The following is a 288,358-nucleotide window of genomic DNA, read 5'->3' as shown; positions in this document are numbered from 1 at the left end:
AGATATGCAGGCCATCTGTCACTGATGCTAATGAGGAAGTCAGATTTTATCCTCATTTGAAGCAGGCTGTCAGAAACCCAGAGACCCCAGGCTCACAGGGCTGTGTAGTAAGGGAATATCACAGGGCCAGCCTTACAAGGGCCAGTCACCTATTTAGTGCAATGCCCAAAACAACACCAGGCTCCTACACCCCCAACACCTCCCCAAGTAGAACACCTTGACACGTACCTGAACTATCACTACATTCATGAATTTTCCTAAGGTCCAGTAGGACTGTGTTACACTTGGAGGCAAACCTGCTTCAGAGCACCTCCCAACCCCCCAAGCAGGCCTGGGGCTCCAGGTAGGGACAGAGAACAATCTTTAGAGTCAGGAAGCAGGACTGCCTGTTTCTCACCTCCATCTGCAGCACCCAGCACAGAGTCAGAATGTAGCATTGCACAGGAAATGGATGAAAGAATGATTCAATAATGAAATGAGGCTGGGTATAGTGGCTCACTCCTGCAATCCAAATGCTTTGGGAGGCCAAGGCAGGAGGATTGTCTGAGGCCAGGAATTCAAGACCATCCTGGGCAACAGAGTGAGACCCCTATTCTAAAGTTTTTTTTTAGAGATGAGAGTCTCACTCTGTTGCCCAGGCTGGAGTGCAGTGGCATGATCTCGGCTCACTGCAACTTCTGCCTCCCAGGTTCGAGAGATTCTCATGCCTCAGCCTCCTGAGTAGCTGGAATTACAGGTGTGCACCATCATGCCCAGCTAATTTTTGTATTTTTAGTAGAGACAGGGTTTCACCATGTTGGCCAGGCTGGTCTCAAACTCCTGACCTCATGTGATCCACCCGGCTTGGCCTCCCAAAGTACTGGTATTGTAGGTGTTAGCCACCATGCCCGGCCTACAAAAAAAAATTTTTTTTAATTAGCTGGGCGTGGTAGTGCACACCTGTAGTCCTAGCTACTGGGGAGGCTGAGGCAGGAGGATTGTTGATCTCAGGGATTTGAGGTTACATTGAGCTATGATCATGACACTGCACTTCAGCCTGGACAACAGAATGAGACCCTGTCTACAAAAATAATCATAATAATCATGATCATAATAATTGACTAAATTACAGGATTTCTAGAACGTCCAAGCATTCTATGCAGGCCCCAGCAGCTGCCGCCCCTCTCCCTCCACCAGCATCACATCCCTGCACATCTTCTGAAGCACCCCAGAAAAGCTCAGTTCTCCAGGGCTTTCAGCTGCAGCCTGCAAGGTGGTGGAACATGACCCCAACTTGCAGGAGACAGGGGTGGGTGAGGAGGGCTTTGCGGAGTTATGAATCCACTCCTGCTCCACCTTCACCGACGTGGAAGACCGTAATGTTTGTTCTCTCAGGGGTAGGCAGAAGAGCTGAATATATTAAATAATCATTTTTTAATTTAAGCTGGTAAAGCATTTGGGAATATCAATAGCGTGAACAATTCTCACAACAAAATAACATTCAAGGCGCCCACCACAGTGACTACTTATGTCTCAACACTTGTTTCTTTCCTTATCATTCCCTCTATTGCTTCAAGCCATAATTTGATGAATCTCGGTGCCAGAAAAAAGCAAAACTTATTAAAATTGTGCTGTCAAACTGTTGTGATTTTACTTTGTCATGCATTCGACTGTTTAAAAACAATGTTCCCTCCCCAACCCTTGAGCCCTAAGCTTGGAAACAACACCTGCCTCAGGTTCTTCTGCTTCTTTCTTGCACAAACAAAAGTTTCTCATGTAATATTGGGGTCTACAAAGATCTAGAAAGGGAAATCTCTTGTTGTTCCCCCTTCCTCTAACTACATGTGGGTTGTCATTACTGTAAACATGTGGCATTTTGAGATTGAAAAATTACAGTGATCAGAATTCTGCCATGCCATGCCCCAGGAGGATCCCCTGGAAAAGGTCTGAGCAAAAGGCCCTGATCTCTATTAGATTTTTGTTTGTTTATTTTTTTGAGACAGAGACTTGCTCTGTCACCCAGGCTGGAGTGCAGTCGTGCAATCTTGACTCACTGCAACCTTCACCTTCTGGGTTCAAGCGATTCTCCTACCTCAGCCTCCCAAGTAGCTGGGATTACAGGTTTCTGCCACCATGCCCCACTAATTTTTTTATTTTTAGTAGAGATGGGGTTTCACCATGTAAGCCAGGCTGGTCTCAAACTCCTGACCTCTAGTGATTTTCCTGCCTTGGCCTCCCAAAGTGCTGGGATTACAGGCATGAACCACCACGCCCGGCCATCTATTGGGTTTTGACCACATCAAGGACCTGGGCCCTGCAAACGAGCTAAATGGAGGAAATTCAGGAACTCTCGAGGTGATCCTACAAGATCCTAGACCTTGGAAGGTATGGGGCCATCCAGTCTTTTTCAGGTGAGAGAAGGCCATTGATCAAGGATGATGGTTTCTTCCCTGGAGACCTGGTGGCCACTGGTGAGTCTAGGCCTTTGTGACCAACTACACTAAACCTACCCTTATGAACCAGCCTCAAGAAGAAGCTGGTGAAAGTGTCTCTGTGAAATCATACCAGGAAATGCTGGGGAAAGAAACAAGCTGTTTGGGGACCTGGCCAGCAGTGGTGCCCAGACTAATTGGTGGCAGAACTTTTGTGAAACTAAAGTAAGGAATTCAGCACTCTATGATCACATTCATTTCCTCCCTCTTGTATTTCTGTGTTGTCTGGTTTGGATTTGTTTTTCCAGTGCATTTCCTAATAAGATTTCCTCGGGAAAAGTCCAACTTTACTTCAACTGAACCATGGGCAGAAAGGATGCAGACACCTGGACCTAAGTAATGAACAAAGATCAGTCCACCTCCCCACGTGGTGCTTGGAGGAGTGGTGACAGAAGCTCAAGTGGAAACAGGATGGCAGGCAGAAGATGGTGGGGTAGCTGGGAGAGAAAGCAAAATGTCAGAACCAGTGGCTAGAGACCCTCCTGGGCTCCTCCTGGGGTGCTCTCTCTCACCCTCTTTAGCTCCTCTAGACTCTCACCTACACTGACTGCACTGAAGATCATGGGCTACCGGCAGGGGAGAGAGAAGAATATTAAGAGCACGGACTTTGCACTCAGACATGCTTGGGCTCAAGCACTCATGCTGCCACACTTAGCTGTGTAACCTTGAACATGACATTGAATATCCCTAAGCCTCTTTTCTTTTTTTTTTTTTTCTTTTTTTTTCATTTGCTGAAAGAGAGTAACTAAAGTACCACTATTGCATGGTGGGTTGTTGCTGGAATGAAATGAGATGACAGATGCAAATGTTGAGTGGAATTGTGTGGCTCAGCCAGCCCATCACCTCTGCCTCTTCTGGGAAAGCATTCCTCTTCTCTTGGGGAATTACCCTTCTTCCCCCAACTTCACCATAGCAATCCAAATGGGAATTGCTGCCTTTTTACATGACCTTGAAGACAGTGACAAATCAAGAGGTGATCACCCATTCCAAGTATGCCAAGCACGGTACACGCCCCATAACTACCCTCACTGGTCAAGGGATGGGTGAGTGTCCTAAGCAAGTCAATGAGACTCTTCAAAAGGAACCTAGACAGCAGATATTGAAGCCCCTGGCTCCAGTCACCTGGACCTTCTGTAGTTTGGCTATACACTAATTTGAATTGTGTTTATGTCCCATACAGGCAAAAGAATCTTGTAATAGCCAGAAGTGGGGTATTTAAAGTAACAGAACCTGAAATGTGGAACTGGCTGAATTAAGGTTATGGAGGTTTTAACAAACATCTGCAAATTCTTTAACACTCCTTCCATCAAGAGGTAGAATCTCTGTTCCTTCTTCTTGAAGTTGGGCAGGTCTTGGTGACTGCCTGGATTAACAGAATGTGGTAGAAATGACACTGTATGATTTCTGAGGTTAGGAAAGAAACAGCCATGGAGCTTCTGACAGTTTTTCTTGGGATTCTCACTCTGGGAGCCTTCAGTCACCACGGAAGAAATTCAGATCCCCGAGGCTGCCATGTGGACAGACTGCGTGGAGGGGGTTGCCTGAGGAGCCCCAGCTATTGGAGTCTTCCCAGCTCATTTACCACCTTCATGGGTTGAAGTCTTTGCAAGAACCCCTCAGCTTCTGTCTGATACCATGAGTAAAGCCTCCCTTGCTGAGCCCAGTCAACCCCCAGAATCATGAGCAAAATAAATGATTGTAATTGCTTTAACCACTGTTTTGGGTGATTTGTTGTACAGCAACAGATAACCAGAATAGCAAGTGAAGGCAGTCAGGACTCCTTCTTTCTGACAGCAATCTTTGGTGAGAGTCAGTTAAGCTCTTTGTTAAATGATTACCTGCCATGTCTGGGGACTCAGCCCACTGAGACTTTAGAGATTTGGGCAAATTGAGAGTACTTAAATATATCATATCATCTATAAATTGCAAGATCCTAAGAAGCTTCTCCTGGAACTGATGAAAAGGAATGAACGTCACCAATGATGTGGTTGGGTATACAAGATATACATGAGTTAGACATGACTTTGAAATATTTCAAGATGCTGAGGAAATAAGTAAGCGTGTAATCTTTCCATGGGATAGTTCCATTAAATTGGATGAGACATTTCTGGAAATGCCTTGGAAGGAGTGTGTTTGTGTGTATGTGTGTGTGTGTGTGTGCGTGTACATGCACATTCATACCCAGGCACTGAATAGCCAAGGGTGTGGACTGTAATGGATCTATTTTTCTCTTTGCCCTGCACTCTTTACTTCTAAATACAACCCTTTCTCTCTCTTCTCCTCAGGTTTACCCTCAGGAGAGCCATCCCTCCTGTCCATTCACTAGAGGATCTGAAGCTGCCATTATCTTAACATTATGGGTTAGAAGGTAAAACCTGGCCCATGCTGGGCCTCCCAGAGGTCTTCCCAGCATTGCTCAGACCTGAGCAGGAAGGCAAATAGCGTGGTGAGAGGGAGAGACCTTCACGCTCTCCACTTGAATCTGTAATAATGAAAGACCAAATCTGAGAGTGGAAACGGTCCTAGCCTCATGCAGGATGAAGCCAACACAGAAAGAAAAGAGTTGGTGGGAGACCAGAAAAGCCCATGTGGTGCTTGAGTACCTACCTTTGCCACCACTGACTTACATCAGCCAAAAATTCATGGCCAACACTGTTTGATTCAATCATCAGCAATCAACAGAATCTTTTAATACAGTTCCAGGGCCATAGAAAGCACCCAATAAATGCTTTTCAAACCTGTTTTCCACTGTTGTGCTTCAGCAAGAAGGAGAAAAGACAACTATGCATGATAAATGTGTTCAAACCACACTCCATTAGGGCTCAGTGGGCCACGAAGTCAGCTCACTCCATCAGCCTCCTGTAGAGCCCTTAAAATATAGCAGTGCCCAGATCCCACCCCGGATCCCTGAATGAGAATCTTTAGGGATGGGGCCTAGGTGCCTGTGTATTATTAAAAATTTCATGGGTGGACTTCTGACTAAGTAAACACAGGTGCTTATCTCCACTCCTTCCTAAAACCCCATAAAATGACAGCAAAAGAATTAAGGAGCTAAAAATATACAAAAGCAAAAAGAACAGGAGTAGAGCCAACAGCAGATGAGAAATGTCAATAACATTTTGCACCATGGAAACTGCATGGAAGAGTCAACAAAGAAAACCGAATCTAAGTGTCCACAGGAAGGCAAACAGAGGCAAGCCTGTTTGCACCACAGGACCCCAGAAAGGCCCAGGAACTTATCATAGGTACTAGGTACCCTGAAAGACAGAGGGGCAAGGTTGGGCTGAAAACAGGAGGATTGGTTACAACCCTGTGCAATAAGCAGTTTGTGCCTCGATAAATGTCCCACCCACATTGCCAGGTAACAGCCCTTCCTTCAATAGGCAGAAGATGAGGTTCACTCTCTAGTGGGGGATCAACAAGCCAGGTGCTGGAATCCAGGACTCAGGCACAGGTGAGAGCAAGATGAGATGTCCCTAAGATTAGGAGATTGAAAATATCGCAGGCTGAATGGAGAGAACCTCCATCTCTCTTCCCTTCCTGCTTCCCCAGTGCTGGAACTAAACTTAAACCTTCAAGACAAGAGCATAGAGAGGAATCCTCCCAGAGAAAATTGATAGGCCCAAGAGAAAGACCCACAGGTAAAGATATTTGGGTGTCCCCAGTAAAAAGCCAAATCCCTACCCATTGACCATATCAGATCATGATCCTACCCACGCACTCCAGGCTTCTATTTAGCTTTTCAGTGGCTCACGTTTAGATATGAATGACAGCCAATGATCCCCAACACTTGTGAGGGAAACTACTTCAGGAAAAGAGACCAAAACCGTTACATGGGACAAAGAAGGCTGTAAGAAAAAAGGCAATGCAGGGAGTAAAAGAAAACTTCTTTAAAAACTGTAATTAATATGCTCACAGATAGGAGAAGATATTACAGCAATGAAACTAAAATAAAATGCTATTTTTAAGAACCATTTGAGAACAAGAAAGATTATGGCAGAATAAAAGAAGTAAAAGATAAAGTCATAAAAAGCTCACAGAAATTAGAATTTTTAATGGAAAATAAAAGAGAAAAGATGAGTGGCCATTCAAAAAATATTCCAAAAAGTGAAAGCATAGAGGAAAAATTTAACCCCTCCAAAAAAACTACGAGAAAAATTCTTAGAACTAAGAACATGCATTTCTGCTGATTTTATCTCTACAGACTTATATTCACAGAAAATACATGGGGATAATAAAATAATTACTACTTACTGAGAGCTTGCTCTATGCCCAGTGCTTGCTGTGTCTTACATGCCTTATATTTCATTTAACCTTCATAGTAATCCTATGAAATTGGTGCTATTATTTTTCCTGCTTGCAGATGAAAAAACTAAAACTCAAAAAAGTTAAGTAATTTAGGGGCTATAATTCAACCAGAGACTGCCTGTCCTAACCTATTCTGCCTCCTGCCTGTTAATACAAACTGCATATATGTACACACACACACACACACACACACACACACACACACATATCTTTACCTGTGCTGCCCCTTGCTCTTACCCCTTGGGTAGCTGCTAACCAGTTTTGTTACTTGCTTTCTTTTGTTATTTTACTTTTCAGAAAGACTTAATCCTTTTTGCCACTTCACATTCTCAATTTTTAACTAAATTGGCCATTTTCTGCTTTTCATTTGGGAGCTTTGCACACAGAAATGTGAAAAATAGCTCAGTCCTTGGGCTTGCTGTACCAGCTCATATGGCCCTTTAACCTCACAGTCATTCTTCGAAAGTCAAAGTCCCCTAGAAAAGAAAAATCTTCCTTTTGTCCCTATTTGGTTAGGTAAGAGCCTGCTAAGGATAGACTTTGCAGAGATGCAGAAGAGTTCACATCCCCTGTGAAATGCAAAGACAAGCTGGGAGACAATATTGATAGATCTTGGGATAGGAACAAGACCGCCTTTCACCAAGGACTGCTTTATTTGAAAGTGTTAAGATAATGTCAACAGTGTCTGTCTTGGGGCTCCTCTCTAAAGAAAGGATATGTATTCAGCTGGGCTGAGCCAGCCCTCTCCGAATAAAGGCAGTGACAGAATCTTTCAAGGCACATTGGCTCTTATGTGAACATTATGGTACATTGGCACTGAAAGCTCATAAAATACCTCAAAGGCTACAATGTTACTGCACAGCAAGGAGAGGTTTTTCTTCAAAGATGCACACATGCAATTTCTTCAGTCATGTCTATCTAGGTATTCTTTTATTTTTTAATTTTATTTATTTATTTATTTATTTTTGAGACAAAGTCTTGCTCTATTGCCCAGGCTGGAGTGCAGTGGTGCGATCTTGGCTCACTATAACCTCTGCCTCCTGGGTTCAAGCAATTCTCCTGCCTCAGCCTCCCAAGCAGCTGGGATTGCAGGCAGGCGTCACCACGCCTGGCTAATTTTTTGTATTTTTAGTAGAGACAGGGTTTCACCATGTTGGCCAGGCTGGTCTCGAACTCCTGACCTCAAGTAGTCTGCCCACCTTGGCCTCCCAAAGTGCTGTGATTACAGGTGTGAGCCACCGCGCCCGCCTGACCTATCTAGGTTTTTTTTTTTTTTTTTTTTTTGAGGCAGAGTCTCACTCTGTTGCCCAGGCTGGAGTGCAGTGGCACAATCTCGGCTCACCACAACCTCTGCCTCCCAGGTTCAAGCAATTCTCCTGCCTCAGCCTCCTGAGTAGCTAGGACTACAGGTGTGTGCCACCATGCCCAGCTAATTTTTGTATTTTTAGTAGAGACAGGGTTTCACTATATTGGCCAGGCTGGTCTCAAACTCCTGACCTCGTGATCCGCCCCCCTCGGCCCCCCAACGTGCTGGGATTACAGGCATGAGCCACCACACCTGGCCCTATCTAGGTATTTTTAATGTGTCTGTTTCCATAGTGTGTCAGAGGCTCTTCTGTTCCACAAGAACTGTGTGACTAATGCCAACTTTTTAGCAGGGACCATCTCTTCCAGATTCGCAAAGGGTGAAAGGAATAATGAGGGAACTAGTGTTGGCTCCCTAGTATGTGTCATCACTGAAGCAAATAGAGAAGTTAGAAAACAGAAGATATCCACCACCAAAAGGAGAAAAGGTAGGTACAGTGATGGGTCGACTTTCAAGAGGGGGTTGTCTCGTAAGTAGTTGAAAACAATTTCGTAGTAACAAGAGAACATCATTTTGCTCAGCCACCAATATAATTATGCCTTTGGCTATTTAAGGGATTATTAAAATCTTGAAAATCACCTGTAGATCAAATTAAACAAATGGCAGCATTCGACAAGATATAAAATCATCAAATCATCCCGAAGTTTATAATACTTAGGGCATTCCACTTAAATATTCTTAAATTAATTTGAAAAAGTTAGGCCAAGCATATTGGCTCATGCCTGTAACTGCAGTACTTTGGGAGGTCAAAGTAAGAGGATCACTTGAGCCCAGGAGTTCCAGACCAGCCTGGGCAAAATAGCAAGACCCTGTCTCTATAAAAAAAAAAGTTTAAAAATTAACCAGACATAGTGGCACCTGTAGTCCCAGCTATTCTGGACGCTAAGGTGGGAAGACTGCTTGAGCTGGGGTGGTCAAGTCTGCAGTGAGCTGTGATCACACTGCATTCCAGCCCAGGGGATAGAATGAGATCCTGTCTCAAAAAGAAACCAAGAAGAAAAAGAAAAAGTTGTTAAAATAATATTTTGCAGAGTACCCAGTTTTTTTTCACATCATTTTGTTTGGAGCTTTAAGATACATTTATGAGACGGATAAGCCTCCTGTTACTCTCCTCATTTTACAAAGAAGGAAACTAGGGCTCAGAAAAGCTAAGAGATTTGTCCGAGGTCACACAACTAGTAAGAATAATGGCTAAATTAGTATAGTGCTTTACAAGACACAAAGAGCTTTTAAATTCATCATATCCTGTGGAACTCTCCCTATAGTCCTGTTAGAACAATGTTTACTAGTAGGCCCATTTCTCAGAAGTAAACTGAGGCTTTGAGAAGTAAGAAAGTTTTCCTTTTTAAGGTCTCACCATTGCTAGGATTGGTCAATTCAATACCCACATCCCAGATTCCAAGTCTCACTCTCTTTCTACTAGAATTCAAATCCAGGTCTACTGACTACGAATCCATTGCACTTTCTGCTAAACCACCTGGCCTTGAAAAGAACAGAGAAATAAATCTTCTTCCCTCTTAACTGACATTTGTTGGGCTGGATATTTTGAAATCCTTAGCATCCTTGGGCTCCATGTTGATTATTTCAGCTCATTGGGTATTAGAGCAGTTGTCTACCCAACAGCCCATTTAAACTGATTTACAGATAGAAGATGCCTTAGAAACTATAGAAGTCTTAACATAGAGAAGTATTGCTATAGTTTGGATATTTAACCCTCCAAGCCTCATGTTGAAACTTGATTTTCAGTGTTGGAGGTGGGGCCTATTAGAGGTGTTTGGGTTACGTGGGCAGATCCCTCATGAATGGCTTGGTGCTGTCTTCACTCTATTAATTCCTGTGAGAGCTGACTGTTGAAAAGAGCCTGGCACCCCTCTGCATTTCTCTCTCACTTCCTCTCTGGCCATGTGATCTCTACACATGGGCTCACCGTCCCCTTCTGCCGTGAGTGGAAGGAGCCTGAGGCCCTCATCAGAAACAGAGGCCGAGGCCATGCTTTTTTTTTTTTTTTTGAGGCGGAGTATCGCTCTGTCACCCAGGCTGGAGTGCAGTGGCGTGATCTCGGCTCACTGCAACCTCTGCCTCTCAGTTTCAAGCAATTTTCCTGTCTCAGCCTCCTGAGTAGCTGGGATTACAGGCACTTGCCACCACGCCTGGCTAATTTTTGTATTTTTAGTAGAGATAGGGTTTCACCATGTTGGCCAGGCTGGTCTCGAACTCCTGACCTCAACTGATCCACCCACCTCGGCTTCCCAAAGTGCTGGGATTACAGACAAGAGCCACGGCACCCGGCCTGGGGCCATGTTTCTTGTACAGCCTGCAGAACTGAGAGTCAAATAAACCTCTTTCTTAAATAAATTACGCAGCCTCAATAATTCCTTAATGGCAGCACCGAATGGACTGAGGCAAGTACATTCATATATAGCACAATATTTGAAATTTTACATTGAAACCAAGACCTGTGATTTTAGAAGACCTCAGCATGCCTCAATATGCCATCACTAAGCCCTCCACCAGGTCAATATGTTGAATTGAAAGCATGCAGTAAGGTAGTTTCAAAGCAACACTCAAGCAGCCACCTACAAAATACCCCGTTGTCCTGAAGACCCTAAACGCTCCTCTTAGAGTAATCTAAATCAAGGTCCAAGTAGGAGACAAGAAGGAATCTATTAACAAAGTCCAAAGGTTATTAGTCCTAACATAGCATTCTGTCACTTTTCTTATTTTTTTAATTCAAAGTTAACTTTATTTTGGCATTGATTTTGGTGTCTGGTATAATTTCATTTTTCAAGCAAAATTTAAAGACTGTCATTTCCCCACACTTGCACCCAATGAGAAACAGCTTTGGTGACAACTTTTTTAATTAAAGTTCCTCATGACCAAACAATAGTGCTTCATTCATCTGAATTGAAAGACAAGGTTGTCAGAAAATCTGTAAACTGTTTCCATACAAATCCCCAAGTACTGTGAATAGTGCCTCTGTCCAACTTTTTTCAGAGGTCTGGCTTCAGCACAAAACTTGGCTCCGTAGGTTTCATAAAACCAATCTTCAGATGCCACAAATGCCCAGTGGGTTTTCTGTTGACTCTGAAAATACCATATACTGTATTTAATCTCTTCATGGGGCATGCTCATTAGTTTAGTTTCCACGTTTCTGATATATTCGAAGGTTCTTACAGGCTCAGGGTATAGTTTTGAGAAATCAAAATGGTTTATTGCTTTTTATGTTTTATACAAAATAATAGGTGCCACTTTTTCTTTTCAATATCTTTACTTTCCTAAACAAAGTGAAGGTAGGGATGAGGGGAAAAAAACTTAATAGTGTGTTACAAAAGTCCATCATTTTTCTGTTTTCGTTTCTCTAATTCTTATGTAACTATGTAGATAGTCTTTGAATTAATACCGAATCTCAATGTCAGTGGAAATCTTGGTCCCAAGAGAACTGCCAGGGATTTAAAACAGAAAATAGCTCACATGGTATATGTAGCTGGCATCAATCTGAGAAGCCAGCTTATTAGGGAAGCTTTTATTTGAAATGCAGCACGAAAGGCTGAACTCATCGCTGCAGATGAGATCTCTCTTGGCTTAGCAAGAGAAGGTAGAGCAGGTGCCTATGGTGATTCTCAGATTACGTATTTGATTTTTTTTTGCAATTAAATGAAAAGTTAGGAACCTCTTGATTGTTCACATTTGTTTTTGCTACAGCTGCTCCCAGGAGAAACAGTATTTTTGCCATTTGTAAACTGGCAGTAACTCCCAGCTTTTCCTTTATGTCGTGGCATATGTTATCAGCAGTCTTCTGTTTCTATGATACTGATATGCTCTTTTTAATCCCTGCTTAAAATTCACTTTTCCTGTGCTTCCATGTGTGAAAACCCACCAGCTTGCTCCACTCTGCCACTACTGTGCATCTTCATTTAACTCAGCACCTATTACATGCTGGCCACTCTCACTGGGCATCTCCACGTGTTAGCTCACTTCTGTGCTCCCAATAACCTTCAGGGATAGGTGTTTTGTTTTGTTTTTTGTTTGTTTCTTTGAGACAGAGTCTCATCCTGTCACCCAGGCTGGAGTGCAGTGGTGCAATCTTGGCTCACTGCAACCTCTGCCTCCCAAGTTCAAGTGATTTTCCTGCCTCAGACTCCTGAGTAGCTGGGATTACCGGCATGCGCCACATGCTCAGCTTATTTTTGTATTTTTAGTAGAGATGGGGTTTCACCATGTTGCCCATAGGGATAAGTTTTGATGTTCTGATTCTACAGATGACAAATCTGACATTCAGAGATATAAAAAGTAACTCGTTGGCCAGGCGCAGTGGCTCACACCTGTAATCCCGGCACTTTGGGAGGCCAAGTCAAGCAGATCACTTGAGGCCAGGAGTTCAAGACCAGCCTGGCTAACATGGTGAAACCCCATCTCTACTAAAAATACAAAAAAAATTAGCTGGGCATGGTGGCACATGCCTGTATTCCCAGCTACTTGGGAAGCTGAGACAGGAGAATTGCTTGAACCCGGGAGGCAGAGGTTGTGGTGAGCCGAGATCGCACAACTGCACTCCAGGCTGGGCAACAGAGCCAGACTCCATCTCAAAAAAAAGAAAAAAAGTAGGCCGGGCTCAGTGGCTCACGCCTGTAATCCCAGAACTTTGGGAGGCCGAGGCGGGCTGATCACCTGAGGTCAGGAGTTCAAGATTAGCCTGGGTAACATGGTGAAACCCCATCTGTACTGTAAAAAACTACAGAAATTAGCCAGGAGTGGTGGTGCAGTAATCCCAGTTACTCGGGTGGCTGAGGCAGGAGAATTGCTTGAACCCGGGAGGTGGAAGTTGCAGTGAGTCGAGATTGCGCCATTGCACTCCAGCCTGGGCAACAAGAGTGAATCTCTGTCTCACAAAAAAAAAAGTAATTCATCTACAGTCACAAAGCTTGTCCGTGGGAGAATTGGGATTTGACCCCAGGGCTAGTGGACTCCAGAGCCTGGCCAGTCCATGCCAGCATGGTGTTCCTTAGATGATGTGTTACATCTGCCTGGAGCAGTAAAAGAGCTATGAATAACTGACAGCTTCTGCATGTGTGTATAAAGGTCACACAGTTCATGAGTTAGACTCAGATTCAGCAGGTCTTTGAGATCATCTCATTCAAACTTCTACACCCTAATAAGCAATTCCCTGTACAACATTCCAAGTAAAATGTTTCTCAGTCTGTGTCTGTGTTGTTTTTAAATGAAAAAAAATATATAGTAAATGGCTGTGAATATGATCACACTTACATATAAATATTCATCCCATGATTGAGTTTCTGCAGCAACGCTCTATTTGGGAGCAATTGTGCAAACAGCCATGCTCAGGGTGGATCAGAGAATTCCCACCAGCAGAGCCAGGCACCCAGGAGAGACCCAGCAATGAGGTATAATCAAGAATTGCAGTCCTTGTTGTTGTTTATCTGCCTTCCTGGGACTGACAATCTTGAAAGTTGTCCCCAAAAGGGCCAAACAGCATCCTTTTAAGATGGTACAAACAAGATCAACATAACACAAATTCAAAAAGAAGGGGGATCCCTTACAGTCCCACCGGCCAAACTCATCTGTTTCCATTCTTCTTGCTTCCAATCCTTGCCCACATGTAAACACGATTTTTAGAGTTGTAATCAAGTATACTTGCAATTTGCTATTCCACTCTGCATGTTTAACATTATATCATCACGTTTTATGATGCTACACAGTCTGCATAATTACAATTTTTAGTGACTATATGGTAGTCCATCAAATTGACACAATGTAATTTACTTAACTACTCACTCTTAAGTTGTTTCTGGTTTTTCTTTATATGAATTACTCCACAATGATCATTTTCATTTTTATTAATTTTTCTCTTCTTTTGAATGATTTCCTTGGAGCCAAAAATCGGTATACTCTTGTTGTTGTTGTTGTTGTTGTTGTTGTTGTTGTTGTTGTTTTGAGACGGAGTCTTGCTCTGTCGCCCAGGCTGGAGTGCAGTGGCGCTATCTCGGCACACTGCAAGCTCCACCTCCCGGGTGTGCGCCGTTCTCCTGCCTCAGCCTCCTGAGTAGCTGGGATTATAGGTGCCCAACACCACGCCCGGCTAATTTTTTGTACTTTTAGTAGAGACAGTGTTTCACCGTGTTAGCCAGGATGGTCTTGATCTCCTGACCTTGTGATCCACCCCAGAAAGTGCTGGGATTACAGGCGTGAGCCACCGAGTCTGGTCTGGCAGCTCATTTTCCAATGATCCTGCCCCAGGCTTAGGAGTAGGAACAATAGTTACCTGCAAACTCAGATTCACCTGAAGTACTTCCAAATCTCTGAGCACACCTGCCAAAAATGCTGCCCCAGGGGAGTCATTTGTGTAAGTTGACATACCACCTCCCCATCAGCCTCTAGTTACACTGCAACCCACTCTTGAGTGAATGACGTATTATTATATCATCTACAAGGTGGACCTGAGGAAGAAGCCACTGGGCTAGGGAGTCAGGGGACCTGGGTCCTGGTCTTTGCTATGTTGTTATGGTAACTCCCTTGATCTTGCCCAAATTCAGTTTATTATCTGTACAATGGGGATAGTAATGACTATCTGCCTGTTTGACAAGGTTTTGAGCTTCATGTGAAATCTTGCATGTGAACTCTCTTTGTAAACTCTGATGTACTACAGAGAGGTTGGAGGGGTGAGGGAGAAGAAAGGGGAGGCAGGAAGCTGGTCATATCCCCAGCTGGATGGTGGATGGTAGAAAGCAGAGTCCTAAATGAATAGGATACAGGATAGGTAAATTCTGATGAGTCCGCCTGAAAAGTTGCCTTAGTTTGCTCAGGCTGCTGTTACAACAAAATTCCACAGACTGGGTAGCTTAAACCACAGATGTTTAGATCTCACAGTTCTGGAGGCTATAAAGTTCAATGTCAAGGTGCCAGCAGATTCAGTTCCTGATGAGGGCTCTCTTCCCGGTTTGCAAACAGCCACCTTCTCACTGTGTCCTCACATGGTGGAGAGGGTGGGCTCTGGTTCTGTTTCTCTTCTTACAAGGACATGAATCCCATCATGGGCTCTCCACCCTTGTGATCTCATCTAAACTTAATCATCTCCCAAAGGCCCCACCTCCAACTACCATCACATTGAGGGTGAGGGCTCAACATATGAATTTTAGAGAGACACAAACATTCGGTCTATAACAAGGGCTAATATTTGAGAACAAAGCACTGATGGAAACAGACCTGAATGGGAGGCTGATTGGGCTTCAAGCACCCAGGACAAGAGGATGCCTGAGGATCCTCTTGGTGGTGAACAAGGTTATGAATCCTGCTTCTGTCACTTTCTAGAGTTGTACAACCTGGACAGGTTACCAACTCTGCTATACCTCAACTACCTCTTCTAACATGGAGACTCATTTATTCACTTGCCAGATATTTATTGAGCAGGTACTGTGTACCAGAAACTGTTCTCAGTGCTGGGGATTATAAAGAGGTGATTAAGACAGACTAAGTCCCTGCCTTTATGAAGCAAACATCCCCATGAGATGTACCAGTGCCCTGTGGGGGTCTCGTGTAATCTACACGGCATGTGCATACTAAGTGCTCTAGAATTGCTAACTGCTATTATCATCTATTTCACCATTTTTCCTGGGGCTGGCCCTGTTAAGATGCTACGTGAATAGAACAAATGCATAGAAAGCCGGGGTATTAACCCAGAGGTTCCATTCATATATGGCATCTGTTTGTATTTGCTTTGTGGATAGAACTTCCAGGGTCACCCCTGCACTGCTCATCTCACTGGGTAGCCAATATCTGTGCTATTCAACCATTCTCTGGGCTCTCTTCTCCAATGAGTCCAGAAGGGCATCGTTTATTTAGGAAATGACATGTTCCGAGTTATTAATACATTCCAAATATTAAAATTTCAGTCGAAGCACTGGGAAAATCATGGCAGGATCATAATTTAGGGAGGCCAGGTGGCTAATGAATGCTTGATGCCCAGGAATATCTTGATTCCTCTGCCCCTCTCTCTCAATTAACAAAAGCGCTGATGATCTCGGGGCTGTTTCTGGCCAGCTGGGATAAATCAACCCTCTGGCAGCTGCCCAAATGATGTATTTTAAGGGCACAGGCCATGTGGCTCACGATTGCAAAGCAACTGGGGTCACTGTGTTTGCATATGGATTAACTCACTGTGCAGGGATCCTACCCGCTTACTGTGCCCGCTGTGGGTTGACACTCAATAACTATTCAACAATGATAAAGAGGAGCCAGACCTAGTGACCCTTCAGAATGCTCCCCATCTTCATTTCTCTCCATTCCTATTTTTATTACTTTCAGCACAGAGAATTCAGTCGGCTTTCCTATTTTCACAGTCCTAATTCTTCTTAGAAGTTTTCCACATTTGACAGAAAAAGGTATCTGGGTGACTATGGTTGGAAAAAAACATACTGATCGGTTGAAAATTATCGGCCTGGCCCATTCTCCTTGGTGATTCCAAGGCAAGTCACAAAAGTTAGAGTTGTTTTGAATAAACTATTAGTTGGATGTGCTGTTCTCTGGGGAAATCCAGGGTAAGTCCCACTGATGGGCTTAGGTGGTAATTGCTCTGTTGTGAACAGTGTCTAGAAGTTCCCGAATAGTCTGTCTCCATTCCCCTGAGCAATCATCTGTGGCACCAAGGAGGTAACTGACTTAGTCCCTATTCAGCCATTCAATAAACATCTACCAACAATCTACTGCATTCAACACACCATGTTAAACATGGGTAAGTTCCTACGATGTAGAAGACAGTCCCCAGCAAGCCAGGAGCTTGCTGTCTTACAAAAGGGATCAGGATCAGGAATTCACAAAATAAACACAACACAGGTCACACAGTTTAGGCAACAACAGTTTCATGATCATTGTGATGTGTGATCACAGGTCCTGGATTTTCTGGGCTCATTCTAATACTTCATTTTCTCTGCCATTATCCCCATAAATCACTGAAATATTCCAAAACTTCCAATAGTCAAAAATCCAAACGACATTTCTCAGACTACCTCTACTATTTGAAAGCAGGACAAAAATCCTCTGTCAAAGCAGAAGTTCTGGTTTTTACCTAAAATGATGGCCACTGGTCACCTAAGTAATCTTACCATAGGTGACTGGCCCATTCATGATTCTGCAGTGGCGATTTACAAGGAACATGAGCCTCTTCAGCAAGGTCTTCTGTACAATGACTTGGCACATGTTTTCAATGGTCCTTGCCCTGCTTTCTTTTCCTTTTTTTTTTTTTGTTTTGTTTTGTTTTGTTTTGAGATGGAGTTTTGCTCTTGTCACCCAGGCTGGAGTGCAGTGGCATGATCTCAGCTCACTGCAACCTCCGCTTCCCGGGTTCAAGCAATTCTCCTGCCTCAGCCCCCAGAGTAGCTGGGATTACAGGCACCCACAATCACACCCAGCTAATTTTTGTATTTTTAGTAGAGACAGGGTTTCGCCATGTTGGTCATGGCTGGTCTCAAACTCCTGACCTCAAGTGATCCACCCAGCTCGGCCTCCCAAAGTGCTGAGATTACAGGCGTGAGCCACCATGCCCAGCCCGCTTTTCTTTTTCTGTATTAATTTACTATCCATCTGCCCAATGAACAACAGTAAATAAGACACAGACCTGAACTCCCAGAAGCTTACATGATGGTCTGGTGGGGACAACAGGCAATTAAACAGGCCAAGAGGAAAGCACGGAAGGGACCAGAGCTTCAGATGTGCTTCAAAGGCATTTGGACTTGACTCTGATGGAACTAGGAGCCACAGAAGGGTCTTGAGCAGAGGTGCGAGTGGATGTGAGTTGCACTTCAGAAAAGGTAATGTCACTACAGGGTGAATAGATGAAAAGGAGCAAGACTGAAGAGAGTGAGGAGGTTCTTGTGTCATCCCAGAGACAACAGCCTCATAAAGCTCCCCTGAAAGGGGTGTGAGTTCTTGAGAGCGGAAGGGTGAGATGGAGCCCACAAGCCAAGATACAGTCGCCATGAGAGGTGCAGGGGCAGAGCATAGCTCCAATTATTTTTACATAGTCTTATATCACTATGCTCTGTGCAGGTCCTGCACACTCTGGTATTTGAGTGTAGACTAATATACTTTTAAAAGGCTCAAAATTTGCTAAACTAAAGGGAAGTAACCCTGTTTTGATGATTCCAAAAGGCAGATAATGAATGAATACCTGGTATTTAGCTTTGGAATATGACATTATTTTTTCTGGAGTGTATCTGTCATCAGTGCAATTTTTTTTATTTTGCCAATGTAAAAATGTTCCCTGCAGTACCTCCAAATAGGCTAGATGACAGGAAGTAGAAAAGGAAAAGCAAATAGAGCCCATGAGCCAGTTCATTGGCACAAGGATGTAGGGTCTGTAATAATGCACAAAAAGTTAATTGCCGGGCCAGGCGTGGCGGCTCAGGCCTGTAATCCCAGCACTTTGGGAGGCAAAGGCGGGCAGATCACGAGGTCAGGAGTTCGAGACCAGCCTGACCAACATGGTGAAACCCTGTCTCTACTAAAAATACAAAAATTAGCCAGGCATTGTGGTGCGCACCTGTAACCCCAGCTATTCTGGAGGCTGAGGCAGGAGAATCACTTGAACCTGGGAGTCAGAGGTTGCAGTGAGCTGAGATCGTGCCACTGCACTCCAGCCTGGGAGACAGAGCGAGACTCTGTCTCAAAAAAAAAAAAAAAAGTTAATTGCCTATGACAGCCAGACATCAATGCCCTCTCACCTCCCCTCCATCTAAGTTGTAAACATCAGTATCAACATCTGAAAATTCTAGAGATGCTTCAGCTGCTTGACTGGAGCAATTACGTTAGTGACACAGTAGAATTCCCTTAAAGGCTCTCCTTTATCTTAAACCACTTGTCCCTAAGCACCCCCCTTCTCCTAATCTAAACGCCAGAGTGTTCAGAAAGCAGTAGTGATGGAAAGCTGTATGTAAACGTAACTACAATAACAGTGCCATGAATTGGAACTCTCCATTGCTCCCTAAACCTTCTAGAAGAGGGAAGCTCTGTATGGATTCCCAGGAGACAAGGGGCTGTTTCTGGTTCTCCACCATCCATTCCAGGACTTTGTTTCAGGCCCCTCTATCTGCAAAATCTCTTCTTCTGACATTCACGCATCCATTCATACCACCTTCTTCTCTCTCTCATCTCTGGCTAGGGAGTTCCACAGAGAACATTCTGCCACTCTCTGTCACAATTTCTGCAACTCCCTCACAGGTTTTTTGTTTTTTTCCCTGTCGGGTCCCTATCATGCCCACAGCAACTGCTGTGGTATAAATGTTTGTGTTCTCCCTGCCAATTATGTTGAAACCTAATCCCCAGTGTGGTGGTACTGGGACGAGGGACCTTTGGAAGATGGTGAGTCATACGGGCTCCTAAAATTAGTGTCTTTATAAAGAGGACTGAGGGAGCTTGTTTGCTCCTTCCTCTGTGTGAGATGCAGTGAAAAAGTTCCATCCTGAACCAGAGTCTGGAGCCCTCATTAGACAAAGTCTGCTGGTGCCTTGGTCTTGCACTTCCAAGCCTCCAGAACTGTGACCAGTAAATTTCTATTGCTTGTATGTTATCCCATTTAAGGTATTTTGTTATAGCAGCCTGAATGGATGAAAACAGCAACTTCAAAATGCAGGCTAATTTCAACACCTTTCCTTCAATATCCTCAACTCCTAGATGTGTCATCAGCTCCAATCCTTTGTTAGTAAGTCCACACTTTAGACCACATTTTTACGCAAAATTGGTCCACCCCTAAAATCTCAAAGTCTGAGTTCTCCTTCTCTGATTACAACCTTCTTAGTTTCTCCCTCTCCTGTCCCATCCAGACACCATCATCATGCCAGTCCTTCCCTATTCCTGGTTCATGAACCCTTCCTCACTTCGTGGACTTTCCTTCCCAACCCAGATTCTAAAATCACCTAGCCCCTGACTCTCTCTCCTTCTCAAGACAGACTTCAATATCCAATACTCTACCGGGCACGGTGCCTCACGCCTGTAATCTCAGCACTTTGGGAGGCCAAGGCCGGAGAATCACTTGAGGCCAGGAGTTGGAGACCAGCCTGGCCAACATGAAGAAACCCCGTCTCTACTAAAAATACAAATATTAGCCAGACATGGTGGCATGCACCTGTAGTCCCAGCTACTCGGGAGGCTGAGGCAGGAGAATCGTTTGAACCTGGGAGGCAGAAGTTACAGTGAGCCAAGATCACGCCACTGCACTGCAGCCTGACAGAGCGAGACACGTCTCAAAAAAAAAAAAAAAAAATCCAATACCCCCAACATCTTCCAGGTTCCTCTAACCTGCTCTGTTCGTGCTGATGGGGAGTCTTGGCTCCTTCATGTTCTCCAGCCCCAAATGGTCGCTGCTCTTATAAATTCTTTCTTGTATTCCTCATACAACTGATATCAACTTCTCCCACACTCCCTAAGCCCTGCTGGCTCCTCCAGCCTCTCTGTCTCAGCAGATGGTCTTCTCGGCTTATTTACTGGCAGTATCAAGTACAACATCTGCACTTGAATTTTCACAGCTCTTCAACTTAACATGTCCAAAACTCATCCAGTGCATTCTACATCTACTCAGTTATTTGTGCTTGATACATGAGCTCATCCTGACTTCCTCCCTCACTCACCTCACACTCAGCCAGTCTCCAGAGCGTGTTGATTCTATCTCCAGCATGGATCTGAAATCCTAATGGACTCCTTCGGATTAATATTTTTTCCCATCTTTATCACTTACAATTATTCTAGTTCAGACCAACATCATATCTTGCCTGGACCACTGCAAGAGCCTCCCAAAAAGTCTGCCTCTGGGCCAGGTTCATTGGCTCATGCCTGTAATCCTAGCACTTTGAAAGGCCAAGGGAGGAGGATCGATTGAGGCCAGCAGTTCAAGACCAGTCTGGGCAACGTCACGAGACACTGCCTTTACAAAATAAATACATGTGTATATTAATTAATCAGGCATGGTGCATGACTGTAGTTGTAGCTACTCAGGAAGCTGAGGCAGGAGGAACACTTGAGCTCAGGAGTTCAAGGTTACAGTGAGTCTTGATCCCACTGCTACACTCCAGCCTGAGAAACAGAGCCAGACCCTGGCTTTAAAAAATTAAAATAAGGTCAGGCGCGGTGGCTCACTCCTGTAATCCCAGCACTTTGGGAGGCAAAGGCGGGCAGATTACCTGATGTTAGGAGTTTGAGACCAGCATGGCCAACATGGTGAAACCCTGTCTCTACTAAAAATACAAAAATTAGCTGGGTGTGGTGGCGGGCGCCTGTAATCCCAGCTACTCGGGAGGCTGAGGCAGGATAATTGCTTGAACCCAAGAGGCAGAGGTTACAGTGAGCCGAGATCATGCCACTGTACTCCAGCCTAGGCAACAGAGAGAGACTCTGTCTCAAAAAAATAAAAATTTAAAATTTAAAAAAAAAAAACTACCCCTTCTACTTTGCCCACTCCAGTTTGATTATTCTGCCCCACAGTGGCCAAAATGATATTTTTAAAATGCAAACCAGATCACACCATTCCACTGCTTTAAACCCCTCAATGACTTCCTGATACTGAGAGGAAATTTTTCAAAATTCTTAACATAGCCTAGAAGACTTTATTAGCCAAGGTAACTGTCTCTCTCTGTAGTGTCATCTCTGGCCATTCTTTCTTTTATTCTCTACGATCTAGCTTTCCCTTTTTCCAATGCCAAACTCTACCATTTCATGGCCTTCTAACATGCTGTCCCTCCACATTTCCCACACCCTTTCACCCATCTCCACCTGGAAAATTCCCCTTCTCTCAGTTTTCAACCTAAATGACACTTCTTCAGGTGCTTTCCCCATTCCCCACTCAGGGTAAATTAGATGTTATATGATCTTAGTGTAGCCTATGTTTTTCCCTCATACTGTGTGTTACAAATGCAATGACATCATATTTTGTGATTACCTGCTTAATGACCATGTTTTCCACTGTTCTATAAGCTCATCAAGAGCAGGGGCCATGTCTCATGTGCTCATTACTGTGTACCCAGACCTGGCACAGTGCCTGAGAGCAGAGTTGGGTTATAACTTCCAGGGAATGGGCCTACAGGTGGGCCCAGCAGCAGAGTGGGTAGAGGAAAGCAAGCCTGTGAAAGGGGGCACCCCTTTGATTTCATTCTTCACGAGTGTCTAAGTTCATTTTGTGCTGCTAAAACAGAATACCACAGGCCGGTTAATTTATAAACCAAGCTTATTTGGCTTATGGTTCTGGAGACTGGGAAGTCCAAGAGTAAGGTGCTGTACCTGATGAGGGCCTTTGTGGCAGAAGGTGGAAGAATGAGAGAACACATGCCCATGTGAGAAAGGGAAAGGGAGCCAAACTCATCCTTTTATCAGGAACCCACTCTCATGATAACTACCCCACTCCTGCAACAGTGGCATTGATCCCTTCACAAAGGCAGAACCCTCATGACCTAATCATCTCCTAAAGGTCCACCTCTCAACACTTGCATTGGGAATTCAGTTTCCAGCACATGAATTTTGAGAAACACATTCAAACCACAGCAATGAGCCTCCCAGTCTTGCTCCCTTACTGCTTTTTCTACTGCCTTTTCATTATCTATAACCATCATCATGTGAACACACTACCTTAAAATTGTTGAACATATACCACTTTAGGAGAATGTGCTCAGAGGAGGCAACTGATCTCCATACCCACTCCTCACCCCTCACGCCCTGGTCAGCTACTTTCTGTATATTATGTGTTAAAAATGGATGAATGAGGCAAGGTCTTGCATTTCTCCTGATTCCTCGCCCTCTCTTCAATGTCTGTTTGGCCCCAAAGTATCCACTCACCACTCGCTCCCTCCAGTCCTTCTCTCCTTCTCAAGGTTCATCAAGGGAAGGTGGTACCTTCCTGGTCCTCTAACTCCCCTCATCTAACTTCCTTACAGTCATCCTTCTTCCCCTCAAGTTGAAAGTTGTTAAAAGAATTGTCTCCATTTGTAGCATTCACTTCCTCCCCACCTACTCACTGTTATTTAGTGCTTTATTCACTCAATTCCTGAATAGCTAATACGTGTTCACAATATAGAATTCAAAACATTTCAGAAGGTTCACAGTTAAGCATCTTCTATCTACTGGTCTCCCCAAGCTTCACATTTTCCTCAGAGGCAACCCCCACTACCAGCATCTTATTTATCTTTCCAGAAAGCATATACTTACATTTATTCTTGTTTGTATTTCCTTATACAAATGGAAGCATTTCTACGCATTTTCTACCTTTTGCTTTTTTCACTTGAAGTATCTTAGAGAGTGTTCTATCTACATCACTACATCCAAAGCTGCCTCATTCTTTTAAAGGGCTGCCAAACCCCCACGGTGAGAATGGATCATAAATTGTCTACTCTGGACATTGAGGATATTACTAGTGCTTTGTTCTAACAAACATGCTGCAGTGAGCATCGTTGCACATGCAGGATTTTTCCACCCTTGTGAGTGCATCTGTAGGATAAATCCATAGAAATGAAACTGCATTTTGCATTTTGGAATTAAATTGTTCTCCATAGAAGTTGTACCAATTCACCCACTACAGTAGTCCATAAATTCACTGCCCCTCATATTTTTCAACAGATTGTTTTAACAAGCGTTTTTATGTTTTTCCAGTCTCATAGGTGAACCAGTCTACTTTTAATTTGCATTTCCTTGTATGAATGCAGTTGTGGCCGGGCGTGGTGACTCATGCCTGTAATCCCAGCATTTTGGGAGGTCAAGGTGGGCGGATCACTTGATGTCAGGAGTTCGAGACCAGCCTGGCAAACGTGGTGAAACCCTGCCTCTATTAAAAATAGAAAAATTAGTCAGGCATGGTGGCTGGCTCCTGTAATACCAGCCACTTGGGAGGCTGAGGCAGGAGAACCACTTGAACCTGGGAGGTGGAGGTTGCAGTGAGCCAAAATCGCACCACTGCACTCCAGCCTGGGCGATAGAGCAAGACTCTGTCTCAAAAAAAAAAAAAAAAAAAAGGCAAAACAATGCTGTTGTTCATTCTTCTTACATTTAAGAGCCATTTGTACTTCTTGCTTCACCAACTCTCTGTTTCCATTCTTTGCCATTTTTTCTACTACATTTTTGGTCTTTTGGTTTTCCTAGGAAAACACTATATAAGAAAACTAGTTGCTTGTCTGTGGTATAAGTTGCAAATATTTTTAATCACTCTCTAACCCTTTGCAATGTGTCTTCTGTGCCCAGGGAAGCAAATGGAACTACTGTCTCGCTGGTTCCCATGGCCTCTTGGTTGTGCCCTTCCAAGGCCTTTCTCTGTGCTCATTTTTTTTTTCAGCATTTGACACTGCTGACCCACCCTTCTTGAATGTGCCTTTAAAAATTACATGTACTACTTTATATTGTACCATCTCCCACCTCTCTGACGGTTACTTCTCTTATTCCTTCACCAAAATTCCTGTGAAGAATGCCCTTGTGAAAAGAGGTCTTTGAACTCTGCCTCAGCAGTGCCCCAGGAAGGAGCCCTGGCTGGAGATCTTGCTGGAGTTTTTTCCAAGCACCTTAAGTCTAGTGTGATGTGCAGACAGCTGTTTCCATAGCTGATTCCAATGCAGGCTCAGGACATTTCCTTGGCTCTTTTACTTTTCATCCCCACATCAAGCTCAACATGTCTAAAACTGTTCCTTCCAACTTTTTCACTTCCCTAGGGTTCCTATCACTCTCCCAATCCTCCTAGGTCTGAAAACTCAGTTCCCACAGCCCAGGAATTGCCAAGTCCTGTCGATTCTTCTGTGAAAGTCGTCTCCTCCACTTCTCCCCTCCTTCCCAGCCCCAGGTTATCATGCTTGTCACCTCACTCTTCATCACATGTCTTGGATGATTCTTCAACACTTTCTCCTTCTGCAGTCCTGCACATGCAATCTCCCGCTGCCCTTTGGGGAAGCCTCAATCCCTCCCATGCACTAGTGCTCCTCACTTTCACCTCACCAGAGAGCTCTGCACAAAGCTAGAATTGAACGCAATTTAAGGAAGCCTGGATCCAAATGAAGTACCATGTATCCTGGAACTGGAAGATGGCATTTCCAAAAGTGAAAATTTTATATACATACACACACACACACACACACACACACACACACACATATATATATATTTGTGTTATTCCTTTGGATACATCAGTACTCTGTGTGTGTGTGTGTGTGTGTGTGCATGTGTGTGCTTTGCCATTGTTGCTTTTGTTTGCACTTATTTAATTTATTCAACCAACCAGCATGCACTTTTATTCTGGTCTCCCCAACTCCTTCCCTCCAGCCCTGCTCTGCTTAGCTCTCACTTTTGCTGCAGTTGTACCTAGCCCCTAGAAAAACTGGTGGCAAGGAGCCATCCCTAAGACCCTGCTCTGTTTTCCAGTCCCAGGGGCCATCCAGCAATGCCAGGCCAGTGAGAAGGTGGCCTAACCCTTACACTCTTAGGCCAGTATCCCCTGTCCACCTGCACCACTCTGTTGTCTTCTCCTTCACCTTCCATGAGCCATCTTCCCCCCACCCCCACCCCAACACACACATACAAAGACCCTGCAGGAAATGGCCTCCAGCCAGTTGTCACAGCAGAGCCCGCTGACATTCTAAGGCATCCTCGGTGCATGGCTAATTGCTCTGGCACTTGAGTATTTCTTTGGGTCCCAGGATTCAGCATCCCGCTCTGAGGGATGCAACCACCCCCACACATTCAGAGTCACCGGGATGCTGTTTGGGGGACCAGTAGACAGGATTGAGTGAGGAGGAAAGGGGGCATCCGGGAGTGCAGGACGAGCTGCCCGCGGCGGGAGAGAGAAGGGAGGAGAGAGGTGAGGCGCTGGAAGGGGTGGGGACCGCTGGGCTGGCCCAGGCGGGACCGTGCACCGTGTGTGCGCGCGGCGTTGAAATGCCCTGCATGTCGGGGCAGCGGGACAGATCCCAGGGCGCCCAGGGAGTCTCCGAGTGCCTCACTCCTCCCGCCGCAAACATGACAGAGAACTCCGACAAAGTTCCCATTGCCCTGGTGGGACCTGATGACGTGGAATTCTGCAGCCCCCCGGTGAGTACCGCCAGGGATTCCACACGCAGGGCCCGGGTTGTGTGAGTATCTGGTTCCACAGTTCGGACTCAGGGGTGCATGCCACCGAATGGGTGTGTTGGCGGGGGGATAAATTTGGGTCCCAAATGTGTGGGTGGGATGTCGCCCCACGCGTATGAGTGTGCAGGGGTCACGGCATCCACAGGCGGGTGCGGAGGGACGTCCCGTGGCCGGTAGAGGGTGCAGGTCCTGGGGCGAAGGCCCTGTGCTGCGGGGTTTGCTCATCCCACTTCCACGCCCGACTGCAAAGGACCCTCGGGAGGGAGCGCGGCGAAAGGGGCACCCGTAGGAGCCCGGGCGAGCTGTTTCCCGCCCGACTCCCCACTCCCTGGGGGCTACCGCGTGGGGCCCGGGTGCGCTGGGGGCCGCAGGTGCTGGCGGCACAAACGCGACGGTCCCTCTCCCGCCCCGGCCCGCAGGCGTACGCTACGCTGACGGTGAAGCCCTCCAGCCCCGCGCGGCTGCTCAAGGTGGGAGCCGTGGTCCTCATTTCGGGAGCTGTGCTGCTGCTCTTCGGGGCCATCGGGGCCTTCTACTTCTGGAAGGCGAGCGACAGTCACGTAAGTCCAGAGGGCGGCGCGCGGGGACCCCCGTGTCGCCCATGGTGCCCCTAGGGGGAGCCCGAGCGCGGGCCGGCGAGGGGCGCGCGGCTGCCGGCGGGCCCCTCGGGCCCAGCGTGAGCTCCCCCTCTCCCATCCCACTCTGGCACGCGGCTTTCCGCCTTAGGTCAACGTTGTAGAAAAGCAAGTGAAGGTTTCACGGGAGAAGATTGAAGCGTAGAGTAGGGGAGAATGTAGTGGACGGTCCGAGAAAGGCCGTTCTCGGCTCATCTCCCACTAAGCAGTGGCGCGACCGTGGGGAAGGCACGTCACCTTTTGGCCTCAGTGTACTCGTCCTGAAGGGAAAAAATGGAACTGGACGATCTCTAAGGCCTGTCCCTGCTAAGAAAGGCTGTGGATGTAAAATCCAGGACAAAGATAGTGGAGGAATATTCAGACCCATATTCAGACCCATTGGGAAGGAATTTTTGCCTTTCAGAAGGTTTTTTTGTGACCTAGCCATGAACATTCCCTTCTCTCTCTGGAAAACAAAAACAAAAACAAAAAACAAACAATCAAACAAAACGTCTAACTTCCTTAAAGGTGGAAAATCTCTTTAACAATTAATTCTGGCCTAGTCATCACATGTGGTTTAATAGTAGGTGTTTTACTAACTGCTGTCCTACTTTCTTTGTATGCAACTATTTATTTTAAAGCTCCATGGCTCTCGAGGAGTACAAAGACTGTTTCTAAGTTGACTGGGCAGAGCTCCAGTGTGTTCTCTAAATACTCTGAAAGTGTTCACCTATGTAAAAGGGGGCATTTTATCTTGATGACCACTGCCAGGTCTGGTATAAGCTTATTTCAACTAATGGAAAAGAATTCCATCTCCAGGGCACACACAAAGGGCTCTTTCATAATCGCTATCCTCAGAGGATTGGTGATTGCTGTTTTTTCCTCTCTCCTACCATGAAATGCAAAGCATGAACGAATTCCAGTACTTACAGAAAATGGTGCTGAAAGCAATTCAACCATTTTACACATCACATCTTCTGCAGTCACTGCATAATTTGTATTTTTAACTCAAATGTCTAATGTAGATAAGCATGCCATTTAGCACCAAGTCTGTTTTAGAGACTATATCAAATTTACAAGCATCGATTTGTAAGATCAGAATTGCACTGTATTTTGTGGGTATTTGAAAAGTGCCTTAATGTATTTGTATTTTAAATATAGAAGCTGGGCCAGATGCTCATGTTTGAAACAGCAAATGTGAATAAGAGAATGATTTCAATATCTACATCTCCATTAATAGCAGGGTTTAGATTGTCATCTCTTTGGGAAATTCTGTGGTTTTAGAATGTAAATGCTATCTTTTAAATAACAAAGCCTCAATGGTATAGGTCAATGGGGGATAACAATAGCTATGCTTTTTTTTGATAAAGATTCTGGACATGATATATTTTAAAATGAATACCATTTGTCATTTAATTATTCAAGGTAAACATCACTAACTGACAGGCTTCTAAAAAGAGAGATTAAGCAATCATACTGAATAAGCACAGCTCCCTTTTTTCATATATTTTACTTTACTGCAAGATGGTTGGTTGTCTGCTTCAGGAAAGCAGTATTAAATTCTAAGAATTCAGAGGAATAGTGAATCACATTTTATTGTCAACAATCAAAATTATTGCTATATCCTATACAGACAGGAGAATGAAGAAAATCATGATAGTTTTTTTCTCCCTGATCCATATGACTTAAGTATGAAAAACAAATCACAAAATACTAAATAGAGTAACTTTGGCACCATCTAGGCATAGCACATGCACAGGTCTGCTTTGCCTGAATACAAATCTAAATAGCTCAGACAAAACGTAATCAAAAAAGGTAAGTCTTTGTCAAACAGAAAGACTTGTCAAACCAAATGGATTATCCACTCTTTGGGGATTATCTGTGCCTCGGCTCCTCTATATTGGTTTATAGAGGAGAACCAGCTGTAATTCACCTCCTATCCTTTTCATGTGGGTAAATCCCCTTAGGACAGGTTTACTGAAATTTAGCTGGAGGACTATGAAGCACCGGAGTACTAATAATCAGGGGACAACTGAACTGGGCTCCAATATTGAGGCCATTTTTCATCCACATTATTGCAAATGGAACAAGGCATTGAAATATGGGAAATTTCCACCAATATGAGATAACTGACAACCCCACCCTGTGGGATGAGGGAAGGAAATCATTGCTTGGGGCCTTTCCTCTCAGACTAATTTTTCTAGACATTTTCCCAAACATTATGTAATTAATCTTATAGAACATAGGCCTTATTAAAAACTCATTAGCAAATATCCTTGGCTGTAAAAAGCACCATATTGAGCAGAATTTTGGCGAATAATAAATTTCATCTTATTTGGATAAAAATAGCCTTGGGTGTCCACAGCTCCATGTACTTAGAGCAGATAAGGTAATTGCTGCTCCAACAGCCCAGCCTCGTCCCCATCTCAGAGTCTAGTATGTTAGAAACTGGACTGCCTCCTCCCCCCACATCCTCCCCTAGTAGCTTCAGGAGGGGGACAGCTTCACTGCTGTCCCCATGCAGATGGCGCAGTGCACATAAAAGGTGGGCTGCAGGCCAGGCGTGGTGGCTCACGTCTGTAATCCCAGCACTTTGGGAGGCCAAGGCAGGAGGATCACTTGAGGTCAGGAGTTCAAGACCAGCCCGGCCAGCATGGTGAAATCCCATCTCTACTAAAAATGCAAATAAAGTCCGGGCGCGGTGGCTCACGCCTGTAATCCCAACACTTTGGGAGGCCGAGGCGGGTGGCTCACGAGGTCAGGAGATCGAGACCATCCTGGCTAACATGGTGAAACCCTGTCTCTACTAAAAATACAAAAAAAATTAGCTAGGCCTGGTGGCGGGCGCCTGTAGTCCCAGCTACCTGGGAGGCTGAGGCAGGAGAATGGTGTGAACCCGGGAGGTGGAGCTTGCAGTGAGCGGAGATTGCGCCACTGCACTCCAGCCTGGGCGACAGAGCAAGACTCCGTCTCAAAAAAAAAAAAAAAAAAATTAGCTGGGCGTGGTGGCGCATGCCTGTAGTCCCAGCTCCCTGGGAGGCTGAGGCAGGAGAATGGCTTGAACCTGGGAGGCGGAGGTTGCAGTGAGTCGAGATTGTGCCACTGCACCCCAGCTTGGGTGACAGAGCAAGACTCCATCTCAAAAAAAAAAAAAAAAAAGGTGGGCTGCAGCTGCACAACCAAGATGCCCTAGGTCAAGCTTGTCCAATCCGTGGTCCTGCATGCGGCCCAGGGCAGTTTTGAATACAACCCAACACAAATTCGTAAACTTTCTTAAAACATTATGAGATTTTTGGGTTTTTTTAGATTTTTTTAAAAAATTCATCAGCTATCGTTAGTGTTAGTGTATTTTATGTGTGGTCCAAGACAATTCTTCTTCCATTGTGGCCCAGGGAAGCCAAAAGATTGGATATCCCTGCACCTAGTTAGGGAGGCTTTCTGGGGAGAAGACAGCCAGGGATAGTGGTGGAGGAATGTGAAATTCAAACCACAGGCCACTCTTCTAGTGTGACAACCTTATCTCCTTAAGAACTGCTAATAATTTAGAAATGGTTATGTTCTTAAATGTTGCATTGCTTTACTAGTAAAAGCTTATGTGCAATGTTCTTAAAAAAAAAAAAACACAGAACCTCTTGTCACATGAGTGGAAGACACTCACATGGGTGTTTCCTGCCAGGCTCCTTCTGACAGTCATCACTGACCCATATGAACACTGGCTGCTCAGAGAGCACCGGACAGAACAGAGCCTTCTTTCCAAACCTCACCTGCAGGAGTCCCGTCTCAGCCAAAGAAAACAGGTTTCCCAAACCTGGCTGATCATAAGGGCCACCTGAGGGGAAAGGGGAAAAGAGACTGGTGGGCTGTGCTCTAGCTCCACTAAATCAGAACCCCCAGGAGTGGTTCTTGTGATCAGGGAAGCCTAGGAGACAGTAAATTGCAGACATCTAAGTTCTTCAGAAAGAGACAGGGAAGGAGGGGCAATGAGGGATGGTTGAGCTGAAAAAGGACACTGGTATTTTCTGTCCTGCTGAATGAATGCTGTTCCTAAAAGAGTGCTGGATAGCAAAGCCATTTCTGTATCTCTGCTGATAATAAAATAGTGCACTGTGGGTCTTGTAATAATGAGTTTTCTTCAAGAAATGGATCCAACAATAACAGATCCTTTTTCCAGTGTTTGTGCATGTAGCAGTCACTCTTCATAATGAGGAAGAAAAATCAGACTTGAATTGGATCTGAGCTATTTGCAGTTTTGACTGGCTGACCTGACATTAAGTAGCAACAGTTTTTCATCAGTTCTCATTCCTCCACTTTAAAGATTTATATATATGTGTATATATACATCTATAATTTATACATGATATGTAATATATCATATGTAAGATATAGAGATATACCTATGCATCTAAATCCAAAAAACAAAGAAACCCACCTCCTAGCTCTGCCACACAGAAAGGTCTACCAGGACAGCAGGACACTGAGCAGGAGCAGCGTCTGAGTTATTTTGAAACCGGTGCAGTAATCAGGTGTCTGAGCCCTTTAGGTCAGCTAATTAGTGGCAAACTTTAAAAAAAAATGTTTTAAGTATTGAAATTTGTCTTTCTAACAAAATGTTACTCAGAAATGCAACACATAAGACAGAAAAAGCAGAGCCACTCTGGTTAGACTATGGATGGACAGGAGGGAACAGAGCGCCACAGTGCCATCCTCACCTCTAGGCCATGCCCGGGAGATCCCAACAGTTCTAAGGACATAGATGAAAGCCACCTATGAGGTCCAACTTCATTATACACTCGTGGCAACTCACAAGATCCAGAGATGAGTGGTGTGGCCACCTGTTTTCCTGATTACTGGACCGATGCTCTTCTGCAGTGCCAGGTCCCTTCCCCTCTTCCACACTCCCCACACATCTCATAACAAAATGCCCTACAGCACCATGGGCCTGCCCCATAGAGTCGTTTAGGGAGTACTACCATTTTGAGCTGAAACAAACGTGCACATTGGCATTCCTCTCCACACATGCTGCTCTATATCAAGCATACCCTGGTCCTGTCTGCAGTCCTTTCCATATACCTAATACCATATACCATATACCTGAGACACTGCATGCCTAATCTTGACCAAAGGATGAAAACAACTTGTGAAACTGAGGTGCCACTGCAGACATGTTCAGCTGGGAGCCCAGTTAACCTTCTGCCTCCTCAATTTCCATTTATCCATCAATAGTGCTCAACCCAGAGGCATAATAGAATTGAGCTTTAGAGAAAGAAAGACCTATGCCCAAGCGCCCTTCCCACAGCTTCTGATTTGATTTCTCCAGGGTGAAACCCAGGCATGGTACCCAGAGAGTCTACCCAGATGCTTCTAAAGTACAGCCAGCATTGCAAATTATGGAGCTATTGGAATAGGTGTCAGAGGCAACCAAAGTCTTTACTCTTAAGGTATTTTTAAGGAAATCATTGCATTAACTGATTGTTGTATGAATGAAGTCGTCATATATAAATGTATTATTATTAAGGACTATCTCATGTATCTCTGAAACATATGGATGCTACCTCATACACTGCCCTTCTAAAGATAAGCCCTGAATTGCTCAAAAAAGAAAGCATCACTAACTCTTATGCTCACTTTCAGATTTACAATGTCCATTACACCATGAGTATCAATGGGAAATTACAAGATGGGTCAATGGAAATAGATGCTGGGAACAACTTGGAGACCTTTAAAATGGGAAGTGGAGCTGAAGAAGCAATTGAAGTTAATGATTTCCAGAATGTAAGTATATTTCATGCATTTAGAGAATTTAACCAGGCAAGCCTGGGGGACTTTTCTAATTCAAGGAGAAGCAGCGTTTCTCACACACATCCAAATGGTAACTGTTCTTTATAGCAGTTGTAGTGCCACTAATCCACTACAGGTAGCATATTCTCTCTGAGAAAGGACCAGACTTTGTCCTTCATATTTGCAAAAGAAAAAAACAACACTTCAGTTGTAAAATACCAAAAACAAAAAGAACCACCTTTATTGAATTCATGTACATAAGGATTTAGCTGTTTTGAAAAACATTTTTTACTTCTAGGAAATTAAAGGTATGTCCCTAGAAATCAAAATAAAACTTGATTTTCAAAACTGGAAGAAAAAAACCACAATACCATAGCATTGAAAAGAGCAGGTTCTTCTTGGAATTATATAAAAGTCTTGGCAGAAAGACTTGAAGGAGCTATTTCTTTTCAAGCGGATTTCTGTAACGTGATGAATAAAATGCTCAAAACAATCCAAGAATGTTGCAAGGTTTGAAATTTAAATTTCTGAAGAAGAGGGAAATTTTAATGACCTAATAATCTCATCAACAACAGGTGGGATCTATTTGCATACTTTTCTCAATTCCAATTTCCTATTTAATCCAGAAAATGACCATGAGCAAATTCTCCTATTATAGCATATGTTTTCTAACCATAGCATATTACCATAGCATATTAGAGATAAAACATTCACATCTCCTTTGAAAAGGAGACTGTTTTGTTTTGATTTTTTAACAAAAATTTCATTTACAGGCAATTTGAGACATTAAGCTGTGCAGCAATGTTTCGGTGTACATCTGCAAACCAAAGTGTCACTTCAGGCCGAATTTCCTGTTGGCCAACATAAATATTTTATGCTCTTTCATGTTTTACTATAAGGAAGAGGCATCACTATTTGTGTACTCCTGTTAAATCTGCAGATGGAGTAGGTGAAACTTCATAATGAAAAAAGCCTCTTGAAAATAATGTCTCTTCTGATAGTTTATTGGTCCACAAACACCTCATCGACCCATCTTCCTCTGATTGATGAGAAAAGCTAAAGATGCTTTTCATTTGAGTGAAAGCACTCCTCTTGTTGGTACCAAAATATACCTCATAAGTCCATTTGAATACCCAACAGATGCTAACATTAGAGCTACTGTGATGTCAGATATTATTTGATCATGACAAGGACTATGTTCAGAATGGTCTCTGCCCTGGGGACAGCCTCTGCTGCTCTGTATGTGCCCAGATGCACTTTGTTTAGTCATAGCTTTGCAGATGATTCTGCTCAATGCACAAGTATAATTTCTCTGCACTTATTAAAGGCTTTTACTGCAAGACCCAGGACAGGGTAAAATCATTTTTTCTTTGTACTACTCAATATAAACTAATAAAATGTGACTCCCCAACACACATTATTCAATTCAGAAATTGAATGCCTGTGGTGTGCCACAATATTAAGATATGCAAAGGGAGCTACAAAGATGAATAAGAAAAGATTCATCTTTCTTGAGATGTTCATGTATCAAAAATATTCTTTTAACATATTTTAATCCCAAACCTATATTTCTGTTTTATAATCCTTTGGTTCTTTTCTAATAATGGTATCGATTGTGTTTTGTTCTCATAGACCAACAGGGCCATAGATATTTTATAAACTGATCAATTCTCTTTGATAGCTTCCACATTTCTCTAAGTCAGAACTGGTGAGTAGAACATTTTTTTGATGGATAGAACCTGTTATGGGTTTAAACAAGCCTGAACTTTTGAAAACACATGAATCAGCCACTATGGTACCTACACTATTACTTTCTCCTGTATTTTGAATCAACAGTCAAATTCAAGAAGCATTTATTGAGACATACTGTGTGCAAGGGATGATGCTAAGCAGGCGGAATGCAAAAATGATTGACTCTTCCCTCAAGGACCCTTCAGTTCAGTTCAGGAGGCAGACATACACACAGAAATAGCTTCCGGTTAGCTTGGAAAACGTGTTCCAATGAGTTATGAACAGAGAGGAAACATCCTTCCTGAATAGGGGACTGGAGCAGGTCTTACAGAGGTAGAGATGACCAAATCAGGTCCTGAAGAATAATTAGGATTTCAACTGTCAGACAGGTAGGGGAAGGCTCTCCAGGCCCAGGGAAAAATAGTGAACATGAATGTGCAGTCTCGCTCCAAGGTTCTAATTCTAAGTTGCCCAGTTCAGCCCAACTTGGGGAAGGAAAAAAGATGGGGATGCAGGTGGGGCTAGATTATAAAAGGTTTTGAATTGTAAATGAACAGTCTCCCTGGTTCGTCCAGGACCCCACCAAGATTTTAGTAGAACCCCGTGGAAGAAAACAACCCCTGATGGAGGATAGCACTGAAAAAAGTGCTCCAGGCTCTCCACCCTGAGAGATAGAAAACCCAAGTTCATTCATACTTTATGAGTTACATTCTAGTTATACTCTCACAAGCACCAGTGCTGTTGCTTTAAGCCAACCCCCTCGGACTGAATGCCCCATTTATATAACAAAAAGCCTTAGAAATTGAAAGAATATCCCATCAAAAAGTGGGCGAAGGATATGAACAGACACTTCTCAAAAGAAGACATTTATGCAGCCAAAAAACACATGAAAAAATGCTCATCATCACTGGCCATCAGAGAAATGCAAATCAAAACCACAATGAGATCCATCTCACACCAGTTAGAATGGCAATCATTAAAAAGTCAGGAAACAACAGGTGCTGGAGAGGATGTGGAGAAATAGGAACACTTTTACACTGTTGGTGGGACTGTAAACTAGTTCAACCATTGTGGAAGTCAGTGTTGCGATTCCTCAGGGATCTAGAACTAGAAACACCATTTGACCCAGCCATCCCATTACTGGTTATATACCCAAAGGATTATAAATCATGCTGCTATAAAGACACATGCACACGTATGTTTATTGCGGCACTATTCACAATAGCAAAGACTTGGAACCAACTCAAATGTCCAACAATGATAGACTGGATTAAGAAAATGTGGCACATATACACCATGGAATACTATGCAGCCATAAAAAATGATGAGTTCATGTCCTTTGCAGGGACATGGATGAAGCTGGAAACCATCATTCTCAGCAAACTATCGCAAGGACAAAAAACCAAACACCGCATGTTCTTACTCATAGGTGGGAACTGAACAATGAGAACACATGGATACAGGAAGGGGAACGTCACACACCAGGAACTGCTGTGGGGAGGGGGGAGGGATAGCATTAGGAGATATACCTAATGCTAGATGACGAGTTAGTGGGTGCAGCGCACCAACATGGCACATGTATACATATGTAACAAACCTGCACATTGTGCACATGTACCCGAAAACTTAAAGTATAATAATAATAAAATTTAAAAAAAAAGAAATTGAAAGAATAAACTGATGGGCATATGGGGGTTCACTGTATAATCCTTTTAATTTTGTGAATATTTGAAATTTTTATTTAAAAATCTAGAGAAAGTAAAGATAGCATAACCTGTCAATTCAGCCTCCAACTATAAGGTAAAGGAAAAATGAAATGAAACTCATTTATATTAAAAATATGGACTTCATATGTAAATGTTCAGCCAGATGCACTAGAAGATATAAAGTCAAACACTTATAGTAGTAGCTGAATGACTGTCAATGCCACAGCCCAAAATGCAGACAGACACAAGTGTGTGTTGGCAATTTAAATGCTATGTAATTTTCTCAAACCGTGAAGAAAAGTACTGTTTTCTCTCCATTTCACAGTAATTGCATTCCTAGGAAATTTGTTGTACATTAAGACTATGCCAAAAATTACTTTGTGTTTACATATAAAACAACATTGGGTTCTAGACACTGATATTTACAAACAGGTTTTTTTCCTCCAACCCAGGACAATTAGTTCTTCAGGACTGTCCCAGGCTCTGCAGGACCTGACATCCCTGGGCCCTGTGCAATAAAGGTCAGGAGTGCCCCCAATCTTTGTGACAAGAAACTTCTCCAAGGATTTCTAAAGTGCCCTCTTGGGGACACGAACTCCTACCATCCTTGGGAACCTCTGGTTTAAGCCATAGAAATAGATGAGATACCTTAGAAAGAAAAAAATGTGCAGCCAAGGTAAGATTACGTCACTGTTTTGAAAAAAGAATGTTAGATTCTTGGACTCTCCACTCATCACCCTTGCTAGCAAATTTCTTCATTACCACCAGCTTCTAAAGCCTGTTTGTTTGCAAAAACAGGAGGTTTGCTTGGCTTTCTTGTGCTTCTTTTAGTTCCCTCTGTTTAATCTCTTAATATATCTGGCTGTTTGATGTGGAGTTTTTGCTAGACACGGTGGTTAATATGTGTGAATTCTTTCCCACACTTCCTACCCCATGGGGGTTTCAGTTCTCACTGCGGTGTGTCGACTGTCAGAACCAACTTAACACTAGATTCCCATTCAGTGCTGCGAGTCATTCAGTAGAATCAGCTTTCCCCTTTGGGGATATGGTGACGGAGATGTGTGCGTTCCCTCCACACATCTCACATTCAGGGGATGTGTTTGAAGTTAAGAGAAAATGTCACATAAGAAGGCATCATCTCCCTCCCTGCCTTCTGTTTTTCAAACTATGAGTCCTAAATTTACATGCCAAATAAGAGCAGCAGCCCTACAGGAGGTAGCATAAGAGAAAGCAGTTATTCTCCACGTGTATTCCTCAGGCTGCCAGTGGAGCATCACTTGGCTTGTTAGAAATGCAGATTTTAGGCCCCACCCCAGACCTACTGAATGGGAAACTGGGGGTGGGGCACAACACTGTTTAATTTAACAAGTCCTCCAAGTGAATTTTTTTTTTTTTTTTTTGAGATGGAGTCTCGCTCTGTCGCCAGGCTGCAGTGCAGTGGTGCGATCTTGGCTCACTGCAACCTCTCCGCCTCCTGGGTTCAAGCGATTCTCCTGCCTCAGCCTCCCTAGTAGCTGGGACTACAGGTGCACGCCACCACACCCAACTAATTTTTGTGTTTTTAGTAGAGATGGGGTTTCACCATGTTGGCCAGGATGGTCTCCATATCTTGACCTCGTTATCCTCCTGCCTCGGCCTCCCAAAGTGCTGGGATTACAGGCATGAGCCACCGCCCTGGCCCAGGTGATTTTTTAATTTGCCTTTTTAAAATTGTTACATAATATTTTATATATTTATGAGATATATGTGATATTTTGTTACATGAATAGGATGTGTAATGATAATGTTAGGGTATTTGGTTTTCATTTCTATGTGTTGGGAACATTTCAAGTCCTCTCTTCTAGCTACTTTGAAACATACAATACATTGTTGCTAACTATAGTCACCCCACTCTGCTACTGAACATTAGAACTTATTTCTTCTATCTAACTGCATGTTTGTACCACCCATTAACCAACCTGTCTTCATTCCCCCAGCTCTACCCATATATCCTTCTCAGCCTCTGGTATCTATCATTACTTTCTGCTTCCATGAGATCAACTTTTTTAGCTCCCACATAGGAGAGAGAACATATGACATTTGTCTTTCTGTGCCTGGCTTATTTCATTTAACATAATGACCTCTGGTTCCATCCATGTTACTGGAAATGACATGATTTCGTTCTTTTCTATGGCCAAATAGTATTCCATTGTGGATATATATATATATACCAGTGATCCTTCTCCCTTCCAAGTAGCTGGGACTACAGGCACACACACCACACCTAGCTAATTTTTAAAATTTTTTTGTAGAAATGGGGTCTCACCATGTTGCCCAGGCTGGTTGCGAACTCCTGGGCTCAAGCAATCCTTCTGCCTCAGCCTCCCAAAATGTTGGGATTACAGGCATGAGACACTATGCTTGGCCCTTTTTTATTCTTTTTTATTTATTTTTGTCTGACTGGGTTATTTCAAAAGACTTCTTTTCAAGTTCTGAGATGCTTGAAATAGTCTATTGTTGAATCATTTTTTTTTTATTTGAGACGGAGTCTGGCTCTGTCGCCCAGGCTGAAGTGCGGTGGTGCCATTTCAACTCACTGCAACCTCCACCTCCTGAGTTCAAGCGATTCTCCTGCCTCAGCCTCTTGAGTAACTGGGATAACAGGCGTGCACCACCATGGCCAGCTATTTTTTATTTTTTTGTATTTTTAGTAGAGATGGGGTTTTGCCATGTTGGCCAGGCTGGTCTCGAAGTCCTGACCTCAGGTGATCCACTCACCTTGGCTTCCCAAAGTGCTGGGATTACAGGTGTGAGCCACTGTGCCTGGCCTCTATTGTTGAATCTTTTAAGTGTATATTGTATTTCATTCAATGAATTCTTCGGTTCTATAATTTCTATTTCATTCTTTTTCATAATATACATCTCCTTATTAAATTTCTCATTCATATCCTAAATTGTCTTTCTGATTTCTTTGTCATGTTTTTCAGTATTCTCTTGTATCTCACGGAGCTTCTTTAATATCAATATTTAATTTTTTTTCTGGGATTTCATAAATTTGTTTTTGATTGTGATCTGTTGCTGGAGAATTATTGTATTCCTCCGGGAGTGTCATGTTTTATTGCTTTTTCATGCTTCCTGTGTCCTTGTGTTGATATCTGTGCATCTGATTTAATAGTTGCTTATTACAGTTTTTTAAATTTGCTTTCATAGGGGTGGACTTTTGGTGTTGGTTAGGTAGGGCGCTTCAGCTTTCATTCTAGGTGCATGCAGTAGTATAGTCTCTGTATGTTTTTTTGTTTTTTGTTTTTTGTTTTTTTAGCTGTAAACAGCATCAGTGGTGTCTGTGATTTTTCTTGGTAGCTTAAGGTGTGGTTGTTAATGAAGACTGTTCTGAAGTTTTGCTGGGGACCCAGGGGATTTTTGATACAAGGGAAGGTTTGTGAACCACTGATAAAAAGAAACTTGGGTCCAAAGGTTATTGCCATCACTTTAAAAGCTTTGTTACCTTGAACACCTTTCTGTTCATATGGTAATCTTCAACCCTGGCATCAACCCTTTAAATTATAAACACCTGGGGAGCTTTTAAGACTCCCAATACCTGGGCCCCAAAGCAAACCAATCAAATGGGAATCTCTGGGAAGGGGCCCAGGCGTCTGTGTTCTTAAACCCTCTACAGTGAATTCAGGTGCAGTTAAGAGCCAAGCCTCAGCAGTAAGCCTCGGAGTTCCTCTTCTGTAAAGTGGGGATAATGCCCCTGTCTCTCTGAGTGAGCAGTAGTGCTGGGAGAAATAGGTGAAATGAGTTACATATGTATACATGATTAATTAAGCCACAAGACAAATAATAAAGAGCTTGAGGAAGAATGAGCCTTTTCTTCTGTGTTTTGCAGTCCTTTACTCACCAGCTTCTGTAGGGCTCCTGGCTCTGTGACTACATAAGGTAGAGCTATCCATGAATCCCCTCCAGCATGACTTACATTTAATTTTCTTCTTCATTGTAAAGGGCTGAATCTTGAGCCAGGATCCCTAGATTTTAAGTGTTTTCTTCCCCCATTCTTTATCACTGGCCCTGGTACCATTTCTATATCATTCCAACACTTGCCTCAACTCAACAGAGGACTGATAAGGTTCAGATTTGTGCTAGTATCTCCATTATTATACCATAAAAATTGTAGGCCTTTATTTTAGGTTCACTAGTCCTGAAACTAACAGCAGCAGGAGGAGAGTAAACATTCTTGGGACAGAACATCCTGTTACCCCTCATGTCCTCTGTGGGTAGAATCGGGGCTGTGCTTTCAGCCAAGACTGGAGCTTTGTGGCTGATGTTTCCCTTGAGGCAGGTCCTAGGCAGACCAAGAGAAGATATTGTTTATATCTCTCAGGAGACAAAAAAAAAAAAACATCTAAGTCCTTGGGTAAGGTATAGAAGGAAAGTTCAGAACCAGGTGCTGTAGAAAGTTTTACTGTTTACTCTGGGCTCAGTAACCTAGGAAAATTCTGAATTCATAGAATTAATTAATTTGACCAACATCTTTTGAATAGCTTTGTGGGGTCACCAAAAAAGAAAACAGAAAAGATTCAAATACTGATCTCAAGAAGCTTATAACTAAGTAGGCTGTGTATAGTTGAGTAAGCATCCCAGTTGAGGAATGAAGACGGGAGGACTTAGGGGAGAGCAGAGGAAAGACAGCTGCTTAGGCTGAGATGTTCAGAGAAGGCTGCATGGAGAAGGTGGCATTTCATCTGAGCTTGTGAATATAGATGGAATAACTAACATATTCTGTCCCAGCTCAAATATCATCCCCTCATTGAGTCACCTCCCCTGACTATGCTGTCTAAATTACCACCTCATCATTCCTGTCTTATTTTTCTTCTTAACAGTTATTACCTGACTTTATCTCTATTCTTGTTTGTTTGTTTGTTTTTATTTTTTTGAGACAGAGCCTCGTTCTGTCACCCAAGCTGGAGTGCAGTGGCGATCTTGGCTGTCTGCAACCTCCGCCTCCTGGGTTCAAGCAATTCTCCTGCCTCAGCCTCCCAAGTAGCTGGGATTACAGGAGCCCACTACCACACCCGGTTAATTTTTGTATTTTTTAGTAGAGACAGGGTTTCACCATGGTGGCCAGGCTGGTCTCAAACTCCCGACCTCAGGTGATCTGCCCGCGTTGGCCTCCCAGTTCTGGTGGCATAAGCCACCATGCCCGGCTGTTTTTGTTTGTTTTTTGTTTTTGTTTTGAGACGGAGTCTTGCTCTGTTGCCCAGGCTGTGGAGTGCAGTGGCGCGATCTCGGCTCACTGCAAGCTCTGCCTCCCCGGTTCACCCTATTCTCCTGCCTCAGCCTCCCAAGTAGCTGGGACTACAGGTGCCCGCCACCACGCCTGGCTAATTTTTTTTTTTTTTTTTTTTTTTTTGTATTTTTAGTAGAGATCGGGTTTCACCGAGTTAGCCAGGATGGTCTTGATCTCCTGACCTCGTGATCTGCCTGCCTCGGCCTCCCAAAGTGCTGGGATTACAGGCATGAGCCACTGCGCCCGGCCGCCCGGCTGTTTTTTATTATTGGTAAATAATGCTAAAAGGTAAGTTCCATGAGGGCAGTTCCATCTCTTTTGTTCATCCCTATCCCTAGCACCCGGAACAGCATCTGGAACACAGTAGACACTCAATAAATCGAATAAATGAACAAATGGATAGATAGATGGATACACTTTTGTTTCATAGGGCATCACAGGAATTCGTTTTGCTGGAGGAGAGAAGTGCTACATTAAAGCGCAAGTGAAGGCTCGTATTCCTGAGGTGGGCGCCGTGACCAAACAGAGCATCTCCTCCAAACTGGTGGGTACCAACATGCCTGAGACAGGGAGACTGCTTGGCAAACATTGTTTGAAGGCACAACCTTTTTGGTTTTTATTTTTTGTTTTTATTTTTATTTTTATTGAGACAGAGTCTCACTCTGGAGTGCAGTGGCGCTTTTGGCTCACTGCATCCGATTCTCCTGTCTCAGCTTCCTGAGCAGCTGGGACTACAGGGACGCCACCACGTCCAACTAACTTGTTGTATTTTTAATAGATACAGGGTTTCACCATGTTGGCCAGGCTCTTCTTGAACTCCTGGCCTCAAGTGACCTGCCTGCCTCGGCCTCCCAAAGTGCCAGGATTATAGGAGTGAGCCACCGCGCCCAGCCTAAAGGCACAACACTTTTGGTTTCTAGTATCTGGATAGGTTCATGACTAGATGGTAAATTCGATTTCTTCTCTGCCAAAGGAATTTAAACTGTTTTTGTCCTACTGGGGTCAAGGGATTCTTCTCACATGATATAGTATATTTAAACGTTTTGGGAAGCCACATTTTAAAGTGCATAAAGGGGCTGGGTGCTCATATGGCCTTATTTGCCTGAGGTTAGGGAACTATCTGATCTGTGGTTAAGACTCCACAATAGAGGCAGGCATGGTGGCTCATGCTGGTAATCCCAGCACTTTGGGAGGCCGAGGTGGGCAGTTCATTTAAGCCCAGGAATTCGAGACAAGCCTGAACAACACGGCAAAACCCTGTCTCTACTAAAAATACAAAAAATTAGCTGGTCATGGTAGTGCGTGCCTATAGTCCCAGCTACTCAGGAGGCAGAGGTGGGAGGATCACTTGAGCCCAGGAGATTGAGGCTGCAGGGAGCTGAGATTGCACCAGTGCACTCCAGGCTGGGCAACAGAATGAGACCCTATCTCAAAAAAAAAAAAAAAAAAACCCGAAAGAGACTCCACAATAAAGACAAAGGACTCCATTAAGATAGGGTCTTCATTAAAGGGACCCACAACAGCGGATCACACAGCCTCTGCTGGAAAGCAGCCACAGGGCACTCATCCCCCACCCCAACACCAGCCAGCATCACTGAGGGTGGTTCTAATTGTTTTGCCCTACATTAAGCTGAGATAGCTCCTCCTACAACTTCTTCCCATTGGTTCAGGTTCAGCCCATTGAAGCTACACAACATATATCTAATTCCTTTTCTATGTGTCAAACCTGTGAGTTTTTAAAACATGTTTCTTTCATTTATTATTAATAACTTGCCTTTGAGCTTGATTTTTTTAAAATTTACTTTAGGAATTGCATACAGAATTCTAAAGACACATTTAACAATAATACCTTACTTTTAATGGTAGTTTAGGGCTTACAAAATGGTTCCATTGATTATTGTCTTTTATTTGAGTTGTGGCAGGATAGAGTGGAGAGAAAATGGGCTTTGAAGTCAGAAAAACGTGGATTTACATCTCAACTCTCATACTCCCTATGGATATTGTCATCTGCAAGCTGGGGGTATGCATACAGTGCCCATGGCCCTCAAATCTACTTGATGGTTGACAGATGGCTGCTGCTCATTGTTGTTAATTTTATTATGATCATCTTTGATCCTCCCGGTATTCCTGAGAGGGAGGGAAAGCAAGTATCAGCTCCCTCAAGGCAAAAGAGGAAAACTATATGGGTTAGCAAAGGTGCCTGGAAACTGCCTGACTGTTTGCCCCCATAGGAGCAGCTGCAGGCGGTGTCTCAAAACAGAACAAAACAAAAGCTAAAAAACAAACCCGTGAGTTTGTAAAGCTGACTACCATTTCCTGTTTTCTCTTTTCTACTCTGTTTCCCATCCATCCTGTGAGATGTATTCCAGACCTTCCTTGCTCTGGTCATTCTCTCCTGATGGTGTTCCAGCTGGTTCCTTATGAGCTGTGCTGTTCAGAATCAAAGGTCATCTTCTCGGTGCGAGTATGTTATACCAAGTATAAAAATGGGACCAAGACCTCCTTTGTTCTGACCCTTGAACTTCTCTTATTGCATTACCATTTTTTATAGTCATATCCCTCAGTTTCTGTCATGAAGACTTCAGTGAACTATAATCCTTGCCATTTTCCCTATAAATAGACCCAGAACTTGTTCTCCTCTCCTGCCTTCTACAAGGACCAATTCCCCAACAATGGCTGACCCAGATTTAATCATAAGTTTGCAGTATATTTTCTGAGTTTTTAAATACATTTTTCCCTGATTTTTAAAAACAATACTGTGTTACTGTAGGAAATTTGAGAGATACATAAAAGTATATATAGAGATGGCCGAATAGGAACAGCTCCAGTCTGCAGCTCCCAGTGAGATCAACACAGAAGGCAGGTGATTTCTGCATTTCCAACTGAGGTACCTGGCTTATCTCACTGGGAGTGGTTAGACAGTGGGTGCACCCCACAGAGAGCAAGCCAAAGCAGGGTGGGGCATAGACTCACCCAGGAAGCTCAAGGGGTTGGGGAACTACCCCCCCAGCCAAGGGAAGTTGTGAGGGACCGTGCCATGAGGAACAGTGCCTTCCAGCCCAGATACTATGCTTTTCCCATGGTCTTTGCAACCTGCAGGCCAGGAGATTCCCTTGGGTGCCTACACCACCAGGGCCCTGGGTTTCAACTGGGTGGCCATTTGGGAAGACACCGAGCTAGCTGCAGAAGTCTTTCTTCATACCCCAGTGGGGCCAGGAACACCAGCAAGACAGAACCATTCACTCCCCTGGAAAGGGGGCTGAAGCCAGGGAGCCAAGTGGTCTAGCTCAGCAGATCCCACCCCCATGGAACCCAGCAAGCTAAGATCCACTGGCTTGAAATTCTCGCTGCCAGCACAGCAGTTTGAAGTCGACCTGGGACACTTGAGCTTGGTGGGGGGAGGGGCATCCGCCATTACTGAGGCTTGAGTAGGCGGTTTTCCTCTCACAGTGTAAACAAAGCCACCAGGAAGTTCGAACTGGGTGGAGCCCACTGCAGCTCCTCAAAGCCGCTGTAACCAGACTGCCTCTCCAGATTCCTCCTCTCCAGGCAGGGCATCTCTGAAAGAAAGGCAGCAGCCCCAGTCGGGCTTATAGATAAAACTCCCATCTCCCTAGGACAGAGCACCTGGGGGAAGGGGCGGCTGTGAGCACAGCTTCAGCAGACTTAAACGTCCCTGCCTGCCAGCTCTGAAGAGAGCAGTGGATCTCCCAGCACAGCACTCAAGCTTGGCTAAGGGACAGACTGCCTCCTCAAGTGAGTCCCTGACCCCCCCGTGCCTGACTGGGAGACACCTCCCAGCAGGGAATGACAGATACCTCATACAGGAGAGCTCCGGCTGGCATCTGATGGGTGCCCCTCTAGGACAAAGCTTCCAGAGGAAGGAACAGACAGCAGTTTTTGCTGTTCTGCAGCCTCTGATGGTGATACCCAGGCATACAGGGTCTGGAGTGGACCTCAGCAAACTCCAGCAGACCTGCAGCAGAGGGGCTTGACTGTTAGAAGGAAAACTAACAAACAGAAAGGAATAGCATCAACATCAACAAAAAGGACATCCATACAGAACCCCATCCAAAGGTCACCAACATCAACGAAAAACCAGTGCAAAAAGGCTGAAAATTCCAAAAACCAGAACGCCTCTTCTCCTCCAAAGGATCACAACTCCTTGCCAACAAGGGAACAAATCTGGATGGAGAATGAGTTTGACGAATTGACAGAAGTAGGCTTCAGAAGATGGGTAATAACAAACTCCTCTGAGCTAAAGGAGCGTGTTCTAACCCAATGCAAGGAAGCCAAGAACCTTGAAAAAAGGTTAGAGGAATTGCTAACTAGAATAACCAGTTTAGAGAAGAACTCAAATGACCTGATGGAGCTGAAAAACACAGCACGAGAACTTCGTGAACCATACACAAGTATCAGTAGCCAAATCCATTCAGTGGAAGGAAGAAAGGATATCCAAGATTGAAGATCAACTTAATGAAATACAGCATGAAGATGAGATTAGAGAAAAAAGAATGAACAGGAATGAACAAAGCCTCCAAGAAATATGGTACTATGTGAAAAAACCAAACCTACATTTGATTGGTGTACCTGAAAGTGACAGGGAGAATGGAACCAAGTTGGGAAACACTCTTCAGGATATTATCCAGGAGAACTTCCCCAACCTAGCAAGACAGGCTAACATTCAAATTCAGGAAATATAGAGAACACCACAAAGATACTCCTCAAGAAGAGCAACCCCAAGACACATAATCATCAGATTCACCAAGATTGAAATGAAGGAAAAAATGTTAAAAGCAGCCAGAGAGAAAGTTCGGGTTACCCACAAAGGGAAGCCCATCAGACTAACAGTGGATCTCTTGGCAGAATCCCTACAAGCCAAAAGAGAGTGGGGGCCAATATTCAACCTCTTCAAGAAAAGAATATTCAACCCAGAATTTCATATCCAGCCAAACTAAGCCTCATAAGCGAAGGAGAAATAAAATCCTTTACAGACAAGCAAATACTGAGAGATTGTGTCACCAACAGCCCTGCCTTACAAGAGCTCCTGAAGGAAGCACTAAATATGGAAAAGAAAAACCAGTACCAGCCACTGCAAAAACATACCAAATTGTAAAGACCATCAACACTATGAAGAAACTGCATCAACTAATGGGCAAAATAACCAGCCAGCATCAGAATGATAGGATCAAATTCACACATAACAATATTAACCTTAAATGTAAATGGGCTAAATCCCCCAATTAAAAGACACAGACAGGCAAACTGAATAAAGAGTCCAGACCCATCGGTGTGCTGTATTCAGGAGACCCATCTCACATGCAAAGACACACATAGGTTCAAAATAAAGGGATGGAGGAATATTTACCAAGCAAATGGAAAGCAAAAAAAGCAGGGATTGAAATCCTAGTCTCTGATAAAACAGACTTTAAACCAACAAAGATCAAAAAAGACAAATAAGGGCATTACATAATGGTAAAAGGATCAATGCAACCAGAAGAACTAACTGTCCTAAATATATATGCACCCAATATAGAAGCACCCAGATTCATAAAGCAAGTTTCTCAGAGACCTACAAAGAGACTTAGACTCCCACATAATAATAGTGGGAGACTTTAACACCCCGCTTTCAATATTAGACAGATCAATGAGACAGAAAATTAACAAGGATATTCAGGACTTGAACTCAGCTCTGGACCAAGCAGACCTAATAGACATGTACAGAACTCTCCACTCCAAATCAACAGAATATACATTCTTCTCAGCACCACATTACAATTATTCTAAAATTGGAAGAAAAACACTCCTCAGCAAATGCAAAAGAATGGAAATCATAACAGTCTCTCAGACCACAGTACAATCAAATTAGAACTCAGGATTAAGAAACTCACTCAAAACTGCAAAACTACATGGAAACTGAACAACCTGCTCCTGAATGACTACTGGGTAAATAACAAAATGAAGGCAGAAATAAAGATGTTCTTTGAAATCAATGAGAACAAAAACACAACGTACCAGAATCTCTGGTACACAGCTAAAGCAGTGTTTAGAGGGAAATTTATAGCACTAAAATGCCCACAGGAGAAAGCAAGAAAGATCTAAAATTGACACCCTAACATCACAATTAAAACAACTAGAGAAGCAAGAGCAAACAAATTCAAAAGCTAGCAGAAGACAAGAAATAACTAAGATCAGAGCAGAACTGAAGGAGAGAGAGACATGAAAAACCCTTCCAAAAATCATTGAATCCAGGAGCTGGTTTTTTGAAGAGATTAATAAATAGATAGACTACTAGCCAGACTAATAAAGAAGAAAAGAGAGAAGAATCAAATGACACAATAAAAAATTATAAGGGGGATATCACCACTGATCCCACAGAAAACAAACTACCATCAGATAATGCTATAAACACCTCTACACAGATAAACTAGAAAATTTAGAAGAAATTCCTGGACACATACACCTTCCCAAGACTAAACCAGGAAGAAGTCGAATCCCTGAATAGACCAATAAGAAGGTCTGAAATTGAGGCAGTAATTAATAGCCTACCAACCAAAAAAAGCCCAGGACCAGACGGATTCACAGCCAAATTCTACCAGAGGTACAAAGAGGAGCTGGTACCATTCTTTCTGTAACTATTCCAAACAATACAAAAAGAGGGACTCCTCTCTAACTCATTTTATGAGACCAGCATCATCCTGATACTAAAACCTGGCAGAGACACAACAAAAAAAGAAAATTTCAGGCCAATATCCCTGATGAACATCGATGCAAAAATCCTCAATAAAATACTGGCAAACTGAATGCAGCAGCATATCAAAAAGCTTATCCACTACGATCAAGTCGGCTTCATCCCTGGGATGCAAGGCTGGTACAACATACACAAATCAATCAACATAATCCATTACCTAAACAGAACCAATGACAAAAACACATGATTATCTCAATAGATGCAGAAAAGGCCTTCAATAAAATTTAACACCGCTTCATGCTAAAAACTTTCAATAAACTAGGTATTGATGGAACATATCTCAAAATAATAAGAGCTATCTATGACAAACCCACAGCCAATATCATAGTGAATGGGCAAAAACTGGAAGCATTCCCTTTGAAAACCAGCACAAGACAAGGATGCCCTCTCTCACCACTCCTATTCAACATAGTGTTGGAAGTTCTGGCCAGGGCAATCAGGCAAGAGAAAGAAATAAAGGGTATTCTAATAGGAGGGGAGGAAGTCAAATTGTCTCATTTTGCAGATTACATGATTGTACATTTAGAAAACTCCATTGCCTCAGCACAAAATCTCTTTAAGCTGATAAGCAACTGCACCAAAGTCTCAGGATACAAAATCAATGTGCAAAAATCACAAGCATTCCTATACACCAATAATAGACAGAGAGCCAAATCATGAGGGAACTCTCATTCACAGTTGCTAAAAGAGAATAAAATACCTAGGAATACAACTTACAAGGGATGTGAAGGACCTCTTCAAGGAGAACTACAAACCACTGCTCACTGAAAAAAGAGACGACACAAATGCATGGAAAAACATTCCATCCTCATGGATGTGAAGAATCAATGTCATGAAAATGGCCATATTGCCCAAAGTAATTTATAGATTCAATGCTATCCCCATCAAGCTACCACTGACTTTCTTCACAGAATTAGAAAAAACTACTTTAAATTTCATGTGGAACCAAAAAAGAGCCCGTATAACCAAGACAATCCTATGCAAAAAGAACAAAGCTGGAGGCATCATGCTACCTGACTTCAAACTATACTACAAGGCTATAGTAACCAAAACAGCATGGTACTGGTACCAAAACAGGTATATGGATCAATGGAACAGAACAGAGCCCTCAGAAATAATGCCACACATCTACAACCATCAGATCTTTGACAAACCTGACAAAAACAAGCGATGGGGAAAGGATTCCCTATTTAACAAATGGTCTTGGGAAAACTGGCTAGCCATATGCAGAAAACTGAAACTGGACCCCTTCCTTACACCTTATACAAAAATTAACTCAAGCTGGATTAAAGACTTAAATGTAAGACCTAAAATCATAAAAACCCTAGAAGAAAACCTAGGCAATACCATTCAGGACATAGGCATGGGCAAAGACTTCATGACTAAAATACCAAAAGCAATGGCAATAAAAGCCAAAATTGACAAATGAGATCTAATTAAATTAAAGAGCTTCTGCACAGCAAAAGAAACTATCATCAGCATGAAGAGGCAATCTACAGAATGGGAGAACAAATTTTTGCAATCTATCCATCTGACAAAGGGCTAATATCCAGAATCTACAAGGAACTTAAACAAATTCACAAGAAAGAAACAACCCCATCAAAAAGTGGGTAAAGGATATGAACAGACACTTCTCAAAAGAAGACATTTATGTGGCCAACAAACATATGAAAAAAAGTTCCTCATCACTGGTCATTACAGAAATGCAAATCAAAACCACAATGAGATACCATCTCATACCAGTTAGAATGGCAATCATCAAAAAGTCAGGAAACAACAGATGCTGGAGAAGATGTGGAGGAATAGGAATGCTTTTACACTGTTGATGGGACTATAAATTAGTTTAACCATTGTGGAATACAGTGTGGTGATTCCTCAAGGATCTAGAACCAGAAATATCATTTGACCCAGCAATCCCATCACTGGGTATATACCCAAAGGATTATAAATCATTCTACTATAAAGACACATGCATATGTATGCTTATTGCAGCACTATTCACAATAGCAAAGACTTGGAACCAACCCAAATGCCCATCAATGATAGACTGGATAAAGAAAATGTGGCACATGTACACTATAGAATACTATGCAGCCATAAAAATGATGAGTTCATATCCTTTGCAGGGACACGGATGAAGCTGGAAACCATCATTCTCAGCAAAGTAACACAGGAACAGAAAACCAGACACCGCATGTTCTTACTCATAAGTAGGAGCTGAACAATGAGAACACATGGACACAGGGAGGGGAACATCACACACCGGGGCCTGTCAGGGAGTGGGAGTGCTAGGGGAAGAATAGCATTAAGAGAAATATCTAATGTAGATGACGAGTTGATGCATACAGCAAACCACCATGGCATGTGTATACCTATGTAACAAACCTGCACATTCTGCGCATGTATCCCAGAATTTAAAAGTATAATTTAAAAAAATTAAAACAGTTGAACTCATGGAGATAGAGAATAGAAGGATGATTACCAGAGGCTGGAACGGTTGGGGGAAGGGAGGATGGTAATGGGTACAAAAAATAGTTATAAAGAATAAAAAATAGAAAAACTAAATAAGACCTAGTATTTGCTAGCACAGCAGGGAGACTGTAGTAAAAAATAATTATACATTTAAAAAAAAAACTAACAGTATAACTGGATTGTTTGAAACAAAGAATAAATGCTTGCAGTAATTACCCTGATGTGGTAATTATGCATTGCATGCTGGTATCAAAATATCTTAGGTAACCCATAAGTATATACCTACTATAGATCCACAAAAATTAAAAATAAAAAAAGAAAATAGGTGTAAGAATCTTGACTAAAATATTAGTAAAAGGAATATAGCCATATGTTGAATAAGTAACATGTCATGACAAGGTAAGGTTTATTTCAGGGATGTACAAATGGTTCAATACTGGGACATCTTAGGGAAAAAAAAGTATAGATAATAAAATTACCTACAATTGCATAATCCACAAAAAGCTAATGCTAATGTTTTTGTGAATTTTCTCCGTGTGTGTGTGTGTGTGATAGTCTTTCTATAAGGGAAATTATCCTGTTGTACATGCTTATTATTGTCATAACTTTAGTTCTTCTAAAATGTAGATTATAATGGACATAGGCTTTATCATATGATTATAATTTTAAAAGTCTTTTATTCTTAAATACTTCAGGTATCTTCAATTTTTCATTATTTCAAATAATAATTAAAAATAACTATTTTTAAATACCATTATTTACCATGGTAAATAAATTTGCCGTGATGGTGAATGCTTTTATATTTAAATCTTTGTCTGCATCTGATTCTTAGGCCATAGAGGTAGATTATTTGTCCTGTGTTTTAGTTGTTTATGTCATGCATGATGGTTCCTCTAGTGGACAAAAACAAATTCAGACAATAAATTTGTGTGAATTAGGAATATGTTTGGCTGTCAGTAACAGAAAACTACCCTTAGAGTAACTTACACAAATCGGGATCTGTTTTTCTCCACAGTAAGCAATGTGGAGGCAGGTGGATGCAGACATTGGCTCAGTGGCCAGCATTTCTGTGATTTTTTAAAATCTTGCCTTTCAGCTCCAATCATGATTGCCACTGCTCAACCTGTTCCTGACTTCCTTAGTTGGCATTCAAGTAAAAATGTCAGGAAGAAAGACATTGAGCAATGCCAACCACGACTTCCCTTTAATCAGGAAAAGCAGAAGGCCTCCCAAGCCCTCAGCATACTTTGGCCTGGATCTCGCTGGCTAGCACTGGGTCACCCGGGCACCCTGGACTGCAGGAGAACTAGACAAAGCAAGTGTGTCTCTCCTGGGGCTGGGCTCATTGCTGCTTCCAATAAAAGAAGGACTATGTTACAAGGCAGGTGGGGGAGGAAGGAGATTGGGTAGGCAACCAAAAGTACATGCCTCAAGATTTATTTAACATTCTTAGCATGGAGGATGCATCTATATGCATTATCCCAATCACCCCACTCTTCCCCACACACTTTAGACTAAGATGGGGTAGATTTATGTACCACTTGCTTTCATAAATTTTTCATCAGTTTTGTATAACTTTAAAAAGCTACAGTACTCAAAGAGCATTCATTTCCTGGATGGAGCCATTTAATTTAAGGTGAATAACTGGATTACCTGACTGTTAGCTTCCTCCAATAACTTTAAGTTGTTTTAATGCAGCCATAAGCCTGAGGGAGAAAGCATAAATGAAGTACTGCTTTTAGCTAAAAATTAGGAGAAAACATTTTAATTTCTCCAAGCTATTGCAGACTAATAAATACACAAAAGGAACAACCTGGCAGGATAAATTTGTCTCCTGGGTTATCAAACCATTCTCAGCATCTCACTGTGGAAGAAAATCCAGGGTTTAACTTTGAAATCTCAGTGGTGTGCTTGATGCGAGGAACATCTGAAATATGTGTTGTTATAGCTGGGAAATGGAGAAATGGTTTATGTTAAATAATACTTTGAACTGAAGACATTAAAGAACCAATCACTTGCTTTTTCCATTGTTGTTCAGAAGCTGCAGAACAAAACCCCACAAGATTTTCACTTCAAATGAAGGGTTCCTCTATCCTTTGTAGGATTCCAGGGTTCATTCAATTGCTTTTCCTCAAAAACATCTTTGATCAAAAACATCAGATTAACCTAAATCTCAAAGTTGGTATCAAGTAATTTTCACTTCAACTCAGGGCACTTATATTCACATGGTACAGCTATCCAGAGGCAGGGCAACAGGAGGAGGCGTGCTGAATATTGTGAAAAGAGCTACAAAGAGAAGAGATTAGAACCTTAAAGTGCACACATGTACACACGCATGCTCGGAATTCTCATTAATTTTTTATAAGGCAAAATAACCTTTTAGCAACACATGACTCTTAATATGCAGCATGTTTCACTGTCCTCTTTGCTCAAATGCAATCGTTTTTACTTTCAGGAAGGCAAGATCATGCCAGTCAAATATGAAGAAAATTCTCTTATCTGGGTGGCTGTAGATCAGTCTGTGAAGGACAACAGCTTCTTGAGTTCTAAGGTGTTAGAACTCTGTGGTGACCTTCCTATTTTCTGGCTTAAACCAACCTATCCAAAAGGTAACATTTTAAATTATCTTAAGCTGTTTACAACTTTCCCTGTTCATGCATGTGAGGTTCCTCCAACCCCCTCCACAGGCCTGAGCATGTTAACAAGGAGGATAAATCAGGATGCATGTCACAGTGTCTCAGTAATTAGCATGAGAGATGAAAGAGCAGGAAAATGACAGCCCGTGACTGTTGAAGGGAAGGGAAGGAGCAGTAGGGTTAACAGGAGGCAGATCGGGAAGACAATGCCACGGCATTACCTGCAGCTTTTGTTTATGACACTCCCACTTCTTTCCACTCTGCCCCTTTATCTCAGTTGTTTGCACCTTCCAATTTTACATTTTTTTTATTTCTAAGGCATAGAATCAAGGGACTAAGAAACTGTCATACCGCCGAGTCTTTATTGTGTTCAGACCTAGAATTATGGGACAGCCAAAAGCTGCTATGGGTATTGGCTGAGATTCCTCTCAAGTTCAGAGCTTGAATATTAGCTTCCAAGTCCAGTGAAAATAAGTGCAGACTCCCTGGGGTTCACAGCTAGGCTGGAGCATATCTTTGAGCTATTTCTGGGTAATGAAGGGCAGGTGAGCCCGGTGGGCCTCTCTCTCCCTCCTGAGTTTCTCCTGTCCCCTGAGTTGTCTCACTATTTCTACTGCAGTCACCACACTGGCCTCCCAAAGGCCTATTTTGTAGCTCTGGTTCAAGTGTGGGGGAAAAAAAGGCCTTTCTCCTAGCACAGCTGAGATAGGCTAATGTTTTCTGAAAGATTTTATGGAAGACTAGCAGACAGCAGCATGGAAATAAAGAAAATATAGGCCTTTAAAACCACTAGGCTTGGTGGGCACACAGGGAAAAAACTGGGCAGTTAGTGTTTAATAGGTACAGTTTCATTTTTTGCAAGATGAAACATGTTCTAGATGGTGGTGATGATTGCACAGCAATGTGAATGTACTTCATGCCACTGAACTGTACACTTAAAAATGGTTAACATGGTAAATTTCGTTATGTATATTTTACAATTTTTAAAAATACCCACCAGGCTTAGGAAGTACAGGTTTCTGATCTGCCACGACTAACTTATTCTTATGGTTCACAAGTCTCATTCTGTCCCAAAGCTGGAGAAGATGGCTCCTCTCCAGCCTCGGTGAGGCAAATAGGATTCAGTGACAAGCCACTGGCAGTAGCTGCCCGGCACAGTGGGCTGAGAAACAGCTGGAGACCACATGCAGGCTCAGTAAGAAAGAATTCCAAACTCAGTCAGCAGGGGCTGGCTGGCTGAAGGGGGCAGGAGAGGGGCTGCCAAATGGGCTGTGCTGTTGCCATTCCTGCTCTTGCTCCTATGGGTGGTCACAACTCACAGTTCTATGATGGCTTGCCAAGTTCTGGCTTTCTGTTCCACACCTGCCACCACCTGGGTAGGCCTTCTTACTTTCTGTCGCCCAGGAACTCCCACCTTTTCCAGCTGAGGACAAGAGTCTGCAGTGTACTACCAGTTAGAGCTCTCCCTAATCTCATTGAGGACAAGCCTCTTACCCAGAGAGTTCATTCACTCATTTGACAGACATTCATGAGGGCCTATTATGTGCCATAAACTTGTTGTAGGTACTTGAGGTGCATCCGTGAATGAACAGACAAGAACCCGTGCCCTCAGGGAGTTCTGCATTGTAGCAAGGGGAGACAGTAAATAAACACTAAATTAAAATAAGAAAATTGTATAATATGATACAAGGTGCTATGGAAAATGCCAGTGCAGGGCCATGGGGTGGGCACTGGAGATCGGAACACAGCATTATTGGCAATGCTAAGACAACTGATAGGATGAGTAATTTCTCACTTGGGGAAAGAGCTTCTTCCCTACTTATCCAAGATGTGGCTTGTTCCCTCCCAGCCCAATAGCGTGACCACATTTTAAGTATTCAATCACCACAACATCCATACAAGAATTACACATATTATGTACACAAGAAAAGTGGAAAACACCTCAATGCCCCCAGATTAGAAAAGGTAAATGTTGATTATATCCATAAAATGGAATATCATAGATATGAAAAATGGATTCCCCCATCTCTCATAAGTACAGTTATATTTTACAATACAATCAAGAAACTCAGTCCCCCTCTGATGATGCCAGGCTTCCTACCACCTAATTCTAATAAAAGCAACACACTCCAGGGTCCAGCGGCCCATGACCTTGGATCTTGAAGCCAGCAGGTCATCAGTGTCACACAGCTGTATTATCAGAGACACGGGGAATGACAGATGGACACAGGTCAGAAGGGAACGGGGAGAGCTGACACCTGCTGAGCTCTGTGTGTCAGGCATGGTAGTAGACCATTATGCTTTGTCCTCATTTAATCTTTGCCAACAACTGTTGGGGTAACTACTCGTTCCCATTTTATAGATGAAGAAACTAAGGTTCACAGAGATAAGTAATTTGCCTAAGATCATTTAGTTAGTTAAAAGAAGCAGAACTGTGATCAAATCCAGGTCTCACTGGTGCCTCTCCAACCATGCTATCTGTGGAAGCTACCAATGGCTTTAAAGCACATCTTAGTTCTCCTAAATAACAAAGCATGATACAATCCTCATCACCTAATAGTTCAGTGCTTATTATATGCAACACACTGCTTAAACCTTTAGACAGATTCTCATTAACCCTATCACTACCCTATGAATTAGATATTACTATTATCCCCATTTTACAGATAACGAAACTGGGGCTCAGAGAGACACCAAAATCCAAGCTGTGTGGTACTTTCTACTTGTTTTTGAGATGGAGTTTTACTCTTGTCACCCAGGCTTGAGTGCAATGGTGCAATCTCGGCTCACTGCAGCCTCTGCCTCCCAGGTTCAAGCGATTCTCCTGTCTCAGCCTCCCGAGTAGCTGGGATTACAGGTGCCTGCCACCACGCCCGGCTAATTATTGTATTTTTAGTAGAGATGGAGTTTCACCATGTTGACCAGGCTGGTCTCGAACTCCTGACCTCAAGTGATCCGCCTGCCTCAGCCTCCCAAAGTGCTGGGATTACAGGCATGAGCTACTGCTCCTGGCCTGTATTTTGGTTAATTGGCAGCCATCAGCCCTGCTGCAGGGCCCATGAGGCTATGTGATAAACTAGAGCCAGGGAGTTCGCACTGGGCACCTACCTATGCCACCCATTCTGTGATCTTGGCCAAGTCACTTGGCCTTTCTGAGGCTTGATGCCCTCATATATAAAAGCATTTGCTTTTTCTATCCCACAGGACTTTTAAAAAGAATAAACCAAGATATTTCCCTTGCAAACTGTAAAGCTTTATACTGATATAGTCAATCCATTAGAAATACTTAGGGCTACAATTAACAGAATATTTGATCAACAGTGGTTTCAACAAACACAGGTTTATTTTTTTCATATAGCCAGAAGTCTAGAGAGAGGAAGTTTTTGACACTATCAGCTACTCAATGATACCATCAAGTCTCTTTCCAGTTACCATTTTACTACCTGTAGCATGCTGGCTTATGGTGCCTATCACTTCATAGTCACAAGTTGACTCTCATAACTCCAGATATCACATCTGTGTTCAAGAAAGGAAAAACAAGACAGGGAAGCCTATCTGTCCCCTTTTACCGAGAAAGCAAAAGCTTTCCCAGAAACTGCACTAGCATATTCTGCTGATGTCTCCCTGGTCAGATATGTCTCACCTGGCCACTTCTAATTGCAAAGGAAGCTGGGGAAATGAATGGTGTTTTATTTTCTCAGCCCCAGTAGTGAAGGCAGACCAAAAGAAAGGGGGGAGGTGGTGTTGAGGTTTGTCAGGCCATCTTACAATGTCATCCTCAATTACTATTACAAAACCAAATTCAGATTATCTGTATGTTTAACTATTAGCCCAAGACTCTAAAACATGCTTTATTATTACAAACATCAGTACAAAAATTTTAAGCCATCTGGTTATGCACAAATTTTGATATCCTTTTCTTATGTTTTTCACCCTGATAAACACAGATCTAATTTCCTTAATTATTCAAATAAAGGGATTAATTTACAGAAATTTTTGCAGAAATCCAGAGGGAAAGAAGAGAAGTGGTAAGAAAAATTGTTCCAACTACCACAAAAAGACCGCACAGTGGACCACGGAGCAACCCAGGCGCTGGAAGACTGAATAATGAAACCAGACCCAGTGTTCAAGAGGACTCACAAGCCTTCAATCCTGATAATCCTTATCATGTGCGTTCCGGTGCTTTTTGACATGATTAGACAAATGCATTAAACGTAGTGCCAAGGCCGGGCGTGGTGGCTTACGCCTGTAATCCTAGCACTTTGGGAGGCAGGGGTGGGCAGATCACGAGGTCAGGAGTTCGAGGCCAGCCTGGCCAACATGGTGAAACCCTGTCTCTACTAAAGATACAAAAAATTAGCCAGGCATGGTGGCACACGCCTGTAATCCCAGCTACTCCGGAGGCTGAGGCAGGAGAATCGCTTGAACACAGGAGATGGAGGTTGCAGTAGGCCGAGATTGGGCCACTGCACTTCAGCCTGGGTGACAGGGCGAGACTCCGTCTCAAAAAAAAAAAATAGTGTCGAAATGGTGTTTGTACTTGAGGTTTCAAACGTGCATATAAGTATTCAACTTAGACTTTTATTCAATTATTTTAAAAATACATTTTCATTTGTTGCGAAGTTGTTTTTTTGTTGTTGTTTCACTGCCTGGGAATCGCCTCCCAGGTTCAAGCGATTCTCCTGCCTCAGCCTCCCAAGTAGCTGGGATTTCAGGTGCCCACCACCATGCCCAGCTAATTTTTTGTATTTTTTTTTTTTTAGTAGAGACAGTGTTTCACCATGTTGGGCAGGCTGTTCTCAAACTCCTGGCCTCAGGTGATCCACCTGCCTTGGCCTCCCAAGATGTTGTTGGGATCACAGGTGTGAGCCACCGCGCCCAACCTTTTGCAAGGTTTATAATTAAGGGTAAGAACACTTAAGCATTACCTCTGTAGTGTAAAATCCTGATTGGCTGGTAACCCTTATTCAGTTGTTTTCTGTGCTCTCCTTTTTTTGAGTCACAGGCAAATTCATGAAAACAAATTCATATCAGGAATTTGATTATTTGAAAATGTTTCCTAGAGTGCTCCCTGGAGGCAACATATGGAATGGAAGTATTCTCTTTCCCCCTTTATATCCACTTTATTCAACAGGCAGTCATTTAGGCACCTGCTCTTTCCCAGGCTCTGTGCACAGTCAGGAGACTGTGCCCTCAAGGGCTCAGTCCAGTTAGAGGATAGACCCACACTTAGATGTAAAATGCTTTAGGCTGAAACACTGAAAAGTGTTGTTTGTGAGGATGACACGAGGTGTCATCTGCCCTCAGGGGCTCTCAGTCCAGTTAGAGGATAGACCCACACTTAGATGTAAAACGCTTTAGGCTGAAACACTGAAAAGTGATGTTTGTGAGGATGACACGAGGTGCTAAAAACTCAAATCTTCCACAAAATATTTACCATTATACTTTTCAGGGAGTGAAAAAGTAGAATAGGTATTTATTTGTAGCTAGCTTTTAAAATAAAAAATACAGACTGGGCGCGGTGGCTCACACTTGTAATCCCAGCACTTTGGGAGGCTGAGGTGGGCGGATCACCTGAGGTCAGGAGTTCAAGACCAGCCTGGCCAACATGGTAAAACCCCATCTCTACTAAAAATACAAAAAATTAGCTGGCACAGTGACGTGCACCTATAATCCCAGCTACTCAGGAGGCTGAGGTAGGAGAATCACTTGAACCCAGGAGACTGAGGTTGCAGTGAGCCAAGATCATGCCATTGCACTCCAGCATGGGTGACAGAGTGAGACTTCAACTAAAAATAAATTAAATTAAAAATACATGCAGAAATTTTTTAAAAACAGTACAAAAGGATATATTAAGAAAAGTGTTTCCCTTCCACCCCAGACACTCTCCCCAAAGCAACCTATTAACAATGACTATTTGTCCAGTTTCTTTGCATAAGTACACACACACAGACACACACACACACATACACACACACATACTTTTAACACAAAACTTTTATACCTTGCTTTCTTTCCAGTTACAATATTTTGGAGACTGTTTTCCTACATAGTACCTCATTCAGTTAATGACTACTATTCATTTAATAGTAACTCATTGTATACATAAATGTACAGAAATTTAGTTATGCTTTCATGGCTATAAATTATTTCCCTGTCTTTTGCTGTTTGCAAATACTGTTACAGGATACAATCTTGTACATGACTTACAGGATTATGAGGAGTAAATAAAGGATTAATGCAGGTGGAGCTCTTTTAGCACAGGGCTTGGGATACATAGGTGAACAGTAACTTTCTCAATATTAGCTATTAGTATTGTGCCTCTTTGTACACACATGGAAGTCTACCTTTAGCATAAATACTGAAGCATGAGTCTGCTGCATCGAAGTAGATTTACATTTTAATGGAGGATACCAAATTGCCTTTCAAGGAATTACATCAGCCTTATGTCTGCAAACAGTAATGAAAGGACCCACTTCTTACCAAACTTAAAAAACACTTTCACCAATCTCTTGGGTGTAAATTCTATCTCCTGGTTGTTTATCTTGCTTGTCTTTAATTATGTGTAAGGGTGAGCATCTTTTCATATACTAAGTCATTTGCACGTTTTTCTATGTAGCCTATTCAGTCCGACACTATTTCAGGTGTTGCAAATATATTTCCTAGTTTATCATTTTAAAAATATTTTAGAAAAGCTTGGAGCAAAAAGTATTTTCTAAACAACCAAAGGCTTATCAGAAAATTCAGGATGCCACAATACTTTACTACCTTAGCTTGAAGAAGAATAAAAAGAATCTGAATAGACAAATAAAATTTAATATTGTTTATTCCCTAGAGAGCTGGGCTGGCTGAATCTGGCTCAAGGGGTGAGGGCATCAGCCCCTTTATAGACAGGCAGGATATGACTTTGCCTTGGATCCAGTCTTGAGTGACCTGTATCCCTTGAAAAACTCCAATTATATCAATTTTTTCCTTTATTATATGTTGGACTTTAAGCAGAAATGGTTAAAGCATTTATCTCCATGATCTCATTCAGTTATTCCTTTAAAAAAATGTATCTTAGGGTAACAACATGAGATTTCCTCCCAACCTTTCAATCCTAAAACTTTGTCAGGCCCTCAGATAAGGAAGTGCCTCAACTGACAGGCCTTTTAACTCTCCCTGCCCCATAATAAATGAGGTTGTTGTCTTTTTGCTGTCCCAGATTAACCTATTCAAGAAATAAGGTAAAGAACAGAGTGAGTCTGATGAATTAAAAAATGAATGCTTTAAGAGTAAGATAATAAATATTTTGATGACATAACTTGAATATAGGTTGTATCAGATCATGTTATTAATTTTGTGATAATGGCAATCTGGTTGTAAATTTAGGAAAATATCCTTATTTTGGGGGGCACATTCTAATGTATTTATGGAAGAAATGTCACAATTCCTCCAATTCTCTTTAAATTCACTTCAGAATTTACTTTAAAATACTAGTTTTGCTTTGATGGACATATAAATTATTTCCCTATCTTTTGCTGTTGCAGGAAGGGGAAAAGCAAATTTGACAATAGGTTAGCAATTGTCCAATCTAGATGAGTCTATTGGTGTTCAATCTATAATTTTCTCTACTCTCCAGTATGTTTGAAATTTTTTTTTTTCCAAGACAGAGTTTCACTCTTGTTACCCAGGTGAGAGTGCAATGGCACAATCTCGGCTCACTGCAACCTCCACCTCCTGGTTCAGGAGATTCTCCTGCCTCAGCCTCCTGAGTAGCTGGAATTACAGGTGTCCACCACCACGCCTGGCTAATTTTTTGTATTTTTAGTAGAGATGGGGTTGGTTTCACCATGTTGGCCAGGCTGGTCTCAAACTCCTGACCTCAGGTGATCCACCCACCTTGTCCTCCCAAAGTGCTGGGATTGCAGGCATGAGCCACTGCGCCTGGCTGAAATTTTTAATAACTCCCCCCACTCTCCAACATCCCAAATTAAGATTAAAGACTTTGTTTAAACACCAGAATCAGCTAACTTTAGGAAAGAAGCTTAAATTGAATCAAGAATTTAAAGATAAGGGTTTCTTGGGAATGCACTTCAATACCATATTAAAAATAATGCAGAATCTCCACCCTTAGAAGTCCCCAAAAAGGAAAACCAAATATGTAAACCGGGCAGGGGTGGAGGGATGGGAGTTCCTTCCAGTTCTGTAATCTCACCAGCAGTGAAAATGGAGATTTTTACTTCACCAATGTAATCTTGTGTTTATATAACTATACTTACATAAAAAACTAGAAGGCAAAGTTTAAGGCCTTGAATTTTACGTGTTTTTGTGGAGTCTTTTCCTGAGACCCCTTTGTCCCTATAGAGATAACATCCCCATTCTGTTACTGAAATGAAAGCAGGAGAAAACTAAATGACTTGACAGTGTTCTCAGAGCCAGTGCAACTGGAATTGAAATCTGTCTTTAGCCTAGATTGATGAGTTTCAAAATGTGCTTCTAGAGCCCTGGAAGCTATTACTGCAAGAAGCCACAAGCATTCCACTGACTTAGAATTAGCAGTGGCAGAAATGCTACTTTTTATCATAATGCTTCCTTCTTGCTTTCCTACTTAAAACAAGCTGAGTTACTAAGTGGTAACCATAGTTCATTAAAGGCATGGAGAAACTTCAGGATATCGTTTTAAAAGACAAAACAACTTTCTAGTCAGTGACAGGTGAAGTAGGTGTAGATTCCTTGGTGTCAAAAGGAATTATGAATGACAGCAGGTAAACAAGATCAAACCCTTTACAGATTACACCTTCCTGTAGCAGTGAAAAATTCAGAATCTTATTTAAAAATAACATGCATGCTATGACCTTCTCATTATGCAGTTATCACAAATAATTATCTTTTATTTCACAGCAGCAGGAAGGGGAAAGCATGACATTCGACCCTAGACTGGATCACGAAGGAATCTGTTGTATAGAATGTAGGCGGAGCTACACCCACTGCCAGAAGATCTGTGAACCCCTGGGGGGCTATTACCCATGGCCTTATAATTATCAAGGCTGCCGTTCGGCCTGCAGAGTCATCATGCCATGTAGCTGGTGGGTGGCCCGTATCTTGGGCATGGTGTGAAATCACTTCATATATCATGTGCTGTAAAATAAGAACTAGCTGAAGAGACAACCAAAGAAGCATTAAGGCAGGTTGATGCTGATGGGACCACAAAATATTTTTACACTCAACCTGAGCGGTTATTCTTGACACTCTTAACAGAATTTTTTTCAATTGTTTTCCAGAACTTTAGTATATGCAAATGTACTGAAAGGGTAGTTCAAGTCTAAAATGCCATAACCCCTTTATTATTTGTTATTTTTTCTTTGCATTGCTTTGCCATAAGTCTTCCCTTGCTTGTATCTTCCAAAGCTATTTTGAAATAAACATGAAAATTTACAATTTGCCAAAAATCTCAATTGTACACTTGAGCTCCTTTTAATTAAGTCATGATGAAAATAAGTCATTGTTATTTGTACAGAATTCAACTGTTCTTAATCTTTTTTGTCCCCAGAATTCCCAGATAAAAACACACAGAAAAAGGAAAGGATATATAATGGAATCTACCTAAAAGTGAACATTTTTAGCCTCAACCTGGAAGCTCATGGGGAATTATTTGAGTGCACTGGCATGTGACCTGTGTTAAGAGTCACCTCCAGGGAAACAGCACTAGGATAAAGAAAAATGCAGTCGAAGATAAATCAGACTTGTTGGGGGGAAGGACTTTATTGACATTCTGAAAAGCAGGTCTTCACACCTTTCTCAATCTGTTTTCAGTAAGTGGTCACTGGGCATGAAGAAGCATAATGATTTTTACCTTTGCAGTACAAATCAGGCTGCGGCTGTAGTCCAATTACCAATAAGTTACTCTCCTAGTTACAGGGCTGACAGTGTTGCTTGGCAGATACAGCTGAGGAGGAATAGCTTATTTATGTATAATGACATAAAGAAAGTCTCTTAGGAACAAGGACTGTCTTTAGAAATTGAAATATTAGATCAAGAGGATGAGCAGGTATTTTATATTTTTGACATTTCAGTTTTGCATCCCACAGTTTGATAGATAAACAACTTTCCTAAGGAAAATAGAAGTTTTCCAAAACACAGATTCTGAGACGACAGAAAGGTCTTGATGCCATGATCTCACTACACTCTCATATTCAGAATATACCTTATTATTGTGTACTCCACAGTAAATCCCTAATACTGGTGTTTTCCAATTAAAGTCTATAAAAATGATACAGAATTTTAAAAACCTGGTTTTCAGGTGAACACTCGGATCCCTCCATTTAATGAAATACACAGCAAGCCTAGGTCTCTGGAGAAAAGAGATGAAGGAAAGACACCATAATGACATGTAACGGTCACACTGTTCTCAGGAAGCAGCTACTTCCTGCAGTTATGAATTCTACGTTTAGTCTTTAAAACTGCTGTTACTCTATTAACGAAAGAAATATGCGTCAATGGTTCTGCATATGATCTCCCACCTCCACGGCTCAGCAACCTGTACTGGGTTCTAAAAATAAAGAGAATGATTTAGTGATCCCAGCCCAGAAGAGCATATGGTCTTATGAGAGATACAGATAATCAGGGTTCAGCACACCAGACAAAGCCTTGATAAAGACGGAAGCAATGGGCTTCTTGGAGAATGCCTACTCTCTAGATTTTCAAGGATGAGCAGGAGTTAGCCAAGTGAAGGTGACAGATTTGCATTCCAGGCAGAGGGAGTTTGAGTAAGACCAGAGGTCTGAAGTGAAGCTGCATGGTACAAGCAGGAAAACAGCATTCAGGTCGGGGTAGGAAATATCAAGATGAAAATGTAGGCAGAAGCTTTAAGTGGCATGTTAATTTGGGGAGTGTGTGTGTGTGTGTGTGTGTGTGTAGGAAATAGGGAACCAATGAAAAGCTGCAGGCAAGGAGGGAGCTGGTTTTCACCTTAGATGAATCCCCCTTGGTAGCTTCCCATGTGAAAACTGAGCAGGTGCCATACAGGCCAAAGAGGCATCTTAATAAGGACAGCAGGTCATAAGGGAAGGCTGCCTTTTGAAAAGATGCTCCCTTTCAAAGCTTCATAATTAGATGAAAATATAGGAGGTGGGTAATTTACTTCTAACAGGCCAAGGGATTATGTTGTGTTATGAAACGTCACTAAATACCCAAGGACATCAATTTAACAAAAAAAATCAGGATGATTTAATAACAGAGGAAAAATTCAAGGTTGGATTAAGGATAGGAATGACAAAGGAGACTTAAATTGTATTCAAGGATGAAAATAAGGGTCTACTTTGAAAGAGAAGTGGACAGATGAGCATTCAATAAAGGAAGAGAGGGCAACAGCGAAGAATTACAAATTTCTTCACAACTTGGTATTACTAATTTCTCAAATTACTTTTAATCAGGCCAGTCTAAAAGCTGCAAATACAGCCCAGTTTGCTGTGCTGAATCTTGACTGAAATGTTAGTATGTGTGTATAGACTTATGTGTATTATTGGTACTTTATTAGATACCCATTTAATTCTCAGTAGTGGTACAAACCAATCCTGATGGAACATCTCAAGTTAGATTTCAAGGTCCTAGTTTGACTCGGAATGGAAGGAAATATGTGACAGCTGCCATTTAGTCAGCACATGGAAAATGTTTTCATTTTCTGGCTGCAAAAACTTGTGTGTTTTTACACCTCCCCTTCCACCAGCACCTCAAATAACTGTGACACTAAAAAAGTAGATATAATACTAACAATAACCACTTAACCCACTCAACAGTTTCTTACATCAGATTTTATTATACTGAAATACAAGCTACATTTTTACAAAATAGAAATTCTTTGTGAGTGGACTGACTTAATTTTATTTCTGTATAAGCTAAATATGTTGATCTGTTTTATGAACATGTATTTTATAAAAATGGTCACAATATATTTTTTAAGTTAACCGATTTATTGAAGGAGGAGGAGAGAGTTGACCAAAGTCTACATGCATAGACAGTCCTAAAAGCATATCTCAAACATGAAGATGTAAATTTGAGAGTTAATGATACAAATTTCAGCAAAAACATTTTACAGGCAGAGAGTGTTTTGGTGTTTATAAAAGCTGAACTCCTTTTGAAGGGCTTTTGTACAAATATGCATGCTCATATACTATATGCATATATAGGTGTACTTCATTTTGAGAAAGTCCAGTATAATACTAGCATCAAATTTACAAAACAGGTTTAGTGTTGACTGACTGAAGAACTCACTACAGGTTTTACTTCAACTGCTTACATTCAAAAGTATTCAATTTACAAATTTTAGGTACTTACTGTGTAAGGTAAGTACATCTATACATAAATACTTTTATGCAGGTATAATATAAACATAGCGAATAGCTGAGGCTATTTTCTAAGGTGTTTGGCTTAGTGAACCTTTTTTACATCTTTATAGTTTTAAAGTCAAATACACAGCAGTCTTTATTTGGGTGTATGTTATCACAGAGGAATAAAAATCAGTAATGGGACTGGGAACAGTATACCCACTAAGTTAAATTAAGTCATTGGTTAAAACACCAAATTATTCAAAACCATTTAAGAGATATGCCCCACTAAATTCCCTCTGAATTTAGTAATTTACAGATGTTGTGTTTCGTATTCCTGTTCTCACCTTTGTGCCTGCTCCTTTGCAAACATTCTTTTCACACCAAATTCTTAGAACTGAATCAGAACTGCAGAAAATCCAACACCTTTTCTCTCCTCTGCACATGGCTACGAAAATTCTAATGGTAACAAATAGTGTGAAAGACATACCTCTATATACTTTTTACTAGCATTGCATTTGCAAACTTACTTGAAATTACTTTTTTTAAAAAAAACAGGATTTCTATGGCGTCCTGTCCTTCAGGGTTCCTTCTAAGGTATGAATTGCTAAGAATTTTCTTTTCAGCTGCCTATATTTCATCAGCCTTGATAATTAATCATCTTTTATACTAAATTTGCCATATACTGACAAAGTCAAAGACCTGTAATAAACTAGACAAGCAAAAACCTTCTCTTAGCGGGACTAATGCTGTTAAAGGCAAGTGGTTTCCTTTCCATTAAAACCATATTCCTGCCTGTTAAGTTACTGAGGTAACTCCAAAAAATTAAGCAGTAAAAAAGATGTCCATGGGATGTGCCCTAACACAAATTCTACTCGGCCTATTCAACCAGCACCGTAATTTTTAATATTCACTTAGCACCTATGGGTAATTAAACAGGCATCATCTGAGAATATTCCAGTTGCTAAATGGTACCCCATTATTAATTAGTACTATGCCATGGCTCTCTATAAGTATTTCTCTGCTCAGTTCTAGTAATATCTTAGCAGTGATAAAAGTGTTTTGCCCAAATAGTTATTCTCATTTTGTTTCACTTTGATTGAAACAAACATTTGATTTTCTTTCATCATGTGCTGTCATACGGTGATATGGATTCAATAACTTAATCACAATGACCCCCCAAGATTAAGAAGAAAAAAAGCATCATTCAGCATCTCTCCTCTACCTTTTAATTTCTATGTTAAGAGGGAAACAAAACCTTCAAAGGAGCAAGCCAAGTAGCTTTTCCTCTTCTCTAAACTTTACTGGAAATAAGGCATTAGAGGTGATTAGTGCTAATCTCACTTCTATTCTCTCCTTTACTCCTTGACATCACTGTGTTCTACATGCAGTCCTCCAGGTCACCTGCTTCAAAACCATCACTTCATTCAAAACAAAGATTTACTAGACCCTCTCTCAAAGGTACTGATTCAAAATCTCAGGAGGAAAGTAATGAAGGTCTACATTTTTAAAAATAAGCTTCCCAAGTGAGGGTTACTCACCAATAAGCTTAAGAACCACTACCCTATATATTATACAAAATAGCTGCCCAATGTTATAATTTTAGTTGTCTGATATCAGAACATCAGCAGAGGATTAGGGTAAATCAGCTAAGCATGGTGGCTCACGCTTGTAATCCCAGCACTTTGGGAAGCCAAGGCAAGAGGATTACTTGAGGCCAGGAGTTAAGAAAGCAGCCCGGGCAACACAGCAAGACCCTGTCTCTACAAAAAAAAATTTAAAAATTAGCTTAGTGTACTAGTAGTGCAGTCCCAGCTACCTGGGAGGCTGAGGCAGGAGGATCACTTGACTCCAGGAGTTGGAGGTTACAGTGAGCTACTGTGTGCCTGGACAGCAGAGCAAAACCCTGTCTCTTAAAAAAAAAAAAAAAAGATTAGGATAAATAAGTTTTAAGAGAGAGTCTATCACCAACGATATGAGTGAGTTACATTAAAAACCTGTATGAAGAAAAAAGTATGAGATGACAGCACTCTGGAAAAAGTGCATCTGTAAAACCAAAGGTTTGGACTACATAGTATTTAAGATCCATTCCAGCTCCAAAATCCTGACTTCGTTTTTGTCTCCTCATACTGACAGTGGATGAAATGCAAATACATGTTTGCATTCCAGGGAATAAGAGGTTCCAAAGCTACCTCTAGTCTTGTCAGATGGCCCATAAAAACATGCTCTGTTGATCTGATTTTAACAACTCTAAAATAAAATCCTATGCTACACATATTCCTAAGTCCCTGTTCACAACTGGTCATTGTCCAATCTTTCCTTAGTACTTATTCTGCTGTAACTGTACTTATATTCCAGAACAAGAAATAGCTTTGCTAAACAAAGATTAGACTAACATATGCTATTACCTATAGTTTAATGTGTTAAGGAATAAACGGCAGACATAAGTTGAGTATTCAGGCTGAGGGCTTCTTTCCACCACAAGCTAAGCTCCATGAAGGCAGGGAATTTTGTTTACCTAGTACCTAGCACCTAGCTCAGTGTCTGACGTGTATTTGGCAATCAATGAATATTTGCTGAGTGCATAAATGAATGAGTGGATGTCATGAACCAAGTTCTTTTTCAGATACCTATATTATTCTATTACATACCTTAAAGTAAAGGCTCACTCAAAGAAAACGTGTATGGCTTTTGACAGCAAAGACTTGAAGGGCCTCAACGGTGTGGATACTGTTTAAAAATAAAGTATACAAACCTCATCAAAGAGGGTTTTTTAGTATTCAGTATCTCAAAATTTCTTCAGGGATTCTAGAAAAAAAATGGACACGTGAGCAATTCAAACTTTTGTCTCCAAGAAGATTGGTATGCTTATAAATTGACTCACTCTTTGTTTCCAGATTGCTACATATGCTCAAACCTAATTCCACTCCTGGCTTTTAAGATCTGGCCTCTCCTGTACTCTCTCCAAGACATTTGGGCTCATAATTTTGTATAAATGGAGGGCTAACCTAGTTAGAAAGTAAACTTCAGTCCGTTCAATTAAAACACAAAACAAAACAAAACAAAAAACAGCCGGGCACAGTGGCTTACGCCTATAATCCCAACACTTTGGGAGGCCAAGGTGGGAGGACTGCTTGAGCCCAGGAGTTTGAGAGACCAACCTGGGCAATGCAGGGAGACCCCATCTCTACACAAAATTTAAAAATTAGCTGGGAATGGTGGCACACACCTGTAGTCCCAGCTACTCAGGAGGCTGAGGAAGGAGGATTGCTTGAGCCCAGGAGACGGAGGCTGCAGTGAGCTGCGACCATGCCATTACATTCCAGCCTGGGCAAAGAGCAAGACCTTATCTAAAAAAATTAAAAATAAAAATAAATAAATAAAATAAATCAGGACACCCCTCCAAAAAACGGTATCTCAAAATTAAATAGCAAAAAAAAAAAAAGTACTTGGATATCACACTGGTTTTGATTAGTTATATAACTGTTACTACCTCTAACAATGTAGTTAAAATTAGCTCTTGTGGCTGTGGGTTAAAAAACCTACTTAAAAATTACAGTCCTGTCAGAAACGGTGGTGCACGCCTAGTCTCAGCTACTCAGGAGGCTGAAGTGAGAAGATCACTCGAGCCCTGGACTTTGAGGCTATAACACACAATTATCACGCCTGTGAACAGCCACTGCACTCCAGCCTGAGCACCACAGCAAGACCTCATCTTTTTGAAAACAATTACTATTCTATTTACATTGACAAATAAATGATCAACTTTAAGGGCTTGACATTTTTAAAAAACCCCAATTTTAAACACTATGGTTTGGGATGAGTAACTTCCAATATTTGAGTACATACTATGTGAAAGGCACTATGCTATGTATCAAAGATCCAAAGCTTAAGTAAATAACACTAACTGACCAAGACACACAAGGTAAAACAGACACAGCCGCAACTAACCCTAAAACATGTGACACCATGAAGGTGTCATAAATAGAGGCATAAACAAGGCACTCCCACATCACAACTAGAGTGGCAATGCATTTCAGTAGAGGGCATGGAGCGGGTAGTTCCACAAGAGTACTGACATTTTAACTGAGGTCTCATAGAATGAATGGAAGAAAATAAGGGCATTCTGTGCAGTGATAAGACCATGAGCAAATCCATCCAATTCTGGGAGCCTGTTCTCTATGTACCAGGTGCTACACATACAAAGATGGAAGCCACACCCCGCCCTCAAGAAACTCAGTCACACGGGGGAAGAAATGAATCAACTGTAATGTACTGGTCTGACAAACAAGGAATAGATTAGCACTCTCAAGCATGCTCATGACACGTTGTGGTTTTGGTATGACTCCATCAAAGGATCCAGTGATGTCTCAACCATAAGGAAATAACCCAATCCAATGCCACAAAAGTCAGTAACAGAGTTGTAAAAGATTAGACTGCTTTCCTGGAGGTAGCATACAAACTCAGTTTTGACACATCAGTAGGAAACTGGAGATGCCCAGGAGGGGCAGAAAAAGGAATGAAAATACATGACATATTCAGAAACAGCAGATGTCTGAACACTAAAAACAAAGAATATGCAATAGACTGTAAGTGCCCTTTGCAGAAAAAGTTTGACCATGACTAGAAGATTCTTGTGTGTCTGGGAGCTTTAGTACACAGCAAAGCAGTGACAAGAGATGTGGCCAAAAATCTTGGCTGGGGTTGAATTCTGAAAACTCTTGAATAGCAGGTAAATGCCAGACTCACCCTCCTTTGAAGAATTTCAACACTAAACAGGACTGAGGGGAAAAAATAAATCAAGGACTTTACATTTAAGTAGCATTTACTGGTAACATAATTTGAGTCAGGACTTAGTTATTAAATCCTCACAATCCTGAGGGTTAATTATCATCCAGTGTTATAAATAAGAAAAAAGTTCAGATAAGTCACTTGCCCTCAAAACACACAATTATGAAAGTATCAGAACTGGGATTGTAAGAGTCTAGATTCATAAGTTACTACTCCTTCCATTACAAAACAACACCTGTCTCTGTGGTGAAGTATAATTTTTTAAAGTCAATTGTTTTGAAATAGCAAAATAATAATAATAATAAAGGAAATGCACTCAATTTCTTAAGCATGTTTCATCCCCCCACTGGATATATATCCTCAGCCTAAGCTCATTACTTATGAATGTGTTCACTTTCAGTCACTTTAAGCCACAGAAAAAGTTTAGAAAACAGATAATCAGTAAAAAGTGGTAGTTGTGAGAACTCCCAGCTGACAGTGAGCCCATATTAATGTCTACACACTTGTATATGCTCCACACTGATTCATTTGGGGCAAGAATAATAAGATTGATGAATTAACTCTTATAAAAACATCTATCAGCGGGCTGGGTCACAAGGTCAGGAGATGAGACCATCCTGGCTAACACGGTGAAACTCTGTCTCTACTAAAAATACAAAAAATTAGCCGGGCATGGTGGCAGACGCCTGTAGTCCCAGCTACTTGGGAGGCTGAGGCATGAGAATGGCTTGAACCGGGAGGCGGAGCTTGCAGTGAGCCAAAATGGCGCCACTGCACTCCAGTCTGGGCGACAGAGCGACAGAGCGAGACTCCATCTCAAAAACAAAAACAAAAACAAACACAAACAAACAAACATCAGCTTCTTTTCACTGATGGGAATAACACGACAATCTGTGGTTTATAAACTGCGTGATTTTGTACCTTGTATTTTTCACAAATCCTAATAGTTTTACCTTCTGTTTTGAGCTTTGAAATTGAAATGAAAACCAGAGAACTTCCGAAAGTTCCTTAACATTCTACATCTAGTTTTATATTTTCTGCCACCATTTTATTTTGATTCTTTATAAAGTGCTGACAATACTTAATTAAGCTCTGTTTAAGTAAAATTATTAAAAACTTTTCATGAATTCTTATGCTCTCCAAAGTACAAATTTTATAAATTACAGTAACAATTGTTAACTAGGTGATATACTTTCCTCAGACAGAATTCCACATCTTGAAAGACTGAACTTACAACACAAAAAAATCTTCTCTAGGATTTCCACCTTCCAGCCTAGGATCATCTGATGTTATCTGTCACATGAAGCACTGCTCTTTGCACTTCACACACATAGATACACAATTCCAAAACCCTCAGATGAGTTTTTGAAGTCAGAATTTTGGATTTTAGAAGATAATGCAATATAGATAATTAATAGTTCCCCTTTATCCATGGTTTTGCTTTCCACAATTTCAGTGACCCACAGTCAACTGCTGTCCAAAAATAACTGTTCACATAAGTTTTATTGCGGTATATTGTATATTCTATTATTAATATCTTACTGTGCCTAATTTATAAACTTTATCATAAGTATACATGTATAAAAAATGTACATACAGCATTTAGTACTGGGGGTCTTGGAATGTATCTGCCACAGTTAAGGGGCAACTGCTGTATTTTGTAACAATTTCAGCAGGATCAGTGCTAGCATTCTATAATTAAACATTTAATATTTCTGCTGCAAAATGTGACTATTCATATTATAAATTCAGGTCACGTTTTATATCACTTGTCATACAGATGCACACACACACACACACACACACACACACAAAACATTAGTATTTTGAGCCTTCTGGATTAAGATAACTGTGGAGTTACATGAATTCATTCAACTAAGACCATGAGGCATGAGGGGGATCCTATTATCTCCTTTACATAGACGCAAAAACTGAGGCACAGAGACATTAAGCACCTATATCCACTGTCACGCAGCTAGTAAGCAATGTAGCCAGGATGATCCCAAACAGGATGGCTTCAGAGTCCATGCATTTAACCACTATGCAATACTGTCTTTTCATGTACTTAACAAAAGCTCTAAATATATATTAATAGTATGCACAATTGTTTATTATTTAGATCTTTTGTGGCTGCATTATAGGGTACAGTTTTTTTAAAAACCCTATATAGGTATTAAGGACCATTTTCCTAACTCCTTCTAAAGAAACTGAAAATTACCTTTAGGTAAACAGCAGTGTTTCTGAAACATCTTTTTGTATAACTGAATCCTTTAATCATAGGAAAAAATAAAGTCAATGATATAGGTAGAAGTCTCAATGTAAAAATAAAACTAAAAATCCAAATGTGAAGGCATACCAAATATTTAAGACTCCAGACAAGCCAAAATTCAAATATATATATATATATATACAAAATGCTAACATAAGTTAGGAAAAAGGAAATAACCTGAAATATTCAAATTTTATTGGAGAAATCAGTGATACACAAATCCTAACATGTCTGTAGGAATAAAACCTTGAAACAATCTCAGCATTTGTACAACGGAACTGGTATGAGAGCTCCCAAGTTAAAGGAAAAAAAGAATTTCATTGGCATCATGTACCAGTCTTCTTACACATGCAACAGTTGTTAAAAGTACACTGTTTCTCTGTAATGATCTAGATTTGAGAAAAACAGCACCCTCTCAAAAATCAGACTACTTATTTGCATTACTTCCAGTATGAGGCAAAAGATTTGGATTCCTAATAAGCTTTCCTACTTAAGAAAGTGAGGATCTCTAGGAATGTATCTTCCCAGCTCCTATATAAGAATTAGTTCTTGGCTGGGCACAGTGGCTCACGCCTATAATCCCAGCATTTTGGGAGGCCAAGGTGGGCGGATCATGAGGTCAGGAGTTCAAGACCAGCCTGACCAACATGGTGAAACCTCGTCTCTACTAAAAATACAAAAATTAGCTGGGCATGGCGGCCCATGCCTGTAATCCCAGCTACTCAGGAGGCTGAGGCAGAAGAATTACTTGAACCTGGGAGGTGGAGGTTGCAGTGAGCTGAGATTGCACCACTGCATTCCAGCCTGAGCGACAGAGTGAGACTGTCTCAAAAAAAAAAAAAAAAAAAAAAAAGAATTAGTTCTTTAACTTGAATATTCTCTGCTTCATTTCCAGTCAGCTGATTTGGTAATAAAAATCATTCATTCCATATCTAGCTTATTAACCTGATGAGAGGATTGCAGTTGTCAGAAGTATGGGTAATGGAGTCTGACAGGCCTGGGTTCAAATCCCAGCTATTGCAATTACTTACTAGTAGAGTGACCTGGGCAAAGAACTTTACTTTGGCCCCATCATCTTTCTGATTTGCAATAATGGGATGCTATTGAAGGGCGATTAAAAATGAGACAGTGCCACCCAATCCATAAGAAATGCTAGTACACAGTAACTACCACTATTTGCAGTAATGAGTTAGCATTCATTGTACATGATTTTAGCTGATTTGGAGGAGCAATTTTACTAAGGTAGGAAGTGAGGCTAAGAGTTAAATTAATCTCAGAAACCAATCACAACGATGGCTCCAAATAGTAACATTTGTAGGTAAATCAATATTTTCCCCACAAGTTCCCAAAATAAAATCTCTTGGTGTGTGTAAAATGATCTTACAATTTAAAAAATGCACAGATGGAGAAAGGGAAACCACATCAAAAGAGATGAACCCTTTTATTTAAAACTACATATGACCCTTCCCTGCACAGAAACCAGTATTTTGTCCTTTTAGCTTTTATCATCTAATTCCTCTAGGCAGAAATAACTTAAATCCATACTGTCATATGGTTACAGTAGCAGGTATGAGCAAAAGATGTACTTCTTTAGAGCTAGTTACAAAGGGTAAGTGGCTCTAGTAACTAACAAAAACACACACCACCTAGAAACCGTCTACCTTTTTTTGGAAATGTCAGTAAAGCTACAAGTTGAGAGAGACGCACACCAATCTGAACAGGAAAGATTCCAACGGAATTTAAGTGCATTAGGCTGATTAGATGGTAAACTAATATGCAATTTTGCTCTGGGTCATTGATATATCTCAGATATCAATAATCTAATCTGATATGTAGGTAACTGAGGAAGGAATAGACAAAGGTAAAGTGGGAAAGAAGAGCCAAAAAATATTTAAGTACTGAACTAAATTAAAATTTCTATCTAAATTATTCATAATAGCATTGTGATATATCTCCATTTTAAATATTTACTTGAAGTTCATGACTGGGCAAGGTGGCTCACTCCTGTAATCCCAGCACTTTTTGGGGAGGCTGAGGCAGGTAGATAACTTGAGCCCAGAAGTTCAATACCAGCCTGGGCACATGGTGAAACCCGGTTCTACAAAAAAAATACAAAAATTAGCCAGTCGTGGTGATGCATGCCTGTGGTCCCAGCTACTTGGGAGGCTGAGATGGGAGAATCATTTGAGCCTGAAAGATTAAGGCTACAGTGAGCCAAGAATGAAAATGTGGGCCAGGCACAGTGACTCACACCTGTAATCCCAGCACTTTGGGAAGCCGAGGAAAGAGGATTACTTGAGCCTAGGAGTTGGAGGCTACAGTGAGCCACGATCGCACCACTGCACTCCAGCCTAGGTGATAGAAGAAGACCGTGTCTCTAAACAAATTTTTAAAAAAGGAATAAAAATGTTTTTAAAAACTAGAGTTATTAATGCAAGCCATCCTCTTTCTCCATTCCATTTCACTCCCTATAGACAGAAAACAGATTGGCCAGTAAGTGCCAGTGCTAAAGGCTGAGCTTGTTAGTTGGCAGTAAACTCTGAATGGGTATTAAGACATAAGACAGGAAATTATCAAAATTGACCTTGATGTTTCAAACTTGTGGTATAGATATCTAAAGAGATTACTAGATAGCAGAGTTCAAAAAGCAGATTATTCTATTCAAGATTCTTTGAAGACAGTGGGAGAATTCTGGATTCATCAAGGTGCAAATTATTATGGAAATCAGAAGAGATGAAGTCTACAAGACCAAGAAAAACATGTATTCCAGGACTAACCTTAAAAGGGAAAGGAAACATTTAAGAGGAAAAATATATACATTCTGAAGAAACAAAAGGCTACTAATACTAACAGCACTAAGAGAACCAAAATTTGAGAAATGAAAATTGGAGTCTAGAAACAAAGAGGGAACAATTAATAGCTACATTGAGATAGCAGAGGATAAGGATAGAGTTAAGAGGCTCTTAATCAGAAAGAAGTTTTTTGTTTTAACTTTCCGGAAGCTTACAAGCTTCCATTATCTAGAATGATTAAACAAAGCAGTACTTTAGAGTGGGATTCTTAGGCAGCAATCTAGTCTACTTTTCAAAATTCCCTTGACCTATAAATCTAACGTATTTGACAAGGTGTGTTTTATAATGCTTTCAGTCATGTGTTTTACAAACTCCCTTCAGACCAGCAAAATCCCAAATCCCACAACACTTAGCAAATCTAGCCAATGGGTAAGCATATTCTAGATAATATATCCTTTAAAACCAACCAAAGATAGTACCAGATTTTTTTTTTTAAACAGCTATTTATTTTTTTTGAGATGGAGTCACCCAGGCTGGAGTGCAGTGGCATGATCTTGGCTCACTGCACCCTCTGCCTCCCGGTTCAAGCAATTCTCCCTGCCTCAGCCTCCCAAGTAGCTGGGACTACAGGTGCATGCCACTACACCCAGCTAATTTTTGCATTTTTAGTAGACACAGGGTTTCACCATGTTGGCCAGGCTGGTCTTGAACTCCTGACCTCAGGTGATCTGCCCACCTCTGCCTCCCAAAATGCTGGGATTACAAGCATGAGCTACCGCACCTGGTCAGGAACAGCTATTTTAATAGTGTCATTTTTAAGAAAGAAAAAGTTAAGCGGCAAAAATATGCTTCTGTATTTAGAACCATGGACCTTTAATTATAACTCTAAGACTCTATGGATTATTTACAAAGGAACTAAGAAAGGCCTAAACCTGCTGAAGATTATGAAGGTAGTCAATGACAGAAGACTTGCTAGAGCTAAGCATTCTTGTCTCTGGTGTAGTGCTATACGTCCTCAACTACGCCTCTGCAGCAACAGCCTTCTTCTTCATCTTAGGATTAATGGTACTGAGAAAATTTAACATACAGAATACAAAAGTCACTATCCTATTTTCCTAAGAAGAAAACTTTAGAAATCCATCCAACCAAAACTTAATTTTGCCTTTTCCTTCAGTGTTCAGGAAGAAAAAAATGTATCTAGTAGCTCTAAGTGGACAGAAGGACAAGTGAAAACTCTAGAATGCTTAAACAAGCTATAACAACAGGTTTGGGCACTATCTGGTATCACCTTACTGAAACTTTCCTTAGTAACTCCCCTACACCCCACAACAAAGGACTAGAAGGAAGGAGCTGAATTCCTACTGTTTTGGAGGCTGAAATGATGACCCGTTTGCCTCCCACTCCCCCTGCTCTGAGGGTATAGAGTAGTGCTTTGCCATAAAAATGTTAGTGACACCTAACAGAGCTGAGACCAACATCTGGGGTATTACAGTTGAGAAAATCGTGGTGAGAAAACAAAGTCAGATCTACAGGTCATCCATAGCCTATACTTTATAACAGCCTAGACTGTAAACCATTTTAATAACAGAACATTTTCCTGTCTCTAAAGTGTATTTATACCGAGTTCAGCATTCAATCTTTCCACAGTTCCTTCATGAATGTTATTTTTTTCCCTGCTACATTTATAAGCTCTTTGAAGTTAATAATCATGTCTTTTACTTTTTGTATTCTCATGATATCTATATATTCTAGGCACAGAGTAAATACTAAACATATACACATTAATTTACTCTCACAACAGTTACCATAAACCAATGAAACCAAAGTAATCATGGGGACGTGACAACAGAGATTTTCTAATAAAGAAAAAAAATACCAAAAAACTCATCAATGCTGTAATTTCAAGAATCCTGTCGTGATAAAAGAAGCAAGTGGAGTTGGGCTTTCCTAGAACCTTCTTTGCCCCACCTTCACAGATTATCCTTAGCATAAACTTGCAGTGTGTTAAAACTCAGGTATCTATGTTTCATACAGAAACTTGCAAGGTAACGACCAAAATATCTCAGTGCAATTAAAATTACAAATTCTTCCCATTAAAAGAACTACATGGGAATTCCCTGTGATAATTTCTCAAAGTTCTCATTAAAAACTTAAGAAAAAGGTAAATAAACCAAACATCTTCATAGAAAAATTGTATTTACAACTCCATTCAAAAGCAGTTTTTAAAAGCAAACACAATGTAACACTGAAGGTGAAAAATCTAAGCTCACCCAAAGCTGCCAGGTCTAATAAATTACTGACAGAATACTGCATCAAAAATAAGGCAATAACCGAAAATACACCATTAAAGATTTCTCCATCCCCACAACTAGATAGAATGAATCTATCTAGGAGCAAATGACACACTTTATTCAGTTTCACCATGTCTGAAATCTTTAAGGACAGAAGTGATAAAATGTTATCTCCATTCTTCATTAGACTTGAACACTTGAAGGAAAATAATTTCTAAAGCACAAAGAGGTAAAGAGGTATAATCTTTCAAAAAGATATTCAGTGTTCAAAATTCAAGAATGCAATATCAATACACAATGGGCATTAGGTGAATATACACAATACGATGAGAGCAAATTAATTTATTTAGTACTTTTTCCATTCCATATCATCAGGAGGATTGATTTCAACTTTCCTTTTACCTACATCAGACCAGTTGGTACTCAAAACTGTACCACCCGACTCCATCTGCAATGAAAAATAAAAATAGATTAATTCCTGGACCATATAATCAAAATAGAATATTTTTCTTAAAATGTTCCAAGCATAGAGCCCCAAATATTGGCTATTATATACAGCTCAATATAAACTCTATGCAATACATATATAATAGATTATACAGATAAAATATATAGCTCAATATAAACTCAAAACAATATTTTTATTTAAACTTAGGCATTCCAGAGGTTAACAAGTTCCATAAAATCTGAAAAGGAAATCCTAAAGTAGTCAGGGAGGTGCACTACATCCTTTGCTAATGAGCATAGATGTGCATGCGGAAAAACTACCTTCAATTGAAAATATTATTAGCTCCCAAAAAAAATGATTATTATAATCTCTTTTGCTGAAGACCGTAAAGACCAGTCAAAATAATCTCTTCTTGTACCAGCTGAAGAGAACTTGAAGGGCCTCTATTTTGTGCTCTCTTTGTGCCAAACACATGCAAGTTTATCCAAAAATTTTAAAAAATCAAGGTACATAAATGCAGGTATAGAAAGTCAGTGTCTCACTGAAGAATTGGTCATTTATTTACCATCTACTGAATATACCACCTACCAACAACCCAAGCATATTCATTAATATATTTTAAAAAACCATCCGGACATTTCTTTTTTTTTTTTTTTTTGAGACAGAGTTCACTCATTGAACAGGCTGGAGTGCAATGGCACAATCTGGGCTCACCGCAACCTCTGCCTCCCAGGTTCAAGCGCTTCTCCTGCCTCAGCCTCCCGAGTAGCTGGGATTACAGGCATGCACCACCATGACCGGCTAATTTTGTATTTTTAGTAGAGACAGGGTTTCTCCATATTGGTCAGGCTGGTCTCGAACTCCCGACCCTCAGGTGATCTGCCCGCCTTGGCCTCCCAAAGTGCTGGGATTACAGGCATGAGCCACCGCGCCCGACCCCATCTGGATATTTCTTATTTTAACATGATAAAAATCAATGGATTTGAACCACATCAAAGAATAGAGCGAATTATTAAAATATAAACATTTAAAAATAAACAACTGTGTTAGTGGCCAATGCATACAGTTACATATCCTACACATTGGAACCTCAATGTAACCCCATGTCCGACACGCTCTACCGAGCTCCCTTACATGGGCTTTTTTGCATGGCAGTGATTTTTGTGTCCTTAGTCATCTTCCAAACATGAAATGTCACCACCTCTATGTGGCTTTCTCTGACCTCTTATTTCTCTATTCCTGTAAATTTGTCTTCTGTGTGAGCCTAATTACCATTTACATAACATGTGTCACAGTGCATTGTTGCAATTTAAGGTTCTATCTTCTTAGATCTGCTTTCCACCCTTGACTTCAACTAATGCTGACAGCTCATTGAGGGCAAGGAGTACATTTTACTAATATTCATATCGTAGTTCTAAGCACAGTGGCCTAGCACACAGTGGGCTTTAAATAAAATGACTGAATTACATTTGACAAGTCTGTATAATAAACTACCCCAAGGCCGGGCGTAGTGGCTCACGCCTGTAATTCCAGCATTTTGGGAGGCTGAGGCGGGCAGATCACCTGAGGTCAGGAGTTCAAGACGAGCCTGGCCAACGTGGTGAAACCCCATCTCTACTAAAACTACAAAAATTAGCCAGGCGTAGTGGCATGCGCCCGTAGTCCCAGCTACTCTAGAGGCTGAGTCACGAGAATCACTTGAACCTGGCAGGCAGAGGTTGCAATGAGCTGAGACAGCGCCACTGCATTCCAGCCTGAGTGACAGAGTGAAACTCTCTCTCAAATAAACAGACAAACACAAACTACCCCAAGAGGACCTTCAGTTGTGGATCTGGTTTACAATCTGACCATATTTGCTGATGACACTTATCGCCCCACCCCCACATCTCTCCTAATAGACTGCATGGCAATTTAGCATTTCCCTTTGATTATTTTGTATATCTTGGTCTTTTGTCCCAATTAGATAAGGAGATTATAGAGAACAAAGTCTACTTTCTTTCATATTCTCACAAGGACAGAAGCCCCTGGTATATTCCAGATCAATGTTGCTGCACAGATGGCTTATTTTATGGGTATACACAATTTGGTTATAATTGTCAAAGTTTCTATATGTTCAGATTCTATCTTTGATCTTTGATTTGATTTGACTTGACATCTTTGATCTGACATACTGCTAATTTTGTCTACCACACTTTTAAAAGTAAAAAGTGAGAATGACTTCTCCTGGGAAGACCAAGTAGATGTACTTTTCCTATTCTTCCCAGTAGTAAATCTAAACACCCTAGATGCTACATATGAAAGAGGTAAAAAGACTCTAAAAGGGGCCAGGTGCAGTGGCTCACACCTATAATCCCAGTACTTTGGGAGGACAAGGCAGGAGGACTGCTTAAGTCCAAGAGTTCAAGAACAGCCTGGGCAACATAGGAGACCTTATCTCTACAAAAAAAAAAAAAAAAGAAGAAGAAGAAGAAAAATAGCCAGGTGTGGTGGTGCACACCTATAGTGCCAGCTACTTAGGAGGCTCAGGTGGGAGGATCACTTGAGCTCAGGAGTTCAAGGCTGCAGTGATTCATGATCGCACCTCTGTATTCCAGCCGGAGCAATAGAGCAAGACCCTGACTAGAAAAAAAAAAAAAAAAAGACACCAAAAGGTAAAGTGAAGATAGACCTACCAGGGACCTTGGGACTCAAGAAATGACGTGGTGGCAAATTCTGGGTTTTCTTTTTGCCTCATATATCCTAGACTTGGAGCTGAAGAAGCTGGAAACACCAAGGTGCACAAACAAGGGAAAAAAAAAAGTCCCAACAAACCCCTGCTCTCTCTTGCCAAGAGATCAGGGAAGGACGCTGCCTAGGAAAACAGAAAACTTTCAGACAACAGGCCAGGCATGGTGGCTCATGCCTGTAATCTCAGCACTTTGGGAGGTCAACGTGGGAGGACTGCTTGAGTTCAAGAGTTCAAGACCAGCCTGGGCAATAGGGGGAGGCCTCGTCTCTACAAAAAATTTTAAAAAATTAACTGAGAATGGTGGCGCATGCCTGTGATCCCAGCTACTCAGGAGGATTACTCGAGCCCAGGAGGTCAAGGCTGCACTGAGCCACGATCGCACCACTGCACTCCCCCCTGGGCGACAGAGGGAGACCCTGTCTCAAAAATGAGTGAATAGATAGAAATAGATAATAGATAAATGTACATCTTAAGAACCTAGAAAAATAAGAACAAAATGCACCTTAAAGCAAGCAGAAGGAAGAAAATAAAAATAAAAATAGAAATGAATAAAAAAATGTAGAACAAAAAAATAGAGGAAAAAATGAAACAAAGAGCTAATTCTTTGGAAGAAAAAATTCAGTAACATAAGCAAATCTAGCTAATGGGTAAGCATATGCTAGATAAGGTGTCCTTTAAACCTCTAGCAAGGCTGACAAAGAAAAAAGAGAAAAGACACAAATTACTATTATAAGAATGGTAAAAAGATATCACTATAAACCCTGCAGACATCAAAAGAGTAGGGAGGCCGGGCGTGGGGGCTCACTCCTGTAATCCTAGCACTTTGGGAGGCCAAGGTGGGCGGATCGCTTGAGCTCAGGAGTTACAGACCAGACTGGGCAACATGGCAAAACTCCATCTCTACAAAATAAAATAAAATAAAGTAAAATTAAAATAAATTAGTTGGACATGACGGCACATGCCTGTAGTCCCAGCTACTGGAGAGGCTGAGATGAGAGGATCACTTGAGCCTGGGAAGTTGAGGCTGCAGTGAGCTATGATCACACTACTACACTCTAGCGTGGGCGACAGAAAAATGCCATCTCAGAAACAAAAGACAAAAAACAAAAAGAATAAGGGACTATACGAACACTGACAACTTGGACAAAATGGATCAATTTATCAGAAACAAACCACAAGTCACCCATATGAAATAGATAATTGGAACAGTCCTGTAAAAACTTTTAGGTTAACTAAATTCATAACTGTAAATCTCCTAATAAAGAAATCTCCAGGCCCAGACTGTTTCACTAGCGAGTTCTACCAAATACTTAAGAAAAGTTAACACCAATTATACACAATATCTTTTAAAAAACAGAAGAGGATGAAATGCTTCCTAATTCATTTTATGAAGTATTACTCTGATGCCAAACCAAAGATAGTACAAAAAGAAAATTAGACTCATATTCCTCATGAGTATAGACACAATAACCCATAACAAAACGTTAGAAGACAGAATTAAGAGATACACTATACGACAAAGTAGGGCTCATGCAAGACTGTCTCAATACTTGAAAATCAATCATATTAATCATATAAAATCACCATATTAACAGGCTAAGGAAGAAAAATCATATAATCCTATCAATCAACACAGACAAAACATCTGACAAAAAGTTAATATTGAAAGTTAATGATAAAGAATTTCAGAAAAATAGGAATACAACAGAACTTTCATAACTTGACAAAGATCATCTACCAAAAATTTACAGTTAACATTATACTTAATGATGAAACAACAGATACTTTTCCCTTGAAATGGGAAACAAGGCAAGGATGTCCACTCTCACTCTTATTCAACACAGTGCGGAAATTGCAGGCAGTGAAATATAGCAAGAAAAGGAGATAAAAGGCATACAGATAGAAAAGGGAGAAATAAAACTCTCCGTATCTGCAGATAAATAAAACCTCCATATTTGAAGATGATTGTCCACATTAAAAAAATGACAGTCTATCCAAAAATACTCCTAGAACTGAGTCCAGCAATGTCACAGAATACAAGATAAACATAAAATTAACTGTATGTCTAGATTCTAGTAATGAACACCAAAATTATATATAATCACTTTATTTTAAAATTTACATGGAAAGACAAATGAGTTAGAATATCTAAAAACAATTGTGAAAATAAAGGATAAAGTAGGAGGAATGAGTCTGCCCAATTTCAGACTTAAAGAGCTACAGCTCAAGACAGTGGGACTGACAGAGGAACATACATATAGATCACATACAGCTCAATCTAACACAATGGGGAACTTAGAAATAGACTCACACAAATATGCTCAACTGATTTTTAAGAAAGGTGCAAAAGCAATTCAATGAGAAAAGATAGGTGCCAGAACACCTGAACATACTATCCACCCCACAAAAAGGAATCTCAAGTTAAATCTCACACTTGACATAAAAATTCAAAATGCATCACAGACTTAAATGTAATATGTAGGCCAGGTGCTGTGGCTCACGCCTGTAACTCTAGCACTTCAGGAAGCCAAGGCCAAAGGACTGCTTGAGGTCAGAAGTTCGAGACCACCCTAAGCAATACGGAGACACCCCACCTCTACAAAAAATTTTAAAAATTAGCCAGGCATGGCAGCATGGATGTGTAGTCCCATCTACTTGGGAGGCTGAGGCGTGAGGATCACTTGAGCCCAGGACTTTGAGGTTACAGTGAACTGTGACTGTGCCACTGTACTTCAGCCTGGGTGACAGAATGAGACCCTGTCTCTAAATAAAAAATAAATGTAATATGTAAAACAATATTACTTTTATTTATTTTTTAAATAGGAGAGAGTCTTTGAGATCTAGGACTAGGCAAAGAGTTAATAAGACCTGAAACTAAAAGCATGATCCATAAAAAGTGGTAAATTAGACTTAATCAAAATGAAATATTTTGGCTCAATGAAAGACCCTATTAAGAAAATGAAAACTACATACTGGGAGAAAATATGTGTAAACTACATATCTGACAAAGATTGCCAGATTTGTGATCACCAGGGATCATGGAAGGGTGGGGGTGGGGTTAGTGAGTATGGCCATAAGACAGCAACATAAGGGATCCTTGGAATCCATGAAAATGTTCTATCTCCCTTTTTTTTTTTTTTTTTTTAAGAGATAGGGTCTCACTTTGCTGCCCAAGCTAAGTGTAGTGGCACGATCATAGCTCACTGCAATCTTGAACTCCTGGGCTCAAACAATACTCCTGCCGTAGACGCCTGAGCTGACAGGGGCATAACATCATGCCAAGGTAGCTTGTAAATTTCTTGTAGAGACCAGAACTTACCATATTGTCCAGGCTGGTCTAGCCTCAAGGGATCCTGTGGCCTCAGACTCCCAAAGCACTGGGATTAAAGGTTCCCTATCTTAACTGTCAATATCATGGTTGTGACGTTGTAGCATAGTTTTGGCAAAATGTTTCCATCAGTGGAAACTTTGTAAAAGGTACAAAGAATCTCATTTCTTAGGATTGCATGTCAATCTACAATTATCTCAAAACTAAAAGTTTAATGAAGACTTTTTTTTTTTTTTTTTTTTTGAGACAGGGTCTCTGTTGCCCAAGCTGTAGTTCAGTGGCACAAAAAAACAGCTCACTGCAACCTTGACCACCCAGGCTCAAAAGATCCTCCCACCTCACCTTCCCAAGTAGCTGAGACCACAGACACATGCCACCAGGCCTAGCTAATTTTTTTTTTTTTGTAGAGATAGGGTCTCTATGTTGCCCAGGCTGATCTCAAGATCTTTAGCTCAAGTGATCCTCCCACCTCAGTCTCCCAAAAGTGATGAAAAAAATTTTTTTAATCAATAGTGAGGCTGGTTGAGGTGCCTCACGCCTGTAATCCCAGCACTTTGGGAGGCTGAGGCGGCTAGATTGCTTGAAGCCAGGAGTTCGAGACCAGCCTGGGCAACGTGGCGCAACCCCACCTCTACAAGAAATAAAGTAGCCAGGCGTGGTGGTGCATGTCTATAGTCCCAGCTACTGCAGAGGCTGAGGTAGGAGAATCACTTGAGCCTGGCAGACAGAGACTGCAGTGAGCCGAGATCACGCCACTGTACTCAAGCCTGGGCAACAGAGTGAGACCTTGTCTCTAAATAAATAAACTGTGAAAAGCACAATCATGACCAATTACCACATATTTCTTAAGTGTGAAATACCTAAGCCTCAACCACGTTAACTAAATATTAAATTAAAATACTAATTTTAACTTTCTACTGTAAATATGTCTTAAAAGAGTCATATTTCCAGAGCTACTGGTATTAATAAAAGTCACATGATTACAACTGCAAGCTAAATATACAATGACGAATTATTACTAAAATTTTGAGGTCTAATTTAGGTATTTATGCTGCCCTGACAAGCCTGAATTTTCTTAATCAAGAGAGTTGTTAAACCAATGAATAACGTGCACCTTCTACTTGCAAACACTATTCTGAAAAGTTTCTTATCTATATTCTTCATCTCTAACATTGAGGCTACATATGAGTCTAGAAGGGAAACAACAGAAGTTCACTCAGCTACTGGGATAAATCCAAGTAAGATGACTCCATATCAATCTAACTCACTGATAAAAAATACCTACTTAGGATAAACCACTTGTTTCTCATCTCTTCCATAAGTTTTCAACTTCCTCAAAAATTACTCTTAGAGCAAAAAGAAACGTTCAGACAGACCTTATTCAAAAAGTTCTCCCAGCTATAGTACACGCAATTTGGTCTCACATTACCAATTTTCTCGTTTAAAATATGTAAAATTTGCTCCCATATATATTTCTTTAAGTTTATATTCTTACAAAGGATTTGTTCATGGCACGTTTCACTTCATCAGAACCATCTGAATAGATCTGCTGAAATAATCTGTTTAAAGCTGCATCTCCCTCCAACTTTTCATTCTTTTCTTCTTCTCTGATCTCACCAACCAATTTATCCCAATTTCTTGTATGAGGAGATGATGATGGATATAGGTTCTTTACATCTATGAAGTAAAAAAAGGCAGAAGTAATTAATCAACATGTTTCAATTATGTCGAGAATATGTAAACTTTGTGACCATGTATATGCAACATCTTAGCAAACAGTTTAGGTTACTGAATTTCAGGTATGCAATAACTGTCTTTCCCGTATATAGGTCAATAACAAAATTCACATTTCTAAAAACTGAGTCAGTTACCATAATGTAAAATCTGGGGATTTCTTTTGAGCAACATAACTCAATAAAGTGTAAACTTTTGATATGCTATACAAAATTAGATTAAAAGCAGATTCTTCATGTTGATAACAGAAACTAGATGAAAAGTATACAGAACTTTTATGTTTTCAGAAAAGTTGCAGAGACAGTACGAACAATTCTAAAAATAAAATTTTTTAAAGGATGCCTAAGAAATCTTTTGTAACTAAGATTTTAATAAATGTTACAAATGTGACTTTTTCTAAAGTACTTAGTATCTTTCAGAGTATAAATAGCCTGAAAATATAAATAATCATCCATGCCACTCCATACTCTCCCCACATCAAAAAAGTAAGATTATTTTAATAGGCAATAACAATAAGTAATTTCTAAATGTTTAAAGTACTACACTTGATGATCTAAAGTTCAATGCCCACATCCCATACACCTAGCAAATAATAGTATTTGCAGGGAACACTGGAGTAAACAGAGCTGCTTGCAGTGAGAGAGGCTACTGGCCCAGGGGCTCGGGGTACTGCCAAGATTGCTCCAAAGACCAAAGGCATCAAGATCTTGGCACACAAATAATTAGAAAATAACTAGACAACCTAGTAGCTATAGGAGAAGCTCTGTTCACTATCCAATGAAAATATAATGACAGCCTCAAATGTGAGTCACATATATAATTTAAAAATTCCTAGTAACTACATTACTAAAAAGAATCAGGTGAAATGCAGTTTAATAATACATTTTATTTAACCTGATATATCAAATATAGTATCATATTGACTTGAAACCAACAGAGGCCGGGCATGGGGGCTCACGCCTATAATCCCAGCACTTTGGGAGGCCAAGTAGGAGGATTGCTTGAGGCCAGAAGTGTGAGACCAGCCTGGGCAACATAGTGAGAGCCCATCTCTATGAAAAAAAAAAAATAATAATTAGCTGGGCGTGGTGGCACATGCCTGCAGTACCAGCTACTCGGAAGGTTGGGGTAGGAGGACTGCTTGAGTCCAGGAGGTTGAGGCTACACTGAGCCATGACAGTGCCACTGCATTCCAGCCTGGGCGACACAGCAAGACTCTCTCTTAAAAAAAAAAAAAAAAAAAAACAACAAAAAAATGAAGATATTTTATATTCTTTTTTTCATACTAACTCTTCAAACTGTAGCATATATTTCACATAGCACATCATCTCAATGCAGACTAGTCATATTTCAAGTGCTCAACAGGTAACATGTGGCTAGCAGCTACTGTGTTGGACAAAACAGCTACAGTTTTCAAAAAACCCAATTCAAAATTTCCCCATCAGTATGTATTAGGACACATTAGTACTAATCTAAATGTTCCTCCCAATACTGCTCTCTACATCCCTTTTGTCAAAATAGCTGAGAAACTAACATCCACTGTTTTTCTACACCTTCTCTTCACTTGTAAACCGACTTTCTCCCTGCCCATTCCTCCTCAAAACAACACACACAACACCAACACATAGTTTTTTTTCAGGGCCAAATATATTGTTTTGAAAATCCTATCCACCTTCCTTCTATTAGATATCCTTCTATCTTTGTATATTTTCACTAGTAGCCAGATAAAACAAAAAATGCATGCCATGGTAAGTTAAGAGCCTGGGAAATATGGATTTAATTAATCCTAATGCTGACTCCCAGGAAGGATAAGAACAGAGGTTTTAATCTCTATTTTGTAGATAAGCAAGCTGGGTCAGATAGGTTTAGTGACTTGCCCTTATCTACAGTCTCCAGCTTGCAATACACAGGAATCTGACAAGTATATTAATTTCTTACAAAAACAGGACAGGAAGAGTATCATCTTGAATATCTAAGGTGTTGAGTTTAGAAAAAACATGGTAACTATAACACTAAAAAGACTTGATCTTTAATCTCAGAAAAATTTTCAACACCCAGAGCCGGCAGATGAACTACTGAGAGATGAGTAATCTAACCTCCCTGCTCATTCACTATAATATCAAATAACTACATAGATACTCATGTCGGCAAAGACTGTTTCCATTGTTAGAAAATGCAACAACAAGCAGTATGCAACAAGTAGACAATGGGTTAACAGAATAACTGGACCCAACTGAGAAGACCTAGATTTTAGTCCTAGACAATGAGAACTGAGGGATAATCTTGAGCTTAACCTTTCTGAGCCTGCAAAATGGGAGGAATACTAAGGGGCTGCCTGTTATGCAGGGCTGTTAGAATTAAGTAAGATACTACATTTAAAGTAATTATATATTTTTTAAAGCTTTCAGCTACATATAAACCTCAGCCTCAAAATCTATTGGAGTCAGTCCTAAAAGAAACACATACATCTTTCAAATAAAGTGTGAAGCAGATGCTTAAATAACTTAAATACCAACTAGATATACTTCAGTCCTTAAAAAGTATCTGTTGGTGTTAATACCCTGATTTTGAAAATTATACCATAGACTACTTAAGAGGTAATCATTGGACTAGTTAAGACACTATCAATGGGGGAAACTTGGTGAAAGCTATATGAGAATCTCTTATTTTTGAAATTTCTAAACATCCAAAATTATTTCTTAAGAAATAACTATACATACACACACAAACACACACAAATGATCTGTTGAATAACTCAGTGTTTTCTAAAAGGTGCCACAAGGAAATGTGTTTTCTATTACAGAAGAAAGCAGTCAAAATCAGAAAAAGCTGAGACACATGTTAGCTTGTTTCAGTCATTAAATCAGACCATTACTTCCAATAAAAAGAAATTTCCCTCCACTCATTAATGAAGCTATTGCTATGAAATATAATCTTAGGTTGTAGTTCTGAGTGTGCTGTGAATTAGTCCACTAGAAAAATTCTTACCTAGTTTTTGCACATACTTAAAATTGACCTCAACACAAGTTCTGTTTCTTACAGGGTTATATATACAATGAAGCCTGGTTTTCTACTCTTCTCCTAGACTTTCCTTTGGCATTTACCACCTGTTTGCGTCCATCTCTAAATTAGCAATAAGAAATGGGGTAGATACCTTACCCTGTAAAGCCCTGCAAATTCCAGGCAATTAGATGACAGTATCAGTAGAAGGAAAAGAAAGGAATTAAGAGAGGGAGAGGGAAGAAGGGGAAATATATCCACCGAGTAAACCAACTTACAACCCAAAAAGAAACAACAGGAAGGGCCAACACACAAAACTAAACACCCTCCAACTGATGTCATAAACTTTACATGGTAAACAATAAATCCCAACTCCCTCTAGGATTTTGCTGCCATTCATTTGTATTCTTAGAATTTGAGAAGTCAGAACTTTCACAGAAAGGCTACTTTATATTCATTACGGAGCAACCTTATTATACTCAATGTATCTTATCTTGAGAACATAAATAATGAAAGTAAAAAGAATGTTCATTACTATTTAACTTCAATTACACAACACAATATGAATATAAAGCTCATCAAGGCCAGAAAACAAACCTGCTACGAATTGTTTTGGCGTAGGCACATCTCCTTGCCCCTCTAGCTTTTCCCATCTCACAGCCTCTGGCTTTTTCAGTTTAATTTCAATCTGGAGGAAACACCAAATAAACTCCATTACTCGATGTAAAATACACAAAACAGTAAAAAATGCAGTTTTCTTAAGTCATCAAAGTTTTGTTAAGAATAGTATCTTTGACAGTTTCCTTAAATTATACAAGGTTAAATTTGAAAAACTATGAAACAATTTTGTTTCTACACTCAAAATTCACCCTTGAAAAAAACAACATACACACTATATATAAGCTATAATCAAGAAGAGACTTGAAATACATATGCTTTTTTTCATCCAAAGCAATGTTCTGAACCAGGGATGATTCTGCCACCCAGGGGATATTTAGCCATGTCTGGAGACATTGTGGGTTGTCATACTGCAGTGAGGGAAGAGGTGATAATGACATCTATTGAGTAGAGACCACGGTTGCTACTAAACATCCTACAATGTACTGGGCAATTCCCCAAAATGTCAATAATGCCACAACAGAGAAATCTGATTCTAAAAGAATTACTGCATTTACATGTGCATTAACCTGTTTTACAGTGGAGAAACTTATTTCACTGTATAAACACAATACAACTCATGTTAACATTCAGGCAATCATTCATTCAACAAATAATTACTAAGCACCTACTATGAGATAGTACAGTCTTCAAGGCTGTGGGAGATTTTTGTTTTATTTTTAGAGACAGGGTCTTGCTCTGTCTCCCAGACTGGAGTGCAGTAGAAGGATCATAGCTCACTCTAGCCTTGAACTCCTGGGCTCAAGTGATCCTCCAGCCTCAGCTTCCCAAGTAGCTGGGACTACAGACAAGTGTCACCACTCCTGGCTAATGTTTTTAAAATTTTTTATAGAGACAGAGTCTCACTAGGTTGCCCAGGCTGGTCTCAGACTCCTGGCCTCAAGCCATTCTCCCACCTCAGCCTCCCAAAGTGCTAGGATTACAGGCACGAGCCACCATGCCCAGGTGGATTTTTAAAATATTAAAGACACATCCTCGACCATTTGGAAGTATGTGAGATACTTTAAGAAAGTTACTGAAGTTCTAAATAAGTAAATGTTCTAAAAGCTCAGGAGAGAGCACACCTGACTGTGAAGGGGAAACGCTTTATACATCTTGAAGGGCTCTGAAGGGTAGAAGCATTTGCAAGAGTGAAGGGGTAGGTCTCCAGAGCACAGGGAATGGCCTAACTGGAGCATGGGTATGAAAGGACACTGCATCGGGGAGTACTGAGAAGACTAAGTTCACTTACTTACCGAGAAGACTAAGTTCACTTATTAAAATGAAAAGTTAATAGTATCCTAATAGCATCTTTTACTATCTAATTAAGGCTAGGCCTCTGAGTCTATCCTTACCCCCAACACACACAATCACATAGCATTTTATCTACCTTTCGTTTTCTTTATTCAAATAATGCTCTCACCTCTATTTTAACAGGCTAATATCAGCATTTTTAGTGCAAATATTAAAGTAAGCACTATAATAAACATTATATAAAACAGTTTAAATGAGCAATTGAATTAGAATTTTATATTCTCATGTTTTTTTCCTATGAAAATGATCACTACTTTTGTAAATGTGATTAAAAAATCAAAAGGCAGACTTAAAAAAAAGAAGTCTATTCACCCTTTGGTTCTTTTATCTTTTATCAGATGACTCATTAAACTAGCAATTCCAGGTCATCTTTATACCAAATGCATTTAGCAAAAAGGACCTTCAAAATTTGCACCTTAAAATACCTTAACAAGCGCTAACATAGGGAAAAACTGCCAATATTTTTAATCAGAGATAAAATGATGGTATACGTATGTGGGGTATCTGGTCTCAAGCGTTTATTTTTATTTTCTTTAGGAGCAAAGAAATGTAATAAACAACTGTTTTCATAATAAGAGAAAAATATGAAACAAACGTCACTGGGATAAGGGCAAAGAGTAGTAACCCCAGCACCTTAGGAGGCCGAGGCAGGCAGATCACCTGAGGTCAGGAGTTCAAGACCAGCCCGGCCAACACGGCAAAACCCTGTCTCTACTAAAAATACAAAAAATAGCCAGGCATAGTGGCATGTGACTGCAGTCTCAGCTACTCGGGAGTCTGAGACAGAATTGCTTGAATCTGGGAGGCGGAGGCTGCAGTGAGCCAAGATCGTGCCACTGCACTTCAGCCTGGGCAACAGAGCGAGACTCTGTCCAAAAAAAAAAAAAAAAAAGTATAGTATCTTTGGTGTAATTTACATGTTTAAACTCTACATATATAAAAAACATATTTCTTAAGAATCTCTAGAATTCCCTAAAGTGAACTACAATTAATTTTTTATAAAGTAATATACCACCAATATTTTCTATATTCTGGTTACTTTAAGTTGTCACTGCTACGATATTTATCAAAAGGGACATAAATCAAATAGATGGCAATGACACAGCAATAGTTACTGAAAAGAACTGTTAATATTATCTGAAAAATTAAAATTGCATCTTCTTTAATTTTCAACTCATCTAAAAAATGAGGGCCTGGAAAGTACTGTGTACATCACATTAAACTTGGCCACAGGCCACCCTATATTCACACTTCATGTTCCTGTAACTATGAACATACTGTCTATAAAAAGTTCCTTGTTTCACCTGAAGAGCAGCACAGAGTAGCATTCGCATCTACTGAAAGCCACTATAACCTGAGTAACTGTGCAGTATGAACAAAGAGGACTTTATAAAGCAAAAGGCAAAGCTCTTAGTAACAACCTGCTTCAGCTGAGACAATCTGACCTCAACTTGAAATTATACTTAATCCATTCATTAAAATATATTGCTGCATGTAATAAACCACTTAAAGTAGCTTTTTAAAAAAGGTAAAAGGGGCCAGGTGTGTTGGCTCACACGTGTAATCCTGGCACTCTGGGAGGCTGAAGTGGGAGGATCACGTGAGCCCAAGAGGTTGAGGCCACAGTGGGCCATGATCACTCCACTGCACTCCAGCATGGGCAACAGAGTGAGACCCTATCTTCTCCCCACAAAAAAAAAAAAAAAAAGTAAAAGAAGGGAGGGACTAATGTCCTATGAAATCCTTTTTACATTTAATTCACTTTCAATGTTTGTACATGCTTTTAAAAATGAAGTTTTAAGTCTTCATGATTCTGGCAGATAGTTCTAGAATTAGCACCAGTCCAATTTCAGAGGTTTTTACTGCAACCATTAACATACCATTCTATTTTCATTTAAGTCAAAAAAACTTTAAAAGTAACTTAAAACTTTGGTAGTTTGCTTGAATGTTGCTCTCATATGTACAGGGAAGGCTCTCAAGTTGCTAATATCCCAAAAGAGCATTCACAGATTACACTAAGAATCCCTAATGTGCTGGATCATTAGCTCTCAACAGTATAGGTACTACCATCCACTTCTGAAGTCTCCTCTGCATAGCAGAGAGTTTAATTCTTTCCAATGAAAGAAATTTCAGATTTAAAGAGATGGCATTACGCTTAAGCCATCATGATATCCAGACACCACCATCTTAAGTGGTAAGTAAGATCCCACCTACTACTACAGACTGACATGAAAGGATCTTTCCCAGAGACTAAAGAGCTGGGGCAATTTATTGGCAAACTTTTAAGAACCATACACTTCAAGACTGTACTCATTAAATAATTGTTCCCCTAATCTTCAGAATACAGCCTTCCCAACATACTCTTACTAAGCTCTTTTCACATTTAATTGCTACATCAAATTCCTTTGTCTGAAAATAGCTGCCTTCGAGCCCAGACTAATACATCTACCTTGATTTTACACTAAAATATTTCTATAATCATTTTTTAAATGCAAATAAATGGCAATGAATGGAGAAGATTGAAGGTCTTCTCCAAACTTCTAACAGCTCATTTCAAATATTTGCTGAGTACCTACTCTGTGCCAGAAACAGTGCTGGTACATAAGGACACAGCCTCTGTTCTTCTTAAAGTAATTAATCAGGAGAGACATTCCCATAAACAAAAAGATTCCAGTATGTGTCAGGTGTAGTGACTGACCTATGTATCAGGAAATATCAGGTTATCTGAAAGGAAACATGCTAGAATGTCATCTGAGTGGTGAGTCTGAGTGATTACTTCCTAAACTCCTTTATCTTTTCCAGATTTTCTATGATAACGCATTTGCTGAGTTTACAGCCCGAATAAAAATCGAAATAACTAAAATAAAACAGTAAGAAAGGTACTGTAACATTTATTGAGCTCTTATTACATATCCTGCATGCTACATGCTTCACACATATATCATCTTACTTAATGGAATCACCCTATTAAAAAAGATTGTTATCCATATTTTAGAGATGAGGGAGCCAAGATATGAAATAATTTGCTGTAAGTGCATTTTTCAGCTAGAATTTTAACTTATTTCCTGAGAAATAACCAGGGGTTGAGAATAAGACAAAAACAATCAGTTGTATAGTTAAAAGAGTCACAAATAGGTGCCATTGGTTAGATATATGACCATAAGCAAGCAACTCAATCTCAGCGAGCCTCAGTTTCTCCTATAAAATGAGAACAGTAGGCCCTGACTCATTTAGGGTTCTCAAGAAGATTAAATGACATTATGTATGAAAAGAATAAAGAACCATGTCTGGCAAATAACAACAGAATGCTATTATCAATATCCTCAGCTAAAAAACCTGGGCAAATTATTGAACATCTCTGGGTTAAGTTTCTCTACCTGTAAACTAGGGATAAAAATACCTACACCATGCAGTAACTATGAGAATTACATGAGATAATTCATAGTACAGTGCCTGGAATGTGATAAAACAGTCAAAACACCTATTCTTATTCTCCACAGGTCAAACAAAATGGGACTGGCTAAATAAGCTACAGTACACGCATATGCCGAAATAATTTGCTTTTGAATATGTAAGGATGTGATAAAAATATCAACAAAATGTAGCTGTTTAAAAATTATGTAGAGTAAAATTCTTCTTTTAAAAATATATAAATATACATTACAAAATATATGAAAAGATAAGAATACATTCCAAGATCTACAATTTGTGATCTTTTTTTAAACTAATTCAGTTAAAAAAGAAAACAAATCTCACTATTATCACCACCACTGTATTAAAAAAGCAAAAGAAAACAATAATTTTAATAACTCTCATATCTATGTATTCAGACAAGCAGAAGGAAGCATCATACCCAGATACCCCATTCCATTACATTATCACCAGAATTTTAATTTAACATACATATATTCTTCTATGAACATTAAGCAATGGGATATGCTCTAAAACTTCTCAAAGTGGGAGAAGAGAAAAGGAGGCTATTTTGTTTCTAAGACAGACATTTTTATTTCTCACAATTCCAGGCCTTCGTATTTTATATTGTATAATCAGCAAAATTACTATGACTTAACTATGACTTAAGAATACAAGAACATTTCCACAATGGCAAATTCACCCCAAAAGACTGAGAATTCTAATTCTTTTTTTTCTTTTGGAGACGGAGTCTCACTCAGTCACCCAGGCGGGAGTGCAGTGGCGCGACATGATCTCGGCTCACTGCAACCTCCGCCTCCCAGGTTCAAGCGATTCTCCTGACTCAGTCTCCCGAGTAGCTGGGACTACAGGCACCTGCCACCACGCCCAGTTCATTTTTTGTATTTTTAGTAGAGACAGGGTTTCACCAAGTTGACCAGGCTGTTCTCGAACTCTTGACCTCAAGTGATCCGCCCGCCTTGGCCTACCAAAGTGTTGGGATTACAGGCATGACCCACCATGCCCGACTTGTGAATTCTAAATCTTACAGGGAATGAAAATTAATTTTTAAAATGAATATTTCACAATATGGGTGCCACTAAAGTCACAATTCTGAGACTGTGACCAGAGAACAGTGTCATGAAATTAACAAGATGAAAGACATATAGTTTCTTAATTTCTAAAAAATTAATAGGCTGACATTAAAGCTGATATTCAGTAAAAAGTAGCAATAACTATCAGAGATACTGAAAAAATATGAATCCTGGCTTGGAAAAACATATTGGATACTACACTGTAAAATAGTTAACAAATGCTACTTCATTAATTTCAGGGTTTTACCTCTTACTACTTTCATCACAAATTCCATATCACTCAAATAAATAATATTTAACCACTGGCTATACATGGATATGCAACATTCATTCAATCTTGAAGGTGGGAAAGAAAAGAGAACTCCCAAAAGCAAAGAAATCACCCTTTTAAGCTGCAAATTTTACAGAATCTCTACTATCAAGCAGATTCTTCTCTGCAAAATGCATCCTTTCTCAATTCACAAAGGTCCAAGATATCTCAACAATCAAGATATCTGAATACATGAAAAGCAAATTATTTTAGTACTGTTGTCTCTTAAGTGTCCACGAAGTAAGCCTCAGTAACCCAGAGATTTTATTTTCAGTATTTTAATATTGTCTCCCTCTACTGTATGAAAAAGGAAATTCAAAGATTTTATCATTTATTTCCCTTAAGACATAATTAAGAAAACTTCTTTCAATTTGCTTCCCCCCAAATAGTTTAAGAGTTAGTAATCTAACAAGATTATGTGTGTGCACATATATATATATGGTATATAAAATACAGAGATTCCAGGGTCAGGACAAGAAAAATAATAATTCTTTAGGACACATCCTTAGAATCTAAGTTCTCCAATTCAAAACTTAGAAAAACCTAAGCAAAGATGCACTAGTTTGGTTGGCAATCAGAAGTGTATCTATGTCTCCTAGGCCAGGCTGAAGAATTTAGTTAACTAGGTAAACTTGGGGAACGTATTTAAACTCCATTAACATGATTGTTTTTCCACCTGCAAAACTAAGAATAAACATTCTCTGCCAATGTCATGGGACTAAAACCAAAATCCAATTTTAATTCATTCACTGAACTAAGCACCCACTGTGCAATGTATGTGGTGAGGGCTGCCAAGTTTAGCAAATAAAATTATAGCATGAAACGTATTTACATAATAAAAAATTATTCATTGTTTATCTTAAATAGAAACTTAAATGAGCATCTTGTAACTTTATCTGGGGACCCTAACTGGGGCACATACAAAGATACAAATAAAACATGCTTCTTATCCTCAAAGACTTACACAGAAACGAGGGACATGAAATGTATACATAAAGTACTATATAAGGAAGAAAAGTCGTCACTTAGCATTTAAAGAGGAAGGGTCAGAAAAGGCAAACTGAGAACATAGTAGTATGTTGAAGAATGGTTAAAATTAACAAATCCAAGACTCAAAAGAGAAAAAAGAATTGAGATAAGAGTGCTTAATTACATCCTCAACTCTAGCCACACATCTATGTATTTACCACACATGATATTCTTCCACTATAGGAGGTGGCTCAGTAATACAAGTTCTTAAGTCATTTATCATTAATTCACACTCAATTTAAATAACTCCAAATGGACATGCACTAACAATCTTTTTTTTTTTTTTTTTGAGACAGAGTCTCACTCTGTTGCCCAGGCTGGAGTGCAACGGAGTGATCTCAGCTCACTTGCATTAGCAATCTCAATAGACATATACCAAAAAAAGTCAAATTCATTATTTTATGAACTATATCCCTCTCAAATCTACCTATTTTGTGCTTGATTACTAAAAATTCTTTTATTAAACAAATTCTATACTATGTGGATAGGACCAGTGAGAGACCAAAATCCTGGTAAGATTTCATCCCTTTTCCTCACTTTCTATTGTCCCAAGCAGCTATTTCAAAAATCTGCCTCATAATTAACCAGCTTTGTTCTTGACAATCTTCAAATAAGTAGGCAGATCCTTTTTAACTGGATGCAAAAAACTACTTCACTTTACACTTTCTTCTCCAACCCTCTGCAGCTGTGTCCTTTCTGCAGGCCCAATTATCATTCTTCACAACACAGGCCAACCCCGATCCTGTTCCACAACAGGAAACTTCACATGTCCTTAGAGCTTCAACCTAATAAATACTAACACAGTATGCTGCAGGACCTGTGTATAAAAAAAGGAGTAATAGGCCAGGTGCAGTGGCTCACACCTGTAATCCCAGCAGTTTGGGAGGCCAAGGTGGGCAGATCACGTGGTCAGGAGATCAAGACCATCCTGGCCAATATGGTGAAACCCCATCTCTACAAAAATACAAAAATTAGCTGGGCGTGGCAGTACGTGACTGTAATCCCAGCTACTCAGGAGGCTGAGGCAGGAGAATCACTTGAACCTGATTCAAGAAGGCGGAGGTTGCAGTGAGCTGAGATCACAGCACTGCACTCCACCCTGGCAACAGAGCTAGACTACGTCTCAAAAACAAGGAAAAAAAAAAAAAAGTAGTAATGGAAATAGCCTACCTACATCATTTATTCCCACTAACTCATTTATCATATACCTTCACACAATTCTACAGCTGAAAGGACTCCAGAGTTCATTTGGTCCACAGCCCTCCCTTCAAAGGTGCTGAAAATTCAGTCTTATAGTCATTTTGTGCCTAGACTAAATACACAGGGCAAGCAAAGATCCAGAGTCAGATTTTTAAATTTTCAGTTTTTTTCCTACCAAATTACACTATTATCTACATCTTTTGAGTGATACTCTCTGAATATTAATTCTATTGTATATCTCTACTTTTAGAAACTATAAAGGAATCTAAAAATTACTCAAACTATAATTTACTCATTGTTCCCTCATAATAGAGTAATCTAAAATTCAGTTTAAAAAAAAAGTCAGGAGTTGGAGACCTGCCTGGCCAATATGGTGAAACCCCATCTTTACTAAAAATACAAAAATTTAGCAGGGCGTTGTGGTGCATGCCTGTAGTCCCAGCTACTTGGGAGGCTGAAGCAGGAGAATCACTTGGATCCAGGAGGCAGAGGTTGCAGTGAGCCGAGATCGCGCCACTGCACTCCAGCCTGGGCGAAAAAGCAAGACTCCGTCTCAACAACAACAACAAAAAAAAACAAAAGGCAGATTCATCTTTACAGTAGTTTGTATTTTTAACTGCATGAGGTAGGGTGACAAAAGTATTTGTACATCAAAACAGACAAAACTGACAAGTTCAAGGGAAGAGACATTGTCAGTATCAAATCTTAAAGACAGGCTGATTATTGTATCTTTTTAAAAAAACCCCTTTATTGAAAAACATTATATCTGTCTTAGTAAGTACACAAATGCCACACACTCTAAGTGGATTTTTATACTTTACTGTACTAGAATTTGAGAGGTAAAATAACCCTTATACTCAAAAGTTATCATTCTTATTTTCTTGTCCCTGTTAAAGATAAAGGGCTGAAAGAATCTACAAGCTTATAAACACATGGGTGATTAGTTCACCAGTATTTCTATAATTCTGAAAATATTACTAGTAACAAACCTTTTCAATGGTCTTACCTTTGTTGAAAGTACTTTAAACGTGCTCTGTTCTGGTATTATAGGATGAAGAAGTTCCAGTTTCAAATTGTAATCCTCTCCAGAAGGAAGTTTAACCAAAGCAGACAACTAATGAACACAAAATTAGCATCACATTTTGTAAATGTATATAATGGAGGGTAAAAAACCTAGACAAAATAATGACAAATCTTCAATAATGTTACAAATTATTTTAAACATTATATATGGAATTTTAGATTTAAGAACCTCAAAAGGTTCTCAAAGATTTAAGAACCTTTTTTTTTCCATCTGGTATCCTTGACATGAATTCTTATAGACATCATTAAACAGCAGAAAAGAATAAGTTTCATAATATTTGTCATATATTTAATCACACCTATTTGATATTTAGATTTCAAGAAAACATACAAAAGCAAAATGATATATAACAAAAAGTGATCCATGTGCAAAACATACAGTTCTATCACTACCTCTTTTAAATAATCTATTATAAGGTTCTCTACTAAATGCTAAGAAATCAAGTTGTTAAAAGTCATACTCAAGAGGCTGGGCACGGTGGTGCATGCCTCTAATCCCAGCACTTTGGGAGGCCGAGATGGGTAGATCACTTGAGGTCAGGAGTTCGACAACAGCCTGGCCAACATGGTGAAACCCCGTTTCTACAAAAATTAGCCAGGCATGGTGGCATGTGCCTGTAGTCCCAACTACTCAGGAGGCTGAGGCAGGAGAATTGTTTGAACCCAGGAGGAGGAGGCTGCAGTGAGCCGAAATTGCGCCACTGCACTCCAGCCTACACAAGAGCGAGACTCTGTCTCAAAAAACAACAACAAAAAAAGTCATACTCGTTTAACATGGCTAGTCAATTCTAAGACATGTATGATCACAAAACTAACTAGATCTTTTTCATGAAGTACACCACACAAGTATAACCAAATCACATTATCTTACTAATATAACCAAATTCTGCTTTAAATTTCAAATCTAAAGAAAAAAATGCACATCCAGCTATAATTTACCAACATACATATTCTTACCTCAAAGCAATGGCTTCAGATTTTATTCAACATTTTCCACATCATCTCAGGAAGAAATAGCATTTATCTGATAAACTGTTATCGATTATTCTGCAATATACTAAATTTGCAAATAATAGTAATCAACATTGAAAAATGATTCAGTCTACTGACCTCTTTTTCTGAAAATTCCACATTTACATCATTCTTCTGAACATTCTTGATCATAAGTGTAATGACTACTTGAGATTCTGTTTGATACCAGTCATACCTATTACAAAAAAAAAAGAAACTTAGGTAACTCTTCTAATTTTCTTAAAGCTATTGTCAAAACAAAAACTAGTCTGATAAACAACAAGAGCTCCACCTGGAGGAAGAAAACAGCAAAGCAACTACTGATTCACAGAAACAACTTTATATAACTAGTTTTTTATGCTCTGTACTAATGGAAAAAAATGGTAAGGTAAATGATGCTCACACCTTTCCAGTAGACTTAAATACCTGCATGATTTTCTGGGTTCTGACTCATCTCTAGCACTGTTGTGCTTAAACTAATATAAATATTAAAGATGTCATTTATTTTAAACAAGCTAATATTTATATGCCATCAATAGAGTTTTTATACTCTCTTTCATCCATATACTAAAGATAAACACTTAAATCCCTATTTTACAGATGATAAAACTTAAGCTCAGAAAGGTGAAGCAATAAGCCTGAGTCAACACTCCAAGCTCTCAAAACTGATGTTGGAAGCAGATAGACTTGAGCACACAAAACAGGGGCAAATGAACTAAAATTAAAATCATATGAAGTTTAACTGTGTCAGGCACAACATCATATACAACACTTTCCTTCAATTTCAAGATACATGGAAAGACTAATGGGTCTAGATTCTAATTATGTGCATCTTTCGTACTGAAAGCTCTAGAAACGTAGGAATCCTCACTTTCAAATTAGGCTAGATTAAAAGCTCTCTGAGGGCAGAGCTGTTTATCCTGTCGCTATTATATCCCTAGGACCAAGCACAGTGTCTGGCACACGTATATTAAGTTAGATGTTGGATTATTTTATGCTCTGAACACCTTAATTATTATTTCATGGTTATGTGCCCTACCCCTGCTGCTGCCACCAGGGCAAGTCAAAGTTCCTTATCTACTAGGTACTTGGAGTTTCATCCTGTATCTCCCCACAACTACCATGAATAGATTGTTTTTAACTTTTCCAGGCCATTTTAGGTAATTATATCCAAAACCACCTTGATTAAAGAAATGAACTTTAAGAGTCTCGGTTTCCCTTTGCAATTCAGTAAGGATGCAAAGCTCCAGATCAACGGCTTGTGTTTCTGTTACGGTCCTAAGAATACAAGCTGTACACAGGCTAATGAATAATTAAAAGTCAAAGACTTGCTAGTTGCTTATTCATTATTATAATTGCTGCCCTCAGCAATATTAACTTTCAACGCATACAGAATGTTCCTATGAAAAATTTGCTCCAAATATAAAAGGCAGGGTAAGTTACAATTCTGTTAGATCTACTACTAACTTGTTTACCTGTGTAGTAACATAAACTTAACTGGAAGAGACTCTCCTTAACATATGGAAAGGTAACATAATATGAAACCAAGTGAAGCAACTCTAAAGATGAGAAATGATTTGAATTTAACTGAAGTACAAATATTAATCCTTAAACAGCCTTAAAATTGGTTTTACATAAAGCTATTACACAATTTTAGAAAACAAACAAAAACTTAAAAATCACATGGTAAGAATTTGCTTACTATTAAACTACAGGGTTTCTTCCTCTTTAGGCACATTTATCATGCATTGCTTTATGAAAAAGAAACACTCACTTGATTTTTGACTGATGAGTCCACTGGGATGCAGATTGATTTTGGCAAGTTGAAAGAGAAAGATTTTTACAAGTCAGTTTAGCAACTGTATATTAAAATGCATGTATTATTAATTTACCCAACACTGCAGTTATTTTGATATAAAATAACTACATGAAAATTTTCTTCAAAGACATAGTAACTGTAATTGTTAAATACCACTAGTTTTCGGAAAAAAATTAGAATGCTCAGCATTTAAAAAATCTTAGATTGAATTTCATAAAAGATTTTTGCTCTAAAATAACAGAACTTTAAATAACAGAAAACTTCTAAAGGCATGATTAGAAAAGGTTGCTTATATAAAATGGCCAGTTCTAAGATTCAGCAACTTCCTAAACTAAAATAACATTGTTTTAAAAATCGTTTTAAAGAAACAGAGTAATTAGCCAGGCTTGGTGGTGTACACCTGTAGTCCCAGCTACTTGGGAGGCTGAGGTGGGAAGATTGCTTGAGCCCAGGAGTTTGAAGCTCAAGTGCACTATGATGGCACCACTGCACTCCAGCCTGCATGACAGAGCAAAAGACCCTGTCAATTTCCAATTTTCTTTAACTTTTGTCTTAGCCTATCATAAAAAGCCCTCCAAGTGATTCAAACTGTTGAACCTAAATAAATGCAATAAGGTTTTAGTAACGAAAAGATAAATGATCATCATGACCATACTAAAACACACGAAATCAACTTTAACCACACACTAAATTCATTAAAATAGGCCAATAATTTTCATGACTGGAAACTTCTATATTTATCAAAAAATGATTTTATTTCAGTGCCTAGAGGAACCAGCACTTAAATGGAATTGCTTAATATTTAAATATCAGACAGCTCATCCTGAGTCTTGTCTCAAATATATTTGGTATTTGAAATTTAAAATAAAAAAAACATGAAGAATGAAAACTTTGGACTTACCACCTCAGATTCTGAGCCTATTAAAACATAAAAAGGAAACATTTTCAGGGAACAGTGCATTTTTAAGCGAAGTTATTTGTATGATTTCTATAGCACAAACATACTGATTAAGCAAGCAAATTCTCCGTACCTTTCAACTAAAGAAAAGTGGTTTCATTTTGCATCCTGAATTCATTTTAGACTCCTTAATAATTTCTTACTGATATACCATACAAGCAAATCCACCCAAATCCCCCTTTCAACATAAGAAGCTATGCAAAAACCAGTGTATCTTTGGAAGTCCACATCTAAGGAAACGTATACTATTTAAAAGAAATTATAAAGATAAAAACAAATTTGTTTAAACCAAAAAAATTTCAGATGTTTACTTCTTTTTAAATTGAAACAAATACCAAGGGAGACCCACATACCATTCTGAGCTTCTTGACACCTTTTAATCCAGACACTGAAATTAGCATCTGCACCTAGAAAGAAAAAACTGACTATAACATCACTCATCTGCACAACCTATAAATCAACAAATACTTACTGAATACCTACTACATCCCAGGCAGTGTTCTAGGCACTGGGGAGTTGGCAGCGAATAAAACCTGTCTTAACAGACCTTATCACCAACTCTACTATAGTTATAAATATACCAATAGTTTAACATTTAGTTGTTAATCATGAAACATTTTGATTTTTTAAAAATTTTAACTACAGTCAACCTTAATTTCACAGATACAAATAATCTGCATTTCCCCCAATTCCGCTGCTCTTAGAGAAGCTTCCTCACACACAGAACAAAATCAGATGTAAATCAGACTCCCAATATGCCATCAGTTAGGGTGGGGAGGAGGCTTGGTAACTGGGAGCTAAGTTGAGGTCCAAATGCCTTTCCCAGCCCCAGCTTGCTCTTCAATGCAGATACCTATTCAGTCCACTATTCTCTCAGTGGCTTTATCTGTTACCATGCCTTTCCTACCAACACCAAGCATCTTTAAATTCCGTGAAGTTTTGTCCTATCTCCAAGTTACATGGCAGTCGAGAGGCTATAGGTGATGTATTATATATTTATAGATAACAGTGTAAATGTATGCATAAACGAATTATTCACTTCTGGAGACACAGAACAATGATTACATTTAAACAGTCACAGTGCATAGTAAGATATGTTAAAAGTATTAAAAGTACTCTAAATAAGAGCTTATTAATTCAAGTTAACTGCAGACAAGATAAATTTGAAAATCTTAAATTAAAAATTTCTTAACAAAAATTTCTACTTTACTAATTTATAAAAGAAATCCAACTATACCAGCGTTAATAAAAAATTTAAATACACTCACACACACTGTATTCTAGAGGAGAACTATTGTATCAAAATCTATTATAGCAAAAAGATTTGAATAACCTATTATTTTAAGTAATCAGTAACTAAAACCAAGCAATCTATCACACAAAGAGGGGAAAAGGTAACAATTCTTTACCCTGTCTGATAAAAATAGAAACCTAAAAGTTTAACTTAACTTTTTCCCAGATTTTGGCCGGACATGGTGGCTCATACCTGTAATCCCAGCACTTTGGGAGTCCAAGGCAGGTGGATCACTTGAGGTCAAGAGTTGGAGACCAGCCTGGCCAACACGATGAAACCCCGTCTCTACTAAAAATACAAAAATTAGCCAGGCATGGTGGTGCATGCCTGTAGTCCCAGCTGCTCAGGAGGTTGAGGCAGGAGAATCACCTGAACTTGAGAGACAGAGAACTGCACTATGGCCTGGACAACACAGTGAGACTCAGTCTCAAAAAAAGAAACAAACAAACAAACAAAAACAAAAACCCCAAAAAACAACAACAAAAAAAGTTTCCTGGATTTAAAGACAAATTTATTTTTAAGTAAAATATCCTCAACAGCAATTTTACCAAACAGGTCTTCCTCTGAAGGCCACCTCTGAAATAACTAAAGAATAAATGTCAATGGCATGATATTAAGATATTACTCAAGAAAATAATTTAGGGGCCAGACGCAGTGGCTCGTGCCTGTAACCCCAGCACTTTCAGAGGCCGAGGCAGGCAGAACGCTTGAGTCCAGGAGTTCAAGACCAGCCTGGGCAACATGGCAAAACCCCATCTCTGCAAAAAGTAAAATGCAAAAATTAGGTGTGGTGGCATGTGCCTGTAGCCCCAGTTACTCAGGAGGCTGAGGTGGGAGGATCACTTGAGCCCAAGAGGTGGAGGCTGCAGTGACCCAAGATCGCACCACTGCACTCCAGCCTGGGGGACAGAGTGAGACCTTCTCTCGCTAAAAAAAGAAAGAAAAATGAAAATGTAGAGAATGGTATGACTCATGTTTCTTCAGGATTTTCACATTAGGTACCAAGGCACTACATAACTTCACTCTAGAATTTGCTAACAGTGCAGATGTCCTGTCTGCTGACTGAATAGGCCTACTATTCACATACCAAAACTGGGATAAGCAAGTTTGAGAATAAGCCTTATCACCCAGACCTCTCCTTTTTCACTTTGTAGCTTCCATTTGCGTAATCAGTACTAAAATCCTTTTTTCTGAATAGGTACACAACAGAAAGGCAAACATTCAAAACAATACAGAGTAAGAATGTAACATAAAATACTAAGAGTGAAGTTTCTTAATTTCAGCACTACTGACATTTTGGACCATATGCTTCTTTGTTAGGCAGAACTGTCCTGGGCATTATAGAATATTTAGTAGCACCCCTGGTTTATACTCATTAGATGTCAGTAGCACAACCCCCATCCACCATTCATGATTATCAAAAATCTCTTCAGACATTGCATAAAGTTTCCTGGGAAGCAAAACCGTTTCCAGTTAAGAACCACTTCTTTAGAGAACTGTGATAAAACTCTATCATAACATAAAGATAAAATGATAATACAAGTAGGATTATGTAGTCTCCAATTTTCTGAAATTACTCACAACCTCTTAGTATTTTTCAGATTTAAAAATTCTTGCCTCTCGGCTGGGTGCAGTGGCTCATGCCTGTAATCCCAGCACTTTGGGAGGCCGAGGAGGGTGGATCACAAGGTCAGGAGATTGAGACCATCCTGGCTAACATGGTGAAACCCCATCTCTACTAAAAATACAAAAAAATTGGCCGGGCGTGGTGGTGGTCGCCTGTAGTCCCAGCTACTCGGGGGGCTGAGGCAGGAGAATGGCATGAACCCGGGAGGCAGAGCTTGCAGTGAGTCGAGATCGCGCCACTGCATTCCAGCCTGGGCGACAGAGTGAGACTCCATCTCAAAAAAAAAAAAAAAAAAAAAAAAAAAAATATATATATATATATATATATTCTTGACTCTCACAATTTCTATATGTCTAGATATCCACACCACTGTGATACTTTTCATATATTCCCTCAAAAATATAACATTAAAAGTCACAATACTCTCAAAACTGTGTTTCTTCTGTACCCTCTCATAATTTACCCAAACGTACACTTCACTTCTCCATAAAAACCTTTAATGTTAAGATTTCACATCTCAGCAATCTGAATAATTTAAAATGAACAGACTTCTGACCAAGGCAAATTAAACTTTCACTTCTCCATTAGAAAAAAACAAAGCCAGACTAAACAGAGAGAGCATGTTAAGTGTTTCCACAGTTTTTTTACTTCTAATGGTAAAGTTCATCTATGATTTAAATGCCAAAAGGCTAATTTAATCGATTTTAAGTGATCTCATATCTGCAATCAATATGAAATATAATTTAGATGAGAAAAACAGGTATTGGGTTTCTACAATTAACTTGAAATTAACATTACCAAAATTCAGCTTTGGTATTTAAGACAGAAATAGATAAGTTTATTAAAGTATAATTTTTAATACTTACTATCTAATTTTTGTCCTTCTGTAAAAGTTTCTAGGGCAGCAGCATAGTTTTTTCCATGGTATTCACATATTCTGCATGAATATATTTAAAACAAATTAAGACACACAAAAAATCTGGAAAATACCTTCTTTCTAAATAAAAAACTTAAGTATTTTCTACTGTTGAAAGAAAAAATTTATTTTAAGTGTATGTTAATAAACCTAGAGACTTTCTAATATACTGTTAAGATCTAGTACAATTCCTACTAAAATTCAATTTTAGAACTCACTTCAGAAGGAATCTGACTTTAATTGTACAGACTTGCTTACTCCAAAATATAATTATACAAAGGAATTAAAGAAGTTTCTTAAAGAATAGTTATACTTATCAACAGAAACAAGATGGGATATAAAGTATACAGATATAGCACTTTCATAGCATTAAATGTAGCCTATTCAGCTTTGCTGAATAGGATGTTGTCCAGTCAATTAAATATAGTAAATTCCAAAAGATTGAAAAAAAAGAAAAAAGCAATGTGAAATCTATCAGTTTCATCTATACCTTGCAATTACTTCAATCATCACTATTTTAAAATTTACTAAGTACAGATCTCCTATCACATACTATGGTTAACAAAATAATAGAACTATAAGTTGTATTTAAAATTGAATCATATCTCTGCTGTATAATGTATAAATACAGAATTTTACAACTTATATAGGGCTTGCAATGAACTCATTCAACAAATTAAATACCTACTATCTATACCAAGCTCAACAAAAAGAGTAGCTACTGCATACCCTTTTCTCAGCATAGCAGTGGAATTATTTGGATTGAGTTCTAGAGACTTCTTTGCATCAGCAACAGCAACTGTGTAGAAAAAGACGGGTTTTTAGTCAGTTATTTATAGATCCTAGCAAATACACACAACATATGAATCAGTTTTAGATTTCTAAGTTTTCAAGTTGGTAGAAATGCCAAATGGTTTTAAATTAGGAAAAGCTAATACAAGATAGAGTTCAAATAAATATTACTCTTGTACCTTCCTTTTGGCTTAACATTTAGCTTCCTTCTTAAAGCTCTTCAATGAATACAGCTGTGTCACAAAATTCACCTCCTTGTCTCATTAACATTTTCTATGTAATTTTACTCAAGGTATTCAGTTTTTCCCTATTCAGAAGGTACAAAATACAGAAATACATTACTTTTTAAATACAGGTGGTCTTGTTATGTTGCCCAGGCTGGTCTTGAACTCCTGGGCTCAAATGATCCTCCTGCTTTGGTCTCCCAAAGTGTTGGGATTACAGGCGTGAGCCACCACGCCTGGCCACATTCTTTTTTATAAAAAAAATTTAAACGAGCATTTCATTTTAATACTCTGTCAAATAGTAAATGTGATGCTATTTTTTATCAGCATACCCAATAACTATGAATGAAATCTGTATACATTCTCCACCCAATGAAGGAAAAAGCGACATCCATAAAATTTAAATGGGTGTTGCTCAACATGTCTGTCACATTTGAGCTACTTTACCTTGTATAAAAGACCAATTTAAAAATTCTCAAAGACAACTTTTAATTTGTCATGGGTAAAATGTATAAGTAACTTATTAAAAGGGGGCAATATACTTTATAAGAAACGTTACCACAGTAATTCCCAAGAAGAATGTGACAATAAGCTCTTTGACAATAATACTGTGCATCATCTGGTTTCTGTTCCAAAGCCTTAGTCAGCTCCTACAAAAACAAACATGTGGAGTGTCAGTAAAAGTTTGTAAGAAGCCATCAAATTCTAATTAAAACATAATTTTTAATCAAGTAACTTATTGTCAGAAGCTATTTGGAGGAAAGATAACAGGGATATAATATTGGAGTTTTTCCTTATAAAAGGATCAATATCTCCCCCACTTCTCTTGCCCCTCCTCCCAAAAGCAGGCAATCTAATGTAGTATCTCTGTAGCGTAAAGCTTTTAGTTCCTGGTCTATAGAACTTAATAAATGATCATTATTATCAGCTCATATATTCTGAAGAGTTTAATTGTTACACATTGACCATTACAGATTTCCTCCTACTAATTTGAAGAAGATTCAAACACCATATAGAATTTGAGATTCCTAGAAAATGTTAAGCTGTGCAATAAAAAAAGACCAGAAGTTAAATCTAGCACTCAGGGAGGTTAAGACAATCAATACATACACAATCAAGTGTACCTGGCCCTCTCCTAGCCTCTATCAATAGCACACAACTCTAATAAAACCCAACTAAATATTCTGTTCAAAGCCCAGATACAATCTAATAGATGGCTATGTCAACTACCAAGAGTTAACATTAGAGATTGAAACTTTTTTAACTCGTGCAGTCACAACACATAGGTGTGGTAGCTGGAAAAATAATGATGTAAGAGATTACACAATTAGGGAGATCAAAGACAAGTGCAGGAACACTTTTATTTTCTGCCAACTGCCTACAAACTCTAGGGATTTGGTAGTTTTCTTAAATGGTAAAATTATTTCAAGAGCCACATATATCATTGACTTTGCTTTAACCTAGTAGTGTGACTCTCAGAAAGCAACATATACAGATGCTCCTCAACTCACATGGGGTTGCAGTCAATCAACAGAAAGTAAGGCTCAAATCAAGAGAGCAAAGAAGCTGTAAGATGCTACTTCAAGGGCCTCACTTTGTAGCTTGCAGGCTGTTATAAGGAATTTGGACCTTACGTTTGATGGAAAGCCATGGAAAGTTCACTGTTAGTAAGGGGAACATGGTCCAATTTACTTTTTTTTAATGTCATTCTGGCTGCAGTATGGTAAATACATTATCAAATCAAGACTGGAAACGGAGACTTCTTAGGAAACTACTACATTAAGTCTAGGCTAGAAAAGGATGTTAGCCACAGAGGTGATGAAGAGAAATACGATTAAGTTGGAACATATTAGATGCAGAGAGACTTGCTAATGGGTGAACATGTGGGATAAGAGAAACTGAAGATGACTCCAGGGTGTTGGGCTTGCCTAGATCTGTATGTGACATCCAGTAATCACTCAATGAAAACTATTGATTTTTCTTCTTGCAGACTTTTTTCAGCCTTTTCCCCCGTCTCTACTTTGACTGCATCTCCTTTGCCATAGAATACAAAAATATTTGCCTCTCTAGTCTTAATCTTCTCAAAGTCACTAATAACCCCTTATAAAATCCAACTGATTCCTATCTGACTTGATCTCTCTGTGGCCCTTGACAATAATAACCAGGACTTTCAGCTTACCATTCTGCTGCCTCTTAAAAACTAATGTTCTCCTTGGGCTCAGTACTTAAGACTTCTTCCCCTCTACAAACATTCTTTGATTCCTTAACTACTGGGGGGCTTCACATATGTGTTGATGCATGCTGATGACTCAAGTCTATCTTGAGCCTAGACAGTGGTCCTGAGCAACATCAGCGTATAGTTTTCTCTAAACTTTACCTGAAATGTCCCAGAGGCAACTCATATACAAATATTCACAATCTAAAACTACTTTCTCTCCTCAAACCTATTCCCCCATGCTGAAGGCAATCTTCTAAGTGCTATCATCCTAAGTGCTATCTAAATGAATGGCACCAGTTCCTACAACATTCCCCCAGCCAGAAACTCAGGAGACATCCCTTATATTCTAATCGTCACCAAGTCCGGTGCATTTTACATAAAACAACTCACCTCCATGCCCTCAATCACTGCCCTACATGCAGATATTCACCTTTGACCCGGTCTGCACTACCATCTTCCTGCTATCCACTATCCCTTGTGCCTCCTCCAATTCGCTATCTACTCTGCTTTTAAAGTAGGTTTTGTAATTCAGAAAATTTCATTTTCCTTCCTCCAAATTCTTGACGGATCTCCATAATCATATGATAAAACTGAAAACCCTGTGCTGGGATTTAATGCCTTTGATGGCCTGGCCTCACTGTCGCCTGGGCTGGAGTGCAATGGCGCGATCTCAGCTCACTGTAACCTCCACCTCCAGGGTTCAAGTGATTCTCCTGCCTCAGCCTCGCAGGTAGCTGATTACGGCTGCCCACCACCATGCCAGGCTAATTGTTTGTATTTTTAATAGAGACGGGGTTTCACCATGTTGGCCAGGCTGGTCTCGAATTCCTGACCTCGTGATCCGCCCGCCTCGGCCTCCCAGAGTGCTGGGACTATAGGCGTGAGCCACCGCGCCCGGCTGCACTTCTAATGAATTGCCAGGTGATGCTGATAATGCTGGTCCAAGAGCCATACATTAAAAACCAAGGTACTAATACTAGCCACATGACTATCCTAGGCAATTCTTCTCCTAGGTACATACAACCAAAAGAAATGCATGTGTTCACCAAAATACATGTACAAGAGTATTCACAGAAGCTTTATGTTAGCTAATAACTAGAAATAACCCAGATGTCCACTGTTAGAATAAATTGCGCCGTACTTACGGCTATACAACATATATTTATACAATGGAATATTACACAGCAATGCAAAAGAACTACTACTTCACACAATATGAATGTATACTTATGTAATCATTAAAGCAAAAAGAGTGTCTACATTCAATAAAGCACCTACTGTATGATTCTGTTTATGAGTCAAGAACAAACAAAACTAACTGATGGTGATGGAGGTCAAAGCAGGAGTCAGCAGGACAGTAAGAAGAATTACTGGCTGAGAAGGAGCATGAAGGAGCATTATGAATGGAGATGCTCTGTATCTTAATCTGGTGGTGTAAACATGTGAAAACTCATCAAACTATAGACTTAAAATCTGTGTTATTTACATAAATCATATATGCCTCCATAAAAATTTTTAAAGTAAAAGAAGATGGAAAGTGACAATAAAATTCATTATGTTAATACTGTTTAAAAGCAACTTTTATATAAACTGGATTCCCAAAGGAAGCACTAGGTCTAACACGACAATAACAAATGTCAATTAAAAGTAATAGCTGTCTAGCTAATACAAGAAATTATGGAGAAAAATTCTCAGTGCTTCCTGTAACATTATCCCCAAACTCATCCCAGAAGCCTTACTCCCAGTATCTAAAGGTCTATGTATTTAGGTGTAAAAAACATACCTGGACCCTAAAAGGCCTTATAGGACCTGGCTCCTAGTTTCCTGTCCAACCTCTCTTAATCAAATGGGCCCTCTAATAAAAAGGGCCTTTTTGTTGCTTCACATACAGGCCAACTTCATTCCTACCTCAGGATCTGCACTGGCTCTTGGTCCTGCCTGGAATATTCTTTCCCCAGAGCTTCCAAGTTAATTCCCTTGTTCCTTCAAATCTCCACTCAAAGATCTCCTCAACGGAGGCTCTAGTACCATGTGGCACATTTCTTATAAAAGTCATAGCTAGAAAAGACGCTGTCTTGCCTCAAATTGTTAAACGTAACAGCAAAACAGGTTTCCTCTTTTCTGTGATTTAACGCAAAAACAAAAACTCCTGGCTAAATTCTGTGACCCGCAGCATCATTTATCTTTAGGTTCTCCTTTAATTCTTATTATTTAACTCTTGATCTTTTACATTCCTTTACAGCTTTATGGTTTGTCTTCATTGCACACCTACAAAAAGTGATTTCTAGGTTAGCTGAGTATATAACCAAGACTTTAATCCACAGCAATCAGCGCCTTTGCACACAGCCACTCCAAAAAAAATTTTGATGAATATACAAATGAGTGAATAATGAATTGTGATAAGACATCTGGAAAGTTTCAGGGACGTAAGGGAAAAGGGTTTTACTCCAGTAGACTGACTTCATACCGACACTTTTACATAAGAATGGCAAGAATTATTGTCAAATGAAAAAATTAACTTCATCGAGCCCAGAGTCCACTTCTCTAATCATAAATGTCATTAAAAAAAAAATCCTTTCAGCCAAACTACAAATGCCAATCATGCTCCCAAGAAATAGAGGAGGTTTTTCTCAGGAGCTGTAGGGAGTGGAAAGGGCAAGACAGGAGTCTGGGGTAACGCGGCTACCGTGTAACACAGAAAAGAGACCAAGAATCTCAATACCGGAGCTGAGACGCAGCATCAACAGGAGCCTGGGTCCCTGTCCGGCGGTGCGGGGAGAAGGCGGGTCAGCGGGGACCTGAAGTGGCCCAGCTCCCCTAAGAAGAGTGGAGGAAGCAGAAATGGGCTCTCTCACCTCTAACGCCGCCTGGGGGTCCTCGTCGATTAGGGCATCCGAGAAGCTCTGGAAAAACCTGTCAGGAAAACAACGACTTCAGCAGGGCTCACTAGCCAAGGAAAGGGGGATAAAATAAATAGCAAAGGGAAAGAAAAACATGCACCTCTGGGATGTTGCAGTTCCTGCTGCAGCCGCCGCCATCCCTCGTAGTCGCTGTTGCTGCCGCCGGAGCTGCTACTATCACGGTTACCACCTCCACCACCGCCCAAGGGGGAAACTTCTGGAGAAACACCAACCGAGCTTCCGTCCTAAATAGCCAGCGAGCAGCCACGCAGCGTGCTGCTAGGGGGACGGGAGGCGACACGCCGGCGCGGTGCCGGCTGGGACAGTGGAGGACCGATTCCTCCCAGCCCCACCCTGGCCCAGGACCCGCGCTCCCAGTCCCCGCCCCTCGCAGCCATGGTTACGGAGGCCTGGGGCGTACACGTTCTCCCTCCCTTCCACCGCGCCCACGCTAGCGGGCACTCCCACGGAGCTTTCAGTAGTAGTTTAGAAGCACTTTTGTAACGTACTGTCATCCCTAAGGAACGTGTGGCGGTTAGGGGCGTTTGTATGTCTGTTAATAACGCAAGCTACTTCGAGCTCCCATTTTCCCTAGTTTTTATCATGGCTGCCACAGGTAGCCAAGCCCTTTCGCCTCCATTACGTCTTCCGCGGCTGCGTGATCTCTTCCGGGAGCAGAGGCCCGGATGACGCGTGGATCCCCGCGATCTTTGGGCTGGGAATTCTAAACGGCTGGGACTTGCCGGAAGTCATTCTGCTCTAATAGCGGCAAAAAGCCTTCTGGTTCCTGGGGCGACGCGCCCGGCGGCCGTACTATTCACTTCCCCAGACGCCACAGCCCAGGCTTTCTTCTTAGTGGGCTTCCCAGACCAAGAAGGGAAACCTTTCATCCGAAGGTACTGAGGGGAGGAAGGTGGCCTGAAGTTATCTCAGTGCCGCTTTGTTTCCCACCCCAGTCGGTCAGCCCTTCCTCAGCGCCCTTTAACCCTTGCAGATCGGATGGAGAAAGCTGCCAGCACGTTCTAGGGATGGGGGCAGATTGAGGAGCGGGAAGGAGTAGTCTTTGTCTAACTTTATACCAGTACCGAACTATGTTAATTTAATGTAGTTTTATAATAAATCTTTAAGTCCTGTAACTTATTCTCCCAAGATTGTTTTGGCTTATTCTACGGCCTTTGTATTTCTAGGTGAATTTTGGAATTAGCTTGTTAAAAAGGGGGGGGGGGATTTTTTATTGGGCTCGCATTGAATCTATAGATCTGTTTGGGAAAACTAGTATCTTAACAACAAGTCCTTCAATCCATGAATATCATTCTTCCCCCACCATTTATTTAAGTGGTCTTTAATTTCTCCTGGCAATATTTTGTAGATTGCACATATATCTATATTTTAATGCAGCTGTGCTTGGATAGATTGCAGTATAGAGATCATATATATCTTTCATTAGATTTATTCTTGAGTATTTAGTGTTTTGTATACAATGTTAAATGGCATTTTGACTTTTTTATATTCTACTCGTAAGAATAAACAATATTGATTTTAACATACTGACCTTATATGCAAGCATCTTGCTAAGTTCCCTTGTTATTTGTAATACTCTGTAGATTCTTTCGGAATTTCTGTGATCAAAATCTTGCAATCCATGAATAAAGGTGGTTTAACTTCTCTGTAACCTTTATACCTTTTATTTTTATTTATTTTTGCCTTTTGTTGCTGGCTAGTGTTTCCACTATTGAATAAAAACAGTGATAATGGACTTCCTTGTCTTGGTCATAACATCAGGAGGAAAGCACTGAATATCAACTGCTTTTTCTGCCTTTATTGAAATGTTCATTTGTATTTTTTAATGTTACTGTGAATTACCTTGGTTAATTTTCAAATGTTATCTAAATGGCCAGTTGTCCTTCTGGACCCCACTGACTCCAGTTGGGATGGCACTGTAAGAAGAGAGGCAGAGTCAGTGAAGGAGACAAGGTTTATTCAGGATTTACATACAAGGGTGGTCCGGTGGTGGAGGGCTGACCTGGAGAACTGCTACCATTTGTAAAAAGCACGTAGTCTATATAGCATTTTCACTTAGCACTCTCCTTCTAGCAACCTCCATTTAACCCCAAACAAAGGGCCTTGATCTGTACAGCGTAAGATACGGGCCAGGGATGTGGATGTCCTTCATAGATAAGGAGTGAATCTCTGGGTTGGCTACTCCTGGATTCCTTAGCCCAGGACTCCAAACGTAAGTTCTTCTTAGACCATAGGGTTAGTCTCAGGTATGCTCCAGTTATGGCTCAGCCATACACTAATGTGTGTACACCAGCCTCTGCCATGCACCAATACACATATATGTATGGCCTCTGAAAGGGTGAATTCCAAGACCGACCTATGGGCCCAACATGAAAAGAAGTTCTATATATTATGGACACTGAAATCAATGAGATACCAAAACTACCACCAGAATGGCTTAAATTAAAAGGACTTCCAATACCAAGCATTGACAAGGATATGTAGCAACTGTATCTTTCATATATTGTTGGTGAGAGTTTAATCATTTTGGAAAACTGTGGTACCATATGTCTGTTCTTGCATTGCTATAAATAACTGAGACTAGGTAATTTATAAAGAAAAAATGTTTAATTCACTCATGGTTTTGCAGACTGTACAAGAAGCATAGCAGTTTCTACTTTTGCAGAGGCCTCAGGAAGCTTCCAATCACCGCACAAGGCAAAGGTAGAGCAGCCGTCTTACATGGCAGGAGCAAGTAGGGTGGGGGTAGGTGCTACACATTTTTAAACAACCAGATCTCACAAGAATTCACTGTTGCAAGGACAGTACCAAGAGAGGTGGTACTTAACCATTCATGAGAAACCCACCCCTATGATCCAGTTACCTCCCACCAGGCCCCACCTCCGACATTGGGGATTGCAATTTGACATGTGATTTGGGTGGGGACACATATCCAAACTATATCAGACACTATCTACTAAAGCTAGTTATACACAGACCATAACCCAATAATTCTACCACTGGGCATATACCCAAGAGTATTTATTATTTATGATCATGTAGAAGAATATTCATTGCAGCATTACCCAAGCTAGCAAAAACTGGAAATAATCTAAATGTCCTTAAATAGGAGAAAAAAATATTACATAGCAATAGGAATGAACGACTACTACACACAACGATATGGATGAAGCTTATATACATAAGTTGTGGTAAAAAAAAAAAAGCCAGTGCTCGCTTCGGCAGCACATATACTAAAATTGGAACGATACAGAGAAGATTAGCATGGCCCCTGCGCAAGGATGACACGCAAATTCGTGAAGCGTTCCATATTTTTAGATCAATGGAACAGAACAGAGCCCTCAGAAATAACGCCGCATACCTACAACTATCTGATCTTTGACAAACCTGAGAAAAACAAGCAATGGGGAAAGGATTCCCTATTTAATAAATGGTGCTGGGAAAACTGGCTAGCCATATGTAGAAAGCTGAAACTGGATCCCTTCCTTACACCTTATACAAAAATCAATTCAAGATGGATTAAAGATTTAAACGTTAGACCTAAAACCATAAAAACCCTAGAAGAAAACCTAGGCATTACCATTCAGGACATAGGCGTGGGCAAGGACTTCATGTCCAAAACACCAAAAGCAATGGCAACAAAAGACAAAATTGACAAATGGGATCTAATTAAACTAAAGAGCTTCTGCACAGCAAAAGAAACTACCATCAGAGTGAACAGGCAACCTACAACATGGGAGAAAATTTTCGCAACCTACTCATCTGACAAAGGGCTAATATCCAGAATCTACAATGAACTCAAACAAATTTACAAGAAAAAAACAAACAACCCCATCAAAAAGTGGGCGAAGGATATGAACAGACATTTCTCAAAAGAAGACATTTATGCAGCCAAAAAACACATGAAAAAATGCTCATCATCACTGGCCATCAGAGAAATGCAAATCAAAACCACTATGAGATACCATCTCACACCAGTTAGAATGGCAATCATTAAAAAGTCAGGAAACAACAGGTGCTGGAGAGGATGTGGAGAAATAGGAACACTTTTACACTGTTGGTGGGACTGTAAACTAGTTCAACCATTGTGGAAGTCAGTGTGGCGATTCCTCAGGGATCTAGAACTAGAAATACCATTTGACCCAGCCATCCCATTACTGGGTATATACCCAAAGGACTATAAATCATGCTGCTATAAAGACACATGCACACGTATGTTTATTGCGGCAGTATTCACAATAGCAAAGACTTGGAACCAACCCAAATGTCCAACATTGATAGACTGGATTAAGAAAACGTGGCACATATACACCATGGAATACTATGCAGCCATAAAAAATGATGAGTTCATGTCCTTTGTAGGGACATGGATGAAATTGGAAATCATCATTCTCAGTAAACTATCGCAAGAACAAAAAACCAAACACCGCATATTCTCACTCATAGGTGGGAATTGAACAATGAGATCACATGGACACAGGAAGGGGAATATCACACTCTGGGGACTGTTGTGGGGTGGGGGGAGGGGGGAGGGATAGCATTGGGAGATATACCTAATGCTAGATGACGAGTTAGTGGGTGCAGCGCACCAGCATGGCACATGTATACATATGTCACTAACCTGCACAATGTGCACATGTACCCTAAAACTTAAAGTATAATTAAAAAAAAAAAAAAAAGTACAAAAAAAAAAAAAAAAGCCAGACAGAGTACATCATGATTGATTCCACTTAGATGAGAGGTATCATAAGGGAACCTCCTGGTTGTCAGGGAGGGTGGGGAACAGGAGCATGAAGAAATCTCGGATGCGGGAAATGTTACATATCTTGATCTGGCTGGTAATCACAGCAGTGTATTCAAACATAAAATTTTGTGCAGGCTGGGTGCAGTGGCTCACGCCTGTAATCCCAACACTTTGGGAAGCCAAGGCAGAAAAATCACTTGAGCCCAGGAGTTCAAGACCAGCCTGGGCAAGATGGTGAGACCTCGTCTCTACAAAAAATAAACAAATAAAAAACATTAGCCAAGCATGGTGGCACGTGCCTCAGCTACTTGGGAGGCTGAGGCAGGAGGATCGCTTGAGCCCAGGAGGTTGAGACTCTTATCGTGTTACTGCACTCCAGCCTACGTAACAGTGTGAGTCTCAACAACAACAACAAATTGTTCACTTTGATTTTGCAGATTCGTTTGAGGAGAAATGATATATTTCCCTTGTATTGCCTCTTCCAGTCCATGAACATAATTGCTTGTTTCATTCAGTTATTCGTATGTCTTTTAGTAAAGTTTTTATAATTTTCTCCATAAATTCTTGGCATCAGTTTATGAAATCTTGAGAGGAAGGACAGACAAATGCTTAAGAAGTTATTAATAAATGTTTTCAGCCGGGCACAGTGGCTCACGCCTGTAATCCCAGTGCTTTGGGAGGCCGAGGCGGGCAGATCACCTGAGGTCAGGAGTTCGAGACCAGCCTGGCCAACTTGGTGAAACCTCATCTCTACTAAAAAATACAAAAATTAGCCGGGCATGGTGGCAGGCACCTTAATCCCAGCTACTTGGGAGGCAGAGGCAGGAGAATCGTTTGAATCCGGGAAGCAGAGGTTGCAGTGAGCCGAGATCGAGCCATTGCACTCAAGCCTGGAGGACAAGAGCGAGACTTATCGCAAAAAAAAAAAAAGTTAAAAAAAAAAGTTTTCATGTGCAAATGACACAACTAAATATACCAATGTACTTAGCTTTGGTAATTTAAAGAAGGGGAGGAGTAACCATGCTGGATTAAGTGGGCATTTATTGAAGGATAATTGATCTTCAAACTGAAGAGTGAAAATAGTCACTTATACTGTGTTACCTAACATTTTCCTAGGAAAGGGATCCTTTTCATTTAAAAGAGAAAACCATCCCAGTCTAACATTGAAGCCATCCTTAAGTGTATTACACTTGATAATTTCAAACTGAATCTAACAAAATCTCTTATTTGTGTCTTTTTCACAATAAAGCTTTCCCAAAGAGAAGTTTAAAAAAAAGAGAGAAAATTTTTAAAAGATTTGTACACTTTATCAAGTTTATACTTCAACAGAAAAAAGATTTAAAACAAAATCAGTAACAATCAAAATTTAAAATGCAAAGAGTCATGACATGTATAGTAACATCAAAATATTAAATACTGAAAAATAAATCTGACAAAAGATATGCAAGATGTGCACCGAAAACTAAAAAATATTGCAGCCAGGCGTGGTGGCTCATGTCTGTAATCCTGGCACTTTGGGAGGCCGAGGCGGGTGGATCACCTGAGGTCAGGAGTTTGAGACCAGGCTGGCCAATATGGCGAAACCCCATCTCTATTAAAAACACAAAACAAATTAGCTGGATGTGGTGGCGGGTGCTTGTAATCCCAGCTACTTGGGAGGCTGAGGCAGGAGAATTGCTTGAACCCGGGAGGCGGAGGTTGCAGTTAGCCGAGATTGTGCCATTGCACTCCAGCCTGGGTAATAGAGCAAGACTCTGTCTCAAAATAAAAAAAAAACCAACAACATTGCCGAGAGAAATTAAAGAAAACTAACAAATGGAGAGCTACTCCAAATTCATGAGTCAAGAAGACTCAATATTGTTGAGATCTCAGTTCTTCCAAGATTGACCTATAGACTCAACATGATCCCAATCAAAATCCCTAGTCAGGCATGGTGGCTCATGTCTAATCTCAGTTCTTGTTGGGGCTGAGGCAGGAGAATCGCTTAGAGGCAAGGAGTTGGAGACCAGCCTAGACAACAGAGACCCCATCTCTGAAATAAAGTACATTTAAAAATCCCAGAGCTGGCTGGGCGCGGTGGCTCACGCCTGTAATCCCAGCACTTTGGGAGGCCAAGGCAGGCAGATCACAAGGTCAGGAGATCGAGACCATCCTGGCTAACACAATCAAACCCTGTCTCTACTAAAAATACAAGAAAATTAGCCAGGCGTCATGGCAGGCACCTGTAGTCCCTGCTACTCGGGAGGCTGAGGCAGGAGAATGGCGTGAACCCGGGAGGAGGAGCTTGCAGTGAGCCGAGGCTGCACCAATGCACTCCAGCCTGGGCGACAGAGCAAGACTCCATCTCAAAAAAAAAAAAAAAAACAAAATCCCAGAGCTTTTCCCTTTTAGAAGTTGACAAACTGATTCTAAAATTCAAATGGGGGAAAAATTCAAATGAAAATGCAAAGGACTTACAATAGCCAAATCAGCTTTGAAAAATAACAAAGTTGGAGAGATAACATTACTTCATTTCAAGACTTGTCAACCTTGTGGTACTGGCACAAAAATAGATTAATGGAACAGAGAATCCATAAATAGACCCATACCATATGTAGACAGCTGATTTTTAACAAAGGTCCAAAGGTAATTCAGTGGAGAAAAAACAGTTGAAAAGGAGAGACTTTAAAACAGATTGGATATACATGTGCCAAAAAGTGAGTTTCAGTGCGTATCTTTGCACCATGTACAACAATTCACTCAAAATGGATTATGGGGCTACAATTCCTATAAAACTTCTAGAGGAAAGAAAATCTTTGTGATCTTGGGTTAGACAAAGATTTCTTAGCACACCAAAAGCATGATCCATAAAAGAAGAAATTTGTAAATTAGACTTCACCAAAATTTAAAAGATTCTACACTACGAAAATATTTGCAATCACATCTCTGATGAAGAGCTTGCATCCAGAATATATGAAGATGTCTCAAAACTCAGAAACTGTAAGTCAATAGGGAAATAGAAATTAAAACCACAACCATATGCCACTACACACCCATTTAAACGGCTAAAAGGAGAAAGACTGACCATGTTGGCAAGGATGTAGAGCAACTGGAAGACTCATACACCACTGGTAGGAATGTAAAAAGGCACAACCATAAAATGACTTAGACCACTGCTACACAATTAGCACCCAAGAGATATGAAATAACATGTTCATGCAATGTTTGTACAGAAATGTCTGTGTCTGTTTATAGCAGTTTTAATGGTTAACAGTTGAAAACTGGAAACAACCCAAATGTACATCAATAGGTGAATGGATAAACAGTAGTACAGCTGGCCGGGTGCAGTGACTCATGACTGTAATCCCACACTTTGGGAGGCGGAGGCGGGTGGATCACCTGAGATCAGGAGTTTGAGACTAGCCTGGCCAACCCTGTCTCGTCTAAAAATACAAAAAAATGTGGCACGCACCTATATTCCCAGCTACTCAGGAGGCTGAGGCAGGAGAACCATTTGAATGCAGGAGGTGGAGGTTGCAGTGAGCCAGGATCACACCACTGCACTCCAGCCTGAGCAACAGAGCGAGACTCCATCTCAAAACAAACAAAAAACAACAGCAGTATAGCCAGTATAGCCATACAATGGAATACTGCTCAGCAATAAAAGGAATGAAGTATTGCTACACACTATAACATGGATGAATCTCAAAATTATGCTAAGTGAAAAAAATCAGACAAAAATAGTACATTTTATATGATTCCATTTATATAAAATCCTGAAAAATTTTAAAACTCATCTGTATGACAATCAGTGGTTTACTGGGTGGGGGTGGGGGCTGGAGAGCAGGGTGGAATTTCAAGAATAAAAGGGGCATAAGGAAACATTGGGGTAATAGGTATGTTCACTATCTTGATTATGGTGATGATTTTACGAGTGTATACATATGTAACACTTCAAACTGTACACTTTAAATAATGTGCATGGTTTGCTTTATGTCAACTATAGCCCTATAAAGCTATTTTATTTTATTTTATTTTTTGAGATGGAGTCTTGCTCTGTTGCCCAGGCTGGAGTACAACGGCGTGATCTCAGCTCACTGTAAGCTCTGCCTCCCGGGTTCACACCATTCTCCTGCCTCAGCCTCCTGAGTAGCTGGGACTATAGGCACCCGCCACCACGCCCAGCTAATTTTTTGTATTTTTAGTAGAGATGGGATTTCACCTTGTTAACCAGGATCTCCTGACCTCATGATCCGCCCGCCTTGGCCTCCCAAAGTGCTGGGATTACAGGCGTGAGCCACTGTGCCCGGCCTAAAGCTATTTTAAAAAAACACATTTAGAGCTATAGATAAGAATTGATAGTCATCAGCATATGGATGGTGGTAAGCAACATAAGAACATGAGCACAAGGAGGCCAGGCGCAGTAGCTCACACCTGTAATCCCATCACTTTGGGATGCCAAAGCAGGAGCATCCCTTGAGCCCAGGAGCTCGAGACCAGCCTGGGCAATATGGGAAAACACTTTCTCTACAAAATACATTAGCCAGATGTGGTGGTGCATGCCTGTAGTCCACTGAGTGTACTGAGGCTGAGGTGGGAGGATTGCTTGAGCCCAGGTCGAGGTTCAGTGAGCTGTTATCATGCCACTGCACTCCAACCTGGGCAACAGAGCGAGACCCTGTCTCAAAAAAGAAAGAAAAAAAAGGCAAGGAGAATATGTAGTTTTCTCACTTAATAAATATTGAATCCCTCCTATGTACAGATATTATGCGAGGGACTGGGGATACTAAAATGACTGCAATCTTGGTGCTTAATAATCTAGTGTTGGAATCACGCATATCAACAGGCAGTTATTATAGTGTCATATATGTCTAAATGGGAGAGATTAAAGGGTTCTGTGAAAGCAGTCAGAAGATTTTGAAAGCTCACAGTAAGTAATGTCTCAGCCAAAGCCTGAAGAACATATAGGAGGTAACCAGCATGAGATAACCTGTGCTGAGCAGAGTGGGCTTGAAATCAGAGCTAGCGGAGTGATTTGGGAAGTACAGCTTCAGGGGTGTTTATTTGCAAAAGCCCCTTCAAACCCTATCTAATTTGTTAATATAATTTTGTACGTATTTTTCCTAAATAAATCCCCTCCCCACTCCCACAACCCCAACAAATTGTGTAAATTTTGGCCCCACAAAACCTGGATTTGTCCTTAAGTAGGTCTTTCTTTTGGGTTACTTAGAATTCAGCTCCTTCTTATGTCTGGGGAATTCCTTGAGTCTTCCCACTGAGCCAGTCTCCCGCTATAAAAGCTGAAAATGCCAAACAACTTAAGCTGAACTTGCACATACTTTAAAATTGGTAACTGGTTAGCAACAACAAATCAAGGAAGGACCTTAGTGTATCCTCTCCAGATGCAGTAGCACATGTGTCAAGATCAAATTCCCAAAGCAGCAGATAGTGTTACAAAGCAGTGTGTCAGTGCTTGGCAACAGTGGCTACGATCTCCTCACCCGACCAGTTATGCAGTATGGTTCCAGGATTTATTCCCAGCCATGTGGCTCAGACTGATGATTCTCTAGTCCTTTTGGCCATTCTGCAAGCAGCACAATATTCTTCTAATACAATTTATCTTATGCTGAAAACCAGAATCCATCTCTGTTGCTTATGACTAAGAATCCAAACTGATAAACAATTTGGTATTTGGAAGTGGAGTGCTACAAAACAGACCTAGAATGGTGTGTAACTGGCCGGGTGGAAAAGGCAGGATGGAGGGCATTGAGACACAACTGTTTCGGGCTGGGAAACTAGTGACTCTGAGACAGGACACCAAGCTCACACCATCAAGAAATGTACTCTAAAGCTGAGCAGCCTTAGAAAGAGTCTTCTTCCCAGTGCTCATATTAAATGTGGCTGTTGAGGACAAAACACCAGAGAGCCACAGCCACCAGATGAAAAAGCAGCCTACGGATTCCACCAAAGATCTTTTTTTTTTTTTTAGAGACATTTATTCAGCGTCACAATCAGACTATTACATTTAGCAATCAACAGCATGGGTGCAAAAAAAAAAAAATCTACATTAAAACCCTTTGTTGGAATGCTTTACACTCTCCACAGAACAGAAACTAAAATAACCTGTTATACAATTAGTCACAAATACAGTCCTCGAGTTTTTTGCCCATACACATGAGTATTTGTCTAAAACATGTCTTCTTTGTAGCAGCTAGGCCCTGCCACCACTGTGCTTGGCTGAGTTCACAAATCTGTTGTAACCTGTAGCTTCCCTGTCACTTCTCTGGCTCTCCTCTCCTGCTAAGCTTTGTTTCCTAATTAAAATCTTCTGCCACTGCCATAGCTACTGCTGCTGCTGGAACCGCCACAGCCACCTTGGTTTGGTGGTTTTGCAAAGTATTGGCCTCCACCGCCATAGGGTCCAGAGCTTCTGCCTCCAAAATTTCCTCCCTTCATGGGTCCAAAATTTGAAGACTGATTGTTGTAATTGCCAAAATCATTGTAGCTTCCACCACCTCCAAAATTGCTTCCATCATTACCAAATCCATTATAGCCATCCCCACTGCCACCATATCCACCACCACCACAGCTGCCACCAAAGCCACCACGACCACTGAAGTTTCCTCCACGACCGAAGTTGTCATTCCCACCGAAACCATCTCCACGACCACCACCAAAGTTTCCAGAACCACTTCGACCTCTTTGGCTGGATGAAGCACTAGCCATCTCTTGCTTTGACAGGGCTTTTCTAACTTCACAGTTGTGGCCCTTCACAGTATGGTATTTCTGAATGACAATCTTATCCAAGGAGTCATGGTCGTCAAAGGTTACAAAGGCAAAGCCCCTTTTCTTGCCACTGTCTCGGTCAGTCATGATTTCAATTACTTCAATTTTTCCATACTGTTCAAAATAATCTCTTAGGTGATGTTCTTCAGTGTCTTCTTTAATGCCACCAACAAATATCTTTTTCACAGTTAAGTGGGCACCTGGTCTTTGAGAATCTTCTCTGGAGACAGCTCTCTTTGGTTCCACAACTCTTCCATTAACCTTGTGTGGCCTTGTATTCATAGCTGCATCCACCTCCTCCACAGTGGCATATGTGACAAACCCAAAGCCCCTGGAGCGCTTGGTGTTTGGATCTCTCATTACCACACAGTCTGTGAGCATTCCCCATTGCTCAAAATGGCTCCTCAGGCTCTCATCGGTTGTTTCAAAGCTCAACCCTCCAATGAAGAGCTTCTCAGCTGTTCGGGCTCTTTTGGAGATGCTGACTTAGACATGACGGCAGGGTGAAGAGAGACTTTAACGATGCTTCTTCAGTGGCGTCCACAGGCAGAAAAAGTCCACCAGAGATCTTAGACATGAAGCTGGATAGAGTATTTGGATGAGATTCTGGCTGATTCTCTTTGGGAAATAAATACATTTTTCATATGGGCCTGAACATTTTTTAGTGTATGTACAGGAAGAAGGACAAGTATACATAACAGTAGGATACTTCATTCCTCCCTTCTTCCTTGCTGTGAAGCCCTAATTTTGTTTCTCCAGCACATGACTAAGTCATTTGTGGTAATCCCACATCCCACATTGTTGGGATCCCCAACCCCACATTGTTGGCCATATTGGCAAACAATATGGTTTAAGAAGGGGTATATAACTAATCTAGCCAATTGGGCCATGCATGAGGTGTCTGCTCAGGGATTCTGGGAAAGGTCTCCTTATTGATAAACAGAAACACAGAATAAATTACTGCAGCTACCTTTAGCAATAGCCATCCTGGAAGACCAAACCAATATCCCAAGGAAAGTGAAAGCATAAGGATGGAGAAACCTAGTTCATCAGTGATACCAGTGAGCTCCTGAGTTAACCAACCCAGAAGCCTCCAAACTCCTGACTTTTTGTTTTGTATTATTTAATAATTTTGAGTTGGGTTTTTCTGTTTGCTTCTTGCAATTGAAAACATTCTTATTCTAATTGCTATTATGTCTGGGAGTGCAGAATTTGATCATAAGGCTGGTGAGATAAAGAAGAGGTGAGACCACATAGGGCCTCAACTCCATCTGAAAAGATTTAAAAAACTACTGAAGGCTTGACATAATTAGACTGACACTCCTATTGCATTGGGGAGAACAGATTGGAAGCAGACAAGTTGAAAACAGAGAATAAGAACAGTGACCTTTAGACAAAACTTGGGAGAACTCCAATCTTTGAAAAAGTCTCTGGAGCAACCCAAAGGGAACATCAGGAAATTATTTTTTACATGGTAAAAGGGGGAAAATATTACAGAAGCAGGATAGGAGAGTTGGGCACTTCAGATTGGGCAAAACTGAAGGCAATAGAGAGTTTAGAGGAAAAGTGAGTTATGAAAGGTTATCAATTGATCAAGAGGTCCAGGAAGAGAAGGATGGGATTCAGCAATATGGAAATTGGTTACTCTTAGTGACCTTTGTAACAACAAATTCAGGGTAATAAGTCAAATGCAGTACTACAGAGGGTTAAAGAATAAATGGAAAGTGAGGAAGGCAGCAAGTTTACAGGTTAAGGACAATGACAACAGCATCACAGGTCCTTCTTTAATAAACAATCTTGAGTCAATGATTTGGTGTGGAGAGGCCAAGTACTGACAGCCATGTCTTATTCAGGAGTTGATGACTAGATTATGTTAGGGCTACAGAGAGTTAAGATGTAATATCGGGACAGATCATGCTGGTCCTTGTAAACCCTGTTCAGAAGTTTGCATATTCCTTGTAAGAAATGATGGTAACTTAAACTAAGGTAGAAACATGAAGACAAATGACAAATTAAAAGCTTTTGAGGAGGTAAATTACCTGGGCTGCATGATTGATTGGACGTGGATATCAGATGTGACTGAGCCATGGAAGTAAATGAGATTGTCAAAGGAGCATGTGCAGTGGGAAGAGAGCCAAGAAAGGAATCTTAAGAAATACCAGGACATAAGGCAGAGCTCCCCAACTAATGTACTATGAATGGTTATGGGTGTGCCCAAAATACTGATCCCTTTAGTCTAAATGGATGGTGAGAGCCACTGGCTGGTCACCCGCAGCAGTAAGCAACTTCACTGGTTAACCCCAGTGTGTCTCTGGAGGGCAGACATTATATTCTGTCAACTTTGTACTAAGAGTTCCATGACTATGTGAAGACATCCTTGATACCTTACCCAATACATGTCGGTTGAATGAATAAATGTAGAGCAACATTGAGGGACAAACTTAAAATGACAGGTTGGGGCCAGATCAGTTATTCTTAAACTTCCAAGTGTACATTAAGATTACCTAGAGCTTTTCTAACTTGAATGTCTATATTATTCTGATTCATTAGGTCTGGAGCAGGGCCTGGAGTTCTATTTTTCTAAAATGTTTCCAGTGATGTAGATGCTAATTTGGGACCACTCTGAGTAGCAAGAAATAAACAATACTAGTTAAAAATACAAACTGTACAGCTTTCCCATGAGATACAAATTCAGTAGGTATGGGGTGTAACCAAAGAATTTGCATTTTAAGAAAAACATCAGCTGGGTGCAATGGCTCACGCCTGTAATCCCACCACTTTGGGAGGCCAAGGAGGGGTGAATCCCTTGAGCCCAGGAGTTGGAGACCAGACAGGAAAACATGGTGAAAACCCCTTTCTACAAAAATACACACATCTATTAGCCAGGCATGGTGCAGGCCTGTGGTCCCAGCAACTCAGGAGGCTGAAGTGAGAGGATTGCTTGAACCCTGGGAGGTGACAGTTGCAGTGAGCCAAGTGAGAGGACTGCTTGAACCCTGGGAGGTGACAGTTGCAGTGAGCCAAGATTGTGCCATTGCACTCTAGACTGGGTAACAGAGTGAGACACTATCTCAAAAAAAAAAAAAACCAAGAACAACATTAACTCTGAAATAGTTGGCCTAGGAACCCAGTTTGATGGAGAAATTTGAATGTTAAGCTAAGGATTTTGGACTTTATCCTACAGGTAGCAAGAAAGGCATGAGGGTTTCCATATACAAACATTATGTATTCCCAAGGGATAGTTTTGATTTTTTTTTTTTTTTTTTTTTTTTTTGAGACAGGGTCAACAAAAAGACAAGAGAACACACAAAACGAGAGAAAAATACAGGAAGGCCACTGTAGAACTGTTAAAAAGTTCAGGAGCTGGCAAGCAAAGACACACTCAGAGCACTTCTCTTTGCTTCCTTGCCCTCTGAACTGTTCAATAAATACTGAAGAACACAAAGCTAACTGCAGTATTTGTTTCAGACCTGCCGCTGCTCTCCAATTTAAAAGCAATACAGGAACATTAAATTTGTCGCAGCTGAAATTGGTAAAGGCAGACCTCTACAGGTGCTTCTTGACTTACAATGGGTTTATTGGGAGGGGAAGACATCGTAAGTCAAAACGTCTTTAATACACCTAACCTACTGAGCATCAGAGCTTAGACTAGCCTACCTTAAACGTACTCAGAACACTTACATTAACCTACATTTGGGCAAAATCATCTAACACAAATTCTTTTTTATTATAAAGGGTTGAATAGCTCATGAATTTATGGGAACAATGTCCTAAACATGAAAAACAGGATAGCTTTATGGGGACTCAAAGTTCGCTTTCTACTGAATGTGCATCGCCTTTGCAACTATCATAAAGTCAAAAAATTCTAAGTTAAACCATCCTAAGCCCCGGACCGTCTGCATGTGAAGTGCTCCCTAAGGGGCACTATGCCAGATACCATGCCTAAGTGTTTTCCAACTTTCTGTACCACATTCAAAAGGAGCATCTTCATAAAGATGTTACTGACCTCGTGGAAAATATTAGTCCTTCCTTTCCTTTGCAGCTGACAGGATTTTTAAAAGAAGCTCTAAACCACAAGCATATTCCAGCAGCTGTTTGTTTCTCCTAGTATGAGTTACTTCCTCCCTCTGCCACCATCACTTGTATTCTAGTTTGAGGAAATATTAAGCAGCACAGTAAATAAGTCTGTTTTCAGAAATTGCTTAGTCCTGGAATTAATATATTTTATAAAGCAGGTTAGCTTTAGCTCCTTAAGATTTGGTTACTTAGAATGAAATCTTCCCAATTTAATAGGCAATTTGCATACATGTATAAATGCATGAACTTTAAAAGCACCTTTAGGATTAAGAGGGTTTTGTTATCTGTATTTATAGAATTTAAAGCTGATTACCTCAGCAAGTTTTAGAGAAATTTTAAGAATCGTGGTAAGACAAGAATCTTAAGATAATACATTCTTTAGAACCAAGAATCTAAGGATAATACATTCTTTAGAACCAAATGTGTAAATGGTTAAATGAAGGATGTTTTAACAACATGGTCTCAACTGTGGAGGTATCATCTTTCAAAGCTACCTGCAAAAAAGGGACAATGTCCTCACTGGCTAGTAAAAATTAGAAAAATTTAAGGAATTCTCAGCAAACTTCTTATCTTTTAAAATACCCACGGTCATCCCCTAAGAGGGCAAATGCACCTGTCATTAATAAGCAAGTAAGTGAGTTCATAAGCAATACTAACCTCCAGGATTTTTAATTTCTTGGTAGGGATAACAGGGACATCAAAAGCAAGCTTATACTTTCCTATTAACAAGGAGTAGATTTATTTACAACCAATTTCTACTTCAAAACACTTCCAAGCATATAACAAATACCATCCTTAAAAGAGGGATTCCCTATTTGATTGTCTCAGTTTATTAGAATATGGATGGTCTTTTCATTCTAGACAACATGCCCTTTGTTTGCTTGTTTCTGTATAAGAATTATCTTAGAATCTGATAATGCTGGGACTCTACTGATGGCTAGGCACTGCATATCTTCATTATGTGCCCATTTCCATTCATTCCTTGAAATATTATGAAACATTGTTACAAACAAAAGAATATGTGTAATTATAATATGGATAACGTATAGTATAATATATACAACATAAAACAACAGAAAGGCATGATGAAATGACCACCTGTGAACCTGCCGTCCAACTTGAGGAACAGAATGATAGTACTGTCGAAGCCCCTGAGTGTCCCTACTCAATTATCCTGACTTCCTGAAATACCGCGTTATGTTGATCATTTTCTTTATAGTTTTATCGCCATTAGAGCTAAGAAAGTATATTCAAAATTTGGTTTTTGAATTTCATAAAATTCTATTATATTGCATGGACTCTGCTGCAACTAACTGTCTTTAGGACACCGCGAAGATATCTACACAGTGTTTTGAAATTCATGTAAGTATCTACACTCTAAAAGTGAATATCTGGCAGAAATAATCTCAATGAATGAATTTTATAACCCCTGGAATTAACACTTACCTGCTTCATTATTAATTGGGAACTCCCAGTTTCCCCTCTTTTGTCCCCTGGATCAGTTCTTCAATCTCATTCTAAAGGGGTTGTTCATATTCTGTGGCTAACTGCTTATCAAATTCCATATCCCAAAGTGAAGGTGATGTGTCTGTATAGTAAGACATTTTAAATAAGAACAAGTCAATGTAAATATCTTTTTAAAAAATGTTATAACCAATCCTGAATTGATCGTGTATTTTTAATACCTTGACACTCATAATTACAGTATATAATAAAAAGTTACTCACTGAGAGATAACGGCAACAAAAATTATATTAAAGACTATAACTAGGCCAGGCACTATGGCTCGTGCCTGTAATCCCAGCACTTTGGGAAGCCAAGGTGGGGAGGTCAGGAGTTCAGTACCAGCCTGACCAACATGGTGAAACCCCATCTCTACTTAAAATACAAAAAATTAGCTGGGCACAGTGGTGTGTGCCTGTAATTCCAGCTACTTGGGAGGCTGAGGCAGGAGAACTGCTTGAACCCAGGAGGCGGAGGTTACAGTAAGCCAAGATCAGGCCACTGCATTCCGACCTGGGTGACAGAGCCAGACTCTGTCTCAAAAAATAAATAAATAAAGACTATAACTACAATAATGGCAAGCTTAACTTTGGTTTTACAACAATGCCAGGTAATCACTACCCCTTCTACTGGAAAAAAAAAAAATTTGTATTTTGTTTAAAGGTATTTTTATGAATATGAATATTTTTTATACAATATGTGACTTATTTTTAAATTCTAGACTGTTTATTTTAACTCTATCAAAATTAGTCACTAATGTACTACTGTTAACAACCAAAGAAGTTAGATCAACAGAATAACAATAAAACTGCTAATGAACACTGAGTACTTCCTCTGTGCTTAAATGTTTTTTATGCATTAGTACATTTAATCCGCACAACCAACCCTGTGAGTTGGCTAATTACCACCATCATATTACATGTTTCAATAACTTTTTTACTTTTGAAATTTCAGATCATCTTTTGAAAATGAGCCATATTCCCACCAGTTACTGCTGCTGGGAACGTAAAATGGTACAAACATCTTGGAAAACAGCTTGATGGCTTCTTAAAAAGTTAAAAATACATCTGTTACTCATCATAGCTATTTCATCCCTGGATATTTACCCAAGAGATAATACATGTCCACACAAAGACTTGTACACAAAAGTTCATGGCAGCTTTCTTTGTAATAGCCAAATGTGGGTTGTAATTTGGGAAACAATTCAAATGTCCACTAACAGGTGAATAGGTACAAAAATGTAATACATCAGCCAGGCACGGTAGCTCGCAGCTGTAATCCCAGCACTTTGGGAGGCCGAGGCGGGCAGATCACGAGGTCAGGAGTTCAAGAACAGCCTGGCCAACATGATGAAACCTCGTCTTTACTAAAAATACAAAAATTAGCTGGGCATGGTGGCATGTGCCTGTAATCCCAGCTACTCGGGAGACTGAGGCAGGAGAAATGCTTCAACCGGGACCCAGGAGGTGGAGGTTGCAGTGAGCCGAGGTCGCGCCACTGCACTCCAGCCTGGGCTACAGAGCGAGACTCCGTCTCAAAAAAAAAAAAAAAAAAAAAACAAAAAAAACAGTAATACAGCCATACAACTGTATACTATTCAGTAATAAAAATGCATTACTAGTACATGTTACAGCATGGATGAATCTCAAATCATTAGCTGAGTGAAACAAGCCAGATGCAAAAGAGTACGTACTGTGTGATTTCATTTATGTACAATTCTAAGAGATGCAACTTAATCTATTTTAACAGAAAGCAGATCAGTGGTTGCCTGCATTGTGTGCGTGTGTGTGTGTGTGTGTGTGTGTGTGTGTTGCAAAAGGACATGAAAATGTTCAGATTTCTAAGTGGCAGTTTCATGGGTGTATCTATTTGTCAAAACTAGTCAAGTTATATATTCTAAATGTGTGCAGTTCCTTGCACACAAATTATACCTTAATAAAGTTGTAAAAAGAAAATGAATATCACTCTCTATCCCTTGGCTACTTTTTCCCCTAATTTTTCATCCTTAATTATTTTTTCAAACATTTTTTATCTTTCTGGGCTAGAGGTGTACATTGCATATGATTTATCCTCCACTCTACCTGTTTACACACTTTTGTCAAGCCCCCTAAAGCATGTCAACAAATAGCTCATTTACTCTTCCACCTGGGTAAGCCTTATTTTATCTATTTGCTTTTTCTGAATCGGTTTCTATGAGCCTTTATGTGCAGAGATGTGTCTAACCACATACTGACTGGCAGATATTAAGTATTTTGGCCTAGTTCATCTGATACTGGGTAACTATCACAACTGTTAGGCTTAACTAGCCACATTTACAGAGCAATCACATCAGTGAAACAACTTAATTGTCTCAGTTATCTTTTATTTGGTGGACACTGACCGACCTATGTCTTTTCCATCATCATTAGGATCATCATATTTTACACTTGCTAATAGTTGCAAACATTTATTAAATGTGTACTATGTTCCAGGCACTGTGCCTCACACTTTTCTCAGATGACCTCATTTGATCCTTCAGATGTACATACTAACCCTCATTTTACAGTTGGGGAAAGGTTAGTGAGGCAGAATCGGAATTTGAATCCAGACCTACACAACACCAACACTCTTTCTGTTGAGCTATACTGCCTGTCGACTCTAGGATAACTAGTAGGGCCTATGACTATATCCTTTGTAGCAGTGGTAAGAACTTAGTGGGGAACAAGAAGTGGGAATCATGGAACAGAATAACTCATTCAATCGGTCAATAAAAAAAATTACTGAATGCCAATTATATTTCCAGCATTATTTGGGATGGTAAGATAACAACAATGAAAAATTGCTAAATTTAAGTTTCCATATGTTGCTATTCTTGTACTTAACTGGAAACAAAAAACATTCTTTAGACTCATGCAAGTATAGCACAAACAGTACTTTCAGAGTAAATTATTACATAAATTTGTGTGCTACTTTCCTCACTAGAGTATAATCATTTGATACTGTTTTATAAAATACATAAAATTTAAATGCCTTCTTGCCAACTAATTTCAGTTTTAGAAATAAGATTATTTTATTTTAAAAAGCAAGCGGGCTCCTTCCAGAATCCAAGTGTCTCTTTTGGCTGGACAACAGCAGCTGTCCTGACAAAAAATTCCTTTCTGATGCACACTTAAAGGATACCATTTGAGCAGGGGAGAGGTGATTCACTGTCCCTATGCATTTTGCATTTCCTTTTTATCATACACAACAGAATGCAGTTTTTGTAATACAGGGGGTTGTTCTTTTAGCTTCACCTTCAGTTCTAATGAACAAACGTCAATTGAATTCACTACTTTCCTTTATAGATGTATATTTTATACTACAGTTTCTTCAAAAAAGAATTTAAGATTAAGATAACTAGTTCCTACGATCTGTAAGCCACATGAGTAGATGCTATAGGGTATACAGACATGAATGAGATCTAGCCTCTAACATAGTTTATTAAATAGAGGGAAAATCAGAAGTTCATATAAGTAACTGGTAGAAAGATTAAATGAGTCATTGGAGGCTGGCCCAGGAACTTATCTATCACATACAACATTTTTTTTCCCCCTTTGAGAGGTGGTCTCACTCTGTCGCTTAGGCTGGAGTGTTATGGCACAATTGTAACTCATTGCAGCATCGAATTCTGGGCTCCAGTGATCCTCCCACCTCAACCTCCCAGGTTGCTAGGACTATAGGCATGCACCACCATACCCAGATAATTTTTTTCCATTTTTTTACAGAAAGGATCTCACTATGTTGCCCAGGCTGGTCTTGAACTCCTAATCCCAAGCCATCCTGTTGTCTCAGCCTCCTAAGTCCATATACAACATTATTTCTATCAAAATCCAAAAAACTAACTTCTATTCATCAGAAATCCTCATCACTTACACTCTGGAGACCATTTGTACTGAGTTTCTTCATTTATTTTACTAGTAAACCAAATTTAATGCCAAGCAAGAGGACACTCATTTCTCTTTTAGACTTAAAATGGTAAATTTCTTACCCAAAGAAAAGGGGAAGAATAGGGAACAAAGACCAACCATGTGTTAAGAAAAAAACACAAGTCTCTTAAATATATTCCTTGAATGTTCTTCCCATCTCCTGAACAATCACTAAATCACTTCAATAAGTTATTTTATAAATGCTATCTCCTCTTCTAGATAGCAAGCTGCCTAGGGACAGGAACCAGTATGTCTTTATGTAATAGCATAGAGATACACTGCAAATGGTGGGTGATTAATAATGTTCTAACCCAAATTAGTGGCTAATCTGGACCTCTGGATTCATGTAATCGGTAGTACTCACCTCCCATTATCTCACAGAATGCAACATTTCAAGAGGGAAACTGAACCACAACTAGCAATGTCAACAACTGTAGTGTGGTATGTCTCCCACCAGGTTACTTAAGGGTATATGTGTGTTGGTTGAACCCTGAAGGCTGGGCAGGGAGCCAAGCCCATAGTGCCTAGCTGAGGAGCAGGTGTCCCTGAGAACCCAAACATCCCAGGGCATACCTCAAAACATATCAAGGAAAACAGTTTCATTGTGCACACATGTAGGCAAACAGCCAGCATATAAGCTTAAAAGCAGTTTAGAGATAAGAGGCAGGGTGACTCTAGAGCTGCCCAGAAATGTCCAGTAGGTAAGTCCTAGTAAACTCATCTATTCATCAAGCTGGTCTTGCCCAAATTATTCTTTGGTCTCTCAATGCCTTCCCAATTTACAGTCCCAAGTTTTCCTTCTAACAACCGCCACATTCATGATTCGAATCCAGGCCAATGACAGGAGGGAATATTAAAATATCCAACTATTACACCATCGGAACACTAAGGACATCTTGAAAAGATGGAATATTTTTCTACCTGAGAAATAGTTATTCTTAACAAACCTGTTCACGTGCTTCTTTAGTAACTGCCATAATGTGAAATCTATTACATCTTTTCCCCCTGAATATATTTTTCCTAAAAAAAAAGAACATTTTAATGAATATAAACTGTCAACAAAATTATGAGAAAAAAATTTAAGTGAAATATTCTATGTAAAAATTCAAAATAATTCTACTGACGTACATCAAACATCTTAGCTAAATTGCCACATTTTTAGGACTGATAGACTAAAAACAGAAATGTGCACTTGAAGTTTTGCTTCATAATACAACAAATCAGTTACAGCAACTTAATTTCCAAAATATCCAACTGAAAAGATTAGCTCAATTAGCATTAATTTTTATTTGTTCCCTTTTATGTTAAGTTTTAAAAACTCCATGTTGTGAAAAATTATAAAACTATGCTAAAAAGAAGCTGTTAAAAAGAGTCAACACTTGTTTTTAAGGGCAGGAAACACTGCAATGTTTAATTACAAATTATAATTACAAAAGATTGTGTAGGTAAATCACAACATTCCCTTTCATAAAGCAATCATTCTGTAAAATAATTAACTTTCTTTACATGACTTTTTAACCATTGAAATTAATATCAGAGTTAACAGGTAACATTTTCTTGCAAACTTGATAATCAACTGTTTTATGCATCAATTTACATATTTACTTGAATAAACTTACTGGCAGATTAAAATCCAGTTTATAAACTGGAGGGCTAATTTTAAAAATAATTTTAAATTCTTTTTTTATGGACTAAACTACTTTTCTCTACTAAATAGAACCGGAAAAAATGGAAATATCATATGAACATTAAGTAATGTGATTTCAAGTCATACAAGTTTTCCTCTAGCAGGTTCCCAAGTTATTTGTAAACAAAGGCTTTTCTGCTCCAGAATTTTCCTCAGTGCCTTGCATTCTTCTCTCTCAACCGAACGTCCGGTGAACAGGATGGTGGATTAAAGCAAGTCACGGCAGAGAGGAAATGCCTTGGTAAAGCACTGAACTTCAAAAGAGGAATGCACAACAGAGAAAGGGAATGGACATTTGCTGAGCACCTACTATGTACCAGAGAGTTTATACGTGTTTCTTTTCTATTCCTCAAGAAAGCCATTTAAGCTAGATTTCACTGTCAGCATTTTATAGCTGGGGAAACAGGCTGATGGAGGCTATAAAAGGTGCCCCGGTCACAGAATTAGTCAGTGGCAGTGCCAACATTCTGAGAAAGGCCAGTGTGAACTGTCAATTTCCAACAGAAGCAATAAGTCCAGGCCTGGGTTGTCTGGGGTTGATACCCCAGACCCTGCCCAAGTCATATCAGGGTGAACAACTTGGCATCTCACCATTGCTTCCCCTTACTCCCCTTTAGCTGGCTTTTTAACACACTGAAGGCACAGGAACCCCTTTCCTACTTTTTTAGTTTCTCCTTTGCCACCTAATTTTTAAAATATTAAATATCAAATCTAATATTAAAAATCAAATATGCCATCCCGATGTAGCTGCACAGTATTATATGCAAGCTGAATGATTCAGTTAAATTTTCTCCAGTATTAACTGACTCAGTTAAATATTCTTAAGTAAAACTCCAAGAACACTTTCTACTTTATTCAATAATAGGTAACAGATACTAAATCACTTTAAATTAGTAATTCAAATAATATTCCAAAGTCACCATAAACTCTTGAACTTCCTGTGTTAACTGCTAACCACCTTTTACAACTTTCCTGTATAAATCACTAATTTAACACCCAGAAGGAGTTAACTCAAGTGCCTGATTTTACTTAAAACAAATCCACGGAATACACAATGTATTGAAAACACTCCAACTGTGAGCATATCCTGCTATAAAGACAGGTTAGGCCGGGCGTGGTGGCTCACACCTGTAATCCCAGCACTTTGGGAGGCCGAGGTGGGCGGATCACTTGAGGTCAGGAGTTACCAGCCTGGTCAACATGGTGAAACCCTGTCTCTACTAAAAATACAAAAATGAGCTGGGCATGGTGGTGCACACCTGTAATCCCAGCTACTGGGGAGGCTGTCAGGAGAATCGCTAGAACCCAGGAGGCAGAGGTTGCAGTGGGCCAAGATGGTGCCACTTCACTCCAGCCTGGGCGACAGAGTGAGACTCCGTCTCAAAAAAATAAACAAATAAATAAATAAAAGACAAGCTAATTTTTGTCAGACCATGCCAAATATCTGGCTCCTCCTTCTCAACTACCACTTTCAGGGTTTAAAGGAGAGAAAGAATAGAAACTTTATGTAAATACAGAACAACTTTAGATTCTAAAATAACTATGTAAGACATGGCTCACCATCTTTAAGAACTTCAGTAATTTCAAATAGCCACAAATAATCTACCATTTTAAGCTATAGGGTGCAGTGGCACGATCTTGGCTCACTGCAACCTCCACCTCCCAGATTCAAGCAATTCTCCTGCCTCAGCCTCCCGAGTAGCTGGGATTGCAGGAGCTCACCACCACGTCTGGCTAATTTTTGTATTTTTAGTAGAGATGGGGTTTCACCATGTTAGCCAGGCTGGTCTTGAACTCCCAACCTCGTGATCCGCCTGCCTCGGCCCTCTAAATTGCTGGGATTACAGGCGTGAGCCACCATGCCCAGCCTACGCCTTTCTTTCTTTTCGTTGATGGTGGGTCATTTCTCTAAGGTGTAACAAAAGATAAGCATGTATAGAGATATAAAGGGTAAATGAATACACAGTATTAGGCATTTATATTTAAAATGAAAAATAATGTTTCTCACAAAATACTCACTTGTTCAGAATTCAGTCAGCTCTATTTATTCTAAATCAAAGGAACCCTATTCATCATGGGTAGATACGAAGCATGGCCTATTTTGATTTAAGGTATAGAAAAATGCAGGACTGGCTAACTCCAGCACATGGTTCCCTCTCTAGGAAGTGGTATACAGAGAGTAAGAACACAGATGTAAATGCATTCATAATGCTCACATATCCAACAGCAATAATACACACCCACAATAAGGTAAATCTACAGTCAAGGTAAAACCAAACTATACAAACAAAACCCAGCAGACTACAAAGCCTGATACCTGTTTCTAAGATCAGCAGTCTTCTCCAGGCCAGGATAATTGTCATAGCCTTGGTCAAACTGAATCTGATGCTCTGGCCTTATATTAACTCTAGCTGTAGCACATCTGGCAATTTTCATATCTGATATTTTGTTATTGAAACTGAAATAATAAAAAGGTCAAGTGCATTAGAAATCTTAGCTACAGCCAGGCTCGGTGGCTCACACCTGTAATCCCAGCACTTTGGGAGGCCAAGGCGAGTGGATGACCTGAGGTCAGGAGTTCAAGACCAGCCAGGCCAACATGGAGAAACCCCCCTCTCTACTAAAAGTACAAAATTAGCTGGGCACAGTGGCAGGCACCAGTAATCCCAGCTACTTGGGAGGCTGAGGCAGGAGAATCGCTTGAACCCAGGAGGTGGAGGTTGCAGTAAGCCGAAATCCCACCATTGCAGTCCAGCCGGGGAGACAAGAGTGAAACTTTGTCTCCAAAAATATAAAAAAATAAAGAAACCTTAGCTACAGAACAGTAATAAACTTTCTGAAACAGGACAGTGATAACATTTAATTCTTATTTCATTTTTATCCACTAATTATACAGCATACAAAGTTATGTTTAAATTAAATTTTAAAAAGTCATCTATTAACATTCACATAACACAGAACATTACAATTTTTGTTTACTTGTCTTTTAAAGATGTTCTTCAGAAATATTCATTTCAAACATAAAAGTGTCACATGAAAAATTATTCCAAGAAAATGAACAGAAAGTACAATCAGTATCTGTATGCCTATCACCTATATTCAATAACTAATTCAAAACCAAGATAGATGTATTTATTTATTGCCCTTGTATTTGTTCAAACACAAACAAAATGAGTCACTGAACTGACAGTACAGATATTTATGGTTTTCTTTTTTTTTAAATATAATTTCTTTCAGAGACAGGGTCTCTCTCTGTCGCCCAGACTGGAGGGCAGTGGTGCCTATCTTAACTCAAGGCAGCCTCAAACTCTGGACTTAAGCCATCCTCCAGCCTTAGCCCCCAAAGTAGCTAGAACTGCCGGCACACGCCACCATGCCCAGCTAATTTTTTTATGGTTTGTAAAGATGGGGTCTTGTTTTGCTGCCCAGACTGGTCTCAAATTCCTGGCCTCAAGTGATCCTCTCACCTCAGCCTCACAAAGTGCTGGGATTACGGGCATGAGCCACCACACATGGCCATTTCTTTTAACTTCCCGAAATACATCTGGTACACACGCTCATTGGGAATAACAGATTTAGATCACTCTCCAAAATGAAGCAGTGTTACCACTTACTACAATGTAGGCAGCAAGGAGTCTAACGTAGCATAAAATAATGAGAGATGAAGAGAGTAAGTGGAAAGATGTCAGCTTAAACATAAGAATAGGAGGAAAAAGAGAAGGAAACAGACCTGAAGATTGCTATACCGTGCATAAAACCAGCAAGCTATTTAACTGAAAAAAAAAATTACTTTTCTCAGAAAAGCTATCTTATTCTGTTATATTTAATAACATTACTGAATTTATCATTTCTTGTTTCATGGACAAGAAACTGTAACTTCCTAAAAGGAAAGTAACTATTCAATTGGTCTCTTAAAACTATAATCTTACTTAAGACATAAGTTTTCTAAAAACTTGAATTGCTAAAATTCTACTTATATGGTATATTCTATATGTAAATTCCACTTATGTGGTATATATTATGTGTATTACTTACTAGCCACATGAAAATGGCCTATTTTGAGATATAAACATTACTAACCTAATGGTTTGATTCACTTACCTAATTAGGTCTCTCTCCATCTCTCTGTGCCCCTGACTCTTCCTCATGCTACGGAGCTGCCTGAGCAGTTCTGGCTTGTTTGCTTGTCAAAACAGAGCAGCAGATGCAGCTGCCACCAACTCAGGACTCAGGGGCTCATTTCTGAAAAAGAAAATGAAAACCAAATGAGAAAGCAAAAAGAGAGATTGCTTATTATGCCAGTAGTTTAGTGAAAAGCAAAATGATTTTGGGGGGAAAATTTTCTGTTGATCAAAAAAGTATCATTCAATTCAATATATGACAAAAGCAGGAATTCTCAACTATTAGGTACCAGTTTTATATAAACTTTGAAATGCTAATTCAGAACAATATATTAAGGTGGAGGGATGAGGGATCAGCCTCAAAAATTATAAATTAGTGGGATTTTCAATTAGATGCTATTGTATTTCAAAAACAATATATATTGCAAGCAAATATTAAGGCAGCTTAACCTGTTCACAGAAGCTTTACTCATAATAGCCCCAAACTGGAACCAACCTAAGGTCTGTTGTTAGAATGAAAAAACAAATTGTCAGATATCCAAACAATGGAAGAGTACTCAGCTCATGCCAACATGAATGATTCTCATAGATATTAGAGCAAGTGAAAGAAGTTGGACACAGAATATATTCCGTATGATTCCATTGCTGTCAAGTGCCAGAACAGGCAAAACTAATCTGAGGTGAAAAAACAATCAAGACAGCAATTGCCTCAGGACAGAAGGCTACTAACTGGGAAGGTGAAAATGGGAAACACAGTGTCTTGGTTAAGTGTGTGGGTCACATGGGCTTATCCATTTGTCAAAATCCTCCAGCTAAGATTTGTACACTTTAATGTATGTAAATTTTACCTGAAAAAAAAAAGCCATCAATCATTATCAAGTAGGAGATGAAAACTGGATGAAGGTATATATAATACAAGAATAGTAAAATGTTGATCATTGTTGAAGCTGGGTGACAGTATAAAGGGGTTCACTGTACCATTTTGCATACTTTGCGTATATTTTAAATTTTTCATAAGAAAAAGCTTTTAAAAGCTTCCTAAATAAATTAGAGCAAGTTAATATAAAAACATCCTATTATAAAAAGAAAGTAAACTACATACAACATTGTTTCCTTTTTTTTTTTTTTTTTTTTTTTAAGAGATGGGATCTCAGTATGTCGTGAAGTCTGGCCTCGAAGTCCTGGGTTCAAGCAATCCTCCCACATCATCTTCCTGAGTAGCTTGGACTACAGGCATCTGTCACCATACCTGGCTATTTGCGACATTTTTAAACTCACTGAGAACTGCCATCTCAATAAGTGGGACCCACATTAATATTTTATTATGCCTGGCTTTCTGTATTATGATCTATTACCTAATATTCAAATTAAAGCTCCCAAATTCCTAAAGTTCTTGGAGAAAGATTTTAAGGACTTAATTGAGATATATATGGAAGATCTAAAATCTGATAGGAATGGAAGAAAAATAGAAGAATGAAAAAAGGGGTTCAGCATGGTGGCTCATGCCTGTAATTCCAGCACTCTGGGAGGCCAAGGAGGGAGGATCGCTTGAGCTCAAGAGTTCAAGACCAGCCTGGGCAAGATGGCAAAACCCCATCTCCACAAAAAGAAAAAAAAAAAAAATTAGCCAGGAGTGGTGGCACATGCCTACAGTCCCAGCTACTTGAGAGGTTGAGTGGAAGGATCACTTGAGCCTGGGAGGTTGAGGCTGCAGTGAGTGATGATTGTTCCACCACACTCCAGAATGGGCCACAGAGCAACATCCTGTCTCAAAAAAAGAAAAAGAAAAAAGGAAATATAATAGTTAAAATGAAATGTACTTTCAGAACTGTTATCTGTGAATAAAGCTTTAACCGTATTCCACGTCATTGTTATTTCTTTCATAAACCACTTGTAAACTTCATTTTCAAATTTTAATATATGTATTTGATCAGAGTAGGCACAGAACATAGGTGAATATTCATTTTTCAGAATCATGCATTTCATAACAATAGTTTCCTTCATAGTTATAGTCTCTGGCTTTATAATTTATAAAGTTCTAATTAATAAAAATTGTAGGGAGCCTGTGTCATTGAACAAGATAATTTTTACATACAAGGATCTTTCTTCATAGATTTTAACAATGTAATGAGAACTTGTTAAAGTATCTTTCAGGTCTTCGTGGTGGCTCATGGCAGTAATCCCAGCACTTTAGGAGGCCGAGGCAGGTGGATCACCTGAGGTCAGGAGTTCAAGGCCAGCCTGGTCAACATGGTGAAACCCCATCTCTACTAAAAACACAAAAAATTAGCCAGGCATTGTGGAGTGCACCTGTAATCCCAGCTACTCGGGAGGCTGAGGAAGGAGAATCGCTTCAACCTAGAAGGCAGAGGTTGCAGTAAGCCGAGATCACACCACTGCACTCCAGCCTGGGCAAAAAACAGCAAGACTCCATCTCAAAAAAAAAAAAGTATCTTTTAACAATCTATTCAATCCTGTAATTAAAACTATTTCATGAATACATACTTTTCCCCTTCATAACTTTTTTTTTTTATTTTGAGATAGGGTCTCACTCTGTTGCCCATGCTGGAGTGCACTGGCACAATCTCGGCTCACTGCAATGTCCACCTCCCGGGTTCAAGGGATTCTCCCACCTCAGCCTCCCGAGTAACTGCGATTACAGTCCCATGCCACCACACCCGGCTAATTTTTGTATTTTTGTGATAGACACAGGGTTTCACCATGTCGATCAGGCGGGTCTCAGCTCCTAACCTCAAGTGATCTGCCCACCTTGGCCTCCCAAAGTGCTGGGATTACAGGCATGAGCCACTGCTCCAGGCCCCTCGCGAATACTTTTAAATCATCTCTAGATTACTTGTAATACCTAATATAACAAATGCTACATAAGTAGTTGTTATACTGTATTTTTTAATTGGTATTTTTTTCTGTGTTTCTTAAAAAACGTTATCAGAAGTTATCTGTGGATGCAGAACCTACGCATACAGAGGGCCAACTGTATATTACTCCATTCCTATCAATGACATTATCCTTGTTAAGACGGTGTCTCAGAAGTGGTTGTGGTAAAAACAAATATCCTAGGAAAATCAATGTGGAAGAGGGTAAACATGGTAATGTCCAATCTTATTACAAGGCTAGGTCATTAAAAAGAAAATACAACTGGCCAGGCGCGGTGGCGTGCCTGTAATCCCAGCACTTGGGGAGGCCGAGGAGGGTGGATCACAAAGTCAGGAGTTCAAGACCAGCCTGGCCAACATGGTGAAACCCCATCTCTACTAAAAATACAAAAATTTGCCAGGCATGGTGGCAGGCACCTGTAATCCCAGCTACTCGGGAGGCTGAGGCAGAGACCTGCTTGAACCCAGGAGGTGGAGATAGCAGTGAGCCAAGACTGCGCCACTGCACTCCAGCCTGGGTGACAGAGCGAGACTCCATCTCAAAAACAAAACAAAACAAAACAAAATACAACTTCCTCTTGGCTCACTTTCTCTTGAGACACCCACCCTGGAACCCAGCCACCATGTGGTGAGAAAGCCCAGGCCACAAAGAAAGCCACATGTAGGTGTTTCTGCTAACACCCTCAGCTAAGGTCTCAGCTGACAGCCGGCATCAACTGCCAGACCTACGAGTGGGCAAACTTCAGATGATTCCAGCCTCAGATTTCTAAGTCTTCCAACTGAGGACCCAGACATCATAGAGCACAGACTGGCCTTCCCCACTGTGTTCCAGCCAAATTGCTAACCCACAGAATCTGTGAGCATAATGAGTGAATGTTTTATGACACTAAGTTTGGGAGGTAGTGTAACTATGGTAACCATATCAATGGGGATTTAATATATAATACAAAGAAAGAAAAGCAGGCTATGCATGAAGTTATGATGACAGTGCCTCATGAAGCAAAGATCATGACTCATCTAATCCCATGCATCCTGGAAGTCCTTGAAAAGCGGGGAGGGGAGGCAAAAATCATTAAAAGACACCTTTTAAAAACTCAAAACAGATGCACCTCATTCACCAGTCTTTTGATGTAGGACCAAAGCCTCTTTTTTAAACACAGGACCACTGATAAAAGGTTCTAAGGCATATATTGTATATACATCGCACCCATCCTGCAATATTTTCAATTTTGGTTTAAGTGGAAAAGTGGGGCAAGAATGTGAGACAGCTTACAAAGCAATCTAAGGGTATGATGCTCCTGCATATGTATATTTGTCTCACTCATGCCTAATTGGAAAGAAATTGTTTACGTGACCTTTACTGACTCTTTCCAAAGCATTCAACTCACTTTACCATTTCTGTAATAGTTAATTAAATTAAAATAAAGGGCATGAGGGGTCATAAACAGGTCTGGTAGCCTTAAAAATGCCATTCTTGATATGTATTTTTATGTTTGTGTTATTTACTTCCACATACTTATATGTAACTGTTTTATTTCTAAAGAGTAGGACGAGGAGGAAGTACCTATTATGGGTACCGATTGTCTGAATTAGCTTACTCTATCACCCAATTATACTTTCCAGAGGTATTTTTGATACCATGTAGAAACCAAGAAGTTCCTTTAAAATATGAAATCATTCTGGAAAACAGAAGCCTATATTATCTGTTTGTTCTGATAAGGGAAGTCAGTGATGGGTATCCTAAAGCCACACACCTTACTACTTCAATTAATGACATCCCTGAAATACATCATTATGTATCATTAAAAAAAAAACTGCCATTTAACCTACAACACAATGCCAAGATATCACTGATTGCACTTAGAATTAAATACTCTTTTGACAAGCACAAGTAATTACAATGCTCTGAGGAAGACAGGAAAGCTGAAAGCAGGGATAGTTATTGGTCACAGGAAGTCATACAGAGCAGTTGTAATCAACGTGCTAAACTTTATTCCAGAAAAATTTTTTTAAATGGAAAATTTCAAATAAGTGAGTCCTTTACAGACATGAAGCTACCTTCAAATCAAGATGTAAATGATATTGTTAATTAACAGCTTAAAGAGGCAGTTAAGTAGCAGTTAATAACACCGATAAGTATGTAAGAGTGTAGAATTCTCAATGAGATCACTTCTGTTTTCCTTTCACTGGATTGTGTACAGATATCCTCTTGTTATTTAAATATAATACAATTACAGCATTTCTCAAGTAATTATTAGAGTCCCTGTGTTTATTAGCTGATATTTTTTTCTTCATTAATTCAATATCTCCCAAGTACTTGTATTAAAAACATTTTTTGCAAAAAGAAAAAGCTTACTGGAATTTCAAAAATTACTTTCAAACAACATTCAAATTACAATTAAATTTACCTCTTCTTTGAAGCATGTCCTAAAGCTCTTTGAGGCCCGCCAGTTGTAGCTTTTAAGTGGACTTCTGTTGGGTGGCTTTGTTGTTTGTACATTTACTGTGCTCAATTCGACTTTCGTGCCCTTAATAATGTCTAACAAGTCTTTTTCTCTGTTTTCCTTTACACTGTCTTGGTTCTCTGAAGTCTCCTTGGAAGTCTCAACAGTTCACACTGCTCAACTTTCTTGCTACAGATAGCGCCGTTAGTGCCAAAATATCTTTGGATATTATTTTTTGTCCTGGAAAGATGCATTAAAGAAAAAAAATGAAAAATACAATGCAGGCTAATAAAGCAAAAAACCGTGTATCTAAATTTTTTTTCAATTCAAGCCCTTTCCATTTGCTTTTTATAATTATTAACAACCATAGCAGCAGCAACTTACCATTTATTAGCACATACTATATGCCTCAACCTCGTGCAATATGTTTTATGCACATTTCTCATACCCACATTAACTCCCTAAGGTCTCCATTTTGCAGATAAGGAAACTGAAAATCAGAGAAGTAACTTACCTAAGGTCATGCACCTCACTGCTCACTAAGGCCTAAGACACACTGGGGTGCCACAAATAAGTAGAGGTATGCTGAGATATTGATCACCTGCTCCTTGGGGTGGCCAGGGGAGGCCTGGGGGTGCTGGTGCTCCCAAATCTGTTCCTTCCCACCATTTACCCCAGAGTTCGGTAGAAAAACTCTGACAAGGTTAATAAATGACAATTTATTATTCTCAAACCCAGATCTGACTGACTGCAAGTCCTTGATCTTAACATAACACCTCTTTAAAAAGTTATAATTAAACAATACAAAAATAAATTTCTATCAAAAAGATTACTTTAAAAAAAACTGAGTGGGTCTTGTTTTAATCTGATCAACATTCTCATCAAGCTACATGCCACTTAACCCATAACCACTTGTAAGCTAAGCTAAAATGGAACAGAAAAGAGAATAATCGATGGCTATGTCATTTTTGCTTTCCTCATTAGATACATTTATGAAAGAGAACACCACAAATGATTACATCTATACTAGACTCATGCAAAAGGTGTCCTAATTCTAAGTAACTCAAATAACCAGTTTTATTCTGTGGAGTTAAAAACCTCTTTTGGCACTTGATTACTAAAGAACTTTAAAAAATCTTTGAATGTGTTAGTTTCAGTAAGAGGGTATAATATATTTAAAAATCATTCATTAAATATAGTGAATATCTACTCTGTGCTGGGCACTATACTAGGTACTGACAATATATTAGTAAATAAGAATTTCATAGTCCCTACTTATATGAAGCTGATGTGCTACAGCACTGCTTCTCAAACTTTAATACGCATAGAAATTTTTTTTTTTTTTTTTTTGAGACAGGGTCTCGCTCTGTCACACAGGCTGGAGTGCAGTGGCGTGATCTTGGCTCACTGCAGCCTCGACTTCCCCGGGCTCCGGCGATCCTCCCACCTCAGCCTCCTGAGTAGTTGGGACTAATTTTTTATAGAAACGGGTTTCCCATGTCGCACATGAACTCCTGGGATCTGCCCACTTAGAACTCCCACCGCCCACCTAGGCTTCCCTAAGTGCTGGAATTACAGGCCTGGGCCACTGTGCCTGGCCCATAGAAAGTATCTATGCTCCTTGCTAAAATACAGATTATTTGGTCCCACCAAACTACTCTGATTCAGTAGCTGTTTCCAGGAGACACTTGAGAATTTGCATTTCTAACAAGCTCCCAGGTGTTGCTAATTCTGCTGATCAGGGGACCACATTACAGTAGCTATGTTACCTATGTTACTTAATCCTTACAATCTTAAAGGATAGGTTTTATTATTCTCGTTTTACAGAACAAACTGCTGCCCACAGACGTTAAGTCAGTGGTTATGAATCTCTAGAGGTTATACAAATCACATAGGCAGCTGACTTAAAACACAGATTCCTAAGATTCTTAGTTTGTAAGTTTGGAATGGGGTTCAGGAATCAGCATGTTAAATAAGACCCAGGTGCTTCTGATGCAGGTGAGCTCAGGAATCAGCATGTTAAATAAGACCCAGGTGCTTCTGATGCAGGTGAGCTCAAGAGCCTGTATCAGACCTCAGGTTAAATACTATATCAAGTTCTCAAAGCCAGAAAATAGTAGCCACAGGCTAAGGATACTTGCATGAAAGAGAAAACGACAATTTCAAAAAATGCTGAAACTATCTGATCTGCTTATGAAAACGTCAGAGGCTATCAAATCAGGCACTTTAAAATTAGAATGAAAAAACAATTGCCAAACTAGTATCCTCATAATAAGTACACAGGACTCTCATAATATTCAATATGTGGTACAATCTAAGAAAATAATTCTTCTTCTTTTTTTTTTTTTTTTTTTTGAGACGGAATCTCGCTCTGTCGCCAGGCTAGAGTGCAGTGGCGCGATTTCAGCTCACTGCAAGCTCCGCCTCCCGGGTTCACGCCATTCTCCTGCCTCACCCTCCCGAGTAGCGAGGACTACAGGTGCCCGCCACCACGCCCGGCTAATTTTTTGTGTTTTCAGTAGAGACGGGGTTTCACCATGTTAGCCAGGATGGTCTGGATCTCCCGACCTCGTGATCCGCCTGCCTCAGCCTCCCAAAGTGTTGGGATTACAGGCGTGAGCCACCGCGCCCAGCCTATTATTCTACACTTAAAGTTAACACTGATCAGGTGCAGCGGCTCACGCCTGTAATCCCAGCATTTTGGGAGGCCGAGGCGGATGGATCACCTGAGGTCTGGAGCTCGAGACCAGCCTGGCCAACACAGTGAAACCCCGTTTCTACTAAAAATATAAAAATGAGCCAGGCGTGGTAACGCACGCTTGTAGTCCCAGCTATTCAGGAGGCTGAGGCACAAGAATCGCTTGAACCAGGGAGGCAGAGGTTGCAGCGAGCCAAGATCCTGCCACTGTACTCCAGCCTGGGCCACAGAGTGAGACTCCATCTCAAAAATAATTAGTAATAATAATAACAATAAATAAAGTTGGCCGGGCGTGGTGGCTCATGCCTGTAATCCCAGCACTTTGAGAGGTCAATGCGGGCCGATCACCTGAGGTCGGGAGTTGGAGCCTGGCCAACATGGAGAAACCCCATCTCTACTAAAAATACAAAACTAGCTGGGGCATGCCTGTAATCCCAGCTACTCAGGAGGCTGAGGCGGGAGAATCGCTTGAACCCGGGAGGCGGAGATTGTGGTGAGCCGAGATCGTGCCATTGCACTCCAGCCTGGGCAACAAGAGCAAAACTCCGTCTCAAAAAAAGAAAATAAAGTCAATAGTAAAGGTATTTTAACAGAAAGGTGGTAATCAGGGGAATGAATCTCACATATAATCTTTACTACAATGTTTTCTTTCAAGACTGCTTTCATACCACAGAAAGCAATCTACATTACAGGAAAATTATGTATAAGTAACTCCATAACACTAACATAAAATTCTAAACCTAACCTCCCACCTGAGTTTGTTTCCACTGACAGCATTTCATCAGTACTTCAAATGCAACACCTTCAAAACGACATTTAAGACGTCCCCTTTCAGACTGATTTTCCATTTTTCACACTTCTATATTAAAATGCCCCCTGACATAAACAGATTTTTTCTGTTTTCCAAAAATTATAACATACGTAAAAATCTTTCTCAACCCCGGATCTGCATTCTTCTGCTAACGTTAAGGATACCATAATCCTCCAAAGCAGCCAGTTGAAATCTTTGCTATCTCTGACCACCCTACCATTATCCCATGATGTCACATCCCCTTAATTCTACCTGGGCAATTTTTCTCCTCCATTCAGCTGGTCCTTCCCATCTTCACTGCTACTAACCTGCTTCAGCACTGTACTTAACTGGCTTCTGAGTGTTATGCATGGAAGTTACACAGTGGAATTAGGCTTTCATAACAATAAAGTACTCGGAGGATAAACAGCAAAACCAAGTATGCTGCAATACGTTTTCTTTCCTGGCTAACTTCAACCAGTGGTCCTTCAGATTTCATCAGACTTTTCTTCCAGAAAGGATATCCTGAGTCGCCCCTGCAATGGTTAGGTGTCCCTATTTGCTCCTCCAGCAATTACTTGTTGGATGAATGGTGTACTCTGTGCTTCCACACACTATCTCAGCAATTACTTCACTACACAGCACTTGAATTGTCTACTTGCTGGAACTACACGCTCCGTGATGACAAGACTGTCTTACTTGGGGTTTATGACCACTACTGGCACGCTGTAAAGTTTTCCAATAATGAACTAAAGAATAAATGAAGGAAACAGAAATGAGACTATCACATAAATCTTGGGAAGCAAAAGATAAAACAACTTCGCTTTTGGAGCTTGGATAAACTGACAGGAGTTGATGACAAGACGAATGAGGCACAGCGACCCGGCTTGTAACTGGAGCTCTGTCTTCCACGCACGCTATGTTTCCTTGGGCAAGTCATCTTATCTTTCTGGGATTTTTCTTTTCTCAGATTTAAAGCAATAGCTTCTAAAACCCAGCAGGTAATAACATCGACACCAGGAAGTTGGAGGATAACTGAATGTACAGCACGGGGCACAGGGATGCCCGAGGACCTGCGGAGCCAAAAGTGCTGAACTGCGGTACCTGACAGTTCCACGCCGAGCAGCGAGTAGCAAAATTGCAGCCGCTGATGTCTCCGGGCTTCCAGGGGACAAAGGGTGGCAGGAAAGGGTGCGAAGAGGTAGAAACGCCGAGACTCTAAGAAACACCGCGGAGACATAAAGCCATCCAGGAGAGCAACTGAACAGTGCGCCCCACGCCAAACACATCCCCCGCGCTCTCTTCCGTTTCTGGTCTGGCGGGTTCCTCTCCCTTTGCTTTCCGGTGGGCAACTGAGGTGGGTAACTGTATTCCGGACTCGCCCGCGGGCCGGGCGGAGCCAGCTACCTCCAGACGACCCCACCTACCCCGCGATTCTATTCCTAGAGGCGGAGTCCTCGCCAGTGTTCAGTAAGGTTCGCTGGCCTAGGAGGATTCCAGACCGCCGAGACCGCCGAACAAGATAGTGGAGGGCGTGATCAGTTGTGCAAAAACTACAGATGATCAGTCTGTTTTTATGTTGTTGTTTTTCTGAGACTGACTTTCCCTCTGTGGCCCAGGCTGGAGCGCAGTGGCGCGATCTTAGCTCACTGCAACCTCCGCCTCCCGTGTTCAACCAGTTCTCCTGCCTCAGTCTCCTGAGTAGCTAGGATTACAGGCGTGCGCCACCACGCCCGGCTATTTTTTTTTTTTCTTTTTTGTACTTTTAGTAGAGACGGGGTTTCAGCATGTTGGCCAGGCTGGTCTCAAACTCCTGACCTCGTGATCCGCCCGCCTCGGCCTCCCAAAGTGCTGGTATTAGAGGCGTGAGCCACCGCGTCTGGTGGTTTCTTCACCCACACATCTGATGCCTCAGCTGGAATAACTGGAAGAAACAGGGGCTGGCTAAATCTCTCTCCACACCTTTGCCCCGTGACCTTTTTTTTTTTTTTTTTTTTTTTTGAGATGAAGTCTCACTCTGTTGCCCAGGCTGAAGCACAGTGTCGTGATCTTGACTCACTACAACCTCTGCCTCCCAGGTTCAAGCTATCCTCCTGCCTCAGCCTCCAGATTAGCTGGAGATTAGCAGCCTCCAGATTAGCATACGACACCACACCTGGTTACTTTTTGTATTTTTTTAGTAGAGACGGGAGTTTCACCATGTTGTCCAGGCTGGTCTCAAACTCCTGACCTCAGGTGATCCACCTGCCTCAGCCTCCCAAAGTCTGGGATTACAGGCGTGAGACACTGCGCCGGCTTGCCCCATGACTTTTGTACCTGGCTGGGTTGCACTTCCTCACAGCACGGCATCTCAGCATATTTGGACTTCTTTTTATTATTATTATTATTATTTTTTGAGTCTCTCTCTCTCTCCAGGCTGGAGTACAGTGGCGCAATCTCAGCTTACTCCAACCTCCACCTCCTGAGTTCAAGCAATTCTCCTGCCTCAGCTTCCCGAGTAGCTGGAACTACAGGCGTGCACCACCATGCCCAGCTAATTTTTGTATTTTTAGTAGAGATGGGGTTTCACCACATTGGCCAGGATGATCTTGATCTCTTGACCTCGTGATCGGCCCGCCTCGGCCTCCCAAAGTGCTGGGATTACAGACGTGAGCCACTGGGCCTGGCCTATATTTGGACTTCTTACAGAGCAGCTGGCTTGCCTTAGAGTGAACATTCACACCAGACTAAAGCTGCACAGCATTGAAAGTCACATGACATCACTTTCATTTCATTCTATTGGTGCAAAATGGGTCACAGGGCCAGTCCAGATTCAAAGTGAAGGAACCACACTTCCCTGAAAGTACCAGCAGCAGTGGCCACTGGGGGATGATTTTCAGAGAGTTGCTACCACATCCTAGAAAACTTTTAATTAGTTAATTCCATTCATTTCATCAGTATTTTCTTTAAAAAACTGTTTTAAATTATTTTTGAACTTTTTGTGGGTACATAGTAGGTGTATATAGTTATGGAATACATGAGATGTTTTGATATAGGCATGCAATGCATATTAATCACATCATGGAGAATGGAGTACTCAAGCATTTATCCTTTGAATTACAAACAATTCAATTACATTCTTTAAGTTATTTAAAAATATACAATTGTTATTGACTACAGTCACCCTATTGCGCAATTAAAATAGGTCTTATTCTTTCTATACTTTTTGTACCCACTAACCATCCTCACCTCCCCTCCAACTCCCCACTACCCTTCTCAGCCTCTGGTAACTATCCTTCTACTCTCTATGACCAGGAGTTCAATAGTTTTGATTTTTAGATGCCACAAATAAGTGAGAACATGAGACGTTTGTCTTTCTTTTCCTAGCTTATTTCATTTAGCATAATGACCTCCAGTTCCATCCACGCTGTTCCAAATGCCTGAATCTCATTCTTTTTCATGGCTGAATAGAACTCCATTGTGTATATATACCACATTTTCTTTATCCATTCCTTTGTTGATGGGCACTGAGGTTGCTTCCAAATCTTAGCCATTGTAAACAGTGCTGCAACAAACATAGGAGTGTGGATATCTTTTCTATATTCTGATTTCCTTTCTTTTGGGTATATACCTAGGAGTGGGATTGTTGGATGATGTAGTAGCTCAATTTTTGGTTTTTTGATGAACCTCCAAACTGTTCTCCATAGTGGTTGTACTAATATACATTCCACCAACAGTGTAGAAGTGTTCCCTTTTCTCCACATCCTTGCCAGTATTTGTTATTACCTGGCTTTGGATATAAGCCATTTTAACTGGGGTGAAATGATATCTCATTGCAGTTTTGATTTGCATTTCTCTGATGATAATGATAAGCACCTTTTCATATGTCTGTTTGCTATTTGTTTTCTTTTGAGAAATGCCTATTCAAATCTTTTGCTCATTTTTTGATCAAATTATTAGTATTTTTCCTATAGAGTTGTTTTTTAATTTATTTTATTTTATTTTATTTTTATTATTATTATACTTTAAGTTTTAGGGTACATGTGCACAATGTGCAGGTTAGTTACATATGTATACATGTGCCATGCTGGTGTGCTGCACCCATTAACTCGTCATTTAGCATTAGGTATATCTCCTAATGCTATCCCTCCCCGCTCCCCCAACCCCACAACAGTCCCCAGAGTGTGATGTTCCCCTTCCTGTGTCCATGTGTTCTCATTGTTCAATTCCCATCTATGAGTGAGAACATGCGGTGTTTGGTTTTTTTGTCCTTGCGATAGTTTACTGAGAATGATGATTTCCAATTTCATCCATGTCCCTACAAAGGACATGAACTCATCATTTTTTATGGGTGCATAGTATTCCATGGTGTATATGTGCCACATTTTCTTAATCCAGTCTATCATTGTTGGACATTTGGGTTGGTTCCAAGTCTTTGCTATTGTGAATAGTGCCGCAATAAACATACGTGTGCATGTGTCTTTATAGCAGCATGATTTATAGTCCTTTGGGTATATACCCAGTAATGGGATGGCTGGCTATACAGTTGTTTGAACTCCTTATATATTCTGGTTATTAATCCCTTGTCAGATGGGTGGTTTGCAAATATTTTCTCCCATTTGGTGGGTTGTCTCTTCATTTTGTTGATTGTATCCTTTTCTGTGCAGAAGGTTTTTAAACTTGATGTGATCCCATATGTTCATTTTCGCTTTGGTTGCCTGTGTTTGTGGAGTATTACTCAAGAAATTTTTGCCCAGACCAATGTCTTAGAGATTTTTCCCAATGTTTTCTTGTAGTAGCTTTATAGTTTGAGGTCTTAAGTGTTTCATCCATTTCGATTTGATTTTTCTATATGGCGAGAGATAGTGGTCTAGTTTCATTCTTTTGCATGTGGATATCTGGTTTTCCCAGCACCATTTATTGAAGGGACTGTCTTTTCCCCAGTGTATGTCTTGGCACCTTTGTTGAAAGTGAGTTCACTGTAGAGTGTGGATTTGTTTTGGGGTTCTCTATTCTGTTTCATTGGTCTATGTTTCTGTTTTTATGCCAGTACCATGCTGTTTTGGTTACTATAGCTCTCTAGTATAATTTGAAGTCAGGTAATGTGATTCCTCCAGTTTTGTGCTTTTTGCTTAGGATCCCTTTGGCTATTCTGGGTCTTTTGTAGTTTCAGATAAATTTTAGGATTCTTTTTTTTCTATCTCTGTGAAGAATGTCATTGGTATTTTGATAGGAATTGCGCTGAATCTGTAGATTGCTTTGGGGAGAATGCACATTTTAACAATATCAATTCTTCCAGTCTATGAATATGGAATGTCTTTCCATTTTTTAATGTCCTCTTCAACTTCCTTCATCAGTATTTTATGGTTTTCATTATACAGACTTTTCACATCATTCGTTAATTCCTGAGTATTTAATTTTATGTGTGGCTATTGTAACTGGGAGTACTTTCTAAATTTCTTTTTCACATTGCTCACTATTGGCATATAGAAATGCTACTGATTTTTTTTTTTTTTTTTGAGATAGTGTCCAACATGGAGAAGCCCCATCTCTACTAAAAATGCAAAATCAGCCAGGTGTGGTGGCACATGCCTGTAATCCCAGCTACTCCAGAGGCCGAGGCAGGAGAATCGCTTGAACCTGGGAGGCAGAGTTTGCAGTGAGCCGAGATCGCACCACTGCACTCCAGCCTGGGCAACAAGACCGAAACTCTGTCTCAAAAAAAAAAAAAAAGAAAGAAAAAGAAATCAGAATATTGTTTCCAGCTATTAATAATTCATGGTGCTGCAGACCTCTTGAATCATCATTAAAAGTCAGAAATCTAAGTGAAAATAGTGTTGCTCTTGCATTCAATTGTATTATAAAGCACTTAGCACTGGATATTATGAAGAGTTTTTCTGTGTTCCAAAGTATAGCATATCTTTGGAGGAGTCCAGCATGAGAGCTTAGGATCAGTCCTATCCTGAGACACAGATAGGCATTCTTTGTTTTCTGCAGTGGGATGAGCAGATAGGAAGGACCAGCACCAAGAATCTGACTTGATATGGGAGTTGCATGGATGCAGAAGAACCACAGGGAAGGGGTTGGTCCAGCTGCCCAAAAGAAATCTTTGAAGCCCATGCTGACCAGTATCTAGAGTCCAGTACAACAGTTCTATTTACTGCCATATAACACAATAATGCTCACCCAACTTTTATAATCACCACCCTGATTCCAAAACACTCTATGAATAAATGATCATTTGAAAGTTGATAGCTAATGATTAGAGGTGGGAGTCAATGACTAGTGAAAAACTGAAAAACTATGTTATGCATGGTATTCATAATAGCGTAGAAATACTAAAAACAGGTTAACTCTTACAAAGTTACAAAATCACAGCAAAGATATTAAAATAGCACATTACCTTAATGGTACAAGCAATTTCAATTCACCTTAATGAATTTCTTTCTCATGATATTTAATGTACCCCAGATTCATTTCTAACATTATTTAATTACTACATGAATTCTGAGAAACACTTTAGATCTAGTAAATAATACATCTTGGAAAGATCTAAGTGAATAAATAATACATCTACAAAGATTCAGAAAAATTTAGAATATTCTGTCCATCTGCATGAAGTAATCAGTAGTTCATGCTAGTGGATCACACACAAAAAGGTAAACCATGAAGCCACTTCTCCCAAGTGGCACGATGGCAGAACACGAATGTCATGGCCCAGGTGAGGCTTACATGCTCTGTCACTACTTTGCTTTTCCAGCAAAATGTATCCTATTCTGCTGTTTGTTTTATGCCATTTTCCATCATACTTACTTTGTCTATGTACTTGACAAGCAATCAAATGTAATTTATTAATTGCTTTTTAGTCACTAGAATTGCCCATATACGTGACTTCATTTCCCAATAAATGTCTGTAAATCTGTGTCTTTTATGTTCAAAATAATCCTTTCCCCTAAAATCAACTCTGAATTAACTTTCAATGCCTCTGTGTAAAAAAAGTACATAAGACTGTTTCCAACAAAATCAGGGGGCAGCATAAATAGCTGCAATGTGGTAATGAGACAATAACACCACTGACTGCCCACTGCACACTGAACAATTTACATCCTCATCTCATTTAATTTCCTCAGTGACATCAGGATTATCCAACAAGGGCAGTCATGTGTCTCAGCAGGTGTATGAAAACCTGTAACAAGGAGTCCAGGAATGGTCAATATTTGGAAATCCAACTAGCCAGGCCAGCAATGGCCTCAGTTTTCTGAGGTTTGCTCTTTGTGAAATAAGACGGCAGAATAAACCCAGTTGTCCAGCAGTTTCAGCTACCTACTTCAATTGACTTGTGGTTCTTCTAGCAAAAGTATTAAAGGATTATGGACATCTTTCCAAAGGCAGTGTATTAGCTAAAGGCACAGAAAGAAGGAGAGAATGAGGCTGGATGGGCTTACTGGGGGCATAACTCATCGTGAGGTTTCCTGATCTGGGTGAGGGATGATGTGTGTGGTATATACTGGATGCGGTATTTCCTTTCTTTTTTCTTAGGTGGATTAAGAGCTGTTTTGTCGGGCCGGGCACGACAAAACAGGGATCACGCCTGTAATCCCAGCACTTTGGGAGGCCGAGGCAGGTAGATCACAAGGTCAGAAGATTGAAACCATCCTGGCTAACATGGTGAAACCCCGTCTCTACTAAAAATACAAAAAATTAGCCGGGCATGGTGGCAGGTGCCTGTAGTCCCAGCTACTCGGGAGGCTCAGGCAGGAGAATGGCATGAACCCAGGAGGCAGAGCTTGCAGTGAGCTGAGATCACACCAGTGCGCTCCAGCCTGGGCAACAGAGCGAGACTCCATCTCAAAAAAAAAAGAGCTGTTTTGCCTCTGCATCTTCACAACACAGCCTAAAACAGCCTCAAACACAGTCTAAAACAGCACTTTAGGAGGTCAAGGTGGGTGATTACTGGAGCCCAAGAGCTCAAGACTAACCAGGGCAACATGGTGAAACCTCATCTCCACAAAAAATACAAATCAATAAACAAATTAGGTGGCCATGCTGGTGTGTGCTTGCAGTCCCACCTACTCTGGAGGCTGAGGTGGGAGGATTGCTTAAGCCCAGGAGGCAGAGGCTGCAGTGCCACTGCACTTCAGCCTGGGTGACAGAGCAAGAGCCTGTCTCAAAAAAAACAACAACAGCAAAAGATGAACATACGTGCATGTTTATATAATATATAGGTAGATGATATTAGTGTAACTGTATAACACTATGTGAAAAATGAAGCTTTAGTCCCCTTGGAATACACAGGTGAGTATGACTTGTTCCCTGCTTCAAGGGGCTGGTGATCTAGCAGAGATCACAGATGTGGAGCAGGTAAACTAACAAGATAGGCAATGCAACAGGTGCCAGGCCTGTGGAGGCCCAGAGAGGTTGCACCCAGATGGATGAGTTTCCTAGATTTCATTAGCTTCTTCACAAGCACTTTAGTGCCCAAAGCCAAAGGACAAAGTAAGAGGGAGGAGCACGGAGAGGCCCACAGCAGGAGGACTTACGGGAGATGGGACGGAAGACGAAGTGGTTTCTTGCCCTTCAAATTAGATTGTCTAGGTACTTGTCTTTCCCCTCCACGTAAGATGACTCATTCTTAGTATATTCATGTGTAAAACTGCTTTGAATTTTAGGTGCATGGAAGACCAGGATCATGTCACACTAGTGTGTATTGCACAGCATATGACATAGAACTATGTTGAAACAGTGCTTAGCACATGACTTTTGGAGACGACAGAGATATGACCAGGCAGAACTGTCCTCAGGTCAATTTCTAAAGTGCATGAGAGTACTCTGGTTCCCCCAGCCCATCCTCTTGCCTTCTTGTACTCATTCTCCCCCGTGCCTTGGCCCCTCTCTATGTTGCCTTTTAGCTTCTCAGAGCCTCCTTGCTTTGGGTCTCACCCAGACCTGACACCCTTGCTGAGACCTCTCTAAATTAGCCTTTCGTCCCCTCTCCTACCTGTCAAACTCCTCTCTCATCTATCCACCAAGGGGAGGGCTATGTTGTTAAACTAACACTAATGTATGAAAGCCCACATTGCTAGCTAACACTTGTACTATCTCATAAAAGTTAATTTTTAAAAGAGGTGCTTTCAAATTTCAATAAGCAAAGGCTACAGCTGAGATTATTTTCTTTTTGCTTTCCTGGCCTCTGAAGTTATGCTTTCAGAAAACTGCTTCTCTGTCTAAGTGTTAACCCAAGCTGGCCCTTAGATGCATTTGTTATGTTCAAGTGCCCTCTGGAGCCAAAAATATGTTAGATAAAAGACATGCCTGCCAATGACCCACAAATTACTGGCCCCTGTGCTGTGGGATCCATTCATTCCCGTCTTTGTGCATTCCCAGCACAGCCCTGCCTCAGGGCCTTCAGCTTAGGCATGGAAAATTCTTTGGCCTGGAATAGCTGTCCCAAAGACTGTCCCATGACTGATTCCTTCATACCATCCACTTCAGCTCAGCAGTGCTTTCTCAGCCGTGCACCGCATCTAGCCAAGTCGACCTTCCCATTCTGTCATGTAGCGCTGTTTCCTTGTCTTCCGGCACTCAGCACTATCTGAAATAATCTTCCATTCACTCAACACGTTCATCGAGTGCCTGACCTAGGCCCTGTCTCATGCACTTGGGATAGATCAAGGTACAAATGCAACACGTTCCCTGCCCTGGCAGAATGTACAGGTCTTGGGAATCACATTGTTTCCTTTCTCATCATCAGCCTCCCCGCTGGAATGTAAGCTCAGTGAGAGTAGGGACCCCTCATCGAGGGGGCAGCCTCATTTACTACCTTATCCCAAGAGCCTGGAACTGTGCCTGGTACATCCTTCATGGTCAATCAATATTGTGGACTGAATAAACAAATGTTTATATTAGCCAGGCACAATGGCTGAGGTGAGAGGTTAGCTTGAGGCCAGGAGTTGGAGACCAGCCTGAGCAACATAGTGAGACCTCTGTCTCATGAAGAAACTTTTTTAAGTTTATATTTTCTATCAGGATGCACAACTAACATTTTAAACTTATTTTGCTGTGACAAAGTTCATTCATTCCATTATCACAAGTCTATAAAATGAGACAAACTGTATACCTCATTATTATTCAAATGATCCATAACAATAGTTAGCATTTATTGACCACTAAGTATTAGACACTATAATAGTGCTTTATATGTATTTTCTCATCTTCACAAAATTTCCTGAGGCAAGTAACACCATTTTTCACTTTTAAGATGAGAAATTTGAGGCTTACAGGAGCTTCTCACTATCACAAAGTCATCAGGTGGGAGAGCCAGCTTTTGAGGACCGGACAGTCGACCCAGAGTCCGTGCTGTCAGCCTCCTCCACACAGCTACATTCACATCAGGAAGTCTGTATTACTCAGCGGCTCCCTCTACCATCCTCTAAAGAAACCCTGCATTCTCTTAGCAGGGCCTGTGAGACCCCTCAAGATCAGCCCTGCATCCTTCGCTAGTCTCCTTCCCATTACCTCTCCTCCCACCCTGACGGGAGCCCCTGCAGCTCCCAGACGCGGCCATGCCTTCCCCCACCTCCTTGCGATCCAATGCTGTGTTTCCTTCTTCTTCCCTGCCTAACTCCTACTCCTACTTCGAGGCTCAGCTCTTGCCCCAAGCTCCAGAACTTTTCCTGGTCCTCTGGGCTGGGTTCTGTGCCCATGCTCTACTGCTCCCAGCCCCCTGTGCCTGACTTTGTGATTCTCAGTGAACGAAATGAGGTGCGGCTCTTCATCTCCAAATTTCTGGTGCTTAATTGGAACAGAGAGATTGACTAAATACTTTGAATGACGGAGCATTTAAGAATTGGCCATGTTTTACAAATTTAGGCACAGTGAGGCAAACAATCCCATTGTAAATAAGAGGGTTAGTGCTGGGCACTGTGGCTCACACCTGTAATCACAGCACTTTGGGAGGCTTAGATGGGAGGATTGTTTGAGGCCACGAGTTTGAAAACAGCCTGGTCAATATAGTGAGACCTCCTTCTCTACAAACAAACACACAAACAAAATAATTAAAAATTAGCCAGGCATGGTGGGCACAGGCCTGTAGTCTCAGCTACTTAGGAGGCTGAGGTGGGAGGATCATTTGAGTCTCGGAGCTCAAGGCTGCAGTGAGCTATGGTCACGCCACAGCACTCCAGCCTGGGTGACAGAGCAAGACCTTGTGTCTTAAAAAAATAAAAAAGGTTAGAATGTGGCCCATGGAAGTCCTCAAAGGTACAATCGCATGAAGCTGAGAAGCAGCAGCATGGAGCAGGGGGTACTCAGAGCATCAACTGGCAGAACCAGATCTTTCCTCTCATTCCCACCCCAAGAGACTTTTCCGATTCATCCAGCTGGAAGCAGAGAGGCTAGGATTTCCCTCTCAGGTGTCTGACCCAGAGCTTGCATGATAATCTCTAAGGCAATGGCATCTCAACTCTGCTGGGCCTTTATTTGTGTGTCCTTTCAATGGTTATATTTGCCTGTGTTTGCCCAGAATAACTAATTTAATGAAAGCATTTTAAAAAGATGTTATAAATGGCTAAATATCTAGTGATAGGTGCCATACAAATATTTAGATACCAATGGTCTAAATCCAGATTATTTTTACTGGGGGAACCATTATTAATGTAATTATAAAATAGTACATTGTGGAAATGTACACACAAGAGAGAAGGAGAGAGAGAAGAGAAAGAGAGAGAAGCTGCATACACTTGCTATTTCACAACAATGATGCAATCCAACAGTTTACAAAGATAATTCCTTTAGACAGATACTGACTAAAACTCACCAGGGGCAGGGCCCTGGGCCCGGCAAGGAGTTAGTCACAGTTCCTGGGCCTCAGCAGGGAACACTGAGTAAGATACAAGTACTTGCCCTTGCTGGGCTTGATAGCTCACAACTGTAATCCCAGTGCTTTGGGAGGCCAAAGCAAGAGGATTGCTTGAGACCAGGAGTTCAAGAGCAGCCTGGGCAACATGGCAAAAACCCATCTCTACAGAAAAATACAAAAATTAGCTGGGGGTGGTGGCGCATGCCTGTAGTCCCAGCCATTCAGGACACAGACATGAACCTGGACCCAGGAGTTCGAGGCTGCAGTGAGCTGTGATCATGCCACTGCACTCAGGCCTGGGTGGCACAGCAAGACTCTGTCTCAAAAAAAAAAGTATTTTCCCTTGAGGTTGGAGCCACAAGGACCATGAGTTTAGCAGGGGCTCCTGCCGGCTGCACCAAGCAACTCTCCCAACACTCACTGCTCTCTTCTGCAGAAACAAACTGCTTCCATTTCCCCAAACCTGCTCGGCCGGTTCACACCTCTGTGCCTTTTTGCATGTTTCCTCTGACTGGGATGCTCGGTCCGTGCAGAGTGGACATGTGTCATGTTTTTTGGCTGCCTAGCATTGTTTGAAAACCCCGGTTATGTTCTGGGGATTTCCTAACACATGAGTGAGTCCTACCTCTCCAAGGCAGTTGCCAGAGATCCCAATCAGCCAGGCTTCTATGCAGAGCAGGGTACAGGCACATGACCCAGCCTCCCTCCATCAGCTGCATCTACATGAGATACCAACTTAGAGATAAGCAATCCAAGGCAGTGGACGCAGTGTGTAAGTGATGTACCGGGCAAAGCTGGTAACGCAGGCACACAGCTTTGGAGGAGCAAAGGATACTGGGCTGTGGCCCTGGTATGAGAAGGGGCAGCATCACAAACCATCACATCCAGAGCTCTAGGGGGGCAGCAGCAGTGGTTTCCACTGCAGGCCAGGTCTGCGGTGGGCATAGGGTCTTGTTGCAGGAAGCTATTCACGGCATTCCACCTCCCCATCCAGCAAGCAGAAGAGTCACTCTACAACCTTTTAATCCTTTTAATCAATCTCTTCTGTGCTTCTGTTGATTACAACTAAGAGCTTGGCTTAGTTGCAACTCTCCTGGCCCCTGGAGTAGATGATACACCAACTACATTCATCCTCATAACAAAGGGCCAGATGCCATTTATGTTGGCACGGAGGTCTCCTGTGGGCCTCCGCTGAAACTTCTATTCCATCCCTCATTCATTCCCTCCAGGGATGCCCCCCTACCCACACGCCTCTTGCTGCATACCCCCCCCCCCGAATTATAGTTCCTGGTTTCTTCCTCCTCTGCTTGGACAATTATTTCTGTTCTTTTCTTTTCTTTTTTTTTTTTGAGATTGAGTCTCAGTCTGTCACCCAGGCTGGAGTGCAGTGGCGCGATCTCAGCTCACTGCAAGCTCTGCCTCCTGGGTGCACGCCATTCTCCTGCCTCAGCCTCCCGAGTAGCTGGGACTACAGGCGCCCGCCACCACACCTGGCTAATTTTTTTTTGCACTTTTAGTAGAGACGGGGTTTCACTGTGTTAGCCAGGATGGTCTCGATCTCCTGACCTTGTGATCCACCTGCCTCGGCCTCCCGAAGTGCTGGGATTAGAGGCGTGAGCCACCACGCCCGGCGACAGTGATTTCTTTGAAGCTAGCCATTGGCTCTTTCACTTCTGCATTTCCAGCAGTTAGTTTGGGTTGACAGCATCCAGCACAGGATAGGTGCTAAAGGGAAGTTTGTCATGAATAGGAAGGGATGCTCCAATTTGGCTTCTGAGAACCAGGAATCAGAAACAGGTGCTCTGGGGTGGCTGCGTCTAACATAGATTTCAGTGAATGGCAGGGATTTCAACAAGCAGAATTGGTTGGGATCATCCTGTCCATATTGACATGTAATTTGCTTTTTAAAAATTATCATAACCTTCAGCGTTTTTCCATAACCTTAATATGCTGTAGGGAACATTCTCAGTTGCCTAACAACACTTCCCTCACCCTTCTTTTTTTCAGGTGTGAGTGGTGATGTCTCAGGGAAGGTGGTCCCTTCCCACAGCCCCAAGGGGATGAGTCCTCATTGCTCCAAACCAGGGATTGACAAACTACAGCCTGCTAGCCAAATCTGGCCTACCACCTGTGTTTGTATGGCCTCATACCATACAAAATGCTTTTTACACTTTTAATTCGCTGGAAAAAGAACCAAAAAAAATGCTTTGTAAGAGGTAACAAATATATGAAATTCAAATTTCAGTGTCCACAGTGACATTGGAACACAGGCATATGTATTTGTTTCCAGTGTCTCTAGCTGCTTTGGCTCTACAAGAGCAGAGCTGACTAGATGTGACATGGACCCCATGCCCTGCAAAGCCTGAAATATTTACTGGCTGGTCCTCTTCAGAAGAACTTTGCTGACCCTATTCTCAAGCGATCATGCTAACGCCAGTCTCCTCTGAGTGTTGATTTTTGGGAGGAGTATGAGACCCATTTCTAGGCAAATGAAACACAAGGGGAAGCCTGACAGACGGCTGCTGGAAAAGATTGTTTTCTCTGATGAGAGGAAGATATGTGAGCGTGCTTCCTTCCTGCCTTTGGATGTTGCATGTGCGGATGTGATAGGCAGAGCTGTGGCAGCCATCTTGCAGTCATGAGGGAAAGGCTAAGAGACTTACAGAGAAGCTTCCCCAGATACTCTTGAGCTGTTAAATTAATCAGCTCTGGAAACTCATACTTCTAGAATTTTTTAAGTCTAGAATTTAAATTTCTAATCAGCAGCCAAGAACATGTAATGGGAACTAAAATTGCATAATCAAAAGGAAGTTTTCTTCTTTCTTGTTTTTTTTTTTTTTTTTCCCAGATGGAGTTTCGCTCTTGTCGCCCAGGCTGGAGTACAATGGAGCGATCTCGGCTCACTGCAACCTTGGCCTCCCAGGTTCAAGCAATTCTCCTGCCTCAGCCTCCCAAGTAGCTGGGATTTCAGGCACCCGCCACCATGCCCGGCTAATTTTTTTTTTGTATTTTTAGTAGAGACGGGGTTTCACCATGTTGGCCAGGCTGGTCTTGAACTCCTGAAATCAGGTGATCCACCAGCCTGGGCTTCCCAAAGTGCTGGGATTACAGGCATGAGCCCCCGTGCTGGGCCCCTCTTCTTTCTTTTTAACTAAAAATACATTTGAGTCAGAGATGTTTTATGCTCTTGATCTATTTGCAACCCCAATTAACTCACTTTGTTAAAACACACCCCACGTGGTGTCAGGACCAGGGATACATTTCGTGAAATTATTTCTCCTTTTAGTGTCATTAACCAGTGCATTATGGAATTCTGTAGAATAGCAAATGCTCGCTTTTCCATGCAGCCATTCTGTCTGTCCTCTCACCTCTGACCCACATCACACCTGCCACCCATCACAAAGCCAGTTGCATTGAAGTCTCTGACTTGTGCAATCCCCAGTGTAGCAAACAGTCACCTGGAGCAGAGAGGTCAGTGTGTTGACACGCTTGCTGTCTGGAGCCTACATGTAAAATGCTCTTGAGTTGAGCTACCTCTATAGAGAGCAGTGATCCATGTCCCTAAAATGCTGTTCTCAAGAGGCCATAGGATCCCTAGGAAATTACACTCAGAACAAAGTTTGCAAGGACACTTTCTTGATTTAGTGCCAACCACGTGATTTTGAAATCAGTTCTCTGAGCATCTGAGAAATAGGAAGCATTTTGACATCAGTATCTTCATTTCTCTTCCTAAAATAAAGACAGCAGAAAGAGCACTGTTGTGGGGGATTTTAAGCTGCTGAGGTGATTTTTATAAAATACTGTGGAAGGAGATCTATCCCGAAGAAAGAACTTCCAGTTCTTGCAGCTCTCTTGCTTTTAACAAGAATCTCTGGGAGGGAGCACCACACAGTGTAGCGGCTGAGCACCTGACCTTCTGAGTTGGACAGAACTTTATTGAGTCCCTGCTCTTCTCTTCACACCTGTGTAACTTTGGGGAGTGACCTGGCCTCTCTAAGCCTTGGTTTCTCCCTCATCCTCATTCTTCCTGGCCATTGGGCTAGGCAAGGGGACACAGCAAGTAAGTTGGACAGTGGACAAATGGATGAGAGTTTGTGCAAAAAAAGAGGTAACTTTGTAGATTAGGGATTAAAAACCTGAGCACACTTCAGATTGTTTCTTATAGAACAAATTGAGGCTGATGGTTGCACAGGGGAGGCGTAGAGAGGAGAAATGTGGAAGGCTCAGCAATGATGAGAGTTTGGAATAGCCCTTGTGAGGACAGGAGAGGAAGGGGCTCAAGGAAGACAAGACAAAGCATTAGGCTGGGGCCCAATGGCTTGCAGAAAGTACCAAGCGCCCTGCACGGTGGATTCTTCCAGCAGACTGAGCACAGGGGGTTCAGAGGAGCTGGTAATGCAGTCATACTGTGGCTGGGGTTTACAAAAGGTTAAGTGACTCACTAAAGGTCACACAGGGACATTTACACAAACATCCTGGCCCCAAGTCCAGTGCTCTAATCTGTAACAGGGTCTATCCTTTTTTTTTTTTTTTTTTTTTTTGAGACAGGGTCTTGGTCAGTCACACAGGCTGGAGTGCAATGATGTGAACACGGCACACTGCAGCCTCGCCCTTCCAGGCTCAAGTGATCCTCCTGCCTCGGCCTCCCAGTGTTGGGATTATAGGCATGAGCCACCATACTCAGCCAAGTCTGTCCTTAATCAGGGTTCTTTTGGGTCTCATTTTCTTAAGCTGCAAAAGCCACTGGACCAGGTGATACTGCCAACCCCTCTAGGCTGCTGTAACTGTAGTTTCGACTCCTGGATCTGCTTCCAATTAGTTATGTTCCCTGTCACTTTGGGTAAGTCATCCCAGCTCCATGGCTTGCTTCTGGAACTCAATTATGGTCCAGAAGCCCAAGTTCTAAAGTGCTGATTCTGATGAGTGCCCATTTACCAGGCACTCTGATCCCGTCATAGCATCTACTATAGCCTGGGAGGTCTATTCATGTGTGCATTCATGTTAAGCACTATCACCAATCAAATCACTTAAATTACATAGGTAATAATCCAACAGCACATCCAAACAAGGCTGAAAGTTGTAAAAGAAAATTACACTCTGTGTGTGTGTGTATGTGTGTGTGTGTGTGTGTGTGTGTGTGTGTGTTTAAGAGACAAGATCTCTCTCTGTCACCCAGGCTGGAGTGCAACGGTGCCATCATAGCTCATCATGGCCTCCAATTCCTGGCCTCAAGCAATCCTCCTGCCTTGGCCTCCCAAATAGCTAAGACTATAGGCATGTGTCACCACGCCCTGTTTAAGGAAGAAAATTGTGTTGAAAATGAAAATCAATACACAAAGGCTGAACCAAAGCAATAGGAGGGCAGTGGCTTCGTGTTATGTTGAGCGGCTCTCTCAAGTAGACCAAGACTCTTCTGACCCTTTGTCTTAGGGCATTAAAGAAAATTACTCTGGGCAGGCCGGGCGCGGTGGCTCATGCCTGTAATCCCAGCATTTGGGAGGCCGAGGCAGAAGGATCACTTGAGGTCAGGAATTCGAGACCAGTCTGGCCAACATGGTGAAACCCCGTCTCTACCAAAAATATAAAAAATTAGCAGGGTGTGGCCAGGCACGGTGGCTCACGCCTGTAATCCCAGCACTTTGGGAGGCCGAGGCGGGCGGATCACAAGGTCAGGAGATCGAGACCATCCTGGCTAACACGGTGAAACCCCGTCTCTACTAAAAATACAAAAAATTAGACGGGTGTGGCGGCGTACGCCTGTAGTCTCAGCTGCTGCGGAGGCTGAGGCAGGAGAATGGCAGGAGAATGGCGTGAACCCGGGAGGCGGAGCTTGCAGTGTGCCGAGATCGCGCCACTGCACTCCAGCCTGAGCGACAGAGTGAGACTGTGTCAAAACAAAAAGAAAAAGAAAAGAAAAGAAAATTACTCTGGGCAAACAACAGCTTCCTTGAATACTTTCACTTGTTTAATAAAATGTCAGAGAACCACAGATAGAACCTATAATTCCTTAGGGACTACAAGATCAGAGCTGACAGTGTTACGGTTTTCATCAGTGCATTTACAGAAATGGCATCAGATGGATTTCCTTTGGAGAAGGGGATTGGGAAATGCTTTTTTTTTTTTAACTGGTAATAAAAGAATCTACTTTCCATCTTTACAATTCCAGTATTTTCATACTTAATTTTAACTTACAGCCTTGAATCCCGAGTATAATTTTGTACTCAAATATAAGTTATAATTAAGGACTTGGCCGCCCAACAAGGTCAAATTAACTAAAAACTTAAGTCCTCCCAATCACTGATATTCCCAGCCCCTAGCCCTCATCCCCAGCCCAGCGGACTAACGAGGGTCCGGCCTCAGAAAGGGTCTCGGAGAGCCCAGAGGCAGGAAAGCACCCGGAGACGCAGGCCTCCGCCTTCTCCAGGGTCGGCAGGCAGCGCTGCGCGGGGTCGCGGACTGGGCTGGGCTGGGCTGGGCTGGGCGCGCCGCGGCCTGGCGCCCACTTCCGCTCCTCGGCAGCTGGGGAGCTCCCCGGGCGGAGGGAGAGGGGCGCGGGGCGGGCCTCGGCGCCCAGGCGGCGTGACCTTCCCGGGCGTCCAGGGAAGCGGCGAGAGCTGCCACGCACGTGCCGCGGGACCCGCGCGCCGCCCAGGGATGGCCCGCCGGGGTCGCTGGAGAATCTCAGGGTCATCGGCCTCCTCCCCCCAGTGCCTACCTGGTGGGAACTGTTGTCCTCCTTTGCCTCCAAGTCGTGTCATTTGGCCGCGGGCTTCCGCGCCGCCAGGGCGCCAGCGCTGGGCAGCACGGAGCCGCTTCTGAATGGAGACTTGCAGGCTGCCAGACGGTGGGCGGCTGGGCAGGGGCGGCGAGCGTTCAGGGCCGGGCAGAGAAAGTGGGAAGTGTCTCCTTAACCTGTTCCTTGCGAGGCCGGGGAGGAGGCGCGCCTGTCCGGGTTCCTTGGCGGCAAAACTGGTTTGCATCCCGGCGCCCTAAAGCCCGGGCTCTGGGGACTAGATGGCGAGCTGGCCGGCAGCTCCTACCGCCCCAGCTTTAGCCAGAAGCTGGGATCTTCCCGCAGCAGTTAGTGTTCCCTGGTGGAAAATGCGGCCTCATCTGACTCTACCGTCCAAAAAAATTTTTTCCCCAAGGATCGAGAAGGACGGGTGGTCAGCGCTGTTGTTTTCTCAATCGAACCCTGGTGTAGTCTGAGAGGGATCAAAGGCGCTGAAGAGTTTTTCTATTCCAAGTGCTACAGCAAGCTCATAAATCAGTTCTAATTCATGCTGAACAGTCTTGCCTCCTCCAAGCCCTGTTTCCTCTCCCAGCTAGAGCTACACATAACCTGAATTAACCCGTTAACTACCCACTCCTGAGTGAATCTGTTAGTACCCACCATTGTTTTCTATCTTAATAATTCCAGAAGTGGTTATTTGTAGAATTTAATGTGTTTAAGTTTGGCTCACCTAATGGGGTTGAATTCACATGGGCAGACAGAATGCAATGTGACCTGACTTTCTTTCCTTCCAAGTTACAAAGGAAGTGGCTGCGCCAAAATAAACAAACGCATTGAGGTTTATCTGGGAGGCCAGACTGGACATGCCCTGTCTTCTCAGTTGCCTTTTTTTCCTTCCTCTTTTTTCCTTTTTTTTTTTTTTCTAAAATGCAGGGTTGGGTGTTTTGTGATGTTTTTGCCCAGGTTGGAATACTCGGATCAAGTATTGGTTTGTAGGCACAGACCTGAAGGACAGGACTGAACTGGCTCCTCTGTCACTGACTAGTTGTGTGGCCTAGGAGACCTTGTCTTGCTCTGGCCTTAGTTTGCCTTCTGGAAAAGGATTAGGACACTGATATACTTTTTTAGGAAGATACCAGATGGCCGTCACCTTTTCAGCCTAGTAAATGGTCCTGTCTCTCCAGGTCTATCAACAGCATATAAATCAGTGTCTTGCACTTCTAACTTAGCTGCTTTGTTAAGTACTGTGCCTTTGTTGCCATTGGTTTTAAATTTTTTTTGTAAATTAAGGAAGATTCTTGAAGTCTGGTCATTGGCAAAATGCTTCAAGTGGTTAAAAAATCTTCTCGGTGGCCACTGTTTTCTGTTGACGTTCAGGATGACACTGGTGTTAGGAAGTCACTTGGTGTTCATCTCTGATCCAGCACGACTGGGGTCACGCGGCTCCTCAGTGCGATGACAAATAAATTGTTCCTTATTATTCACAAAGAAGTTACTTACACAGTTTGAAAATTATACAGGATTGGTTGTTGAACTGGATATTTTAGTCAACATTTATGAAACCCATGCCTCAGCAATAGTTGACTTTTGTCTAAAGGGAGAGGAATACATTCTAGTTTTCCCAAATGCCCAAGGCTCCAACCGAAACATACTGAATCAAGATTTCCAGAAGAAAGGTCTGATAATTAGAATATTTAATACGTGCTCCAGGCTGGGCAAGGTGGTTCACACTTGTAATTTCAGCACTTTGGGAGGCTGAGGTGGGTGGATCACTGAAGGTCAGGAGTTCAAGACCAGCCTGGCCAACATGGTGAAACTCCGTCTCTACTATAAATATAAAAATTAGCCTGGTGCAGTGGCATGCACCTGTAATCTCAGCTACTTGGGAGGCTGAGGCAGGAGAATCACTTGAACTACGGAGGTGGCAGTTGCAATGAGCTGAGATCGTGGCCGCTGCACTCCAGCCTGGGCGACAGAGCCAGACTCCATCACAAAAAAAAAAGCAGGGGGGGGGGTGCTTCAGGTTATCAAGCAAATTTGGACACAATGACTGAGGTGTTGTATTTCAAAGTGTGAGTCTGTGGACTGGCATTGTCCACCTCACTCGGGAGCTCATCAAGACAGGCCAAATCTCTGGTCCCATCCGAGGCTATTGAATCAGAAGCTGCATTTTATTTAGCAAGGCCCCCAGGCGACTCCTGTGCACATTGACAGTTGAAGGGCTAGTGGACTGTGGTCACAGGAAGATGCTTGGTGCTCTGTGCAGGGCCTTGTTCTGAGAACACATGATGCTTGTACACAGTGGAGCATCCCATCAGTCTCATGTGGCTATTTGCGACTGCCTTTGTTTTGTAATAGTGTTATTATTTGCCTTGTACAGATGAGGACTCCCAGCTGCAGAGGCCAAAGGGGCCACAGGTAGAGGAGGCATTCACACCAAGGCGTGTGTGATTCCAGGATGCAGCTCTCACCCTTGGCTGCCTGAGTGCTCCTTTCCAGACCTACTGTCTTGTGACATCCCCTTAGGCACCCAGCACAGGCTGCTGTCTGATTTTAGAACTGAGCCTATTCAACTGATAGCTCAACTTAGGCCTCTAAAAACAGTCTGCTGTGGTTTGGTACATCTGTGATTGGCTTACTTGTTTGGTGTTCATTTTACAGTTTTCAGAAAGGTTGGTTGAAGTGCTGCTGGTGACAATAGCATTGATACGCAGGGCAGCTTTTTGATCTGTGACCTTTTTAGGGGGCAGTCACTTGCTAAGCTGCACGATACCTTGAGCCTGTTTCCTTTGCAGCAATGTAGAGCCCAGTTCACGGATCCCAGAAGTTTAGGTTCAGTAATTTGGCTGCAGGCCTAGAGAATGGGAGGCTGCAGAGACTTGGACTAATGGTGAACTCTTGCCTTCCCCCAGGATATGTGGTGCCTGTCATAAGGTCCAGCGAGCTGCCTTCCATGAGACCAGCAGAAGAGTGGGCAAACGTGAAGTCCAGTCCTGCTGCCCAGGCTGCCATTGACCTCACGGCAGGGGCTGCAGGTACAGTCATGCGCTGTATCAACATGTTTCTGTCGGTGATGGACGGTGTATGTGGTCATGGTCCCATGAGATTATATCACCGTATTTTCACTATACCTTTTCTGTGTTTAGATATGTTTAGATACACAAATACTTACCACTGTGTTACAGTTGCCTACAGTATTCAGTACAGTAACATGCTGCACAGGTGTGTAGCCTAGGAGCAGTGGGCCATACCATACAGCCTAGGTGTGGAGTAGGCTATGCCATCTAGGGTCGTGTGTGTATGCTCTATGATAACACAATGACAAAATTGTGCAACGACGCATTTTTCAGAACACGTCCCAGTCACTAAGTGATGCCTAACTATAATCCCAGAGAAAACCCAGTCCTCTCTATTCCTCAAGCACCTTCTAAATGAGATCAAATGAAAGTAGTATGAAAATATTACCTTTCATCTGGGTGCAGTGGCTCACGCCTGTAATCCCCGCACTTTGGGAGGCCGAGGCGGGTGGATCACTTGCAGTCAGGAGTTGGAAACCAGTCTGGCCAACGTGGTGAAACCCCGTTTCTACCAAAAAATACTGAAAAGTAACCGGGCATGGTGGCAGGCACCTGTAATCCCAGCTACTTGAGAGGCTGAGGCAGGAGAATCGCTTGAACCCGGGAGACGGAGGTTGCAGTGAGCCGAGATCGCGCCACTGCACTCCAGCCTGGGCAACACAGCAAGACTCAATCTCAAAAAAAAAAAAAAAAAGATACTACCTTTCTCCTTCCAGAAGCAATGTGCTTTACCTTTGGGATGAATCCATTTGATGCATAGTGTAGTGTTGTTCAAAGCATGGCAGAAGACAGAGTAGTGTCCATTATTATTAATACCTTGTGAGTCAGGGTGAGGGGTGGAATGTGCCCAGTACTGCTGGAATACAGCTCAGAGATGAAGCCCCTTGTCCATTGTCACCTGACTGGGATAGGCAGGTGATGTGGTTCTTCACTTCAAGCCTGGCAGTCTTCAGAACCCTTCTAGTGCAAAAATAACACCATACAGTCCCTCCCAGGAAACGCCACTTACTGTCCTTACTAGTGTTGGGAAAGAAAGGAGGACATTCTTAGAAATGTCTTTAAAAATGAGACTGATAATGGACTGTGTCTTAGAGCCATGAAAGGAAAGGAGAAGTTGTAGGATTTGCTGGGAATGTCAACTAACCAGAGCCTAGTGGCCTGAGCCCAAGGGCAGGCTGAAGCTTCCTTGGCACAGGAGGGTGCTGCCTGTGATACGGGGGGCAGTGCTGGCACCATGCAAGCTACTCCTTAGAAAGATCAGCTTGAATATGCAGGAAGAGCAGGACCCTCGGCTGAGGCACATGGCGGAATGGGAAGTGCATGATGGTAATTTAGTTCTCCAGAGTTCTTGTTGTCTTGGGACCAGGAGGCACGGTTGGAATGCCGATTGCCCAAAGGGAAACTGTGGACTACTCTGGCCTCCCGCAGAATTCCCATAGTGGTTGCAGCTCCCTGGACTGGGGAGGCCAGAGGGGGCGTTGCCCAATGCTCTCCTTATCCAGGATACCCCCTACCCACCACCACCAACGATGAGTATGGTCATGAGTGTGGTCACCTCTCATCCAGTCATTAGCTCAATTGGGAAAAGAAATTGTTGCTCAGAGAAGAGCAAAGTGTTTTTCTATGAGCCAAAGCTTGGCCAAGGTATGCTAATGAGGAGCACTAGAGAGAATGCCTCACAAACACTGATAAGGAGCACTGGGAAGGGCACTTCTCCCAGGACAGAGCTCACAAGGAGTGTCCTGGCCCCAGAAGCAGGAGAACTGAAGGCTGGCAGGAGTCTGCCCAGTAGTCTCTGCAGTGCCCAGTAGGCACTGCGTGCCATCAGGCTACAGCCTCCCAGGCCCTGTGTCCCATCTTCTGCCCCACACCACACTGGGGAGGAGGTTGACCCTGAGAATGGTGCAACCATCTGCCTGCCCCTGGGCGCCTCTCATCAGCAGGTGAATGCTGTTGGGCTCAGTCCTGTCTGCAGTAGGAGGGTGTTTAGCCACATGACAGTCTCACCTTTGACATTTTATATCCTTCAGTCAGTCTATCAAAGATCTAGAATTTATTGTGATAGAATTAAAAAGTTTACTTTTTCCTACTTATGGGCACACAGGTATTTGGGTGCCATCTTTATAATTTACAATTAGTTTGAAAGATAGAAATTGCAACCGTATGGTTGGGAGCCTGGTATGTAAGGCATTTGCCGGTGGGCATGTTTTGAACATGTATTGGGCCCTTATACATACTGTCACTTAACTGTTACCATCACCGTTGGACAGGTATTTCTTCCTGTGCTGGCAACACAGGCACACCCCTCACCAAGGTAGAGCTGCCACAGGTAGTCTCACTCCTGAGAACAACAAACCCCTTTGCTGGGGGGAAGGGATGGGAGGAGGAACAAGAAGTGAGAGGGGGCTGGGCAGAGGACACAGAAACCTCCATTCTACTGTGAGGCCCGAGGAATGCAAATGGAAAGTAGGACTCCCACTTATGAGATCTTGTAGAAAAGAGGCCCAGAGAAGGGGCAGTAGATTTGTTCAAGGTTATACAGCTAGATGGTGTGAAGACAGGGCAGGACTGTGGTCCCTGGGTCCCTTGTCTGATGTTGTTGCCGTCTCTGCGTTAGTGCTCCCTAATGGGTCTGTGGTGTGCCCCAATGTAAGGGTTGGTTTGGAGCATTTCCACCCTGGCTCTCTGGACGTGGAACTTGCTGGGCTTTGGGATTTTTCTGTCAGCCATTGATAGGAGCAGAGTGTTGTTGTGTTTTGTGGCAGAGGCCACCCATGGAAGTGATCGACTATAAGCACAGAGCCAGCTGCAGCCCGAGGTGATGTGGATGGAGCCTAAATGTGTTGTTCTGTGTGTCTCTCCTTTTCCTTTTAAACAAAGTTTCCCTCACCACACAGGTTTTCAGCCAGCTCATCTACTCTCAAGTGCTGGGAAGTTCGTATTTCCCTATCTGCAGTGGCTGTAAGAGATCTAGAGACCTAGAGAGCTAGTACGAAGGAGGATTTGAAGAAGTTAGTTAGGTAATTAGATAATTATTGAAATGAGGCAACATGGATACCAAAAGTTAAACAGTCTTAAAGGGAAACTTGGTACCACTTTAAGACTTAGTCATTCAACAACTCTGAAACAATGCAGTCACTACTTTGAGTACTGTTGCAGTGTGCCTTGTTTGGCATAGTTGGGCAATGTGGCATTTCAGATCATTGAAGTTTATCCCATCAAATGCCAAAATTAAAAACAACTCCAAACCTTTTTGGATTGGAGTTTCTTGAAAATGATATGCTTCCCTGCCCTGTTAAACTGAACCTTTATGGATGGCCTCCAGAGGGGTGTGAGGGTGTCATCTCTGCTTGGGTGGGCCTGGTCCTGTGATGTGAGTCTGCTTCTCTCTTCTCATCTCTCTGCCCTCTTCTTCAGAGCTGTCCCTTCCTTGAGACACTGTCCCTGCCCTGATAGGTTTCCTCTATATCTCATGATTTACCGACTCTATGTCAGGGACTGAAAATCCAAACCACCACCCTCGGTAAAGTGTTACGTATGACGTAGTGTGAGTGCTGTGGAATAAGAGGCTTGGCTGGCCACCACACCGCCTAAAGAATGTTTTTATGTGTCCTGTAAGGAGAATAAGATCAGACTTCTGATCTTATTCTAGGCAAGTGGAGAAATATAATCTCTGTCATTTATTCATGGCTTTATGGACTTGATAGATCTTTGAGAACCTACTAGGTGTCAGGCTCCGTGGTTAGTACTGGCATTCAGAACAGTCTTCACTCACTTGAGGGCACAGTGAGTACCACGATGATGTCATCAGTGGTAAATTACATGGGAAGGTAGCTTACCCTCACAGAGGACAGGAGACAGTTGTTGCTAGCATTTGTATATTCATTAGTCTGCCACATCCTCCCAGTTGGAAATGTAACTGTCCCAGATAGAGAGCATATGTGTATTGTAGGAACCTGTAATGCCCGAACTGTTCAGGATGATCACATTAAAATATTAATGTGCTGAGTTAAATGCTTTATTCAGCTTATCTGCATCGAGGCTATCTAAACTATGCAGTCACTTAAAAAATTCTGACCATCACCTCTTCTCTTGGAATAATTAAATTATTTTGACGTAATTCAGATCTCATTTTATCGTAGCCCAGCAGTACCTGGGAGAGAATGACTCTAAATTTATGAGAGTAAAATCATATTAAATTGTATTTCACTAATTCAGAAATGGGGATAATTTGACAATTAAAGGCAGAAGTGTGTCATTCCTCTCCTAGAAGAAATGAACAGTAATGATGGCATCATAGAGATTGTATTGCTTGTTGCTTAAAAAAGAGATCAAGCAGTTTTCAGACTCTCTGGAAAAGTTGGTTTATCTGCCAAGAAATAATTGAGAATTATTCTTAATGGCCCCTCCCCCAACTCCACTTTTCAGACTTTAGATGGAATAACTATGCATAATGTCAAAGTCAGGAAGTTGCATTTTTTTAATTATACTTTAAGTTCTGGGGTATATGCACAGAATGTGAAGTTTTGTTACATAGGTGTACACATGCCACGGTGGTTTGCTGCACCCCTCAACCTGTCATTTACATTAGGTATTTCTCCTACTGTTATCCCTCCCCTAGCCCCTCACCCAGCAGGCCTCAGTGTGTGATGTTCCCCTCCCTATGTCCGTGTGTTTTCATTGTTCAACTCCCACCTATGAGGGAGAACATGTGGTGTTTGGTTTTCTGATCTTGTGATACTTTGCTGAGGATGATGGTTTCCAGCTTCACACACGTCCCTGCAAAGGACATAAATTCATCCTTTTTAATGGCTGCATAGTATTTCATGGTATATATTTGCCACATTTTCTTTATCCAGTCTATTACTGATGGACATTTGGGTTGGTTCCAAGTCTTTGGTATTATGAATAGTTCCACAATAAACACACCTGTGCATGTGTCTTTATAGTGGAATGATTTATAATCCTTTGGGTATATACCCAGTAACAAGATTGCTGGGTCAAATGGTATTTCTAGTTCTAGATCCTTGAGGAATCGCCACACTACCTTCCACAATGGTTGAACTAATTTACACTCCCACCAACAGTGTAAAAGCGTCCTTATTTCTCCACATCCTCTCCAGCATCTGTTGTTTCCTGACTTTTTAATGATCACCATTCTAACTGGCATGAGATGGTATCTCATTGTGGTTTTGATTTGCATTTCTCTAATGACCAGTGATGATGAGCATTTTTCCTTATGTCTGTTGGCTGCATAAAAGTCTTCCTTTGAGAAGTGTCTGTTTATATCCTTTGCCCACTTTTTGATGGGGTTTTGTTTTTTTCTTGTAAATTTTCTTGTAAAGTTCTTTGCAGATTCTGGATATTAGCCCTGTGTCCAATGGATGGATTGCAAAAATTTTCTCCCATTCTGTAGGTTGCCTGTTCACTCTGATGATAGTTTCTTTTGCTGCGCAGAAGCTCTTTAATTAGATCCCACTTGTCAATTTTCGCTTTTGTTGCCATTGCTTTTGGTGTTTTAGACATGAAGTCTTTGCCCATGCCTATGTCCTGAATAGTATTGCCCCAGTTTTTTTCTAGAATTTTTACAGTCCTAGGCCTTACATTTAAGTCTCTGATCCATCTTGAATTGATTTTTGTATAAGGTGTAAGGAAGGGGTAAAGAGATCAATGCAGCAAGAAGAGCTAACTGTCCTAAATATATATGCACCCAATACAGGAGCACACAGATTCATAAGGCAAGTTCTTAAGAGACCTACAAAGAGACTTAGACTCCCACACAATAATAGTGGAAGACTTTAACACCCCACTGTCAATATTAGACAGATCAACGAGACAGAAAGTTAACAAGGATATTCAGGACTTGAACTCAGTTCTGGACCAAGCAGACCTAATAGACATCTATAGAACTCTCCACCACAAGTCCACAGAATATACATTCTTTTCAGCACCTCATTGCAGTTATTCTAAAATGGGCCAAATAATTGGAAGTAAAACACTCCTCAGCAAATGCAAAACAATGGAAATCATAACAAGCAGTCTCTCAGATCACACTGCAATCAGATTAGAACTCAGGATTAAGAAACTCACTCAAAACCGCACAACTACATGGAAACTGAACAACCTGCTCTGGAATGACTATTGGGTAAATAACGAAATGAAGGCAGAAATAAAGATGTTCTTTGAAACCAATGAGAACAAAGACACAACATACCAGAATCTCTGGGGCACAATTAAAGCAGTGTGTAGAGGGAAATTTATAGCACTAAATGCCCACAAGAGAAAGCAGGAAAGATCTAAAATTGACACCCTAATATCAAAATTAAAAGACTAGAGAAGCAACAGCAAACAAATTCAAAATCTACCAGAAGACAAGAAATAACTAAGATCATAGCAGAACTGAAAGAGATAGAGACACGAAAAAGGCTTCAAAAAATCAATGAATCCAGGAGCTGGTTTTATGAAAAGATCAACAAAGTAGATAGACTGCTAGCCAGACTCACAAAGAAGAAAAGAGAGAAGAGTCAAATAGATGCAATAAAAAATGATATAGGGGATATCACCACTGATCCCGCAGAAATACAAACTACCATCAAAGAATACTATAAACACCTCTATGCAAATGAACTAGAAAATCTAGAAGAAACGGATAAATTCCTGGCAACATACAGCCTCCACAGTCTAAACCAGGAAGAAGTCGAATCCCTGAATAAACCAGTAACCAGTTCTGAAATTGAGGCAGTAACTAATAGCCTACCAACCAAAAAAAGTCCAGGAGCAGATGGATTCACAGGTAAATTCTACCAGAGGTACAAAGAGAAACTGGTACCAATCCTTCTGAAACTATTCTAAACAATAGAAAAAGAGGGAATCCTCCCTACTTCGTTTTATGAGGCCAGTATCATTCTGATACCAAAACCTGGCAGAGACACAACAAAAAAAGGAAATTTCAGGCCGATATCCCTGATGAACATCGATGTGAAAATTCTCAATGAAATACTGGCAAACCGAATCCAGCAGCACATCAAAAAGCTTATCCACTACGATCAAGTCGGCTTCATCCCTGGGATGCAAGGCTGGTACAACATACGCAAATCAATAAACATAATCCATCACATAAACAGAACCAGTGACAAAAACCAAATGATTATCTCAATAGATGCAGAAAAGGCCTTTGATAAAATTCAACACCCCTTCATGCTAAAAACTCTCAGTAAACTAGGTATCAATGAAACGTATCTGAAAATAATAACAGCTATTTATGACAGACCCACAGCCAATATCATACTGAATGGGCAAAAACTGGAAGCATTCACTTTGAAAACTGGCACAAGACAAGGATGCCCTCTCTCACCACTCCTATTCAACATAGTATTGGAAGTTCTGGCCACAGCAATCAGGCAAGAGAAAGAAATAAAGCATATTCCAATAGGAAGAGAGGAAGTCAAATTGTCTCTGTTTGCAGATGACATGATTGTATATTTAGAAAACCCCATCGTCTCAGCCCAAAATCTCCTTAAGCTGATAAGCAACTTCAGCAAACTCTCAGGATACAAAATCAATGTGCAAAAATCATAAGCATTCCTATACACCAATAATAGACAAACAGAGAGCCAAATCATGAGTGAACTCCCATTCACAATTGTTACTAAGAGAATAAAATACCTAGGAATCCAACTTACAAGGGATGTGAAGGAGCTCTTCAAGGAGAACTACAAACCACTGCTCAAGGAAATAAGAAAGGACACAAACAAATGGAAAAACATTCTATGCTCATGGATAGGAAGAATCAATATCGTGAAAATGGCCATATTGCCAGAAGTAATTTATAGACTCAATGCTATCCCCATCAAGCTACCACTGACTTTCTTCACAGGCTTGGAAAAAACTACTTTAAACTTCATATGGAACCAAAAAAGAGCCCGCATAGACAAGACAATCCTGGGCAAGAAGTACAAAGCTGGAGGCATCACGCTACCAGACTTCAAACTATACTACAAAGCTACAGCAAACAAAACAGCATGGTACTGGTACCAAAACAGATATATAGACCAATGGAGCAGAACAGGGGCCTCAGAAATAACACCACACATCTACAACCATCTGATCTTTGACAAACCTGACACAAACAAGCAATGGGGAGAAGATTCCCTATTTAATAAATGGTGTTGGGAAAACTGGCTAGCCATATCCAATTCTTAAATATTTTTTGTAAGCCTTCTTTTGCATTTTGATGAAGCTTTAAGGGCTCCTTTCAGGTCCAGGGGGAGATGGTAAACACTAACCATTGGCGGTTATCATGACACTAACCCTAGTGTAGGTTCTGGGGATGTTGTAGGGTGGTTTCAGTTCAATCTTTTTCTTCTGTTTAGAATTTGTATTGAAATGATTTCACCTGGCTGGGCATGGTGGCTCACACCTGTAATCCCAGCACTTTGGGAGGCCAAGGCAAGTGGATCACCTGAGGTCAGGAGTTTGAGATTAGCATGGCCAACAGGGTGAAACCCCATCTCTACTAAAAATACAAAAATTAGCTTGGCGTGGTGGCAGGCACCTATAATCCCAGCTACTTGGGAAGCTGAGGCAGAAGAATCACCTATACCAGGGAGACGGAGGTTGCAGTGAGCTGAGATTACAACACTGCACTCCAGCCTAGGCGACAGAGACTCTGTTTAAAAAAAAGAAAAAGAAAAAGAAAGGTGGGTTCCCTTGCATTTTCTCAGACATTTCTGACCCTTCAACTCCTCAAATCTGGTTCAGACAACCTCTTCCACTACTCTGCATTTTGCTAATGGTATAAAAGCGGCCAGACACGGTGGCACATGCCTGTAATTCCAACACTTTGGGAGGCCGAGACGGGTGGATCACTGGAGGTCAGGAGTTCAAGACCAGCCTGGCCAACATGGTGAAACCCCATCTCTACTAAAAATACAAAAATTAGCCAAGCATGGTGGCATGCACGTATAGTCCCAGCTACTGGGGAGGCTGAGGTGAGAGAATCACCTGAGCCCAGGAGGTTGAGGCTGCAGTGAGCCAAGATCCTACTACTGCACTCCAGTCTTGGCAACCAGAGTGAGACCCCATCTCAAAAAGTACAAAATAAAAATAAAACATTTTGTTTAATTAGCCAGGTGTGGTGGCGTGCACCTGTAATCCCAGCTACTCAGGAGACTGAGGTAGGAGAATCACTTGAACCTAGGAGGTAGAGGTTGCAGTGAGCCGAGATCGTGCCACTGCACTCCAGCCTGGGTGACAGAGTGAGACTGTCTCAAAAAAAAAAAAAAGTGTTTAATAAAAAAGTAGCATCCAGCACCAATGAGGAAATAATAATGATTCCCTGTGGACACAGGGCTAACCACTATTTACAATGAAAAGATTACCTCCCTTCAGAGTTCCCCCAGGGCTTAGGTGACATTGGTTGTGAGCAGGAGTAGTGGATTTCAAAATAATACACCTAAATTACTCTAAGAACAAATATTTCTTTTGACTTCACTTACAATTTTATACAAAAGCAGAAGTTACTGAAGGTTACTTCTCCTTCATATTTACTACGCCCTTCTTACCCCAACCCCCATGTCTGTGTGTAATTAAAGGAAGCTTGTTAAGTAAGCTACCCATTGAGTGCTTGGAACAAGAGAAAAGTGTGTGTGGGGAGTTGGGGGACTGCTTGTGTGAAATATTTCTCTCTTCTGGGTTTAAAACTTAGTCTCTGCTGCCAATCTGTTAACAGTTTGTAAATCGAGTAGAAGGAAAAATATAAATTAGCTTTCTAATAAACCTGAAATTACAAATGTGAAAAAAAGCAGGGAATAAATACTTGACCAAAAATGTATACGTAAGTGGGTGTTGGGGGATCACAATTTTTAATTATCTCTCAATTATTTTGATACGAAAGTTCTATTTCAAAGTTCTTCAAAATGACGCCTAATGTTTCTAAGTACTGTGTTCCAAATGTATGTAAATACAAGATGGAAACTGTGAAATATATGCCTTCAGAAAGAAAAAAAACCTGACATTTTATCTGTATATATTTAATAGATTTATAAAGAACATGTGTATACATATATCAATATAGATGTACCAGCAAGGAAGATTTAGAACATATAACTATGTGGCAGGGTTAGAAAGAACATAATTCTTTCCCAGAAGGGGTGCAGGGAACTATACTTAATCAGCTACCAGTTACAACATAACTTAAGTCATTTCTCATCAAAATATGTCTCTACTGCATATTCTGGTTGATAAATTTTCCTTGTTTTTTGTTTATGAAGATTATCCAATTCATTTCTTTGTAGATAAAGCCTAAGAATAGAAAAAAAATTGTTACATTTTATTTTGGAGCTAACTGAAAAGCCATGTAGTAGGCACCCTTGTTAGAGCTTGAAGAAACAAACAAAAAAAAGACTTGCTCACCATGAATAGAACCTCAGCCCCTTTTTTGTGTCTCAGTTGGCTCCTTCTACCTTTTCGGTGAGACTTAAAAATATCTTAATCTTCAGCAACACATCAGTAACACATGCTACTGATTCTTTTAATGTTGCTTTTTATGGAATTAATGACATCTAGGTTTAATACAGTATCTAAATTTCTATATGTGACAGAAATCAGTCTGATTAGACATGTATCAAAACCCAATAATAAAATACTATATCTCTTTTAATTTATGCTTGAGGTTGCAATTTTTTGAATTTTTGCAATCAGCCCTTGGCGATGACCTTGAGCAGTAGGATATAAATAAATCCCACATGCTTAGCATTCCAATAATGGAACACTAGGCATAAATTGGTTAACCCATTTATGTATGTCTACTGTTCTAAAAGACAGAAGTTGGCATTTTTGGCTAAACAACAATCTCACAACTAACAAAAACAGCTTTACCAATAGTATATAAATTTAAATATTACAGAAATCCTTAGAAATTTATATAAAAGTGAAAATAAAGGTGATCTAACTTATTGCTTCCCCAAAATGAACATGGTGTTTCAAAGGAAAAAAACTGTATCCTTTACCAAGAATCAATTTGAGGAGCAGCAACAAATGAAGCTCCACCCAGCTCTCACATTTGAGGGACTTTGCTCATGTTAGGAGTCAAAGCTTATTGTTTGTATGCATCCAAGAAACAAATTTGTAAAAAATTTCCATCCAATCCAAAGTTCACTCTATCAAAATCTATTAAATGTGTATGTATTGCAAGTGTGTAGACCAGAGGTTTAATTTACTGTTGCCTTGCTGGACTTAAGGAGTTATTAGATCCAGCTCAGATTTGAAGAAAAGACTAGAACTGGTTGTAACAATAACTACCAATTCATGCCACATGCAATCATAGCCACTGCCTCAACTGTGACCTGAAGCATTTTAAAAATATTTTCTCTTTTTGTATTGAAGAGTATCGTTGATACAAAAAAATCTCAGTTTTTCACCAGCACAGAACAAATGCTACTTAAAGTGGAGAACTTCTAGGCTGAGAAATAAGTTTCCAAATATGGCAGAAGGTTTTCTGGGAACAATAATCTCCAAATCCAAGTAATAGTTGTTCTGTTTTTTTGCTTTTTTCTTTAGACAGAGTCTCACTCTGTCGCCCAGGCTGGAGTGTGGTGGTGCGATCTCGGCTCACTGCAATCTGCCTCCCGGGTTCAAGCGATTCTACTGGCTCAGCCTCCTGAGTAGCTGGGATTACAGGCATGTGCCACCACGCCTGGCTAATTTTTGTATTTTTAGTAGAGACAGGGTTTTACCATGTTGGCCAGGCTGGTCTCGAACTTCCAACCTTAGGTGATCCGCCCGCCTCAGCCTCCCAAAGTGCTAGGATTACAGGCATGAGCCACCACACCCAGCCTCCAATTAATAGTTTTTAAGAAAGTTTTCCCAATTCAGTTATTAGAAACCCATGTTTAAATGGCAGACTATCAATTTTAATGATTTTTTAGCTGTATTTCTTAATACTTACTGTGTCTTGTAACTTCTCCTAGATATAAGTGTGTCAGTCAGCTTCTCAGCTAGCTGAAGCTTCCCTAGGTCCTCCCTTACTTTAGCACAAAATTTGGTGGTGGTTCGTCATTGGTAAATCAGCACCTACTGAGGACCTGACAGGTTGAAGGTACTGAGCAGATTCCTATTGAACTTCTCTGGGAGGAATTTACTTCCACACTTAAGATCTGATTATAATACTTTTGAGCTCATAACACAGTCCTATGGCACGGAACTTGAGGATGCTGCAACCAGGGGTCTCAAGAACAACTGTATTTTTAAAATAGCCAACGTAAAAGGAGTAAGGCAATGAACAATGGTGGCTCGAGGATTTTTTGTTTTCTATAAATTAAGCTTATGACAACCAGCAAAAGACTTGCCATTACATCTTATACATAGACATTGAAGATTAGGTTGTTTCTATGGGTTGATGTTATATCCATACCTGTTATTTTGTATTAAAGATGTGTTAAACCAGAAGAAAAAAGGGTAGTTGTGATAGTATTTAGGAAAATCCAAAAAGAAAAAAAAATATTTTAAAAGTAAAATTGATGCCAAGAACTAATCATTCCAAAGAAATCAAAGTTCCTTCCTTTATTCCTTTATATATTTATCAAATAATTATAACCATTCAGTACGTAGCACTCTGCATTCTATAACAACACACTCAAGACACAGAGGAGGAGGCTTAAGAAAATGCTATTGCTTTCTCTTGCTGTTTCTATCAAAATTTTCAAGGAATAGTTTATTTTCCATGATAGATATTTAATTTAAATGCTGAGATTTGAATCTGGTTTAGATAGTGCTAAACAGAATCTACTAAGGACCTATGCTTATATATAGCCAAGTATTTTTGTAGTGAATTCTTACAATTTTTTTGTGCCTCAGCATCCCTTTCAAATATAAATTGGACTTTCTGATATCAGAAGCAGGGTTCAGTCACCCTTGACAGTTTCCAGTTCACCTCCTCCAGGTTTCTCAATGTGACTGATCCCAGTATCTGCCTTATACAACCTTCTGTTGGTGACTACTTCATTATGGGACAGCTAGATAATAACCTCCCTACAGACCCCCATACTCTGCATGGACCATGTGGATATATCAATGACCACCTCTCAGTCACAGCATGACTCCATGGAACTCATGACTGCTTGCATTAAATCCACCACTTAGACCTCCCCGTAGGAAACCTGCTCAGGTAACACCTTACATCCCAATAAAGGCTTCCACTCTCAGGTCCCTCCCTCGTTCTCGCTATTGCTCCCCACCCATCAGTTGAGCACAGGTCTCCTGGATGGCTCCCCCTTCCGGTTAGCCCTGCGAGGTGTGCTGCCCTCTTCTGTCTGGAATTAATAAAAAACTGCTTTGGTTATTTCATGTGTTGTATTGTGCTGCCTTCTCTGTGTTTCACCCAACTGAGTCACCCAAACCTAACTCTCTTTCAAGTCAGTGCTCCCAGCTACTCAGGAGGCTGAGGTGGGAGGACTGCATGAGCCCAGGAGGTGAAGCTGCAGTTAGCTATGGTCATGCCACTGCACTCCAGCTGGGGTGACAGAGTGAGACCCTGTCTCAATTTTTAATATTAAAAATGATGCAAAACAAAATGTAATCACTGCTATGCAGTAAAACATACCTTTGGTTTTTTAGCATCTTGGCTTTTATTTTTTTTGTATTTATTTTGTATTTTTTGGATTTGTGAATTAATACATGTAAATTTAGAAAAATTTAGAAAATGTACAATTTAGAAAAAACAAATGAACAAAAATTATTCAAATTACATATGTTCTTTTAAAAAAATTGTTATAGATCTGATTTATTTTCTCCCCCTCCCTCTATGGGATGACATCTATCATCTCCCTTGTTGGGAACTGTAGTAAAGGAAACCTTAAATAAAACCATTCAAAAGTTCAGACAAGAACAATGGCAGAGGCCGTTTCTTGATTACTCACCAAAGAGGAAACTTGCACTTTCACATCATCATACAGAGGTGGACAGTTGAACACATCAATTATTACCCTGTCTGTTTCAGTGTCATGAAATACCTGTGAATGAACATGGAATTTAGAACTATAAACCTAGCTAATGATAACAATGAAGTTCCTTTTCACTTATCAAGACTTCCTATATTTATCAAGTACTTTTGGTCTCACAGACCAATCACTACATGTAGAAATAATTATTAATAATCTTTTCTAGTTGCAACACTGTTTTTTGTATGTATGTGTGTCTGTACGTGTGTATGTGTGCGTGTATATATATACATATATATATATTTTTTTTTTTTTTTTTGAGACAGTCTCACTGTCACCCAGGCTGGAGTGCAGTGGTGTGATCTCAGCTCACTGCAACCTCTGCCTCCCAGGTTCAAGTGATTCTCGTGCCTCATCCTCCCGAGTAGCTGGGACTATAGGCGCATGCCACCACACCCAACTCGTTTTTGTACTTTTAGTAGAGATGGGGTTTTGCTATATTGGTCAGGCTGGTCCCAAACTCCAGGCCTCAAGTGATCTGCCTACCTGGGCCTCCCAAAGTGCTGGGATTACAGGGGTGAGCCACCATGCCCACCCTGTTGTTTATGATTTTTAAAGGCCAACATGTTTGAGGGTTATCATGAGGCACTTTTCAAAAGTGTCTCCCTTTTCAAAAGTATTGAATTTTCTATTAGACACTTTAATCAGTTAAATATTATTATTTAATATGTGTCATTTGATTTTCATACATTAGGGCCTCTTTTGAGAATATGTTGAGAAGCTCAATTTTAAAGCTAGCCTTGACATTCGAAAAACAATGCTTAACTCACGGCTTTTTATTTACTAAATTTAAAAAATAACAACAGGGGTCTGTAACACTTGGGGGGTGGGCCCACCTGCCCCTCCCAAGAGAGGGGAGGGTGGGGTCCCCCTGATCATCGTGTTTTATCAGAACTCTTGTGTTTGTCAGTGGGATCTTTGGACTTGACCATTACCAGCTGCGGATGGAGTGACCAAAGATAGTTCAAGTTTTGGAATGAATGACTTTGAAGATATACTATTTCTTTGACTCACTCTCGTATAAATAATGGCACCCACAGTAAGAAGGATCTATGCTAGGCCCTGTAAAAAACACAAAAGGAGGTGCAGACTCAGTTGATCCCTTCAGGGAGCTATACACATAAGAAACAATCGCAGAGGCCGGGCCTGGTGGCTCATGCCTGTAATCCCAGCACTTTGGGAGGGCAAGGCAGGCAGATCACAAGGTCAGGAGATCGAGACCATCCTGGCTAACACGGTGAAACCCCGTCTTTACTCAAAAAATACAAAAAATTAGCCGGGCATGGTGGCGGGCGCCTGTAGTCCCAGCTACTCTGGAGGCTGAGGCAGGAGACTGGCGTGAACCCAGGAGGTGGAGGTTGCAGTGAGCCAAGATGGCACCACTGCACTTCAGCCTGGGCGACAGAGCGAGACTCAGTCTCAAGAAAAAAAAAAAGAAAAAAGAAAAAAGAAAAAAAGAAACAATTGTAGAATGGAATATAATTCTCAATCTGTATGATGAAGACTGGGTGTGCTCTTATGCACCATTGAAGGCTAGTTAACAGGAGGTGCAGAAAATTTCATTGAGGAGGTAGAAATTAAATTGGGCATGAAAGCTCTGAAAATAGAATCTAGTCCATACAGAGGGAAAAAGACCAGCAATAACGCAAAGTAGAAATTAGAAAAACAACAAAAAAGGTCAGGCAGTGTGGCTCATGTCTATATAATCCCAGCACTTTGTGAGGCTGAGGTGGAAGGGTTGCTTGAGCTCAGGAGTTTGAGACCAGCCTGGGCAACATAGCAAGACCCAATATCTACAAAAAATAAAAAAAAAATTGGGGGACTGCTTGAGCTCAGGAAGTTGAGGCTGCAGTGAGCCATGATCGCGCCGCTGTGCTACAGCCTGGGACAGAATGGGACCCTGACTCAAGGTAAAAAAATGGAAAGGAAGGAAGGAAGAAAGAAATAACCAACTAACTAACTAAATAACTTAGAGTTGTGTTCCAAGAGCCAAAGGGGATGACCCAGTTTATTTGGAATGGAGTCTGCTGGTTGAGCTACTGATAAAAATAAGCTCAGGTATGTTAGGGCTATTATATCTTCAGAGTTCAAGAGCCAAGGAAATAAGAGTGAGGCTTTTGAAGAATATCGTGGGGTATTTCCTATGTGACAAAGAGGCCTGATAATTATCACATATAACATTTATTTAGTGATTTATAGTTTACAAAGCAACTTCATATATATATTATCTAATTTAATTCCCATAACACTTGAGGTGTGATATTTATTTTACAGGTAAGGATGTTAAGCCAAAGATGTTAACTGGCTTCGACCATGGGCATGCAGTGTGTCTTCTGCTCTACCTACAACTTTTCACAATGAGAGCAATATTTCAGTATGCATATTTCAGGATTCTATACATTGCATTATATAAGAATCAAGAAAAGGTAAGGAGAGGATTGTAGAAATCTAGGCATGAGCAAATGAGGTTCTGGACAGTTAGTGGCAGTGAGAACAGAAAGGAAGGCGAGCACAGAAAAATTTCAAAGGCATCGTCAACAGGGATTGATGCCTAACTGGATTTAGGGAGCCGAGGCAAAGAGAATCAAAGCCCAAGGCCTGAGTGGGAGAATGCTGGTACCATTTGCAGAAGCAGAGAAAGGTCCTTGATAATTCAGACTGGCAACAGCGTTTCAGTTCAAGTGGAAACTGTTCATGTTGCAGCTCTTGCATCTACAACTCAGTGGGCGACTAGAAATACCTCGTCAGTAAATGAACAAATAATAGTTTAAGTAAGGGAAATGGGTGATTCTTTAACCAAGAATAAAGCATTTGCTAAGAACAGAAAGCCAAGGATCAGGCCTGGGTGAATGCCCTCAGTTGGGAGAGGCCAAAAAAAGTGGGTGCAGTGCAGAGAGCCAGGGAATAGGATTAGTAATAAAAGAATTTGAGACAAAGGCCTGGGTAGGAATTCTAAAAGTTTATGGTTATTAGACCCATGAAGGAAGCTTTCTTATTGTTTCAGAAAAGGTATATAGTTTTAGGCATTTCTTCATTGTAGCAAAACATTGACTACCAGGTCCCTTTTGCTTTGGATAAAGAGATTCCTCCCCAATTCATTCACTCGTGCATTGTTTCTCACAGGGTCATCCCACAGAACCTCTGACTTAGAAGAATCACTTGGGACACTGCTAAGTCTATAGATTCCTGCCCCCATTCCAGATTTCCTGAATCATACTTTAGAGTACAACCTAGGAATGTAAATCTTTACAAGCTTTTCGGTGGTTTTCATGCACACTAACATTTTAGAATCAGTGCTATATAATAAAAGATAAAATGACCGAGAAGAGGAGAATATGGCTAAAAATGACCAGACATGTAAATTAAAATCCTGGGAACATGATCAGCATTTGTGGAAAAGTGAAAGGCAAAGCAACACTGAACAGAAATAAATTCTGGAAAGTACCCTGAAAAAACTGTTTTGAACAAACAGGTTAATTTATCTCCGGTTTGCATTCAAATCCAGTGACACCACGATGGTAACCAGAAAGCATCGTGGAATCTCTTTATGGTAAGTGATAGTTTAGGGAGGTCAACATTGCTGGTTTGACATTCAGCCTTAAAACAAACATCAGATTTTTTCTATTCACATGTTTTCTCTTACCCGACAATTGTTTAAGGAAGTACAGGAAAAGACAATCTTTTTCTTCATTACTATTTGGACTTTTAGATCATATCCGTCGCCTGTTCCAACATCTAAATGAAATTAAAAAGTTAGGTTGGTTAGTGTGAAGATCAAAATGTCTTGCCAATTAACATTATGGATTAAAAAGAGAAAAAAAATGGCTGGGCACGGTGGCTCACGCCTGTAATCCTAACACTTTGGGAGGCTAGGCAGGTGGATCTTTTGAGGTCTGGAGTTCAAGACCAGCTTGATCAACATGGTGAAACCCCGTTTCTACTAAAAATACACAAAAATTAGCCCAGTGTGGTGGTGCATGCCTGTAGTCCCAGCTACTTGGGAGGCTGAGGCAGGAGAATCGCTTGAACCTGGGAGGTGGAGGTTGAAGTGAGTCGAGATCGCAGCACTGCACTCCAGCCTGGACCACAGAGTGAGACTTAGAGCAAGACTCTGTCTCCAAAGTATGTGTGTGAATATATATATATATATATATATATATATATATATATATGGAATAAATATATATATATTTAGAGAATAAATATATATATATTTAGAGAATAAATATATATATCTATATTTAGGGAATATATATATATATTTAGGGAATAAATATAGATATATATATATTTAGGGAAGGTGACTTGACACCTTTCTTGCTAATGTGTTGCTTTCTTCAGACTTCTAATCATAATGATTCTTAATAAGAAATACTGTGCTCTAAATTACTTTGGCCCTACTTTAAGTCTAGTTCCTGATGCAATCTCTATAAAAATATAGGTTACATCCAAAAATTCCCATGGTATTCAACATATATTTACAGACAAAGGCTCTTTTGCCCTTTTTTTTTTTCAATTCAAATGACCCGCTTCCTTAGCATTTCCTCAAAGGCTTTGTTTCTCAGGCTCCAATTAATTTTTTATTGCTTTCATCTCAACTCTACATTATTTTTAATTTAAAATGGCACAAAACTAAAAGTAGAGAATTAAAACAAATATTCTAATAAACGAGTGTATTAATTATTCTTGATTGATCATCTCATATGCCGTTTGTTTTCTTTTCATTTAATTTTGTTTTCACTAACACCATGATATTCATTGGTCATTAGAAATCAGTTTCTTGCCTCAGTTCCCTCTTTCCCATTCCAGGTGCAGAACTTCTTTCTATTGATGTCCACCAGAAATCAGTGAAATGTAGAACGAAACTCAGGAGGCTAAAAATACTAGGCTCTCTGTGTGGACACAAGCACTCCAGCACCATGGCGCCTATAACACCCAGCAGTGGCACCACCTCAGGTCCACACACTGGCTGTTGTAAGAGGTTTGCTTTAGGGGTTCAGATGCATCGCCTCCCTGCTACCTCTCTGGCAGTGGGAGTGGTGAGACCCCATCCCCTCCACACAGACACATCCTGCTTTCCCACCTCTACTGAGTGTTAAGCTGTGCAGGGGAAGCAAGGTTGGTGATGGAGAAATGGACATGGAAATGGAGGCCAGTTTCTCTCTGCACTTTCTTTCTCAAGTCCTGGAGGTGTACGACTGACCAATTTCCCTGCGTCCCTGGGCAACAGTGCATCCCAGCTTTCTCTCTCTGCTTACATTCTGGAAGCAGGCAAATAGCTCTCGTGATGTTTATATGGATTTTTACAACTGCTAATACTTGGTAACAGCTAGGCGGGTGAAAGATACCTCCATAGAGCCCCACTCTCTCCCAACCCTTTCCATTTTCATGTAGATTCAGGCAGGGAAGACCTAAGCGCTCCTCCTAGGAGGCTTTTCTTGACCCCCAGCACTGTGGCTGGGAGTGAGAGCCACAAGGTATGGGAGTGGCTGGGAGTGAGAGGCTGACAGATGGAGGACAGAGGGGAAAGAGAGAGCCCAGGGGGATGAGAAAAAAATATGCCTCTGAAAGAAGGTAAGAAAATGATATGATATGGAGACACCTCCACCAAGACAAACTCTCAACTAGAGGTGGTTATGAGAAATAACCAGTCTTGAAGGCACATGGGTCCTCCTCCTCCCTCATCAGAGGCTCACTCTGCCCTGAAAAGTCCACCTTGGGTTGTGACCAGAAGAGCAAAGAGAACAGGAGAGATGGGAAGGGGATGAAGTCCTCCAAATTGGTGATGGAAAAGAAAAAGTGAAGAACATCTAAGGGCTCGCAATCAATGGGCAATTCCAGGAGGAGGAGGAGCATACCTAAGGAGGAGTTTATGCATGAGGATACGTAAAAAGACAGGTATAAGTTAGGATCATCTGTGTATATAACAATGAGCAAAACCCTCCCAGAGTGGGAACCTTGGCCCTCCTGCCCAATTCTTCAATTTTACATAAACACTTACCATGAATCGAATAAATAACGAATCTTTTTATAAACAGTGTTTTTCTTGGAGGGAGATTCCTGTTGTAGCTATGTTTCACTTGTGCAAAATATCCAACATATCTATTCTGAAAAGCAACAGAAGCCTTACTTCAAGTGGAGATGAAAAGCCTAAAGTCAGCATTCCTATTTTTAGTTTTCCCTTTTTTTTTTTTTTTTGCATAAAGGTTAAGGGCAGTAAATAATTAAGGAAACATTTACTGGATGCCATTATGTTACTAGATATTTTGAGGGATGCTGCCTCACAACTATCTATCTTGGGGAAAAAATACTGAATTAAGTGCTATGGGGAAGTGACAAGAATGGAGCCAGGTCTTGTTGACAGGCTGCTTATGGTTGAGAGGGCAACTAATCAGAACCAACAACAAAACAGTTACAGCATTAGCAGTGTGCAGATAGAAGCTTAGTTGTGACTGAGTTAGAGGAAGGTGTGTGGTTTAGTGAAGAGCAGGTTCCTGGGCATGAGAGAATGCCATATGTGAAAACTCAAGAGGAATACCTCCATATCTCAGTAGCAGGTTTCCCGTCATTCTTCTCTTGTTCCTGACAGCTAGAATTTCTTCACTTTCCATTTCCCCAATTCTGTTTTCACAAGGAAGCCCCGGAATTCCCTTAGCCTTGTCCTTTTCCTAGGGCAAGCTGTTCACAATGGCTCTCCTTGAATCTATCTTCAAGGAGTTGAAGAGCTCTGGTACTGAATCAACTGGTTCAGAACTCAAAAGTTGGCTGGGCTGATGGCTCACACCTGTAATCTCAGCACTTTGGGAGGCCGAGGTGGGCAGATCACTTGAGGTCAGGGGTTCGAGACCAGCCTGGCCAACAGGGTGAAACCCCATCTCTACTAAAGCTACAAAAATTAGCCATGCGTGGTGGTGGGCACCTGTAATCCCAGCTACTCGGGAGTCTGAGGCAGGAGAATTGCTTGAACCCAGGAGGTCGAGGTTGCAGTGAGCTGAGATTGCACCACTGCACTCCAGTCTGGGTGACAGACAGATTCTGTCTCCAAAAAAAAAAAAAAAAAAAAAGTACTCATAAGTTCATGGACTCTACCTTACCCATTGAGAAATGTTCATAGAAGTAACAAACTGCCATACTTTCCTTTAGAAAGGGCCAGTCATGAGGAAGGCTCATGAAAGTCTTAACTTAGGAGTAGATGTAGTCAGTAGAATGGCCCACAATGCAGGATCAGAATGTGATGGTATCCGAGAATCACCACCAGACACAGAGGGCACTCTGTCCTGAGGTCTTGCCAACACATCTCTCAAACGTGCAGCTGAGACCCTGTGTTGCCTTCTCAGTCAATCAGAAGAGATTCAGTTGCAGCCTTTGGTGTGCTAGTTCTGGACTAAAGTTTGGGAAACTATGCATGACTACAGAAGAGATGGGGATGGGGAGATGTGTGGGGTGAGTTGCTGAAGGAGCTCTATCTAACATCTTCTTGGCTCCTGCCACCAGATTCTCCACCTTCCCCTAAAGGCTGTAACCTGCCAGGGCCCTCAATCTGCTTTTGCTCCCATGCTTCTTTCTACTACAACTTAAAACAACATGGACTGGTAGTAGAAATTCATACAACCAACCCATAGGAGGTACTCACTACAAACAAAGAAGATATTATGAGGAAAGGGTGGAAAGATGGGTAAGCCATGGGCCTTGCCTTTAAAGGGGAAACAGAAGTCACCACTTCAAATAGCTAGAGAATAATGCGAAGTGATATCATCCCTAAGAGAAACACAAAGGGCTTTAGGAACTGAAAAAGCAAGAGACTACTTCAGGCTGGGAAGGGAAAGGGACTCTAGGAAAAGGGGCATGAGCAATGGCACGAGGGAATCAAGTGTCCATAGGCTGGGAAACAGCACACAGTCTAAATGTGTTAGAGTGTGGGATGTGTGCATGCACATAGTGGAAGAAAAGGTTGGAAAAGTCAAACTGTGGATCTTGAGTGCCAGGTTGAAACATTTAGTTTATTGCTACTGGCAGTGGGGACATATTCTGGATTTTGAGCATGGAAATGGCATGAGTAGGGCTGCATTTCAGTAAATCCACACATTCCTTTTCGCTTAGGGTCTATGACTGTTCTTTGTTTGGTTTTGTTTTTGGCTTGGGTGTGGGAGAAAAGTATCAGTGGATAAGGCTGAGTTCTTTTGCCCAAACTAAACAGGGACAGTAGTTAGTGTTCTTATAACAGGGCCAAGAGTACTTATTCAGTTCCCACCACCTAAAGAAAAACTCATTTACAGCCACATCCAAATCTATTTGAGAATTCCCAACCCACTCTCACTTCGGTTTGAGGGGCAATATAGAAAAGGCAATATAAATGAGAAGCTGTGCACAGCATGGGCTTCAGAGTCTGACATCTAGATTTCAGTCCTTGGTTCAAAAGTTAATTTCTCTGAACCTCAATTTTCTAATTTATAAGATGAGAATCATAATAGTGCCTACTCATAGAGTTACTGAGAATATTAAATGAGATAGTGAATGTAAAACTCTTAGAATGTTTCAGCAAACTCTAGAATGTTGTAAATGCTCTACAATAAACATTCTGGTTTCTGCAGTAAACAAATTACAAGCAATAAAAAATGGCAAGAAATCTATGAACTAAAAGAGACTTAGGAGACATAGCGACCAAATGAAATGTGTGGATGCTGTTTGAATTCTGACTGAAACAAACTAAATTTTCAAAGATTTTAAGACAATTTTGGAAACAAACATGGACTAGAAATTTGATATTAAGGATTTTTAAAGTGTAATATTTCAGATATGATAAAAGTTATTAAGGGTTTTTTGTTGTTGTTTTAAGAGTACTTAGATGTCATACTAAAATACTTGTGGGATAAAATGATCTGATGACTGAAATTTCCCTCCAAATAATCCAGGTTTGGGGAAAGCAAGAGTGGAGAGTGGGGTTGGGGGTGTGAGTGGAGTGGGAAAAGTATGGATGAAACATGGCTGGTTGCAGGCTGAAATGATTGTTGCAGCGAAGTGATGACTACATGGAGATATATTGTATGATTCTCTGGACTTTTGTATATGATTAAAATTTTCCATAACGAAATTATTTTTAAAAGAAAAAATAGAGTAACAGCATATGTTTCATATAGGTGTTATGGGTTTTCAATGAGATATGTAAAAGTGCGGTACTGTCTGGTATATAAAAGGGTTTTTGAAAAGTTTATTTCCCCTTTTCTTTCTCTTTTAAAATACACCTCCCCCACAACACACACACACACACACACACACACACACACACACACGGGAGTCACCCACGAACAGTCTTTGTGATGTTCTGCAAGGGTTGAATTGCCCTAATAAGGATCTGTGAAAGACTTAGATCTTTTTTACATTGAAATCAAAGGCTGGTGATTTTAGATAAACTTCAGGGTCCTGGAGCCTTAGGTATTGGACTTTCCTGCTTTGGGAAAATAATCAACTCCTGGGCTCCGTAAACAATAACCAGTATAGAATAGAAAGCAGGATGCTCTGAGGAGAAGCCAGACCCCCCAACGTGTGGGTGGCACCTGAAGCATGACCCTTAGCATCAGGGAGGGACCAAGGCCTGTCGCAGGGTGCCCAAATGCTGCTGACTGATCACCAAAGGAGAAGAGTCTAAAATGAAACCAAATAACAGATGGCAATCTTAACCCACTCCCCTACAAAAGCTCCCTTTCTTAAAAAGCAAACTTACCTGAGAAGGAGTTTCTACTCCCTGATATTTAGTGCCATTGGTTTTATCTGTTCGCCGTTCTCCAAAATAGTACAAGCTTTCCTACAAAAAAGGAACCACGGTTCATCTGCACTCTTTCCTTTTCTATATTAGGTACCTTAGTCTTTCTAAAACCACCTTCTTTCCTAAAGTCAGTGATTTTTTTTTTTTTATGGAGTCTTGCTCTGTCACCCACACTGGAGTGCAGTGGCAGAATCTCACCTCACTGCAACCTCTGCCTCGCGAGTTCAAGCAATTATCTTGCCTCAGCATCCTGAGTAGCTGAGACTACAGGCGTGTACCACCACACCTGGCTAATTTTTTGTATTTTTAGTAGAGATGGGGGCTTTGCCATGTTGGCCAGGCTGGTCTCGAACTCCTGACTCAAGAGATCCGCCTGCCTTAGCCTCCCAAAGTGCTGAGATTACAAGCATGAGCCACCGCGCCCAGCCGCAGTGGTCTTTTGGCAAAGGCTACCCAAATTACCAAAATTAACAAAGTCACATCAAAGACTTCTCTCATTCAAGGTTTCGTAAAGACATAAAAGTTTAGAGCTGGAAAGACCTTAGAAATCATCTGGTCCAACCCTTCTTTCCATCTTACAAATGAGAAGACTGAGACCAAAAGAAAACTACGCAATCTGCCATGGAGATGCTGCAGCCAGTTAGAAGCAGCACAGGCCTGAAATACAAGTCTCTGGTTTTCAGTCTAGGGCTCTGTATCAGTAGCTTTCAAACTTTTCATTTTTTAAGTTGCAATCCACATTAATAAACCTCGGAGAAGTACACACACACACACACACACACACACACACACACCAATACTTAAACCTTTTCATATTTTCTATTCTGCTCTATTCCATTTTATTTAGTTTTAGCTTTAGTTTTTTTTTGTTTTGTTTTTTTTTGAGACGGAGTTTCACTCTTACTGCCCAGGCTGGAGTGCTATGGCCCGGTCTCAGCTCACCACAACCTCCACCTCCTGGGTTCAAGCGATTCTTCTGCCTCAGCCTCTCGAGTAGCTGGGATTACAGGCATGCGCCACAATGCCCAGCTAATTTTGTATTTTTAGTAGAGACAGGGTTTCTCTATGTTGGTCAGGCTGGTCTCAAACTCCTGACCTCAGGTGATCCATCCGCCTCGGCCTCCCAAAGTGCTGGGATTACAGGCATCAGCCACCGTGCCTGGCCGATTCCATTTTATTTTTAAGAGATGTTATTCACAACCCAGTAACTTTATTTTACAACTCACTGATACATCATGATCCATAGCTTGAAAAACACCATCCTAGAACATCCATTTTCAAAATCTGTGTGTCTCAAATTAGAAAAACCAAAGGTGGTGGAATTAGAGTGCTGGGCATTGTGCAGAACCACCACTTCTTCCCTAGACTGTAGGCCAAACAACTCAAGCGGAGCTGCTGGAAATGGTAGGATCTCAGCAAGAAAATGGCGGAAAGAAAAATGACTGAGAACACTGCTGTAGGTGGAAACAGCCCACCTTGTCTTATCAGAAATTTCTAGAGGCCACAGACTCCACATGTGTTGACTAAGCAGAGGTATTTACATGCAGGAGAGGCTTTGAGTTGTGAAATGTTGCCTTTTATCTACCTAAGAGTTGTGAGGATTGCCAAGGCCCTTTGGAGAATTTATCTAATTAAGCTTGATACTATTCTCATGAGGAAGGAAGAACAGCAGGGCCAGGTGAGGTAAGGGAACCATCGCGATTACTGAATGTTTTTTGTATCTGTGTAACATGGCTTTACTCCCCTCACCTTAATCCTGCCCCATCAGGTCTTGTCATTATTTAAAATGTTGATATTGTATACCTCATGGTTTTTTTTGCATTAATTTTTATTTCTTAAATATTGCATGAAAAATCATTTATTTTAATTATTGCAATTTTTAGCATTCTCTTAAATTCTGCGCCTCATTGACCTCACTCTAGTCCTGGCCCAAAGAGATTCTTAAGCCAGCTACTAACCAGTGCATGCTAAACAAGGAAGTATCAAAAACAGACTTTTTAACAACCACTTCTCCAATTACAATTTCACTAAGCACCATGACTAAAATAATCATCTTAACATCCTACCAGTGATGTTTCAGAACTAGCAAACTCAGTCATCCTAAGACAAAGTTTATAGTAACATCTTTCATACCTCTGCAGTTAAAAATATTTCACTGGCAATCAGGCAGGCACAAACCATAGTTCCGGTCCTTCCTAGAAAAGAAAAGTTAGTTCAAGGAACATGCTTGGTATAAAAATACACTCAGAAATATTCCAGGAGTTCATTTTAAGTTGATTTTCTTTCTTTTTTTTTGGGACAGTCTCGCTGTGTCACCCAGGCTGCAGTGCACTGGCACGATCTCAGCTCACTGCAACCTCTGCCCCACAGGTGGAAAATAAATTACATTTACGGTAAAAATATTTCTCACTACCTCTCCACGAAAGAACAAGATGAGGTTTTTACTAAATCTATTCGAAAGCAATAATTCATGTCTTATATAAATTCTTTTGGATAACAGTAAAAAAGAAAAATTCCCAGCTCATTTAGTAACACTAATATAGCTGGTTCCAAAACTGCATAAATACAGTAGATGATTACTTTATACCAGTCTGACATATAAATGTAGATATAAAAATATATATTTTTTTCAAAGTGAATTCAGCAGTGTAGAAATACCACGTATCAATATCAAGTGCCATTTCTCTTAAGAATGCAAGGATTTTTTTCCAAGACGGCAGATTACAGGCTTTTAGCATGCCTCAGCCATTTGGAAATAGCAAGATAGTACATAAAGATCAACTCTGTGAACTTTAATTCAAGAAAGAAAACGACAACTCCCTGGAATTATGAAGGACACCCCAGATCCTTGGGAGGACAACGCAGGCAAACAGCTCTTGTGACAACATTCGACTGATAAAAGCGAGTAAAGCCTCAGTATGTGAGAGAGGCAGACAGCATCCCTCTGTCTTACCTTTCCACTGGGGATCCAAGCAACCCGGACCGAGGAAGGGCACTGTTTCTCCCAAGTCCTGGAGCTAATTTAACGAGAGACTTGGAGACTTTGTGAGGAAAGGACACAAGGAAAAGCTGCAGGCATTTTCCCAAACCTGGACTGAGAGCAGGACAACACTGGGGAACCTTCCCCATCTGGCTCCACCCATCTTCCTCCCACACCCCCACCTAACTCCCGTTCCCCTAGGGTTTAGGAGGGAGCTCAGATTAATGTGTACTCCAGGAATCAGCTCATTGCCTAAGGCAACAGAGAGCTCTTCCCAATAAACAAACAGCAAGTATATAGCCAGCACCACTGGCCACAGCCAGCTCTTACCCATCGGCGCCATCTACTGGCTTGTAGGTCAAACCACATACCCAATATAAAACCTGCTGATAGAAGTGCATATAGAAGCAAGGCCAAAAGACCTACCTAGCATTGCTCTAAAGTCACATCACCTAAGGAGGAGGGAAAGGGAAAGAATAATAATAATAATAATAATAATATAGGAAAGAAAAGATAAAGAAAAAATCCTACCCACATAAAAACAGTTACAAAAATTAGAAGTGCTAGCATCTCCAGATGAGAAGAACCAGTGCAAGAATTCTGGCACCATGAAAAACCTGCATGTAGTGATACCACCAAAGGATCACACTAGCTCTCTGGCAATGCTTTCTACCAAAATGAAAACTCAGAAATGACAATAAAGAATTCAAAGCATGGATTCCAAGGAAGCTCAATGAGATTCAAGGTTGAAATCAACAAAAGGAAACTTCCAAATCAATTCAGCAAATGAAGGAAGAGATAAACATCTTAAAAAGAAATCAATCAGAACTTCCAGAATTAAAAAAACTCACTTAAGGAATTTCAAAATACAATGGAAAGATTTATTAATAAACTGGACCAAGTAGAGGACATAATTTCAGAGCCTGAAGACTGGTCTTTTGAACTAATGCAGTCAGACAAAAATAAAGAAAAACTATTTTTAAAAAGTGAGGAACGTCTTTGAGAAATATGAGGTTATGTGAAGTGACCAAACCTACAAATTACTGGCATTCCCTAGAGACAAGGAGAAAAAGAAAACAACCTGGAAAACATATTTGATGCAATCATTCAAGAAAATTTCCTGAATCTTGTTAGAAAGGTAGACATCTAGATACAATAAAGCCAGAGAACACCTGCAAGATACTATAAAAAAATGGACATTACCAAGGCATATACCAAACAGTCCAAGGTCAACGTTAAAGAAAAAATCCTAAGGCCAGATCACATACAAAAGGAGCCCTATCAGGATAACAGCAGACGTCTCAGCAGAAACCTTAAAAATCAGGAGAGATTGGGAAGGTCTATTTTCAGAATTCTTAAAGAAAATAAATTCTAATCAAGAGCATCCTGTCAAACTAAGCTTCATGAGCGAAGGACAAATAAAGATCTTTTTTTCCAGAGAAGCAAGTGCCATGAGAATTCATTAAAACTAGACCAGTCTTACAAGAGATCCCTAAGGGAGTTCTAAACATGGAAATGAAAGAATGATACCTGCTACCATAAAAGCACACTTAAGTACATAGCTCACAGAGCCTATAAAACAACAATACAACAGAAAGTATAAAGCAACCACCTAACAATGTCATGATAGGGTGAAAAGCTCACGTCAATATTAACCTTGAATGTAAATAGTCTAAACACACCACGTAAAAGTCACAGAGTGGCAAGTTGGATAAAAAAACAAAACCCATCTGTCTGCTGTCTTCAAGACACCATCTCACATGTAACAACACCAACAGGTTCAACGTAAAGGGTTGGAGAAAGATCTCTCACACAAACAAAACACCAAAAAGAGCAGGGATCACTATTCCTAAAACAGATAAAACAGGCGTTAAACCAGCAATAGTAAAAAAGGACAAAGAAGGGCATTACATAATGATAAGGGGTTCAATTCAACAAGAAGCCTTAACTATCCTAAATATATATGCACCCAAGATTGCACCCAAGATCACCCAGATTAATAAAACAGGTACTTCTAGACCTATGAAAAGACTCAGCCACATAATAATAGTCAGGAGACTTCAACACCCCACTGACAGCATTAGACAGATCATTCAGATAGAACACTAACAGAGGAATTATGGACGTAAATTCAACACTTGACCAACTGGATGTAATAGGCACCTAAAGAACACTCCATGCATCAACCACAGAATATACATTCTTCTCATTTGCACAGCGAATGTATTCCAAGATCAACCATATGTTCCACCATGAAGCAAGCCTCAATAAATTCAAAAAATGTTGAAATCATACCAACCATTTTTTTTGGACCACAGTTGAATAAAAATATAAATCAATACCAAGAAGATCTCTAAAAACCAAACAATTTCATGGAAATGAAACAACTTGCTCCTGAATGACTTTTAGGCAAATGATAAAATTAAGGTAGATATCAGAAAATTCTTTGAAATAAATGAAAACTGAAACACAACATACCAGAATCTCTGGGATGCAGCAAAAGCAGTGTTAATAGGAAACTTTATGGTGCTAAATGTGTACCTCAAAAAGCTAGTAAAATCTCAAATTAATAATGTAACATTACACCTAGAGAAATCAGAAAAACAAGAACCCCAAACCTAGCAGAAGAAAAACAATAACTAAAATCAGAGCAAAACTAAACAAAATTGAGACCCCAAAATTAAAACAGAGAATCAAAGAAACCAAGTCATTTCTTTGAAAACATAAACAAAATTGATAGACTGCTAGCTAGATTAACAAAGAAAAAGAAAGAAGATCCGGATAAGCACAATCAGAAATCACAAAGACGACATTACAACCAATCCCACAGAAATACAAAAGGTCCTCAGAGACTATTATGAACACCTCTATGCACACACACTATAGATAATGTAGAGGAAATGAATACATTCCTGGCAACACAGAACTTCCCAAGATTGAATCAGAAAGAAATTGAAACCCTGACCAGACCAGTATCAAGCTCCAAAATTGAATCCGTAAGTTAAAACCCGTCAACCAAAAAAGTCCTAAATCAGATGTATTCACAGATGAATTATATCAAATATACAAAGAAGAACTGGTACCAGTTCTACTGAAACTATTCCAAAAACTCCAGGAGGGATTCTTCCCTAATTCATTCTATGAAGCCAGCATCACCCTGAAACCAAAACCTGGCAAACACACAATTAAAAAAAAAAAAAAGAAAACTAAAGGCTAATCTCAATGATGAAGATAGGCACAGAAATCCTTAACAAAATACCAGCAAACTGAATCCAACAGCACATCAAAAAGTTAATTCACCATGGTCAAGTAGGCTTCATTCCAAGGATGCAAGGTTCTGCATATGCAAATCAATAAATGTGATTCACCACACAGAAACCATATGATCATCTCAATAGATGCAAAAAAAAAAAAAACTTTTGATAAAATTCAATATCCTTCTTGACAATAAACACTCAAGAAACTAGGCATTAAAGGAATACACTTCAAAACAGAGCCTTCTATTATGAACCCACAGCCAACATTATAACAGGCAAAAGCTGGACGCTTCTCCTTGTCAACTGGGACAAGACAAGGATGCCTAATCTCACCACTCCTATTTCACATAGTAGTAAAAGTCTTTGCCATAGCAATCAGGCAAAAGAAAGAAAAAAATGGCATCCAAATAGGAAAATAAAAAGTCAAACTATCTCTCTTCATCAACGATATGATTCTATATCTTCAAAATCCAAAAGACTCCACCAAAAGGCACTTGGAACTGATACATTATTTCAGTAAAGTTTTAGGATACAAAATCAATGTACAAAAATCAGTAGCATTTCTATACACCAATAATGTCCAAGCTACAGCCAAATCAAGGACATAATCCCCTTTACAGTAGCCACACAAAAAATAAAATACTTAGGAATACAGCTAACCGAGGAGGTGAATGATCTCTACAAGGAGAACTGCAAACCACTGCTGAAAGAAATCATAGATGACACAAACAAATGGAAAAACATTCCATGCTAATGGACTGGAAGAATCAATATCATTAAAATGGCCATGCTACCAAAAGCAATCTACAGAATCAACATTTTCCCAATCAAGCTACTAACATCATTTTTCACAGAACTAGAAAAATCTAATTCACATGGAACCAAAAAAGAGCCAGAATAGCCAAAGCAATCCTAAGCAAAAAGAACAAAGCCAGAAGCATCACATTACCCAACTTCACACTACACCATAAGGCTACAGAAACCAAAAGAGCATAGTACTGGCAGGAAAAAAAAAATTGATCAAAGGAAGAGAATAAAGAACTCAGAAATAAAGCCAAACACAGAAAGCCATCTGATCTTTGACAAAGTCAACAAAAATAAGCAATAAGGAAATGACTTCCTATTCAATAAATGGTGCTAGGATATTGGGCTAGCAATATGCAAAAGAATGATCTGGACCTATACCTTTCACCATATACAAAAATTAACTAAAGATAGAAAGACCTCAAACTATAAGAATACTAGGAGAAAACCTAGAAAACAGCATTCTGGACGTTGACCTTGGGGAAGAATTTATGACTAAGTTTTCAAAAGCAATTGCCACAAAAAACTGACAAGTGGGACCTAATTAAACTATAGAGCTTCTGCACAGCAAAGAACCTATGAACAGAGTAAACAGACAACCTATAGAATGGGTGAAAATATTTGCAAACTATGCATCTCACAAAGGTTTAATATTCAGAATCTATAAGAAACTCAACAAACAAGCAAAAAAAAACAAATAACCCCATTAAAAATGGGCAAAAGATATAAACATACACTTCTTAAAAGAAGACATACCAGTGGCCAACAAACATGAAAAATGCTCCACATCACTAATCATCCGAGAAATGCAAATCAAAACCACAACATGATTACATCTCATACCAGTCGGAATGGCTATTATTAAAGAGTCAAAAAACAACAGATGCTGACAAGGCTGCGGAGTATACACGTATATACTGCTAATGGGAATGTAAATTAGTTCAGCTACGTGGAAAGCAGTTTGGAGATTTTTCAAAAACTTAGAACTACCATTTGACATTGCAATCCTATTACTGCGTATGCATCCAAAAGAAAGTAAGTTGTTCTAACAAAAAGACACAGGCCCTGGCATGCTCTTCTCAGCACTACTGACAACAGGAAAGACACAGAATCAACCTAGGTGCCCATCAGTGGTGGACTGGCTTAAGAATATGTGGTACATATACACCATGGAATACTACACATTCATAAAAAAATAATATCATGTCCTTTGCAGCATCATGGATGCAGCTGAAAGTCATTATCCTAAGCAAATTAATGCAGGAACAGAAAACCAAATACCATATGTTCTCACTTATAAGTGAAAGCTAAACAATAGATGCTCATGGATATCAAGGTGGCAATAATGGACACTGGAATTCTAGAGGGCGCACAGCAGAAGGGGACACAGGTTGAAAAACTATTGGGTCCTATGCTCAGTACCTGGGTGATGGGATCAATCATACCCCACACCTCGGTATCACACAATATACCCAGGTAATAAACCTGCACATGTACTTCCAAATCTAAAATCAAAGTGGAAATTATACCAAAAAACTAAGCTCAAAAAGAAAAAATGTCTTTGCCCATTAAAAAAACAAATAAAAATACAAGAATCATCCTAGGCCGGGCGCGGTGGCTCTTGCCTGTAATCCCAGCACTTTGGGAGGCCGAGGCGGGCGGATCACGAGGTCAGGACATCTAGACTATCCTGGCTAACACGGTGAAACCCCGTCTCTACTAAAAATACAAAAAAATTAGCCGGGCGTGGTGGCGGGCGCCTGTAGTCCCAGCTACTCGGGAGGCCGAGGCAGGAGAATGGCGTGAACCCGGGAGGCGGAGCTTGCAGTGAGCCGAGATCACGCCACTGCACTCCAGCCTGGGCGACAGGGCGAGACTCTGTCTCAAACAAACAAACAAAAAAGAATCATCCTATATCAGAAATCTATATTATTGTAATTTATCATATTCACAGATTAAAGTAGACATACCTTGCAATTATGTCAATTAATGCAGAGAAAGCATTAACTAAAATTCAACCTACAACTGTGACTTTAAAAATTAATAAAAACTAGGACACTTCTTTAACTCAACAAAGGGAATCTACCAAAACACCTACCAGGAACACCATATTAATGATGTAATATTGATAGCATTTTCTTTAAAGCCTGGAATTAAGCAAAAATGCCCTCTGTTCACTGCTTCCATTTAACAATGTACTGCAGAGCCTAGCCAGTGTAGTAAGTCCGTGTAGTCAGTAAATCTATAGAATAACTCATTAATCTAACGAGAGAGTTGAGAGAGTTTAGGAAGATTTCTAGATGCAGGCTCAACATAAACAAAAATTAATAGCTAAATCTAGGATTCAGGTTGAAATCTTTACAGTAATTACTAAAAAAATAGAAAAGGAGTATATAACTTCCAAGGTAATGGGAGAGAGTGAGAAGGAAAAAATTATCAAAATTCAGTCAAACCAAAACACAAGTCAGTAAGAATACAGAAGAGTTAAATAAATTAACTAATGCACGTACATAGAACATTGTTCTCAACAATGCATAATACGTGTTCTTTTCAAATGTACAGAAAACATTTAACAATATCAACCAAATTCTAGGCCATAAACCAAGTCTACACAAATTTGGAAGAAAAAAAAAATAGTATGTTCTGTGTCCACAGCACAATACAACCAGAAATAAAAAACTTTTTTCTTTTTTTTTTTCAGATGGAGTTTCGCTCTTGTTGCCCAGGCTGGAATACAATGGCGTGTTCTTGGCTCACCGCAACCTCCGCCTCCCGGGTTCAAGCGATTCTCCTGCCTCAGCCTCCCGAGTAGCTGTGATTACAGGCATGTGCCACCACACCTGGCTAATTTTGTACTTTTAGTAGAGACGAGGTTTCTCCATGTTGGTCAGGCTGGTCTCGAACTCCTGACCTCAGGTAAACCACCTCCTCGGCCTCCCAAATTGCTGGGATTACAGGCGTGAACCACTGCGCCTGGCTTCACAAATAAAAAACTTAAAGATAAATGCAAAAGTCTCCTATGTTTGGAAATAAGGAAGCATACTTCTACACAACTCACGGGTCAAAAAAAAAAAAAAAACACCAAGCACAGTGAAAATTGGAAAATAATTTGAACCCAATAAAATGAAAATATTACATATGAAAACTTGTGGGACGAAGCTAAAGCAACTCTTAGAAGAAAATGTATAGCCTTAAATGCTAAACAGAAAACAGAGTGGTCGACACTCTAAGAATTATTCATCTCAAGAAGTCAGGAAAAGAACAAATTAACCCATGGAATACAAAAGAAAATACTAAATATAATACTAATTCATGAAATAAAAAGTAAATAAGACTCCATTAGTAAGGCCAAAAATTTGTTATTTTATTTATTTATTTATTTTTGAGATGGAGTCTCACTCTCTCGCCCAGGCTGGAATGCAGTGACGCGATCTCAGCTCACTGCAAGCTCTGCCTCCCGGGTTCACGCCATTCTCCTGCCTCAGCCTCCCGAGTAGCTGGGACTACAGGCGCCCGCCACGGCACCCGTCTAATTTTTTGTGTTTTTAGTAGAGACGGGGTTTCACCGTGTTAGCCAGGATAGTCTAGATGTCCTGACCTTGTGATCCGCCCGCCTTGGCCTCCCAAAGTGCTGGGATTACAGGCGTGAGCCACCGCGCTCAGCCACATTTGTTACTTTTAAAAGACTAGTAAAATTGATAATTCCCTGGTGAGACTAATCAAAAGAAACAAAGGGAGAAGGCACCAAGAAAATAATGTAAGGAATAAAAAGGGAATGCCCCTGTAGACATTAAAATGGTAAAATGATATTGTGAATAATTTGATGCCAAGACATTCGCAAACTTAGATTAAATGGACAAATGCTGGGAAAACAATAACCTCCCAAAATAGGCTAAGGAAATAAAATTATAGATAATTCTATATACAAAACTGAGCGATAATTTAAAAACTTCTCCCCAGAGAAAACTCTAGACAAGTGTAGCTTCCCTGGTGAATTTCACCGTACACTTAAAAAGAAAAAAAAAACAGCACGCATAAATTCATCGAGGGAATAAAAAAAGAGAAAATGAAATCTAACTCATTTTATGAAGCCAAGATTTGAAAAAACTATGAGAAAGGAAAATTACAACCAATCACACTGATGACATGAATTTGAAAATCCTAAACAAACATTAACAAATAGAATCCAGGAATTTAATTAAAAAAAGTTTAATAATTATTTAATAAAATAGTATACCACAACTCAATCATATTTATTCCAGAAATATGTTGGTTTACCACTTAATCAATCATGTAATTAGCCACATTTATTTATAAGATAAAGGGGAAAAATTATCATCTCAAAGATTCAGAAAAATCTGGAAAAATTCAACATCCATTCATGATTTAAAAAAAAACTCTCAGCAAACTAAAGACACTGTTTTTTCTTTTCTTTTTCTTTTTTTTTTTTTTTTTTTTTTTTTGTTGAGCCAATGTCTCGCTCTGTCACCTAGGCTGGAGAGCAGTGGTGTGATATTGGCTCACTGAAATCTCTGCATCCTGAGTTCAAGCAATTCTCGTGCCTCAGCCTCTGGAGTAGATGGTATTACAGGCATGCACCGCCACACCTGGTTAATTTTTTATTTTTTAGTAGAGATGGGGTTTCATCATGTTGCCCAGGCTGGTCTGAAATGATGTGCCCCACTGGGCCCCGCAAAGTGCTGGGATTACAGGCGAAAGCCATGGCGCCTGGCTAAGGAATTTCTTCATCTGATAAATGGTAGCTCACACACACACACACACACACACACACACACGCTCGTAAAGCAATTGGAGAGACACTGAAAGCTTTTCCTTTGAGAATAGAAGTGTACACTGATGGCTGCTGTTGCCACTTCTAATTCTACACTGTACTGAAGGTTCTAGCCAGTGCTAGGGGGAAAAATGACTGAAAAGGAAAAAATACAACGTATTATTTTCACATGATATAACTGTGTACTATAAAATCCAAAAGAATCTATAGATAATTTAGTAGAACTAATAAGTGAGTTTAGGCTGGGCACAATGGCTCAGGCCTGTAATCCTAGCATTTTAGGAGGCAGAGGCTGAGGCTGGCAGATCACTTGAGCCCAGGAGTTTGAGACCAATCTGGGCAACATGGCAAAACCCCGTTTCTACAAAAAAATGAAAAAATTAGCTGGGCATGGTGGCACCTGCCTGCAGTCCTAGCTACTCGGGAGGCTGATGTGGGAGGGATTCCCTGAGCCCAGGGAGGTTGAAGCTGCAGTGAGCCATGATCGCATCACTGCACTCCAGCCTGGGTGACAGAATGAAACCCTATCTCAAAACACACAAACAAACAAACAAAAAAGTGAGTTTAGTCAAGTTGCTAATTACAAGATTAATAAATAAAATGAACTGCATTTAAATCAACAACATTTAGAAAATAAACATTTTAAAGGGATATCATTTAAATAACCACAAAATATCAAATATCTAGGAATAAATCTCATCAAAAATATGCAAGCTTTCTACACAGAAAATGAGAAAACATTGTAAAGAGAAATGGAAGGAAACCTAACTGAATGAGAGAACATCTCTCTTCATGGGTTGGATGGGTCGATATTGTAAAGATTCAATTCTCCCCAATCTATAGATTCAACGCAATTCCAAACAAATTTCTATCAGGTGTGTATATTTGACCAGCTGACTCCCAAATTTTTTTTTATATATACTTTAAGTTCTAGGGTACATGTGCACAACGTGCAGGTTTGTTACACATGTATACATGTGTCATGTTGGTGTGCTGCACCCATTAACTCGTCATTTACATTAGGTATATCTCCTAATGCTTTCCCTCCCCCCTCCCCCCACCCCATAACAGGCCCTGGTGTGTGATGTTCCCCTTCCTGTGTCCAAGTGTTCTCACTGTTCAATTCCCACCTACGAATGAGAACATGCGGTGTTTGGTTTTTTGTTCTTGCGATAGTTTGCTGAGAATGATGGTTTCCAGCTTCATCCATGTCCTTACAAAGGACACAAACTCATCCTTTTTTACGGCTGCATAGTATTCCATGGTGGATATGTGCCACATTTTCTTAATCCAGTCTATCACTGATGGACATCTGGGTTGGTTCCAAGTCTTTGCTATTACGAATAGTGCTGCAATAAACATGCGTGTGCATGTGCCTTTATAACAGCATGATTTATAATCCTTTGGGTATATACCCAGTAATGGGATGGCTGGGTCAAATGGTATTTCTAGTTCTAGATCCTTGAGGAATCGCCACACTGTCTTCCACAATGGTTGAACTAGTTTACAGTCCCACCAACAGTGTAAAAGTGTTCCTATTTCTCCACATCCTCTCCAGCACCTGTTGTTTCCTGACTTTTTAATAATCGCCATTCTAACTGGTGTGAGATGGTATCTCATTGTGGTTTTGATTTGTATTTCTCTGATGACCAGTGATGATGAGCATTTTTTCATGTGTCCGTTGGATATATAAATGTCTTCTTTTGAGAAGTGTCTGTTCATATCCTTCACCCACTTTTTGATGGGGTTGTTTGTTTTTTTCTTGTAAATTTGATTGAGATCTTTGTAGATTCTGGATATTAGCTCTTTGTCAGATGAGTAGATTGCAAAAATTTTCTCCCATTCTGTAGGTTGCCTCTTCACTCTGATGGTAGTTTCTTTTGCTGTGCAGAAGCTCTTTAGTTTAATTAGATCCCATTTGTCAATTTTGGCTTCTGTTGCCATTGCTTTTGGTGTTTTAGACATGAAGTCCTTGCCCATGCCTATGTCCTGAATGGTATTGCCTAGGTTTTCTTCTAGGGTTTTTATGGTTTTAGGTCTAACATTTAAGTCTTTGATCCATCTTGAATTAATTTTTGTATAAGGTGTAAGGAAGGGATCCAGTTTCAGCTTTCTACATATGGCGAGCCAGTTTTCCCAGCACCATTTCCCAGCACCATTTTTTAAACAGGGAATCCTTTCCCCATTTCTTCTTTTTGTCAGGTTTGTCAAAATCAGATGGTTGTAGATGTGTGGTATTATTTCTGAGGGCTCTGTTCTGTTCCATATCTCTATATGTCTATATCTCTGTTTTGGTACCAGTACCATGCTGTTTTGGTTACTGTAGCCTCGTAGTATAGTTTGAAGTCAGGTAGCGTGATGCCTCCAGCTTTGTTCTTTTGGCTTAGGATTGACTTGGCAATGCAGGCTCTTTTTTGGTTCCATATGAACTTTAAAGTAGTTTCTTCCAATTTTGTGAAGAAAGTCATTGGTAGCTTGATGGGGATGGCATTGAATCTATAAATTACCTTGGGCAGTATGCCCATTTTCACGATATTGAATCTTCCTACCCATGAGCATGGAATGTTCTTCCATTTGTTTGTAACCTCTTTTATTTCATTGAGCAGTGGTTTGTAGTTCTCCTTGAAGAGGTCCTTCACATCCCTTGTAAGTTGGATTCCTAGGTATTTTATTCTCTTTGAAGCAATCGTGAATGGGAGTTCACTCATGATTTGGCTCTCTGTTTGTCTGTTATTGGTGTATAAGAATGCTTGTGATTTTTGCACATTGATTTTGTATCCCAAGACTTTGCTGCAGTTGCTTATCAGCTTAAGGAGATTTTGGGCTGAGATGATGGGGTTTTCTAGATATACAATCAAGTCATCTGCAAACAGGGACAATTTGATTTCCTCTTTTCCTAATTGAATACCCTTTATTTCTTTCTCCTGCCTGATCACCCTGGCCAGAACTTCCAACACTATGTTGAATAGGAGTGGTGAGAGAGGGCATCCCTGTCTTGTGCCAGTTTTCAGAGGGAATGTTTCCAGTTTTTGCCCATTCAGTATGATGAATGAACTTCTCTACACTGGTTACTCTAGTCAGCCATTCGTCTAATCTTCTTTCAAGGTTTTTAGCTTCCCTGCATTGGGTTTGAACTTCCTCCTTTAGCTTGGAGAAGTTTGATTGTCTGAAGCCTTCTTCTCTCAATTCGTCAAAGTCATTCTCCGTCCAGCTTTGTTCCTTTGCTGGCGAGGAGCTGTGTTCCTTTGGAGGGGGAGAGGTGCTCTGATTTTTAGAATTTTCAGCTTTTCTGCTGTTTTTTCCCCATCTTTGTGGTTTTATCTACCTTTGGTCTTTGATGATGGTGACGTACAGATGGGGTTTTGGTGTGGATGTCCTTTCTGTTTGTTAGTTTTCCTTCTAACAGTCAGGACCCGCAGCTGCAGGTCTGTTGGAGTTTGCTGGAGGTCCACTCCGGACCCTGTTTGCCTGGATATCAGCAGCGGGGGCTGCAGAACAACGAATGTTGCTGAACAGCAAATGTTGCTGCCTGATCATTCCGCTGGAAGCTTTGTCTCAGAGGGGTACCCGGCTGTGTGAGGTGTCAGTCTGCCCCTACTGGGCGGTGCCTCACAGGCTACTCGGGGGTCAGGGACCCACTTGAGGAGGTAGTCTGTCCGTTCTCAGATCTCAAACTCCGTGCTGGGAGAACCACTACTCTCTTCAAAGCTGTCAGACAGGGACATTTAAGTCTGCAGAGGTTTCTGCTGCCTTTTGTTTGATTCCCAAATTTATATGGAAATGTAGACGGCCTAAAATACACAAACAATTATGAAGAAAAAGATGATTGTCCTCACTTGACTGGAAATAAGGACTATTAGAAAGCTACAGTAAGATGGTTGTGCTATTGGCACACAGATGAAAAATCAATGAACAGAATAGAAAGGTCAGAAGCAGACTCACGTTCTGCAGGGAAGTAAAGAAATAAAAATCTTCTCAACTAGTGTGCTGGAATAATTGGATAGCCATATATGGAAAAAGATGAAACTTAACCTCTTCCTCACATCACACCTATAAATCAATTTTTAAATGAATGAACCATCTAGAAGAAAATATAGTAGTAGAATGTCTTTAAACTCAAGGAAAATTTTCTTAATCAGGACACAAAAACACAAACTTTATAAAGAGAAAGCATAATACCTATGATGGTAATACAACTAAGAACTTCTGTTAACCAAAAGATACTCCTAAGAGAGAGAAAAGGCAAATCACAGAGCAGAAAAGTTTTCTTGAAATACATATATGACCAATAACAGAATGGAAATCAGAATATATAAAAAACTGCAAATCAAGAGAAAAAAAGACAAATAATCCAGGAGAAAAATGGGTAAGAAAATTTAACAGTTACTTTACAAAAAAGGATATCCAAACACTTAATAATCTTAAGAAAACTTCTTCAATCTTATTAGTAATTATAGAAATGCAAATGAACACCACCATAATATGCCATCACACAAACACCCAATGGCTAAAAATCAAAATACTCAGAATTGCAAGTATTGGGGAAGATATGGAATGCTTCGAGTGTACAATACCAGTGGAGTGAAAATTGGTATAACTGTTTTAGAAACAGGTGACATTATCCAGTAAAGTTCAAGATTCATTACCTTAAGACAGAACCATTTTAGTCTGAGGTACATACTCAACAAAAATATGGCCACATATGCAACAAGAAACGTGTATTTTTAAAAGCAGCATTATTGGGCCAGGCGCAGTGGCTCACCCTGTAATACCAGCTCTTTGGGAGGCCGAGGTAGGCAGATCACTTGAGGTCAGCAGTTCGAGACCAGCCTGGCCAACATGGTGAAACCCTGTTTCTACTAAAAATACAAAACAGCCAGGCGTGGTGGCAGGCGCCTGTAATCCCAGCTACTCCAGAGGCTGAGGGATGAAAATCACTTGAACCTGGGAGGCAGAGGTTGCAGTGCGCGAGATCATACCACTGCACTCCAGCCTGGGTGACAGAGTGAGACTCCGTCTAAAAAAAAAAAAAAAAAAGCAGCATTATTTATCATAGTAAAAACTGGAAACAACCCAAATGTAACAGAAAAAAAAAAAGGGATTCCACTTGCAGTCACAATTTGTGTAGGAATGAATTTGTGAAAAGATGTGCAAAGACATGATGAAGAAAATATAAAATATTTAATTAAAGAATGAACAAGATCAATCACATGTATAACTTATTATCACAAAGTTGTCAGTTCTCTCGAGTGAATCTATAAATTCAATGCAGTTCCAGTGAAAATCCTAAACGTGTTTTATAATGGAACTTGACAAAATGATTTTAAAATTTAATGAAAGAATAACGTTCCAAGAAGAGCAAGACAATTCTGCCTTTATCAAACTACAATATAAAGCTACAATAATTACAAAAGTGTGATATAGAGAACTTAGAAACAATTTTGAATATTTCTAGAAACTTGGTATATGATTGAGAGGAATTACAAATAAATGGAGAACAAAATAGCATACAATTGATGCTGTTAGGACTGTTGGCTATCCATATGAAAAAAAAACCTCCCCCAAAATCTTCAAGTTGCATTTTTAATATTTGCTGGAAAACGTTATTACCTTTGCCTCCTTTACAGTGAATCACTACTATGTTTTCAGAATCTTGAGCCATCCACTCCAATACTTCCTTGGAGAATGCTACCATCTCCCTGATTTCAGGGTTAGGATTTTTAGTTGAGTTAAAATATTTTCAAAAAATCAAGCCCAATAGATTTAGCCCCCTTCTGATAGTCAACTTAGCATAAAACTTACCGTAGAGTGGGGACATTATGATCATCAATCATGATTCTACTGACCCTATTATGGAAGTGCTTAGGATCATAAGCTCTTTCACCTAAAATAAATAATATGTTTGTCATATCTCTATATATAATAACATAGTAAATTATGAAGTTATGAGTAACACAAAATATCTTATTAGAAATTCCCTATCCATCTTCAAAAGGAGCTTTCCAAGTTGCTTCTGCTGCTCTAAAATAAACTTAAGGGTCTCAAAAACATAAGGATATGAGCGGATTATCCATCTCATGTCACCTAAACTCAACTTATTTTTGTTTAATAGGTGTAATTTTTAACTTTCTAGCAGACTATCATTATATTATTGCAGGGTAGTTAGAAACCACACAAGAGATCGAGGAGCCAAGAAGGCCGAATAGGAACAGCTCCGGTCTACAGCTCCCAGCGTCAGCGACTCAGAAGACGGGTGATTTCTGCATTTCCATCCGAGGTACCAGGTTCATCTCACTAGGGAGTGCCAGACAGTGGGCGCAGGTCAGTGGGTGCAGCGCACCGGGTGCGAGCCGAAGCGGGGCGAGGCATTGGCTCACTGGGGAAGCACAAGGGGTCAGGGAGTTCCCTTTCCGAGTCAAAGAAAGGGGTGACAGACGGCACCTGGAAAATCGGGTCACTCCCACCCCAATACTGCGCTTTTCCGACAGGCTTAAAAAACAGCGCACCAGGAGATTATATCCTGCACCTGGCTCGGAGGGTCCTACGCCCACGGAGTCTCGCTGATTGCTAGCACAGCAGTCTGAGATCAAACTGCAAGGCGGCAGCGAGGCTGGGGGAGGGGCGCCCGCCATTGCCCAGGCTTGCTTAGGTAAACAAAGCAGCCGGGAAGCTCCAACTGGGTGGAGCCCACCACAGCTCAAGGAGGCCCGCCTGCCTCTGTAGACTCCACCTCTGGGGGCAGGGCACAGACAAACAAAAAGACAGCAGTAACCTCTGCAGACTTAAATGTCCCTGTCTGACAGCTTTGAAGAGAGCAGTGGTTCTCCCAGCACGCAGCTGTAGATCTGAGAATGGGCAGACTGCCTCCTCAAGTGGGTCCCTGACCCCTGACCCCTGAGCAGCCTAACTGGGATGCACCCCCCAGTAGGGGCAGACTGACACCTGACACGGCCGGGTACTCCTCTGAGACAAAACTTCCAGAGGAACAATCAGACAGCACCATTCGCGGTTCATGAAAAACCACTGTTCGGCAGACACTGCTGCTGATACCCAGGGTCTGGAGTGGACCTCTAGCAAACTCCAACAGACCTGCAGCTGAGGGTCCTGTCTGTTACAAGGAAAACTAACAAACAGAAAGAACATCCACACCAAAAACCCATCTGTACATCACCATCATCAAAGACCAAAAGTAGATAAAACCACAAAGATGGGGAAAAAACAGAGCAGAAAAACTGGAAACTCTAAAAAGCAGAGCACCTCTCCTCCTCCAAAGGATCGCAGTTCCTCACCAGCAATAGAACAAAGCTGGATGGAGAATGACTTTGACGAATTGAGAGAAGAAGGCTTCAGATGATCAAACTACGAGCTACAGGAGGAAATTCAAACCAAAGGCAAAGAAGTTACAAACTTTGAAAAAAATTTAGACGAAATGTATAACTAGAATAACCAATACAGAGAAGTGCCTAAAGGAGCTGATGGAGCTGAAAGCCAAGGCTCAAGAACTACGTGAAGAATGCAGAAGCCTCAGGAGCCGATGCAATCAACTGGAAGAAAGGGTATCAGTGATGGAAGATCAAATGAATGAAATGAAGCGAGAAGGGAAGTTTAGAGAAAAAAGAATAAAAAGAAACGAATAAAGCCTCCAAGAAATATGGGACTATGTGAAAAGACCAAATCTACGTCTGATTGGTGTACCTGAAAGTGATGGGGAGAATGGAACCAAGTTGGAAAACACTCTGCAGGATATTATCCAGGAGAACTTCCCCAATCTAGCAAGGCAGGCCAGCATTCAGATTCAGGAAATACAGAGAACGCCACAAAGACACTCCTCGAGAAGAGCAACTCCAAGACACATAATTGTCAGACTCACCAAAGTTGAAATGAAGGAAAAAATGTTAAGGGCAGCCAGAGAGAAAGGTCGGGTTACCCACAAAGGGAAGCCCATCAGACTAACAGCGGATCTCTCGGCAGAAACTCTACAAGCCAGAACAGAGTGGGGGCCAATATTCAACATTCTTAAAGAAAAGAATTTTCAACCCAGAATTTTATATCCAGCCAAACTAAGCTTCATAAGTGAAGGAGAAATAAAATACCTTACAGACAAGCAAATGCTGAGAGATTTTGTCACCACCAGGCCTGCCCTACAAGAGCTCCTGAAGGAAGCACTAAGCATGGAAAGGAACAACCGGTACCAGCTGCTGCAAAATCATGCCAAAATGTAAAGACCATCGAGACTAGGAGGAAACTGCATCAACTAATGAGCAAAATAACCAGCTAACATCATAATGACAGGTTCAAATTCACACATAACAATATTAACTTTAAATGTAAATGGACTAAATGCTCCAATTAACGACACAGACTGGCAAATTGGATAAAGAGTCAAGACCCATCAGTGTGTTGTATTCAGGAAACCCATCTCACATGCAGAGACATACATAGGCTCCAAATAAAAGGATGGAGGAAGATCTACCAAGCAAATGGAAAACAAAACAAGGCAGGGGTTGCAATCCTAGTCTCTGATAAAACAGACTTTAAACCAACAAAGATCAAAAGAGACAAAGAAGGCCATTACATAATGGTAAAGGGATCAATTCAACAAGAAGAGCTAACTATCCTAAATATATATGAACCCAATACAGGAGCACCCAGATTCATAAAGCAAGTCCTGAGTGACCTACAAAGAGACTTAGACTCCCACACATTAATAATGGGAGACTTTAACACCCCACTGTCAACATTAGACAGATCAGTGACACAGAAAGTCAACAAGGATACCCAGGAATTGAACTCAGCTCTGCACCAAGCAGACCTAATAGACATCTACAGAACTCTCCACCCCAATTCAACAGAATATACATTTTTTTCAGCACCACACCACACCTATTCCAAAATTGACCACATACTTGGAAGTAAAGCTCTCCTCAGCAAATGTAAAAGAACAGAAATTATAACAAACTATCTCTCAGACCACAGTGCAATCAAACTAGAACTCAGGATTAAGAAACTCACTCAAAACCGCTCAACTACATGGAAACTGAACAACCTGCTCCTGAATGACTACTGGGTACATAACGAAATGAAGGCAGAAATAAAGATGTTCTTTGAAACCAACTAGAACAAAGACACAACATACCAGAATCTCTGGGACACATTCAAAGCAGTGTGTAGAGGGAAATTTATAGCACTAAATGCCCACAAGAGAAAGCAGGAAAGACCCAAAATTGACACCCTAACATCACAATTAAAAGAACTAGAAAAGCAAGAGCAAACACATTCAAAAGCTAGCAGAAGGCAAGAAATAACTAAAATCAGAGCAGAACTGAAGGAAATAGAGACACAAAAAACCCTTCAAAAAATTAATGAATCCAGGAGCTGGTTTTTTGAAAGGATCAACAAAATTGATAGACCGCTAGCAAAGAGAGAAGAATCAAATAGATGCAATAAAAAATGATAAAGGGGACATCACCACTGATCCCACAGAAATACAAACTACCATCAGAGAATACTACAAACACCTCTACGCAAATAAACTAGAAAATCTAGAAGAAATGGATAAATTCCTCGACACATACACTCTCCCAAGACTAAACCAGGAAGAAGTTGAATCTTTGAATAGACCAATAACGGAGCTGAAATTGTGGCAATAATCAATAGCTTACCAACTAAAAAGAGTCCAGGACCAGATGGATTCACATCCAAATTCTACCAGAGGTACAAGGAGGAACTGGTACCATTCCTTCTGAAACTATTCCAATCAATACAAAAAGAGGGAATCCTCCCTACCTCATTTTATGAGGCCAGCATCATCCTGATACCAAAGCCGGGCAGAGACACAAGCAAAAAAGAGAATTTTAGACCAATATCCTTGATGAACATCCTTGAGGATTGCCCCCTGTCTATTGAGTATACAGGTAGAGAAAAAAATCAAGACAGAGTGGTAAGCTGGGTTGCAACCTATTTTCTAAAGAGTTTGCTTTTTTCCCACCTAGGGCCCTGCTCTCATCACAACCCACTGCTAATGGGTCAGAGGACTCATTTGTTAAATTGTCTATGTCCTCATAACACAATCTGGCAGGAAAAACAGACAGATTTTCCTAAACCTAATATCACTAGAACAGATCTTCCCTAAAATGGTTTGCCTTCACTCCAGCCTCATTGGTCGTGCCAGAGCTGCCTCCTTCATAGGGTACTTTGTGCTCCTGGGCTAACTCCTTCTACCAAATGGGGCCAGTCCAAGACGGGGATTTTTAAATTCCTTCCTCACCACCACCAAATACTTATGATTAAATGCAATGTAAAAAACAAAATCATCTTCTTACATTCAGTAATCTGTTTTCTATCTACAGTAGCAAAATACAGAGTAAGGTACATACTGCATAGATTGTAGACTCGATAGTGGTTTGGATGTTTCTTGTCTAGAAACTGTACGACTTCCTAAAAAAGAGAAACACATATTTTACATAGTCACATGGCACCAACATAAGCCATTTCCACGAAGAACCTAAAATGGTTATTACTTTCTATTACTTTGTCTCTCACTAGCATCTTCTAGGGGAGACTCAGGGAATACAAGCGTATGCCAATTTCAAGTTCTAATCCACTGTGGTTTTTCAAATAGTCCACAAAGTGTGTTTGACTACTCAGATTAGCCTCTATTGTAAATACACACTGTTTAAAGCTATCAGAAAAGTAAATTAGATGGTTAACTAACTTTAAGTAAATTTGTTCCAAATCATAATTCACAGTTAATGTGGTTCTTATTTAAATCTAATTCATATTGCTTCTTATTTAAATTTAATTCTGATTAGGTATGTCTTTTAGATAGTGATTTGAATATTACATTCTACCTAAGCACTATGTAAACAAATAAATGCAAAAAGTATACACTATGATTGTGTGTGTATGCATGACAGAAAAAGATAAACATATTATATCAATTTATAAATAACTCGTAACAATATGGAAACTTTTTTGGCTCACCCATTCTCTTAATTTTTTAATGAAGATATATACATACCGGTAAGTGTGTGTGTGTGTGTGTGTGTGTGTATATATATATACCTTTTCAATGAAAAATAGTAATTATCTGAAATATAATTAATATCACTATATGAATCCAACAATTTTTTCAGGAAATATCTCTTTCTGAAACATACACACATATGTATATATCTCTGTGCAACAACAAAAATGACACAATTTCAAAAACTGATTAGTATGGTACTGTCAGAACAATGTTTACTGGCTTAACATTGAGAACACTAAAATTAAGGTATCAAAGTCATCCATTTATTAAATTGGTTATCCATGTTAGGAGGAAATAATACGTCAAAAAGATGAACACTCCGAATCTGCATAGTGGCAGAGGGGAAGGATAAAACATTTCATATACTTTAGAATTCATGAAATTTCTTACCTAAAATCCATATACATTTAGAAAACACATATTAAAAACTACAAACATCTATGAGAAATTTAAGTGAATTTTAATTCTTTGAATGAGGAAGAACTAAAAGTGTTGAATCAATGGAAGATCTATAGCCTTAGGTTTAACTTCATAAAATTCTGAAATTTCTGTTGAAAAATGCTACAATGAACAACAGGGGAAAATATTTTTTCAGAAAAATGCACTGTTGGGGACTATGCCTAGGATAATAAATTAATAATTCATTAACAACAACTTAAATATTACTCCCTCATCTTATAGATAAATGGACCAAGGACATAAACAATCCATAAAAGAGAAAATCAAACTGATTAACAACCTACATAATATTCAGTGTCGCCAATAAAGAAGTCAAAACAACAGTGACATGACATTTGCACCCATGAAATTAGCCCTTTTCCTTTTAATGAGAAAATCCAATGCTGGCAAAATAAGGCATGACATTAAAAACTTTGATTTATTTTGATACAGTAATACAATTGCTCTTGGATTTGGCAATATATATTAAGAACCCTAAAAATATTCATTCTCTTCAACTAGGTAATTTCACTCCTAACAATCTGTACAGAAAAAAGCCTTATGCCCAAAGATATTTGTTGTTGTATTATTGATAATAGTGACACTTACATGTCCAGCATTAGAGGTTCATCATAGCACTAATGAAATATCATGCAACCATTAGAATACTGTCCTGTTCTTCATTCTCTCAACCAGTAAATATCTCACTGCAGTAATTTATGTGCAGGCTTCTTTAGCGTACATATATAGAAAAACAGTTGGCCGGGCGTGGTGGCTCATGTCTGTAATCCCAGCACTTTGGGAGGCTGAGGCAGGTGGATCACGAGGTCAGGAGTTCAAGACCAGCCTGGCCAAGATGGTGAAATCCCGTCTCTACTAAAAATACAAAAATTAGCCAGGCACGGTGGTGGGTGCCTGTAATCCCAGCTACTTGGGAGGCTGAGGCGGGAGTATCGCTTGAAGCCGGGAGGTGGAGGTTGCAGTGAGCCGAGATTGCGTCACCGCACTCTAGCCTGGGTGACATAGCAAGACTCCAACTCAAAAAAAAAAAAAGAAAAAAGAAAAACAGGCAATATTTGCTTTTTCCTGGGAAGACAAATATACCTGGAGGGTTAAACTTTAGGGATTCTCTGAATCCCCTTCCTAGTTCTCTCAATGTCTAAAAAATTATATATATATATATGTGTGTGTGTGTGTGTATATATACTTTTTATAATTATATATGTGTATATATACTTTTTATAATTATATGTGTATATATACTTTTTATAATTATATATATATAGAGAGAGAGAGACTCAATATATTGATGATTTACTGCTCTGTTTCCTGATCTAAGTAGTTTACTAAAGGATCCAAATACCTCTTATTCAAAGTAGGTGAAAAGGGACATAAAGAATCTAGAGAAAAGGTGAACTCTGCCAAGAATCTACATTTTTCTGGTCACAAGCTGTCACCAGATGGACAATTTCTGTTTTCAACCAGAATAAAGAGCATTCAATTCTACCAAGAACAGAAATCAAAAGATGCCTAAGAAGATTTTAGGACTGTAGGTAATTGTATATCTGATTTTTCTCATAGCTCAGCCTTTGCATGGGCTTACTAAGTTTATACTTTCTGATGCAACTTCCTTGTGATGCAAAAGTAGAAAATGCTGCTCTGTGAAAGCCTTCTTGCAACAACCTCCACCTTCGGTTTTCCTAAATCTGCTCAACTCTTCTCTCTGCCTATCTTAGTACACTCCTTGATTTGGAAGCAAAGGTACACCCTCTGTACCTGCATGAGGTGGTAGCAGTGGCCAAACTTCTTGATGCTTCCACCACAGTGCTTGTTTGTCCACTAACTCTATGGGTCCAACATCTCTAAAGTTTTTGCTACTTCAAGGCAGCATCTGACATTTCTCCACTAGTAAATTTACCACTTAGGAAATTGTAAGGTCTGCTTTGCATATTCAGTGTTGTTCAAAATGTAACCCTGCAAATTTATTCTCTTGTAAGAATAAAGAGGAATCACATGACTGTTTAGCATCCTCTCAGAAGTTAAGTATACCCGGATTTGAATCATGTACCTTTGAGTCAACCTTGATTTAATATACATCGTGGATGGTTCTCAAAAATGACAAAGGCACTCCAAGTGCAGAATATGCTGTTGTCATTGAACATGCAATGACTGAAGTGCTCCATGGCCTAATTCTCGGCCTGTCCAGGTAGCTGAACTAGTAGCTTAGATTTGGGGCTGCGCTCTGGCAAAGATGAAAGACTAAATATTAATATGGACAGTAGATTTACTTTTTGGGTGGCTCATGATTTGTGGCATTTATTAAAACACATGATTTATTACCTCCTTTTTGGATACTCTGATTAAAAATGGTAAAGAAATCAGTGACTTATTAGTACTTTTGGCAATGCCCTAAGGAGATAACAGTTTAATAACGGATAGAAATCAATAGTCTACCCATCACCCCACAAGGAAATAGTAATGTCTTTGTTTTGATTTATATGCTAAGTGAGGTTTTTGGCTGTTAAAAACACCCCAGCTAATATTAAGTCTTCCCAAACTGATATTAGGCACCACCAAAACTACTAAAAGAAAATTGGCTCAATTTAGACATGCCATAATTAACTCACAGTTATTAGCTCAACCGGCTTTAAAAAACAATATTAGCAATCAAGAGATGCTTTACCCATAAAGATGGAATTTGGAATTTGGGGATCGCTGCCCTCAAGTGGCATGACCCATCCAATGGACCCTGGTCACATTGCCCCATGACTGTTCCCATTATGGGAGAGGAAAAGTAATTCCACCTCAAATAAATAGTTTGAAACAATTTTCAAAATTGGCCAAGGGTGTGGTCGAATCATGTCTTAGCTGGGAGTAGCATAACCTGGGTGAGATGTGGGTCAGATCCTTCTCTTCAAGGTCTTTGGGTATTTACAAATGCATTTTTATACAACTGCTGAAGCCTTGAGTTTCTGACTATATATTAGTTATTTCTTGTAAACTATCTGCATGTATAAAAATGCTTCCCTGCCTGAGAATAAGGTAGAAAGATTCCATCAGTGGTCCCAATTCTTCATCTTTTACTGAATCCCGGCCCTCACATTTCACCTTGTAGTGCCCTTTCACTCTAAATTTGGGCTCTATTATGTGAGTTGATTTGGTCAATGGGATGTCACAAAGGAGAGGCTTGCAAAAGCACTTGTAAGATTCCACTCTAGCTCTTTCCTTTTGCCATTACCCTGAAACATATCCATCATATTCATCCTGACGGAGGATGAAGATGAGTTTAGCAGATAGGAGTTATCCAAGACACCAAAGCTAAGGTAAATGTAGACCAAGAGATAAAGACATTTCAAGGAAAGAAAATTTCATATCACTCATGCACATAGATGAAAAGTTCTAAATAAAATATTAGCAAACAGAATCTAGTGATATATAAAACGATAATACATTAAGACCAAAGGGAGTTTATTCCAAAAATAAAAAAGGTTGGCTTAACATTTGAAAATCTCATTAATGGAAAAACACAAAAACATTTTGATTACCTTGATAGATGCAGAAAAAATATCCAATCTACTCAACACCAATTCATGACTGAAAACTTTTAGCAAACTAGAAATAAAATGGATTGTCTTAATCTGGTAAAGAATGACTACAGAAGCCTATAGCAAACATCATTTCAAATAGTGAAGTATAAAATTCCTTCCACCTGAGTTTGGGAATAAGGCAAGGCTGCCTCCTCTTACCATTTCTATTCAATATTACAGTGAAAGTCCTAGATAATGCAATAAGGAAAGAAAAAAGTATAAAAACTGGGAAGAAAGTAGTAACTTTATGATTGTATACATAAAATCCCAGGGAACCTACACATTAATTATTAAAATGAATGTGTGAATTTATGAAGGATGCTAGATATAAAGTTAATATACAAGGCCAAGTGTGGTGGCTCACACCTGTAATTCCAGCACTTTGGGAGGCTCAGGTGGGAAGACTGCTTGAACCCAGGAGTTTGAGACCAGCCTGGGCCAGTGAGACCAGTGAGACTCCCTGTCTACAAAAATTAATTTTAAAAAAATTAGCCAAGTGTGGTGGTGCCTGCTTGTAGTCCCAGCTACACGGGAGACAGAGGTGGGTGAATTGCATGAGCCCAGGTGCCACTGCACTCCAGCCTGCGGTGACAGAGCAAGGCCCTGTCTAAAACAAACAAACAAATACAAAAACATTCCATGCTCATGAATAGGAAGAATCAATATTGTGAAAATGGCCATACTGCCCAAAGTAATTCATAGATTCAATGCTATTCCCATCAAGCTACCATTGACTTTAGTCACAGAACTAAAAAAAACTACTTTAAATTTCATATGGAACCAAAAAGAGCTCGTATAGCCAAGACAATCCTAAACAAAAAGAACAAAGCTGGAGGCATCACACTACCTAACTTCCAACTACACTACAAGGCTACAGTAACCAAAACAGCATGGTACTAGTGCCAAAACAGATATATAGACCAATGGAACAGAACAGAGACCTCAGAAATAACACTACACATCTACAACCATCTGATCTTCGACAAACCTGACAAAAACAAGCAATGGGGAAAGGATTCCCTATTTAATCAATGGTGCTGGGGAAACTGGCTAGCCATATGCAGAAAACAGAAACTGGACCGCTTCCTTACACCTTATACAAAAATTAACTCAAGATGGATTAAAGATGTAAACATAAAACCTAAAACTATAAAAACCCTAGAAGAAAATGTAGGCAATACCACGAAGGACATATGCATGGGCAAAGACTTCATGACTAAAACACCAAAAGCAATTGCAATGACAGCCAAAATTGACAAATGGGATCTAATTCAACTAAAGAGCTTCTGCTCAGCAAAAGAAACTACCATCAGAGTGAACAGGCAACCTACAGAATGGGAGAAAATTTTTGCAATCTACCCATCTGACAAAGGGCTAATATCCAAAATCTACAAATAACTGAAACAAATTACAAGAAGAAAACAACCCCATCAAAAAGTGGGTGAAGGACATGAACAGACACTTCTCAAAAGAAGACATTTATGCGGCCAACAAACATACAAAAAAAAGCTCATCATCACTGGTCATTAGAGAAATGCAAATCAAAACCACAGTGAGATACCATCTCATGTCAGTTAGAATGGCAATTATTAAAAAGTCTGGAAACAACAGACGCTGGAGAGGATGTGGAGAAATAGGAACACTTTTACATGCTGGCAGGAGTGTAAATTAGTTTAACCATTGTGGAAGACAGTGTGGTGATTCCTCAAGGATCTAGAACCAGAAATACCATTTGACCCAGCCATCCCATTACTGGGTATATACCCAAAGAATTATAAATCATTCTACTATTAAGATACATGCACACATATATTCATTGCAGCACTATTTACAATAGCAAAGACTTGGAACCAACCCAAATGTCCATCAATGATAGACTGGATAAAGAAAATGTGGCACATATATACACCATGGAATACTGTGCAGCCATAAAAAGGAATGAGTTCATGCCCTTTGCAGGGACATGGATGAAACCATCATCCTCAGCAAACTAACACATGAACAGAAAACCAAATACCGCATGTTCTCACTCATAAGTGGGAGCTGAATAATGAGAATGGACACAGGGAGGGGAAAGAGGCCTGTCGGGGGTTGGGGGAAAGGGGAAAGAGAGCATTAGGACAAATACCTAATGCATGCAGAACTTAAAACCTAGATGATGGGCTGACAGCTGCCGCAAACCACCATGGCACACGTATACCTGTGTAACAAACCTACACGTTAACACATGTCTCCCAGAACTTAAAATTTAAAAACAAAACTAAAAATATACAAAAATTAATTATGTTCCTATATACCAATAGCAAATAATCAGAAAATGAAGATATTCAAATATCACTTAAAACAGCATAAAAACTTATCAAATGCCTAGAAATAAAACTAACAAAAGATGTGTAGGGTGGGCGCGGTGGCTCACGCCTGTAATCCCAGCACTTTGGGAGGCTGAGGCGGGCGGATCATGAGGTCAGGAGATCGAGACCATCCTGGCTAACACATGAAACCCCGTCTCTACTAAAAATACAAAAAAAATAGCTGGGCGTGGTGGCAGGCGCCTGTAGTCCCAGCTACTCGGGAGGTTGAGGCAAGAGAATGGCGCAAACTCAGGAGGCAGAGCTTGCAGTGAGCGGAGACTGCACTACTGCACTAAAGCCTGGGCAACAGAACAAGACTCCGTCTCAAAAAAAAAAAAAGATGTGTAAAACCTGCACACTGCAAACATTGCAAAAAGAAGTCAAAGACATAAGTAGAGAGATATATTATGTTCTTGAGTTGGAAATCTCAATATTTTTACATGTCACTTCTCCCTAAATTAAGCAATGTAGGGAATGCCCAAGTCAAAAAACTAGCAGGGTGTGTGTGTGTGTGTGTGTGTGTGTGTGTGTGTGTGTGTGTGTAAATTGCCAAGAAGATTCTAAAATGTATATGGAAATTCAAAAAATCTAGAAGAGCCAAGATAGTTTTTAAACAAAGAAGTACAAAGTTGGGGGACTTATAAACAAGTTTTCAAAACTCACTATAAAGCCATAATATTTAAAACTGTGGTCTGGACTTAAGTATAGACAAGTCATTAAGTCATAATAAACGGAGAAAAAGCTGAGAAACAAACCTATACATATATGTTCACTTGATTTGCAATAAACACACCTCTACAATTCATTGGGGAAGTTATGCTCTTCACAGTAAGTGGTACAGGAGGCATTGATAGCTATATGAAAAACATTAATCTTGATATTTTATATCTTTACAACAATTAATCGGAGATCAGTCATAGACCAATACATTGATAGAGGTGTTGGTTACATGCATATATACTTATGTGTAATATCATCAAGATATACACTTGATTAGTGCAACTTACCATCTATGTTATACCTCAATAAAATGTGATTATTTATTTTAGGTTCAGGGTACATGTGCAGGATATGCAGGTTTGTTACATAGGTAAACCTGTGCCATGGTGGTTTGCTACACAGACATCTCATCCCTATGTATTAAGCCCAGCATCCATTAGCTATTCTTCCTGAGGCTCTCCCTCTCCCAACCCCTCCTTCCTGACAGGCCCCAGTGTGCATTGTTCCCTACAATGTGTCCATGTGTTCTCATTATTCAGCTCCCATTTATGAGTGAGAACATGCAGTGTTTGGTTTTCAGCTCCTGTGTTAGTTTGCTGAGGATAACAGCTTCCAGTTCCATCCATGTCTCTGCAAAGGATGTTATCTTCTTCATTTTTATGGCTGCACAGTATTCCATGGTGTTTATGTACCACATTTTCTTTATCTGATCTATCATTGATGGGCATTTAAGTTGACTGCATGTCTTTGCTATTGTGAATACTGCTGTAGTGAACATACACGTGCATGTATCTTTGTAAGACAGTGATTTATATTCCTTTGGGTCTATACTCGGTAATGGGATTGCTGGGTCAAATGCTATTTCTGCCTCTACGTCTTTGAGGAATTGCCACACCGTCTTCTACATGGTTGAACTAATTTACACACCCACTAACCGTGTAAAAAGCATTCCTTTTTCTCTGCAACCTTGCCAGCATGTTATTTTTGGACTTTTTAATAATAGCCATTCTGATAGGCGTGAGGTGGTATCTCATTGTGGTTTTGTTTGCATTTCTTTAGTGGTCGGTGATGCTGAGCTTTTTTTTTTTCGTATTTTTGTTGACTGCATGTATGTCTTCTTTTGAGAAGTGTCTGTTCATATCCTTTGCCCACTTTTTAACAGGGTTCTGTGTTTTTTTCTTGTACATTTCATTAAGTTCCTCGTAGAATCTGAATATCAGACCTTTGTCGGGCGGATTGATTGTACAAATTTTCTCCCATTCTGTAGCTCTTTAGTTTAATTAGATCCCATTTGTCAATTTTTGCATTTGTTGCAATTGCTTTTAGCATTTCGATCATGAAATCTTTGCCCATGCCTATTTTCTGAATGGTATGGCCTAGATTTTCTTCTAGAGTTTTTATACTTTGGGGATTTACATTTAAGTTTTTAATCCATCTAGAGTTAATTTTTGGCTACGGTGTAAGGAAGAAGTCCAGTTTCAATTTTCTATATATGGCTAGCCAGCACTCCAGCACCATTTATTAAATATGGAGTCCTTTTCCCATTGCTTGTTTTTGTCAAGTTTGTTAAAGATCAAATGGTTGTTGGTGTGAGGTCTTATTTCTGAGTTTTCTATTCTGTTCCATTGGTCTATACATCTGTTCTTGTACTAGTACCATGCTGTTTTGGTTACTGTAGCCCTGTAGTATAGTATAGTACAGTTTGAAGTTGGGTAGCGGGATGCCTCCTGCTTTGTTCTTTTTGCTTGGGATTGTCTTGGGTATTTGGGCTCTTTTATTGTTCTATATGAATTTTAAGATAGTTTTTTTTTAATTCTGTGAAGAATTTCAATAGCAGTTTAATGGGAATAGCATTGCATCCATAAATTGCTTTGGGCAATATGGCCATTTTCACGATATTGATTCTTCCCATCCATGAGCACGGGATGTTTTTCCATTTTTTGTGTGTGTCTTCTCTGATTTCTTTGAGCAGTTGTTGTTTTCTCTGTGTTTGTTTTTCCTTTAACAGGCCACTCTACCATACTGCTTCTGCAATTTGCTGGGGGTCCATTCAAGACCCCAGTCGCCTGACTTTCTCCCGTCTACCTGGAGGTATTACCAGTGAAGGCTGTGAAATAGCAAACATGGCAGCCAGCTCCTTCCTTTGGAAGCTCCATCCCAGGGGGATACTGACCTGTAGCAAGTCTACATACACCTGTAGGAAGTGGCTGGAGACTCCCATGGGGAGTTCTTACCCAGTCAGGAGACACGGGATCAGGGACCCATCCAAAGAAGCAGTCTCACTGCTTTTTGGTAGACCAGGTGTGCTGCGTTGCAGGGAACACTTCCTCCTCCTGACCACCTGTATTTTCCATAGCTGGCAGGCAGGAGTGGCTGAGTCTACAAACTGCAGTGATGCTGGCTGCCCCTCTCCACCTCCCGGGGAACTCAGACCCATCTGAGGTGGAATCCAACCTGTTGCTCTTGGTTGGCTAGGATTCCAAGCCAATGGGTCTTAACTTGTGAGGTACCGTGGAAATGGAGACCACAGAATGACACTGCTTGGCTCCCTGGATTCAGCCCCTTTCCAAAATATGTATGGACAGATTTCCCACCTTCCTGAGGATCTCGGGGCCAGAGTACGTAAAACGTCTGGGTTTCTGTGTGTGCCTGAGCAGCTGATCTGCTGAGACTCCACACAGCTCTGTGTATCAGACACAAGGCTCTGGTGGCATGGGCTTACAAGGGGATCCCCTGATCCATGGGTTGCAAAGATCAATAGGAGAAGCACTGTTTCCTGAGCAGGATTGGACAATCACTCACGGCTTCCCTTGGCTGGGAGTGGGGGTTCCTTTGGCTCCACGCTGCTCTCGGCTGGGCCATCACACCTTCTCTCCACTTTTCTTCATTCTCCATGGGGCGAGCTGTTCTTCCAGTCAGTCCCAATGGGAGAACCTGGATATCTCAGTTGAAGGTGCTGAATTCACCTGCCCCTTTTCATTCCTCTCCGTGAGTGCTGGGGAGTGCAGCTGCTTTTAATCGGCCATTTTGCATCACTCTAAACATTTCTTTTTTAGCCATAGTTCTTAATTCCCATAGCCCTTGTTTATCATTAGTTTCTTAATTAAATAACCTGTCCACTTTCTCCAGCCATGGGATGATGATTCAGGCTGGGGATCCAGGCCATTTTCTGAAACACTGCTGAACTTGAGGCCCTGTCCTGTTTGAACCTGAGCTAACACGCTGCAGAGAGGTACTCCTTCCACCTCTCAGCAACCGATGCCAGCCCTTAATAATTATAGTTTTATTGACGTATAGTAAGTATTGTAAATTACATAAAATTAAACAATGACTTTCAGTTGGCATTTCACAGTAAACAGCATTATACGTTTGAAATTAGTTTAGTCATCCATGGAGCCTAAAGCAGTATGCTGCCACTATAATTGAGGATCTCAGCCGGGCACGGTGACTCAAGCCTGTAATCCTAGCACTTTGGGAGGCCAAGGCGGGTGGATCACAAGGTCAGGAGATCGAGACCATCCTGGCTAACACGGTGAAACCCCATCTCTATTAAAAAAAAAAAAATTAGCCAGGCGTGGTGGCGGGTGCCTGTAGTCCCAGCTACTTGGGAGGCTGAGGCAGGAGAATGGCATGAACCCAGGAAGCAGAGCTTGCAGTGAGCCGAGATTGTGCCACTGCACTCCAGCCTGGGCAACAGAGTGAGACTCCGTCTCAAAAAAAACACAGCAGCCATGATTCTTTACAATTCCTTCCACCAGGAGTTGGAGTCTATTTTCTACTCTGAATCCAGAATCGTAGTATCATTTGCATTGTCCAATAAAATCGGGTAGAAGAAATATTATACTAATTTTGAGCCTGGGCCTTAAAAGGATTTACATTGTTTTGCTTGCTGCTCCTGGTACTCCTGCCACTGCCATCATGTGAACAGGCCTGAAGTAGCCTACTAGAGAATGAGAGACCACATGGGACCATTCAGCCAAGTCATGTTATTTTCTTTTCTTTGATTTAAAAAAAAATGTTTTTTTATTCTTTAAAAAAATTTGAACTGACACATAATAGTTGTTCATATTTATAAGGTAGAGAGTGATATCTCAATACCTGTGTACAATGTGTAATGATCAAATCAGGATAATCAGCATGTCCATCACCTCAAATATTTATCATTCTTTGTGGTGGGAACACTCAAGAGCCTTTCTTTTTAAAAATATACAATAAATTATTGTTAACTGTAGTCACCCTCCAGTGCTATAGAATACTAAAACTTATGCCTCTCTGTAAGCTGAAATCTGACATTTCTTTGTTGATTTTCTGACTAGATGATCTGTCCAGTGCTACGAGTGGGGTGTTATGGGGTGTTAAAGACGCCAACTGTTACTAGATTGGAGGCTGTCTTTCCCTTTAGATCTAATATTTGCCTTGTTTATCTGAGTGCTCTAGTGTTGGGTACATATATATTTGCAATTATTATATCCTATTGCTAAGTTGATCCTTTCATCATTATAAAATGTCTGTCTTTGTCTCCTCATGCAGTTTGACTTAAAGTCTGTTTTATCTGATATAAGTATGGCTACTCCTGCCCACTTTTGGTTTCTGTTTGCCTGGAGTATCTTTTTCTACCCCTTCATTTTCAGTCTGCGTGTACCTTTACGGGTGAAGTTAGTTTCTTATAGGCAGTATGTAGTTGGGTTTTTTGTTTGTTTGTTTATCTTGGCAACCAACTCTATATCTTTTAATTGGGAATTTGATCTGTTTACATTCAAGGTTACTATTAATAGATAAGGATTTATCCTGTCATTTTATTCATTTTTTTTGGTTGTTTTGTATATCCTTTGCTCTTTTCTTCCTCTGTTTTTTTTTTTTTTTAATCTTTGTGGTTTGGTGGATTTCTGTAGAGATAAAGTTTGATTTCTCTCTCTTTCTTATGTATCTGCTCTACCAGTCAGTTTTACAGTTTGGTGTTTTTCATGATGGTAGTCATCCTCTTGCTTTCATTTGTAGAATCCCCCTTAAGCATTCCTTGTAAGGCCAGTCTAGTGGTGATGAATTCCCTCAGGTTTTGCTTGTCTGGGAAATATTTTATTTTTCCCTCATTTCTAGAGGATAGCTCTGCTGGGTATAGTATTCTTAGTTTATATTTTTTTTGTATTTTTTTCCTTTCAGTACTTTGACTGTATCATCCCATTGTCTACTGACCTGTAAAGTTTCCACTGGGAAATCCACTGTTAACCTAATGGAGTTTCCCTTACATGTGATTTGATGCTTTTTTCTTGCTGTTTTTAATATTCCCTTTTTTTTTTTCCAGACAGTCCCACTCTATTACCCAGGTTGAAGTGCAATGGTGTGATCTCAGCTCACTGCAACCTCCACCTCCTGGGTTTAAGCATATCTCATGACTCAGCCTCCCAAGTAGCTAGAACTACAGGTGCACGCCACCACACCTAGCTAAGTTTTTTTTGTATTATTAGTAGAGATGGGGTTTCTTCATGTTGGCCAGGCTGGTCTTGAACTCCTGGCCTTGTGATCCACCCACCTCAGCCTCCCAAAGTCCTGGGATTACAGGTGTGAGCCACCGCACCTGACCAATATTCCCACTTTTTGACTTTTGAAAGTGTGACTATCATGCACCTCAGAGAAGACCATCTTGGGTTGATTCTATTTGAGAACCTTTGAGCTTCCGAGATTTCACCCATATCTCTCCCATGTCTGTTTTTAAAGCTCTTGATTATATATATGTATATATATATATATATAATTTTTTTTTTGAGACAGGGTCCCTCCCTGTCAACCAGGTTGGAGTGCAGTGGAATGATCTCAGCTCACTGCAACCTCCACCTCCTGGGTTCAAGCTATTCTCATGCCTCAGCCTCCTGAGTAGCTGGGATTGCAGGCATGCACCACCACACCTGACTAAATTTTGTGTTTTTTTAGATATGGGATTTTGCCATGTTAATCACTCTTGTCTTGAACTCCTGGCCTCAAGTGATCCACCTGCCTTGGCCTCCCAAAGTGCTGGGATAACAGGAGTGACCTACTGCATCTGGTCTCGATTATTTTTTATTTTATTCCTTAAATTCTTCAGCTCCAAGATCTCTGTTTGGTTTTTAATGACATCTATATCTTTGTTGAATTTCTCATAAGATGATAAATTGTTTTTCTAATTTCATTGATTTGTCTATCTGTATTCTCTTGTATCTCACAGAGTTTCCTCAAGATCCTTATTTCAAATTCCTTCTTAGCCATTTGATATACTCTTAAAATTTAGGGTCTGTTAATGGGGGATTATTGTGTTTCTTTGGGGATGTAATGTTTCCTTGCTTTTTATGTTTCTTGTGGCCCTGAATTGATTTTTGCACATCTGGTGGAACAGGTGCCTCTTCCAATGTTATGGAGCTTTCATAGAGAAATATTTTTTCCAATAGTTGTCTCCTAGTGTTCATTGAGTAGGGCGATTTGACTTTGGTTCTAGGTGGGTGCGGTAATATAGTCTTCATGTGACTTCTTTGGCTGTAATCAGCATTTAGAGGTGTCTCTGAGTGCCTCAGTGGCCTAGATGGTGAGTGTTTGTGGAGACAGTGGTATGGCTTTTCTTGGGGTGGGAGCCATCAGTCGGATTCATTCCAAGGCCCTAGAGGTATGCATGCTAGGTGCAGTGGCTTTGCTAGTGGTGGGGTGGTGCCACCAGCAGGGTGGGCACCAGGCAGGCCAGTCCTCAGGGTCTTAGAAGTGCATGCAGCATATGGCAGCTCTACTGGTCAAGGGGGTGGAGCTGTTGGCAGCTGTGGGTGCCAGATGGGATGGGCCTTGAGGGGTGCACGGAGCATGCAGTGGCTCTGTCAGCTGAGGACAGCCAAGTCATTTTAGACTAGCCAGTCCTCAGATGACTCAGTAGCTGCCCACAGATGCATGAATGAACTCAGTTGAGAGAGGCAATCCTCTCTGTGAGCACAGAATTGAACAGTTAAGCCCATCTCAAATTCACAAACCATAGTATCATGAGCCAAATAAATAGTTGCTGTTATAAGCCAGTAAGTTTGGGGGTGGTTTGTAACCACTGGTACAATTGTAACTGGTATCAATCCACTATGATTGTTTTACTTGAAAGAGTACCTTTTGGAAAGAACATTGACATTTCTGGGTCAATATTAAACTTATGACTACACAGTCTACATTCACTGAGAAATGAGTATTTTTAAGATAAACACCCTTACCTTAATTGGATTCCGACAGAAAGACTGGCCTCCCGAAGATGGAAACGACATAGTGACAATACGTTCTGGAAGTCAAAATCATCACTATTACAAACATTATTATAGATTTAAAATAACATACAAAAATTAATTTTATATGATCAGACTCCATTTTCACAGAAAAATACCTTTTAAGATTGAGGTTGACAGAAAAGAGCTAATACTCAGGATAATCAAGATAACATATTAAATTATCCAACATAATGACCATTAAGCTGGCATGGTGTTCTTAACACTCCACTGGTTCAAACCATATGCCATGTACTTATGTTGGCCTCAGTCTGAAGGTCCCCCTGTTCTTGGAATTTATTTCTTATCTTAAATACCAAAGAAAATCCAAGAGTTCTGGGCACCAGTGATGGTGGGAACTCCCAACGTGCTTTGTAGCCCTCTGACTCAGAAAACCTGAGATCTACAAAGCTGTGACCTCATTCTCTGGGGTTCTAGGAAGAGAAGCGGTCTCTCTGGGATCCTTGGGATTCAGGATAACTACTAGAACTTAATAAACTGAAACTCAAATGGAGTCAGCTGAAAATCCATTCAAGTTTTTGTGCTGCAACCGAGTAGTCCTGAATTGAGATGACATGGAAATCTTCCTTGCCAGGGCTAAACCACAAATATGTCACACTATCACAATGGCATAGCATATAGCCTCACGAATAAAGAATACTTTGAATGAATGTGGCTTAGACGAGGCAAAAACAAAATAAAAATATAATTACAAGAAAAAGTGAAGTTAATATAAGTAAATCAACAGTTAAGTGTCACAAACCTGTAATATAAGTGAGGTCTAGGTCAAATCCATCCCTTTCGTATCGCCTTTTGTTTCCTGAAACCTGAGAGTTTAAAACCATTATTAGTTGGTGAAACATAAATCAACATAAAAATAAAGAACATTATACAGTATAGATATCAACCCTTGCCAATGGGTCCCAAAACACAAAATATTTTTCTGAATCGTAAGCATGTTTTGCCCACTTACCAGCCTTCTTATCAGCTTTCCAAGTTGTCTTTTTAGATGAGCCAGATGAAAAACTCTTAACAGAATGATAAGTCGTAGAAGTCGAAATAAACGTGTCCATCTAAAAATAAATTTAAAAGATCAATTTCTGCTTCAGAAACAGACAATTTTATGAATATAAATTAAGTTTAGAGCAGCAGTTGTTAACCAGGGACAATTTTCCCTCCTCTCCTCAATCACCTACATGGGGGATATTTGGCAGTGTCTTGAGGCATTTTTGGTTTTCACAACTGGTGTGCTTGTGTGTGTGTATGTGTGTGCATGTGCGTGCATGCGCTACTTCCATCTAATGGATAGAAGCCAGGAATTCTGCTAAACATCCTGCAATGAATATAACTGCTCACCACCCTCCTATGACAATAATGATCTGGCCCAAAATGTTAGTAATGCTGAGGTTGAAAAATTCTGGTCTAGAGAAATAGTGAAACAATAGTCTTAGAATTTGTAAATTTAATTTTGGGATTTGAGACTAGCATTTTCAATTTTTCCACATCAAAACAAATTGAGGATTCTTGTTCACCTTTGTCACTCCCATCTGTAACAGAGGTTCACTACAGCTGCTAATGCACATTAGGCAGGCAACAGATTGAGATACTTCCCAAGTGTGCTAGCTGGTATCTCTCCTACCGTCAGAAACATCAAAGCAGATAACTGATGGTCTCGACTAGTGCTTATCTGGTTTGAGCATGCATAAAGAAGAGTCATCTGGAAAAGCGTGTTAAGCTACAGATTGTTGGATCCCAGAGATATTGATTCAGTGGGTCCAGGGTGGGGCCTAAGGTATTTTTCTTGTATTTCTAGCAAGCTCTCAAGTGATGCTGAGGTTTCTAGTCAGAGGACCACATTGGCTGAGGTGATTTTCAAACAACTCCAAAAGCCTATCACTTAACATGCTTAGTTGGTGCCTGAGTTGTAGTCCAGGGAAGCTAGGGTACAGAAAGAAACCCGGTATTTGACCCATGAACAAGCTTAGGAAGCCACAAACATCTCCATCCCAGTATACATTTGCTCTTCCATTTTCCTCATTGTCACAGTAGAAAAGAAGAACAAAAAGAGAGTCACCAGGTCCTCATACACCCTTTAGTTTCCTAATCCCTAACAGTTCTAACTTTGCCTTAGCTTTCTTTGTTTCTACCACAACTATACTGCAAAACTCTACTGTTGTGTTGCTATACGTGTCATCTCCTAGTTTTCTGTTCTGTTTTCTATTTTTTAGAACATCATGATTGAGGCTGGGCACGGTGGCTCATGCTTGTAATACCAGTACTTTGGGAGGCCGAGGTGGGCAGATCACTTGAGGTCAGGAGTTCAAGACCAGCCTGACCAACATGGTGAAACACGTCTCTACTAAAAATACAAAAATTAGCCAGGTATGGGGGTGCATGCCTGTAATCCCAGCTACTCGGGGGGCCGAGGCAGGAGAATCGCTTTAACCGGCAGGGCAGAAGTTGCAGTGAGCCTGAGATCATGCCACTGAACTCCAGCCTGGGCAACACAGTGAGACTCCATCTCAAAAGAAAAAAAAAAAAAAAGGAAAAGAAAATCGTGATTAAAGTCACTCAAATTTTGCATATGCCCAAATAATTTCCCTCTTGGCTGTGGGAAAAACCCAGACAGAACATTATGTATAAGGGATTTGTAGTTGAAGCACAGAGGGGAATTGTTTTTAATATCAAATTTTTTTATGTATCAGATATGAAACTAATAAGAATGTCACACTTGATCTTAGCCAAAAGGCCAAAAATGATACAAATGGGAATTTGATGAGAACTTCAAAATGTAGTGAAGTTAAAGTTAGTACAAGAAGTAACGTCCTTCTTTGGCTACTCCATCTTTTTTATTCAATTAATGGTACTTGGTGTGTATACTCTTCACTGGTCCCTAAATATCACAATCTTTTAGTTTCAACCTATGTGGGAATTTACCTAAACATTTCATTTTAAAGCAACATATTTGGTATAAAATGAGCCATTTGAAGTTGAAAAGATTATACAGAATAAAAGCCACAGAAAATGCAAAAAGTAAATGAAAAATTTTAAGAGAAGTGAGTCTTATATTTCATACCTAGGAATATCCTTAAGAAACTTAACGTCAAAAAAAATGTAAACGACATCCACCAGCAGAATAATCACAGTAACGGCAGTATCTAAAATGTTAAGTAAATCAGAAAAATAATGCTGTCTCCTGTAATATAAAACAGAAAAATATGAGTTCATCTCCCCTGTAAGAAGAGATAGGAATATTTAAAGACCACAACTATTGACTGATCCCCATTAAGAATTCTACTTTCATACATTATTTAAAATGCATTTTCTAGAGTAGACTAAGGGAAAAATATAACATTCATGGGAAGTTTTCAAACAATAAATTTCTATTCATCATTTGACACATATATATGACTAAAACACCAATATGGCAATTTAAGTATAGCAAGACATATAATTAAATGCATATTAACCACCCTTATCATAGATGATGAGGTATCTATCCCCTCAAGCATTTATCACTGTGTTACAAACAATCCAATTACACTTTCCGTCATTTTAAAATGTACAATTGTTATTGACTATAGTCACCCTGTTGTGCTAGCAAATAGTAGGTGTTATTCATTTTTTCTATTTTTTTGTACCTATTAACCATCCCCACCTCCCCACCCCCAACCTCCTACTACCATTCCCAGCCTCTGATGACCATCCTTCTACTCATGTCTATGAGTTCAACTGTTAACCTTTTTAGAGCCCACAAATAAGTGAGAACATGTGGTGTTTGTCTTTCTGTGCCTGGCTTATTTCAGTTAACATAGTGATCTCCAGTTCCATCCATGTTGTTGCAAAAGGCGGGATCTCATTCATTTTTATAGCTAAATAATACTCTCTTGTGTATATGTACTATATTTTCTTTATCCATTCATCTGTTGATGAACACAGGTTGCTTCCAAACCCTGGCTCTCATGAACAGTGCTGCAACAAACATGGGAATGCAGGTATCTCCTCTATGTACTGATTTCCTTTCTTGTGGGTACATACCCAGCAGTGGGATTTCTGGATCATATGGTGGCTTTATTTTTAGATTTTTTGAGGAACCTCCAAACTGTTCCCCACAGCGGTTCTACTAATTTACAGTCCCATGAACAGTGTATGAGGGTTCTCTTATCTCCACGTTTGCCAGCATTTGTTATTGCCTGACTTTTGGATATAAGCCATGTTAGCTGGGATGAGATGATATCTCACTGTAGTTTTCTCTAATGATCAATGTTAAGCACCTCTTCACATGCCTGTTTACCATCTGTATGTTTCCTTTTAAGAAATGTCTATTCAAATCTTATGCTCATTTAAAAAAATCATAGTATTAGATTTTTTTCCTATAGAGTTGTTGGAGCTCCTTATATATTCTGGTTATTTATCCCTTGTCAGATGGGTATTTTGCAAATATTTTCTCCCATTCTGTGGGCTGTCTCTTCACTTTGTTAATTGCTTCCTTTGCTATGAAGAACCTTTGTAACTTGATGTGATCCCATCTGTCCATTTTTGCTTTGGTTACCTGTACTTGTAGGGTATTGCTCAAGAAATTTTTGCTCAGACCAATGTCCTGAAGATTCTTCCCAATGTTCTCTTGTTATAGTTTGAGGTCTTATCTTTAAGTATGTAATCCATTTTGATTTGATTTTTATATAAGGTGAGAGGTAGGGGTCTAGCTGCATTTTTCTGCATGTGGATATCCAGTTTTCCCAGAACCATTTGTTGAAGGGACTGCCTTTTCCTCAACGTATGTTCTTGGCAAATTTGTTGAAAATGAGTTCACTGTAGGCGTGTGGATTTGTTTCTGGGTTCTCTATGCTTTTCCATTGGTCTATGTGTCTGTTTATGCCAGCGCCATGCTGTTTCGGTTACTATAGTTCTGTAGTATAATTTAAAGTCAGGTAACGTGATTCCTCCAGCTTTGTTCTTTGTGCTTAGAATAGCTGCTATTCTGGGTGTTTTATGGCTCCATATAAATTTTAGGATTTTTTTTCTATTTCTGTGAAGAATGTCATTGCTATTTTGATAGGGAGTGCATTGAATCTGTAAATTGCTTTGGATAGTATGGTCTTTTGAACAGTATCGATTCTTCCAATCCATGAACATGGAATCTCTTTCCATTTTGTGGTGTCCTTTTCAATTTCTTTCATCAGTGTTTTATTGTTTTCATTATAAAGATCTTTCACTTCTTTGGTTAACTCTTAGATTTTTAATTTTATTTCTGGCTATTGTAAATAGGATCACTTTTTAAAACTCTTTTTCAGATGGTTCACTGTTGGCATATAAAAATACTACTGATTTTTGTATGTTGATTTTGTATCCTGCAACTTTACTGAATTTATCAATTCTAATATTTTTTTGTGGACTCTTTAGTTTTTTCCAAATAAAATATATCATCTGCAAACACAAGGATAATTTTACTTCTTCCTTCCCAATTTGGATTTCTGTTTTTATTCCCTTTATTTCTTTATCTTCTGTGATTGCTCTAGCTAGGACTTTCTGTACTATGTTGAATAACACTGGTGAAAGTGGGCATCCTACTTGTGTTCTAGATCTCAGAGGAAAGCTTTTCCATTTTTCCCCACTCAGTATGATACTGACTGGGGATCTGTCATGTCATATATGGTTTTTATTATATTGAGGTGTGTTACTTCTTTACCCAGTTTTTTTAGAGTGTTTATCATGAAGAAACGTTGAATTTTATCCAGCACTTTTTCAGCATTAACTGAAATGATCTTACAGCTTTTATCCTTTATTGTGTTGATATGATGTATCACTTTGGTTGATTTGCATATTTTGAACCATCCTTGCATCCCAGGGATAAATCCCATTTGTCATGATGAATGATCCTTCCAATGTATTGTTACATTCAGTTTTCTAGTATCTTGTTGAGGATTTTTGCATCAATATTCATCAGATATATTGGCCTGTTGTCTTTTTTTTTTTTTTTTTTTTTGAGACAGAGTCTCACTCTGTCACCCAGGCTGGAGTGCAGTGGCATGATCTGGGCTCACTGCAACTTTCATTCCCAGGTTCAAGTGATTCTCATGCCCCAGCCTCCAGAGTAGGTGGGATGACAGGCACCTGCTACCATGCCCAGCTAATTTCTCTATTTTTAGTAGAGACAGGGTTTCACCATATTGGCCAGGCTGCTCTTGAACTCCTGACTTCAGGTAATCCACCTGCCTCAGCCTCCCAAAGTGCTGCGATTACAGGTGGGAGCCACTGCTCCCAGCCTGTTTCTTTTTTTGATGCATCTTTGTCTGCTTTTGATATCAGGGTAATACTGGCCTTGTGGAATGAGTTTGGAAGTATTCCTTCATCTTCTGCTTTTTGGAACAGTTTAAGCAGGAGTGGTATTCGTTCTTCTTTAAATGTTTGGTAGAATTCAGCAGGGAAGCCATTGGGTCTCAGTATATATATTGGCTATATATGTTGGATGAATATATACTTAAAATTGTTATAGCCTCTTGCTGAATTGATCCCTTTATCATGATATAGTGACATTCTTTGTCTCTTCTTATCGTTTTTGTCTTGCAATCTATTTTATCTGATACAAGGATAGCGACTCCTGCTCTTTTTTGGTTTCTACTGGAATGGAATATATTTTTGCATTCCTTTATTTTCAGACTAATGGGAGAAGAGTGTTTCTTGTAGGCAACAGATCAATGGGTCTTTTGTTTTTTGTTTTGTTTTGTTTTTATTTTTATTTTTTTGAGGTGGAGTCTCACTCTGTTACCAGGCTGGAGTGCAGTGCCACGATCTCAGCTCACTGCAACCTCTGCCTCCTGAGATCAAGAGATTTTCCTGCCTCAGCCTCCTGAGTAGCTGGGGCTACAGGTGTGCACCACTACGCCCACCTAATTTTTGTATTTTTAGTAGAGACGGGGTTTCACCATGTTGGCCAGGATTGTCTCCATCTCTTGACCCTGTGATCCACCCGCCTCAGCTCCCCAAAGTACTGGGATTACAGGTGTGAGCCACCGTGCCCAGCCGGGTCTTGTTTTTTCATCCATTCAGCCATTCTGTCTTTTGATTGAAAAGTTTAGTCTGATGACATTCAATGTTATTATTGATAAGCAAGGACTTACTCCTGCCATTTTGTCAATTGTTTTCTGGTTGTTTTGTAGTCTTCTCTTCCTTCTTTCCTTCCTGTCTTCCATTAATGAAGGTAATTTTCTCTGGTGATATAATTTAGTTTCATGTTTCTTAGTTTTTGTGTATCCCTTGTATTTTTTTGGTTTGACGTTACCATGAGGCTTGCAAACACTATCTTATAACCCATTATTTTTAAGCTTATAAAATAACAGTTTGCATAAACAAACAATAAGAAAACTAATACAAACTCTACAACTTAGTCTCACTACTTTTTAACTATCTGTTATTTCTATTTATATCTTATTATACCATTTATGTCTTGAAAAGTTGTTATAGTCAATGTTTTTGATTGGTTCATAGTTGTCTCTCTACTTACAATAAGAGTAGTTTATACACCATAGTTACAGTGTCATAACATTCTGTATTTTTCTGTGTATTTACTATTACCAGTGAGGTTTATACCTTCAGGTAGTTACTTATTGCTCACTAATGTCCTTGTCTTTCTGATGGAAGTACTCCCTTTAGCATTTCTTCTAGGACAGGTCTGGTGTTGATGAAATCCCTCAGCTTTTGTTTGTGTGGAAAAGTCTTTCTTTCTCCTTCACTTTGAAGGATATTTTCACTGAATATATTGTTCTAGGGTAAATGTTTTGTTTCCTTCAGCATTTTCAATATGTCATGTCACTCTCTCCTGGCCTGAAACATTTCTATTAAAAAGTCTGTTGCCAGCTGTATTGTAACTCCATTGTATATTATTGGTTTCTTTTCTCTTGCTGCTTTTAAGATCCTTTATCCTTTGATCTTTGGGAGTGTGATTATTAAATGCCTTGAGGTAGTCTTCTTTGAGTTAAATCTGCTTGGTGTTTTGTAACCTTCTTGCACTTGGATATTGATATCTTTCTATAGGTTTGGGAAGTTCTGTTACTATCCCTTTGAATAAACTTTCTAACCCCTCTCTCTCTGCACCTCCTCTTTAAGGCCAGTATCGCTTAGATTTGCCCTTTTGATGCTATTTTCTAGATCATGTAGGCATGCTTCATTGTTTCTAATTCTTTCCTTTGTCTCCTCTATGTATTTTGAAATAGCCTGCCTTCAAGCTCATTAATTCTTTCTTCTGCTTGATCAATTCTGCTATTAAAAGACTCTAATACATTCTTCAGTATGCCAATTACATTTTTTGGCTCCAGAATTTCTGCTTGATTCTTTTTAATTATTTCAATCTCTTTGTTAAACTTATCTAATAGAATTATGTTTTTTTTCTCTGTGTTATCTTAAATTTCTTTGTGTTTCCTCAACACAGCTATTTTGATTTGTCTGAAAGGTCACGTATCTCTGTTTCCCCAGGATTGGCCTCTGGTGTCTTATTGAGTTCATTTGGTGAGGTCATGTTTTCTTGGACAGTGTTGATGCTAGCAGATGTTCTTTGGTGTCTAGGCATTGAAGAATTAGGTATTTATTGTAGTTTTCCCTGTCAGAGCTTGTTTGTACCTATCTTTCTCGGGAAGGCTTTCCAGATATTGGAAAGAACTTGGATATTGTGATCTAAGTTGTATCTGCTTTAGGGGGCATCCCAAGACTCCTAAACTCTGTGGTTCCTGCAGACTCATAGTGGTACTGCCTTAATGGTCTTGGACAACATGCAGGATAATTCTCTGGGTTACCAAAAAGAGAGTCTTGTTCTCTTCCCTTAATTTCTCCCAAACAAACAGAGTCTCTCTCTCTGTTCTGAGCCACCGTGACACAAACACCCCTGTGGCCACCGCTACTATGACTGCATTGGGTCAGACATGAAGCCAGCACAGCACTGGGTCTTGCCCAAAACCTGCTGTAACCACTTCCTAGCTATTGCATAAGTTTGCTGAAGGCCCTGGGGCTCTACGATCATCACATGGTAAAAACAGTCAGGCCTGTGTCCTTCCCTTCAGGATGGCAAGTTCTCCCAGGCTCCGGGTGGGTCCAAAGGTGCTGGGAATCAGGGCCTAGATCAGAAACTTATAATTCTACCTGGTGTTTTATGTGCTATGGCTGAGCTGGTTGAGCTGTCACTCAAACCACAAGATGCAATCCTCCCTACTCTTTCAACCCCTCTCCAAAAGCAGAGGAGCATCAATCCATGGCCACCTCACTCAAACACAGACCATGGGGGGTACTGCCAGACTACCACCAAGGTTCTCCTAAGGCCCAAAGGCTTTTAAGTCAGCTTGAGTTGAATGCTCCTGTTAATTATTTTAATATGCCTCTTTTTTTGGGGGACGGAGTCTCACCCTGTCACCCAGGCTGAAGTGCAATGGCACAATCTCGGCTCACTGCAACCTCTGCCTCCTGGGTTCAAACAATTCTCCTGCCTGAGCCTCCCGAGTAGCTGGGATTACAGGCATCCGCCACCACGCCCAGCTAATTTTTGTATTTTTAGTAGAGACAGGGTTTCACCATCTTGGCCAGGCTGGTCTTGAACTCCTGACCTCGTGATCCACCTGCCTCAGCCTCCCAAAGTGCTTCTTAGAAAAGTACAAAATAGCTTTATGCATTATAAAAATAATCAAACTTACCCTTCTACAAATACTCGTAGAAGAACATCCATGAGAAGAAATAAAGCAATAGCTAGAGAAATAGAACGATACTCCAAAGGAATATAAACTTTGCTATCAGTGAAAATTAGGTCAGCAAATATCAGAGCCACATCCAACAAGATCAGGAAAACTCCAAATATTCTACAAGAAATAAATAAATGAATAAATAAGTAAGTAACAGCAAAGATAAAGGGGCTTTTGTCCCTATAGTTATACTATATTTAGGCCAATGATCGGGTACCAAAATGTTATTATTTAGTATTAAACTGCCCAGTGGCAGGAAAAACTGTAATGTCATAGAATCTCAGAAAAATCACTGTTTTCACCCAATAGAAGCAGTTCTTAATAAATAAAATTCCCACCAAACCACTTCACAAGACGTTATCATGCCCTTTTATAGCAGATCCATCAGACTAACACCTCAAGAGAGAAAAGTGAAACTGAACTAAAATTGCCTGTGTCTGTTTGTAAACTCTTCTTAAAATTTGAGAATTTCATAAGAAGTTTACACCCATTTCTCATAAAAAATAAAATCTTATTAATCTGGATAATTCTTAAGAATTTATTAATAAAAACCAAATGAAAGCATGAGTAACATAAGCTCTTAAAAGACCAAGACTTTTTTGTCAGTGACATTTTCAGCAAGTACATGATTACATATTTATGGGCGATTCTAGTACAGTGATGGGTACATTAGAAAGAATTCAATTCCATAAATATTTATAGTATTGAACTCTAAAGTACCTCCTGAAACTTGCTGTTACATATTCTAAATACATTCCCCATAAATTGATTATACTATTTGCTTAATCTATAAGATGAATTCGTCTTCAAAGTACTTTTCAAAAAGTTGCAGCTCAAGTTAAAATATCACTAATTCAAAAGGTAACAATTATATTGCGTAAATCTATATCATATTGCGTAAATCTATATCATAGTATGAAATCTTACTCTTACGTAGGGAAGAGTCTAAGTACATTGTTTCCAGAATTAAAGAGTAATTCTAGATGTATAAGGTACTTAATAAAACACTTTACTTATAATTATAGAATTTTAACATTCGATTTTCATTAACTTTACTTGTGCAGATGGAAGAAAAATAATATTAATATGTTACTATTAATCTTATACAAAAGCCGTTTCTTTGCAAGTCTTAAAGTCCAGCTTAAACCAAATTTCCATGATAAATTAGATTACATTAGATGGGGCACATGGCTACTTAGAAACTGATGGACAGGAAATGCTTTTTGGTTTTGTTTTTTATTTCAGTCTTCTCATATACATATATCTCACTCTGTCACCCGGGCTGCAGTGCAATAGTGTGATCTCAGCTCACTCCAATCTCCGCCTCCCAGGTTCAAGCGATTCTTCCACCTAGGCCTCCCGAGCAGATGGCATTGCAGGCACTCGCCATCATGCCTGGCTAATTTTTTTATTTTTAATAGAGACGGGGTTTCACCGTGTTAGCCAGGCTGGTCTTGAACTGCTGACCTCAGGTGATCCACCTGCCTTGGCCTCCCAGAGTTCTGGGATTACAGGCGTGAGCTACCGCACCTGGCCAAGTCTCAGATATATTTAATATGTGGTGTTTTTTATGCATTAAGTCTCAGGTATATTTAATACATGGTGTTTTCTATGTCTCACATGCCCAACTGCAAAGGATGACACAATTGAATGAACAATTTTCTTAATCTTGCTGCTGCAAAAACAAGCAAAAATAAAATTAATCAGATTTCTTCTAACTTATAAATTTAACCAAAAAACAAAGGCCTTTATAAATACAATTTTAAAAGAAAATTATTCAGAAGTTGTATAACAAAATGCTTTTTACTAATAATTAAAATTTTATCTTTTCTGCTCCATGAGTATTTTACTTTCCTATCCAGAATATATGTGAATAAGACAGTAAACTTTGGATGTTTAGTAATATTTCCATTGCATGCAAAGCCCCAACTCCAACTTTATGGCAATACTAAGCTTAAACTTGTGGTCATCAATTCAAGGAATATAGCATGAAAAAAGAAAAGAGGGGTAGAAGAGAACTGTATTTTAATGCCAGCCTGGGCAAGTCATCAAACTTTGGCCAGATCTCAGTTTCCACAGCAATAAAATAAGGTATTTCAGGGATAAGCATAGGGAGTAAATGATGCTCGTGTCATCTCTTTCAAACTAGACACCTAGTGAACAGATACACATTAGTGAGAGTTGCATTTGAGGTGGCATAGGAACTGCAGCGATAAGACATTTTAGTAAGATACACTTCAAAGGAGAAACACCTGAAAGACTGGGCTCCTTCCATTAATCCAAGAAAGGAGAACCTGTTTGATGGAGCCCCCAGTAATGCCTCATTTTACCTTACGGCTGAAGACAAGGTAGCTGATGAGGAACAATTTTTTGTCCCACAGAAGCCTTCAGGAAGTTTCTGTCATACTGAAGCCTCCAACACAGGACTCAAATTTCACCCCAAGAGGCATGAATCCTAAGACAATGCTCACAGCCTGTGCCTAAGACTGGGGAATAAAAGAGGACAGACACTGAGGAGAACTGGGGCACTGCCAAAATTGGCCTTCGACATGAACAGACATTTCTCAAAAGAAGACATACATGTGGCAAAGAAGCATACGAAAAAAAGCTCAATATCACAGATTAGAGAAATGCCAATCAAAACCACAATGAGATGCCATTTCACACCAGACAATAGTCAGAATGGCTATTATTAAAGTGTCAAAAAATAACAGGTGCTGGCAAGGTTGCAGAGAAAAGGGAACACTTATACACTGTTGATGTGAGTGTGAATTAGTTCAACCATTGTAAAAAGCAGTATGGCGACACCTCGAAGAGCTAAAAGTAGAACTACTATTTGACTGAGCAATCCCATTACCTAGTATATACCCAGAGGAATATGAATCATTCTACTGTAAAGCATATGCACGTGAATGTTCGCTGCAGCACTATTTACAATAGCAAAGACATGGAATCAACACAAATACCCATCAATGACAGATTGGATAAAGAAAATGTGGTACATATACACCATGGAATACTATGCAGCCATAAAAAAGAATGAGATCGGCCGCGCACGGTGGCTCACACCTGTAATCCCAGCACTTTCAGAGGCTGAGGCGGGCAGATCATGAGGTCAGGAGATCAAGGCCACCCCAGCTAACACGATGAAACCTCGTCTCTACTAAAAATACAAAAAAAATTAGCTGGGCATGGTGGTGGGTGCCTGTAGTCCCAGCTACTCGGGAGGCTGAGGCAGGAAGAATGGCGTGAACCCGGGAGGAAGAACTTGCAGTGAACCGAGACCGTGCCACTGCACTCCAGCCTGGGCAGCAGAGAGAGACTCCGTCTCAAAAAAAGAAAAAAAGAATGAGATCCTGTCTTTTGTGGGAACGTGGATGGAGCTGGAGGCTATTATCCTTAGCAAACTAGTGCGGAAAGCAAAAATCAAATACTGAATGTTCTCATCTGTAAGTGGTATAGCTAAGTGATAAGGACGTAAGAACACAAAGAGGGAAGCAAACACTGGGGTCTACCTAAGCAGGGAGGGTAGGAGGAGAGAGACAAGCAAAAAGGATCACTATTTGGGTGCTGAGCTTAATACCTGGGTGATGAAATAATATGTAAAACAAACCACCCTGACACATGTTTACCCATGTAACAAACCTTCACGTGTACCTCGAAACCTAAAATAAAAGTTAAAAAAAACAAAATTGGCCTTTGATGAATGATGTTAGGTTAACCTCAGATAAAGGAAATCCCCAATCCTTCTAATCTTCCCCTCATCCACCTGGACCCACCACCTCTACCCAGGCTTAGAAAGTTAAGGCTGATGTAGACAGAGGATCAGTTGGCCAAAAGAGGCGAATTCTCTCCAGAAGTTGCCATTCTCTTTTTACAAGAACCTCTGATCCCACACAGTCTACTGGATCTCTGGGTATCAAGGAAATGTCATCAATCTGAATTCACTTGACAATATCACCATACAGAACCAAGCCTGATAGATCATGAAGGCATGAAGTAGCGGCTTGGGTGGCTTTAGCCCCTTCAATCTGTTTCAGTGTCCCCTGAAACTGTACCAAGTAAATATACAATTGAGACTTTTTTTGGTTAAAAAAGTGTACTATGTAAATTTAGCTTCAAGCAGTTACATGCAGAGTTTGCAGGGAAATAACTATGACTCAATATATCCATATCCAGGAAAAGTACTGTTCACATTTGAGAGCAACAGACAGACACTCCAACATGCAGCAACTCAAAGCATAGCCTCTATGTGCCTTTCCTAAAAATAATTACTCAAAGTGCTTGAGTCAGCTGAGCAATGAATCAAAATGAAGAACAGAGCAATAAGGTACATGACTTATAGAGAAAAGATGGTAAATATTATAAACTCAGAAGTAAGTCTAAATAACAACTGTTAATGTAGCATAAAAATGTAGGTGAAAATGTAAATAAATGATTCTAAAAGTAAAGATAATATAAGATTATCAATAATAGTATTGATTTAAATTTTAGGCATTCTTACACTAGGATTCAAGGTTTGGAAGAAGATAGAAGTAAAGGCAGATTGCATTTCTTATCTTCTACAGATACAAGTCCAGTTTTATTCTCGATATTGATGGAGAAAAATGGCATAATTATGTTTTCTAAATATTTAAATATAAACTGATGGACTAGAAATGGGCTTCTGACTTGCCTATCAGTAAAAAATGAAAGGGATAAAAACAAACCAATTACTAGCAAAATACAGACTAATTTAAAAAGAAAATATCAAAGTATTTTTCATAAAGAAAAAGACAATAAAGCCAAACATACCAGAAATCATAAATACAAACATATTCCTCTCATATTCCATATTGAGAAATACACTCAGATAACTTTAAAATCAAAGGCATTACATGCTATACACAAGAGACAAAAACTAAATTTAAATGACAGTTTAAAAATAAAGAGATAGAGGCCAGGTGTGGTGGCTCACACCTGTAATCCCAGCACTTTGGGAGGCTGAGGCGGGCAGATCACGAGGTCAAGAGATCGAGTCCATCCTAGGCGACCCCCCATCTCTACTAAAAATATCAAAAATTAGCTGGGCGTGGTGGTGTACACCTGTAGTCCCAGCTACTCGGGAGGCTGAGTCAGAAGAATGGCTTGAACCCAGGAGGTGGAGGTTGCAGTGAGCCAAGATCATGCTAGTGCACTCCAGCCTGGCCACAGAGTGAGATTCCGTCTCAGAAAAAAAAAAAGAGAAAAAGAAAAGAGAAAAAGACATGAGATACTAAACCTTAAAACACTGTAAGTTCCAATATTAATATCAAAGTGGAATTCAAAGCACAAATATTAACTATGACCATGACTTATTTTTTATCAATAGAAGGTGGAAGCTACATGACACTAACAAGACCATTTTTAATGAAATGGGATTCGTATTGAGGGCAGGTGCTATTTCTCCCACTGGACACATTTTTCTCTGGTACAGACTCTGGCGGTAGGGAGATGGCCATGATGCAAAGCAATGAAAACACTGTACTGACTCTCTGGTCTTCCTGCTCTCGCTCTAGATCACTAAAACAGGGTAAGGACAATACAGGGGGATGATATTTTGATGCTGTGAAAACTATTAGTCACACAGGAGAAAAGTAAATTTCTACACTTTATGCCTTAAGACAAAGTAAATTCAGGGCAGCGATTTTATTTAAATGAAGAAAATAAGCTCAAAACAGAAATCTTGGTGAATATATTTAAAATCTTGGGGTAGAGAAGGACTTTCTGAGAATAACATTAAAGGCATAAATCACAAAGAAAAGTATAGGTACATTTGATTATATGAAGATTCAACACTTTTATATAGTGAAAAGCAAGACACCCTGGGAGAAACTACTTATATTACATAAAATAGAAAAAGGATCAACAGATTTAACTTTTCAGTCCAAAGACAGAAAAACACCCCAATTTTAATTGGGCAAAGGTAGTTTGGAAATGATGAAATATTAACTGAAAAAAGCATAAATGAAGGTATGTCAAAGAATGTGCATTAGAACAAATAGATTTACTAATATCAAAGAAATCAATGACGGCTAGCGTTAAGTATGGGAGGGGAGAAATGGACACTTTAGCATCTTGATGTTCAAGCACTTATCAATACCAATAGCATCATAATCATTCCCTTTGACACAGGATTTCCACTTCTGAGAATTTATAATAAGCAGATAACCAACAATATGCAAAGATTTAGCCTCAAATATATTCATTTTTTGTAACAGTAAAAACTTGTAAAAAATTTAATTGTTCAGCAATATCTATTAAATGAATTATAGTACATCTACACCATGCAGTATTACAAAACTATTACAAATAATGTTATAAGTGCACATGAATATACATTAACAAGAAAATATAGACATGATGTCATTAAGTAATAAGGTTATTTACAAAAGAATATAAGTATGGTCTCGTATCTGTAAACAAAAAATGCATATGCTTAAAGAACTCAGAAGTGCATGTATCAAAGTTTAAGAATGACTACATGTGGGTAGATTTGTTGATTGGATTTTCTGATTTTCCTTTAATAAATTCTTATGTTATTTTCAGTTTTTCGCACAAAACCTATTCACAGAGCTACAGAGTTTTCAAAGTGTTTTTGCATGTTATTTTAGTTTTATTACTAATTTTTTACAATACAATATCCACTACATAGATAGCATTATAACCAGTTTACATTTGAATAATCTAAAACTAAAAGAGGTTCAGTGACTTCCTGAGTATCAGATGAATGAGTATATGATGTCAAAGCCAAGCACTGATTCCAGCTTTTACTATAAATCCAAGATCATCCCCCTGATATGAAACACCAGTGTTTCTCACGGGGACTACTACCAATTCCTCCTATATTTATGCAATGAGACTTTGTAACTTAAAAATAAAACAAAACAAAAACCTGCTTTCTTTTGTTTGGAGTGGGGAAAGAAAAAGGAAATGCTTGCCTTGTTCAATCTGTCTAATTTTGCCTCAACCCTGGGCAGCTCCATTACAGAAAATGTATAGCTAGTATGCAGACACACAGTTTAATTAAGTGGTGCCGTGAATTCTTCATTGATGGCCCATGATAAAAATTTCTAGAAAATGAAAACTCAGGGTAATTTGAAGAACTATTTGTATTTGCCCTCTGTTTCCCATGTAATCTTTGTTTAGACACCAACAGCTTATAACCATGATGAGTTAACTTCCTCTATGGCAGTACTTCCTCTCCAACATTGACATAAGCTGGTGAATGGTTATACAACTGGGCAAGAAAGAAGCAGAAGAAAAATCTCCTGAATATGTCTGCAGTTCAGACACAAGCCAGTTTAAGAATGTATTGTTTCGTTACAGTGAGTACATGGTAAAATGCCTTCAGGTCAGTGCAATAGGAGTACTCAGTACTCTAGTGAGATTAGAAACAAATAATAACAAAATCCCAGTGAGCATAAAGAGGTCTTTAGTCAGCAAAACATGTTTGCTTTTGCCATCAATACCACTTGCTCATAGGTGAAATCTACAAAACTGGGAATCACACAATATCCAGTAAAAATGAGAAAGGTTCACTATTGATGAGTAAGTAGCATTCTGCATTCCTGTTTTCTTTAAAAAAAAAAAACTTCCAATGAAGTTAATTTCTTCTAAGGATACTTTTTACATTTTCAAGCTAGAAGAACATTTACTCCTGAATGGATGGAATTTTTTTTCAAAATAATACTTGTCTAAGAATTCAATTGGAGGAAATATGATGTACTCTCCCACCCACACACCCATACATTTTGATATCCTTCCATAGTTTCCCTTTTTCCTTTGTGCCTCAGCGTAAGCCCTGTTCAACTAAAGAAAAGAGATCCATCAATGGCTCCCTCCTTTCAAACTTCAAACTGACTTACTCATATGAAGCGACATATTCAGCATTTTCATAATCTTCAAACCTGGAAAGTCGTTCTGACACACTTTAGCCACCAAAAAAATGCAAAAATATATCATTAGATATTTGCTACACAAAACAGTGATGAAGAATTTATTTGAATAACAAGAATTCCATGAATCTAAAGGATATAGTAAACATGACTTAGCTCACTGGACGACCTAACATTTAAGAAAGAAAATTACAGTCATTAACCAGAAACTCTATTCTCACGGATACTCCCAACACTGAATTTTGCATATTTTTCTCTTCTTTTCTCTTCTCTGTCTCTTTCTATATATGTATATAAAGGTAATTAAAAGAATATGTATATAGTTATAGAATACATAAATGTGTATAGACATATCACAAAGACATTGTGGGTTTCATTCCAGACCACTGCAATAAAGCAAAAACTGCATTAAGTGACTCACACAAATGTTTTGGTTTCCCTGTGCATATAAACATTATGTTTATACTACACTGTAGTCTGTTAAGTGTGCAACGACATTATGTCAAAAAAAAATTATGTACATACCTTAAAGTAAAACTACTTTATTGGTTAAAAAAATGCTAATGATCACCTAAGCCTTTAGCAAGTCATAATCTTTTTGCTGGTGGAGGGCGTTGCCTCCGTGTTGATGGCTGCTGACTGATCAGAGCTGTGGTTGCCAACGGTTGGGGTGGCTGAGGCAATTTCTTAAAATAAGACAACAACGAACTTCACTACATCAAATGACTCTTCCTTTCACAAGTGATTTCTCTGTAACATGTGATGCCATTTGATAGCATTTTACCCACAGTAGAACTGTTTTCAAAATTGGAGTGAATCCTCTCAAATCCTACCACTACTTTATCAACCATAGTTTACTTATATAGAATGAGTTAGGAAGACTTTCCTCTGCTTTAATTTTTTGAAATAGTGTAAGAATTGGTATTAGTTCATTTTTAAAAGTAGGTGGAGTTAAGTGGTGAAGTCATCAGATCCTGGACTTTGTTGAAGGCCTTTTTGTTACTGATTCAATCTCATTACTTCTTTTTGGTCTGTTCAGGTTTTCTATTTCTTCTTGGTTTAGTCTTGGCAGGTTGTATGGGTCGAGGATTTTATCCACTTCCTCTAGGTTTTCAAATTTATTGTAGAGTTGTTCATAATAGTCTCTAATAGTCCTTTTTATTTCTGTTATATCTGTTGTGAGGTCTCATTTTTTCTTTCTGATTTTATTTATATGGGTCTTCTCTTTTTCTTAATTACTCTAGCTAATGGTTTGTTGATATTTTTAAACCTGCTTTTTGTTGTTAACCTTTTGTAAATTTTGCCTGAATTTTGTTTATTTCTGTTTGGTCTTTATTATTCAGTTCCTTTTAATAATTTGGGATTTGGTTTGTTCTTACCATACTAGTTTCTTGAGGTAGAATTGTTAGGTGGTTTATTGGAAATTTTTCTAGTTTTTTGATCCAGGCATTTATTGCTATGAACATGCTTCCTAATACTGCTTTTGCTGTGTCCCTTATGTTTTGGTCGGTTGTGTTTCTAGTTACAGTTGTTTCAAGGAATTTTTAAATTTCATTCTTAATTTCTTTCTTCACTTCATGTCCAAGAGCATGTTGTTTTATTTCCATATATCTGTCTAGTTTTGAATGTTCCTCTTGTTATGGATGTCTAGTTTTATTCCATTATGGTAAGATAAGATACCTGATATAATTTCAGTTTTTAAAAATTTGTTGAGACTTGTTTTGTGGCCTAACATATGGTCTATCTTGGATAATGTTCCATGTGCTGATGAAAAGAATGTATATTCTGCAGCTGTTAGGTGAAACGTTCTGTAAATGTTATGTCCATTTGCTCTATGGTGCAGTTTAAGTCTGATGTTTCTCTGTTGATTTTCCATCTAGATGATTTGTCCAGTGCTGAGAGTGGGATAATGAAGTGCCCAACTCTTATTGTAACGGGGTCTAGCTCCCTCTTTAGATCTACTAATATTTGCTATACATATCTGGGTGCTCTGGTGTTGAGTGCATACATATTTACAATTATATTATACACATATTACAATTATGTTCTATTTCTTGCTGAATTGAACCCTTTATTATTACATAATAATCTTGTTTGTCACTTTTTATGGTTTTTAACTTAAAGTCTGTTTTGACTGATATAAGTATAGCTATTCCTGCTCACTTTTGGTTTCCAATGGAATATCTTTTTCCATCCCTTCATTATCAGTCTATGTGTTTCTTTAGAGGTAAGGTGAGTTTCTTTTAGATAAAATATACTTGGGTCTTATTTTTATTATTATTATTTTTTGAGACAGAGTCTCGCTGTGTTACCCAGGCTGGAGTGCAGTGGCACGATCTCAGCTCACTGCAAGCTCTGCCTCCCAGGTTCATGCCATTCTCTCGCCTCACCCTCCCGAGTAGTTGGGACTACAGGTGCCCGCCACCACGCCCGGCTGATTTTTTGTATTTTTAGTAGAGATGGGGTTTCACCATATTGGCCCAGCTGGTCTCGAACTCCTGACCTCCTGATCCGCCCGCCTCGGCCTCCCAAAGTGCTGGGATTACAGGCGTGAGCCACTGTGCCCAGTTGGGTCTTATTTTTTAATCCACTCAGCAAGTCTATATCCTTCTTGGGGTATTTAATCTATTAACATTCAAAGTTGTTATTGGTAGGTGAGGAGTTATTTGCGACATTTTATTGTTTTCTGGTTGGTTTGTATATGTTTTGTTCCTTTCTGCCTCTCTGTTTACTTTTGTAGTTGGGTAGTTTTCTGTAGTGATAAGGTTTCATCCCTTTCTCTTTCTATGTATTGACTCTACCAGTGACGTTTAAAGTTTTACATGTTTTTATGATGGTGGTTATCATCTTTTTACTTCCAGAAGTAAGACTGCCTTGGGCATTTCTTGTAAGGCTGGTCTAGTGGTGATGAATTATCTTGGTTTTTGTTTATCTGTCACAGATTTTATGTCTCCTTCATTTGTAAAAGATAGCTGCACTGGGTATAATATTCTTGGTTGAAAGATTTTTTTTTTCTTTCAGAACTTTGCATATATCATCCCATTCTTTTCCAGCCTAAGGTTTCTGCCAGGAAATCAGCTGTTCATCTAACAGGAATTCCATTATAAGCGTTTTCATGCTTTTCTCTTGCTATCTTAAAAAATCTTTGTCTTTGTGTCTGGGTTGAATGTATTTGGGGTTCTTTGATCTTCCTAGAACTAGATGTCTAGCTCTCTCTCTCGAGTTGGGAAGTTTTATGCTATCATTTTATTAAATATGTTTTCCTCACATTTCTCTTCACTTTTCCTTCTGGAATGCCCATAATAGGAATATTTGTTCAAATTAACAGTGTCCAATAAATCCTGTAGGCTTTTTTCATTATTTTTTATTCTTTTTTGTCTGCCTGTGTTATTTCAAAAGACTTCTCTTCAAGTTCAGAAATTACTTCTTCTGCTTGTTCTTGTCTGTAAAGTCATTGATTGTATTTTTTATTTCTTCTATTGAACTGTTTAGCTCTTAGGGCTTGTTTGGTTCTTTTTATGATATCTCTATCTTTACTGAATTTCTCATTCAAATCATGTTTTCCTGATTTCATTCACTTGTCTATCTGTATTACCTATATCTCACTGAGTTTCCTTAAGATTATTCTTTTGAATTCTTTTTCTGGCATTTCATATGTTTATGATTGGGGTCCATTACTACATAATTATTATTTCCCTTTGTAGGTGACCTGTTTTCTTGCATTTTCATGGTCGATGTGTTTCTATGTTGATTTCTATGCATCTGGTGAAAAAGTCACCTTTTCCAATTTTATGGAGTAGGTTACTTGTATGAATTTATTTGTATGAATGGGTCTTGGGTGTCAGTTCATTGGGGTATATTGGCCTTGGTTCTACATGGATGCAGTAAAGTGTAGTCTCCATATAGTTCATTCCGCTGTGATCCACACTAGTAACATTTGCAAGTTTCTCAGTGGCCTAGGCTAAGGAAGTTTGTGGTAATGGTGGTGCAGCTTTGCCAGGGGTGGGCTCTCTGGACTGTTTCTCAGGGTAGGGGTGTGTGCAGGTATACAGTGGGTCAGAAAACTTGGAGTATGGCTTTGTGGGGCTGGCCATGGTGTTGTTACTCTGGCCAGGAGCATGGGGATGCAGTTGCTCAAGTCCAGGATGCAGGCACACAGCTGTTTGCCTGGCCTGGAAGCACGCACTCCAGGAGTGGACTGAAGGGCTGCTTCCCATGCCTGGTATGTGGGTACACAGCTGTTCATCTGGCCCGAGGCCAGTCTGCTGGGGGAAACTCATGGGCCAAATATAGAGCTGCACGGCTACTAAGCTGGACCGAAGGCATCTTTGCCAGGGCTGGCCAAGAGGGGGTGTTTCTCAGGCCTGGGATACAGTCAAATAATTTCTCAGCTGTCCTGGATGTGGGTCTGCTGGGGGTAGTCCACAGGGCTATTCTAGCTCAGGATGTGGGCATACTGCTGCTCAGCTGGCCTGGGTGGTGCCTGCCAGGGGAAGCCCAGGGGGCTGCTTCTATGACCCAGGATGTGGGCACAAGGCTGCTTGGCTGGCCTAGGGGCATGTCTTCTGGGAGTAGCCCATGGGGCTCTTTCTCAGGTCCAGGACATAGGCATTCATGGCTGATTGGCTGGTCTGGAGGTGCATCTGCTGGGAATGGGTACAGGAATGTTTCTCGGGCTCATGAAAGGTTGCACAGCTGCTTAGTTGGCCTGGGAGCGTTTCTGCGGGGGGGTGGCCTACAGGGCTGTTCCTCAAGCTGGGACATAGGTATGTGGCTGCTTAGTTGGCCTGAGGGTACGCTGGCCAGAGTAAGCTCCCAGGGTTGTTTCTCAGCCCTGAGACTCAGGCACACACAGCTGCTTGTTTCTCAGGTCTGAGACACAGGTTCAAGGCCCACTCAGTGCTGTGCCTGCTCGCGGCAGCCTGTGGGACTGTTTCTCAGGCCTTTATATTAAAGGCGGAGGGCGGCTGGGCAGGTTAGGAGCATGTCTGTGGTGGATGAGGCCTGCAGGGTTGTTTCTCAGGTCCTGAGCATGGACTCATAGTCACTCTCTTGACCTTGGGGTATATCAGCTGCTCAGAGGCTTAGGGGACGCTCCCACTTGAAAAAAGGCATGTAGTGGTTTGGCTAGCTCAAGGGTGAGTTCACCCTGGATGGGAGTGCAGATTATTTCTCTGTCTGGAAGTGTAGTGGTGGGGGTTGATTTCTCCCTGCTCTTCAGGACTTGAGTTACTGCCAATTCTGGGACCAACCTCCACACAGCTGGGGTTGTGGCTTTAACCCACCCATGTGGGCTTGGTATACTGAAGGTAAAGCTCCAGTGCTGGAGAGGCACAGTGGCTACTGGCCCCCAGAGGAGGGCACACTCAAGAGATGACTCTGGTATCAAGATGGTGCTGTGTTGCTGCAACTTAGGTCTCTGGGGGTGGGAAGCCTTCACCTTGTACTCCTAGTCCAGGACATGCAGCTGTGTAAATTCCTGGCAGTACTCCATACTGGCCTCAGGGCTTGCAAATACTGTGAGATTTTCCTTAAGACTCTGTGTTTGTGATGGCAGTGGGGCTGGTGGGGATCTTCTGCTTACCTTCACCCTGCAATGAGAAGTCCTTCCTGTCTCTGGGCCAATTCAACCCAGGTGGGGGAGAAGGGGCTGCAGAGGCTGAGTGCTTCCATGCTGTGGGGGGCCTTCCAGTCACCACAGGTGTGTCTCCTCCACTCCTTTGCTGCACTCCAGGACTATCCCTTTGATACTCTAATCAGACCTTAGATGTGTATTTGTTCCTGGGTTTTCTTGCAGGGGAGATGAGCACAAGGCATCTCTAGTCACCCATCTTGCTTGATTTAGCATAACTCGTAAGGGCCCTAGGATTTTCAGAACAGTCAATGATCATTGGCCTCAACTTAAAGTCACCAGCCTCATTAGCCCCTAAAAGAGAATTGGCCTGTGCTCTGAAGCTTTGAAACCATGCATTGACTTCTCTCCAAATATAAAAGTCCTGGATGGCATCTTCTTCCAATAAAAGGCTATCTTGTCTACAGTGAAAATCTGTTGTTTCATGTGGCCACCTTCATCAATTGTCTCAGCTACATCTTCTGGATAACTTGCTGCTGCTGGATAAGAGCACTTGCGTTTCACCTTGCACTTTTATGTTATGGAGATGGCTTCTTTCCTTAAACTTCATGAACCAACCTGTTAGCTTCAAGCTTTTCTTCTGCAACTTACTTACCTCTCTCAGCCACCACTGAATTGCAGAGAGAGGGGGCCTTGTCCTGGATTAGGCTTTGGCTTAAGGAAAGGCTATGGCTGCTTTGATCTTCTATCCAGACCGCTAAAACCTTCTCCATATTAGCAATCAGCCTGTTTTGCTTCCTCATCATTTGTATGTTCACTGGAGTAGCAGTCTTAATTTTCGTTGAGAATATATACACGTATTTTGCATTCGCAACTTGTCTGACTGGTGCAAGAAGTCTAGCCTTCCTCACAATCATTTTTAGCTTTTAGTTTAAAGTGAGAGGCTTGTGACTCTTCCTTTCACTAGGACACTTAGAAACCCTCATAGACTTATTAAATGGCCTACTTTCAATATTGCTGTGTCTTAGGAAGTAGGGAGGCCCAAGAAGAGGGAGAGAGATGGGGAATGGCTACTCAGTGGAGCAGTCAAAAAACACATGGCATTGATTAAGGTAGTTGTCCTATAGGACATGGTTCATGTTCATGTTGCCCCCAAACAATTACAATAGTAACGTCAACGATCACTGATCACAGCTCATAAGAGATAGGATAACAACAAAAAAGTTTAAAATAGGCTGGGCGTGGTGGCTCACGCCTGTAATCCCACCACTGTGGGAGGCCAAGGCAGGCGGATCACGAGGTCAGGAGTTTGAGACAAGCCTGACGAACATGGTGAAACCCCGTCTCTACTAAGAATATAAAAATTAGCCAGGCGTGGTGGCAGGTGCCTGTAATCCCAGCTACTCAGGAGGCTGTGGCAGAGAATCGCTTGAACCCGGGAGGCTGAGGTTGCAGTGAGCTGAGATTGTGCCACTGCATTCCAGCCTGGGTGTCAGAGCGAGAGTCTGTCTCAAAAAAAGAGTTTAAGATATTGCAAGAATTACCAAAATGTGACACAGAGACACAAAGTGAGCACGTGTTGTTGGAAAAATGAAACCAAGAGACTTGCTCAATGCAAGGTTGCTACAAACCTTCAGTTTATAAAAAAGTAATATCTGAGGGGCAATAAAGTAAAGCACAATAAAATAAGGTATACATGTATACACACACATGTGTACATATATACTGTATATGTATACATATATGCTAAACAATATATCTACATATACGTATCTATATATACATGCATGTCTATATGCTAAAGTATATATATAAAAAAGACTACTGATGTTATTAATTGGGGTCAGTGCTATAGAATATATCTATATAGATACATATATGTACATAAAGATATGTATATATCTATATATGCACATATAGATATATGTATATAGATATGTTCATACATATACACACATACATGTATGTAGGTATATATATATACTAAATATATATATAAAGGATATACCTATATATATACACACATACATATATTCACGTGTGTGTGTATGTGTGTGTGTGTATAGATATATTCTTTAGCAATGACCCAGATTAATAACATCAGTTGTCTTCAATGACACCACCATTGAAAGGTGAGTTACAGCAGATATATCAAAGTAGTGAAAGACTACTGATGTCATTTTATCTGGGCCAGTGCTAAGGATTAAAAATGTACATGCCAGATCAAGCGACTTCAGAGACTTGCTTTTCTGGTTGAAGTTATGTACAATTGTTCTACTGCATTTATAAACTGGTTGAACTCTGAAAATGTATATGTCAATTAATTACTTGGAATCTAGTATTAATATATCATTTTTTTTCCCTAAAAGAAAGCCTTACATAATGTAAAAAAGCTTTTGGGCCTTAACAAACAGCCTAGTGAATCAAAATTTAAGTACAATTCTTTATTACTTCATTTGTGAGTGAATCTTACCAATCTCATTATCTCCCTCTTTTCTTTCTCCCCATATATTGATGACTCTACCACAGACTCCTCTTTTTAGTTCAATGGGGTAATAGCTAAATGATTAAAAATGAATATAGGAAGACTCCACATGTCTTCCTAGACTATTTTTCTGACACAAATGAGTAATAATTACTCTACAATTTATAATCTAGTTACCCTAAAAATTGACATCTTAATCAGTTATTTATTTGAAACCTGGTATTTAACTTTTCTCTAGAAATGAGGTTTCAGATGTTTGCAATTAAATTCTTAGGCCTGTGGAAAAAAACTTAGTGAGTGAAGTTTATATACATTTCTTTACTCCTAACCCTAATCCCCAAGTTACCATTTCTGGCAAAATTTACATAAGTTCAACTTCAGTTTGTAAACACCCACCTTGCTTGCACTTGTAATTTTCTGCCTTCTCAAGTTCAAATACCAATAACTCTTCACCAATCATGGATGTCTTTTCTGCCCCTCAGATACAGTTAAGTAACTGCAGACCTAAGGCAGGGGCTCTATCCAATCTGACGGTGGGTTTGCCTTTGGGACAGTAACCTCATGTGGTAATAGAGGAAGAGATCAGGGTTCTACTAGCTTTGTTCTTTTCTGTTAAGAGCTCCTCAGCTCCCTGCCCACTGTTACCTCCTCTATGCTAAAAATAGGACTGTCTCCTCTCTTGGCTCACTCATATTTTCCTAAGGTTTTTGGCTACTGCTAAATAAGAGTGACGAATGCAATAGGAATAAGAAGCATTGCTCTTATGACCTGTTCCTTTTTTATCCAACTAGATCCAAAAAGGATAGAAAGGTAACTGCAGATACTACAGTAATTAGACTTTAGAAAACAGTGTCTAAGACACTCTGTATTCTTATGGATGCTCCAGACAATGAACTTGCCAAATCTGAATCTCTCTTCTGTACATGTATGCTTTTGTGTGTGTGTGTCTATGTGTATATTTACATATATATGTTTACATCTAGCTTTTAATTTATTTAGACCTCACTTTTTGTTGAAGGATGCTGCATGAGTTATTGTCATTTCACTGAAGGCAGTGCTCATGGAGTAAAAAGGTACAGAGCCATATAAACACCACATGATTTTCTCTTTTTTTGACACTATTAGCAAAAACAATTTTTGCACCAAAAGTAGTTTTTCCATAAAAATAAAATATCAACTATACACATATGTAATGGGTGAGGGTATGCAAATCCTACCACGTAAGTCCAGTAAGTAAATTCCAACAATTAACAAAGACTCATTTTTCAATGGCCAATTAAACAATTAAATGACTATATAAAAATTAAACCTATCTACATATTAGAAATACATTTTAATTCACCCATGCCTCCACTGTACCATAAAATGAATAGAGAAAATTTTTATTTACTGGCTTAAGAAATCAATACTACATATTCAACTGATGTACTACTGCTTAATGAGCAATTACAGAATTCACAACCTTGATGTTTCATTGCAAAAGAAGTGGTAATACTTAGCACAAAGAACCTCTTTAAAAATTAGTCACTGATCAAACACAATCTTTTTATAGCTTCTGTAACATCTAATTAATTTTGTAAATTTTCTTGAGCATTACACTAAAATTAACTTGCATCAGGTTTTCCCTATAACTTACATTTTTTATGATTTATTTCCAGTAGAAGTCTGAACATGCCTGTGAAAACCATCCATCATGTCCTTCCTTTCATCCATCATGCTAGTCTTTCCTGTCCATGAGACACAGGCAAGTAGCTGTGGGCCTAAAGAAGGGCTGCATCCAATGAGCTGGTGGGTTTGGGGTTGGGTCTGGGTACCAACCTCACATGTTGACAGAGGTCTGGACGGTGAGGGACAAGTCCATGTTCCATTAGCTCCATTCCTTTCTGCCCAGGGCTCCACTGCTCCTTGTCTGCTGCTATCTCCTCCATGTCGCAAATAGGATTCTCGCCTCCCCTGGGCCACTCTGGTAGGCTCTCGAACTCAGGAACTCTGAGTCCCTTAAAAAACTGCTTACTAAGAACTAAAGGTGATGAATACACTAACAGGAAGAAGCAACCTTCTATGACTTGCTCCTCTTTATATAACTCCATCAAAAAAGGATGCAAAGTTACCTACAAATGCTACAATGAGAAGAACTGGAAATCCTGTTAAAAAACACTGTATGGCCATGCAGGCTCCTGAGAGAAAATTCCACAAATGTCCATTTGTCTCCTTGTTTTAAGATTCAATTGTGTGCATGGGTTTGTTTGTGTACGTGTGTTGAGAGAAGTGTGTATAGATGGATGGATTTGTTTACATGCCTGTGCATGTGTATATACTTCAATGCACACTTACGCATACATGTGTCTTTATTTATCTATTTATAACTCACCTTTTGTAGATACATGCCTCCTTGGTTCCTCCTGTCAGTTCACTTGTGTGGGGACTAGAGGATGATAAAAGAATACAGTCAGACAGGTGACATAATTCGAAATTTACTTTTCGGGAAAAACTAGCTTTCATTACTCTAAACATAAACTGGTTAATTTCTGACTATTCATGTGTACAGCACTATGTGGACCTGAAATATCATTTTTTATCAGAAATCAGGATTTATATGATGGCTACCACCATCTTAGGATGGAGAAAATAGTAATGCTTCCAGATTTAAGTAAACCTTTTCATTACAACCTCATCCCAACATGTGACAGCCTTTGTGGTGGCAGTTATTTCAAACTCAACTCCAATTTTTAGGTAGTCAGCCCTCTTAATCCACTGAATGTCCTGCTTCAAAAATCCTCCATTACCTCGTTACTTTCACCCAGCATGGGCATCTCCCCAGCCCCACAAAACGCATCAAGTAACTAGAGGTTTTTCACAGGGGCACAACCCGATATGGTGGTGATATAAGGTCCGGAGCACCAGCCTCCATGGTGGCAGAGTTCTGGAGGCTGGAGAACACCTCCAAGTCTCTTAGCTCTGTTCCTTTCTGCTGAGGACTTCACAGTTACCCGAGTACTCCTACCTCTTCCTTGCTCCAAATAGGATTTTCTCTTCCCTCGGCCCACTCTAGTATGTCTCATACACAGAAAATCTGAGTTTTCAAGGCATTTGGCTGCTACTAACAAATGGTGAAAAGACAGTAACAGCCGGATACTCTGTTCCTCTTTTATCCAAAACAATTGTAAAAATGTGGATGTTTAACTATAGGTGCTACAGTGAGAAGATGAACTGTGTCCAAGACACTCTGTATTGCCATGGACACTCCTGAGAGCAAATCCCACTAATCTGAATATCTTTCTCTGTCACTGTTTTGTTTGTGTATGTTTGTGTGTACATCCTTTATAACTCACATGTCTTCGGTGTCTCTATCAATGATGACTTCCACCAAGTCAACAGGATGGGGACTGTGGGACAAATATGATCAGAGTCAGACAGGACACATTATTCTAATGTTTTGAATCAAAGAGCCATACTAACTCTATGAGTGATTCCTTGCATACACTTATTGAACTGGGATGAAATTTTTTCTTATTAGAAATGAGGTTTTATGTGCCAACAGTGAATATCTTGGGCTGTGAACATAGCGATGCATCCAGATTAAGTAACTGCATCTTCACCTCAATGTGTAACAACCTTTTTTGAGGGCAATTAATTCCAGTTCAACTTTAGTCTTAAGTCCCCTTCTTATAATTTCATCTGAGTACCTCATTCTCTATCACCTCCAATCACCTCCTCAGTTTTCACCCATCCTAGTTGTTATCGGGGGAACCAGCCCCCAATGTGTCAACATAGATTCTTTTCTATTTTCCCTAAGTGTCAGCCAGTCTGAGAAATAAAGAGAAAGAGTACAAAGAGAGAAATTTTACAGCTGGGCCTCCAGGGCTGACATCACATGTTGGCAGGTTCAGTGATGCCTCCTGAGCCGCAAAACCAGCAAGTTCTTATTAGGGATTTCAAAAGGGGAGGGGGGTATGAACAGGGAGTAAGTTACAAGATCACATGCTTGAAAGGCCAATAAAAGATCACAAGGGAAGAGAGGCAGAGCAAGATCACAAGGCCAGGGCGAAATTAGAATTACTGATGAGGCTCCATGTCCCACTGGGCACCCATTGTCACTGATAAACATCTTAACAGCAAACAGGGTTCCAGAGCAGACAACGGGTCCTACTAGAATTCGCCAGGCTGGAATTTCCTAATCCTAGCAAGCCTGAGGGCACTGCAGGAGACCAGGGCGTATTTCATCCCTTATCTTCAACTGCATAAGACAGACACTCCCAGAGCGGCCATTTATAGACCTCTCCCTGGGAATGCATTCCTTTCCCAGGGTTATTCCTTGCTGGGAAAAGAATTCAGTGATACTTCTCCTACTTGCTTTCTCCAAGAAGAGAAATAAGACTCTGTTCTGCCCAGCCCCGCAGGCAGTCAGACCTTATAGTTATCTCCTTTGTTCCCTGAAAATCGCTGTTACCCTGTTCTTTTCTAGGATGCCCAGATTTCATATTGTTCAAACACACGTGTTTTACAAACAATTTGCAAAGATAACGCAATCATCACAGGACCCTGGGGCGACCTACCTTCTCAGCTTACAAAGATGACGGGATTAAGAGATTAAAGTAAATACAGGCATAGGAAATTATAAGAGTATTGATTGGGGAAGTGATAAATGTCCATGAAATCTTCATAATTTATGTTCAGAGACTGCAGTAAAGACAGGCAGAATAAATTATAAAAGTATTAATTTGGGGAACTAATAAATGTCCATGAAATCTTCATAACTTATGTTCTTCTGCCACAGCTTCAGCCAGTCCCTCCACTCGGGGTCCCTGATTCCCAGCAACAAGTTGTCTTTCCTGCCCAAGAGTTATGGCCAAGTAGCTGCAGGCCTCAAGCAAGGGCTTCATCCAATGTGATGGTGGGTATGGGCCAAGGGAGTCAGCCTCACATTATGGCAGAGCTCTGGAGGGTGTGAAATACTTCCAGGGTTATTAGCTCTGTTCTTTTTTTTTTGCTGGTGTTTCTCTGCTCTTTGTCCACTCCTATCACCTTCTAACTCCAAGGAGGATTTGCTTCTCCCTTGGTCCACACTACTAGAACAGTCTCATTCCCACAGAAAGGAAAGGTGACAATCACTCACATCATGAGCCTCCCTCTATGAGTTCTTCCCAATTTTCCTACCTCCATTCAAAAAGCAAAAGAATATTCCGTACAAAGCTCATCCTGAGAGGACTCTGGAAATAGTTTCAAGGGAACTCCTTGTTCCCATGGATGCTCCTGACAGTGAATAGCCCAAATCGCAATCTCTCTAGTGTGTATGAATGCATGGATGTGTGTGTTTGTATATGCATATATACATATACAATTGTATTCATGTCACATGTTGCAATGGACAGCCTGTTAGAAGATACTTTCGGTTCACACACAGCGCAGTGCTAAAGAACTTAAAACGTTTATAGTAAGACAACATGTAACTTCCTACACTTAACATTTTCAGTTCAATGTAGTTTGAATTAATTTTCTTTTTCTTTATTTTTTTTTTCTTTTGAGACAGACTCTCACTCTGTCACCCACACTGGAGTCCAGTGGCATGATCTCGACCAACTACAAACTCTGCCTCCCAGGTTCAAGTAATTCTCCTGCCTCAGCCTCCCGAGTAGCAGGGACAACAGGCGCATGCCCCACACCTGGCTAATTTTTGTATTGTTAGTAAAGACAGGGTTTCACCATGTTGATCAGGCTAGTCTTGAACTCCTGACCTCATGATCCACCTGACTTGACCGCCCAAAGCACTGGGACCACAGGTATCAGCCAACGTGCCTGGCCTTCCAATTACTTTTCAGCCTGTAAACTGCTCTACCCTACAGAATTCATGTGTGTATTTGGTTCTTTGGAATCAGCCATGCCATTTACCCTACACATCATACTTTCTATGATTACAGCACACATTTTACACCTATCCAAGACTCACTGACTCAAGAGTTAACCAAAACTCTCTACCACCGGAGCTGACCAATGCATGACAGCCTCTTGTGGGTGAATTTCTTTTAAATTCAACTCCACCGTGTAAGCAGTCATCCCTCTAATCCCATCTATGGCCCCCTTCCTGGATCTCTCCATCACGTCTTTCCTTTCACCCATCATGCTAGTCTTTCCCGTCCATGAGACACAGGTAACTAGCTGCGAGCCTAAGGAAGAGCAACATCCAATGAGGTGCGTGCCAGTGTTTGTTTTTTAGCACCAACCTCATATGCTGACAGAGCTCAGGAGTGTGAGGGACAAGTCCATGTTCCATTAGCTCCATTCTTTGCCCAGGGCTTCACACTCCTTGTCGGCTGCTATCTCCTCCATGATGCAAATAGGATTCTCTCCTCCCTTGTGTCAACCTGGTAGGCTCTCAAACTCAGGAAAACTGAGTCCTTTAAGAAGCTGCTTACCAGGAACTAAGGGTGACAAATACACTAACAACAAGCAGCAGCTGTCCTATGACTGGCTCCTTTTTGTAAAACTCCATTAGAAAAAGATGCAGTGTTACCTACAAAGACTACCATGAGAAGAATTGCAAACCCTGTTAAAAACCACTCTCCGTGGCCATGCAGGCTTCTAGAAGAAACTCCACATATGTCCATCCGTCTCCTTATTGTATGTTTCCATTGTGTGCATGGGTTTGTTAGTGGACGTGTCTTGAGAGAACTGGGGATGGATGGATGGATGCATGGATGGATTGATGGATATATTTGTTTCTGTGCCTGTGTGTGTGTGACTACTTCTATGCACAGTTATGCATACGTGTGTCTTTATTTATCTAAATATAACTCACCTTTCATTGATACGTGCCTCTGGGTTTGCTGTTGTCAATTCATTCGTGGGTAGACTAGAGGATGATAAAAGAATACAGTCAGACAGGAGACACAATTTGAAATCGACTTTTCTGGAGAAACTAGCTTTCATTACTCTGCACATAAACCAGTGAAGTTCTGACTATGCATGTGTATAGCACTATTTGGTTCTGAAATGTCATTTTTTTTTCATTAGAAAGGAGGATTTATATGATGGCAACCAACATCTTAGGCTGGGGAAAACAGTAATGCTTCCAGATTTAAATAAACTTCTTTATTATGACCTCTGTCCCAATGCGTGTCAGTCTTTGTGGTGGCAGTTATTTCAAACTCAACTTTTGTTTGGAGGTAGTCAGCCCTCTTATTTCATTGAATGTCCTGTTTCAAAGGCCCTCCATTACCTCCTTACTTTCAACCAGCATGGGTGTCTCCCCAGCCCCACAAACAGAGTCAAGTCACTAGAAGTCTGACACAGGGGCACAAACAAATACGATGGTGATAGGAGGTTTGCAGCACTAGCCTCCATGGTCCCAGAGCTCTGGAGGCTGGAGAACACCTCCTAGGCTCTTAGCTTTGTTCCTTTCTGCTGAGGGCTTCACAGTTCCCCGAGTACTCATACCTTCTCCTTGCTCCAAATAGGAGTCTCTATTCCTGCAGCCCACTCCAGTATGCCTCAGACACAGAAAATCTGAGTTTCCAAGGCATTTCACTGTTACTAACCAAGGGTGAGAAGACAGTAACAGACGGAAGCCTCTCTCTCTGTCTCTCTTTCTAAACAACTGTAAAAATATGGAAGTAACCTATACGTGATACAGTGAGACGATAAAGAAATGGTGGCAAAGATACGCTGTAATACCGTCAACACTCCTGAGAGTGAATCCCAGTAATCTCAGCCTCCTTCTCTGTCACTGATTTGTGTGTGTGTTTGTGTGTACATCTTTTTCTTGTTTTTGAGACAGAGTTTCGCTCCTGCTGCCCAGGCTGGAATGCAGTGGCACGGTCTCGGCTCACTGCAACGTCCACCTCCCAGGTACAAGTAATTCTCCTGCCTCAGCCTCCTGAGTAGCTGGGATTAGAGGCACCCGCCACCATGCTGGGCTAACTATTGTATTTTTAGTAGAGACAGGGTTTCACCATGTTTGCCAGCCTGGTCTCGAACTCCTGACCTCAGGGTATCTGCCCGCCTTGGCGTCCCAAAGTGCTCAGATTCCAGGTGTGAAACACTGCTCCTGGCCATGTGTACATCTTTTTATAATGTACCTGTCATCAGTGGGTCGATCAATAATGACTGCCGCCAGTTCATTCGGATAGGGACTAAAGGACAAATATGGTCAGAGTCAGACACAATGCGTCATTCTAATGTTTTGCAACAAATAGCTACAGTTAGTCTGTGAGTTACTCTCTGGTTACACTTTGATTATTCACATGTATGTATATCACTAAATGGACCTGAGATGGCATTTCTTTTTTTTATTAGAAATGAGGTTTTATATGCCAACAGTGAGTATCTTAGGCTGTGAACATATCGATCCATCCAGACAAAGTAACTGTATCTACACCTCAATTTATAACAGCATTTTTGGAGGGCATTTAATTCCAGTTCAACTTTAGTTTGTAGGTCCCCCTTCTTAAAATCCCATCTGAGTTCCTCCTTCTCTATCACCTCCAATCACCTCCTCAATTTGCACCCATCCTAGTAGTCTTTCCTCCGAAGAGTTACGGCCAAGTAGCTGCAGGCCTCAAGCAAGGGCTTCATCCCATGTGATGGTGGGTATGGGCCAAGGGAGTCAGCCTCGAATTATGGCAGAGCTCTGCAGGGTGGGAAAAACTTCAAGGGTTATTAGCTCTGTTCTTTTTTTTTTGCAGGGATTTCTCTGCTCTTTGTCCCCTCCTATCTCCTTCTCGCTCCAAGCAGGATTCACTTCTCCCTTGGTCCACACTACAAGCACACTCTCATTCCCACAGAAAGGAAAGGTGACAAACACTCACATAATAAGCCTCCCCCTATGAGTCCTTCCCCATGTTCCCACCTCCATCCAAAAAGCATAAGAATATTCCTTAAAAAGCTCATCCTGAGAAGACTCTGGAAATAGTTTCAAGGAAACTCCTTGTTCCCATGGATGCTCCTGACAGTGAATAGCCCAAATCTCTTTCTCTCGTGTGTGTATGAATGCATGGATGTGTGTGTTTGTATATGCATATATACATGTATAATTGTATTCCTTTATATCACATGTTGCAATGGACAGCCTACTGGAAGACACCCTCAGTTCACTCACAGCGCAGTGCCCAAGAACTTAAAACGTGCATAGTAAGACAACATGTAACTTCCTAGACTTAACGTTTACAGTTCAAACTAGTTCCAATTACTTTTCTTTTGCTTGGTGTCTTTTGTTTTTTGTTTTTTTTTTCAGAGAGTCTCGCTCTGTCGCCCAGGCTGGAGTACAGTGGTGTGATCTCAGCTCATTGCAACCTCGGCCTCCCGGGTTCAAGTAATTCTCCAGCCTCATCCCCCCGAGTATCAGGGACTACAGGCACGCAACACCATGCCTGGCTAATTTTTGTATTTTTAGCAGAGATGGCAGTTTCACCATGTACGCCAGGCTGGTCTTGAACTCCTGATCTCATGATCCACCTGACTTGCCCTCCCAAAGCGCTGGAACCACAGGCGTCAGCCAATGTGACCGGCCTTCCAATTACTTTTCAACCTGTAAACTGCTGGATCCTACGGAATTCATGTGTGTATTTGGTTCTTTGGAATCTGCCATGCCATTTACCCTACACATCATACTTTCTACGATTGCAGCACACATTTTACACCTATCCAAGACTCACTGACTCAAGAGTTAACCAAACTCTCTACCACCAGAGCTGACCAATGCATGACAGCCTTTTGTGGGTGAATTTCTTTTAAATTCAACTTCACTGTGTAGGCAATCATCCCTCTAATCCCATCTATGGCCCCCTTCCTGGATCTCTCCATCACGTCTTTCCTTTCACCCATCATGATAGTCTTTCCCATCCATGAGACACAGGCAACTAGCTGCAGGCCTGAGGAAGAGCAGCATCCAATGAGGTGGTGTACTTGTGTTTGTGTTTTAGCACCAACCTCACATGTTGACAGAGCTCAGGAGTGTGAGGGACAAGTCCATGTTCCATTAGCTCCATTCTTTGCCCAGGGACTCTCTGCTCCTTGTTGGCTGCCATCTCCTTCATGTTGCAAATAGGATTCTCTCCTCCCTTGTGTCAACCTGGTAGGCTCTCAAACTCAGGAAAACTGAGTCCTTTAAGAAGCTGCTTAGTAGGAACTAAGGGTGACAAATACACCAACAAGAAGTCGCAGCTATGACTGGCTCCTCTTTATACAACTCCATTAGAAAAAGATGCAGTGTTACCTACAAAGGCTACCATGAGAAGAATTGCAAACCCTGTTAACAACCACTCTCTGTGGCCATGCAGGCTTCTAGAAGAAACTCCACATACGTCCATCTGTCCTACTGTATGTTTCCATTGTGTGCGTGGGTTTGTTAGTGGACGTGTCTTGAGAGAAGTGGGGATGGATGGATGCATGGGTGAATGGATGGACATACTTGTTTCTGTGCCTGTGTGTGTGTGACTACTTCTATGCACAGTTATGCACACGTGTGTCTTTATTTATCTAAATATAACTCACCTTTCATTGATACGTGCCTCTGGGTTTGCTGTTGTCAATTCATTTGTGGGTGGACTAGAGGATGATAAAAGAATACAGTCAGACAGGAGACACAATTTGAAATCGACTTTTCTGGAGAAACTAGCTTTCATTACTCTGCACATAAACCAGTGAAGTTCTGACTATGCATGTGTATAGCACTATTTGGTTCTGAAATGTCATTTTTTTTTTTCATTAGAAAGGGGGATTTATACGATGGCAACCAACATCTTAGGCTGGGGAAAATAGTAATGCTTCCAGCTTTAAAAAAACTTCTTTATTATGACCTCTGTCCCAATGCGTGTCAGTCTTTGTGGTGGCAGTTATTTCAAACTCAATTTTGTCTGGAGGTAGTCAGCCCTCTTATTTCATTGAATGTCCTGTTTCAAAGGCCCTCCATTACCTCCTTACTTTCAACCAGCATGGGTGTCTCCCCAGCCCCACAAACAGAGTCAAGTCACTAGAAGTCTGACACAGGGGCACAATCCAATACGATAGTGATAGGAGGTTTGGAGCACCAGCCTCCATGGTGCCAGAGTTCTGGAGGGTGGAGAACACCTCCTAGGCTCTTAGCTTTGTTCCTTTCTGCTGAGGGCTTCACGGTTCCCCGAGTATGCGTACCTTCTCCTTGCTCCAAATAGGAGTCTCTATTCCTGTGGCCCACTCCAGTATGTCTCAGACACAGAAAATCTGAGTTTCCAAGGCATTTCACTGTTACTAACCAAGGGTGAGAAGACAATAACAGACGGAAGCCTCTCTCTATAGTGTTTCTCTTTCTTTCTAAACAACTGTAAAAATATGGAAGTTACCTATACGTGATACAGTGAGACGATAAAGAAATGGTGGCAAAGATACGCTGTAATACCGTCAACACTCCTGAGAGTGAATCCCAGTAATCTCAGCCTCCTTCTCTGTCACTGATTTGTGTGTGTGTTTGTGGGTACATCTTTTTCTCGTTTTCAAAAGAAGAGTTTCACTCCTGCTGCCCAGGCTGGAATGCAGTGGCACAGTGTCAGCTCACTGCAACGTCCACCTCCCAGGTACAAGCAATTCTCCTGCCTCAGCCTCCCAAGTAGCTGGGATTAGAGGAACCCGCCAACACGCCTGGCTAATTGTTGTATTTTTACTAAAGACAGGGTTTCACCGTGTTTGCCAGCCTGGTCTCGAACTCCTGACCTCAGGGTATCTGCCAACCTTGGTCTCCCAAAGTGCTCAGATTCCAGGTGTGAAACACTGCTCCTGGCCATGTGTACATCTTTTATAACGCACCTGTCATCGGTGGGTGGATCAATAATGACTCCCGCCAGGTCATTCGGATAGGGACTAAAGGACAAATATGGTCAGAGTCAGACACAATGCGTCATTCTAATGTTTTGCAACAAATAGCTACAGTTAGTCTATGAGTTATTCCCCAGTTACGCTTTGATTATTCACACGTATGTATATCACTAAAAGGACCTGAGATGGCATTTTTTTTTATTAGAAATGAGGTTTTATGTGCCAACAGTGAGTATCTTAGGCTGTGAACATATCGATCCATCCAGACAAAGTAACTGTATCTACACCTCAATGTATAACAGCATTTTTGGAGGGCATTTAATTCCAGTTCAACTTTAGTTTGTAGGTCCCCCTTCTTAAAATCCCATCTGAGTCCCTCCTTCTCTATCACCTCCAATCACCTCCTCAATTTGCACCCATCCTACTAGTCTTTCCTGCCCAAGAGTTATAGCCAAGTAGCTGCAGGCCTCAAGCAAGGGCTTCATCCCATGTGATGGTGGGTATGGGCCAAGGGAGTCAGCCTCGAATTATGGCAGAGCTCTGGAGGGTGTGAAATGCTTCCAGGGTTGTTAGCTCCATTCTTTTGTTTGCTGGGGTTTCCCGGCTCTTTGTCCCCTCCTATCTCCTTCTCACTTCAAGCAGGATTCACTTCTCCCTTGGTCCATTCTATGAGTACACTCTCATTCCCACAGAAAGGAAAGGTGACAATCACTCACATAATAAGCCTCCCTCTGAGTTCTTCCCCATTTTTCTGCCTCCATCCAAAAAAGCAAAAGTATATTCTGTACAAAGCTCATCCTGAGAAGACTCTAGAAATAGTTTCAAGGAAACTCCTTGTTCCCATGGATGCTCCTGACAGTAAATAGTCCAAATCTCTTTCTCTCGTGTGTGTATGAATGCATGGATGTGTGTGTTTGTATATTCATATATACACGTACAATTGTATTCCTTTAAATCACATGTTGCAATGGACAGCCTACTGGAAGATACTCTCAGTTCACACACAGCGCAGTGCCCAAGAACTTAAAACGTACATAGTAAGACAACATGTAACTTCCTACACTTAATGTTTTCCGTTCAAACTAGTTCCAATTACTTTTCTTTTGCTTGCTTTGTTTTTGTGGTTTTTTTTTTTTTTTTTTTTTTTGAGACAGAGTCTCGCTCTGTGGCCCAGGCTGGAGTGCAGTGGCGCGATCTCAGCTCACTGCAACCTCGGCTTCCCAAGTTCAAGTAATTCTCCTGCCTCAGCCTCACAAATAGCAGGGACTACAGGCACGCACCACCATGCTTGGCTAATTTTTGTATTTTTCATAGAGATGGGGTTCCACCACATTGGCCAGGCTGGTCTTGAATTATTAACCTCATGATACACCCGCCCTGGCCTCCCAAAGTGCTGGGACTACAGGCGTCAGCCACCATGCCCAGCCAGGAAAATCTTTTGACATACACATCAGCATTTCCTTTTGTAGCATCCTTGGGCCATATTAAAGGCATTGTTAAGCTGGCATTGCATGAAGTGTATAGAAAATAACAGTAATTTGGGGAGACAATAGTAACAACAGCAGCACTTCTTTTATTTAAATGTAGAAAATTAATTAAAATACAAAAAATATTTCTGTGAATATATTTATAATCTTAGGATAGGAAAGAAGTTTCTGAGTATAACAGAAACAGCATGAGTCATAAAAGTAGCAATTATATCTGAACACATGAAGCTTATTATAAAGTTCTATGTAAGGGTGCTGTATTTTACTCTAAACACCAAACGTAAAAACATATTACAGATTTGCCACATGGAGGGGAGATACGACCAATGTATTTGAACATCAAAATTCCTTGAATCTGAAGGATATGGTAAATATGACTTAGCTCACTTAAGACCTAACTTTTTTAGAAAGAATTTTAGAATCAGTGTCCAGAACACTATTTTCCCATGAATAATTCTGAGACCGATTTTCAGGAACCTGAATTCCTCCCATCTCCAATATATATTATCACATCACCTTTCATTGTTAGCTCCAGCACAGATTTCTGATGTCAATTCATTGGGATCAGTGCAAAGGATTAAAAGCAAACAGGAAGAAACAACGTAAATGCATACACTACTTTTTTTTTTTCTTTTGGTTCAAATTGGCTATGACTGTGCTACAAATTGCAATGTGTTGTCCCTAAAAAATTCTCATGTAAATCTGTTACTTGGCACCTGGTACTTCATTTTTCTCCAGAAAGAAGTCTCTATGTGTTAGTAATATAAATTGTTTAGGACTCTCCAGAAAGTTTAATGAATCAAAATTTAAGTACAATTCTTTATTACTGAACCTGATCATTATGTGTGACAGCAAACTGAACCAAAATTTGCTTCAAATTCATGTTCCATTTGAAGGCACACATCGTTCTTGCCCATTTTGATTTCCTAATTCTCAAGTCCCTCCACCATGTGACTCACGCTCTTTATGAGTCACAGGTATCTTTGCTTCCCCTCAAATAGGATCAAGTGACTAAACCTGAGGCAGGGGCTCCATCCAATGTGATGATGGCTTTGGGTTTGGGCACCAGCTCTGAAGGGTGAGGGACAGATACAGGGTCTCTTAGCTCTTTTCTTTCTGCTAAGGGCTATTCTGCTGCCTGTCCAACGCTACCACCACCTTTTTCCAAGTAGGATTCTCTCCTCTCTTGAATTGCTCTTGACAGAGTCTCATACACAGCATTCTGATAGTCTCCTAAGGGTTTTGGCTGCCAGTTACTAAGAGTCACAAACAATCTTCGAGTACCAAATGTCCCTCTTCTGACCTGACCTTATTTTTTCCACATAGGTTCAAAAACAACGCTACCTAAAGATGCTTAAACTCTCTTATGGAAAGCTGTTTTTGCCATTGATGCTGCCAGCATTTTTCACCACTTAGATCAGTCAACTCACCCATTGTGGTCATAGTTGTCAGAGCGTATGGTAGACGCTGGTAATGAATCCAGAATTCTACCAAAGAGTAAAATGCACATAAAAAAAATAAAGTCAGATATTTTGGAAGGCAATCAGGATGTTAATCTCGACAGTATTTCAGGACACGAAAAATAAAATCAGAGGAATTTTGACAGGAACTAAACAAACAATTTCAGGGCACAACACTAGTACTTCTGAGACTGTGTGTGTGTGTGTGTGTGTGAAAAGACACAGAAAAAAGAAAGAAAGTAAGAATAATGAATGTTTCTCTATCAATGGCTAGTTCCTGGTCATCCTTGGTAGGAAATAAACAAGTAGGTAAGTCAAGGATAGCCTAAATTATGTTTAAAACCTTTTGTGAACTTAAAGTACATTATATGTTTAGAATGATTTTGTTTTCTTTTTGTCTGGATTCTCAGTTTTTTTTAATTATATGGCTGTATTTTACAAAATCAAGACTTCCTAGCACCCAAACCACTGGCTTAGCTAATTTAATCTCTCTACAACTTCATTTCCTCATCTGTAAGTTAAGACACATGCAGAATACACTCCACATCTGTCAACTTCATAAAACCATGCTGAATATTCAGCATTTTGCAAATATTGGTTTTTAGACCACCTGTTCTCTACACCATATATTATGCCATAAAAATCAGTATGTGGCAATATAAGCCAATACATAGTTTTAGTTTCAAATACACAAACATGCTCATCAAAGTAATACACTCCCAAGACTCAAGAATTAATGCTCTTTGCCACAATTTGCTAACTTTTCAAATGTTTAAATAAGTTTAAGAAACTGACTGCACACTTTTTTTTTTTTTTTTTTTGGCTGCTGCTGCTAAAAACTGGGATTCCCTAGAGCATGCTGAGGTTTCTGGACTTATTTGACCACAGAACCTCGTTCTCACAGTGGAAATGTGTGAGAAACACATTTTAGAAGCAATATATTAAATGGTATCTTTTTATGTCTTTAAGTAAAAGTTCTCCTACACAAACTAATTTTGGACTGTGGTCGATAGCTCAAACCTTTAAGCGTAGATAGACATTAATACTGTGCTATTCTTTCAGCCTGTGAGGAAAGGAGTGCTGGAGTTCAAATTATCAAATCTCGTTAGCCCGGTCTGAGGGCCATGAAGGGAACCTCTCAAGTTCTAAGTGAGTGTTCTCATGCCCTTGAATGGCTCATGGAAATTCATCCAGGTCTCAGGAAAAACAATACCTTTTACAAAAAGAAAGGCATCTAGAGGTATCTGCTGCTTTTCTGCAGGAAGGACAACTGGGTTGTCTATGCAGAATACACTAATAAGTCATAACAGGGGAAAATGTTCAAAACGCCAAAAACATAAGAATTTGAGTTTCTGACATAAGCAGGCTTATTGAATGATTACTGGATTTTTCAGATATCTTCTACCGAGGAGGAGAACTGGAAGACACTCAAATTACTCTTCAGATCCAGGTGACAAGCCAGGACTGCTAAGCGAGTTCCTTGGGAAACTAATCTCCAAAAAGGACACAAGACATCCATACATGTTACCTGAACTCCTTTCAGGGAGAGTATTGCATGAAGTCTGAAATCATACTTTGATAAGCTGCTTGGGAGCACAGACTGACTTCCCTCATGGGACATGAATAAGTAGCTAGCTAAATTGCCTTCTAAGGAAGGTGAGAATGGCAAACTATCCTAAAATAACGTGATCACGCAGAATTCTTAAATGCTTTTTGGTAGACAGGAGAAACCACAGAAGTTTGAGTTAGGTGAAGGTTAGCTACACCTTTATAATCACGCTACCAGGTTATAATGAAAAGCAGCTCTCCAATCAAATCTGCCACACATACAGATATTCATTTAACAAAACATTCAGTAGCAAGCAGGCACGGTACATAAGCTTCTGTAAGCTTTCTGTACTTTAGGTGCTCCAAGCATGAAAGGTTCATTCTCAACAGAATCCTAATATTCCAGAGGCCAAAATCTTCCTAAACCTTCCTGGAGATAGGACCATATGAGGATCAAGCCTGGGGTGTCATCTCTAAGTATACACTACAGGCCACATTCATAAACTTTTATCCTGTTTATGCAAGGGTGGGCTGTCTCCAAAACACTTTAGCTGATTCACAGATCTTAAAATGTCATATAATTGTAACATCCATCATGCTGCTTTGTAAGTCACCAATCTCACTAATAAAAGCCCATCTGTGACCTTCAACTGTAATAATTAACAATGTTTCAGGTGTTGAGATGGGACCACTGAAGCCCTTTCGGTGGCCATCTCTGTGGAGTGGCTTCCAGAGCTAAGCACTAGGTCACCATCCTGAACAGAGCATCCACCATTAGGGCAAGCAGCCACCCCTATAGGAAAGATGAAAGCGACCAGTAGATGCATGTTATCACACTGCCTAAAATGTCCTATTTTTAAGGACATTAACAGGCATAGAATGAAGCTTGTTTTATTTTTACAATTTTTTTTCTATTTCTATTATTTTTCTATCTCATAACTTTTCTATTTCTATTTGCTGGGTCACAGACAGCAGCAAATTCCATACCTTTGGGGTTATACCAGCTCATGTGCAATAGAAATAGAAATATCAAAGCTCTCAGTCTACCACCTTCTGCTCCAGAGATGTGGCCCAAGCACACCTTTGGACGTGAACCAGGGCAACCCAAGGCAGAGCTGGATACCTGGGAGTTTCTCCCTGTAAGCCCTGGACCTGCTTACCTGAAAGCCAGACTGCTTCTGGCGCCACTGCCGCTCAGAAGAAGTTGGGGTCGGTTCAGCCACTAAAATGACACAAGTCTCAGGTCTCGTGTCTTCAGTACAACTTTCTCTAAGAGGGAGAAATTTATTCAAGATCCTGTTAGCACTTTTCTCTCCTGTTGCCTTTCAGGATTATAGCTTTTCCTTTTTTCATTTTTTAATTCCCAAAACCAAGCTTGTTAGATCAAATCTTTACCCCATTCCTGGCAAATAACAAGGTTATTACTATTTGGCCCTACACCCACTAGTTGTCCCCCCAGTACCCTGAGGATAAGGGGACTCCGTAAGGTCCCTGGGAGGGGAAAGGAATATCAATTAGTGGTCCCCCCAACTGGCTATAAGCAAACTTTCCTGTCTGTGGGCCCCAGAGACCACCACCTAGTTCCCCCACCAAAACTTTACATGATTTTAATTCTCCTGATGAGGATGAGAGGACAACATTAGCCAAAAGAGAGGGCAGAGGATGGGATGGGACTACCTTGCTCAGAGACCCTCACCTCTAGGTCTTTACCTCGTATTGAGAATAAGCCAGTACTGGATTAAGAACTCTGTGTCCATGGCAACCCCAAACAGAATCCTGGTGCTCTTGAGATTATCTCGTAGAGTAGGGAATAAAACGAGCTTGGTCCAAGACTGCAGAGACTTAAAAACACGCTGTTCTGCCACACATACAGATACTGATTAAAGATGAGGGAAAAGGGCATGGGGTCAGGGAGAATGTACCAAAACCAAAGACCACAGGATAATCACCTTAGAGCAGAGACGATCTCTCCAGTTATTTTTTCTTTTGTATGTAATGGAGGGGATTCTTCTTATTTATGCTGATGAACTTTTTATCAAGTGTTCGGCTTCCTTTGTGGGTTAGAGAGAATAACCAGAGGGCTCAGTATTTTCTAGACCATATTAAATTTCACTAAAGTAAGCAAGGTTGATAGGACTTGCAAGGGAAACTTCATTGACTCAAGCTATCATTTTCTAGGATTGTGAGAAAATAAATAGGTGTACATTTAAAATACACTGATATTCTAGCTAAAAGAGAGGATTTTGAGTGTTCTTACAGCAAAGAAATGGTAAATGTTTAAGGCAATGGATATGCTAATTACCATGATTTGATCATTATACCATGTAAAATGTACTGAAACATCACACTGTACCTCATAAATATGTACAATTTGTTATGTATCCATTAAAATTTTGATTATAAGAAAAAATAAACTTCAAATGTAAGAAAACAACCCAACTTTTAAAAAATGGGCAAAATATGTGAACAGATACTTCACTAATAAAGATTTGCAACTGACAAGCAAATGAAAAGATGACCATCATAACTGGCTATTAGAGAAATGCAGATTCAAACTACAATAAGAAACCACTAGATACCTATTAGAATACCTAAAATTAGAAAGATGGCGTGTTGACAAAGATAGAGAGAAACTGAAACTCTCATACAATGCCAGGAATGTAAAGTGCTAGATCCACTTTGGAAAACAGTTTGGCAGTTTCTTAAGAAGTTAATTAGGTCTTCCAGTTCCCACTCCAACATGCAGAGAACTTGGAAGTCATCACTCCCATCTTCACAACAGGAAAAAAGATAATCAAACTGAAAATGAACAACTTTTCTTAGATCTGTCAGAGAATAGAGGTCACAGGGCAAACCACTTCCTCAAAAACTAGAGAGACAGGTGACTACAGAACATCACAGTTTACCTGAGAGCAGAAGCCACAGGAGCCAGTAATTGGTAGGAACACTTAAATGCTAGTCAATAAATTACCGGTGGCTGAGTGTGGACTAGCTTGAGAGTTAAAAACTTGTTGAAGTCCCTCCTTGGGAACCCCTTATACTTTCATGAATGTTACTTCCAGAAACCCTAGCGGGTTCTCATGATGAAGGCTGAAGAAAATTTCCTCAGGCTCTTAGGCAAGGAAAAGGGAAAAGCAACCATTTCAAAATATACCCTAGTTGGTGGATAGAGTGAGTGGGTACAGCAACCATTTTGAAATAGAATGCCCAGAGCATTCTATTCTCTGTGTGAAAGACCTGCCCTAAAGAAAAACTGCTTTATCAAGGCCTTGTCTGACATAGGGGAAAAGCAGTAAGACAACTCTAAACCCCTCTAGTTTTCCTGTCCCACATAAAAGGAGAGGAAAAAAAGAAATCATTACTAAGTCAATATCAGAAAAATTTACACCTATGTTTTTGTCTAAGAGTACAGTTTGGGATCTTACATTTAGATATTTCTTCCATTTGAGGTTGATTTTTCTGTATGATGTGATATCCAGTTGTTCCAGCACCACTTGCTGAAGAGACTGTTCTTTTCCACTGAATGGCCTTGATACCCTTGTGGAAAATCAATTGACCTTAAATGTATGAATTTACTTCTGGACTCTCAATTCTATTCCATTGATCTACATGTCTATCCTTATTCCAGTACTACACAATTTTAACCACTATAAGTAAGTTTTGAAATAATAAAGTGTGGACTCTGCAACTTCATTGTTCTTCTTCAAGATCATTTTGCTTCTTCGGAGTCCCTTGCATTTTCAAATGAATTTTAGGATCAGCAAGTCAATTTCTGCAAAATAGAAGCTAGGATTCTGATAGGAACTGAGTTGAATATGTAGATCAATTTGTGGAGTACTGTCATCTTAACAGTAATGTCTTCCATTCAATAAATCCAGAATGTGTATCTATTTATTTAGGTCTTTACTTAATCACTTTCAATAATGTTTTGTAGTCTTACATTTCTTTTGTTTTAGTCTTATTTTTTAATGCTATTGTAAATAAAATTACTTTCTTAATTTCATTTTCAGGCTACTCATTGCTAGTGTTTCTAAATATAACTGACTTTTTGCACATTGATCTTATATCTTTTGTTAACTCAATTGTTGCTCCAGCAGGTTTGTTGTTGTTATCGTTGTTGTGGGTTCCTTAGATTTTCTATATACAACATTATTTATCTGCAAAAAATACAGTTTCACTTTTTCCATTCCAATCTAGATGCTTTTTCTTTTTTGTTGTTGGTTTTGTTTTGGTTTTTTTGTCTAATTATCCTGGCTAGAACCTCCAGTACAATGTTGAATAGAAAAAGCAAGAGCAGGCATCCTTGGCTTGTTCCTCATCTTAGGAGAAAAGCTTTAAGACTTTCACCACTAAGTTTAATGGTAGCTGTTGGTTTTCCATCACCACTCGACCAGGTATGTAAGAAATATGTAAGGGAGTCCTACAGCTGGAAGCAAAAGGATGATATCTACCATCACAGAAACACATGAAAGTATAAAACCCACTGGTAGAGCAAGCACACAAATAAGAAGAACAATTCAAAAGTTATCACTAAAGAAAACCACCAATCCACAATGATCAACAATAAGAGAGAAAGAAAGGGACAAAGGACATATAAAGCAACCAGAAATCAATTAACAAAATGACAGGAATAACCCTCACATATCAAAAATAGTCTTCAATGTAAATGGATTAAACTTTCCACTGAAAAGACATAGACTGGCTGAATGGATTTAAAAAATAAACATGACCCAAATATATGCCAACTACAAGAAACTCACCTCACCTGTGGAGACACACAGACTGAAAGGAAAGGACTGGAAAAAGATATTCTGTGCAAAGGGAAACCAAAAGTGATCAGGAGCAGCTATACTTATATCAGATAAAACAGACTTTAAGTCAAAAACAGTAAAAAGAGGCCAGGCACAGTGGCTCACGCCTGTAATCCGAACACTTTGGGAGGCTGAGGCGGGTAGATCACAAGGCCAGGAGTTCGAGACCAGCCTGGCCAACATGGTGAAACCCCATCTCTACCAAAAATACAAAAAATTAGCTGGGCATGGTGGCAGGCACCTGTAATCCCAGCTACTCAGGAGGCTGAGGCAGGAAAATCGCTTGAACCCAGGAGGCGGAGGTTGCAGGGAGCCGAGACCACACCACTGCACTCCAGCGTGGGCAACACAGCAAGACTCCATCTCAAAAACAAACAAACAAACAAAACAGTAAAAAGAGACAAAGATGGTCACTACAGAATGACATGGAGATACATTAGCAAGAGGATATAACAGTTCTAAACATATATGCACTCAATACTGGGATACCCAGATATATAAAGCAAATGTCATTAGATCTAAAGGGAGAGATAGACTGCAATAATAGATGAAGACTTCAACACTCTACTCAGCATTAGACAGATCATCTATACAGGAAATTAACAAAGAAACACTGATTTTAAACTGTGCTTTAGACCAAATGGATCTAACAGACATTTATAGAACATTTCATTCAACAGTTACAGAATACACATACCTCTTCACCAGCACATGAAACATTCTCCAAGATAGACCATATGTTAGGACATAGAATAAGTCTCAACAAATTTTCAAAAATCAAAATCATACCAGTATCTTCTCAGACCACAGTGACATAGGATAGGAAATCAATAACAAAGAAACTTTGGAATCTGTACAAATACGTGGAAATTAAACAACATGCTCCTGAATGACCTTTAGCTCAAGGAAGACATTAAAGAGGAAATCAAAAAATGTCTTGAAACAGGCTGGGTGTGGTGGCTCATGCCTGTAATCCTAGTACTTTGGGAGGCCAAGGTGGGTGGATTGCTTGAGCCCAGGAGTTTGAGACTGGCCTGGGCAACATAGTGAGATTCTGTCTCTACAAAAAAATACAAAAGTTAGCCAGGTATGCTAGTGTGTGCCTGTAATCTCAGCTACTCAGAAGGCTCAGGCAGAAGGACTGCTTGAGTCCAGGAGGTGGAAGTTCCAGTGAGCCAAGATCGCGCCACTGCATTCCAGCCTGAGTGATAGAGAGAGAGACCCTGTCTCAAAAAATGAAATGTCTTGAAACAAATGAAAATTGAAAACAACATAACAAAACCTATGGGATACAACAAAAGCAGTGCTAGGAGGGAAGTTTATAGCAATAAACACCTATATTTTAAAAGTAGAAAGATTTCAAATAAACTAATGATAACTTCAAAGAACTAGAAAAGCAAGAACAAAGCAAACCTCAAATTAGTAGAAGGACAGACATAATAAAGATCAGAGCAGAACTAAATGAAATAGATTTCAAAAGCAATATAAAGAATCAATGAAACAAAAAGTTCCTTTTTCAAAAAGGTAAGCAAAATCAATAAATGGCTAGTTAGACTAAACAAGAAAATGAAAAAGATGATCCAAATAAACAAAATCCAAGATGAAAAATAAGACACTGCCAGACACGGTGGCTAATGCCTGTAATCCCAGCATTTCTGAGAGGCTGAGGCAGGTGGATTGCTTGAGCTCAGGAGTATGAGACAAACCTGGGCAACATGGCGAAACTCTGTCTCTAAAAAAAAAATACAAAAATTAGCTGGGCATGGTGGCATATGTTTGTAGTCCCAGCTACTCAGAAGTCTGAGGTGGGAAGATCTCGTCGGCCCAGGAGCTTGAGGCTGCAGTGAGTCATGATCACACCACTGCACTCCAGCCTGGGTGACAGAGGGAGACCGTGTGTCAAAAAATAAAGAAATAAATAAATGAATAAAAGTAGACATTACAACTGACACCACAGAAATACCAAAAGTCATCAGACAGTATTATGAACAACTATATATTAATAAACTAGAAAACTTAGAGGAAATGCATAAATTCCTTGACACATATAACCTACCATGATTGAATCAGGAATAAATAGAAAACCTGAAGAGACCAATCATGAGTAATGAAATTGAATCCATAATAAAAAAGAATCCAAACAGTGAAAAGCCCAGGACCCAATGGCTTCACTGCTAATGACTTCACTACCAAATTCTACCAAACTTACAAACTGACACCAGTTCTCCTCAAACTAGTCCAAAAAACTGAAAAGGAGGGAATTCTTCCTCATTCTACTAGGCTAGCAGTACTCTGATACCAAAACCAGATAAGAATGCAACAACAAAAAAAAGACAGTTACACTCTAATATCCCTGATAAACATAGATGTAAAAATCCTCAACAAAATACTAACCAACTGAATCCAACAGCATATCAACAAGATAACATACCAGGATCAGGTGGGATTTGTCCCGGAAATGCAAATGTAGTTCAACATACATCAATCAACAAAGATAACACATCACATCAACAGAGTGAAGAACAAAACCATATGGTCATTTCAAGAGATGTAGAAAAAGGGTTTGATAAAATTCAAAAGATCTTCATGATAAAAACTCTCAACAAACTAGTCATTGAAGGAGCCTATTAATATCTCGACATAATAAAGGCTACATATGACAAACCCACAGTTAACATCATCCTATCATGGCTTTCAGCTTTTCCTCCAGGAACTGGAACAAGACAAGGATGTCTATTTTTGCCACTCCTATTCAACACAGTACTGGAAGTCTTAGCCAGAGCAATCAGACAATAGAAACAAATAAAAGACATCCAAATTGGAAAAGACGAAGTAAAACTGTCCCTCTTTGTAGATGACATGATCTTGTATCTAGAAAAACCTAAAGACTCCACCAAAAACTCTTAGATCTGATAAGTAAGTTCAGTAAAGTTATAGGATACAGCCAGGTGCGGTGGCTCATGCCTGTAATCCCAGCACTTTCAGAGACCGAGGCAGGAGAATCACCCGAGTTCAGGAGTTCAAGACCAGCCTGACCAATATGGTGAAACCCCGTCTCTACTAAAAACACAAAAATTAGCCAGGCGTGGTTGCGTGCGCCCGTAGTTCCAGCTACTCAGGAGACTGAGACAGGAGAATGGCTTGAACCCAGGAGGTGGACATTGCAGTGGGCCAAGATGGCACCACTGCACTCCAGCCTGGACTACAGAGCAAGACTCCATTCAAAAAAAAAAAAGTTGTAGGACACAAAGTCAACATACAAAAATTAGTATCATTTCTATACACCAATAATAAACTAGCTGAGAAAGAAATCAAGAAGGAAATCCCATTTATCATAGCTCAAGAAAATAAAATACCTAGGAAAGAAATTTAACCAAGTAGGTGAAAAACCTCTACAAGGAAAACTACAGAACAGTGATGAAAGAAATTGAGAAGGACATAAAGAAATGGAATGACAACTCATGCTCATGGATCAGAAAAAAATCAATGTTGTTAAAATGACCATACAACCCACAGCAATACACAGATGCAATAAAATCCCTATCAACATACCAGTGTCATTCTTCACAGAAGTAGAAAAAATAATCCTAAAATTCATATGGAACCAAAAAATAGCTCGAATAGAGAAGCAATCCTAAGTAAAAAGAAAGCTGGAGACATTATACTATCTGACTTCAACATATATTACAAGGCTCTAGTGACCAAAACGGCATAGTATTGGTATAAAAACAGGTATAAAATGAAACAGAATAGAAAACTCAGAAATAGATCCATACATTTACAGCCAACTGATTTTCAACAAAGGTGTCAAGGACACTCATTGGGGAAAGGACATCCTCTTCAATAAATGGTGCTAGGAAAAGTGGATATCCATACGTACGCAAAAGAACACGACTAACCTCCTACCTTTCGCGATACACAAAAATCAATTCAAGATGGATCAAAGACTTAAGCATAAGCCCCGAAACCATAAAACTACTAGAAGAAAACATAGGGGAACCACTTCAGGACACTGGTCTAGGAAAAGATTTTATGGCTGAGACTTCAAAAGCATGGCAACAAAAACAAAAGTAGACAAATTGGACTATATTAAACTAAAAAGCTTCTGCACATCAGAGGAAACAGCATAGTGAAGAGACAACCTGTTGAATGGGAGAAAATATTTGCAAACTATTCATCCAACAAGGAATTAATATCTAGAATACAGGAGAAACTCAAACACCTCAACAGTAAAAAATAATAATAATTCCATTTAAAAGTGGGCAAAGGGTCAGGTATGATGGCTCATGCCTGTAATCCTAACACTTTGGGAGGCTGAAGCAGGTGGACTGCCTGAGCCCAGGAGTTTGAGACCACCTTGGGTAACATAGTAAAACCCCGTCTCTACAAAAACATACAAAAATTAGGCTGGGTTTGGTGGCTCATGCCTGTAATCCCAGCACCTGGGGAGGCCGAGGCAGTAGGATTGCTTGAGCCCAAGAGTTTAAGCCCAGCCTGGGCAACATAGTGAGACCTCATCTCTACAAAAATCAAAAAACGAGGTGGGAGGATCACTTGAGTCCAGGAGACTGAGGCTAGAATGAGCAGTGATAGCACCACTGCACTCCCATCCTGTCTCCAAAAAAAAAAAACAAATACAAAAACAAAAACAAAAAGCACACACACACATACAAATTAGCTGGGCACAGTGAGACGTGCCTGTGGTCTCAGCTACCCTGGAGGCTGAAGCAGGAGAATCATCTGAGATCAGGAAGTGGAGGCTGCAGTGACTCGTGATTGCACCACTGCACTCCATCCAGGACAACAGAGCAAAACCCTGACTCCAATAAATGAATGAATGAATGTGGGCAAAGGACATAAATAGATATTTCTCCAAAGAAGACACACAGGTATATGAAAAAATGCTCAACGTCACTAATAAGGGAAATGCAAATTAAAACCACAATGAGATATCATCTTCACCCAATGAGAACGGCTATGATTAAAAAGACAAAATAATAATGGATGTGGGCGAGGATGCAGAGAAAGGGGAACTCTTACACACTGTTGTGTGGTAATGTAAATGAGTACAGTCACTATGGAAAACAGTATGGAGATTTCTCAGGAAACTGAAAACAGAGCTACCATACAATCCAGCAATGCCACTACTGGCTGTTTATCTAAAGGAAAAAAAACCAGTATATCAAAGAGATGATACCTATACTTCCATGTTTACCGCAGCACTATTCACAAGCAAAAATATAGAATCTGCCTAAGTGTCCATCAACAGACAAATGGATAAAGAAAATGCGATATATATAATCAAGTACTATTCAGCCATAAAAAAAGAATGAAATCATGTCGTTTGCAGCAACCTGGATGGAACTGGAAGTCATTGTTACGTGAAGTAAGCCAGGCACAGAGAGACAAATATTGCATGTTATCACATACGTAGGAGCTAAAAAAGTTGACGGTGGACAGATAGATACCAGAGGCTAGGAAGGGTGTGTGGGTTGGCAGGGAAGAGTGGTTGGTTAATACAGTAAGATAGAAGGAGTTAAGTTCTAATGTTCTATGGCAGAGTAGGGTGACTACAGTGAACAACAATGTATTGTATATTTCAAAATAGCTGTAAGAGAAGACTTGAAATGTTCCCAACATATGGCAATGACAAATACTCAAAGTGACAGATACCTTAAATACCCTGATTGATCCTTACATATTCTATGCATGTAACAACATATCACATGTACATATGTACCACACAAATATGTACAAATATTTGTTGTGTACCAATTAAAAATAAACAAAACTTGAAAAATACATTATATCTACACAATGAAATATTATTCAGCATTAAGACACTGCAAGTTGGATGAACCTTGAAAACATGCTACATGAAAGAGTGCATAAAAGATCACAAATTGGGCTAAGCGTGGTGGCTCACGCCTGTAATCCCAGCACTTTGGAAGACCAAGGCAGGCGCATCGCTTGAGCTCAGGACTTCCAGAGCAGCCTGGGCAACATGACGAAGGCCGTCTCTACAGAGGAATTAGGCAGGCGTGGTGGTGCGCGCCTGTGGTCCCAGCTACTGGCTACTTACCAGGGTGATACAGGAGGATCACTTGAGCCTTTCCTGCCTGCTTCGCTGAAGGCATCATGCACTTTCACGGCTGGGATCAACTCTTCTGGAAGCAGGTCCTAGCAGGACTGTGGGTGTCCACATCCAGGATTAGGGTCCTGCATAGAGCTTGGAATACTTACCCCTCAATCTGGGGGGAGGAGCAAGGGCTGGCGCCTTAAGGACTTACTGTCCTTCTGACCAATCCTGATGTTTCCAAGGCACTGGGGTTTTCAGGACTGGATAAGACTGTTCTAAGGCCACAGTGTGGCAACTGCAGTGTGGCAACTGCAGCGAGTCAGAGGCCAAATCCTCAACTCTGGCACTGTCTAAAGTGCCTTTCTTGGCACTTTCTGGTGAGGTGGCTCACACCTATAATCTCAACACTTTGGGAGGCCAAGGCGGGTGGATTACTGGAGATCAGGAGTTCGAGACCAGCCTGGCCAACATGATGAAACCCCGTCTCTACCAAAAATGCAAAAATTAGCCAGGCATGGTGGCGCGCGCCTGTCATCCCAGCTACCCGGGAGGGTGACGCAGGAGAATCGCTTGAACCCGGGAGGCAGAGCTTGTAGTGAGCCGAGATCGCACCACTGCACTCCAGCCTGGGCGACAGATCAAGACTCCGTCTCAAAATAATAATAATAATCATGATTCTAAAAATCAAATAAATCAAGTGCCTTTCTTGCCCATTCCATGTCTCACCACAACTCTATTAAGCAGGTATTAATGGCTCTCCATGGCTATAATAGAGGAACTCTGGGCCTTAGATTCCACCCCTCGCCCAACCCGTGACAGCCAGTGACTAGCGGAGGTTCAATAACAGTAGTCGGTCTTATTACTATCTTATTACCACTCTCTCCGTGGAGTTCCAGCAAGAAGGGGTTCCACACCTCGTTGGGGACCAGCTCCCGAGCAGGGCTCCGAGCACCCTCTTGAGGCAGTGACGCGAGGGCCTGCGGGGGCTCCGAGGCTCCTCCAGGCCTCGTGGGCCCTCACAGAAATGGCAGGGCATTGGGACAAGCTGCTCCGGCTGCGCAGGCCGAAAGGTCCCTCGAGCATCCAGAAAGCTCGCCTGACCCTTATAGGCGAGGTGAGGCCCCCAGCTCATATCCTGGGGAAACCATGGAGGGGGAATTCGGTTTCCACAGGCGAAGTCAACCGAAACGGCCTGCCATGTTGAAGCCTGAGCAGAGCTCCCGTCAGGCCCCGCCCCCGGCGCCAGGCTCACTGGGCAGCGCCTCCTTCCGGAGGTCCCTCAGCTGGTTCCTTTATTCCGCTGGTTCCTTCATTTCGCTGAATGGTGAGTGAGCCAAGCACAAGCTGAACTGCGGGCAGGCAGTGAGCAGATACACAGGGGCCCCGAACTCAAGATAAATAAATGAATAAATACTCAAACTTGTTCTTATAACCCAAGGCAACTGATAGGCCCATTTAGGCTCTGGCTTCCAGTGACAATGAGTTCTAGATGACAAGCCTCAAAAGGAAGAGCCCCTCTCCTTGTCTGCGCTCCTGCCCTAAGCACGAAGACTCAGCTTTGGTCCTCACAGATAATCATTGCCATTCACCATTGGTGATTAACTCAGTCATCACTCTGGAGATTCCAAGGACTTCAGGAGCTGTGTGTCAGGAACTAAGGACAAGGACCAAATGTTGTTTTTTATTATAATATCAACGGCCAAAAATTTCAACACCTTTTGAATTTCAACATCTTTTGAAAAAGATGGGAGATGAATACTCTCATCTTTTACCACTGAGTTCTGATGCCGTGTCTGTCATTTATATTTCCATATATGATTTGGGCTCTTTCTAGGCCCTCTTTCATTTCATTAGCTTATACATCTATCTCTGCACCAATACTACACTGTTTAACTTAACTTTTTAATAATTATTTAAATCTGGTAGAACAAGTTTCCCACTTTGGTGCTTTGTTTTTAAACATAGGCTCTTCTTCATGAATTGTGACATTAGCTTGTTCAGTATTGTAAAAAAATCCTCTTGAGTTTGTATTGGAATTGCATCAAGTTTATGGACTAATTTTGGGAGAATTGACATCTTCATGATTCCATAATGATTGTGTTGTTATTTTTAGTAGTGTTGCTTTTAAAATTATGTTTTCTGAGTTGTTGTTGCTGGTATATAGAAATGCAATCTTTTTTTGTATATCAATTCTGCATTCAGAAAACTTGTTGCACTCTTTTATTAACTTTGTCTATAGATTGTCCAAGAGAGGCAGCAAAGTGTGATGGTAAACAGTAGACAGCCCCTTCTACTTTCTTTATTTTGTTGCCCTTTATCTAACATCTTAAACTGAATACTTAACTCAATAAGTAGTCTTTATTCCTTTTCAATGCCAGCATCTGAAAAAAATAAATGCTTCTCTAATTACTTTATCTAGTGTGTTGAGGGACCCAATGCCGCCACCGTATTCAATAAGGAGCTAGAAGGACTCACAGAACTTAGACAAGCTGTTCTATTCACGGTTATGGTTTATTACGATGAAAGGCTATAGAATACATTCGGAAGGAAAAAGGCACTTAGGGCAGAGTCCAGGCAGAACCAGGCACAGCTTCCAGTTGTCCTCTCCCTGTGGAGTTATATGAACAGAACTTAATTCTCCCAGCAATGACGTGTGACAATATGGACAAAGAATTGTCAACCAGGGATGCTCACACAAACTTTTGTGTCCAAGGTCAGCTGCATAGGCATGAAGCCCCCCACTATTGACCCTAAATACGCAGTCTCCAACCCATTCCTCCCTATGAAGTCAAACTCATACAATACGACCCAGGGCTCCAGGCAAGCAAAAACAGGTGTTCACCATAAATTACATTATTAGCACAAACTCTGGCATTGCCCAAGGCCCGAGGTATACAAAGACACTCTTATCAGGCAGGATATTTCAAGAGCTAATAGTTGGTCAAGAGTGAGTCTTTTCTTTGAAGCATGCAATCCCATAGCTGCTGAGTCAACCCTTTACTATTCACTTATATTTTATGAGTTCGATTTATACTTCTATTGTTAATTTTATTTCTAAGTCTATAAAGTATATTTTTTACTTTTTAAAAAATATAAACGATAGATACTATATAATATTATACACCTCCTACACATTGCTTTTGTCATTTGAAGTTGTTCCATATTTGTAAAATAATTGTTTTTTATTCTTTTGGATGGCTGCATTTTATTTACCAATTTTCTATTGATATTAGGATTTTTTGGTCCAATTTTTTGCTACTCAAAATAAGATTAATAACGTGTGTGTGTGTGTGTGTGTGTGTGTGTGTGTGTGTGTAATTTTACTTATGTTCTAACATATTTGTAAGATATATTCCCAAAGTAAAATTATTGGATTAAATGATATGCTCAGATGGTATATTCATCTGTAATATTAATAGATCTTGCCTTTCAGTAAACTGTTGCCCATAAAGATTTCACCAACTTTTATTCACTAGCAATGTAAGAAACTACCTGTTTCCCCATACTCTTGCCAACTAAGTGTATTTTAAAATAATTTTATAATACCTGGTGTACTCCAGCACTACAGGAATAATATATTTGTAGCTTTCATTTTTATTTTATTCATCATGAGTAAGGTTGAGCATCTTTTCACATGTTTGAGTCTTTTTTTTTTTTTTTTTTGGAGACAGAATATTGCTCTATCACCCAGGCTGGAGTGCAGTGAGGTGATCTTGGCTCACTGCAACCTCTGCCTCCCGGGTTCAAGCCATTCTCCTGCCTCAGCCTCCCGAGTAGCTGGGACTACAGACCTGTGCCGCCACGCCCAGCTAACTGTTGTATTTTTAGTAGAGACGGGGTTTTGCCATGTTGGTCAGGCTGCTCTCGAACTCCTCGGTCTCCCAAAGTGCTGGGATTACAGGGACGAGCCACTGCACCTGGCCTTGAGTCACTTTTATTTCTTTTCAATGAACTGTTTGTGTATACTTTTTGTCCATGTTTCTGGTGGCTTATTCATGTTTTCCTTATTGATCTGAAAGAGCTCTTTTACACTGGTGATGTTAGCTGTCTATATGCATTATGAATTGGAAATATTTTTCCCAATTTGTTATCTAAGTTTTTATTTATTGTGGATTTTGCCACACATTTTTAAACAATTTAATTCATCAGTCTTCTAGTTTTAGGAGGTCTTTTGCTATATTGTGCTTTTTAAAAAAACTGTAAAGTTATAAAAATTATTCTCAATGTTTCTTTGACTCATTTTATTGTTTTATTTTAAAATTTAAATCTTTTGGGACTGGCACAGTGGCTCACACCTGTAATCCTAATGCTTTGAGAGGCTGAGATTGGAGGAGTTTGAGACCAGCCTAGGCAACAGAGTGAGACCCAGTTTCTAGAAAAAAAAAAAAAAAAACCTAACAATTAGCCAGGTAGCCAGGTATGGTGATGCACACCTGTAGTCCCAGCTACTC

At 40.4% G+C, this 288,358-nt stretch overlaps 7 protein-coding genes, 1 non-coding gene and 1 pseudogene across 19 annotated transcripts; 3 read left to right on the top strand and 6 right to left on the bottom strand.

Annotated features, from left to right (window-relative positions):
* The first annotated feature begins 25,762 nt into the window (after nt 1-25,762).
* Nucleotides 25,763-62,629, top strand: CNMD (chondromodulin). 6 transcript variants are annotated; one of them, XM_055359936.2, is made up of 7 exons: nt 25,763-26,199; nt 26,658-26,798; nt 32,484-32,624; nt 41,764-41,877; nt 53,012-53,165; nt 57,183-57,361; nt 62,079-62,629. In XM_055359936.2, the coding sequence occupies exons 1-7, from the start codon at nt 26,047-26,049 to the stop codon at nt 62,289-62,291; spliced, it is 1,095 nt and encodes a 364-aa protein (XP_055215911.2). In that variant the 5' UTR covers nt 25,763-26,046; the 3' UTR covers nt 62,292-62,629. The 6 variants fall into 6 exon arrangements, with proteins under 6 accessions (XP_055215911.2, XP_055215912.2, XP_018895124.3 ...); XM_019039579.4 differs by having other exon boundaries at nt 25,765-26,199; nt 62,076-62,629; XM_019039580.4 differs by having other exon boundaries at nt 25,766-26,199; nt 57,195-57,361.
* A 15,108-nt stretch (nt 62,630-77,737) lies between these two features.
* SUGT1 (SGT1 homolog, MIS12 kinetochore complex assembly cochaperone) lies at nt 77,738-113,263 on the bottom strand. Of its 6 annotated transcripts, none has more exons than XM_004054562.4 (15): nt 113,245-113,263; nt 112,836-112,952; nt 112,691-112,748; nt 108,177-108,267; nt 107,331-107,400; nt 106,552-106,622; nt 104,251-104,346; nt 103,118-103,171; nt 102,708-102,724; nt 101,762-101,784; nt 100,087-100,183; nt 98,900-99,007; nt 89,476-89,566; nt 85,640-85,821; nt 77,738-78,088 (listed from the first exon to the last, which is right to left on the bottom strand). In XM_004054562.4, exons 2-15 carry the CDS (start codon nt 112,871-112,873, stop codon nt 77,987-77,989), a joined length of 1,098 nt encoding a protein of 365 aa, XP_004054610.1. In that variant the 5' UTR covers nt 112,874-112,952; nt 113,245-113,263; the 3' UTR covers nt 77,738-77,986. The 6 variants fall into 6 exon arrangements, with proteins under 6 accessions (XP_004054610.1, XP_055215906.1, XP_055215907.1 ...); XM_055359931.1 differs by having other exon boundaries at nt 104,251-104,343; XM_055359932.1 differs by lacking the exon at nt 104,251-104,346.
* A 2,702-nt stretch (nt 113,264-115,965) lies between these two features.
* LOC115930505 (U6 spliceosomal RNA) lies at nt 115,966-116,072 on the top strand. The gene has a single exon (XR_004067136.1). It is a non-coding gene; the product is annotated as a U6 spliceosomal RNA (small nuclear RNA).
* Nucleotides 116,073-123,452: 7,380 nt separating this feature from the next.
* HNRNPA1L2 (heterogeneous nuclear ribonucleoprotein A1 like 2) lies at nt 123,453-134,809 on the bottom strand. The gene is given in 4 exon segments (XM_063697628.1): nt 123,453-124,720; nt 124,723-124,846; nt 129,789-129,930; nt 134,737-134,809. Coding segments are annotated over 2 exon segments (960 nt in total). The 5' UTR covers nt 124,760-124,846; nt 129,789-129,930; nt 134,737-134,809; the 3' UTR covers nt 123,453-123,797.
* A 2,983-nt stretch (nt 134,810-137,792) lies between these two features.
* On the bottom strand, nt 137,793-149,762 carry LOC101136459 (small ribosomal subunit protein mS31). The gene is given in 6 exon segments (XM_055359939.2): nt 137,793-137,934; nt 139,578-139,718; nt 144,900-144,950; nt 144,952-145,105; nt 145,108-145,175; nt 149,528-149,762. Coding segments are annotated over 5 exon segments (513 nt in total). The 5' UTR covers nt 149,713-149,762; the 3' UTR covers nt 137,793-137,934; nt 139,578-139,663.
* Nucleotides 149,763-164,573: 14,811 nt separating this feature from the next.
* LOC129526252 (uncharacterized) lies at nt 164,574-275,524 on the top strand. Its single transcript, XM_063697303.1, has 4 exons — nt 164,574-164,651; nt 166,590-166,977; nt 169,905-170,027; nt 272,864-275,524. Exons 1-4 carry the CDS (start codon nt 164,574-164,576, stop codon nt 272,938-272,940), a joined length of 666 nt encoding a protein of 221 aa, XP_063553373.1. The 3' UTR covers nt 272,941-275,524.
* On the bottom strand, nt 177,459-240,898 carry LOC101135732 (phosphatidylinositol 3,4,5-trisphosphate 3-phosphatase TPTE2-like). The gene is made up of 14 exons (XM_063697631.1): nt 240,721-240,898; nt 234,120-234,276; nt 232,017-232,116; nt 231,807-231,870; nt 230,996-231,060; nt 216,039-216,099; nt 211,465-211,546; nt 211,273-211,361; nt 195,963-196,024; nt 193,788-193,868; nt 190,068-190,173; nt 187,710-187,801; nt 183,986-184,078; nt 177,459-178,737 (listed from the first exon to the last, which is right to left on the bottom strand). The coding sequence occupies exons 2-14, from the start codon at nt 234,269-234,271 to the stop codon at nt 178,702-178,704; spliced, it is 1,083 nt and encodes a 360-aa protein (XP_063553701.1). The 5' UTR covers nt 234,272-234,276; nt 240,721-240,898; the 3' UTR covers nt 177,459-178,701.
* On the bottom strand, nt 233,685-233,803 carry LOC115930499 (uncharacterized; annotated as a pseudogene).
* Nucleotides 241,162-267,712, bottom strand: LOC129526251 (phosphatidylinositol 3,4,5-trisphosphate 3-phosphatase TPTE2-like). Of its 2 annotated transcripts, XM_063697629.1 has the most exons (7): nt 267,227-267,712; nt 264,814-264,867; nt 263,535-263,588; nt 260,071-260,124; nt 259,110-259,163; nt 243,096-243,251; nt 241,162-242,440 (listed from the first exon to the last, which is right to left on the bottom strand). In XM_063697629.1, the coding sequence occupies exons 1-6, from the start codon at nt 267,367-267,369 to the stop codon at nt 243,233-243,235; spliced, it is 378 nt and encodes a 125-aa protein (XP_063553699.1). In that variant the 5' UTR covers nt 267,370-267,712; the 3' UTR covers nt 241,162-242,440; nt 243,096-243,232. The 2 variants fall into 2 exon arrangements, with proteins under 2 accessions (XP_063553699.1, XP_063553700.1); XM_063697630.1 differs by lacking the exon at nt 264,814-264,867.
* Nucleotides 275,525-288,358: the final 12,834 nt, after the last annotated feature.

The sequence above is a fragment of the Gorilla gorilla genome, chromosome 14 (assembly GCF_029281585.2).
Source record: "Gorilla gorilla gorilla isolate KB3781 chromosome 14, NHGRI_mGorGor1-v2.1_pri, whole genome shotgun sequence".
NCBI lineage: Eukaryota > Metazoa > Chordata > Mammalia > Primates > Hominidae > Gorilla > Gorilla gorilla.
This window is presented reverse-complemented; position numbering and strand designations above follow the sequence as displayed.

Bases quoted from the DNA above. Each gene is read 5' to 3' on its own strand.
- CNMD (XM_019039579.4), top strand. From the start codon at position 26,047: ATGCCCTGCATGTCGGGGCAGCGGGACAGATCCCAGGGCGCCCAGGGA. The intron at 32,625-41,763 runs GTAAGTATATTT...TTTGTTTCATAG, and splicing joins AAGTTAATGATTTCCAGAAT to GGCATCACAGGAATTCGTTT. The intron at 41,878-53,011 runs GTGGGTACCAAC...TTTTACTTTCAG, and splicing joins AGAGCATCTCCTCCAAACTG to GAAGGCAAGATCATGCCAGT.
- SUGT1 (XM_004054562.4), bottom strand. From the start codon at position 112,873: ATGGCGGCGGCTGCAGCAGGAACTGCAACATCCCAGAG. The intron at 107,401-108,176 runs GTAACGTTTCTT...TTTTCTACACAG, and splicing joins TCTTCTTGGGAATTACTGTG to TTGCTGTTGCTGATGCAAAG. The intron at 89,567-98,899 runs GTAAGACCATTG...TGTTTCCTCCAG, and splicing joins TTAAAGTACTTTCAACAAAG to ATTGAAATTAAACTGAAAAA.
- LOC129526252 (XM_063697303.1), top strand. From the start codon at position 164,574: ATGGCTTGCAGAAAGTACCAAGCGCCCTGCACGGTGGATTCTTCCAGC. The intron at 164,652-166,589 runs GTAATGCAGTCA...CCTCATCCCCAG, and splicing joins CAGGGGGTTCAGAGGAGCTG to CCCAGCGGACTAACGAGGGT. The intron at 170,028-272,863 runs GTACAGTCATGC...TGGATTTTTCAG, and splicing joins CCTCACGGCAGGGGCTGCAG to ATATCTTCTACCGAGGAGGA.
- LOC101135732 (XM_063697631.1), bottom strand. From the start codon at position 234,271: ATGAACTCATATTTTTCTGTTTTATATTACAGGAGACAGCATTATTTT. The intron at 232,117-234,119 runs GTATGAAATATA...ATTTATTTTTAG, and splicing joins TTTCTTAAGGATATTCCTAG to ATGGACACGTTTATTTCGAC. The intron at 211,547-216,038 runs GTATGTACCTTA...TATTTATTTTAG, and splicing joins TCGAGTCTACAATCTATGCA to GTGAAAGAGCTTATGATCCT.
- LOC129526251 (XM_063697629.1), bottom strand. From the start codon at position 267,369: ATGTGCAGAGTAATGAAAGCTAGTTTCTCCAGAAAAGTCGATTTCAAA. The intron at 260,125-263,534 runs GTGAGTTATATT...TTTGTCCCACAG, and splicing joins GAGGCACGTATCAATGAAAG to TCCCCATCCTGTTGACTTGG. The intron at 259,164-260,070 runs GTGAGTTATAAA...ATCATCCTCTAG, and splicing joins GATAGAGACACCGAAGACAT to TCCCCACACAAGTGAACTGA.